General features: G+C 44.9%; 1 protein-coding gene across 1 annotated transcript; it reads right to left on the bottom strand.

Moving 5' to 3' along the window:
- Positions 1 to 69178: 69178 nt before the first annotated feature.
- LOC135902947 (cell adhesion molecule Dscam1-like) lies at positions 69179 to 227278 on the bottom strand. Its single transcript, XM_065433287.2, has 28 exons — positions 226862 to 227278; positions 156125 to 156451; positions 111026 to 111187; positions 108192 to 108344; positions 102251 to 102544; positions 100911 to 101177; positions 98216 to 98397; positions 97336 to 97561; positions 94534 to 94695; positions 93151 to 93350; positions 92532 to 92619; positions 91407 to 91526; positions 89958 to 90131; positions 88545 to 88692; positions 87029 to 87177; positions 86509 to 86640; positions 85860 to 86027; positions 84935 to 85005; positions 83793 to 84030; positions 82530 to 82628; positions 81203 to 81388; positions 78644 to 78940; positions 77599 to 77769; positions 74100 to 74350; positions 73462 to 73543; positions 72812 to 72902; positions 72273 to 72397; positions 69179 to 69564 (listed from the first exon to the last, which is right to left on the bottom strand). The coding sequence occupies exons 1-28, from the start codon at positions 226920 to 226922 to the stop codon at positions 69506 to 69508; spliced, it is 4683 nt and encodes a 1560-aa protein (XP_065289359.2). The 5' UTR covers positions 226923 to 227278; the 3' UTR covers positions 69179 to 69505.
- Positions 227279 to 288358: the final 61080 nt, after the last annotated feature.

Raw genomic sequence — 288358 nt, 5'->3', positions numbered from 1 at the left:
CTCTATAGTCGGGCGCACCGGCGCAGCCAACGTAACCGGCGGCTTCCGACACGCCCCGACGGGCCCGGCGCCGATATGGCTCTTGAGCCATTCGCGCGTCGGAGTCGGCGGAACTCTCGCACCACAATGCATTGCGCGCGAAGAAAAAGGCGCCAACACAACTCCGCAGACGGCTTTTGCGGACGGCGCGCGACTTGGCGAACGTTCTGCGCATGCTCTGGAGATAGCAGCCGACGGCGCGCGCGTTGAAGTATAGAGGGGATGGCATCTCGGCTGGCGCAGCGCAACCGACGTAGCGTGACTGACCGCGAACGACGCTCGCCCGCGCGCCGATAACGTCGGACTATAAACGAGCCTTCAGTCTTCTGTGTAGGTGTTGTGACGGGCTTCAGACTCTATCGCGCACTGAAGTGCTGTTCGGGCCCAGCAAATGCCGGCAGTTTTCGAAAAGCTTGGTAAGTCTGCAGCTAGCGACACCCCTCCGCCTCCTCTGGCTAACAAAGACACGTAGAAAACGGGACGGGAGAAGAGCGCGCACCAAGTCTTGGTGAGTGTACAGCACTTAAGGTGACTTTCACACCAACGTGTTGCAGAGATCGCGCGACAAAGGCGGTCGCAAAGCGACGGTCGCACATGGCCACGTTTGGTCGAAAGGTGGCTGTTTCGGGTCAGTCGCTGGCTGCGCATTCAACTCCATGTCTGAAAGCTTCTGAACCAATCAGCGGCACAGGAGCAGGACGTCGGTATACGGTGACACATATCTTACGTGGCGACAGCGATGCGAGCATACGTGAACGGCGCCAATCGCGATACATTTCGGTGTGGCGATGAGTGGGTCAAACATGCCGATGCGATCGGTCGCCGTCAGTCGCTCCTTGGCCGCCATACCAACCAGTCATGGTTGATCGCACGACTTTTGTCTGTCACCGGTGTGAATGCTGCTTAAATTAAACATTGTGTATACCTCACAAGATTTCTGTGTGGGATCCGGGGCGCGACTCACTGGGCGCCTGAGCGCATGATATGCACTACCACCGGCTGTTGCTGAATAGGGCACTTAGAAATGAACCACAACGAGTAGACGTAGCATAGACAATGACCAGCACTAACAACAGTCTAAAACACAGGCAAGTCACATGTAGAGATGCCAAGATGGATACCACCCATACTTTCTCATGTCTCGCTGAAGTATAGCGCGTCAAACTTTCATTCTTTTTCTTCGGCTTTTATTGTTGTTGTTGTTAAATATGAACGAAGAAAATTCAACAATATCTGCGTAGGCAGCTAGACTGCAAGATAAAAATATGTTCAAATATACACGCAAGGACAACAAAAAATGTTCCTCCCGTGTGGCAACAGCGCTGACACAGCGAAGGCGTGCCCCTAAGTGTCAAGAACAGAGCTGATTGCCAGACATCCCCACGCCTGTTGGCGTCGTTCAGCAAAGTTGCTCTCCTGTGTCACAGACATTCGCTTTTTTTTTTCGTGTGTGCTCACCGGCGCAAGAAAAGGGCGTGCACCAACCTCCTCGTAATCAGGTCAGCTGGATTAAGCTCTGAAAACTGTTGAAGTATTTCTTGTGTTTTGTTTTCTTTCGAATTTATACTGACTGCAGTCTATGCCATCTTGTGTAATTCGTGGTCGCCGATATAATTGTGCAAGCAGTGTGCAATGCCCGGCAAAAGGCCAGTCAATGCATAAAGAGAAAAACGCTTTGTTACGTTCTGTTACCATCCTTAAATGTTTGTGGCAGTGAAGTCTTAAAGTAAGTCTATTTCTGTGAGTATGGCACGTCCATGCCAGGGTAAGCATTTACATGTCAAGATAAACAAATAGGTGTCATCATTCAGGAGCCATTTATACCACGCGACTTGGTACGCAGACTAGGAATTAGGGCTAATTTTGGGACACCGACTGTTCCCCTAGTGACGCTACGCATCATGCGATCATTGTAGAATGACTATAATTCTATCATTTGAATTAAAGGAATGAATGCACCTTTAAGTCTCTTCGCCAAACATTATTGAGCAGAGCTATAGTTACTTGGTTACAGCCAGCGCATGCAAAGGGCATATTATCCTATCACAAACATTGTCTTCTCTATATATGTAGGAGGTAGCATTTTGTTTGCACACGATAAAAAGAAACACTACTGCACAATCTCCCTGAAAAACAAGCACTCCGACCCCGTGAACCGTTGCTGATCATTGTTAACTCTGAATAATATAAAAATCAATACATTCGAATAGCAATCATCGGCTGTTTTTGACTCAAGTTTGCGAGTGAATAGGTGCCGTTACTGTAGTTTCTTAAGTAGATGATTTGTGTTGACAAGGAGTGCAAATGTAAATACTCTGTTTATTGCATATAATAAAGCTATGAGCACCGCAGGTCTAATGACCGTGCCATAATCAAACGATATGGTCTGGTAACTCTACGTAATGTTTATTGTTGCATGTTATTCACGTCCTTTGTAAGGGAACACAAATGAAGCAGAAGGAACGACCACTTGCAGCCGGGTATGTTAGATCTCAAAAGTTGCACTACGAGCGCGCGGTCATCATCTCATTACGTAGATACGTTAGCGGCGGATGTGGTGAGCGTGACAAAATGTGGGCGCTTCAGGTTGGGCGACATCTACAAAACAATTGTTACAAAACTACTCGTGCCTCATGTTGGCCTCACTTGATTAAGGGGCATTGTTCAGAGCGCAAGCTCTGCAGAAAGGGTTTGTGATACATACTCAATATTCGTATATACTACTAAGGCTGTCAGGACTGCCACAACGGAGGTATTTGCTAGGCGATGACTGTGAATGTTGGTCTCTGCTACTGGGAAGGCAAGGTTAAACATAAATGTACAAAACAACAAGACGTCACTAATTTGTTAAGATATTATTCGCAATCTGTTAATCAGCCGTGCTAGGAGATAAAAAGGGAATTTTATACATGAATGAAATACTCGTTCGTGATATTCGGTGTTGCGTTGCACAGGATACTTTCCGCGTGTCTGTGTGCTGAAAGCCTGTGTTTTTGTTGCCTATCCCTCCAAGGCATGCCGTTTCTAAGACAGCCCACCGAAGGCGCTTTATTTCCTTGCTGCACACACGGGCTATATGTGTAGCAAATGTGCAGCTGCAAGTGAACATTATTTTTCGGCTCCTTTAGAAATACAATCAATACAATGAATAATGACGACAGACACACGCACACACACACGCACACACACGCGCACACACATGCGCACACACGCACACGCACAGCAGTTGCAGCTTTCGTCTTCGTCACGTGATTGGGTCGACGTCCCATGAGAGCGCATCCGCCTGCTTTGGTTTTTGTGTTTCGACCTGACTTATGAACGGTGTGTATCACATAAACAGGAATATTTCCTGGCATTGAAGTTCGAATTTGTGCGGAAACCTAGCCTCAAATTACACGTTGCATGTGAGATAACAATAAAGACTATGGTACGCATCACATTTAATTTCGTAGCATTTAACTAACCGTTAAACGAGAGCTTCGTCACATATATATTCCAACACCACGTGCATTGGATTTGCATAATTTTTTCACTCGCTGCGTGAGCGATTCGGCAAACAGTAGGAGGCAGGATCGGCAAAGTCCGTAGGGGTTTGCAAAAAAAAATAAAGTATCCGCTTTCAAAAGATCTCGGTAAGCTTTGCTTACCGGTGTGATACCTAAGTCGCGGTAATCTACAAAGGTGATTTACAGCGGCGAAGCGTCCAGCAAAGAGGCCGGACGCAGCTAAGCAGGAAAGCAATCGGCGAGTGAGAAAGACGGTTAACGCAGGACGGCACTCGAGTAGAAGGAATCTCGGTGCGATGAGCGGAGCGGTGCGCCGGCTGCGCATTATTGATTGGGTTTTTCTTAATCTCCACAGCCTCTCGTCCGGTTCGCGCACCGTTGCGTAACGAACGAGAAGCAAGTCGGCCACTTTGACCGTAATTAATTTTTGAGACCTTAATGCCTTCGTGATGAAGGCGAGCGATAAGTCGAGCTTAGGCCGCATGTGTGACCGCTCTCTCTGCCTCCGCTTCTCTGCTCGATAAATATCGAATTTCGATAACGAGAAGCGGAATACATACATAAACTGAAAGTGTGCACACATAAGCGAATATGTAAGCAACATAAGCGTGCATACATAAACTGAAATTTACAAGGCGCCAATGTTATCTACAGCTTCTATTCTCGGATGCATCTTCGACGCCACAGCCTCGAGCGAAAAGTATTTAATAACGAACTGCTATAGAAGTGTAAAGATCGGAAAAGTTTATTACGCCATTGATTCTTAAAAAGGGTTTGCGCGATGGCCGCATCGAAGAGACAATGCGGACGCTTCGCGGCTCTATCTCGTCACAGAACCTGATATATAAAAAAAAACTATGTGGAAAAATTATTGCATCTTTGTTAAAGATTTCTTCATCATCGGGTACGTGCATTAATGCCTTGAGGCTTTGTGCAATGGCGCTGATTTATGGCCGCCTTAAGTCGTGTGTGGCGGCTGTCTTACAGATAACACGAAGGTGAGCAATAATTACAGGCTGGCTCGAACTTCGTAAAATATTTGCGCTTAATATTTGTGTTTAATGTGTCTGCCTCCTGTGCCAAAGCTCCACAAAATGATTCTGACATACCTTTTACCTGCACTAGCCGAAGACATCTACCGTGTTTTGTTTTCCTACAGGGATGTTCTTGAAGCTGACAATGGCCCCTTAGGCCAGACGCTTGCTGTCAAGCATCGTATTAATACTGGCGATGCTGCTGCTACCCACCGCATACCATATTGGGTATCTCTATCGGAACTACAGGTAATACAAACTGAGGTTAACAAGATAACCTCGACAAAACCATAGCTGAGCCAACTTCGAGTCAGTGGGCGTCGCCGGTAGTGCTGGTTATGAAGAATGGCGGGACATGGCGCTTCTGTGTGGATTACCGCCATTTGAACAAAGTTACTTAGAAGGGCTTCTACCCAGCACCTCCACTAAAATGCTACGTATGGAAAGACACAGACAAAATGCATTATTCACACTGTATTTAGAAGAGCAGCGCAGATGATGATGATGACGATGAACCTTTGTCATGGCTCGCACCTACTAAGGGGGATAGACCGAGAATCGGGTGGCAGGAAGTAGCTAAAGGAAATTCTTACTTGAAAACTCCAGTGACCAAGATGGAAACCGGCTCGTGCCAAGCCCAGATACTCGTCGTGGTCTTCATTTGCGCCATCTCTGTAGAGCGTCTATTGTATCGAAACAATATTTACGAAATGAAAAGCAGGTTCAAGAAATAGAACAAAAAGTAATTATGCAGGTACAACGATTTTGGAACCCATGTGAAATGAAGCTTTTGTGAGGCCATCAGTGAAACAATATATTTGTCCATTTTGTTCCTGTGTGGTTGGCGCGAAGGAAACTGGAGCGCGCATCTACTCTCGTGGACGCGTGGTACTCAGTGTTGCAACTGTTATATTTGCTTGTATGTTTTCGTGTTTTTTTTCCTTATTTACTTTGAGTGCACCGCCGGCTTCTTGGCCAATCCCTTCTTGGCACGTACCCTTCTTGGTTAAGGGTATGTGCCGCAATGTGGAAATCACCATCATAGTTAACACGTGCCGGTCCTCTCAAAGAGATAGTTGGCTGCGGCGCAATAGAAGTGCAAGTGCGATTGTGGCCTAATGACGACCGTTGATCGAAGCTATGAACATGCTTTCCCTGATTAGCCAGTCTTTAAGAGGTAGTATTTCATCATGCCCTTTGTAGAAGAATGCTTTGAAGTGTGGAGAAATAGGCATTTTACATGCTCGTGCAAGCACGTCATGTCCAGGTAAGCCGACGTACATCGATCGGTATAAGGGAGGCTTAAAAAGCGTATCAATTAGATCTCTATGCAGATTTTTCCTTGGAATTGAGAATAGGTATTCACTGGAGAACCACACTGTTACAAAGTGAGCTGAGAGACGCACTTCATAAATGAATCACCGCGCATATGGACCTGAAGAAACATTTTGACGAAATTACTAAATTTGGTAGAAAGTCGCCGACATTAACCTGGCAGAACATTGGAAGTAATGGGTGAAAACAGTATCCAAAACAGAAGACACGAGACAATAACTATAACATAAAGGTGAACCGGGCCAAGTCTGTCTGCACTGACTGGTCTGAAAACATTGTCCCGCCTCATTGGCTCATAAGTCGATTAACAAATAAAGGTTGCAAAGATTCGGCGAAACCGCTGAATATACACCTTTGAGCAATGAATTATTTGCAACACATAGAAGAGTTTAGCTGCCAAAAATAAACTGCAGAATAGCTCTCCCATAGATTGAGAGATTATTCAGAATGAATGTTTGAACATAACGCCTTAGAGTTTGTACACGTTCTCACCAGTAATATGTACTCGAATTATTTGCATCCAAGGGGACGCTCAGATATTTTGGTGGCTCTCAAGACCATTCAATACCAGCAAGATGTGTCGGCTTAAGGGTCCGTGAGCGAAGCCACATCCCTAAACATTTAGCACAGTTGATTCGTGCGCCAGCTATGGTGCCAAATTACTCTATCTTGGACACCGTGGTTCTGATACTGGACTTGCCTGTACAAAAAAAAAAAGAAATTCAGCGAACGAGGTGGTCTGCATATGCTAGCACTTTTCTCTGTTCCATAAATGACCTATGGATATTGCGTCTCTGCAACGTACGGCAAACCACAGAACACTGCTTTACTAATTGCAAGGACGTTAACTTATTTTGACACGTTTCTTCCAAGGACCTTTAGAAAGAATCTAAATTTAAATCCTCATACGATAACATATTGACACGTGTACTTATCTTTATCGGGCAACCACGTTTCGCTGCCTAACAAATGTAATCGCACAGCGTGGGACGCGCCTGCATGTATCCGAAGTTTCTGGAAAGTTATCGATGCTTCTATCCGATGTCTGTTGTCGCCGAACCTTATGTTATCTGATTTCGTCACCTGACGCGAATGGCGTAGAACTTTGTGGAAGGCACGCAGGTGCGAACGATTAGTCTGGAACATTCGACAACTGCTCTATAAAAGCCGACGCGCTTGACCCGCTGATCAGATTTTCGACGATCGCCGAGCGTGTTCGCTGCTATCGTTGTGCTAGAAGTGTTGCCTGTTTTGTGGGCACAGGTTCGCCCAATAAAAGTTAGTTTTGTCGCTCACAGTATTGCTACTGTGTTCCTTGACGTCACGACCACGTGACAATATACTATGCCACCTGAATATGGAATTGTGCCTTTTGATACTGTTACTTACAGTGTTGCACCTTTTATAAAAAAATGGTACGTTATATAGTAATGCAAGAACTATTGTGTTCTCGCAGTTACGTTTCATTAAGATGATTTCACAAGTGAAAGACTGTTGTGATCAAAAAAGACTTCCAACCAGACTGGTATCCGTTGTTGATGCAACGTATTCTTTTGCCTCCCTATTAGGGAAGCGTTTACTCTAATAATTGTACAGTGAAGTGTTTGTTTTGTGCTTGTAGACGAGGATATGACTGTATCGGCAGCTATGTAAATACCTTACGCAAGTACGTACTATATTCGTGAAAAATAGCATCCATGAAAGAAAAAAGAAAGTGATTGTGGCCTAATGGTTAGAGCATCGGGTTGCTGTGCTGGGGCGCCGAGGTTCGATCTCATCACCAGGAACCTTATTGATCTTTTTTTAGTTCTGAGCAACGTATATACTCCTGTAATGGCCGCAGGTTTTTGTATGGAGAAAAATACGCATTTCTTTCTTCGTAAATATTTTCGGTGGTACTTGCCTTTATTGAGCTAGAGTATTCGTTTGTACTGGCTCTCGCTGTCCTTAGCTATTCCCATAGCTTGTCACCTGCCAGCTGGCATGAGGGGCGACTCCCCACTGATCAGGGATGGCAGCGTCTTCGAGGCAGACGCTAAATCTTGGAGGCTGTGTTTTTGCTACGTACTGGCGTCGACAACTCGACATGGCTGCCTTGTTTTGCCACAGATTTAAAAAAAAAAGCATTGAAATTGTCGTATAAGGCAACAGACAACACTGCCAACCTTCTAATAAAAATCAAGGTTACTGCTTATACACGGGTTATTTTTAAATATGTCTATTTGGGGTTCCTTTCTACAAATTTCTGGATGTGGCCATTTTAAAAATGGCGCCCATTACCTGAGTATATATGGTATTCGGGAAGACAACAGGAGCATTGAAGCGATTGTAGTGTGTTTCTACAGTGGTTTCAGTGTGTCAGTGTATCAATTCACTCGAGAAGATGCTTTACAGCAGCAGCAGCAGCAGCAGCAGCCACCCAGCCAGCATCTACAGTCGAGAAAATTCTGGAGGGCTCACAAAAAAAATATGTCACTGTAATACACTCAAGCATTCGCTGCAGCAAAATATAACAATGGCGGCCAGATTGGTCTAGCTCGTCCTGCCACCGCCATTTTGCCGTCGTTGTCATTCCGTCGTCATCGTACCATCATCACCATTGCGTTATACACACGGTCGTCGTCTATTCGTATCCATACTGTCGTCGTCATGCCGCCATGATTGTTTCATTGCAATGTTTAATTTGTACGGGCCAATTAGGGCTCTCGTAGTAAATTGCGCAATATCCGCAATGTGTCAGAGTATCCTGGGCGAACTCTATGCCTGAGATCGAGTTCACATTTAGGGAATATGGAGCCGTGTCTGCGTAACGTATAGAGAACCTTTAACGTTTCTGGGTTAAATATTAGAATGGCATTGTTACCAGTCACTGAATACTCCTTTCTTTTCTATTGTCATGATGCCCCGTTATACTTAGAGTGTTCGCGCATTCTCTCCCTTCACCTTCTCCCATCCCCCAGCGTAGGGTAGCCAACCAGACTATTGACTGGTTAACATCCCTGCCTTCCTGTAGTCCTCTCTCTCTCTCCTCGGAGAATCGTTAGTGGCACTGACTTCTGGAAAGCACATTATGTCTGAAGTCGAGCAAAATTTAGTGTCTGTGTGTGAGTTCCTTATGGCATCATACAAGCGTTACACACATTCCAAGCGTTTTACCGATGTTCTTGGAAAAAGAAGGGCGTCACCGAGTTTACATTTGTAGGAACAGGAGGTTAATGACACATGTGCGGGCAAGGTTTTAAAGTGTGTAGTTTATCTGTCGAGAAATAATGTTTTGCAACAGCTCGAAAGAAGTGGCGCGTGAAATTGGGCTTTGATTTTGAAACGTCGCACTTGTGCGTCCGCTGCGTTATTTTTTTTTTCTGTAACGCAGGCTACGCTTCTTCTGGGACAGACGCGCTAGCATACATAGCACCGCTGGCGTCATGTTAAGCCTCCAATTTTAATGGTTATGCCTACTTAACGCCAAGTTGACATATGGTTTGGATCTTACGGTATGGTCCGAGAGAATTATGAATGACATCTTCACACCATCTGTATTCTGAATGAAGCCCATCACTCGTCTATTCCGCCTTTAAGGAGTTACCCGTTCTCATCCAGCCAACTACTTCGTCGAAGACATGACTGCCCACATCTCCGGAGACCAAGTTTCGCTCTTGATGCTGCTACACATAGCAATGTAAAAAACATTTGTGCAATATTTTAAGGTAAAACACTAGGCGAAGGCGCTCCTGCGGTGTGAGGAACAACCCGCACACATTTTCCCACTATTTGTTCATGATCGGCTCGGGCACAACACCGACGGCCCGGATTGATCTGTATGATGTGGGCTCGTGAAAAATAAGCTCGCGCTTTGCTTTGCACTTGTGCTTTACGCTTGTTCGATATTCGCTGTCTGCGCTTTAGCGCCTTCCCGTTTTTTGAGAAACCAGACACGCGAACTTCGCGTGCCTCATGGCCAGCCCAAAAGAATCGGTGTGAACGCTCGCGCGTGGCAGACGCCCGTATTGATCGACGCTCCGTTGACCGACGGCGCGCGCTCACGGTGTAGACGTAGAACGCGTTCTATTGGCCACGGAAGGTAGGTGGGTTGGCTGGTGCCGAACAGGAACTATTTTCCGACATACCGGTGGAGGTGTTGATAGACGAGCAAGCCTGGACTTAGCGCTCGAACACGCGACAAAAAAAAAAAAAAAAGCTGTGAGCTGATGTGGATGAGCTTGGTGGCGCTTGTCTGTGCCGCTAGTCATCACTGAGAAAGACAGTCTATTTTTTTTTTCATTCTATACAGAATATTAGATATTGCCTGCGGCAGATGGCGCAATCCCAAACCTTGAACCGGATGTCTCGCAGAAGCGAACGTGAACGCTAAATCGCAATCCATGCTTGACTACTCAAAAAAGAAATTACTAGTTAGTGTATGAATAATTACCTTAGGACAGATATTGCAATTGCGAAATTGTGGCCGGTAAGCTTGGCAGGCTTCTCCACTTGGGAAATAGTTCTAAGGGCGCACCAGTTTCGAGATATATGCAGTCAAACTTGCGTTAAAAAGGCACTGTTGTTCCAACTACCTCTAAACAAGAAAGCGCCGTTTGGGCACTTAAGCAGAAAAGCACGTGACTGGTGTGACAATTCATTTCGTCGCAATGTTTGTGGATGGTTATTCTCAAACTTATGTTAGCCTGAAAATTCGTTCTATGTCTTCATAACTCACCAGCTTCGCTGCGTAAGTTTTAATGAATCATAAAGTAATTACTTAGAACATGATTACTGAAGCTTAATTACTGAATACTGAATATTACTGAAGCTCGTCTAAGTGATGTACGCCCCTACGAGAAATTGAGCTCCAGGACTACAGGGGATATTTAAATACCCTTTATTGTTTAAAAAAAGCATCCAGTATTCGAAAAGAAAACCTGCGGTCTTCATTAGTGAAGCGATGGGCAATATATGTTGTGCGTGTTACCAATCTCGGAGGATTTTGAAATTAGCATAAGCCATAGGAAAGCATTTATAATTTTTTGGACTGAGGCACTGCTTGGAGAAAAAAAAAAGTGGGCAATGAAAGAGTTGCTCTTTTCCTAAATACAAAAAGAAAGAGAGAATGGATGGTGCATTTAAGCAAGATCTTGTGGTAGTTAGGTGAAACTTTAATTGAGAAAACTTGGGAAAGTTAGAGCTAGTTAGATTCATGCGATTAAGCTGGGTCGTTAGGTTCATGCGATTAAGCTGGGTCGTATGCTTAGGGATTGAAACGCAAGGTACGTAAACTAATTAAAGCTGGATCTTCCTCGTCGCTATCTTAATAAACTTCAAATGGAATGTAGCATGAAGTCACGAGCGCTGACAAATCAAAAGGAAAGTGCTACTCCATGTGTTCGCGGGCTTCATTCTCGACCGTAACATGCGCATTTGGATGAGAGCGTAATGAAAAATAAGAGAGAGAGAGAGAGATGGAGAGAGACAGAGAGAGAGTATATCCTTAGAGCTGGGCGCTCGCTAAAGTGTTCCAGATAGTTAAAATCAATCCGGAGCACACCAGATCGGCGTTCATCATAGGCCCAGTGTTGCTTTGTGACGTGAAACTACATTAATTAATAGAAGGCTTAACCAAACAAAGTTTGTGCTCTATCAGGATGCAAGAATGTCACAGATTTTCTTAGGGCGCACCAGTCTCTTTACGACAACATGATGATGCCCGTCAGGGTTCTAACACTGGTAGCGATTGAGAGGGAAAGAAAGATAGCGAAGTAAAGTTTATGGACTTCGTGCGCTTTGCTTATATGTAACAGTCGGAGCTTATAGACTTTGTCGACTTTGCTGCCCTGCACGTGGGGAGGGTCAGGGAGGGGAAAGGAAAGAGAGAAGACAAATAAAATTATGCGTGTGCGCTGAACGTAGCCTATCGCTTATACGTAACATTCGGGTGCACTCAAGGTCTCAACACTGACACTTGAATACCGCGACCGAGGCGGCTTCAAATGGCTAGGAAATCCACATTCAGCATGGACCTGAACTGGGAACGGCAAGCGGGTTTGTTCTGCTACCGCGAAGTCTTGATGAGGAACAGTGGAGCCGTTTTCTTTGTTAGCGGAAACAGAGAGTAGAGAGGGAAGAAGCTTACTTTAACGTAAAGTTGGCTAACCCATGTCTTCCTTTCCTTTCTTTTCTTCTTTGCTTTTCTTTATCCTCTTTTCGTCTGTGCGTGAGTACGTGGGAGTGCTTTCTCTCTCTTACTATTGCTGACACAATCATAGCTCATCAACGGTTTCATCGAGTCGACGTGCAGGTCGGCTTCAATCAGCGTCTAATTCACCAAGCCGCTCTCGCTGAATGCTGCGGAGCGCACCGAAGTGCGCGAACAGTGGTTCGGGAATGCACCTGCGCCTTGCTCCGCAGTGCCAGCCTGCCTAGGCGAAGTGAGGTGGTGAATGACGCGGCTTTTGATTTTGCTTCTATGGAAGCCGCACAGATTTCCCTTGGGAGTATTCTGCTCTGCCGCGAAATAATCCCATTGGATTCGCACAGGTGGATGGCCTGGCTCGCATCTCCGCCGTATTCTTGCGTGTCTGCGCCATCGGCGCGTGTTTGTTAACTTGAGATTATTTAGCCTTTGTTCTTGTGAGACGATTAAACTAGCGAGTATAAAAGCTTTAGCCCGCACCACACAAATATGGCAGGCTGTTGGCAATAATAAATCAGATGAATTAAACAGACATAGCCAAAGGAGAATTTCGCGTAAAAAGAAATGTGACCATCCGCATCGGCGAAACCACCGCCAAGGAGCTTGCTTTGGCTGCGGGATTGAATGAAATTTAACTACAAATTGTTTTGTTTTTTGCTTCATCAACATTTATTTTGTTTGCACTTGATTTCTTCCACCCTGTTGCTTGTCTTCTCCTTTCTGCTCTTCTTATTTTTATGGTCCTGCTTATTGTGGTCGGGTGATGTATTATGGATACTCAATTGACGTTATCTCTTCTGTAGTAGAGATGAGGCGTGAACGAGAGCTATAATAAACTCGGTATTGTGTGCACATAGATTGTAGGGCTGCAACAAGTGACCACTTCTTTATTGGTATCTCATTGCACCAATAGAAGTAAAGTAACCAGGATTATTTTTCTTATATATCGAACGCAAAATCTTGGACATTTCTGCTCCTGTGTGCGTGACTATTATTTGCGACGCCATTTAATAAAACGTGAAGATGCCACCCCCTCTTTATAATTATGGCTCCGTTCTACTAACAAATACTATGAATGCTTCTTTCAAAGGTAGAGCCGTTATTTCATCCGGTTGTTGTGACCGAACCACTGAAGCTCGCAGTTGTCATTATCGCGTTATTTAGTCAGGGTATGAGATGAGCTCTACCAAGTACTTCCCCTGCCCAGCGAATGAGACTCTCGCTCCAATTTTCTGGAATACCCAGCCGACTACGCCGAAAGGAACGGTGCATAGCGTGTGCCATCCGGCTCATGAGGCTGTGGACAAGAAGCCTTGACATCACCCTGTTTCGGTCAGGCACAAGAGAACTGTGCTATAGAGAGCATAATGAGAGTTCCTATATTTTGCGGACGACACTGATATAATTGCTTCAGTGTTCTAATGCATTGCGACGAGAAAATAGGCGCCAGTTTCGCCTACTTGCCTGTCGCAATGCATTTGAACATTGAAACAGGGCGCAATGTTCCACTCGCGACTGCGCTCTCTGTACCCTTTATTGCGTCGTCAACCACGACCTATATATTTTCTCGATGTGACTCAATTCTACTGTGTCGCTTTTGGCTGGGTGTGGCCTTAAAAGCCTCCTTTTACAGTATTGGCGTGATTAACAGTGCCTCGTGCAACTTTTGTGGTTGCGACGAGATCAAAGAACATATCCTCATGCGCTGCCGTTCTTTTGATGATTAAAGAGAGACATTCCGTGCTGCCGTACGGCGAACGGGAGACAGGGCGTTTTTCGCAAGAAAGGATATTGGGGACTCGATTGTAATTCGCAGAGAACGCCACACAAGCGCTGCTTCACTTTTTTTATGGACGACTGGGCTCTGCAACCGCCTTTGATTGCGCGGTGAACGCTGTTGTGTGTGCGAGTACACCACTTGCTCTTCCTTTCTTTTTCTCTTTGCAATTTCCTCTTCTTCCTGCTTCCAACTCTCCCAGTGTAGGGTAGCAAACCAGGCGTAACCAGGTTTGACTCCTTGCCGTGTTTTTTTCCTTCTTTCTCTCCGATCTTGCCTCTCGAATCCAGGTCCATAACTGCATCCACACAAAAGTGCGTTGACGGACGAACGTACACTCCACACGACCGTGCCTTCGTCCACCGTATATTGCTGGCTACGCGCAAGACTCCACTCTTTGCTCTTATTTCTCGTCCTACTCTTCCTTCCTCCGTCAGTATCAACCTCCAGTATTGCAGCTGAGGTTTCAACCACGGTGTGAAGCCGTTAACGTTGTCTGGCCCTTCCAATGATCGCTTTCCGCCCGTGTGCATCTGTTGCGTCTCAGCCTTGTAACAACATTCCGACGATACACATCAGCAGTCATCATTCTGCTACCGGTAGACATTGATTCGGTCAAAAAACACTTGCGTCTCTACAGCATAACCCGGCCGTGACAGAACGGCGAAGAAAACGGAACAGATGCACGCGTTATAGTGAAGGAAATGGAGCGAAATGCGGCCACTTTAACGCCGCTGCCTTGTGCCGCCATGCGCAGAGAGATGAGACGGCGTTGATTCTGTGGGTGAGAGAATAAATCAATTACACCTGCGCGCCAGTGCGGAGCATATTATCGAGCGCTTCATGTGTATTCAGTGCCTCTCGTGCACGCCATTATACGAGTGCCATTAACAGAAGGTCGTCAGACAGTGGCTTTGCGAATGTAAATGAGCATTCAAATGAGGCCAAATATTGGCATGTGCGGCCAGCTATACTGGCTGGTTAGGGCCTAAAATCGAGCCAAGTGCTCACCGCTGCTCGCTGCTTGACTGGCGGTAGCAGTGATTGAAAAAAAAAAGAGCTCAGGGTGGTGCAACTTCCGACGGTGCTCTTGCAAAACGTTCTTATCCATGCTGCATACATTTTACGACAATAAACGTCAAGGTATACTTTGCGAAATGTGGGTGGTGTTCTACGTCGTAGTCACGATGTTTTATCTTAGTCATGTCTGTCTGAGTGCTTTGTTGGTCACGGCGTTCTATTGCTGACTACGACGTCATGGTTACTATTGCTTGTCATGGCTGCCCAATTCTGACGGGGGCGCAGGGTTAAAGAAGTACAGACTCCGCAGCCCTGAGTCAATGACTTCGCTCAGCAGATCCGATTGCAACGACCCATTAGCTTGAAATGTCATCCCCAGTGGCCGCAGCCTGCTCGTGAAGTTTATTCATAGCAGTGGAAGGTACTTCGACGTCGTTCTTGCTAAACACGCCCAACATATTGCACATATTGATGCACATGTTGCGACAGGCCCGAACACGATCACGTGTGGGCTGCTTTCTCCGGCAGCCGTCACTGTTGGGAGTCTGTCGCTTTCATAGACTCGAACACGGTTAAGCGCCGCTATTAGACACGAATCCACCTTCCCAGCCTGACTCAAGTGGTTCGACTGTCGAGGCTGTTCATGCGGGAACCTAAGATTTAGCTGAGGCATACATGCTATATGTGTTTACTATAAATGCATTTACTACGATAGATAAGAACCCTTGAGCGCAGCGTGCTAAATATCCGGTAGATAATAAATGACATCCTATATCGACTTTTGCTGAACGCAGTCGCAGGAGATTTCGTTACTGTAACAGTGGCTAAGGGTGGGATATAAATTTAGTGAATGAGGAAAGTTTTTAAATATGTGCCATTTTTGGGGGGCTATGGTTTACAAGCAATAACTTTTACCGTCTACGGCAAATGGCCAAGGCGAACCTTTGAATGCTTGCTTGAGTATTTGGAATGATCCATTTTGGTCACAGAATGAAGAATTTTGCGTCTTCAGATACAGCCTTTTATGCGACCCATTAAAGCAATTTTAGGAACTCCAAAAGCAAGCCTGTAACACAACTTTAACTCAGCTGCGAATGCATTACTTTGTTGTGTAGCGATAGAGCACCCGCATCAAAGGTGTGGGGTGTTTGGGTAGAACCAACGCAAGCACTCTGCCTTGTTATCTTACCTTGTTTTAGTTTCCGAGGCTTAGAGCATGATATAGCCATGATGTTCCAAGGATTACAGAGACACCCGGATGCCGAGTTCATAATTAATTAGCGCAGTGAACTGCTCGCATATCGTGAGTTCGGTGCACGTTAAGCAGCGAGAGGTAGTCAAAATTAATCTGCAACCCTCCACTACCGCATCTCTCATAACCCACTGCGCACTATTATGAAGAAAAAAATTGTCTCACATTCTTACTGATTTATAACAGGAAGACGTCTCCAAAAAGTCCGACTTGAATCAAAATTTGATGCCAGATCTACAATGCCGTGAGTTAAACGCAGATGTCAAGTCTTAGAGTAGTTAGTGGCGCATTCCCACTCTCGAGAATGTGCCAGGAATCGGGTAAGTTCAAAAAAAAAAAATTAGAGCAAATGTAAAACCACTGAAACAAAATTTGAGAATAGGTAGGTGATGAACAAAAGGGGCACATTTGCCATAAAGGTTATACGAAAAAAATGAAGAACATAAATGAAAACATAAAAATGAAACAAATTGAACTCAATTTAGGGGAACTATTGGAAATAATTTATATTATAAATCGCACTGAACTTTCAATAAAGTTCAGAATGGCAGCGTAAATTTTCCCGTCGCTGTGGCCAAACATCTAGGCACCCAGGAAAGTAAATTTGAAAGTTAAATCTAATCCAAGAAGACGGAGAAGTGTTCCTAAGGTTTTTTTTTCATGAGTTAGAATATTGTTAAGAAGCAATTAAAAAAATATTTATTGTCTCATCCTCCTCACAAAAAGGACAACACGGTGAAGGTGCAAGACCAGCTCACTATAAGTGAAAAAAAAAATGAACTTGTATTTGACATTGTAGTTAAGTGATCGCGCCCACAAGTACAGTAGTAGTAAACTTTATTTTGCCTGAGAGAGTGGGAGGGCCCGTCCTCTTGTTCCTCAGAAAGGCGGCCAGGCCTTGAGCTTTGACAGCGTCTTCGGTGCCAACTGGACGCGCCTACAAGTGTTCGTGCTTTAAAAGAAGTTGATGCTTCTAAGGATATGATAAAGTGCTGAAATTCTAAGGATTCTGTCAGAGGTGGGGCACGCAATTCACGCAGCATCGTTTGTCTCCAAAAACTAGAAGCTATGATGAAAGCTCATGAAATTAAAGTTTGCGTAATCGCATCAACCACATCTGCCTTCGCCAGTGCATGAGTCTGCCATCTCGTTCAAACATTATCCCATTTACCGAGGCCGGTGAACCAATTTAACGAACGTCTAATGAAGAGACTTTAAGAACCTGTCGTGATGTCGTCATCCCGCATGTCCTTCATCACGTCCCAGCCGTAGCTGTCGTCATGGCGTCATCACTGCTGCGTCATCATACTCGCCGTTTTATATTGACGCCAAGCCAGTTATCGCAGCTTAGGTGGTCACATTCGCACTAATTTGTAACAGGAATACATCTCTAGAAAGTCCGACTTGAACCAAAATTCGTACATGTCCTTAATATTTTTCTCTTAGTGGCTTTAGAAGACAATTCGTTGCTTTTAGTCCGAACAGAATAGCACGACACTAATATATACCCGCCGTGGTTGCTCAGTGGCTATGGTGTTGGGCTGCTGATCACGAGGTCGCGGGATCGAATCCCAGCCGCGGCGGCCACATTTCGATGAGGCTTAGGTGCACGTTAAAGAACCCCAGGTGGTCGAAATTTCCGGAGTCCTCCACTACGGCGGGCCTCATAATCAGAAAATGGTTTTGGCACGTAAAACCCCATAATTTAAAAAACAGTTCATATATAATTTAGCTTTTGTATTAAGCGCATGTGCAGTCGTACACGCGTTTATTAGAAGGGCCAGGACCATGTCTTGTATTAGAGAGAGTGGCAGGTGATTTATCTTGTCGGCGATCGTCAAGATACGGCAATGTGCTTCCGAACAGTAGACGAGCAGCCGGCACTACGTATACGGTACTGCGGCTATGGCGTCACACTGATCACGTGGCGTTCGTGCTATCTTCCTATCTCGAAGCAAGCGCGGCCGACGATACAAAATGAGATGATAGAAATCAGTGAGAGGGAGATTCTTGTGCATGGCGTAACGAGCGCGCGTGCTTGACGTATGGTCCCCGCAGGGAACAAGATCAGTCTATGGACAGTTGCCCGTTATCGCATACCGGCAAATATCGCGTCCGGGAACGCTGCTGCCTGGGGAAGGCACCTGGTGAACCGTTAATCTCCTTGTGGCTTTCCGTAAGTTGAACCGCCTGCGCTTCAACTTACGGAAACGCACAAAGATTGGCCTAGGCCAGCTTACCGTATCCGACATTTGCGCTCTGCGATATCGGGACGGGGAAGTAAAGAAACGATGGAGGTTGACGACGAAAGTGAAAAACCGCATGGGCACATCCCCCCACCCTCCTCCCCGTTGAGCTTAACTTTGGTTTGATTTAATAATTCATTCTCACAATATCGTTATCTGCAAGCTATCTCCTCTGATTAAAACCGCCTAGTCTAAAAGCTTCTTTGAGCTCTTTCACGTATCTTCTCAGTTTATGCTGAACTATCAGGCTCTTGTGACATACGCCAGAGTGAGTGCCACTGACTCCATCGTACTATACATATCTAAAGCCGCCTGTCCGGATCAGTGTCTCGTAAAAAGTGTAATGTTGCTATACTAAAGTCTCCACAGTTTACATGAGGCCGAGGTACCAGAAATGAAGTAAATTGCTAGTGGTTGGCTGACGAAGCGTGGAATCAAATATGCTAGTGTCTGGTGTTCTCGTCAATACGTTACTTGTATTAGTACAAGTATTTGAACCTTTCAAAGTTCTTCAGCTCGGTCCATGACAAAATAAGCTTCTTTCTCTACATTGTTTACTGCGAAGAGATATCACCCGAGACTTCTACGGCAGTTGCATACTTCTCTCTTTAAATATATTGAAAGGTGTATGTATAAAATACGTCCTTCTTGTATTCCGTTTAAAAAAAAAGTTTGAAAGAAAAAGGAAAATTTCTAAAAGGAAAGGTGAGTTTGCGAGCAGATCATGCTACTCAGAACATGACTTGGCTATGTAGTATAGTGGTAAAGTTGATGCTTGGATATGTTGCGTAGTACCGGGTGCCTTATCACATCTCTTCGGTTGTAAGTATCGTGTTTATCTTTATTTGAAGGAACTGTTTCAAACGCATCCCTGCGTTTGGCTCTTTAGTACTCCATGGAAGTAGCAATTATGAAAAGAGTAATAGTTACTGCTTTACCTGTGCAGCAAAGTTTTCCTGTATAATGGCGGGAAAAGCTATCAAAGGAAAAAGGCAAAAGCTCTAAGGAGGAGAACAAAACAGGAAGGGCGTGGTAATAATATTGCCATAATTTCTCTGCCTTTTTTCAAGATTTTTTTAATTGCGTTGGTTTGAACTTACTGCGTGTTACAAATAAATTCTGCCAAGTCATTAAAAACTTCGTACCCGCCGTGGTTGCTCAGTGGCTATGGTGTTAGGCTGCTGAGCACGAGGTCGCGGGATCGAATCCCCGCCACGGCGGCCGCATTTCGATGGGGGCGAAATGCGAAAACACCCATGTGCTTAGATTTAGGTGCCATTAAAGAGCCCCAGGTGGTCTAAATTTCCGGAGTCCTCCACTACGGCGTGCCTCATAATCAGAAAGTGGTTTTGGCAAGTAAAATCCCATAATTTACTTTTAAAAACTTGGTGTGGAATACGCGAGGGCATTGAACACACTATTTCTAATGGTTCTCTTGAGGAACACAAAGTATTATTTACTATGGGATCGTAATTATTAGCAATGAAATTACCATTGAATGAAATAAATATATGTATTGATTTAGACGCGAAATCTTCAATGCGGAAGTTGTAGACCGTATTGAGAGATATCAAATTGAATTTCGTTAACAAAAATAACCCTAGCTTTTTATTATTGTAATATTTCATATTTAATACTATTTGATATCGCGAAATATAAAAGAAGAAATATGCAAATCAAAGGCACATATTGGAATCTATGCCAAGGGTAGGTTTCATAAAGCGGTTAATTACGAGAAAGTTGGTCCTTAAATTCTTGCGCTTCCCACGCAAAAGAAACGGGGTTGCATGCATGTGTTCTCACGCACTGGTGGTACGCAATATGACAATTCTTTTACTGGCTTGTATTTCTGCATTTCACGCCATTTTATTTTATTTAAATGCACAGCCCGTTTCTTCGCTAATCCCGTGATGTGGGTTCGCGCCATAGTATAGAAATGATCATTATTATCAACACGCAACGGTTATCTCAAAAAGTGTGCTGGCCTTGGCGCGATACAAGTGCAAGTGCGATTGTAGCCTAATGACTCTTTTGGAACACATAATCTAACAAGTTGAGGTGTCTCTTCCACTTGCACGGTGACGCGGACGCACGCGCGAAGAACAGCAGAGTTCCTACATATCCTTGAAATTTAGTGCGCACGTCACGGTAAATCTTCACAAAGAACGCTAAAATCGTGAAAAGGATAAGGACCTTGCCACACCTTGCATTTGTGCCTGAAAAAGCTAACAGGAAAAAAGAATACATTGGAGTTAACGGTTAGAGCATTGGGCTGCTGTGCTAAGGGGCAGAGGTTCGGTCCCAACATCGGGCACGTTATTAGGTTTTACAGCGAAGCTGTTAGCCTCAAGTTAGAGTCAAGAGTGTTCATGTCGTGCTCACCCAAGACACGGCAGCTGGAAAGGGGCTTTTCTTTGAGTTTGCGCGAAGCAGCGTTGTTTTTTTTTTCTCTCGCATATTCAAATTACAGTGCGATGCTCTCATGTTTGAAAGTTGTGTGTAAGTCGTATTTTATGAATTTTCTAGCGCATTTTACTTTGTGAGATTCAATTACTTCAATAACACAGTTGCGCTAAGCGGAGGGCCTACAAGGATGAGGATGTATGCTATGCTAACGGTAGCGCCATCTAGCGGCTGCGGCCACTCAGACACACCTCTAAGCGCAGGTGGAAACTGGGTTTGTCTTTCAGTTTCCGCGCAACAAATTTATGTTCTCTCGTATATTTGAATAACAATCAGAGGCTACCATGCCTGCAGCTTGTGTGTACGTAGTACTTAACGAATTTTCTAAGCACTTTACTTTTAAACATTAATTTAGTTCAATGATGCACTTGGGCTTCGCGGACGGCCTAGACGAGTGAGGATGTATGTTGCCCGTCTGCAAGCGTGCGTGCGCGCGTGATGTGGGTTGCTTGTGTGAAGCCCGCAGCAGCTTTGCTGTGAACACTTCTTTCAAAACATGCCATGTATACAATGCCTCACACTTTGTAGATGCTATCGTCCTGGTGGAATTGTGCCGTGATTGCATAGAGAAAGGTGATTGTGACTCAGTGTTCGTATCGTGTCTTGTTCAAATACATTTTTTTCTAATCGCACCTGTTACACCGGGTCGAATGGAGGCTGATTTTATTTTCTTTGTGTGAGCTATTTGCCAAGACAGCAGCAGCACCAGTTCAGCCAGCAGCTGCGGGAATAAAAGCCTGGGAGAGTTTCGCATAGAAAGTTTTGCTTAACCTGTACCACGTTTAGTTGGCGCTTGCGCGCAGTGAGATCAGTGCTCTAAAATGTGCCTCGTACAAAGGATCAATGCTACACGCAGAAAGGAAGTATGAATAGGCCGTAAGGAAATGAGGTGGTTCAAATACAATCACCCCAGCCATTTTTGAAAAAAAGAAATATGTCTGCTCAAACAATGAGACGAATCGAGGAATAGCATATATCGATTATTAGCCCCCTTGATGATGCCATATCAGCTTGTTTGCTGTCTATATACTATGTGCGCGAGGATGTTACGGTGGCGATACGTCCGTGTCGACGATCGTTACCGTTGTCTCACAACTATAATTTTGGTTTGCGACCTATTCATTACCTTCGTCTGTCCACGCAGCATGGATCATTCGTTCGAAGCTTCATTTAGGGCACCGTTATCGCTGCGCGCAAGCGCCTAGTCACATGGTACATTTTCGATGTTCACGCAGTTTATTTCGAGCCCCGAAAAAATTGAAAACTACAAGCAGAGTCCTTCAAGGACGCTCCTAACCATTTATCTTCTCGGAAAGAGTTAAATTCGATATTCCTGAATATGTTCTATAACATTACGATGGATTATACTGCGTTTAGATAACACCTTGTAATGCGCGGTAGTTCTTTTTGTTTTATAATAACTTAACCTCACAGTAAAAAAAATATATTAACGGCAGAAGTCATCCCACGCAGACTGTCAATGGTAATGTGATTAGCGTTTGAGAAATGTAGCGACACACGGCATTTCTGAAGTCACGTTTATTTAACATCTGTAGTCGTCATGCTAAGACCCGTTGCTTCGGCTTATACGTATAAGGCCTACAGCAGTATCGTCCCGCTTTGCTATGGCACTCGCTTTACAAAGTCGCCCATGAGCATGGCGGCACGACGACGAGCGTATGACCCTCACGCAGGGACGACGATGGAATGGCACACGTGGTATGACGATAACGGCACGGCGACGATGAGATGACGATTGATGAATGATAAGGATGAAATAGCATCACCAGCGGGACGACGACGATATGAGGACCACAAGATGACAGCGGCATCATGAAGGCAAATGTGTTAGGACGACGGAGGTACGACTACCGGATGGGGAAGCTCGAGTGATGAAGATGGCATGAAGACGACGATGTGATAATGCATGCTTGATAGCGAATTTCTGATGAGGATGCGAAGACGACGATGACTTGGCAACGGAGGCATAGTCAGTATTGAAAGACGGCAGCATGACTGAAGTTTGAATGACGAAGAAGGAATGACGTCGATGGATCAACGAAGGTGTGTGACGACAACATTACGACGACAGAGGTAGGACCGCAACGTTGTGATGAAAATCAAGTCACGATGACGGCACGATTTGATTTGGATGTGGTCGTTAGAATGACGACGACGGAATGATAAGGAAAGCATGATGATCACTCTACATCAGCGATGGCACGATAATCGTATGACGACAACGAGATGACAACCAGTGTAAGATGACAGTGGCGAGACGCCGAATGTATCGGGAAGCCTGTATGATGAAGATGGGGTGACGAATGCGACGTGGCGAAAGTCAGGTGACAAAGCTGGAGGGAAGACGTTGGAACGCGCATGACCGCGTTGCATTGGCGGTGTGACTACGAATGCATGACTACTGTGTGGGAGCGATGGTGATACGACGAGAGCATGGCGAGATTCGGATGACAAAGCTGGAATGATGACGATGCAACGACCACGGCAGCATCCACGTCAACTAGCACATACGTCGCGACCGAAGCAATGAACTTGAACAACTGGGTCAGCGTAGAAGACGCAATGGCGACGTCCTGACGAGAGTCGTACCTCGGGGCGACACATCCATCCATCCATGTCGGATGGATGGAGAAATGGCGGAATGGACAAATGGACGGACGGACGGACGGAGGGACGGACGGACGGACGGACGGACGGATGGATGGACGGATGGAAGGATGGATGGTCGGGCGGATGGATGGTCGGGCGGATGGATAAACGGACGGACGGACGGACGGACGGACGGACGGACGGACGGACGGACGGATGGACGGATGGACGGACGGATGGATGGGTAGATGGATAGATGGTTGGACGGACTCCAAACGGCTGAATTAGGCAAATAATTCTAATCACATGGATACTTCGAGCTGCTCAACGCGACAGTCAACAAAGTTAGCTGGTTGCATTCCTGTAGTGCACACATAAGCAGTCGCGGCACATGTTAGCTGAAACACCCTTTGTAGGAGCAGCTTCAGCCTGGTGAAGAAAAGAGAACTGCAGGTTATTGTTTCAGAAAGTAGTGAAAAACAAAAACGCGGAACTATTGAATGTACGCGATAACTTGGATTGGCATGACCACAAGCTCGTTGAAGCCTCGAGATGAGACGAGCACGCCCACTTCGCTCTGAAACAAGGTTCTCGGAGGTGGGCGAGACCAGGAAAACACCATAAGAAATGTTGCGTGAGGAAACACAAGTACCGCAGTTCACCAGGCTACCGATGTCGCAAACCGCTTGCATCCCCGCGTGCCTTAGGGGATCTCTGGGCCACCGTTCTCCGTTGTTCTCTCTTCTTGGTAATGCGCCCGTGGTCTTTGTATTGAGGAAAACTTGGACTACTGGGGCAAGTGCCCGTCATTGGTGGGTAGCCCTGCTACAGGCCACTGCTACAGTACCGGACTCTCAGAAGGTCATCCTGGGGCCGTATTCTGAAACAATCCACTTCGGCGATACTATTGCCTCGGGAATATTTCCCCGTCAGGCGCGCGCTGATTTTGTGGTTGAACAAAATTGAAGAACGACGTTTGACTTCGGAGGCATGACGTGCGACGTGCTCGTTGGAAATTATGTTTTGAAGGTGAAGACAGGCAATAATACACGAAGAAGCGAAGTATGTCAAACTGCATTGGGATATGAGGTCACATAGTACCGTTCAGTGAGTAATGGGTGACGAGGAACTAAGTTGTGCTGTTTTGCCCTGGATGGACCTGTCAGTATTAACATACGTTCCGTGTAGCTGTTCTTGCCTTCGTAGGCACTAGCGTTAAGCAAATTATAATAAATCTAACAGAATGGTGTTTAGCGTATATGCAGAATAGTCTAATGTGATTCACCCATGTCGAGACACTTAGCAATATGATGTGTGCAGTTACTATCCAAGCGTACACGTGCAGAGTCGCGATCAGGTTGCGAATTCATAAAAAAAATAAGGTAATAATTTTGAAGAGCTCAGCATGGTTCTGAAGTTTCGAAACAAATAAATTGCTCCAATAATAAACGGTAACTGCTTCAGTTATCGCCTCGCGCAGTGGGGCCTATCAATGGCTTGCTTGCCTAATGGGTCTAGGAGACGGAAGCCTGCGCCATACTGAACGCGTTCCAAGCGGGTGCTTTGGCGGATGCTTACCGGGTAATTGACTTTAGTGCCGCTCGCACTTGGTGAGGCACGTGTTCGCTTACTTGCTTTGCTTTTTTTCCAACTAATTCGGAATATTAGTGGTAGCCTGTTCAGTGCGCAAAGAAAAATGATGTCATGTTACGACCCATTTGTTACACGGGAACGCAATGACCGAGCAATAAACAAAGGCAACTACGCAAAATTAACGAATAGCGTGCCGTAAAAACATGTCTCGATAGCGTGCCACGAAGCCTCAAAACATAAAAAGACCTGTTTTGACAATCTCATATACACCAGGTGTTCTTCAAGGCCGAAACATTAGCGAGGCACGAGTGATAACTCCCTTGGTAAGCCACCGCATAGATAGGCGTCGCAGAATGAATTATGCAGAATAAACGGTCGGATGGAGTTAATGCCACCGGGGTATGCGTGTTCAGCAAGCGACCCTTACATTGATCGTGACATATTGGTATATGTCTCGGCCAGCATACTTTTGGTTTTTACGTAAAGTATTTGCCGCTACTGCTCATCGATATAAACTCAAAGTGCACTTAATAATTTGCGAGGCCCCGTCGCAGCAGCGAGAAAATGATGCTGTCAGTGTTGATCGCTGATCGATGCTAACCTAGAAAGTGAGCAAGACAGAGAGAGAGTGAGAGAGAGGTCATAAGGGAAAAGCAGGGTGATTAAACACGCTGAGCCCGCTAGGATACCCTACACTGGGGAAGGGGACTGAAAGATAAGGAATAGAGAAGTGTACACACTGCATTGTACACACGCAGTTAAGGCCAGAATACATGGAGCGAACTTTCACGACGGAGTTCGGACGGCAGAAAATCTGCCGCTCCGCGACGCCGTATGTTCGTCGGGCTGCGCTACATGGAGCGAAGACACGGCGGCCGCCGCCGGTGAGTCGCTGCATTGTTATCGGTGTGGCTAGGCAGTTTGATTCGCGCTAAGCCACTACTTCAAATATAACGAGGCAACTGCGCTGTAGTGAAACCCATGACAGAAAAGAAAGAATTTTAACGACAACTATTATCGCTTTTGAATTGCGGAACACTATAAAAACGCGTAATTTTTTTAAATAAATGATTTCTAGTGTTTTTTATGTGTTTGAGAGATTCATGTGCCGATGTAGTTCAAAGAAAGCGACGATGCTATGCGTTGTGGCAACACTTGGCGGGTAAACAACTTTCGGCACCCCCAACTCCGCGGCTCTGTTCTGTGGCTCAACGCGCGCGCGGCCGAAGCAAGCAGACCCGAAAGTAGCGCACGTGAGCTTGTCTAACCATGGCTGTTATTAACTTATTAACCGCTTCAGATGCCATGAGTACGAAAAGCAGGAGACCGGCGTGAACGATAGAGCGGGATAGGGATACACGGACAAGCGGGGAAGCCTAGCCGGAAGTCGGGGCGGATAGTGAGACCTGATTGGCTCGCTTTGGGGCGCCGCTCGTTTGCCGCTTCCGGTATCGTCGCCGCCCGACGAACTTTTCTGTGCCAGCTGGATCGGCGGCGAACGACGTTTTCTCCGCCGCCGCGCGTCGCGCGTACGCCGCCGGGCGTTGAACGCCGACTATTCGTCGCATATTCGCTCCATGTATTCTGGCCTTTAGGCGTTCATCGTCAATCGCAAGCGGTCATAGAGGCCGTTATAGCAACCGTAGCTGCGCTTTCGGGGCTTTATAAGTCGGACACGCACGAGATCATGGTCCCAAGATCTTCTCTTATGTGAAAAGCCTGTCATATAAGTGCCCTAAAACTCTTCGAAGGACAATCCTCAAATCCTGATGGCCATTTCAATTAGGAATAAGTAGGCATTCGTAAAAGGAACTCCTAGACGTAGGCGGTACAATATTGTTTCTTCCCAGCAGGCAAAACCAGGTAAAGGTTGTAATTTCATATCGGCGCCGGTGCTTAAATTTCGCTGTATTGCATTTTCTTAGACTAATAATGTGGGCCAAACCACTGAGGTACCACGCTGAATCCGTACTCGACAATAGGATCGAGGCGCTCTTACATTATCCGCTTGCGTCACGGGCAGCTTTTTCTGCACTTTCCCTAGAAGTGACGTTGCAGTGCCCGGAGAGTGAGCGAATTGCCGTCTAGGCAAATTTAAACGCACGGCAACTAGGGACACAGGGGACAATGACTATTATTGCGTTAGCATTGTTACGGTACCTCATGGACTCTCTGTGTGCTAATAGCCTATTTATCTAACTGTGTATGCATGGATGTATCTAACCGTTTTTCGACAACGTGGGTCACTTTGTAGTTCATGGTCAAATGGTTAGAGCTACAGGCAGCTAGTGCTGAGAAAACAGGCCTCGCAACCCACCATCGGAACAACTTGGGTCTCTGAGTAGGTCACAACGTGTACAGATGTTCCGCTCTTCAACGCACATCTTTTGCGCCAACATGGCTCACTAGACTCGGCACTGAGCAGGTGCCGCGGTGCGATCGAACACTTTGACGCCTACTCGGTGTAATATCTATGCGCCAGTAGGCGCGTGCTGGTCTTCAATGAACGTCTGTGACGCCAACTTGGGTAACTCGGTGTGTGACAATGGGAATGCGCCGTTCTGCAATGACGCGAAAGACCACTTAAATTTCTTCCACGTTGAGCACAATTCAACCCACGTCAGAAGGGTTCCTCAAGGCTAGAAGCCCGACTCTTTAGCAGGCTGCGTCACAAATGCACCAGACATATGCCGCTTTTCAATGAACGTCTTTCGGGCCAACGCTTTGACGAGCTGCGCCACGAATGCGCTGTGTAAGTGCCACTCTTCAATTAACATTTCGCTAAGTGGGATGCCTGAGTGTGTGCAAATGGGTGTGCGGCAAGCGAGGCAACTATTCTCAGCATTCGCACGCATCGGTGCGCCACGCTTCTCGTGGCGTATGCCAAGCGCGGACTTCTCGGCAGCGCCAATAGATGGCGCATCATGTCTGTAAGTTAGCGCGAGGAAGTAGCCCAGCGAGAGACCCAGCCAGATAGGTGGACAGGTACTGCAAAGTAAGATAAGTATCCTAAGAATTCTAGTCGCATTGAAACTACATTTCTTACAGCTGTGTAAAAAGACCCTGATGCGCTGTAAGACACTGATACGCCAACTGTCAGGGTTGAGAAGTTGATGAAAGCGCACACCCCTGTTCTCAGAAGGCGCCGCTGGATTACGAAGCTGACTTAGCGTAACCACGCTTTTGGCGCATTTTTTGAGAGCGTCGTTTCCAAGCAGCGGTTGCTAGCCAAGAAATATTTCCTTTTCCCTTCTTTCGTCAGGTTTTTTCAAATTGGCGAAGCGTTCATCAGTAGACTTGATAAATCGGAAGACGAAGTTTATGAAGCTGCTTTGACTGTCGCGCATTTCACAGATTCAAAGAAACACATTTAAGTGAACGTCAGAGAGGGATACTAAAGCTGTTTGAATTGGTAAAATATCAGCTAAAACCATTCTTTTCATTCGTCTCCCTAGGATACAGTTATCATTACCGCATAAGATGAAGTTCAAACTTCCCTTTCTTGAATTTCGCACCGATATCTAAATGCCAGGACGAGGTTGTGATGACTTAAATTTCAAAGTAATTTCTTGTACTCACCCCCCACCACCACCCCATATTTTCGCAACAAAAGTTCGAAGTTCAACTTGCTAGGCTGAGTTCTTGGTTCTACTAGCATGCAGGGCAGGTATTTTTATGCGAAGCATATTACGAGAGCTCAACTCAGCTCCTCAGGCGCGGCGGTGTCGCCTTGAAACCACGTGACACCGTGACGTCACGACAGAGGAGAAGTGGCTTTGGCTCAACTCTTGCAAGACGGGCTGGGTGGGAATCGAACCAGGGTCTCCGGAGTGTGGGACGGAGACGCTACCACTGAGCCACGAGTACGATGCTTCAAAGCGGTACAAAAGCGCCTCTAGTGAATGCGGTGTTGCCTTAGAAACGAGCTGTTTCTAAGGCGTGCGTCTCTTGCTCAGGCGCACATTCCGTTGCCGCGCCGAACGCTGCTTTGCTCGACGCTCACCGCGTCCAATGCGGGGCGCGTATAGTCGCTGCCCTGTAGCCCATTGTCTTACACCCCTTGGCGGGTCGACGGGAACGCTGTCGCGTTCCACTCTTGAAGGCGAAGCAGTAATGCATGAGTTGTTTCTTCGTCTAGCCGAACCAAATATAGCCAAGCAACAGCAGTTCACCAGGCTAAACAGTGGTTCAACAACTAAAATAAAGGCTAGTATGCTTCGCATCCTGTGCTTAACCTTACCTAAGCCACAGCCATTTTTTTTACTGATAAATATATATTTATGGCAATCTCTGACTACATGGCGAGCTGATGCGATAACTTAATGGCAGTGTCGCCAAGAGTGACAGCCTAATTTAATTGTTCCTTTACGTTGTCACCATCGACTTATCTTAGTGAACAATTTCACTACCACTTGTGGGCACTGTTAGCTTCGCGAATTAGAGATGACCGCTTTCTGGGAAAGACAACATCTCCGGAAAAAGAAAAAAATGAAACGGAAGAATAAATATCCTCTAATAACTGAAACAACGCGCTCTCGCCATATTTGAAAGACAACGTTGCTCTTCCCGCTCTTGGCACTTTTTATTTTCTCTGTTATCATGTGACAACATTGCACTGCTTGGCCACATTATTGAAATAAACACTTAGCACCGCACTTGCGTGTAGGGTAGCCAACCGGGCTCAGTCCTGGTCAGCCTCCCATCTTTTCACTTATGCTTCTCTCTCTTACTGGCACCGCTCACTGTCAGGCTCCTAGGGACACTTACTTGCCGAGAAGCTACAAAATTATTGCAACTTCAGTGTCCCACATTTCAGAGGGCAAGGTTTAAAATACGTTGTCGATTTCAAAAATATTGTGTAAATAGACTAGGCGAGTAAAATACATGAACTCCGTTTATGCAGAATGCGGACTAGAAAAAAAAAGAGAAACGTTACATTTTGCTAAACTTGAGCCGGAAAAAAAAAACATTGCTATACGCAAAGACATATTTCGAATTTCCGAATAAAAAGCGCAGGTCACTGTACATTATGTCTAATATGAAAGAGCAGAAATCTAGGTTTTCTTTTTTCATTTTGTACGTAGCGGGGATACGTAGTGGTACGTAGCGCTGGTGCACATAGAACTCAAGTCAGCAACTTTCGCGTCCGCCGAAAAAGGCGTATATATTTCTCTACTTCTGAAAGGCGCTGTTAGTTCTAGACCTCTCGTGCGCATCAGCTCAAGGGAGGCAACGCGGACGACATCTGCACTCGAAACCGGATGCCGTGCTTGCTGTGCTCGCATTATGCGGAATCGTGGAGAAGAGGGTTGACAGGTGTCTCCGACATGTTCGCTGAGGGCGACGGCCCAACACTGAACCGCCTCACATCGTAAGAAAGATCACCGCGGTTATCTTGAATAAGTGCGCTGTCGCTTCTGCACATTTTAGTAGGCGCTTTTTTTTCTTCATCAGAGATAAGACGAAGTGGTCTCAACCGAAATTCTCCATTAAAGATAAAGTTGCGAATGACAGCGCTTCGCCTACAGGCTATTGGAATTTTTGCGGTTGACGACCGTATGGTTGCGGATTCTCTACGAGTTGTAGAGCGTTTTCACTCTGGCAGTTCTGCTTCTTTCGGAAAAGTTGTAAGCACGTCGTAGGTGTAGTTCGATCGTACATTTCTAACATCGAGTTACGCTAGTCTTGAATTTCATGGCGAGAATGGGCAGGCGAAACTCGCTCACCATTGCCTTCCGAGAGCGGTGAGAAGAATGCGGGAGGAAAAAATCCGTGTGTGTCACCGTGAAACCTTGCGAGGAAAATATGTGATAAATAATATTTGACAAATAAATGTAACTGCCCAACTATTCGCTCTTGCAACAAGAAAACGTTCTGTTTGTTATTGCGCCACGTGACTGCTTTTATTTAGGCAGCATATAAATTTTTGTTCGACATTCCGCACGCATATAACGTCGTCGAAACGCTCGCGTCCGATCTGGAAAAGAATATGTCGAACCTAAACGAATAAGTAAACGTACTTCAATTTATACTGGTCATTTGTCTCGGAGACACGCATGCTGTCTCGATGCAAAAGATGACTTTCAAGCCAAGAAAAGGGCCAATTGAAAAAGGTTTTACCAGTTAAAAAAAGAATACAGCCTTTCGCTCATATGCTCATATATATATACATACAATCGGTGCAACTCAGCACGTTGTAAAGTGGCTACGCAATTTACAACCAATATAGAAAGAGATACTACAATGAGACTAGTGAGACGGTTGAGTGATACCCTACGCAATTTTCTGGCATAGTTGGATTATCGTGCTCTTATTGCAATAGGTGCGGCATGAAAACTTTTATTCTTTCTATGCTGTCCAGCTGCTAAGCGTTGTTCTTGGCATCCACGCATTTTCATTTTTCATGCTCTTTTCTGCTGATTTTCATATTTTCAGGCCGAAAACAGTGATTTATCGTCCTCTTCGGCTATCGAGGATAACCATATTTTTCAAGTAGACATATGAGCCTTTGAAAAACACTAGCACATAAATGGTCTGCGCACGCAGCAATGTGAAAGTGACGGCAACAATACGTGACGCTTCAATAAATTTGCCTCTCAGGGCTACAGATTTGAGACCTATACAGTGGGAGCTCGTCCCAGGCATGAAGAAAATAAATGACCCATACAGGGAGCTGATACTGCTCGAGCCCTTGTATTTCTTCGACAGGTCATTCATAAAAGCGGAGCAAACGTAAATCTAAGGGAAACACAGCTGTGGTGTTTTAAAGAAGGAGTGCATTCTTTGGAGGCCGTTTTTTCGCTGGTGCATGTGTTTGTATTGTCCATGTGAGTTTAAGTCGTGGAAACATGTTTTGTTTTTCTAGATTTTATTTCCGCAACATTGCCTGCTCTTCATTACCTTATAAGACGATTGTAGGGAGTCAATATACGTATCCAGAACGATGAGCAACTTTGACGTGACAGAGAAATAAAGAAAAGGCGCTGGAGAACAACTCGTGAAAGAACGATTTGAACAATTTGATACTTTTGAGAGGACAACCAAGTAATGCACGAGTAGTACGTCATAAATCTAGCAAGAAATATGGGAGAGGCAAAAAACAAATACACATACCAGAGATAAATGTAGGTATAACGTTTGCAGGCAATGCTATTTTTTTCCGTATATGCTATATGTGCCGCAAAGTTAAGATGAATTGTAGAAGTTGTCCTGAAGAACTAAGACTTCACATTCATGCATCGATAAGAGACTTTCGAATATGTGAACGTCCTCTGTCTTGGTCTTATCTTTGCTGTTCATGGTCTGAAGAACTTCTTCATAAGCATAGAAGGTTTTGATACAAAAGAACACAAAAGAGTGTAAAGGTTCCGTCTGAGAAAAATATGAACTTTAGCAAAGCTGGATGCTGTAGAAAAAAATTACGTCAGAACCCATTTAACGATGATGGTCGACGCTAGTGTGTTAGTATTGAATGAATATAGCGGCACAACGTATTGCCACCATCGAAATGAATTATGTATAAGTCATGTACTGCAGCGGGAGACCTGTTTCGAGCTTCCCTAGGAACACCCGGCGCCTCCTGGCACCGCCACTACGAAGCATGTGCGCGGCCTCCGAGACGCATGGAGTGCCAGTGAATGCCAACGCTAAGAATCGCGTCATACGGTATCCGAGCTCCTCCCTCACTCTTCTTTCTGGACACGCTGCGCCATCTAGTACCACTGCCTAGAAGTCCGTGCGTGGCAGCGGAGACGAGAAGCGTGGTGCGCCGGCGGTTGCGAACGTTGGTAATACTCCCTTCGCTTACCGAAAATATAGTGGCGCATATTCAATGACCCAAGTAGGCTAGAGGTTCGTTAAAGAGAAACACAAACCCAGACCATTTATAGCATAGATCGCTAGCGCGTTGGCCTGAAAGGCATTAATTGAAAAGCGGCACCATTTCTATAGCAGCCCATCTCTGTCCCGGTACAGACGGCACCGGGAAAGCAAAGGGCAGAGAAAGAGGGTTATGAGGAGTGACGATGAGCACAGGGATGGAAGACATAGTCACGTGTATGTACGTTAACGCCTAAAATACATGCGCGAGTCTCGGCGTCAATACAGTTTTGCGGAGGAGGGAACGTTAGACGAAAACGTTCACGCACTGCCTCCATAACAAAGTGTGAAGTAGTATTACATCTAAATTCACAACGCACTCCAACTGCTTGTGTGAAATTTGTGGTACCAAACATTACAAAAACTTCGTGGTTTTCTTTGGCCTAGTAAGAACCTGCGATTATTGATCGCAAGGAAGCCGACGGATATTCGTTGTGATATTCACGCCTGTGGCAATGGTCTAGTCTATAGCAAGGCTATAGCAGATACTCAGTTTGATGAAGCGTGTGGAAAAAATCCCAGTGGAGCAGGCAAAATCACGAGCGAACTCACTAGCCCTGCTGCGATAGGTGTTGGTTTGCATTCCTAGAAGCGATGTTAGCACATGAAACCAGCTATGGGTCGCGGCCTACTTTGCCGTTTGCCTTTACACACAGAACGCCCAAAGCTTGCGAGACCTCCACAACTAAGATCGAAATAAATGTGATTGAATTTAGCCAGAGATTTAATCTTCCGTTAACTTGAGTAGAAGTATGAGAGAGAGGAAGAGAGATGTGTGAATTCGAGCTAACAGGGATAGCCGATGTTGTGATTGACATTAAGGTAAAGAAATGGAGCTGGGCAGGTCATGTAATGCGTAGGTTAGATAACCGATGGACCATTAGGGTTACAGAAGGCGTGCCAAGAGAAGGGAAGCGCAGTCAAGGACGGCAGAAGACTAGGTGGGGTGATAAAATTAAGAAATTCGCAGGCGCTAGTTGGAATCGGTTGGCACAGGACAGGGGTAATTGGAGAACGCAGGGAATGGCCTTCATCCTGCAATGAACATAAAACAGGCTGATGATGATGATGAGGGTGGTGGTGACGATGATGACGGAATGTGTAGAAAAAATGTTGCCCGGTTTGTTTAATCCCATCTGAAGCGCAACCCTACATTTTTAAAGTGCAATATTTCGCATGCATTCCGCAAATCCGTGGTGAGATACTGTTCTGGGTATGTGCTCTCTACAGCTGCGCATAACGCGGGGCTTCTGATCCTGTTACCTCGGAAATAATAATTAGACCCTGCTGGTCCCAATTTCGTGGGCCGTGCAGCTACCTCGGCAGCACTCCAGCCGAAACCGTAGCCGCGAGGAATGCTTTAATTTGTAAAGGGCGAGCACCGCGGCTAATTGAGGCTGATTTCATTATGGCTCGCCGAACCTATTCTGCCGACTAACTGAAATGGCAGAGCGTGGCGTCGAGTCTCTCGCTTCCTCTTCGTTGCAGTACTACCAGAGGTCACCGCTCGACACAAGCGCTTTAGTTTGCTGCGATGACGCCTAAGCTTTCACCCCGTAACATTGTACCGATGACGATGAGAACGACTATATTTCATGGCTATATTTAATCGCCAACACAAAAATGCTTTACTGCTGGTCTAAAGGTGCGTTGTTTTTCCCTTCACTTCAATTAGGTGTGAAGTTAGAGGGAGTGTCTGAAATGGTCGCCTCCATAAGCTCTGCCCTCCACTGAACATGCAAATGCCATCGCATTCTTCTGGCTATCATATAACTTTACTGGCTAGGAGTCAATTTTACGAAAACCTATACTCAGGGTTCATTGGAATGACATGCACATATGCGACTAGCGCAGCCGTGGAGCAGCCATCGGGGATGTGTGTATTTGTACTCGTTATCACATTGAGCTCGACCTTCTTCAGACGGTGCTAATACGGATGGAGTGCAAACTATTTTCATAGAAAAAAAGCTCATGCCCATCTCGTGCGTCGAACGCTCACAAAACTGCGGCTATTTTTGAAATTACCCAATTTAGACTGTGATGAACAGTGTCTGCCTTATTTCTTTTTTCACCTTTAACCTGCCCCCCTGAACAGGGTAGCAATGGGGACATGCATTTGGTTGACTTCCCGCCTTTGCTTATTTGACTCTCCTGTTCCTAGAAGCAGCGTTTATAGCGCCTCTTTTCATTAACGTGAGAGATAATTGCGATACGCTTGGCCACTGCTGCTTGTGTCCCATTAAAAAGGAAGAAGCAAATGGGCAACCAAGGGGTCATTGCACAGCGTTAATAGTATTATAAAGCTATGACACCTATATCACTCGATGAATTTCAAAACAGCATGAAAAAATCTTCGCAGGAAAGGGCAGGGTGTATTAAAACAGGGATAATGTCTGTGAGCACCCAGGCGTCATGCAATAGAATGAAAAGCTATGAATGTGCCATGCAGGTCAGTGTGAATTGGAAGAATTTAGCTTAAGAAGTAAACAATTCTTCAGTCTTGTGGTCAACATAAAAAAAATTTAATTTGACGTTTTCCAGGAAGTCCTAGATTTTTGCACCCTTACACTTTGCTGGCAGTGGTTTTACGTACTTTATAAATAAATGTCCCAAGAAGAGTGGTTATCCCGGAAGAGCTTTCTTTTTAACTATTAACTTTATTTCGGTGAGAGCCAGTTCGGTTGCTTCGCGATGCGTCCTTTCTAAAAAACTAGCAAAATATAAAGCATTCCGGGTATTGTACTTGAGACACACACTCGAAATTCATTGAAGCGCGCAAAGTTTCCTGGCACTGCTTTTGGAATCGCTTCAAATCGACACCTCCTTCGTTTGATTTACTGCCTTGGAAAACTGGCAGTCGGTGAGTGTGTGTCACGATCAATAGAGCCGAGGTACTTCAAGCTGAAGGACGGCAGCCTTTGATATATTGAGAACTTGACAGTGCGCGCGTCTTTCCTCTGGTGTTTCCGGGCGTTATTTCTGAATACCACGGTTGAGAAGTCTGTGAAAGATACAACATTGCCGGATCCCGAAAGAAGGAGTTTGCAGCAACGGAAAAAGTGCGAAGAAGAGTAATAAGCAAAGTGACGTAACTCAGAAAAACAAGAAACACCATCGATGGCTGTTGTGCGATTCCGCCCTGATATACGTATGAGCACAAATCTCGCCTCTTGACAGTGAGAAAGATGTTCGAACGGGAGACTATTAATCTTGGCACGGCTGCTCGCCATGGGTAGTTCCATCTTTTTTATTAGAACTTGTACTTTCGTAGCTTCTTCGAAGAAGTTCCGTTCTGCGGAGTGAGTTTCTTTTCGTTACAACTATATGAATTTAATTTGGACCACTGCATTGCTGCAGAGAAAGGAGAGCCGAATCTAGCTCGAAGTCACTTTACACTTTTTTGCTTGCCTTCCAAGAATATATCATGAAAGTGTAATGCAAAGGTTTAGAACGCCCTTGCAACCAGTTCTTTTCGTGTTCAGTACTCGTAACATTATTTATTTATTTATTTATTTATTTATTTATTTATTTATTTATTTATTTATTTATTTATTTATTTATTTATTTATTTATTTACCCGTAAAGGTTTGTTTACCATGATCTGCAACGCAGCGCCTGTGATCAAACGGATTCCAAGGCGACACCGACATACAACAAAGTGGGTTGATAGACTCCGGAATTGTGTAACAATGTTTAGTTGTCTACTTTTTTATATGTCGGCGCCCCGGTATAGTCTCGGAGCCCCTTCGACGACTACGGGTGCCATGTCGCAGCTGATATTTAACGCGATTTTAATGCTTCTCATGTTTAGGTCTGTCGGAGGAGAGCTCACGCACAATACAACTGAGTAATCTATGTTAATATATGAACAAAATAGCGCATGCATTGACGTGAGGTCTCAGGACAGAACTCTAACGAGTTGGAAGAAAATTTCCAGGATTCAGAATCATAGCCAGCATGCGCACCCTAAAAACTCAATTGAAGGAAGTGCCCGATTGTTTCCGCTTGCAGAGTTCCAGCGGTTTACTGTGCAAGGGAACTAATTGTACGCGTGTAGTAAGGAGTAAAAATAAGTTTGTCAGAACAATTTGTAAAAGGACGGTTTAGCGACAATGAAGTATGTCGTCTACGACAAAAGGCAAGATAAGTAAGCTACGCTGTGGAATTTGTTTTTTTTTTAGTAATACCATGTTTCGACTTAAGTGAGCTTAATTTTAATGAAGAGTATGAACATTATTGCTCGTTTGCCGTCCTCATACTGTGAATTTTCTTCCACTGCATTAAGAATTTTTTAGAAACAGCAATCCAAAGACAATGGTATTTATGGAACTTTCAAGAATTTGTCTCTGGGACAAACCCAGGCACTTCTAATAAATTATGGAATAAAATATGCACCATTTTCATTCTAATGGCTTTTATGCACCACAGTAAATGATCTTTTTTTTTCTTTTGAAACAATAAAGTTACAAATTTACTTTGTTTTGTGGGAACTTCTCAAATATGTGCTTGCTTCAACAATATTTCAGGGATGACCATAGAATATGCGTATGTGTGCATTATAGGCATGTGTACCTAGTGTCGTGGCTCAGTTATATTGACCAGCTCAATTATTGGGCTATGACAAAAATGTTCGCTTGGGAAACTGACGAAGACGGCTGCAAAGGCAGAATAAATGTATCTGCTTTCTTGCAGTACTGCGGATTCGGCAGTTCACAATCGACGAATTACCGCAATTGCATTAAGTGCATTTCTACTTTAGGTTCTCGTACATGTTACACAACACTCTGCCGCATCTGTTAAGAAGGCATGAAAATATTTCAAGTCGCTGTTTCGCGCACAGCACGATGATCGACGATAGATAAACTGAGATCCCTATCTTTTTCCCATCTCACAGCACGGACACACAGGCTTTTGCGGCTTACTTGGCTAGGACGGCGGAACATTAAAATGTCCTATGAAACTGCTTGAACAATCACGTCAACCGGGAGCAATGCCGGTGATTGGAAATGAAGTATCTTACTTCCTATATGGGGAAGGTGCGTGCGAGGTAAAAGACACAAACTCATTACAGTGTACGAGATGTGAGACGCGCGAACTGAAACTGTTCTGACTGTTTCGGTCTGATAGAAGTAGGCCCAGCAGCCTTCCCCCAATGTCCAACGGGAAAATCATGTCTTAGATTACATGGTAGCTAAATTGCTGTTTCCTACTTCATTTAGCTTTTTTGTTTGTTTGTTTGTTTGTTTGAGTTCATTTATTTTCACCTCATCAACAGGTGATTCGCGCTGAAGCATTTGTGGTGTCCTATGCATCATACAGCTAATATGTGCTTGTCATTACCTTATTGCCAACAATAACTTGGCACAAGCTAAATATGTTTTGGCAATCTTAGAGGGAAATGAGAGTGACGCTTTTGATTTTTTGGTTCCGAAAGTGAACCGTCGTACAATGTAATGTTTTGAAAAGTTTAGTTGTCAAACAAGCAAATATTTTGACATTACACGCTGCTCCACGTGGCGGCCCGACGAATCTGCGAGAATGTTGTCGGCAGGTTCATTGCCATTCAATCAGACACTTAATACTATTTTTTTGCCATCAGCTGGAAGGGATGTCACTGTCGCCTTACCGGGCATTCGGACGCCAACGTCAGACAAAAGAATCCACTCTCCACCTATAGCAACGCTCTGAGTGCCAGGACTTCAAAAAAAATTTCCGCGTGTACTATCGTTGCTTTCTTTAATTTTTCACTATAAACATGATATATTCTTCACCACACTTTTGCAGCCGAGCTGGCTGGCTGCTGTAAGCTGAGCTGACTGATGACTGATCACCAACCATTTAGCTTCAGCACCTCGCGCGGAGGAAATATCACTTTTCTGTTAATGCTTTCACTGGTCGACACTGGCCAAAGGGGTTGCCCTATCTTCATTTCTAATATATAACTCATCAATATATCATGCTCACATCCCTCGTTGTTGAAACGCCCACATGTTAAAATGGCCGGTATACAGCCAATCACCGTCGCACCAAGTAGGCCATTGGAGATAAGCCGACCATTATCCCTCACTTGCTGCCACTGACTCGAGTCCTCGTAAGATCGAACACTGCACGTGTCTGGTAACTGTGATTTTGCAGTGCGACCTAATGATTATAATTAACTGAACTTGATATTTGGCGCGTGAGAAGAGTTGACGTTCTGCCTCATTTGTCTTTTTGTTTGTTTTCATTTTATCAAACAATTTATATTTGTTGCTGCTACAGTCGGAGCCTTCTGCACGTTTAATTTGACGGTCTTGCAGTGCTAGCGACTATCGACGTCTTATGTGCATATAATTATAATTGTCCGTATTGTGTCCGTAATTAGTCGCTATCATACGCTCAGAAATTATGTTTGTCGTGGTTAAAAGACGTGCACTATACCGGCTAAACTGTGCTGGTTTTATTGAAGTGTACAAAGCAGATTGGTTGGTATGTTATGTTGGAACGGTTTTATTGGAATTTGTTGTGCGCGTCAGCACCAGTCTATCCGGTCCTTTCTTCTAAACCAATCGCCACCCGAGACTGCACGAGAATATGCTGTATATCTTAAGCCGGCCTGGACATGTGATTGCGCCAAAGTATTTTACTCGAAGGCAGTTAAATATCGTACCACTTTTCAGAGACTAGCTACTGCGCAGTTTCTTTCTTCGAGTAAATCCTGTCCGATGGGGATGCATTCCTTTTTGGAATTTTTTTCCTAACTATACTGTAAACTAAACAGAAATATGTTTTTTTCATTGCCTGCCAATTCACAATTTTATCACGGCCAGAGCTTTGCTGAGGCATGGTGCAAACAGTTCGAAATTTCATGCAGAATACCTTTACCGCGTGGCGCGAATTTCGGTACAAACACCTGGTCAAGTTTTAATAGCCTACACATACGGACATTGCAGCGTGACCTGGGCAAACGATGACATCAAATAATGGCACACAAAGTCACATATTTAGTAAATTTGCGCTGTCTACATGACCATATTACGTCTGAGAATTGTTATACTGTGAAAACATTGCATTGCTTATTGATTGATTGACTTGATGCTATCGGAAATATTGCGAACACTTTAGGTTTTCCAGAACTTTTAACTGTCAAATACACATATACGCACCAAGAATTATGCCTTAAGGGCAAGTCTTTATCGCAATGAAAAAAAAAATGCAAGACAGAGATTACATGAGTAAATGAACAAATAAATACACCCCCTTCCACAAATGTACACGTATAATGAAAGTACACTGCGCGGATGCGAGGGACGGCCAACATGACGTTATTCGCCTGGTTACAATGCAGCTGAAAACAAGACGCACACCATCAGCGGGCTTTGCAGGTTAGTGCTAAGATTGTGATCAGCATTCTGCCGTGTTAAAGGTTAGTTATAAAAAGGAAATAACAGGAAATAGAAGCTGACAAGTATTAGGAAGCGAGCATGTGTTGCGTTGTGAACACACGACAGTACCCAATGCGGAGACCTTAAGAGCAAGGACTGCGTTGATGTGGCGGAGCTCCTTCCAACTTAGCTGCTCTTTTGATGCATTCAAGCCTACCCAGCATGACGTTCTTTTGAATCAGACTTGGCTATCTCCCTGCAAAAAATGACAAGTGAATGAAACCGCATTGAGCAAGTGCAATTCTTAAAAGGAAGTTATAAAATATTATACTGCTTCACACATAGCCATGTAAGAAAGAGAGAGAGAGCTATAACGTGCTTCAGGTTCTTGGGCAAGCCGTAAAAGTCGCGACGTTGATGATAGCGACCGCCAAAACATAAGATGACCCTTTTAAAGCATGCCAGGCCATCAGGCTAATGATGCTCATGCGACAGATCTCCGGACAGCCGACACAGAGCAACATTCATCTATTCATATTCTTCGCTGAATTCGTTCTTTTCATGGTTCTTACATCTTCATTTTTTTCTATTTTATTTCGAGCCTCTTCTATGCGAACCGCCTGTGGAAACTTTCCGCTAAATTCCCTTTTCTTTTCTTTGCGGCCCGTTCCTCGCTTACGCCATGCCTTTTGTAATTTTTGCTACGAGCGTCAGAATATATATAAGACCTCCCTCTATCACTTTTAACGTTCCTAGCTGCAACAACATCACGCACTCTGTGAACGTGGAGTCCATTATCATCCCATATATGCTTTTTCTCGCCCTTCATCAGCAGACTTTTTTTTTCTTCTTTTTTCATCCCCTATGCACGTTAAGTATCTTCCGGACAGGAGCGAATGCTTCATCGCTTTGCTTCTTGATATCAGTTTCTCGTAAATTCGCTGTCTGAATAATTTATTACGACGCCCTCTTCGCCTTTTGCTTTTACCATGTTCTGTCTGCAAGAAGCTATCAACAGGCGTGCTTTCTTGCATGCGTATGCTATCTGAAAGGGATATCTTATACCAAGTGTTCTTTTTTGTTAGACTACACTTTCTTTTTAATGAAACGGCTACGAGTGCAGCGAACGTAGGTTTTTGCAGGGAGGTTGTAAGGCAAAGCTGAGATACTTTTCCGCTAGTAACGTCAAGTTCAGAAGACAAATTAAAAAATGCAAATAACATTTGTTACTGAGAACCTTGGCGACATTTGTTTATGGTGGAAAATGTGAATGTGGTTCCATTTTAATGCAATCCCGTCTTTATTTAATTGTTTTTTTTATTAGCCTAATTCGAGATATTGATCACGCCCTTTCAAGCTCAAACGGCGCATAGCGAAATCGAGCGTGCCGGGAGCGCTGAAAAGGCAACCCCGCTATTACTTCACATAGAAACGGCCCGTGGGGAAGCAAAGGGGGATGTTTGCATGATGGCATCCCAGAACAAATACTGACACGACACAAAACGGTTAGCTATAAAATTTTTCGGCAAATATTATTCCGAAACCTTTGTCTTTTGCGGCGAACTGTACCGGCCTCGTATTGCAACTACGCTTCATAAAACTTCACATTCACAGTGCTTTTAGCCGATTTATGAAACGAATCTGAATAATAAAAAACACCCCGTATTATTCTTCTGTGATGGCGCTATGTTTTAAATGTAGCAGATCACGCAACAAGTGACAGTCACATTTCAGCTGTGCGAAACACTTCCTAAAAAAAAGAATTCAACTATCACGGCAACATTTATATGTCTGTGAACCACTCACAGGTGATTGTGAAGCAGCCCGTGTAGTAAACGTACAAAATATATATCGAGAAAAACAAGCTTCTGGAGGTAAATGAAGTGATACGCACGCTATTTGAAGTACGTGCGAGTTGAATAAAGAGAAGAAAAACAGGGCTGAACATTTATGTCACGCTACGGTCCTGTGTTGTGCTGAATAAACTGTACAGGGGAACTCAGTGAATATATTTTCACCAATACTAGACAATAAATGCTAACTGAAGGAACTGAGGGCACAACGATAGCGAGAAGTTCAAATTTTTAGCTATCATTCACCCTGCTATAGAAAAACACTACCTACAGCATTGTCGAAAAAAACAACTTTCCATTGCACTTCTTTCCTTTCGTAGTCTAAGTAGTTTCTTTGTTTATGTACGTAATTTGGCAAATATACGTATACGTAATAGACTAATTTCGTCTTGCAGGTTTCTGTTCTTTCTTGTGTTAGTCTTGGACCATTTCGTTTTATCTCTCTTTCGTAAGAATGCTTCCACGAGTATGCCAGCCTATTAATCATGCTCAGCTCTCCGGAAAAGTGCCACGGATAATAACGTAGTAAATAAGCAGATTTCATTTACAGAAATTCAGCACTAAGTGCGTTCTCTCTTGGCACAGAACCTAGAAATGATAGCGAGCTAGTTATTAACAAAGAGCTGGCCATTAAAAGGCGCGAATATAACCACCACGAATAAAGCTTCGCGCAAGTGCCTATTCTAAATTTTTCCGCAAGTTTTTGCCACCGCAATTGTGTTAGAATATTTTAGGTTGCTGCGGATGCTCAGAACATTTAGTTGAATGACTCAAGAAGTGCATCTTTCTTATTTTGCAGGAAACTTGCGTTCTTGAATTTTCGACAGTGTTCTTGGGGACAATCCATGCTTTAGTTTAAATTTCTTAAGTGAATATCTGAACTTCACTCTGACTTATGTGGGGCATCGCATAACGCGAAATCATTTATTTCAGCTTAGAAAAATGAAACTCGTTTCACAAAAAAAAGGAAACAGAAGTTAGGCATAATTTTGCAACTATTAGAAATTAAAAATGACGCTGTCTTCTTGATACCGTAGTTAGAGTATTACCTATTAGCCTTGAAATGAATTGATTTGTAGTTAGTACCCTTTGTTCTTGCGCACCTATAGCTTAGTTATGGTGACCCCTCCACTAGTATGTAATTGTTAATAGAAGCAATCTAAGTTGCCCCATCAAAGATATGTGTCTAATGAAATTATTTCCCGTTTTTTTGTAAGAATATTTTGAAATATGAAGTGCAATACGGCAGGCCTTCTCGAAACACCTTAAACTTTCTCAATCTTCGTCCCCGCAGGGGCGTCTGCGTAAGCAGGCGTTTGGTGTGTTGCGACACCACGTACCCGAGCACACGAGGGTTGGACCCTCCCGCGTGTAGCCGTGCGCGGCTTAGCCGTGTCTGGGGAAAGGGGGATCCTGGGGGTTGAGCCGATGCTGGGTGCTTGGACCTTTAAGGCCCCCCGGCGGAGGCAACACACCCCTTTGGCCTCTGCTTCACATAGACGGCACCTCCAGACTGACCCACCTGGAGGACATCGGCAGTCGCCTTTTCCTGTCCTCCTCTCCAATCTTCGTCTTTCTCTCCCACTTTTGCATCTTTCCTGTCTTCTTTTCACTTCTTTTGCTTCCGTATTTCCTGGCGGCAAGGGTTAACCGTGTGTAATGTATCCAATCTCGGGTATATACATTAGGTTATAGTGGCTGTGTACTGCTGGCGCTGGCAGGCTGCATTTATACAGAATCTTGTCACGCCCCCGTGTTGGGCTCCATGGTGGGTGGCTGGCACAGCTGCCGAAATTTCAGAAATTTCTATGGCTTTTAGCTCATTCCCCAAGCTACCTGATCGACCTCTTTTGAAAAGAGGCCGCACCGATGAACCCTTTAACTTTTTCGCCAAGAGCAACGATATTTTCCCACATTTTCACGTGATCCATACTGAAACGAACCAAAGGACTGTAAGAACGCTTTCTCCATTTGTTGTTGCGAAGTGCCTCACTGACACACTGGGCCCTGGATACAAAATTACTAAAATGGCCAGTGGCGACCTTCTCCTTGAAGTTCGTGACAAAATACAACACGACAAATTGCCAAATCTTGTTTCATTTGGTGAAACCCCAATTTCAGTAACCCCTCACCATTCCCTCAACAGCACAAGAGGTGTAGTTTCAGAGCAGGACCTTCTAGAACTGACTGAGGCAGAGCTCCTAGAGGGCTGGAAGGAGCAGCATGTCACTAACGTGCAACGAATCAAGATCCGCCGAGATGACAAAGAAATACCCACAAAACACCTGATCCTTACCTTTTGTACCAGCACTCTTCCTGAAAGCATCGAAACAGGCTATATGAAAATTAATGTCAGACCGTACATACCGAATCCACGACGATGTTTCAAATGCCAAAGATTCGGCCACGGCTCTCAGAGCTGCCGAGGCCGTACCACCTGTGCAAAGTGCGCGTCCCATGACCACCCTGCGGACAACTGCAACGACCCACTTCACTGTGCAAACTGTGACGGCGAACACGCCGCCTATTCTCGCTCCTGTCCTTCATGGAAGAAGGAAAAAGAAATCATAACACTTAAAATAAAAGAAAATATCTCGTTCAAAGAAGCGCGCAAGCGTCTTTCTATTGCACAGGGACCTACATTTTCCGAAGTGGCACGGCTGGGGGCACGGCCACAACGGTATTCGGCGGCTGTTAGGACCACCCAGAGTGGACCGGCGGCATCGCCACTCGCCCCTACTGCGGGACCAGCTAGTGCTGGCCTGCTACCCAGCAAGATCCAGCAGCCCTCAGGGTCTGCTGTTTCTAGTTCTTTAAGGGCCTCTGCTCGCGTAGAGAAGCCCGAAACACCCGCGAGCGGACACCGCGAGCGGACATCCATCGCCTCCACAGAGGCGATGGATACATCACAAAGTGCGTCGGCGTCCCAGACGCCGAAGGCCCGGCGCAGTTCTCAGGAGCGCGCCAAAAAGACAAAACCCGCATCACGGGGCCTGGAAAGAGCCCTGTGGGCTAAAGTAGCTTCTCTCTCCTAAACACACAGCACATATCAATAACAACATGGATACACCAATATTACATTGGAACGTTAGAGGTCTCCTCCACAACCTCGACGACGTCAAAGAACTCATACATAAATATAATCCAAAGGTGCTGTGTGTACAAGAAACACATCTAAAACCAACACAGTCAGCCTTTATGACGCAATTCGCCATTTTTCGGAAGGACCGTGACGATGCCAACACCTCTTCCGGTGGTGTAGCAATAATAGCTGATAAGTCCGTTGCATGCCGTGCTCTGGAACTTCAAACACCTCTTGAGGCAGTTGCGGTTCGGGCCTTATTGTTGGGAAAACTAATTAGCATTTGTTCTATTTATATACCGCCTAACTTTCGGCTCCTTCGAGCAGAACTCGAGGGATTAATAGATGCCCTGCCAGAACCATATATACTGGTTGGGGATTTCAATGCACACAATACTCTTTGGGGGGATTCCCGATGCGATGCAAGAGGTCGAATAATTGAACAAATCCTGTTTTCTTCAGGCGCCTGCGTGCTAAATAAGAAACAACCAACATTTTACAGTCTTGCACACAACACATACAGTTACATAGACTTAAGCATAGTATCCCCGACCTTAGTACCCCGTTTAGATTGGAAAGTTATTCAAAACCCTTATGGCAGTGACCATTTTCCTGTGATCCTCCAATCTACAAAAGAACATGATCCTTTCCCACACGCCGCTCGATGGAAGATTGCATCTGCAGACTGGGAAAAATTTAGGACTCTGACGTATATGCCTCGAAACGCTCTTAACGATTTTAATATAAACGATGCTGTTGCTTATTTTACCGCTTTTATGATTGACGCCGCATTGGAGTGCATCCCACAAACAAACGGGACCCCGAAAAAAAGGCGAGTGCCCTGGTGGAACGAGGATTGCAGGAATGCACGGAAAAAACAGAATAAGGCCTGGGACATGCTGCGCCGCTCTCCAACAACTGAGAACCTTGTTAACTTCAAACACATAAAGTCCCAAGGAAGACGAACACGGCGCACGGCTAAAAGGGAAAGCTGGGAAAAATACATCTCCAGTATTAACTCCTATAAACAAGAAGGGAAAGTATGGAGTCGGCTGAAAAAATTAGTAGGCCACCAACCTTACCTCCTGCCTTTGGTCGATGTCCAAGGCAATAACCTTGAAGACCAGGCTAACGCCCTTGGACAGCATTTCGAACATGTGTCCAGTGCCGAACATTATTCGGAGCATTTCCACAAACTAAAAGAATCTGCAGAAAGCAAGCCGTTCAATAGAAAGTGTCGAGAAAACGAACCTTACAACAGTCCCTTCAGTGTTATGGAATTCAGAGCATCATTAAACACTTGTCAAAGCTCTGCTCCCGGAGCCGACCGTATTATGTATGAGATGATAAAGCATCTGGACTCTAGCGCTCAAATGGCTCTGCTGTCCCTCTTTAACACTATTTGGGCAACTGGGTTTCTTCCACTGGCGTGGAGAGAAGCCATCGTAGTACCCATTCTAAAACAAGGTAAAGATGCATCCTCAGTGGAAAGTTACCGTCCCATTGCTTTAACAAGTTGTCTTTGCAAATTTTATGAAAAAATGATAAACCGCAGGCTCTTTCATTTCCTTGAAGAAAACAAACTGCTCGATCCTTATCAGTGCGGCTTTAGAGAGGGCCGTTCTACAACAGACAACCTTGTTCGCATAGAAGCAAACATCCGCGAAGCTTTTATACACAAACAGTTTTTCCTGTCTGTCTTCCTCGACATGGAAAAAGCATATGATACAACGTGGCGGTTTGGAATATTACGAGATCTTTCAGAAATTGGTATCCGCGGAAATATGCTGAACATAATAGAAAGCTACTTAACAAATCGCACGTTCCGCGTTAGAGTTGGGAATGCTCTGTCCAGACCATATACACAGGAAACTGGGGTGCCGCAGGGAGGCGTGCTCAGCTGTACGCTCTTCATCATAAAAATGAACTCCTTACGTTCAGCAATCCCACCCGGCGTGTTCTACTCCTTATATGTAGATGATATACAGATCGGTTTCAAGTCTTGTAACCTCGCAATCTGTGAACGACACATCCAAATTGGACTGAACAAAGTGTCTAAATGGGCCAGAGAAAATGGCTTTAAAATCAATCCCAATAAAAGCTCATGTGTGTTATTCACACGAAAGAGAGGACTGACCGCAGATCCCAATATAGACTTAAATGGACAGCGCATACCTGTAAACACAGAACACAAATTTCTGGGCATTATTCTGGACAAAAAATTAACTTTCATTCCGCACCTAAGATATCTTAAGCAAAAATGCCTAACAACAATGAACATTCTAAAAATCCTATCGCATGCAACATGGGGCAGTGACAGGAAATGCCTCATGAATGTCTACAAAAGCCTTATACGTACACGCCTAGACTATGGGGCCGTGGTTTACCAGTCTGCCACCCCAAGCGCCTTAAAGATTCTTGACCCTATTCATCACTTAGGTATCCGCCTAGCTACCGGTGCCTTCAGGACGAGTCCTGTGGAGAGTCTCTACGTTGAAGCCAACGAGTGGTCGCTTCATCTTCAGAGGTCGTACTGCAGTTTCCTTTACTTTCTGAAAGTTAACGCGAACCGCGATCATCCGTGTTACGAAACCATAAACAACCTCGCATCTGCAACGCTGTTTGATAATCGACCTGCAGCTAGAGAACCATTTTCTCTGCGCGTTAGAAAACTTTTTGAGGAAATGGAAGTTCCGGCTCTTGAGCAAAACCTTATGGCCCCAGCAAAGCCACTGCCGCCGTGGCAGTGGCAGCACATAGAATGCGATACATCCTTCATAGAGGTTACAAAACACGCTCCAGAGGCACACATAAGAATGCATTTCTTAGAACTCCAGCACAAGTACCCGTACACAGAATTTTACACTGACGCTTCGAAGTCGCACGCTGGCGTTTCCTACGCAGCTGTCGGCCCATCGTTCTCCGAATCCAACGTTATGCACCCGGAAACAAGCATCTTCACCGCAGAGGCTTACGCAATACTGTCTGCTGTCCAACAAATCAAGAAAACAAAGCTACAGAAAGCCATTGTATTTACAGACTCCCTATCTGTCGTAAAATCTCTGATATCACTTAAGAACCTCAAGAATCCCATACTCATTAATCTATATTCACTCCTGTGCAAGTTATATTCGTGTAATAAACAGGTCATAGTATGTTGGGTGCCTGGGCACAGGGGCATCGAGGGCAACACGCTCGCTGATGAAATTGCCAAATCGATTACAAAAAAAAGCTGGCAACTCTTCCATAGGTATCGCACCTTCAGACCTAAAGCTATTTTTGCGCAAAAAACTTAGAAGGCATTGGCAACAAATGTGGGATACCGAAACTTCCAATAAACTCCATTTAATTAAGCCACACTTAGGAAATTACGAACCAATAACAAAAACAAGGCGAACTGAAGTCATTTTCTGCCGCCTTAGGATAGGCCATACCTATGGCACACACTCTTATCTATTGACCGGTAGCGAAGTTCCAACCTGTTGTAAATGTGGCGAAACACTGACCGTCCTCCATGTCCTGCTGGAGTGTCGGGAAGTGGAATCTCAAAGAAGAAAGCACTTCCCTCTAGCGTACCGACAGCAGATCCCTTTACACCCATGTATGTTCCTTGGTGCGGACCCGCTTTTTAACCCCAAAACAGTTTTTAACTATTTACAAGATGTTGACGCATTACAAATACTAGGCCCACAAGTTTCGTAGCACGGCCTCAAATCAGAGGCTCCTGCTGCGAAAGCAGCGCTTTGTATAGCACTTGCCTCCGGGCCCTTTGAGTTAAGGACCTTCTTGAGGCAGTAGTGCTACTGACATATATGCATTTTTTAGTACCTCACACCTTCATGGTATAACCTTTAGGTTAACAGCACACCTCACAAGCCATTGTCATTATGTTAACATGTTTATACCCTGCTTCTTGTCTTATGCCTCTATACAGCCACACTATCTCGTCATAGACAGCCACCATACCCTTTGTTGTTACTTTTCTCACCGAGTACATAACACCATTGTTTGGCGCTCTTTGGCCATGACTGGCCCTTGCGCCACAAAACCCTATACATCATCATCATCATCATCATCTCAATCTTCGTATGGCAATGTTATCAACTGTTACGGAAATATAAGTGATTTCAGTTTATAATTTTTTATGCGGCATCATTTCTGCATGATCAGGATAAATAAGATGAGACCGGATTTGAAAGCATAATTGGGGTGTTAGTTTATTTAATTCTCACGAATATCACAAATTAATTACAGGTTTATATGCCAAATAGGCAGGGGTTATTTCGTTTACCTACCAGCAACAGGATGTATCAAATCTACCGAATACTGTTAAACTGAGTGTTATAGTGACGACTAATCAAATAAAGTAAGATGTCTAGGTGTTTCGAATTTATTTTTGCTCCCTACACCAATTCTGCGCTGAGTACCAAGGGGCTACATTTCTCTGAACGGAGTACCATACTATCGGCTGCAAGGCTGCTAATGTACACAAGAAAAATTTACGGCAGAACGTATTATTCAGATGTTATTTGCAATATAGAAACCATTTGACTTTGGTGAACAGACACACAAGCTTTCGTCAGGTACCAATAAAGTTTAATGTCTTGATGAGAACCGAAAAACTAGTTTGCTGAAATGAGACGAAAATAGCTCCATTGAGGAAGAAGAATGAATCAGCTTTTACGAGAAGCAGAAGGACTCTTGAAATACACGAATTGAAAAATATACAACTGTATCTTGGACGTCGGAACAACGTCACTCATATACGGAATGTTCATTTGGAGAATTAACTTTTACCCTGGTTAGTACGATCATTCAAATTCGAGCGTGATATCGATTCATCAGAGGAAAAGGTCTAAAACAGTGGCACCTGTAGCATCTTAAGGGATCGGCTTCCCTCGCAGGGCAAATGGGTCAGAGCTTTACTACAGTATCACTGTACCTGGAAACGAGGTTTGTATGGAAATCGCCTACTCTACCCATAAATATGCAGATGATCCTGCTTGAACTGCGTTTCCGCATGATTAAGTAGCGTCTGTTTTAGTTGGCAGCTTGTTCACACATTTGCAAAATAATGACCGTACATATGCTTAGCATTTTCGACGTATTCCTTATGCACCAGAAGGGTACATGTTCATCATCTGCTTTCATGGTTTGAGTTTTCAATGTGTACCAGCAGAGATAGCGCACGTGGGATACCTTGGCCAAAATTGACGCTGCGAATGTCCCAAAGCTACTGTTACGGCAGGGAAAAGCAGTGCCTCTGCTGTTCTTTGTCTGAACACTAAATAGTGCAAGGGTTCGGTTATTGCGATATGAACAAACTTTTTACACAGCGGCTTCGCTACATGTGGTCAAGTAACAGACATTGTTTGAGGCAAGATAAATGACTGACCGTTGCCCCGACTAACTGAGCAGACTAACCGCGTATTTGTTTTCGGTTTTCATTATGCAGATAAGGCGTATATACTTGTTTCTGCCGAATCCATCGACTGCTTGGCTCTAGAACCAAACACAGACCTAACTATAAGCCTAATGTCTATGTAAATCACTAGGTAATCATCCTTAAAATACTAAGTTCATGATATTCTATTCACCCGTATAGGCGTCGGCCTAAACAGGCATTTTGTGTATTTCGATGCCACAGACCTGAGCACATGGGGGTTGGACCGTGCCGAATATAGCCGTGCATGGCTTAGCGGTGTACCGGGAAAAGGGAACATATGGATTTAGCTGACTCTAGGTGTTCGCACTTCTAAGGCCCCTCGGCTGAGGCAAAACACCCATTTGGCCTCGGCTTCATGTAGACGGCCCTCCTGGATTGACCCGCCCGGGGGAAATCGGCAGTCTTTTCTTATCGCCCTCCTCCTCCTTTAACCTTTGCTTGTCTTTATCATCTTTGCTGTATCCTTATTTCATCTCAGTTTCCTTAATTTGCGGAGGCAAGGGTTAACCTCGTATAATCTGTCAAGCCTTGGGTATCTTATATTGGGCTATGGCGATGACGTGAAGCTGGCGCATGCAAGTCTCTTCTTAGAGGCATTGTAGCGTCCCCTTGTCGTTGGGCTTCGTGGTATGTGGGGGCCATCGACTACTCCTCCCCCACCCCAAAAAAGACGCGAACCTTTATGGCTTCATCTTCTTTCACGACGCTACCTCATCGTTCTCTTTCAAAAAAGAGGACTCACCAATGATACGTTCGCTTTTCTCAGCCATGTAAAGTAAAACTTTCCGAGATTTTATGTGATCCACAGTGAGAAACCAAACAAGAGTGTAAGAGCCCTCCCGTTGTTTCGCGTGGCCAAATGTTTAACAGACACAACAGGACCAAGCTACAAGGTAACTATGATGGCAAAATGGCATGAGCAGAGGGTGCAATATTCGTCTCTCCTGGCTGGCACCAACACGACTTCGCCGCCATCTAGAACCCATGGCACCGCGCCATAGTGTTCCCTACGTCAAGGAGCGGATGTTAGGGCTAGCAAAGACGGTGACTCTATACGCAAGCAAGGAGCCGAAGATAATTACGAGCAAAGCGTCTAAAAAGGGATTAAGCACCTACTAGAATCACCGCACCTGGTTCTCTGCGGTCTTCAGACTCCGGCCGCTAAAAGCGCTGTGCTGGTCCTCGCCGTACTCGAGCCGCTTACCGCTCCTTTTTACATAAAGACCTTTCTTCGCACCTGTGCTGCTCACGCAGGAGAAGCCCACGCACAAGCTGCTTCTTCGCGCATTTTTCTGAATTTCCAATTGGATTGGGGATGCCATCCAAGCTCTGGAAGTAGCATGGCATTTCTTTGTCACCTATTTGGACTTTCTTGATAAGCATCAGATTCCTGAACTTGCCTTCATCCCTCTTCTATGCCATCGCTAGCCCTAATGCAGGCTTTACGCCCGCGTTCCCCTTCCCGCTGTGCAGATTAGCAGGCTGGAGTACGTCGTTCAGGCCGACCTTTCTGCCTTCCTTCAAATGAACTCTCTCTCTATATATGGACTTCTATCTTTTTTATTGAAATTAAACATATGAGAGAGACATGTAGTCACCCTATATGGGGATGGCTACTCCTTTTCGCATAGCAGCAAAAGAAACAACGACCTAGGGCCAAAAGTCCACAGCACGCAGTCCTATACAAACGTGGACATACTGATTAGGCGACGGCAAGTCACAATACACTGAGTTCGCACACAATGCGTATGCAGAGTCATAAACACATACACGAGGCCACAATGCAGTCTGCGATGAGCCTGGGGAACTGATAAACAGATGAGGAGTACACACTGGTGAAACAATGCACGCACAGAGACATGACTGTCAACAGTAAGCGGTCATATGGCGTGCTACCCATGAACACATTGGATAGCACTAAAAACATCGACACTTCATCGACACTTCATCTAAATACTATAACAACTCACAGGATGGTTACGTGTACATAATACCAGAGCAAACGATCAAGTACTCGCGCTACGAACTCGTAACCGTCCTGTGATTGTTTTTCGTTCGAGCAATGCTTAGGAAATGTTATAGCGGATGTTGTTTGGTTACGCAGGCATGTGAAATAACGCGGTAACAAGCGAAGATGTTTCAAGTGTGATCTCGAAGAGAGCGCAGTCTTCTGTTCCCATTGGTATATTTCGCTTGGTATATGACGCTGGGTGTGCCGTCATGCCACTGGGTATGGGCCATCAGCGTGACGTCGTCGAAATCTCGTTGTCATTGTTATGCCATCGTTGTCATTCCGTCATAGTCATATCGCCTTCGTCATTCTACCGACGTCATTGCTTCTTCGTAATCGCATCATAATCATGCTTGCGTCATTCACTAGTTATTATCACACCGTTATCATGCCAACGCCATTATGCAGTCGTCGCCATGTATTTCTTCTCATAGCGTCATACTGATATCCTCTTGGTCCTTCGATGCTCCGATATTTATAGGTTATTCACACCGGCGTCGAACATTAGAAGTGGCGGACAGCTCTTCTTACTACGAACAGTTTAGGTGTAAAGAGAGAGAGAGAGAAAGGCAAAGGAAGGGCAGGGAGGTTAACCCGAATTTATCTCCGGTTGGCTACCCTGTACTGGGGGAGGGGCAAGGGGATGCAATAGGTGAGAGAGAGCGAAGAATAAACAAAACAAAAGAAAAACCTAAACACGCACACGCACGTACACACGAACTGTTTCTGTGGGCACTGTCACGCAGCCAGCAAAGGCGTTCCTAGTCTTACGCAGTGTCACGCAGTGTCACGCAGTGTCACGCAGTGTTACGCAGTGTTACGCAGTGTCACGCAGTGTTACGCAGTGCAGTGTTTGGGTGTAAGAAGATGTTTTGTGGATACGGGACCAGTATCTCTTATTTAGTGCCCGATTAATACTTATAGATATTGAACAAACATATAACGAGATCATTTACCTATTCTATTAAGTACCGGGAAACATTTCAAAATAATGTGAACAACCTGGAGTGTATGCACAGTCCGGGATTGCCTTTTCTTTATTTAGTCTTTTTTGCAGGAAGAAATTGACCGCCTTGCTTTACAGAGGCTACGGCAATGCTACTTTCTCTGTCCGCTTAGTGTATTAGTTGTCATCAGCTTGTGACAGCAAGTGGTTGTGTTCATTGAAGCAACAGAAGTCATCTGGTACGTCAGGTTGAGTCACTGCCGGCATTGAATTAATTTCACGTAATATATAGGAAAGAAACGTAGTACACCTATTTCATAAGCCTTGGGTCAAGCTTTAATGGACCGTGGTAGAAAGAAAATAAATTTGTGATGTTTCCTGTGATGCTTGCGAACTTGGAGAGTTCGCACGCATCAAGAAAGAAATTTGTATGTGATGCCCTGCAACTAGTGCATGAGTCATACGTATTCTGCCTCGACAAAAAAAAATCGACAATGGTGTAAAGGATTACAACAAAATCAACAATGAAACGGCCGGCGATGACAAATAAAACGAAGGGAAAGCATTTCATGAGGGCATTCTTCATTAGCTTTGCTGCAGTGACGTAGGCTGTGCAAAATGTGCGAACGAGGTGTACAAACAGTTTCAGTGAAAGTTTCGACATTAGACTTCGAGTTAGCACGGTTACAAAAAAAGAAAGGTTACATCAAGCGTATCCAGAAAAAACACAGGCGGTGACACGAGATAATGCAGCTACCCTAGCGAAATGCCCAAGTGGATTACACGCACAAATAAATATATCTTGCGTACAGAACTCGGGGAAAGCAATAGAGCTTTACTTTACACCGCAGTGGGCTATGGTTCGTATACACATGTCATTGGCGTTTGGACATATTTTGCTTTTTTATTCTCTCCAGCAATGCTTTCCTGTCACAAAAATGAATCAGAAGTGCGTTTATTCTACATGGAAGCTGCTAAATCAATTACCTTTCAGCGCTCCCACTAAACGTTCCTCACTGAAATACAGGGTATTTTAATGCGCAAATATGGGTTTTATTAACCTATTTCCAGCTTGCTTGGACTGCATTAGGTATGCAAAAAACACGGACGAGTATTCACAAATGTTCTGTACCGCTAAGTGTCGTGCATGATTTGGCGTTGTGTTCTAGCTCAGTTCCTTAAAGTTACGATGAATACGATAACGGCGATGGCTCTCACGGTTCGTTCCGAACCTACTAAACTATTACAATGATTTTTCTTGACATAGCGTTTGGGAATAAGACGCTACACAGAACACAAAACCATAAACAAGCCATCGCATGGAAGAAATAAATATCTTAAGTCTTCAAAGGCGACATATAACCGCTCTAACTATATAAAAACGCGTCACTAAAATAAATAATAAGCGAATTTAGTTCTAATCGATTGTTTGAAGTTATATACAAACGATTTTCGCTTTTGAATATGGCTAAAACCTTAGTGTGTTTCATTTTATGCACTTCGGTATTTTTTTTTTCCGACAGCACATGTTCGCGAGTCTACCCTGTGAAGTTCGACTTTCCCACCAGGTACGAGAAACAGATTCATCAACTAGCTATCTGCGAGGGATGGGCTTTGCTTTCCATCAGTGCAAGATTCATAGCAATACGTACAGTTACAAGCAGTACACAGCACGTCCAAGTCGGTGGATATGTAGCAACAAAGCTTAACCAGTACATGTATAGATGCAAATAAGCTTGAATTGAATTGAACCAAGCAAGAACTGCAGCCTTCGTGCCGTGTTTACCTAAAACAGACAGCATGCGCGTTTTTGTTTTTTTCGCACTAACGAGGTGAAGAAAACTTCCGGCAGAGTACGGAAACACTTCCGTGGCTTCCAGCATCAAGCAGCCGGGGTCACCGGAAGACATGTCTTGGAAATCCGAGACCCGCTTAAAGCCTTTCTAGTACGTTGGGTTTCTTTGCATTTCTCTGAACCGAATGGGAGTCTGGCAATGGCCAGTCGTTTCCGGTGTGCGCTTGCAGTGCAACGGAAACAGCCCGGTACAGTGCTTTGCAGGACCCACGCATGCGCTACAGCGGCAAAACACTGGTGAGGAATTGCACACGTGAGCGAATTGCGTGCCCCCGACATCCAACACCTTTCGCATGCCAGCCGCAGCGCGTACAGCCCGGGTATATGCGAACCAATCACGTCTTAGGGTGGCAGAGTGGCAGCCGTTGCTGCTGGTTCCCTGCTAAGCCGATCGATGAACGTTTCCAATCAAGTGTGTCCAGAGAACTTAGCTGTCCAAGCTCGTCCCTCTTTCTCCTCAACTCTCCTCGAGTTCTCGCGCTGCGTTCCGAATTTCAACTATACGTTCACGCGTGGGCGACTTGCTGGGTCAGTTGGAGTACTTCGTTATATTTTTGGTTAGGCGGTAATCGGGGTTTAGGCTCTCGTCTGAGTGCACGGTCCATGGAATGAGTTCTTAACTACAACATATTTTTTTTTTTTTGGTGCAGCGCGCTTTAAGTGCTAGGTGAAGGATAACGCTGGCTCGTAGCGTTTCACAGGAGCTATGTTGGAACGCGCCGAAAGGAACACGCCTTTTGAGATCTGTGTGTGCGAGCAACACGGCAGGGGCTGAAAAACGCTGGCCTGACCAATACAAAACGAAGAGTTTGAACAGTACCTTAATGTGATAGGGATAAGTACGGAAATAAATCTATTAAACATTAAGATTTTACGGCATATTCAGAGTTCGAACCCCGAATAAATGTTGACCTACCCTGAAAAGGGAATGTGTACTTGTTATTGCCATATGTGCTTTTTTATTCTTTACTTCAATGTAGCTGATGTTAATTGGAAGGATATTCAACTTGGTTTCAGGGGGCTCAGTTATTCCATCGATACCTAAAAGGAAGAGTACGTTTGCAAAATGTGTCATAAGCGGCCCCACTGTCTATCAATATGCTATGTAGTGTTTCTTACTAGCCTAATTATTCTGGTTAAAAAAACATCTGAGAGTCGGCTAAATTACGGTGTATTTGTGCGTACCGTCCCCATGTTTGCCGGCGTCATGGTTTTAATCAATATAGAGCTTGGCGTTCTAGATTTAATATGGAAAACTCGAACGTTATTGACCCCCATGGTTCTCGAAACTGCTCTCGTTTATGCTGGGGTGTTATAGGTGCGTACAACTATAGTCAATATTAGAAAGCCAGTATTGCAGTGAAGATTTCTGCCTCACTGGACATAGGGCCGTTTTCACAAACGATCTCCTTCCTACGTGGTCCTTGTTATTCGTCAGTCGCCTTCGCTTATGATGTATCTAGCCTTATATAAAATTGGCTAAAATGTGCTCTTACGAAAGATACTTGCATAACAGTTTGTGTTAGTGCGGGTCATAACTATAATTTCATGTGATTGGAAGCAAGTCTTTGGGCAGCAGTACTACAAGCACGTTGTCTTCAGCAAACCTCTGTCCTGAACACTGCTTGCAAAAGAGAAAGATGCGCACCCCCGAGAGTACCGTATTAGCTTCTCTTTCATTTGCACACATATAGCAAGTCCCGCTTTTTATGAACTTTTAAAGGCAGCGGACGAAGCGGAAGCAATATATGCTCTGTTAGAGAACAGTCAAAAATGTTTAGCGTTGATTACGATGTGTTTTCACAACTCATTTTTATGAACGACTTTTGAAAGAAAAGGTGCTTCTGACCGGTTTTGGTAAAGATTTCGTTTTCATGGTTAAATTCTCTTCGGAAGCATCTCTCGGTGGAGCTTTCGGCAACAAAAAGCCCTTACATTTCCCCGGATGTGCCTTCACACGTGCCAAAAAGTGCTGTACCTACCGAACATGGTTTCTGCTTTCGCAAGTGCTGCTTCACAAGCTTCAAATCGACCATGAGCGTAAACTAGTTGAAAGCATAGAACATCGAAAAACAAACATATGGCAAGCATACAACTGCTGACGTCTACTTCATTTTCTGGTTTTATTGACGCTTTACTTCCAGCGTAGCTTCTCTTATGCGATTTTCTTGCGTATTGCACTCTGTTTGATCGAAAAAGTAATAATTTCAGACAACGCCATCTTTTCGCTCGCTTCGAAAAATGACCTACATGCGTCTACTGCCCTCAGTTTCATGTCCCGAGACTTCATCTTGCGCGGCCCTGAGTGCAATGGCGTTGAAGGGCAGTGCTCTCTTGGGGCTCTGACTGACAGAAAAGTTGGAAAAGAAACTATCGAACATGAGAGCCATTCGGAATGAAATGGAAGGTAACTAGTTTTAATGCATCTTGGGCCGGTATAGTGCGTGAATTACTAGCGCTGGATTCTGTGCCACTCCTATCGTTCATCGTTCCCGGCTGGTGATCCTGTTAATAAATCTGGCGGAGCAACACTGTGACCACTGACGAAGCGCAAGAAGGAATGGCCCATGGAATAATTTCGCTACATTATTCTGGCCCTAATATTCTACAATAATGACCCAATTCACTTATCATTCAGCTCGTGCCGTGTACATGACTATGAATTCATGATTGTGAACCAAGACGACAACGTTCCTCTTTTTTTCTTTCACTGACATGCGTAAAAGAAGCCTAAATCAGTGTTGATCACCGAACCCTATTTTTACCCTGGCAGCACGGCGAAACCTGTCACCCCTGTCAACATGCTCCGAAAGGAGCTCCATGGCAGGTGAACAAGAAAATGCCATGGTTAGGAATGTTTACTTGGGGTAACGAAAAAGAAAAGATAGTAAATAATAGTTTCCACATTAACAAATGATATCCGCACACTCTCATTCCTCTAACGTGCCTTATGTTGGACTCGGTACAAGCAGCAGCGGCTTCAAATGATGAAAAGTAGCACTTTTGTAAACAAAAAAATATGCTCGACACGCATGACAAGGCTGGTTGTTTCCCAGGTTTCTTGCAGGGTTACTTATGAACAGAAAGAAATCGAAGAGGGGAAAAGGAGGGAGGTCAACCAGACAAGCGTCCGGTTTGCTACCCAACACCGGATGTAAGGAAAACAAGGGGAACAGAAAGAGGAAAACACTGAGGGAGTGAGCACTACGGACACATAGTAAGACACAAGTCGGAGTACATTCGACTACTGAGGCCGGTGTATTTAGGAAAAAAAAACTGGAGTAATGCATGATTAGCTATGTGCGCAAGGGACGCATGTGGCCAAGGTTCAAGATTTAAGTTTTTTTGCAGAAAATGTTCTAAACTCCTGTTGACTTAGTTCGTTCTGCGAAGATACGCGCTGAACGTTGTATTGACGGCAAGGGCACAACATTCGATGGATACTTTCTTCAGAACCACAAGTGTCCGTCATTTGTATCGGCCATTTCAACAGGGTTACAAACAGGGTTACAAATAGGGTTTGTAAATAACGCGCCCAGCCAAAGGTGATAAAGTAACGTTGCATCATTGGGGGTGAGGCTAGTCGGCTTTTGCAGCCTTGACAAAGGGCCCAGGGTATATATGTAGGCGGCAAATGGAAACATTCGGAGAACTCCAGAAAGTTTGTGCCGTTGTGTGACCAAGCGAGCGAAGTTCTCTTGCAACTTCCGTCCTCGCCAGTCGTATTGAAATAGTCTGGAGGCCTTCGCGGGTAGACCAGTCAGCCTTTTCATCGAACTTGTTACCTACAGTGCCACACACAATAATCCGGAAGGCACTGAAAGATGATATTGTGTATATTTCAAGAGGATAGTCTTATTTCAGATATTATCTGCTCGTATGTACTGTGACGGAAAGTATATTTAACATTCTGAAGAGCCTCTTTTGAATCACAAAATACGACCCATTTCTTTGCTGTTTGATGACTAACGCAGTTCCCAGTCGTACGTAGGGCTGCAGTTTCTGTCGCCGTAAATGCCGTCATGTGTGAATGTCGTCATTGTCGTTCTGCATTATCCATCCTGTAACAGAAGCTGTTGAGCTGGTAGGCAAGGCTGAAGCATCAGTATAAGTATGCATGAGATCTACATGTGTCTTACTCAACCAAAATTTGGAAGCATTATGTATACGTGGGGGTCTAAAGAACCCCACATGACCCTATTCGCCCTTTGACTTGACCACACGTGCCAGTCCTTACGGGCCAAATTTACACCATGCGGTGCTTCTACATGTTTTAATATTGGACAATTAGGTTCGAAACCAAATTTGGAATAATTTCGCGCAAAACGATGAAAGACACTGTCAAAATAGCTTGGAAACAAACGATCAGCACATGCGTTTCTTTTAGTTCTATATCAACAATGAGATTGTAGTTTCTTTCTCAGCTCTTTCTAAGGCGACCAAAATATGATTTAAACACTTTTATCTATCTATTCAAAAACGAAATTTAGATATTGAGATTGCGAGAAAATATTTGTAAAATATGTCTTAAACGTAAAATTAAGTACAAAATTGGTTACGAATGCAAGATCTTATGTCCGCATTGGCATTGTGGCACTGAGCTGCACATTAAGGAGCCTTCTCTCACAAATATTTTTTGTAAATAAGTAGTGCTTATATTTGCGTTTAATGAATTTGATAAAAATTGTTCTCGGTGATTCCTGCGCATGCATACTGGCTTTCGTGTGCCTGGTTTGTCTACGTAGGTGCTTCAAGACGGTATAGGGCCGATGGTTTGTGTAAATGGTAGGATCAAAAGAAAAGTTCGGCGTTGAGGTGTGCTTTCAAGGAGATCAATAAAAATATGGCTGCAAGAAAGATACTATTGCAAGGTTAAACTAAAATATGGATGTTCAACAGAAAGGTAAATTCCACGGCCGACAAATCGACAAATCAAAGTTCTATTTCCTCATGTTAAAATAGGCTAGCGTATGCTTCAAGCAAAAAAAAAAGCGCGATGTGCTCAGTATGCTCAGTGCAATATTTCAAGGGTATATTATTAACACATGTATCTTCAGGAAAAGTGCCATAGTAAGAAATACGTTAAAGTTCCTGGAAGTTTACTCCTTTGTTGGCTTGTAGACTAAAAGAAATAGACGGCGCAGTTAGGATACAATCCGCCCCACTGCCCTCCCCCTCCCTCCCTTGCGGGGATGCCAAAACAATTTTCTATAGGTTTTTGTTTTTAAATTCGGAGACCACACGCTTTCGTAATGACTTTTGATATGCCGTCCACAATTGATTTCTCCAACAATTTTTTTTTATCAAGAAGACGGCCCGAATTACTTCCCGTTTCTAACGCCTGCTTACGAATGCACGAAGGTGCGCAATCAGCGATAAAGGGTATGCTAAACTGCAGGGCCCAGAAAGGAAGTAGTGAAAAGATGGCAGAAGAAAAAAAAAACAAGACGCATTATAGGGCGGAGTGGTGGAACATCACCGTGACCAATAATCCGTACACCGATGGCCTGCGTGCATGAATGACGTGCAGAGGGGCGTGAAAGTTGAAAATTTCATTCGTATCACACACGTGTTTCCAAGAAAAGGGCCGAGGGCGCCTCACTGAACGAGAGCTTTCCGGGTAATTTGCTTCAGCTGCAGCCACGCCTCTCTAAACAAGGACCTGCATGCTGCCTGTCTCACCGATGACGTGGTGGTTGCGTGATGCCGCAACAGCACGCTGAGGCGTCTTCGCGCTCCTTGCAAATAAGAAGGCCACCTTCGGATAGAAGGAGGCAGCTCTTAAGCACGCAAACAAAGAAACAAAAATTGTGCCAAGATGTCAGTGCATCATGGTCTTTCTCATAGATTCTTTCTTCTTTACAATAGTACTTTCTTTTACTCGCGTGTTAGAAGGTTGTGGGCCAAGCAATTCTTTTTTTTTTACCCCCTCTGTGTGTTCTTTTCCTTCATTCTACAGACAAGCCCATGAGACTAAAAGGGTATACGCAAAGCATGGTAATGAAAAAAAAGGAGGCGAAAAACGACGACTTAGCAACTATGTTGGCTTTAAGGATGCTGTTCGAATTGTATGCCGCAATGGAGGACACTCTTAAGTCCTTCAAGGTCATAACTGCCGTTTTCAGCCTTGCTTGTTTAAATGGCGGCGCATGTGTGCAACGAGTTCAAAAAAAGGCGCTTCAAAACTAGTGCATGCAATTTCAGCTCTTCGTTAACGGAAACGCTAATGAAGTTTTTACAGATGATGTAGGCTGCCAGAATCGCACACACACAGCTAGGCAAGAAGCAAGGATCGAGGCCCGTGTTCGCAAAACGCTCTCACGCTAAATATAGTCGAAAGTGCAAATTCCAGCCGATCCTGATATCGGACAAATGATTCGCAAAAGCAACTTGCCCGTGTCAGAAAGCACTTACGAACGCAAGACTTTGTGAATACTGACCCATTCTGGCTTTGTGTGGGGAGTGCGTTTGGCGGGTACGTAAATGCACCAAGCAGGAACGTTAGCATTACGGGCTACTGAGATTGATCACTTTAGAAAGATTGGTCAGATGCTTTGTTTCTTTTTTTTTGTGTGGTGAAAATGCAAAAGTGGTGGCGGCATGCGCTTTCTTTAATTTAGCGCTGAAAACGAGGAGCAGAGGCGGTCAGTGCGATGTCTGAGTTTATTATTTTCTATTTTATGTATAGAATGTGTCAAACTACTTGTACAAGCTGCGTCGTGACCGCTACTCTTTCACACGCACACACAAAAAAGAATATCTATGAGACCATGAGTTGTCGCTGCCGTATACTTGGACAAACAGAGCTTACAACATTAATCAGATAGGCAGTGATTTTTTTCTCTATGAAACAAAGTTACACTTTGAGGAGAATTGCATTATAATGCAGGAAAGTTGTGCCATCCACCACCAAACGCTCCATTGCCGGGTGTTCAACGGATGACAACCAAACGCTTTCGATTTCACCGCAGATCAAAAATACTGTTTCCTAACGCGCCGTGGTTGCTCAGTGGCTATGGTGTTGGGCTGCTGAGCACGAGGTCGCGGGATCGAATCCCGGCCACGGCGGCCGCATTTCGATGGAGGCGAAATGCGAAAATACCCGTTTACTTAGATATAGGTGCATGTTAGAGAACCCCAGGTGGTCGAAATCTCCGGAGTCCTCCACTGTGGCGTGCCTCATAATCAGAAAGTGGTTTTGGCATGTAAAACCCCAAAATTTCATTTTTAATTTTGCCGTTTTCTTTTATATTCGGCAAGCGTTCAACGTATAAAGAGGGCGTGTTCTTTCTTCATAAGCTGCGCATGTACCGCAGTAACCAATATTTTTTTTTTACTGTGGCACGGAAAGGAGCAGGAGAACGTTTACAGACATAAGTAGCGTAGTTATGGCTCCCAACATAATACAACCACAGATAAAGCAGCCGCACATCCTTGTCGTCATTTTGCACTAGCGAAGTTGCTTCATTGTAGAAAAGGCCTGACACTCACAAAACTGATGAAATGATTTTCAAAGCTTAATTTAAACATAGAGCATGGTGTGGCAGTTGTATATATGTGCTAAACTTTCAATAAGCTCGTATTCCGGCGCAAGCAAAAAAAAAACAGTCAATGAGAACAGAACAATTCTGGTAGACGTCTATTAAAATTCGCTAAAGTAGCTGCGGGCCAAACAAAGAGCTTAGTAGCTCTTGGCCGGTGCTATTCTTAAGGCTGTAAGAAAGAGTACACTTACCGAGAAATTCCTTGACGTAAGTGAAAGAGAAGCACACAGTGCGTTCACTGCTTTTTATTGTTAGCCTGTCCTTTCGGTTGACAGCGCCTCCGCGTATCTGTGACGCTTCACGGCTATTCTAAGCTCCTTATTCAGTTTCGTCATTGTTCGCTCTTCTCGGCAGGGAGCTATGAAAGGCGTATAGGGTGTCTCTTGGCCCGTGCCGAATGTGAACTTTTGTCCGGGCGTGCCAGGGGCATCGTTCCGCAACGGCGATCCAACCAACAAAAAACTTGTATGGCAGAGCAACCCCTTGACAAAAGCACAAAAGCGAAGACCCGGGGCTCCGCTGAAAGAGGTTTCATCGAGGCGTGCTCGTGTTACAATGGTATAGAAGCTGTGGGAGACTGTCTCCACAAAAAATTAGTGCATGCGAAACCTTAGTATTTCAATTTTGTCTATTCCAACCCAGTATGCAATTTGGCACGCCTACCCACTCTATCCAAGCAAACGTCGCGCTGCGTGTCAGACTTGTCCTTAAAGATGGAGCACGCGCTAATGCTTAGTTTCACGAGAAAATTTTTTTGAGAAATGGTTTCAAAAATTTCGTTCAACTAAGAACATAAATGCAACTAGAGAGCAGCGTCTGCACCGCGCTGGTGACGTGGGGTCGTCGCCATGTTCTCTCCTCTCACGCAACACCTGGCGCGCTAGCACAGCAGCAGGTGTTCCTGCTCTGATCTGTCGAAGTGAGATTGTGATTTGGCGTCGCAGCTAACGGGAATTAAGATGCCGTTTCACTGCTACGGACAACGCCGGCTTTTTCACTCAGTGGACCATTTGATGCTTTCGCATCGAAATAATGAATGATCTAGAGCCTGAGTTATTGCAAGAAGGAGGAACCTTTAGGAACCTTTAGCATAAGAGAACGTTTGCCGCGTTTGTATATACACAAAGTGAAAACAAAATACTTACAGCATATATGCAAATTACAGACAACGAAGTTGTGTAAGACTTCTCACACCCTTTTGAAGTCATAGAGGTCTGTTATGCCACTACCCAATATCTACGCACCACTTTGAAAACGCTTGACTTTGTAGCCACTCTCTATCGCTTCGCCTTGCCTTGCTGTGGGGGTCGTTGCCCCTTGTTCGGGAAATCCAGTTTACCTGGCGCTGCTTCGCCGTGGGGCTCATTACCCCCTGCTCTTGGAACTGAGGCGACTTCCCAACTGGGGCGCCAGCACAGACACTCGGAGAACCTGCTTTTACTTCTGAATAAAGTGAGTCGACTCTCCGTTCCCGAACTGTCAAAACGGTTATTCCTTGCCTCTGCAAAACCGTGCTCCGAACAACTTCTGTATTTAGTAATTCTTTCCTTGTACCTATACCATTTCAAATTCTTCACTATATTCGAGCTTAGTCCTTCTATAGCCTATGTTAGATCCGCTTGCTCGTGTAGTCAGCTCCGACTCTGTTTGAGTGCTTCAAATTCTCCATATCTTGCGCAATTTCATCGCTTTTTGTGCTGGTAGCTCAGAAAAACGGTGAGTCCGTTAAAGAAGCCAGAACGGCCACGAGGCCAGCATGCCTACAGATTGGAGGTTGGAATGCGCCACATTTTGATGAGACACACAGAAGAGACACACACCACAGAGCGCTACTTGCAACTATCGTTTTATTCTCTTGTCAGTGGAATAAATTTATTCCACTGACAAAGGAATAAAACGATAGTTGCAAGTAGCGCTCTGTGGTGTGTGTCTCTTCTGTGTGTCTCGTCAAAATGTTGCGCATTCCAACCTCCAATATGCTATACCAACACGCCCAGTCGTCAACCTTGGCAAGTTTCAATGCCTACAGAGAGAGCGAGGGAAATACAAGATAGGAAAGGTATGCAAGAAGAAAATTCTGATATTCTCATGCTGCTCATGCACGAGACACGGTGGTGTCCAAGCCAGTGATGCTGCGGGCTGACGCCGTAAGCGAGCAGGCCGTTACGTCTCTAAGTGTGACATGCGCATCAGGACTGGAATATTTCGCACACTGCAGAAGGATTTTGAAGCTGTTATGAGATGTTTTGTGTTTTCTCACCTGTCTGAATCTGCTATTTATTTGTGTGGTTTTGTACACAGCAGCAAACTTAGCCTAAGGTTATTCAATAGGCAAAATAGTCGAAGAAAAGTCGTGTCTATGAGGAAATTATAAGGTAAGTTTGAACTATCTTACCGGAAACCCGGCACTAAGGAATCTAACGATGGTTTGGTACGAAGCTGTGATCAAACCGCTATGGCACAGACTTGATTTGAAAAATAATATGCGCGTAGACGATGGCATTTTTACACCATAGGTCGCTTTGGAATCTCTTTTGCAGTATTTAATTCGATATCACACAAGTTTCAGTCAGTGTAAATTAGCGAAGTTCTTTGAGGTCCAGGAAGAAATAGTTTATTAGTTTTTGAAAAATATTTAAGCTCGCCGCCTGTGCAGCGTATTCCGGTTTTTATAGCATTTGTACGTCATACAATGCTTTAAGCCATTGTGAATTCCTTTTTGTTCAAAGAACACGCTAAGTCTTTGAATATGTGGGGAGGAAGAGATTGTGTGGTTTCTGAGCTGTAGTTTTGGATGAATAAACAACGTCAAGGCCTTTCGCAGTTACAGCTATATGGTTGGAGTGGAAAAGGATAATTTAGTGGGCGCATTTTTATTTCCACGTTTTGCTTTACCGACAGCATCATGCTTGGCTAAGTGCAATTAGCTTGTACTTAGCACCGAATTAACATAAACGCTTGAGTGCGGTGAGGTCGTGCGAGAGCCCGGGAGCATGCGGGCTCCAAACTCTTCAGTCATAATAATAAAGTTTTTATGGTGATATTTACAGGTTCCGTAAATCCAGTGTGTTCTTATTATTTGCCAATATAAAAAAAAACGATTTCAGATTTTTCCTACAAAAGGACCTATCCTGTCGTGTTCAGAGCAGTGCAGTTATTCACTAAGGTTTTTGTCATTCGGCTTCCAGAAGCCTGTGTCCGTCTATATGACTACATGTTCTGACAATAAATGAGTAAATTTAGAACGTCGATTTACAACGTGCGGGCTGGAATGACTGAAATATTAACTAAAGAAGAGCCATTACGTAAGAAATGTTCATAGTTAAGGATAACGGACAAAACCAGGTATAAGATGAATACAAAATTCCAAACTTGAAGTGCACAGATTTTGTATTGAATTTTTATTCCCCCAATTCAGGAAGTTTTGATTAACACGACATTTGTATTTACAGACAACGGGAAAATCGGGCGTTAGTGACATGTATTTTCCGTGAACAAAATATTTGTTTGACTTCAACACCTTGTTCTGCAATAAAAGGCGACATTTTGATCGCGCATGTCACGAAATTGTCCAGCAGAACAGTTTGCAACAGAACTCATGCAATACATGTACGGTGCAGAATGAAGACAAAAGGGGGTTTACACCGATATAACAGCTCCATAGATTCTATCTTAGATATGAAATGCTACCTGCTTTACTGAAACAGGCAGTGCTTGTCGGTATTTACACTTCACTACAAAAATATCACACCTGCTTTTGCAACGCACCTGAAACACAGTGTAAAGGGTCGTACCAGTTATAGATGCGCAACTGTTTGACACGTGTCTCCGGAAAAAAAAAATATCATACAAATAGTAGCAGTGAAAGTCAATTATGAATGGAAATACCAGGCAGCGAAGCATTGACCGTTTTCGGTAATTCATCATCATTTAGATGAACCCGAACCATTGTCCGTTTCTCTTGTAGACGTCATGCTGCGATCACAAATAAAATGTCGGACACGTGAGTCTGATGATTGTTGTCAGAGGAAAAACAAATAGGTGAAATGCCTAGCTCTCTTCTCATGACATGACGACACCCCATGATTTTGTATGCAACACTTGCGACAATGTTACATTAAATGATTGAATTCTTCGACAAGTTGTAGGCGACCATGATTGAGAGGGCGTTAGATAAGCACGACGAGCAACTGTAGACCCCTCCATTCTTCTTCGATGTGCTGTTTCAGTAGATATGGAGCTCAAACTCCGTTTTTAATGTGTGGCCTATTCAGTAGCAACCGTTACCTTCTTTTAAATAGCACAGAAAGAAAGTCACCTGAGTTTTGCCGTTTCCCAATTGCAGCCTTGTTTCTAATAATTCTTTGATACATTGTCAGTAATGGTCATGAACTAACCTATGAATTCGTGAAATAACTGGTTAAAGAATATATTTTGCACTGATCTGTTTTTGTGCAAATTCCCAAAATATTAGAAAACAGAGCCATTGCCCAACTCGAACAACGACTTTGCCTATGGTAGAACATGACGGCAGAGGCATTGAGCAAGACATTCAAATATAGGGACACTTAAAAAACTATCAATCGGAGTGTGTAAACACATTTGTAGTTTCTACCTTGAAGCACACAAGAGATACAGAGACAGTGTGACTATGGTGGACAAAGCCCAGTCTGGCACAGTCTCTCTCTCTTCTGGGCGCTAAAAGGTTAGAATGGAACAGACACATGTCAAAAATTACATTCCTTAATATTTTCTCAATTAGGGAGTGCTAATCTTTCAGTGAAATTTCAATAAAGCGTTCACATTCGAGAATGACGGTGTAACAACACACTTTGTGACCTAGCTTAGCATTCCGCAATTGAACGATGTACTACAAATGTACTATGAAAACCATATTGATAACTGACATGCGCTGCGAATACAAGCAAATTTCGATTCAGTACAACCTTCCTCTATCGACAAGCAGTTAATATCGGCACCGTTCTGGCAATGGCAGTATACAATGGACCTTATTTCACTATTAGATATCTTTCATCAATGGCAATTTCAAGCAACACTGCATAATAAATAAACTGCTTCAGATTGTCACGTGGAAAAATCAAACGATGTACATGAAGAAGGACCGCTGATATTCTGACAGAACATCTAAGCAGTGTATGAATGGGCACTTGCACGTGAAGCATCTGACCAAAACAAAGCCTTGTGTCTCGGCTATTCATCAATCAAAACTTTATCAATCAAATTTAACGTGTTGCTCCTTCCTGCTGAACAGAATACTCGTATATTTGGCTACTTCAAGTAAGATCAGTCCGCCTATTCCTTCTTTATAAGGTGGTTAGCTGCCAGGCCCCCCAGAGAATGACGATATTGGGAACGCCATTATGACCGTTTTGGAAGGCGGAATTCACTCTTTCCTGCTAAAAATAGGCTCATGCGACACCACCTTCACGCCACAAAGCAATGGTCGAACGTTTTTGAAAGTGATTTGCGGGTGGGTTATCGCAAGTTAAAGGGATAATTTGGTAACAGAAATTACGTAATTTGGTTTATAATCTACGAAACTTCATTCAACTGTATTTTTTTCATTTTATTTAAATATGTCTCTCAGATGACTAAGCGAATAACTGTGAATTACAAAATTCTTTCATGGGCAGAACTACGTCAGACACGTTGTTGAGACCGTTTTGTTCAATACGTTCAATAATTAGGTCTGCAGCGTTGGGCAGGCGACTCTAGGTGCTTCAAGGTGAGCGAAAGATATCCCAGTAATTAGAGATACTCACTTCGTTACCCTATTTTTGCCGTAACAATTTGATGCTATAAGCCTAAAGTTCTGCACGAATTAATTTCGGGTCTTCATGCTCTCTTTCACTATATCCTTCTTACCTTTCTACATACCCCTTTCCCATCCCCTCACTATAGGAAAGCAAACCGAATTTTTTTGTTTTAGTTAACCTCCCTGCCTTTCTCCTTTCTTTCGTCTCCCGATTGCCTAAAAGGTGTGGTGAAATCCATTTTTTCTGTTCGACTCATTTGAACATTTTATGTTTAACAGAATGCGTTACTTAAAACAGCGATTACAGCTTCTTGACTCTCACAGTAGAAATTTTCAAGGACACATCTGGCAGTATGAAAAGCTCTTGCGCGACACAAGCTCCCTTGCTTCTCAAATGCATCAATAGTCTTCGGAAAATCACAGTCACGTACAAAAAAGAAACATCACTCGACAGTCCATTTGAGGCACGTAATGCAGGCTTCCGACGCCCTTGAGGCTTCGACAAGACCGCTGGTATTCCTTACATGTTCACATCGTACACGGCACTTCGAGGAGGCACACTGATCAACGACGATGAATCATTGCGTTCCACTGTCTGGACAGTGTGTGCTTTCGGCGTCCGCAGAAGGTCCCAACGTCACACGCAAGTCTCTCTCACATCCGTTCGATGGTGCGAGTGCAGTAGACCTCAGGTTATGCTGTAGCCGGGACTAACGTGGATTCCTAGTGCTTCCAGGCGTTTTGCGGCTAGTTGAAAAGAGAGAGAAAGACAATGGACAAGATTTGTAGCAGAATAAAATCATCCTAGTGGATCGATTTTTCTCGTTTATTGTTTAGCGAGGGCCTCAAACTTGCAAGTCTTGGTGCCATAAGGTAGCATACGAGGCTTTATTGGTCAGTTGCCGAGGGTTTATTGGTCAAGTTCATGCACACGTGGCACCGGCGGTTCAAATGGTTTTCCACATCCACCATCTTGGCCGTGAGCGCCGCTAGACGACATTCGCAGAACTGATCTTATACACATACTGGAATAACTGGGAAAGGAAACGGGAGAACGGCAGCCATGGCAACATTCGTTGTAAAGCGCCGCAGGCACGTAATTTGGAAGAATATTGTTCGGCTGCTACGTGCGGCAAGTTATCTTTTCAACCAATTTCATTTACCTGCTCTTTTCTATATTTCAATTAAGCAACAATTATTATTGCTGCCTCTTTTTCCTTTTTGCTTCATTGTCACATCGCAAGACTAGCAGTTGTTCTAGTTCATAGGTTTTATTCCATATTTTGTTATACGGCCCTCAGACGGGCTAATACATATTGAATGTGATTGTTGTAGCGCATATAAGAGGGGACGAACCAGCACAGCAGCGCACACACCAGTCTATGTGTGTGTGTGTTTACAATATTATATTATTGTTAAACGCCAATTACATTTAATAATATGGTGCACCAACATGCCCAACGTGGAACATTAGTACTAATACAGCCAACATTTATTGATGCAAAAGCATTATATGTCCTGCGAGGCACAAAATCTGGCGTGATGAAGGGACGGTAGGAAAAACATGGCTGACAACGCTACGAGTAAAAACTCCTCAGAAAAATGCTCGCGTTGACGTCAAATTTTTCGTGGAGCTTCCTGTAAACAAATCAAATGAATGGCTTTGAAAAGAAGGCTTTGTGTCTGGCTGGGAATCGTACACCCGGGCCTCTGGGGTTCGAGGCGAGCACGGTTCCCCGACGCCATGGTGGTTCCACGGTCCCGGTAGACTAAAGGTGTTCGCAGTGCGTGAGTCATTGCACACGTCACGTGGCAGCCATCTGGCTGTGGTTTTAGGATGGAATAAGGTTGGCATAAATTAGAGCAAGGTGGTTTAAGGTGAAGTGGCTTAAAGGGCCCCTCACCAGGCCCGGCCATTTGGAGCTGACAAGCGCAGAGCATACAATGCGCACCAACGAACGTGTCAGCAAATTTACATCGCTACGCGCCGCGGAAAGGCCTGATATTTCAGTCCGAATGCCGTTTCCCTCTTTACTCGCGGCGAATCCGCCCGGAGAGGGACGGTGACGTAATGGAGCTCCTTCGCCTACGTAATCGTGTCCGCAGTGTGACGTCGCTCGTGGTGACACGTGACTTCGAGAATTATTCAAAACAACATGGGTTATCTGGGCGATCTGTGGCTTGAATTGACGAATTGAAGTTTAGATGAATAATACAACACACAAATGGAATGTCGGCGTATTTTTTGTTTTACTTCGCACCGAAGCAACAGAGATGTACTTCCGCTCAGTCTGCTTGTTCCCACGCTCATGTGGTCACGTGCGCAGGAAACGAAACTATGCCATTTTCTAGCGTGTTCCAGAGCGTGATCATGCTGTGCGATCCGCTTGTTCTGCGTCAATATTCGTGTAGCACTGAATTATACCGCTAGTCATGTTTTCTTGTGCACAGTGCGCAAAATGAGGCGCTGCGCGAACGAGAGAACAGCTCGCGCGCGACATGGTCAGCGGAAATGCATAGCGCAGGACAAAAGAAAAAAAAAGAAAAAGCAAGGAGAAAAAAAAATGAAGGCGGGGCCTGTGACCTATGCGTCCCACGATCTTCGAGGTCTAGTATGGGAGAACCCAGGGAAGGAATTTCGCTTGCGAAGGCTAGACGGGGGGACTGCAGAGAGCGTCTTGCTTGGCAGTGGAGCCGGCCTGCTGAAATCATGCGTTCGCGGATTGAAATATTTATATCTCGGCTATTAATGAGCTGATTTGAAAATTTTTGTGGCGGAATGCTTTCTAGAGGACACGTAACAACTTCCAAGGTATAATTAAAATTTGCTATGGGGCCTGGTTAGGGGCCCTTTAAGGCTGGTACAAATTAGAGCAAGGTGGTTTAAGCTGAATTACAGTGGCCTATCTTTGGTACAAATTAGAGAAAGGTGGATTAAGGTGAATACTAAGGTTGCTAGAAATTGGAGTAACGTGGATTAGGGTGGATTGAGATGGATTAAAATTGACTAAGGTGCATTAAGGTTGGTAAGAATTAGAGCAAGGTGGATTAAGGTGAATTAAAGTGGCTTAAGGATGGTACAAGTTATAGTATGGTGGATTAAGACTGGTAGAAATTAGAGTAACGTGGATTAGAGTGGATTAGGATGGATTAAAATGGACTAAGGTGGATTAAGGTTGCTACAAATTAGAGAAATGTGGATTAAGATAGAGTTGTGAAGGAGACGGGACAATGCATGACGTCACGTATCGTGGACGTAACCAATTAATTAGAGAAGTCATAATGATTTCGCAGTGAAAGCACGTAAGGATACGTAAGTAACTGTCAATTCCTTTGGTTCAGAGCTCTGCAAAGATGTTCCGCTATCTGCGGCGTAAATATATAGACCGATATTTAGGGCATCTGTATTAAAACCTCGATACAATTTTGTCACGCGCGGTTTTCACTGTGCTCACCTCGAGCGTGATGGTCTCGGTCACATTCCGCTTCCGACATCTCCTGATGGTCTCCGTAGCTGCCTGCCTTTGTTCGCTGAAAGGTGTAGGCCGTTCCTTCACTGTCGCTGTCATCAGCAGAATGTCTTTATACAGGAATGAAAAAGAAATCATACATAATACATACTGGAGATATAAGTGACACAACTGTCGAGAAAACAAGTTCGCTAAAACTAAGGCGCTATAAAAATGAAACAATGAAATATTGTTTTTAGGGAACTTCATTATGGATATGCATATGCATATGCACAGCAAGGTGTGCGTAAAATGAAATTATGTTTTCTTGTGAGTTTTATGAACCTTGCAAATGCATTAAAAGAAAGCTAATTGAAATGATACCATAGGAGAAAGTTACCATAGGAGAAAACTTATTCAAGATTTCAGGGACTTCTTCGAGCAGCCAGTGGGCAGCTATGCGTAATGTAGGCTATTTCAATTATTCTAACATTATCATCGTCGATAACGTCCAAAACCTCTGGTTTTCGAAGTATAGCTCTCACCCATCAGATGCCAGGCTCGATGACTTGAAAGCTGTTCTCTGGGTTCTTTCTCTTTCTCTGGTTATCCGTCTTCCGTCGATTGTCAGTTGCGCTGGAGACCCCGAATTTGTTATTCGAGTCATTGCGGTTATATTAAAGAAAAGAAATAGTTATACACTCTGCGGACTATGCTGAACACAAATAACATTTTTTGTTCTCTCTCTCAGCAGCTAGTTAGCGCAAGCGGTATGCACAATGCTGTATGCACAACGCTTTGTTTACCGTAGTGTGGTATTCACAACGCAAGCGGTGTGCACAGAAATAACGATTACAAGAAATGCTTTTACAACACCATTCTCTTGTCCCAGCTAAGTATGGGAGCTTAGCTAGAAACGTCCATCCTGAAGCTTTGTGACTCGCTGAAACAATAATTCCGCAAGTTTGAAGACTAACATCTGTACCACAGTTTATCAATGATGATCAACTCTTGCATTGAAGTTATTTTTCAAAGCCTCCGGTGTTATCACTGTGGCGAGCGATATTTCTCCCTGGAGAGGCTTGCCTTGTAAAAGCTTTTAAGAATAGTTACCTCTTATATTTTTTTTCTAAAAGCAACTATACACATTAAGGAAAGCGAAAACTGACCAGAAATCTAATTTTCGCTCACGTACCTGATTTTTTTGGAGTCTGGTAAATATTGGGTATGGGCTCAGTTGGACAATCTGCCACGTGCGGGTAGCTTTCCTCCTCAATCTGCGAACCAAGAGTTGGGCACTAAGGTATACAAATATGCGCTATATGAAGGCGCACGTTCCACGTCAACATAATGTTATAGCATGTTTTGAAATTGGTGATGCGCTGAAATATTCTACATGTTAAAGGAAGCACAGAATACGACAAAAGAATCCGAAACACTTTGTTAACAAACAGCGGCCGACTGTCATTGACAAAATCTGCGTAGACAGTACATACGCTGACAACCAGTTTGTTATTACATGGAGCGCATTCATATGCAAGCGCAGGTAACTGAAGCGTACAGTTAAGAAAGAGCAGTGAAGTTGATTAAGGAGCTAAGCTTTTTCGCTGGCCACCTTTGATTCACGGTAAAGGCCTACCTTTCACTTGTTTATATGAGTTGTCGTATCAGTATGTCTTGTTAGTATTTCTTATCAGTTTCAGCCTTTGCCAGGCTACCGCTAGGTGGCTAGAAGGCGCACGCGCCTATTTCTCGCATTCACTTCCATACGTAGGGCGATATGGCAGCAAGGGATGGCGCCACCATAGTGATTCAAGTAAAGTGAAAACGAACCCATCTTGGGTAGGGCACTTCGTAGATGTGCTCTCTTCTTGCTCTCTTGAGTGTCCGCACAGCTGCCGCAGCAGTCTCAGCATCTGAGGGACCAACACCCTGCTTACTCAATGTCTGAACACGGCCCATGGCGTAGTGAGATTGGCAGTAAAGCGGCTCCTTTCCGGGGCTCGCAGTTTCCATATGCTCCCCTGTCTGCTTCAGTGTGGAAAGGCTGAGGGCCTCCATACTCTTGTCATCGGGGCACGGGTCTGCACAGAAAAGCGAAGCATTTCTTGACTATGAAGCAGAAGCGATCATTATATCCTGATAGAAGTACATGAGTATCAGTATTCACATCGTCATAAATATTACTGCTTGGTGCAAATTGTCGACGGCAGGGAGCAGTTACAGATGTGGGTTTCAGTACGAGCGCTGAGATAAAACACAAAGCCCAGTTTCAGGAAACGTAATTGCTATTGTCACGCTTCACAAACGCGAAATGTTTTGCTTTATAGTGGCCATACTCACTAAATTTGCACTCCAAGTGAAGGACAGAGAGTTTACGCGCCGACAGCCCCGAAGTATGCAGGAGTAAAATACTGCCACAATCTCGAGCTTGGGAACTAATTCCGAAATGTAGTTTGTAGTTTAAAAGCAAAGGTACCGAATTGCTTTGAATAACACCATATTGAGCGATAAGATTACGTTGTTCATTTGACTCATTGCGCAAACTACGTAAGTTTGATCAGCACTTTTGTTTAAGTTGCGGCAGAGCTCGGTGTTTCAGGGTTCAGTAATACTGACCCATGATTAATTTTAGTTTCCTTCACGCTGGATACGTTCTTATACAGGATGAGAATGGCTGTGGCCTAAAGTGTGTGGAAATTGTGTCTATTTGTTTTAATTAAAAGTGTGAACAACGAAATCATAAAAAGCTGGCGATTGGCTAACTAAACGAAGAATAGGAGAGTGCATAGGTAAATAGGTTGGTATTGCTTATCAATAATAACTTAACGAATAAACGCTACTTCACATAGAGTTTCGTTACAAAAATTAGTGGAGGAGAGGAGCTGGAGTGTCTACGGGAGCACAAATTATGCGACCGTTCAGCCAGCATCCGAACGTTTGGGAGCTGGGGATCAACTTCTATTTCCCTATTGAAATAAATGTAAAACGCCGAAACTCTTCTATAAAAGACGTGATGGGCCATTTTAATGAAAACTGTGGCATTTAAGAGAGAAGGTAAAGTTATAGCTACACTGGGAAGTCGATCTTTTATTTAAGTTTGGCATGATTTGCAAAAATTCTCAATAGCTGGCAGGTGTAGAAAAAGTTGAAGCATGATGTTAACAAATCTCTAACTCTGTGCCAAATAGTGATATCTCAGTTCTAGAAAGTGCATATCGGCTAGAACATCAACAGTAGAAAAATTTGATGTATGAATTTAAAGCTTAAATAAATGTGTTAAATGTTTACGGAGGTATTGCAGAAGTCTTACTTAAATATTAGTGGTATATTTTAGAGCGGCGCAAGATACATAATTTTTTTCGGTTTAGTTGTATTATTTCGTGAAGTTTACAGAACTCTTATATCACTTTTCATTTTCTTGGAGTTGCATAGTTGTAAGCTTGACAGCTTGCTTTTTTTAAATTTTGCATTCCTAAGAACAGACGGCCTAAATTAACAAATCTGCTTTCTGTAGTCCCTAGGTGTTAACGTTTTCTTTGCAACAAACGTCATGAAGGTTTACGCAGGGGTTGAGAAATACAATTTCCCCGTTCGTGTGCAGTTAGATAGAAGATTCCACGATAAAGCTTCTTAACTCCGTCGGTTTGGCTTCAAACGGTTTTGTGACATTGCGAGTTGACTACTTTCAACAAAACAAGCAGCAATTCACAACGAATACTCATGAGTTTAAGTACTAATTGCCTTGTAGGTTTCGATTGCGATAGCAAATTATTAGACAGCTACACGAAGTATGCGTAGTAGTTTTTAACAGCCGTATTAACTCGTAAACATTCGCGTACTGACTAAATTAACAAGCATTGTGTCACGCGTGCACAGGCAAACATGAACGTATTTCATTTGTTGACCGCGGGCACACGCTGTCAAAACGCTGGCCTGAGGAATAGCGGCAGCAACAGCGAGCAAAGTGGCCATCGTGCTGCCTGTCGCTTCAACGCGAACTAAGCGGCCGAAACACAGCGCACACGAAGTCCTCAGTCCTCCGCACTTAGGGCACATCCACACCGGCGACTTGAGGAGGTCGCGCGACCATTTGCGACTCGCAATCAAAAAGCGACCCAAGGCGACTGATGTTCACACCGGCAAGCCCGGCTGAGCGCGACCCGCAAGTCGCAATCCCGGAGATTATCGTTCTCAGCGAGAACTCTCGGAATCTACGCGGAATTTGAATGCGACGCCGGAGGAGGCCGGTTGTAGACACACGAAAGATCACTTCCGGTGCGCCGCTGATTGGTTTATCAGTTTTGCGACCACGGTCGCGCGACTGAAAAATCGCGCAGAGAGCGACTCGCCCAAAATGGTCGCTTTTCGAGAAAGGCGACCGTTTGCGACCATTTGCGACTGGTCGCAAAGCGACCAACTTGGTCGCGCGACCTCCTCAAGTCGCCGGTGAGAATGTGCCCTTAGACTCTGTACCTATCGCAGATCGCTTTCAAGATAAGGCCAGCGCGGTGGCGCTCAGCCCCGCTATACACAGCTGCCGCCGGAGTAGAACGCCCCCTACTGCCTTGCGCGCGATGGAGGACGGCGCGCTTACTCCCCGCCTTCCTCCCTTGAGCGCGCGAGCTCGAGCCACCATCCTTCTCGGCTTACCCTCGCGCACGCTTTCCCTCGCACCCACAGGTTACGGCGTCCGGCCATGGTGTGGTCGCACTTGGACTTTATACGGAAGATCAGGGCAACGGCGGAAATTCGCCAGGAGTGTCCATATAATTGCTATCGCAATGAAACGCATCACATAATCTTTCAGCGAGCCAACAAATTGCAAGGCTATATACTACTGTCGCAAGTTCATAAATCACAGTGTCGATGCGCAAACAAACCAAAAATCAGCTGTTCAATTACGCACTCTAAGTGAAGCATTTTATAATAGTTTATTTGCATAGCTTAGTGGTCCTTAAAATGCAGAAATCAATTTATACTTCTACTATTACTTGTAATCTGTATTAAACTTGCTCATCTCTACAGAATATCCAAGTGTTTATTTCACGTGACTTAGATTTATTATTGTTCATGCCACTCATTCTCGTTTACTTATGCCAGAAAGCAAGGAATGGCCACCGTCTGAGGAAGGGGGGGATTGGGGTTTAGTCTCCCGACCCCCGCCACCCCTGAACCCCATCAAGGACATAACGAAGTTTTAGCTCTCTCTCTCTCTCTCTCGTTTACTTATACCCTTATTTTCGCACATGCCTCCACTAACAGTTTTTGCGGAATGTTAAGCGTTTACCGCGTCGAAAGCGCACACTAGACCATCAAAATTTTCTCTCACCTCTGTAGTGATGAGGCGTCGCCTGTCTTCGTCTCCGAGGTATAACGAAAGCAAGGACAGCCACAACGAGTACTATCATAGCCACGACGCATACAAGTGGCACCATGATACCAACGCTCTTGTAGAAAGCCGGGTTGCGGCTTTCAAGGCTGTTCAGCGGAGGAATGCTCGCTGCAAAACAGAACAAAATAACGAATAGCTACAGTGTTTGATGCCGCTTTTCCGCACATGGGAAACTGCTTTATAGTGTTCTGTAGCAAATCAAGTCAAACAAGTCAGACGTGCTTATTTGCAGGAAGAATACAACATTCCTGCTAAAGGCGAAACCCCTGAAGAGGTTATAATTCCCTGACGAAACGTACAGCCTGTAGCAGTGGAGAATATAGCGAGGAACATAAAAATGAAAACAGGAACTACTTATAAAAAATGTTTCACCTTTCAAACCTGAAACTTACAAAGGCATGATGATATTCGGAACAAACGCCGGATGCTGAATGTATCATTTATTTATTTATTTTTTTATTTATTTATTTTTTTATTTATTTATTTATTTATTTATTTATTTATTTATTTATTTATTTATTTATTTATTTATTTATTATCCCATGGCAAAAACAACAAACGGTGGCATTGAGAGAGAGGAGGGGAAAATAGAAGGAAAGTATTGCAAGTTCAGATAACCGAAAAAAAATGGCTTGAGGACAAGGGAAAGAAGTTTAAAAACAGTTCTGGTTACTATATTTAGACTGTCTAGAAAATTTAGCAGTGCCAGTTTTTTTTTTATGCGGTGCACTTCAAATATAAAAGAATAGGTTAGCGCAACGCAAACATTCCACATCCGTTGAATGTCGTAAGATATTCAGGAAAAAAGAAAACGTTTCCTGAGTTGAACGTGTACAAACCGGTACAATTGTGGCGATGGTGCTATCACTCTTTTGAGCCAGCTCAGGCGACAAATAGCTGAAAACACAATACTTGCACCTCGTCGAGTGAGGTTTCTGTAAACGTTGCCCTAGCATGCAAGAAATGAATCAGCGTAAAGTACCTCCTGCATTGGTGAGGGTGCTGAAGGTGTACTCCTGCTCTGAGGTGCCCGCCTCACTGTGGCCGGCTACCCTCAAAACGTACCACTTTCCGGCCGCCAGACCGGAAACCGTAAGCACCTTCTGCTCTACCGGGATAGCGTCAGACACGAGCAGCCAGTCGTAGCCTTCCTCCTGAACGCGATAGTGAACAGTGAACGACTGGATCGGGCATCCCGCTGTGCTCCAGCTGCTCAGGTGCACCGTCAGCGTCGTTCCGTTGACGCTTATCATGGCGTCGCGCTTGGGCGCCACCGGGGCTGAGGTCAAAGAGAGAGAGAGAGAGAGAGAGACGCAATGAATCACGAAATAAAAGAAACTTCGAAGCTGCGAAATTGTAAGACAAATTGCACATCTGTGCAAACGTTTTAGAACGAACTAATAAAATACGGCGTCAGCAGTTAATGTCCTCTTCCTTAACAATCACTGCTACATTATGTGTCTTGTTGCGTTGAATATACTCCGCGTATTAGGTAGTTATTGTGTATAAATATTCTGCTGTAGTTCTCCAGCTTTTAACATGTTGTTAAAAGCTGGAGTTCTAAATTAGTTCTCCAAATTAGTTCTCCAACAGTTCTCCAAATTAACATGTTGTTACTGATTCATCTGAATAAATAGTAAAAAAAATAAGGTGGAGTGAACCAGAAGCACATGGCAACGATGAAGCACTCCCTTATAACTGACAATTTAGACTCGTAGCCGCTCATTGTAGCCGACATACTGTGCATGGCACATGCCTGTCGCTAATACACACACAAAAAAAAAAACAAGTACAGGAAAAAATTAAGGTGAAAGCAATAATCTTTACCCTCACACATCTGTCACATGCAGTCTGAAAGCGAAATTTTGCTATCAATGATAATAACCCACGGCTCGCTCAGGCGTCCTACTTTAAAGATATGTGCTTCCTCAATTTTTTGTGCTGTTCCTAATGGCTTTTGCATTGCCCCGGCTACTCGCCGTGGTGCCGTAGGGGCTTTGGCGTTGCAACGCCAAGCCCGAGGGCACGCGATCGAATTCTGGTGGCGGTGGTCGCATTTCGATAGGGGCGAAACACAGAAACGCCCGGGTGCTTGCCACCCGGGCGCATTGGGTGCTTGTCAGGAATCTCCAGATGGTCACAGTTAATGCTGAGTATCTCACTACGATGTGCCTCGTAGTCATAGAGTGCTTCTGATGACGTCATACATCGCACTACTGTTTGGGCCACGCGCGTGATCCACTTTCTTAATCCGCTGGCGTCATTTATCACATCGCAGAGCTGTGCCATCGCCCGGACACTATATGCCATTGTACGCCGTTATATTCGTAACCGTTCATGCCATGTTTTCTTTCACGCCAATCATGCTTCAATGTTCATCTGCATGTGCTATTCCTACTCCCAGATAATTTCTGCTAACTGCGCAAGGGACTGTGCGTCAGACCACGCTGAGATTCACTGAATATCTACAAAATTTCATTATGACACCCTAATTGCTCTACCACTAGCAGTTGAAAAATTTTGACCAAGTTGCCGAGCTGAGGCGTACCAAAGAACTGACTAAAAAATCCAGTTCAATTCTGAGCTGACGCAGTGCAAGCGGAGGCACGTAAGGACAATTTATGCTGACTTGTTATATTATGCTTAAGGAAATAAGGTGCGTGTTTGTTCTGAAGCAACGATACTCGCATTAGCCAAACTATGCCTTTTATTAAATTTCCGTGGCTCACATTTATTTTTATTTTTTTATGTTCGTCTCGCTCGTCAATATCACCTCTTTCTTTGTTTTTATCGAGACCTATATGGAAAGGCAAAAGAAGGTGAAGCCGCGGAGAGGCTTCGTTGAGAGCTTTCATTGTCGCTTGGTTACGTGTATGGTTAAAATACTGATTAAAGAACTGGAATTACGTAGGCGCGAATTTTAGCATTGTCATTGTCATTGCTCTGGTAATTATTACATTGATACATGCATATTGCGTGTTTCTTGTGGCCGACACGCGCGGGCGCTCCGACGAAGACGGCGAACGCTCTCTGGCCCTCGAGCTGTCGGCTGAACTGGCCAGCGCTGCATTGGCCCTTTGTAAATGTACTTTGTAAATTGTCTCCAGTCTTAATCCTTTGTTCGCGTAACAATATCAATGCTGGCAAATTATTAAAACACGCCTATGTTTAATGTATTCACTATAATAATTGATCGCTGCAAAGAAGGGTTCTGCAGTGAAGCCACTGTTAAGGCTCAAGGTTAAAAGAAACGTACTTGTGCCGCTCTTTGTCCGAAGGTGAAAGAAAACTGCTAGTAAATGCCGTGTCACACAGCACATTAACTGTGGCAGTAGGCTATTGTTAACTTAATTGATTCTATGGAGATGTGGTCATAATCATTGCAGCAAGCAAGCATTCCTGTCTGTGACAATTTCAGTCTCAGGCTTTCCCGTCATACATACCTGTAAACTTTCCTTAAAGTTAAACACATTGCCCCGAAAAATGAAAGCACGGCATTGAGCTGCACATTGCAAGAGATTCAAATTCATGTCCAGCTTACGTGCTCCTTGAGTTTTTGCTGATATCACTTCGCTAGGATCACTTTTGCCCATCTTGTTGTACGAGGCAACGTAAAATTGATAATTTGTTCCACAAAGAAGGTCTTGAAAAGTGTGCGTTGTCTGATGAGCAGAAACCTGATGCTCCTCCCAGGTGCCTTGTTGACCTTTTACGTAGATGTAATAACCTGAAAACAACAAAACAGCTCTGGCAAAAACCATTACCATATGAGCAGAATAAGCACAATTTCTGCTATTTATATACACTTTATATATGGGGGAACACCAGCAACAACAGAACTAGGACACTGACATTGTTCGAAGCACAAAGCTAACAGAACTATCATTTTAACATGTGCCTTCTCAGTGCGAAAGATGCACAGTTGATAGAATGTTACCTGCTCTAACGAAGAGCACGTATCGAGTTAGTGCAGCGAATAATATATCTCACGCACTCGCTCAAGTATGCGAAACATTGTTTAGAATATTAAAGCATCTTGCTAGCCTAAACGAAACTCTACGCTTCTCCTCACCCTGCGGCTTGTATCGTAACTTCGTCTGCGTGGTCAGCTGAGTAAGAGCTGGGAAGCCAGCTGCGAAAGCGCTCTTTCATCGATTGCAAAACATTTCGTGGAAAAATATAGGCGTTTCGTGGAGCTGGCAATGACTAGCTAAACAGGAGGTACAGAGCTGACGGCAAAAGAACACTAGAGTGGCCAATAGCAAAATTAAATAAACAACAACGCCACCGTGTAACGTGACTCCTTCTGTACTTTCGCGTATGCTGCCAGGACATCGTTGACCATGTTCGACCGGTAAGTTCAGCATGTAACGTGCCCTTTGATATAAGGCTTTTTTCTTTGCCTTTGACAACGTTTTATTCACGTAGATATACCGAATGAAAGCATTTCCTTATTTATGGCACACACACGCACGCACGCACGCTCACACACACACACACACACACACACGCACACACGCACGCACGCACGCGCACGCACACACACACACGCACGCACACACGCACACGCACACACACACACGCACACACACATGCACGCACACACACACACGCACACACACACATGCACGCGCACACACAAACACACACACACACACGCACAACACACACACTCACACACACAAGTGCGCACACGCATAATACACACGCGCGCTGCAGACATTCACTAGAAGTTTGGTTCAGCATTGCTTCGTTTGTAGACACACATCTGGGGAATTCTAACTGTCAAAAGCGTGGTTTTCGACGAAATAAAAAAAATCAAAAGAAAAAGCTACCGCATAGCTTGTAGAACAGTTGCTGCAACGCACCTATTATAGATGCGTCATCACCCTCGTTTGAGTCCCATTGCAATTGAATGGACGTGGAACTCGTGCTGAAGACGCTTAACGTAGGTGGCGGTGGTGGATCTGCAAAACAGCACCGGTGCCGGCTGGTCATTATTCTTCTCGTGTCATAGAAATATTACAATGAACCAGTTCTAGCCAGCATGGTAATGCTGACAAGAAATACAGTCAGCACATGTACTAGACGCATTGCTATAGAGAAAAGCGGCGACGCTGGCACTTAACTGTAGAATGCTGCATCATTTATTGCTTCTTCTGTTTCGCAGAAGAATTTTCTAATGAATTAACCGAGGATGTTTTTGATTGGTTCACTTTACTGGTGGCTTTCCTTTGGCGGAGAGATGGTTCCCATGACCTTAAGGAAGTTACGGTGCCCGTGGTCACATACCTTTCTCTTCTAAAATTCAAATATTCTTTCTCTGATTTTGATATTGCTCGCACTTATAAGCAAACAAAAAATAAATATATAGGTGTTGCTTTGACGGATCACACAAAAAGTAATTGGTAAACAGAATTCTACAGAACGTATTTTTGAATACGTTGTGCAAATACTCAGATAATAAATGTGCTATGGTCTACTTGTGTCAGCAACTGAATTATTAAGGGCGATAACGTGACAATGCATTTTGTTCGGTCAAAACGATTCACCATTACAACGCGTATGCTTCTTCACAGTGCTCTCACTTGTGATTCCTCTCACGCGTTCTCCAAATGAACAAGTGCGTAAACAGTGCCGCGCAAATAATTATAAATAATACGTGCGTGTGTTTGTGCAGCGACAAAGAAGCTAAGCGAGTACAACTTATATGCTTTTCCTCGCAAGTTCTCTTGTTCATTGGTTCCACCACATACTGCAATTATTCTTTACGGTAGCTGTGTTCACGTCCGTTAGACGCTGAGTCGCTTCCTTGTAAATGGCATTTTGATGCCTCCAACGATGAGATTTTTTACGTGAAAGATTTAACGCAGCTCTCAAATCGGTACCTAATAAAGGATTTTATACTTACTTTTTGAAATACATCTTCAAAAGCACTACGCAGTCAGACACAAGTCACCCATTTTTTTTTTCTGTGCGTTTCTTTTGGGCTTCCTTACTCTATTTTTTTTTTTACAATGTCGATATACACGTGGCAGCGTGAATGAAGACACCAATATCGGATAGCACACTAAATGGCTGGCCAATTAAAATATGTATAATGTAGCACGAAGCGGAAGAAGCTTTCTTACCGTTCTCGAAGGTTTCAAGCTGTATATCCTCGCACGGTGGCCCTGTTCCTTTTTCGTTGAATGCTTGCACAAGCACAGCGTACTTTGTGGAACGATGAAGCGAAGTGAGCACAACCTCTTCTTTGATGCTGCCCGTTGTGTCTACTGTCTTGTAAGTGTATGTATCTGAAGTGCCGTGTTTCTTGTAACCAACATAGTACCCCTTCAGCAGGCCGTTCTGGTACTCCCGTTTCGGGGGCTGGAATACAAACGTTTTTCTGACGTTATGGTTGATGGATTAACTTCCACGTTAACTAGTACTATGAACAGGCAAGACACACCCGCCATGGTGACGTAGTGGCTTCGGTGCTGCGCTGCTAAGCCCGACGGCGCGGGATGGAATTCGGGCCGCAAGAACGCAAGAACGCCCGCGGACCGCGCATCGGGTGCACGGTAAAGAACCCCAGGTGGTCAAAAGTAATCCGATGACCCCCCCCCCCCCCTCCTACAGCATGCCTCATACTCACATCGTATGGTTTTGATATGTCAAATTCCGTAACCTACTTTAAGAGACAAGACAATTTCGATTCTTGTGACAGTTTACAAAGCGTCGTTTACACTTCTGTTCCTAGCAGGCGTAACACAGCAATTTCATTGTGACTCGTCTGCTTAATTTGGCGACAAGCTTGACATGCTACTCCAGGCATATTGTATCACTAGGAAGGATAAAGAGGAAGTGAAAGTGAAGAAAATCAAACGCACCCAAATATCCAACAACACGTGCGAAATGGGTTAATACGATACCACGAGTACGCTATGTAGGTCACAAAGTATTTGTCTTTTTCCTACCGAAATACTACAAGCACGTTGGCAGCGCGAAGTGCTGAGGCAGCACGCCCAAATAGTGCAAGGACGCACCGTGGCTAAACGCGCTTTTCGCGATATGTGTTGAATGTGCTGAGATTATTCTTGAGGTTGGAAAGAGTCTATACAAGTTCACATTGGATGGTCGAAATCTACACTGCATCCATGTATCCCGAGCGTATACACAGTTATAGTGTCGACGTTTCTTTTGTGAGACATTGCTCTTACGATACAAGCTTGCTCACGCATTTGGAAAAAAAAAACGTAATGTCAGAAGCAAATATGATGTTGCGGCTTACCTGCCAGGACACCTTCAGAGAAGTTGATGACACTGGAGAAGCTTGAACATTCAGTGGTGGGCCTTCAGGTGCTTTAACAATAAAGGAGCAGCATATATTTTGCTGACTCGCTCTGAATGCTTGGGCGCGGGCGCAGTGCGACAACTGCCGCAATACAAGCTTCATAACAACCTTACAAAAGAATTGCTTTCTGTTAATTTTATTGATAGCCTCCTCAACAAAGACGATAAATATTCTACATTTCGGGTGTAGTTTCTTTACAAGCTAAAGTTCTGCATAAATACAATACGCTTCACTGTTGAAATAGCTACTAGGAAACATATAAATGATGAAAAAAATACGAAAGTGTCGGTAGCACTTTGTTATAAAAAGACTGATGGTGCATCAATTCGATAAAACCCGGATATATAGGATAGTACAGCTCCTCAAGTTTTTGGTTAACTATTATGGTGCACTACTCCATAGGCCTGGGCAACTGTTCGACATTTCATCACTAAGTAATTCTCGTAACAAATATTTCGTAATATTATCAGCGTGGCATTTGCTTAATTTTATTAGATGTGCGTTAGGCCTCCATACTTGCCTCGGCACAATTTTTTCAGTTTAGCACTGTAATTAAAATTGCCGTTAGGTATTCTGCTAAGTTAATTAAGTGGCCATGGGACGTCTTCATGTTTAGTGGGTTCCTAAATAGACTGTTACTGGGAACAACATCGTATGTCGCAACGGCCGCATTGAGCGGTGGGCTACGAATTACATTCTAGTTTCATTCACCGATTTCAGCGTAAGCTGACTGGGGCAGTGCTGTAATGCCATAATCACGCAAAGCAGCACGATATCAAAGGAACTGCAAACGTTTCAAATTTAGAGGACCATGCAACGCTAACAATCATCTTCCGAAGTACTCTTTCTAAATTATGCTCACCTTCCTCATCGGTTGCGACCTGTATTTCTTGACTGTACTCCCCGACACCTAAGGCGTTCTCTGCTTGTATCCGTATGATGTATGCTGTGACAGGGCGCAGGTCTCTAAGAGTAAGTGTGGTGACTCTTCCTTGAAGTTTGTGTTCACTAATAGCACCACTCCACTTGGCTGAAAGCAAAATAAATTGATATGCTTTATTTGTCGTTTATAAATGACCACAAATTTTGCATTTCAAGTTTAAGACGACCTTCATTATGGCCATGAATGCATGTGGAAAAAAAAAACATGATGCACTTGTTTACGTACCACGTGTAACGGTTCTGCTTTGTCACTGACGATTAAACAGAACATTCTGTCTTTTGAAATCTATCTGATTGGAAAATTATTAGTCTAGAGTTCAGTTGAGTTCCCGCCTACATTCCAACAGGTATGACGCCTGCTGCGATTCATTGCAGCTGTTACTACGCGCGTATGAGTATGCTTGAAATTAGGGAGCTAGGAATGCTTCTTCGGGCAATTAGAGACGCGATACTGGTCTTACAGCAAAGAAAGGGCTTGGCGAACGTATGTCATTAAATCAGTAAGTATAAGTGCGTTGAAAGTACAAATAGTGCGTCTCAAAATCAAAGTTGGATAAAATGTGACGTACTCCCTGAAGGTTTACTCTGCACTCGATACGCAGAGATAGGGCTGTTCCCCGTGTAGGGCTGGTCCCAAGAAATCGTCATAGACCGGCTCGTCACGTCAGACGTTCGAAGATTGAACGGAGCTCCAGGGGTTTCTGTGAAATCAAGAGACGCCTGTTTGAACACCTTCGAGGTATTTTGAATGCCACTGTTTTAGTGCTCTTTGAATGAAGTGTCCTTATTGGTTTAGCGAAAGTGTAGTGATAATCAACAGACATGTTTGCCGTGTACCTTTTTATAAGATCACAAATATGAGTCAAGGAAGAGTGCACGCTCAAAAATGAACATTTCGGATGCCGCACTTGTGCATTGTTGTTGTCTTCTAGGTTAAGAATTGAGAAAGGTTATGGTTAGGTTATGCGTTAGCACATGTACCAGCGAACTGTGAACAAGCTTTAGGTTTTCCAATGGGCAAGCATTATTTCTTCAGCCGAAACTTTGGCACATTCGTCAGCAACATAAGTCGTCACTATTGGCGCTTACCTTGCACAATCAACTGTGTCCTAGTTTCATCTTTGCCATGCTTGTTGTTTCCAAGACACGCATAGAGCGCGGAATCTCTCCGGTCAACGGCGTGAATTTCCAGCTGAGATTCAACACTTTCTTCTGTCTCACTGGTTCTTATTTCGTACCTAAAGGTGCGAGCCAAGAAACGTCCTATTTTATTAGTTTAACAATAAAAAACACAAGTGTAACGTCTATTTTTGCTATTAACGCATTCTGCAATTAACAAGTGTTCAATTTAAGGATAATGTATATAGCGGCCCAACTTGCGCATAGAATAGTATTCAGCCATTTATAGGTGGTGTAAGTCGCGAATAACTATAATCCAAATATCGCTATAATTATAGCTGTACTTCGTGGCAGAAATACAGTAGATCCAACAAGTTTATACATATTGTATTGAAAGTATCCTCTAAAAGTGTTTTGGGGAAAATATTGACAATCTATAATGTTGTTGGAGATTCTTCTTTTGTGATCTTTTTGTCTGAGCCTCAATCTATGAGGAGACTCATGCGGAAAGTTATTGAACATCCACAGGGAATACGAGCGAATAAAGATCGAACTCTGCACTTCGTAAGGCTGCTAATAGGGAAGTGGGGATTCTGAAATTTCAGTTTCAGGAACGGTTCTCAATGTCTTGCCTTAAGCGGTGCGTAACGTTTTGTCGCCTTACACAAAAACAGCGTACTGACATTCGTAATATAATTCCTCCAGTGTGTCTGTGATGTCATATTGGACGTTTATGATGCTAGCTTTGGGATACCGTAAGCTACCAAAAGAGTGATGCTTGAACGTTTACGACTACTTACTGCTTAGTGTTTTTCGGGACGTGAAATATATTGCAATTGAGTAAAAAAAACAGAGCTGATAATAAATAAAAAAATTGGCAGCTGCATTTCTTTAGCATCATTGTGCATGAAGAGAACTTAAGGTTACCAACTAATAGCACTCGATTGTCGCGCGCACCCTAGGTATCATAACTAGTAACTTCGACAACATATCGAGAGCATCAGGCTCAAGCGGAAAAGCTTGTCGAGCCGGACCAAATAAAAAGATAGAGAGAAGGCAACAAGAGGAATTGCAGGAAAGTCAACCGTCCGTCCGGTTTGCTACCGTACACTCGGGGTAACGAAAAAGGAGAATAGAAAGATGAAGAGAGGAAGAGGTTGAGCGCTGTGTGTACTTAGGGGCGGATGCACAGGAGCACTACGTGGTCTTTCATACCGGCGTACTTCAAGAACCATCCAATATACTCGTACCGCGGCCACATCCGTCACTGGCACTAAAAGCGATTCGTGCTCTAGGGACCGTATAAGACATTCGCTAAATGTATGGATCTTCACTGCTGTGTGCACCTGTTGCTTGAATTTGTGACCGCGCAATGCATGCAGTAAAAGTCGGCATTTGGTGTGAACTAGCCCTCGATCGTTCTTTTTTCTTTTTGTAGCTCTTTTGTTTCAACTAGTAGATAGCACTTAATTGTGGTCAAACTCACCGTTGATCTTGTTTCGCAGATATTGGCTGACCGTTCTTGCTCCATGAAATAGTCAATGGCTTTTCACCAAAAACTTCGCACTTGATGCGTGCCGTGTTGCCCTTGCGAAGAGTTTTCGAGTTGAATGCGTTCCTAAAGTGGGCGGACACTGCCGGTGCAAAAATATAGGTGAACGCTTGCGACGTACCAGTGGTGCAGGTGTGTGCAGGAAATTTTCGTATCATGTCACGCAAGAGCCGCTACATATTATAAGTAAAGACAAAGGCGACTGCTGTACTGAACGTGAATTTCATCCTTTCTCTCAAAACCGCGCTATTGAACATAAACTTACGATATTGAGATGTAAAATAGCAAGAGGTAACTTCCCGCACATTCGCTGAATAGCCATCACTAGAATTACCTCAGCAGCAGTGCAACGAATGCTGCCAAAAGAAATTACGACGTGGACTTGCTTTAACCGTAGGTGTCCAAAAAATCTCACGCATTCATACATCTGTATTTTTTACAATACATTTCCTACAAAAAGGTAAAGATATTGATTATTTTTCTGCCGTTTCCTAAAAATATTTCTCGGAAAATATTGATTTTTATTTATTTATTTATTTGTGATGCCCTCAAGGTACATAATTGTGCATTGCAGAGGGGAGGGGCGAGGATACATTCCAAGAGCTAAAAATACAGGATTAGGTCAAGAAATTTCCAAGGAACAAAAGCAATATGAAAAAACTAGTAATGCATTCACAACAAATAAAACAGAGACTTACATGATATGAAAATACAGAAAAAGTACACTTTAGCAAGCAGACAATGTTCACGAATAAGTACATAATTATGCCATTTGCCACCATACATTATTTTATGTTGATTAGTGCATTCTTAAAAAGAGTGGGGTCACTGATGCTTACTAATGATGTAGGTAGATTATTCCAGTCGACTGAAGTCCTAAGAAGGAATGATTGTGAGCACGCGACGGTGTTATGACGGGGTACGTTAACTTTATGTAAGTGGTCACGACAAGCCGAATAATAAGGCGCAGGTTGGATCCAAAGAAGGCGAAGAGATGCGTTGTGGTAGTAGATTTTATGAAAAAGGGAAATGCGTGATTCTTTACTGCGAAGAGTTAATAATGGGATTTGAATGCTACTCTTCATTAATGTAACACTAGCAGTGCGATGATAGTTAGCTAAGATGAAACAATGGCAATGAATTAGGAACCTCTTGAGTAGAAACCACTAGACCAGTTTCTTTTTTTTTTTTGCAATTCATAGGTGCACTTGCCTGCACTGCGCGTTTGCCCCATTAGTGGTGGCACTGGTAATCGTTCAAATAAAGACAAAAGTCTACTTTGTCTTTGCTTCGCCCAGCGGTTATTTTAGTCCAATAAATTAGCGATTATCGGTGCGCATCACTTACCGTGCACTTTCAACTCGATCACCTTACTGATTCCAGATCCCACGCCGTTGCTGGCCTGGCAGAGGTAGAAGCCAGTGTCGTTGCGTTCGGCCTCGCGCACCATGAGCGAGCCGTTTTCGAGGGCGTGTATGTGTGAGTTGCTTATGATCACTTTGTACTGAGACGGTTTGGAGGCTGAAAGAAAGCGTCAACTTTGCGAAAGACGGCATTGCGCGGTCGACCAAGCCTGCGCACGATGTACAGTGCATTGCGCCGTTGCTTTTCTGCTTTTGAACACTGGAAATAACTCATGTTAACCTAGATAAATAACAAAAGTACATATATATAGCAGGCTCTTTGTAAACGAAACTATATATATGTATATATATATATATATATATATATATGCGGTTGTTAATAACGGTGCTGCCGGAAGAAGTTGCGTTTGCAAAGAGCCTGCTATTTCGAAATTACCAATAAAAACAACGGAAAAAAAGAAAAGTAAAATTATGTATGTAAGAATAAACTAAATAATTTAAATTTTCACTGTTTCTCACGGTAAAGGAACTAGCACTGCACTCTAAGCTATTTACTCGGAGTTGCAAACATAAAAGTATCACGCGTATTGCAGACTGAGCGCATGACCGCTGACAAGCAGAAGTAGTCGCTACTACTGCTGAAATAGTCAAGTTTGCAGCGAACCTAACAGAAGTGCACTAATGCGGTAAATTGACTAATGCGGAAAATTATGCAGGGTGTTTCAGCGAACATTTTCACAAATTTTTCATGGTTGCCTATGGCAGATAGCTCAATTCTAGTTCATCAGCCGGTCTACTTGAAGCGGCGGACACTATTCGCGCAAAAAATTGATATGCAAAATCGACTAATTATCAAGAATTCACTAATTAACTTTCTACCTAATTATCATATGACCCATATTGCAATTGATCAATTCTAGCAGTGGACTTCGCAAGGCGCATCAACTCGGAACGAATTCTCAGGACGACACCAGTTTCGAAATATAAATTCCCGGACTTCGCGGAGGAATACATTCGCGTTCCAGTTACTTGTGTGCTTCAGTGCATGAACCTACGTTTTGTTACCAAGTAACTGGAACGCCAATGCATTTCTCCGCAAAGTTCGGGAATTTATATCTCGAAACTGGTGTCAACTTGAAAATTCATTCCCAGTGGATCCGCCTTGCGAACTCCACGGCTATAGCTTGTAAATTGCAATATGGGCCATAATGTAATTACTTATAAACTTAATTAGTGAATTTATTATTAAGTAGTTGATTTTGCATCTAAATTTTTTGTGCAAATAATATCCGCCGCTTCGAGTAGACAAGCTCATGAACTAGAATTGTGATATCTGCCACAGGCAACCTTTAAAGATTTTTTAAGGTGTTCGCTGAAACACCCAATCAGGGCCGCTGTGCTAGCCTTTCATAGGTTACACGCGATGACCCACCTGATGATTTCTCCCACCAGATCCTCGGAGGAGGGAAACCTTCTGCTTGGCAGTCAATCACCACATTTTCTCCAACTACTGCTGCTTTTTCTCTTGGAGCCACTTTCCACCGTGGCGGCACTGAAAGGTTGAGGTCAGAAATATTACATTATGGCAGAATGTCATAGCAGAATGTCAGAATGTCAAATGTGAAGAATGTCACTGACGACACCGAGAAGAGAACAAATGCCTAATCCCAGTTTTTCTCTTATTCATTTTAAAAGTCAGCATTGTACTATTATGCTACGAATATTACACTTAGTAATTCTTTATAACTTCCAACAGCTTCCGACCATGTAATTAAGCATGAATCGATCGTTAAGCTATTGCAGACATCAAATAATTTCGGAGGTATGAAGCGAGGAAAGACCTGCATGTATTCCTAGTGTCATCGCCTATCAATATGCTCTAATAACAACGTGCGCCATATACTTACCTAACAGAAAGGAAAACTTCATCGTGTTATGTAACGGGCTAACAGAGCGCTATGTCATATCCTGTTGTTCGACGTCATATAAACAAAAAGAAGTGGTGGTTTTAAATTTGTAAAATAACTTATGCTTTCATACAGCTGAAACAGTAGACTTGAGCGAAAGGAATCTGTTAGGACTGGACATTAAATATTTCGCGAGAAAGAAATGTAATAAATATATTCTCTGAGTCATATATACCATATTAGAAAAAAAAAAACCAACAGAGGTGTATCAGCACCGACGACATCAGAATGTTTTATATTCGGCTTGCGTCCCGCATCTATGTTCACAGTTACCCTTTGTTAATGTCAGTACCCCCGCTTTGAAGGAAGTCTTTTTTCTATTAACTTTTTTAAAGGGGTTAGGTTTTTCGGTGCCTCATTAGCACAGCACCTGGGGCAGAATGCTACCAAAATGAGTTGCCAATAGCGACCATCACACACGCACACGTTCAACCACCATACATTATACTCTCATGTGCCTGAATGTTTACGTGCGTGTTTTTGTGTACGTGCTTTCATGTGTCTGAGGGAGGTTACTGTAGAACCAAACATGCAGCCGAGTGAACACGAAACGTTTTTTCGAAACAAAACTCATAAACCATGTCACTCACCGTTGACGACCATGTTCGAAGAATAGTTTGCAAACGCTGCCAAGTTTGATGCGACGCAGGTGTACTCGCCACGATGCCTATAGCCGACCTGGAGAGGACCGACACAAACACAGAAGGCTCTGGCGCTACGTATTTGCCGGTGAAAATTGGTTGATGCAACTGAACGACAAAATATAGACCAGTCCACCGTGACAAGCTCTCAAGCGAAAGTGCAGTAAATTCTAGCCCTCCACCCATCGCCACACTCCTAGAGTGCAAAAAAAGGAAGAAAAAAAACGGCATTCATTGGGAAATTATTGCTGGAATTATTTCTCATTCAACAGCACCTTCCTGATTTTATTTTAGCCGGTTATTCAACCCTATTCAATGCTATTCCCATAGATAATAGGAAATTTATGCTATAAATTATTTTGGAATAATCCATCCATTTCTTGGCCAATCCCCCATCGTGGGTAGGAGCCACACGTGCCACAGGCTACAACAACAACAACAACAAGCATGCGAACAACTAGAGGGACCTAATGGGCCAGAGTTTAATCAGTCATAATGGCGAAGTTGGGCAGTCGTGCTGCTCCTGCCCGACACGTGACAAAGAATTATTGACCGAGAGAGCTCTCACTTGCTTGATGAACAGCGTGGAGGAAAACTCGTTGCTCGACTCGACCTTGACGTTTCTGCCATCTGGCGCCACGGGCGCGCCATCCTTGAGCCACCGGATGCGCACGGGGCTGTCCCCTTCGAGCACGGAGCAGGTCACGATGGCCCGCATGCCTTCCTTCAGGTTCGCCGGGAATGAGAACGGACCCACCACAGGTGCCACTGCGCATGCAAGAAGGAGCCACTTTAAATAGTACAAATGCATCGGACTAGACGAAAATCTACCTGGACAAAGTCGGAAAGACAAACGACCGCTGTGTCTTCTTGACTTTCTCCCCATCAATTGTTTGTTTGTTTCTGTGCAACAAGGTTTCCGATATATTGCTTACCAACTAGACCAAAAGTACAACCTCTTAGACCGCTTTTATGTGCTCATATTCGAAAAAAATAAAAGCAGAGAATGATGCTTCGTGTTCCACTGTGATTGCATGCTCATCACGTATATCGCAACGCTCACTATATCAGTTGCCGGTCGTTGTTTCCGTTCTAGGTGCAAATACTCTTGTTACCTTTATGTCTTGCTAGTTATACAGGTCCCGCTTTCCGGCTTTTTATGACGCCATTGAAATCTGATACCTCATTTTACTACTTGCACACAATGTTGCACTCAAGCCAGTTAATCTCACTTATGAAAAAGCAACAGCAACAGTGCGACGGAGCATTTAACTCCACGTTGGATTACTTCTGCTTTTACTAGTAGGATCAATCCTCATTTTTAGACGATATAATCCCTAACATTTCTGCCCATTTCAAAATAAAATGACTAATTATTAGAACGCTCGAGCTTTCTCTAAGTGGTACATACCTGCTGCCCATATGAGAAAGAATCAGTTCATGTCTGTTTTGACCAGCTGAAGTCTATCCAAACATATGCTGGTGCAGATGTGCAGACAGCCGAGTGTTGTGCTATTAAGGGATTTCTTCCTAGTATTTAGATGTATCTTTAGATCCAGTGGCGTGGACGTGCAGGCTAGTTGGTATAGCATTAAGCAGAATAAAAGAGCACAATACACAAGTGAAAGAGAGAAACGAAATAACACGAGCGCTAAGTCATCTCGGTGCGAGAATTTACAGCACGTAATCACCATGCACCCTATACTGGTCTTCCCGGCAGTAATTCGCCGACGAATAGACTCTGAAAATATTTCGAGTGATTCTCTACTCACGCAAAGTGATCGTATATTTGTTTAAGGTTTGCTCAGAGAGGAATCCCACGAAAGCAAACACCTCGATGGTTCTCATATATAGCGTGCAAGTACAAAACGACTTCCTCGTACCTTTCCACCAACAAAACCAACGCCGCGCAGCAGCGAATAAGAACTCCCAGTTGACGGGCGGCACTCACCCATGACGCTAACGTAGAGTTCCCTGGAGGCGGACTTCCCGGAGGGACCTGTGGCCAAGCACCGGTAGATGCCTTCGTCGGCACTGCGCTCGACGCGATGCACGGTGAGCGTGCCATTTCGAAACACGCTCTGGCGCTTGCTCTGCGGTAGCCGGGCGTCCCCTGCCGGTAAAACCACATTGAGAAAACCTACACAGCTTGTTGTTAGTCTTACTATGCCCGTAAAGTACATCGGTTGAGCGACACTATCGCATGGGAAGCACTTCCAGCGTATGTTGTTGCATGCGCAGTCTCACTTGGTGTTGACAGATTCATTATACGCTACGTGATGTCCGGGCTACAGTACATCCGGAAATGTCTGTAAATGCGGCTATACATGAAAGCTTAACGTGTGACGCGCGTTTTCATTGCAACAGCGTGAATTGCACGCGTCGATCGTGCTCAATGTCACGTCGGAAATGCGCTGTAAATAAGCCATATACCTGACTACAGTTGTACTCGCTTGTAGAAAGCGAACGTTGTGAAAAATTCAATTAAAAGTAAAAGAAAATACAATTTTGTACCACCTTTCGTAGTTGGGGAGAACAAATGATTTATACTTCGCAAGAACACACTGATACCTCCAACGGCACTTGGTACTGAGAAAACGTTTACGGGTTTTGGCCTGACGTTAATGATTGCCGAGAGTGGCGTAGTTGCCTCGTGCACCAAAAAAAGAAAAATGATTACGTTAGAGAAAAGTATAGAGGTAAGACTGAAGCCAGATTGCTCCATTTTGGCACCATTGCGTAGGAGACGACGTTGCGAAAGTACACTAAAAAAGATGAGGCGCTGCAGTGGAATTGCTTAGCTGAAGTGCATGTCTGGTACCCAATGTAATATGATTCTTTTCCAGAGCATGGGAATATTTGAAACAGTTCTTTTTTGCCCATGGGCAGCACTACGTTTGCGAAAAATAATTCCAGGCTTCCGATTGAGCAAGGATTGTGATTTTCTATGTTGCGCATATATAGACGCAGGACAAGAACAACGTGAAACCCAACTCCAATGTGTACTTTGTGTACTTTAAATAATTATTTATTATCCGGATAACCATTCTTATACCTTATGTTGATGTTGTTAAGATTCTTCGTCATTTTTGTAGTGGTTGAACCGTGTTAAACTTGAAAGACAGCCAAGTGTACTCTTTCATAATCACAAGGTTGTCAATCTTTCACCGGCGCAGCGTCCGGAGTCAAGAAGTTACGGAGTGCATTAACACATGATGAGCCGCGCTTTCGCCTCCAACAAAACTATTCTCTAGCATGTAGCTCACTAAATATGCGTAGTGCAAAAACAAATATTAAGAATACTGTGATAAAACGGGAGATTTCCCAGCGGAAGCTGCTGGCTCCATAGCCTGGCCACGTCAATCAAGGCCTTGATTTGGGCCTGTTTGCCTGTCATACTGGAAAGCTAAATGGTGCTGTTCATGCCGCGTGCTGCCGTTTATATGTCTGTTGCTGTCCTTGGAGTGCTGTTGACGTAGTGTGACGGAATAAACTTGCACAAATTGCAAGGAGACGAAATCAGCGTACAAACATACGCGGAATAAGTATGTAGCCCCTGCGTATTAAGTGGCAGAAGAAGATAGCAATCAGGAATATTTAGTTGTCTGCGCTTGCTACAATTGAAGTCCCGCTCAATCAGAAATACGTAGGTCGTGGCGCATTTGCTCTAACTTCAATACTTCCAACACCGACGCAGGCGTCGTGCCTATGGAGCGCAATTATAGCTTGGAGTACGTAGCTATTTTTAAATACCTACGTCTACAATGAAAATACATTCACCTTTGCCTCGCCTGATATTAAAGTGTCTTACTCAGACTGGTTTCCTTGCTTCAGCTGATTATAGGCAATGTGTTTTGTTAACCAGTGTAATGCTTTAAAACTGCATGTTTATGTGAAAGACTGGGGCTTCCTACAACAATTACTGTAGTGAACTGTGGCCCTAACGTTAATGGGAGCTCAAAGCATGACGGATCAGCCAGCAAAAAAAAACGAATATTAGCGCATGAATTTGCCTAAATTTGGTCCTTGTGGTTTCAACCTGCTTTATGATTTCGATCACTAATTGATTACTTTTAACAACATAGCATATTGCAAATCCATCATTTCACTGTAATTGTTCACGTGTACCGAGTGCTATTATCTTCAGTCTTTAGATATATATGACAGCTTCGAAATTAAGGCCAACAAAAACAGGTAAAGTGCAATGAACAAAGCTAGAAGGACGTCTGAAGCCACAAGCCCCAACATGAGAAAAACCTTGTAATAATCAACATTTCCATGGTGGCTGAATGAACGATCGCAATGCCCGTGTTTTGCCTGGTAATTATAGTGGGAAACTGCTTGGTAATGTGCACTATGTGCAAGTGTGAAGAGACCATCAGTCATCTTCTGTGCCACTGTTCTCGCTTCGATAATCAACGTGAGGCTCTTCAGTGTGCCTTAAATAGACTGGATGACAGGCCATTTACGGAAGCGAAGATCTTGGGAGCCTGGCCCCACAGTTCATTGGCCCAGAAAGCAGTTCGAGCGCTTTTTCGCTACCTGAGGGCAACAGACTTGAGTGCCCGACTATAGACATCCTACACCTAAGTTCTCTCTCTCTCCCTCTTTCACTCCCCATTCCCCCCCCCCACGTGTAGGGTAGCAAACTGGACTCAGTCTGGTTAACCTCCCTGCCTTTCCGTCTTCCCTTCTCTCTCTCTCTGCTTGGTTTCCCGACGTTACCGCATTGTTACTGCTTTTTCGCACTCACCTTTGTGCCAGAATATCTGGGTGAGAGGGTATCCGGCAGCCGGGCAGTGAACCATCAGCGTGCGTCCTGCCAACACGGACACGTTGCGCATGACACGAATGAACGGGGGACCCCTCACATTCAGCCGCGCACCGTGAGACACAGTTTCGACATCATTGCTTGCGTGACACTGGTACCGGCCGCCGTCCTCCGTAGTCGCAGCCGTTACATTGACGAAGCTGTTCACCTGTAAGCGTTTCGAATGAGCCGCTAAGTTTATATAAATGCGAGAAATAAATTAGTGATGAAACCGCGCTTTCATCTCCAACAAAAGTATTCTCTAGCATGGTGCTCACTAAATATGCCTGGTGCAAAAAAAAGAAAAAAAACGTTAGGAATACAGTGATAAAAATGGAGACACTAACGAAAACTACTGGCTCCACAGCCTAACCACATCAAGTTACACGATTCAGGTATAAGGGTTTACAGATGCGATCGAGTCATGATGCGTAACACAAGCACTCTTATGTGGCGGTATATATAAACCAACAGAAGAGCAATGACTGTTTCCCCTAGCATTTTCGAACCGGCAGGTGTTTCAGTTCTTCCCTTTGGTAATCAGCCTGGTCAGCTATATAGATTTCCTAACTCAAGGGAAGCAATCTTTTGCCGAGACTACAATAACTGGTGGATTCCGCGACACTTCCCTATGGGCTGACCCTTGTTTTTCCCCTGATCCCTGAACCTTTGCACAATCGAGTTCTGTACGTTTGCAGCCCCTTAATGGAAGTTTCAAGCACACACCCTGCCTGCCAGAGAGAGGCATGCGAGCTTCGTCCACCTACCTTAAGTGCACCTTATACTTTTGCATAACCGCATAATGCATTGACGGCTAACGTACCTGACCGTCGTTGGTGACGAAGTCTCCAATGCGCACGCGCATGTTTTCCACAACAGGCTCGCCGTCGAGACTCCACGTGATTTGTGGCAAGGGCGCGCCCGTTGCTGCGCACTTGAGCGATACCGATGAGCCTGGATCCACTGTCAGCTCGGAAAACCGGTGCATGAGGACAGGAGGATCATCTGCATCACAATACATTTAAAGGGTTTAGGTTTAGGCGACTTGTTTATCTGTGCCGACAGACTGCGCAGGGCTAAGGACGCACAAAAAAGACAAAGACAAGCGCCCAACGTCACACAAAGTTGTATTTTAATAGGCGTACACGCTTATGTATGCAGAGCGCTGAAACTAGAGCACGGGCATTCACACGTTTCTGGTACATGTCATAAAGAAAAGAAAAGAGGAGGAGAAGGAGGAAAATGTTGACTTCAGAAGGATTTAAGAAAAAGGTCAGCGTTTGTCCTTGGCTTATCATTTCGAGTTGTCAGTAGTACACTACTTGCGAAGATTGTTATGTAACTTTCACAACGGTGCAAGGCGAATAATAATTCGTACTTTACAATCTATTTTTTTCGTCATACTTGGTTGCCGCTGTGAAGCCGATTGCGTAGAAAAAGAGGGTCTTAATTACGTGACGACCATAGTATACAAGGCGTAAAAACAAGATGCGGTATACTGAGCACTATTTGGCCCCAGAGGCTTCTCGTATTCGAAGACGAGCAACTAAAATGCATCATTGATGGCCTCAAGATGCAGGACGGTTTAGGGAACGCTGAATTCAGGACTAAAGATGCTTTTCATTCCCAGCAGCTACCAGTTATGGGCACTCACCTTCCCGCTCATGTTGTACTATTATTACCGGTGCATTGCTTGCTCCAGTGAATATTTCCTACCAAATGTTGGGTAAGTCAAGCTCTCGGTCCACAATAACCCCGATCTTTATGAATGCTTAATAATTACAAGTGCCTCGCGATCTTGAAACGCCACTGGGAAAAACGGCTAAAGAAACACGCTTCAACAATATATATATATATATATATATATATATATATATATATATATATATATATATATATATATATATATATATTAGCAAATTAAGGCTTCAGTGCTTGCAGATGGGCAGCAAATGTAGACAGCACCCAGAAAATTTATTGCAATCAGTTTCCGAGGCAATTTTGTGTCGTGAAACATGCACCACTCGACAAAAAGACATACTAAAAAACATCTCATTTTCCGTAACTTGAAATTTTGGGTCTATTCCGCCTGTTCAATGTTGGGTCTTGTCACTGCGTTGTGGAAAGCTCTGGAAATATGCGAGCACTTCGTGTATTGTTAGGCGCTCTGGCACTTTAAGAATGCCGGCTTTTCCGCATACTGAGTTCCCTGAAGGTACACCCGTCGTGGCAGAGAGCATAGCGGGACCACTTGCGTGCTCAGCGCTTGTATGCCAGTTAAACTGAGCCAGCACAGTTGTTGGAAACGACTTGCGCATTGGTGAGGTTATGGCAAGATGGCGAATTCATTCCTTGTGCCTGAAGTCACAACCATAACGGGATTCCGGATCAAATACTAATGGAAGCTGAAAGCATGTGTGTTGTCAATAGGCTATGACGACGCTCTTGCTGTTATCTTTTTTATTTGAGCAGAACATATTTTGACAGGGATACTAAAATGCTGGCGATGCGAAAGGAAACGGACGGGAAGTGCCTTGCTGCGAGGCTAAAGCTTGTGATAAATCAATAAATCAATGTGGTTAGCAATAGCAAAGGTAAATCTCGTCAAGCACGAGTGGAGCATGTACCGCCTCCATTAAGAAATTGCATGAAAAATGCAGTAATACTCTAGAAAGCACTTAAGCAGCTTTTTCTTTAAGAAAATCTTTCTAAAGGAGGTAGCTTCTGATCGAATTTTGTAAGATTCAGTGTTTGTTTGCCCAACCTGTGAGAAGCGAAATTGACAATTGCCGCCCTGAATCCTCCATACACAGCAAGGTGCAGAGAAACGGGACACAGTAAGTAAACTATTGATTGTTGAAATTGGTGCTGCTTTCCTTTACGAAAAGGAAACTCAAGCGGCGAAAACGTAACGATCCAGCCCAAACGAAGGGCCACGCTCTCTCTTGTTCGGTAAACATTGTCAGAGATTACCTATGGCTATGGCAACGTTCGTCGTCATTTTCATCGCAGGAGCACCAGGCGAACCGAGAGCACCGAGTGAGCATCGATCTGATGCGCCAGTTTTGACGCAATACTGAAACGAAAACTATCCTTCTACCGCCGCTTCGGCGTAGGAACGATTGAGCTAGACTAGACGTGTTCGTATTTCTCCACTGTTTCTATACTGTCGTTCTGTTGCGGTCCACCCACGGTTAGAAATTACACTGTATGCAAATGAGAACCAATAACAAAGCACACATTATTTGCGGAAAGTTTAGAAACCTGTTGTCGATTGATTAACTTATGGACTATGATAATATTAGGCTAGATAAACAAGTATTCCAAAGCTAAAACGACGTGGCTGTCTTGTTACCTGTTGGTAATCTTCAGAAGTGAACATGTTAGATGCGACAGACATCGCAATGAAGTTGGATAAATATATCGGAAACTTGAAGTGTGCGCTAGTTCAGCCGAGCAAAACTGAACAACAATTACTAAGTGCAAACGGAAGATCGCATCGTGGGTTTGCTGCTCACCACCCAGCGTAATCTCAGCCGTGCCTTGAGCCCAGTCGTAGTCGTTCAGCGCGAAGCACTGATACATCCCCTTGTCGTCCCGCAGCACGTTGGGTATGTGCAGTTTCTCCCGCGTCAGCATCTTGACGCGCGAGGATACGACGGGCTGTCCATTTTTGACCCACACCACGGATGACACAGGGTGACCAGTGGTGGTGCAGTTGAGTGTCGCCGGAGCACCCTCGGTGGCCACTATTCGCTTAGGACGAACCGTCGCTGTCAGTGGGGCTGCGAAAGCATTGAAATGCACAACTGAAGTAATGCGTGGGAAAAACACTCATATACCGCATATAATTATCATAAGTAGTGGGCGCCTCGCAAGCCTCCTGCAAATTCATATGCAAACGCAAGAGTGACGCAACAGGCAAGAGAAAGTGTATGATGATTGGGGATTGACAGAACACACGTTAAGAATATAATGTTTAACGTACGTTGCAAAAAAAAAAGACTATTTTGCACCACTTATTGTTTCTTCGCTTGATGACATACTGTTGAACGTCATTAATATTCCCGCGTTAAATCTCATCTGTTACATTGTCTGGGTCACGCTCAAGTTTCAGATGCACAGATGTTTATAAGGCGTGGATGGCGATTTGTTGACGGGACAGGTGGATGTCAAGGTACAGTGATTACTGCTGCCTTGTGTATAAAAGATTCGGCTACTCGAAAGTCTGCTGTTGGGAAATTATGCTAAAAATTAACAGCGTTCATGAAAGAAAGAAAGAAAGAAGGAAAGAAACTCAGAAGTACATAAAAACAACAGAAAATCCATTAAAAGTTAGCTAAGAAAAATAAAAACTGTGATTCCGAGCGGACGCCCCGAAGATAACTTAAAGATATTTATTTCATTCCCAAGTCGGCATTTAATTACTTGTTTGCGCCTCATACGGTCATCTTTGTAACGTGTTTTAAACTTTTTGTTCATTCAGGCACCAGAGCTTTCTGTTACGCGTTGTCGAAGGATAACATAACTCTGATGCCGGTCGAGGTTTGATGCATTGGAATTCTTTGCAGGAGTGTGGCATAGTTCACTAAATGCATGCCAACTACTAAAACCAAACAGAAAAGTAAGAAACAAAACGAAACACACACACACACACACACACACAGGAAAAAAAAAAGATTGCATGCTGCCGATCCAAGAACGTGCCTGCGTGGTGCATGTTCTCCCTGGATGAGTGGCTTGACTGGGTGCCTATATAACACTCCCATTCTCTCAACCGGCCACGCACGATTACGAATTGGAAACAAATGCACCCATTGACCTTGTTTTTCAGTACGGAAGCTCGTAGTGTACGTACCTGTGATAGTGAGTTGAGTCTCCATCCGGTCCTCGCCAATGGAATTGTTGACGACGCACACGTACTTGCCGCCGTCGCCGACTAAAGCGCGTCGGAAGAGCAGTGTGCCGTCTGCTTGAGACACTCGACCTGCCGAGTCCAGCGATACCTTCCAGCCGCCTTCGACGCGGTGCCAGGAGTACGTGGGAATCGGGTAACCCTGCGCTGCGCAGGGTATCTTCACGTTGTCGCCTTGGCGCGCCCGCACCACGGGCCTGCGGTCCGTCAGCCTTGGTGCCGTGTTCACGTGTGTGTCTATAAAAAAATATAAAAATTTCACCGACAATTACGATACTGGCTAATGCAAAATATGAGCGCAGCTGTAGGCCTGTCGACATTTCGTGATATACTGGCTGGCGCGGACAATCTGTCTCATGTGGCACGTTGCAAACGCAACGAGATGTGGCGGCAATGCTTCGCTAATCGGGAGATCGCGAGAAGTGGCGTGTGGGTGACGCGTGGGCGCGATACACGGCAGCCGCCACAGACATACCTCCGGTCATGTAGCGCTTTGTTTCCCTACAGGCGGCGCGCGCTACTATGGCGCCATCTCGTAGCCATTGTGGCCGCCGAGCCCGTCTTGCGCGCCACCACGTTTTTTTCTCACGCTTTCGCCATACCCTCGTCCTTCGCTTTCAGCCTCATGGTTCAGCTGCACACCTCTCCTCCGCTTTCCTCCTCACGCTCTCTCCGCTATGGCCATCTTTCATCACCTGCTGCGCTCCACGTTCGCTTTGATCCTTCGCTGTGTTCGTTCGCTCGATTACGAGGCACAACACTGATGCTCGCCGCAGGATAGGGCGCCTAAGAGCTACGCTCTAAAAAAAAATGTTCGCCGACTTGCCGACTGAAACATGTCAATGACATGCAAAGTGGAAGAGACACTTGTAAGGTGGAGACTTTTGCAGCAAGTGTTAAGAACAAAGTATATGCGTCCGCGTCAAGCGCACCAGCGTAAATTGTAGATGGGGTTTAACCCAACAAAGTACTAGGTATGTTTTTTGCTACAGTAAATTTAATTTCTGAAAATTCTAATTGAGCAGCGGTAAACCTAATGTCAAATTCATAGTAACCCGCGGCCATAGTAGCGTTTTGATACGCTGAACAAAATTTTGGGCTCTCTTTATGAAAAAAAATCAATTACAATTTAATTGAGTAGTATACTAAGTACTTTAACTATGGTATAACTTTGTAGTTTTTGCTAGAAGTGAACTCCTTACGGCCAGAAATAAATGTGAACAAGGTGTTCTGATTGTTTTTTATGTCGAATAGTGTTTGCGATTCCTGGGGTTAAGCGCGCGTCCTTTTAAAAGAAGAGAAGGCCTGCAAAACGTTGCATGGGGATGCGTGTTCGCGATAACCGTAGTAGATAGTGCCGTGGATGAGGTAATCTTAAAGAGATAAGTAGACTTGTACAGAAAACATTACAAAACGAAAGGTAGAAATGCCTGAGTACAGTGCCCTTCTTTTTTCGACAAGAAGCCTTTGCCAAGGTAATGAATTTTGCTCTCTTGTGTTCTCAAACGCACGTTGCATCACCCCCCGTCTTTGCGCTCATCACACAGTCTCCGTGTCGATGGGTTATAGTATGCGTAACTTAATCCTTTAAGGAACCATATCTTATGCTTGTCTACCCCCCCTTCTGTGGGGAAACTTTCTTTGTCTGGATAAGTCTATTTTCGTTCGATTTCATTCTATATATATACGCGGCGCCATGAATACGGCGTTGTGTAGCTGCACTGCACTGTGCTGTACCGGCGTAATATGGCGTTGTGCTGCGACCTTGTGCTTTTGCGCAAGGTCGTGGCTTTGATGTTTCGCTGTAGCGGCGGCATTTAGTTAAGGACAGATGCGCTCGTGTACCGTGCACTGTGTGCACATTAATGAGCCTCAGTCGGTCAAAATTATTCAGTAGTTCTCTACAAGGGCGCACCTCGCACCCCTGGTGCAATTTCGGGGTGTTATTGGGTGTTATTACGCCTCATGTATGGCGTATTTCAGTGGTGGCAGTACCGTGCGTCGCGACATTGGTTCCGTGCTTATAGCATTAGCGTCAGCATTCATCTTGAGATGAGCTCTGCCGTATTTTGTCTTCATCTTTATTTCAATAAAATGCTGTATTTTTATGACGTAGTAATTGTTGCAGAGACACAAATACTAGCAAAAAGATGAACAGAAAAACCGAGCACCTTCTTGAGTGACCCTATGCCCCGAAAGTAAGAACCAAAACTGAAGTGACTGCGATGTGGCAGCAAGGGCGCGGTGAGCTTATTTTATGCATGGATAATCGTATAGTGCGTAGCAGTAGAGAGCGCTTACATCTGTTCGTCAGTGCATTGTCAGATTCACGACGTGCGTGCAATTTCGTTAAGTTGTGCCCTTCTTAATATCGATGTGATGGCGACGTTGACAATTGTTCCAATGCAGCAAGCTTGAGTTGTACGATACCAGAAACATAACAACAGCGGCACTACAAAAATAAATAATAATAAAGAAACCAGTAACGTTTCGGTTAAAGCGATCACCAGCGAACAGCAAGATGGTCGCACGACTGTCAATCTATCCTTTAAGTAAATTTTCTTTTCTGACCAATAAAGCAATGAGTTTTAAGCTGCCAATATGAAGCATGTCTTCCTTATCAAAGTCTCATAATATGCATTGCTAATCGGCGCAGGGGTTAGTGTCACCACTCTCAAGTTATCCAAAAACAGAAGCCATACGCAAAACGTGCAACGAATCTCTCTCTCTCTCTCTCTCTCTCTCTCTCTTTGTACGTATGTTCATTTACTTTGCGTTTATTAAAGCCATGTCATCGGAATAAACCATGTAAACCCGTCCAAGGGCTGAGTGATAACTGACATACATACATTGAAGAAGCTGTCATACTACTGGTATATTCGCCGTGGGCTTTTCTTGCACAAGCTTAAACGTCACAGAAAGGCACCGGAGAACACCTTTCTATGTTTCAGACTTGTGTAGCGCTTCTAGTACAACACTCTTTTCTCGTTCAGTGTTGTAAAAGGTAATCCGTGGCAGTTTAAAATTGTAACTTATAGTTTTTACAAGTAAAGGTATTGACAGATAAGCGTCAGAAGCCGCAATAGTGAATAGCACTAGGAGCATCCTCGGGCACAGCTATAAACAAAAGACTCTGTAGTCTCACGAAATGAAAAACCTGGCGCTTAGGACATCGAAGCCGCGATTTTGAAACAGTCCAGCCAAGGTTAGGTACGAACTCGCGACCTTCAGATTAAAAGTCTAATGTTTTCGAACTTCAATGAATGCTACTGAAAAAAAAAAGTTATCACTGTGGTATCAAATATATTGATAAGTTTCAAAGTTTATTGCTTCAAAGTGCTTACATGTGCTGATAGATATGAAATACAAAAGGAAGTCAAAGACTGTATTGGGACCTCCGGCACCCAACATCAATTTGAAGCAAACAATCGATAGCAGAACTACTTGTAATTTATTTAGTGTTGAAAATCATAATGAGAACCACGCCTCAAAAGGCATCAAAAGAAAGTAGTGTATCATACAACGAACGCGTATTCGAAAATAATAGTCCCTGAAGAATGGAAATGCTTTCATAAAGCCCGAGCACAGAGATTATAAACTGTTCGAGGAAGCGCTAGGAGCTGAATTATTACTTCAATGATGGAAACAGCTGAAACACTATGATTTATGAACCAGCATTCCCAGATGGCCTGCACACCTTTTCTCCCTGCTATACTCTCCTTTGTTTTTATGACATGGGAATAATATTGCGTGGCCAACCAGGCGCATTTCTGGTTAACATCCCTGCCTACTCTCTCTATTTCCTCCACCTCCACCAAGCACACATCTCTTTTACAAGGAAACAAGGCGTAATGCTTTAAATACTTCAAGAAAGAAAACTGAAGGAATGCATAATCATATTTATGTTTGTGAAAAATGACCAAACATCGTGACACATTCCCAACAGCGTAATTGACGAGGTCGCCGTGAATAACCGGTTGCAGAAATGGGACATCCTGAAGCACGTTTACATATTCGTCGACCAGAGTGGATTCGCCAGCAGCATATATAGATTCCGTGGAAAAAGGCAAAAGGTGCGACCCAGACCAAGCAAACGAGCAAGAATGGTGTGGCCATTTGCATAGTTTCTGAAAATTTACATTCATCGAGCGAGCCATGTTGGCAGCGACGGACAGCGGCGGTCCCGGCAAAAAAAGTGAATCGGGTAAGAATTGGTGAAATTTCTATAGTAGGTCTTCCACTTTGACTGTCGCACATGTTATTTTCTATACAAATCTAGCTGACGATGGTAATTCTTTTTTTCACAGCACTAACGAACGTTTCTCCGTAAGTTTGCTTTTCGTATCTCCTACGTCTTATCCACGTCCACTTCGACAGAGAAGTAAAATAGCATTCCCGGTATGTATGCGCGCTCGTTCGAAGCTAAGCGGCCGAGTCCCATTGGACGAATTACTCAGCATGACCAAAAGTAGAAATAGAAAAGAAAAAAAAAACAGAACCCCTTACTGCGCTGTATTGTCGATTTCCACTGGGAAAACTGGCGGGCCCGTTAGAAATTTGCATGAATGCCACGCAGCGGGTCCCAAGCGTGTTATTTTTTGCGCGATGAGGCGCTCTGCGATCGATAATAGTTGAGATTAGCGCAAGCGATAATAAATGGCTCGCCACTCTATCGACATGTAAACAGCAGCGCCGCAACGTGCACCCGATGAAGCGGCGACGTACTAGCTTCGAGTACGACGTGACCGGCTGGAGCTCGTGTTCCGAGAGTGTATAGTTGACACGCAACGATCGATACAGGCTAGGTCGTGTCTCGCAAGCCGAGCTAAACTAGCGTGCCCGGGGCCGAACCATCCGTGAAGATTCATTTTAATTAGGCTACCACGTCAACGCGAAAGCGAAGCTGCAATTTCGCGTGTTTCTATGCTGCCAAGAGCACGCTCCACATATTATTGGATGCATTGGCCGTTGCCTAACGTTCAGTGAAAAAAAAAACGAAATTTATTACTTAATGTTTTTGCGTGAACAACCACGAAACAAATCGCGTTTTGAGCCTAGTTTCCTTGCGAAGTCTGCTCTTTCATGATGGCAGAATTGGCCTAATGACGTGTTTAAGATGGAACTGAGGCGGAGCGGGTTGTGTTCTTATTTGAACTTTTTTTTGCCTGTTCAGTATTCAAACACGATGCCTATAGGCAAAGTTATTGGTGCTGATTATGCCCTGAGTCTTTGAAGGAAAATCCAGTTGTCAGCCAAGCTGTGATAGTGTATTATTAGTTTTGTAGGGTGAAACTTATTTTTGTAGGATTGCAAAGCCTTGCTACTTAGTGCTTATCTTACAATAAAGCCAACAAAGGCAAAAAATAAGCCTACTGGCAAACTTTGGTGGCCGGAGACAGAACACATGACCATATTACTGTCTGTCCAGCACTCTATTGGTTACACGCTGTAAGTTCTCAGGAGCAGTGAAGAAGCAGCAACTGTTTTGGGTGTACGGAACAAGAACGACAGGACGGTGATGTCAGCTATGGTTCTTGCAACGAAGAAATAATGACGGAAAGAAAACGATGCGCTGCTAAATTCAGTTGGTTAGTTGCTGACGATGAGCTGAGCTGGTTTTTTTTTTCTGAATAAGTACAACTGAAATATGATTCCACCATGTTGAATATATATTCGTTGTAACTTTATATTTGCTACACATTGAGCTAAATCAATTCATTTTCCATCCTTTAAGCAGTGGCACATAGATAGCAGGGCTGCTCAAGAAAGCTGCCAATGTTTCTGCTAGGTTTCTTAATGTAACATTTCACGTACGCTACACAAAAGGGGGCTGACTCTAGTCGTTGATTTGCTCGAAAAGCGAAGAACACGGCCGTGTACACACCAATGATGATGAGCCTGGCAACTGTAGAGCTCCTAAAAACTTTTCCCGTGAGCCTATGCTTGGCCTGGCAGTAGTACTTGCGGTGGCTGTCGGTGCTTGGATCCACTTTGCGGACGTGCAGCTCGCCAGATGGGAACACGGTGTAGCGACCACCTGCATCAGAAGAGATTTGAGTCCCATAGTTAAACCATGGCGGAAAAATTCAAAGAAGCCTCTCAACCTGGCATGAAAGCTCCTCATCAGATTTGAGCAGCGAATGATTATTCGTAAATCCCTTTTAGATGAAAGGATATGTCTTAAGGAAAAAAAACACATTTAACATGAAAAAGCGCTTCTCATTAAAATTAATCACATTCGGGAGTTTGGCCACCTCATAATATGATTATGCGACACGCCGTAGTAAGGGACGCTGCGTAAATTTTTATCAACTCGGTTTCTTTAAGGAACACCCAATGCACGGTACACGGGCGTTCTTGCATTTCACCTGCGTCTAAATGTGGCCGCTTCTAAAGCTTGAGTTTACAATGAGTTGTTTTCGGTTTTAACATAAACTATAACCGTGTAGCGTGGAACTCAATGCTAGGGCAACGGTCTGCATGGTGCACACAAAGTAATAAAATATGTACGAAAATACACGTTTTTAAATATATTTTTAAAGCTTTTTTGGCGTATGCGTGAGGATGAGGTGAGGGCGATGGCGTAGTTTTTCATGCTAACATTTACGACGTCTATGATAGCAATTATATGGACACTCCATGCGAACATTCGCCGTCAGCGTCGCTGTGAGGTTCCTTAAGAAGTCGAAGTGCCATAACATCGCAAGCCCGTCCCCTGTGCTGTAGGCGCGAGGGGAAGTATACGAAGGTGAACCGAGGAGGATGGTGTCTTTTCACACGCAAAAGGGAGGTAGGTGTGGTGTCAAGGTGGGGGCGGTTGGGGTGGAGGGGGCCAAGTTAAGGTGCATCTCCTCTTCTGCTCCAGCTGCGGCGGCTGAACGCGGCCACATGCCTCCTATCTTGGAGGCAATCTGCGGTGGGTTCGAAGGCTAACCGATCGTGATAGGTGATGGCTTCGTGTGTGCTGTGTTCTTCTGTGACTAGATCGCGTTGAAGCGAGAAACAGCATGAAGGGGAATTCGCTCGCCGCTGCTGCCGCTCTTCGTCACGCCAGCGTTCTGACAGCAAGTGACCGGGCTCATCGAATGAGATGAGATGAGATGAGATGAGATGAGATGAGATGAGATGAGATGAGGTGAGGTGAGGTGAAGTGAGGTGAGGTGAGGTGAGATGATGAGATGAGATGAGATGAGATGAGATGAGATGAGGCGAGGTGAGGTGAGGTGAGGTGAATGAAAAAACTTTATTTCGGGTGAAGAGAAGACGCAGGTGAGACCCCACAGCACACGAGTAGTCCCACGTAGGGACCACTAAGCTGAGCATGACGGCCCGATCGTGTTCATGTTTGTCTGTGTGTTTTTTTAGTTAAGAAAGAATGTTCGCATTAGTTTACACATCTGATAAAACTGCTACTTTTAATTGGTAAGGCTGTCTATTGACTATCGCAATCAGTGCTTCGCCATTCGGGCTAAACCGCGACTTGTTATTTGAAAAGTTACAGTTAGTTGCGTGTTTTTCTTAATGCTGACAGCCAAAGGCCTATATGCACATTGTTCCCAAAATTGGTAGCATGTTACTGTCACCTCAATCTGCCCACTTACTTTCTGTTCACTGCTATAAACAGTGTATATGTCATGAAACCAATAAACAGATATCCTCTTTCAAAAATAAAGTATGAATCTTTTATAATTCTTAGGCTCCAACTAGCAATTTCTCCAGTACACCATGCGAAAAAAGATATTCAAATAAGTGCTAATACTATTCATTAAGTGGTATTTAGGCCGAGGATGTTCGTTTATTTGTTCTGATTTAAGGGCGTGGTTCAGATAAGGCACGACGCAAAGTTGAAGACCTATTCAAGGAGGGATACCTGGAATTGTTTCCGCTGTCATACGGTTTGAAGCCAATATGTCTAAGCGACACGCCATTACCGCGTTTTAAAAATGAAAAGATAGTCCGCGTAGCGTTGTGATTTAACATTACTCATCTAAGCATTCAGCAGAATTATCTAAAGGCTAAAGTGAACACGATTAAAAGCCTACATGAATTATACTTGCTAAAAAAAATGGAAGATCACGTATAGGATACAGCCAAGGATGGTACTGAAGGGTAGCTAAAAATTACGTCGGTATTTTAAGTTTGTGGGAAAATAATTAAATGCTTCTATTAAGATAGCCTGAAAAAGTCTTGGCTGTAATTTGGTGATTGAGAGTGTCCAGTGGTTCTTGAGGTGGCCCTAGAGACTTCTCAAAGTTTGTATGAGTACGGGGTAGTTCTGATCAAGATTACGCGGGAGTCCCTTACTCTACCTAGTAGCCAGGGGCTCATATCTGCTGCTTTCAGAAACTTAGAAACGAAAGTAGAGTCACTGGAGTCTGGGGCATCCTTTTATGGAACCATATTATAGTGAAGTGCATCTCGGCTAAGAGGCACATGTTGACATTTCTCAAAGGGCGACCGGTACTGCTCAACTGCGACATTTGATAAAAAAGCAACAGGATTCACCCTACAGCAAAAGCGGTCTACGAAAAACAGTAGATGCATAACCCTTAAGGGCAGTTCGTAAACTTTCCCAAGACGTACGTAACGTCAGTTAAGAACACATTAACTGCGACATGAATAGTGCTTGAAAAAACAACTTGGCTGAAGGGCTTCGTAAGCGAAACTTCTTAATAACTAGTTCTGATTGTGCAGTGCGAATGTTCAAGGCTCACTCACCTGAATCTGTGTCAGCATGTACGACGAGTCCATCATCCCGCACCCATGATGTCACCGTGACGTACTCCTTGACGAAGCTCGGTATCTGACAGCGCAGCACACCGGTGTTGCCTTTGATTACGAACTCGTCGTACACTTGCACGTCGAACTCCTGGTTGACGGCTGCATGCACAGAGAGAGACAAATGTAAGGTGTGGTTAGAATTTGGGTTGCATGTATTTGCAACTCGCAAGGCTGGCTGTGCAGGGATGACCCATCCATATGGCGAAGTCTCGAAATTATTTAGGTATTGATAACTGCAAGATACATGGTCAGCGGTCATTTAGGACAGAATGGCGATTTTTTTTCTTTAGAAACAATGATTCAAGTAAAGGAATTTACACAATTATTAGAGAGCTTGTGGTGTTAGGCATATCCCTAAATTTATTTTGATTTGAACGGAATGGAACGATGTTGCAAGAAAACGGTCGGCGTGAATAAGTATAGAGTGCTATGTTTATTATTATTTGGCTTCGCTGTCCTGATACCTCGGTACGTGAAGTTATGAGAGCTGAACACCCTGATAAGTGTGAAGTTTATGATAAGCATGAAGTTTATATTTCAATACAAATAGGTAGGTTTTTAGTTTCATTACTGCGGTGTTCCCAACATGGTGTTAGTGCTTGCGAGACTCTTGCTAAACCTAATCTATTTCCTGTTTTATTTGCTCTGAGAAAGGTTTCTCTCAGGCACGTTTGTACACGTCTCTACTTTGCGCATCGAAAGCAATATCATTTCTAAGGATATGGTTGCCTCCATACAAGAAAATATTGCGCTAGATTTTTAGGCGCTTTACCATATTCAATGTCGCGCTATTACCCTACATAACCATGTAATAGTGATTCACATTTCCAATAAAGGTTGCCGATTAAAATTGATTAAATAATACATCCCTACCACTACTATTGTTCCACTTCAGTCATTCAGAAAGAAAAGAGTAATTTTGAAGGAAAAAAAAATAAAAGCCATGCCTTAGGTGTGAAATTAGAATAAAAGTGACGACTTTCATCGGACTGCAACAAATAATAACGAAAAAAAGCTCGCCTTTTACAATCCGTGCTCATGGATTTGAGCTTAAGATACATGCTTCTTATGACGAAAAACAGCACGTACGCCTTGAACTGTACTAACTGGTCGAAAGCAAAACATTTGTTCCTCCGTACATTCCTTCTGCAGGCAAAAGCGAAGGAAATTAAAACAGTACGATGCAGCCTTGTTTTCTGGTATTGTATGCACGTAAAATGTTGTTAGCTTTAGTTTTATTTTTTAACGGGAAGGTGGGCCGACGTTCATTGCAGTTCCAGGTTAACAACAGTGACGGTGTTCCTGTATTTCAAGGGAACTATCATGAGAACAAAATGAAAGCGGCGAACTGCTCTTGTACCATGCCTCACGAATTCGTTTCCCTCCAGAAGCGGCAGCACAGCTCGAGTATCATCGGTAACTTTTTCTTTATTCTTTTTTTTGCGTTTCCCTCTCTGTCATCTTTCTAACCCCTATCCCTCATCCCCAGTGTAGGGTAGCAAACCGGAGACTCATATCTGGTTAACCTCCCTGCCTTTCCTCTTCATTCTCTCTCTCTTTCTTTATTCTTCAAGTTACACTATTCTGGCCTCATTAGAAGGACTTGCGGCAGTTGCTTTGCCCTAGCATATGGCAGCAAGCTCAAATGCGCGGTCGAGTGCGCGTCCTTGTGATATAAATAAAGAAGGAATGTCTAGAAAAAAACCAACAACGAGAAAACGTTCTTCCGAATAAGAGGACATAAACAGCTCGAGCAGAACAACGTTACACGGAGGATTGAGTGATATCTTATTTACTTTAGTACGGATGTCAAACTTCTTAAACCTTGTAATGCTAACACTACATGTCAAGGCGCTGGGTGGAACTGTACTTTAGGAGACGTTTTTTTTTTTTGCAGTAGGGAGCACATATACGGATATATGAACTGAATAAGTGAGGCCCCTTAGTTCTATGGTGATGGAACAGCCAGTAGCGACCGTGGGATGAAGAAAATCAGGATAGACATGGGCATAAATGCGTAGAGCATATTTTCTATAAGGAATAGTTTTCTGTGCTTTCTCTCGGCATGAAAAGCTGTAAGGAAACGTAAGAAAATCTCGATGTTAAATTAGTGCGAGTGTAAAAAGCAGGAGTGGCTAGGGAAAAAAAAAAGAACCTGGGCGAATACGTTACTGGCAGGTTTGAACAGAGCGGTTTCCTGTTATGGGGACCGTAAGCTTACGCAGGAACACACACAGAAAGAAATCTGGAAAGCAATTGATTTCGCGGAACCATGGGTCCCCTTCTCCCACTAAAAAAACGAAAAAAAAGAAAAAATACGAAAAGAAACGGCGTGGTTTCGCTTTGCCGCCTTTTCTTTTTTTGTGTTGCACCATACAACTCGACCAATGTAGCAGTCGCCGCAATACAATAATCACTTATTTTGCTGATGATAAATTACCGATGTCGTAAAATGACCTATAATAAAATTTAGATAGCGCCCTTGTCTCCGAACGACAGTGGCAATAATCTTATTGCATGTGTATAGTATCATGCTACAAGAACACTGATGACAAGAAGAAGAGAAAGAAAGGTTGGCATTGTTGTAGAATATGCCCTTTCTGTATTTTCATTCTGGAATAAATTTCATGATGAGTGCTACCTGGAGTATACAATTTATGAAGTTCACACACATGGAGATATGTTAACCTCCGTATGTGCATACAGTATGGCACCATGTGGAGGTTACCATCCTTTCCTGTTCGTCCATTTTGGTGCCGCTGCTTCTGTTGCGGGGAAGTATGACAAAACAAGTAGCTCAATATTTCAATTAGCATAAACGGTGCAAAATTTTCGTAGCAATCTTAGCCGCGCTTGCTAGGCTGAAAAATCAACGCAGAACTCAACACCGCTAGCCAAGTATGCGACAGCATATTGTCACGGGACAGTTATCCAAGCAGGCTCACCAGGACGCAGTGAAAGGAAGACGATGAAGGCACGCCTGAGCTCGTGCGTGTGTTTCACCATATCGCCTATGGTAGTACATCGGCTAGTGTAAATACATGTTTCTCCTGTCGCCTTCCTTGTTACATCACCCGCCGTGGTTGCTCAGTGGCTACGGTGTTGGGCTGCTGAGCACGAGGTCGCGGGATTGAATCCCGGCCACTGCGGCCGCATTTCGATGGGGACGAAATGCGAAAACACCCGTGTACTTAGATTTAGAGGCACGTTAAAGAACCCCAGGTGGTCGAAAATTCCGGAGTCCACTACGGCATGCCTCATAATGAGAAAGTGGTTTTGGCACGTAAAGCCCCATAATTAGTGGAGGTGGAGGTGCTGGGTGCTTAGTCGAGGTGCTGGGTGTCGATCCCAGTAACAATCAGAAAGACCGTTTATGACCGTCATATAGACCGTTTACAGCATCATACCCATAGGCGCCGCCATATTTGGTCACGTGACAGCGCCCGCCATTGAATGCCACCTGATCACCGTTTGCTCGATTTTTGACAGTGACGTCCGCGGCTGCATGCAAGATCCAGGCTTATTTATCGCTTTTGTCTGCGCTGCAATCTTAATAGTGCGCAAGCTGACCGGCTGATAAGGTGACGCAGCAGCCGGATGTTTGTTTTTATGCTTTACATTCTACTGTTTACAGTGGCATATTTGTAAGGCTGCTATGGTTGGGCGTCTGTTGTCGTCGCTAACATTATGTGAAGCAACTTCGTTCGGCCATAAGCATCTATGCGCGCGCAGAAAACGCCAGTTTGCAAACTTTACCCACCGCAGTGGTTGGTTCAGACCGCGTCAACCTTGTTGCCAAGGTTGGTCAGAGAACTTGGAAATGGTTTTCTTACAGCGCAGATTAAAATGTATTTGAGTATGCGAGCTCAAAAAAATGTTGCAAGTGTTTGAGCAATCACTCGTCTCCTGCTTTATTCCCGGCGCAGGGAAATAAAACTTGCGGTGCCCGCCTATTATTCTACGTTTGACTTCGCTGCTACGAAAACTGAAGTTGCTCCAATATGTCCGCCACGCTTGCGAGGGGTGGACGCCACTCTTATTTGCAAGATTATTGAAGTTCAACATTACGTGATATTTTCTGCGAGTGTTGGCGCTAACGCTGCAGTGTGTTGTCGCTGCAGGTGATGACAACCTGCCAGTCACTGTCGGCGTTAGGTTGCGGGTAGTTACCGGCAATCGGCTATCCAGCGCTGGCGGTTGAGCTTGTGCTAAATAGTGCTACAGAAATTCTGAATTATCTACTAATGTGTAAGCATTCTTTGGCTCGACTGCTACTTTGCTTTAGCTTGTTTATTTAGCTAGCATATGCCTATCCTGCTATCGCTACCGATCATTTACAATTACAATATTATAACAAGTCCATGTGTTAACGTGACCAGTTATGCATTTATTTTGCAAATATATTGTACAACTGAGCCGAAACTGCGTCACAACATGTCTTTATTTTGCCTCACCAAAGCTTTTTTTTTATTTTCCTTTCTTTATTTCCCCGTTTTTATTTTCCGCTTATGTTACGACCTTGACACGACGACGGCAACTTCGCCATTTTTTTTCTAACGCTGCCAATCGTCTACTATTACACTATGATAACGGTTACATGTTTTCACGTATTTATTTTCGTTTTTCCTTACGTCCGGGACACGAAAATGGCGACGTTATCATTCTTTTTTTGTGTGTGTGTTGCTCACACAGACATCTCTCGACCATGCTGCGGTCAATGGTTTAGATCCCGGTCAGGAGTATTTGTGTTTTTGTAACACTATCACTCATCTACTACCACGCTATTGTAGCGATTACATGAGGTAACATGACAAATTATGCATTTACATTGCAAATATGAGGTGTCATGGGACGGAGAGATTTTGATGAGACACTCGCAAGGGAATGATTACGGATTTTTATAAAACCCTGAGATTTGCGGGCCAATACCACAATATGATTATGAGACATGCCGTAGTTGGGGACTCTGAAATAATTTTGACCATGTAGGTTTTGGACCTAATCCACGGTACACGAGAGTCATTGCATTTCGCCCTCATCGAGATGCGGCCAGAATTTGATCCCACGCCCAAGCTTATCAGGGCAACTCAAAAGCCGCTACACCACCACGTCGAGTCGGATTGTTGTCTTTGTGAAAGGACTGCGCGCGGAATGGTCGTAAACACTGACGCTCTGCAGCTGAGGCGAAGGAAGCTTGCGCACATTTATAGCAGCTCTTGCACGTCAAAGCACTTCTCCTCTCTGCTAACTCACATATCAAATAAAGAATGCTAGGCGATCCCCGGCCTCTCAGCGGAAAGCTGCTGGATCGATTCAGAAGGTGCATATTGCGCCGATTGCTTTTGCGTCTCAGTATTTTTATGTCTCAAAAGCTGCGCACGCGTGTGTCATGGGGGATCTTGCACACTTTCGTTTACCAAAGTGACGTTTCCGTACCTCGTATGGCTTTTGGGATTTTGAACAAGCGCGTGGCCACAGAGTTGGCAGACGACAGAGACAATGCGTGCACTTTCACGTTTCCTAGGTGACACGGGCCTGGACTCACGCCTGTGATACCAGTTGTGTAATGTGTCATTCACCTCGTTCCTCCCATTATCATCCATCATTGTGACCCCTTTTCTTCCCCTCTTCCCCCTCCCTTACGTAGAGTAGCAGGCCAGATGCTCCATTATCCGGCCGACCTCTCTACATTTTCCAATCATTAAAATACTTCCCCCCCCCCCCCTGAACAAGCTTTGAAGCAATCGCGTATGCCCGACACACCTCGAGTTTTTTGTTGGATATGTCCATAGCGGCAATAACGTTTTACCATACCATACTTCCATAGTGGGTGAAGCCTGCCTATAATGCTATGAAGAAATCTATGACTGATAGTGGGATCGACGCTTTGACTCTATCACATCAGGCTCATGCTCTAACCATTGGGCCACAATTGCACGCATGCTTCTCTTATGACAAGGTCGCTTTATGAAACGTCTGGTACATGCGTCACGTGTCAGTTTCTCGCATTCTCCTTTCGTGGCAGTTAGAACTTAAAGAAACTCAGCACAGCCTTCGAGATCTGGCCCCCTTTTATAGACTGCATTCGCGACCAGGCCACACGTTTCGTCTAACGGATACTTACAAAGTTTGTGAGGTTCATCGATAATGCTGTCACATTAAAAATATTGTTCTCCCATACTAAATATGCTCTTCTTGTGGCTGGATTTCTATACCTACATTCCCTCTAGTAAAGGGGCACGGCGAGTAGCGCTTTTTCTTTAAGTTCGCCATGCATTGTGTTCATCTTCATTCTCACCATCATCGTTATTGTTATCATATTCTAAAACTGGGTACAGCGCAACACAGAAAGGAAGAAACAAGCCGAGCCGTCCACATAAAGGAACAAAGCGCTGGCTGGCTCGGCTTCTTTCTTCCTTTCTATGTTGCGCTGTACCGGTTTAAGATGCAATACGAACTCACCCAATCCTCAATCTTAATGTTATCATATTACTGTACGTACGCGCAGCTCCTGCTATGTGCGCGGTCGGAGCAGCGAGCATTTCTAAGCCGGCATCGGGTGAACAATCCGCTCACCCTCAGCGAGCTTCCTTGACGTCACCGACTGCATGCGAGCCGATCTCTAACGACCGGCAAACAAGTGACTGCAGACGATGAGCATCTATTCATCTGACACCCTGTCTCTTGTTCCCGCTAAAGATCACGCAAGATCGAAAGCATTTCTCTTGTCGAAGCTCTCGCCATGCATAACCATTTCACAACCCGCTGCCCATATATCAGCTGTCGTGTCGACACCATTGTCCGTTAAGCGGCTGAAGACAGAACATGATACCGCGTCGTTTCACGTCGAGGCCTCCGACGACGCTTTCAACATTCTCAATGATTCTTCTCGGTGGCCAATGTCTTGCTTGTTCAAGCCGTTTTGTGGTAGGCTTCATTACACGATGATATTACGCAAGGAGAAGCAACAAAAGGAGGCAGTGTAAGACGAGCGAAAAGGAGAGTGTCGGATCAATGATGCAGCAGATATATGCATGTTCTACGAAAATGTTTGAGGCCTACGCACCAGAGTGAATCAGATTTTTTTTTCATATGGTGCTTCTTCTGTTTATTCTATAATTCTTTTTAGTGAGACCTGGATTTTACCTGAAATAGCTTCTAATCTATATTCCTGCGTATCATAACGTTTTAGATCGACTTTATTTCTCCTGGAAGCAGTACGATCATGGCGCACTTATCGCTTTTGATAGCGCTATAGAACGTGTCCATGGATTGGATCTAGAGTCCGATCATGAGGATGTTTGAATAGACATGCGATGTTCAGGTGGTGAACAGCTGTTGCTTGGTACATGCTGTAAAGAATCGGATGTTACTCCTGCAGTATTTGGTTTTGTCCTGACATCAATTAAATTCGTTATAGTTTGACATAATACATGAACAGTGGTAATTATAGGACTCGTTATTGTATCCGAAATTCCATGAATGAATCATACTGTGTGCCACAATTCCTTATACATTTCTCAAAAGTACGATGCCTTGCTTGACTTTATTTCTTTTAGTTCAATGTAGTCGCTGAAGTTCACTGAGAATAGCTGTGGCAACGTTCTAGGTCTCTGCCTTACGAATCTTGACACTGTTTCCACCATGCATAGCAAGGTTAATCTAGTTGCGTCATATAAATTCCACTTCCTCTGAATATTTCTTTAACTATGGTAGCACAAAAATGCAGCATCCGTTCCAACCAGAACATGAAGCGCGGTTTCAACTTCTTCCACGGAGATTACGTTGGCTCGTATTACCTTGAACACGCTGTCTAATCATGTGTAGATGGGACAGCTGATAATAATGAACAGGTTAATTTGTTCCCGAAAGCAATTGAAGATGAGATGTGCATAATCATACCTAGAAAAGCGTTAAAACAGTCTAAGTTCCCTCAACGGTTTTCTAAAAAACTACAAACGGCAATAAAACTGAAAAACCGTGCACACAGAAATGCAGGGCAAATAGGTCTAGATAGGTAAAAATTTGTATTTAGGCGTGGTCGTTGTCTTTGCAAATTTTATTATTACAGTGATCACTACGACCACATTGAACGTGTTGAAGCCAACCTGACACGTAATTCAATGTATTTCTAGAGCTACGTACGCTCTCACTCTTCTAAAAAGAACGCCGAAAATGTGTCTCTTGTTCATGAAAATGGCGATGTTGTCTCGAACACTGCTTATGCGATTGCAGAATTTGTTCATTTGGTGTAAGAAATTCTCCTACATCAAGTAATCTTTCTTCTCATTATAGCACTGAGTACGCTATCAGTCAATGAAGAGCTTGTTTCCAAGTGTTTCAAGCCCCTCGAACTATCCCTTTCTTGTGGCACTTATGGTATCCCTCCCGCACTGCTTAAGGCGTGTGGAAACATACTCTTGGCTATTCTCACGATTACCTTCAACATGTAAAGCATTTGATGTAGTTGCCATGAGCTCCTTATTAAATGGACATACTTTCTTCCACCACTGCCCAGGTATCAAATTACCTAAGCAATCATGCTTAGGTAATTCATGCTTCATTCAGATCAGATCAGTTTAATTCAGATCATGCTTCGTTGGCATTTATGGACAGAGTTTTATCAACTGTGATGTCCCTAGCGGAGTTGAAGGATCTGTTCTTTGCCCTCTCATCTTATTGCTGTAATTACTTGATTTACTTAATTAACTTAATAATGACATTTCGCCAGCAAAGCAACACTTTTCATTCCTTATATATGCTAACTGCTTAAAGCAATTCTAAACTGCCAACAGTGTTCATGGCTGCGTTGACTTCCAAAGCGACATTTTTTGACTCTCGAACTGGTGCAGAGACAATAAGCTACTATTAAATGCTTTCAAAACTATTTTGTTAAGTTATACGGGAAGAATGTATCATGTGCAGTTTTCACACAATCTTCGGTATCGTCCTCCAGAGTTTTTATTTTATTTTATTTATTTATTTTGCTTCTACCATTTCCCTGCTGGCGCAATGTGCCACTTTCAGTAATGACCAACGAGACATTGCTGGTCTTGGCATTCACTCTTCGCCAATGTGTTTGTCATTCTGCAGTTGGTTGGAGTTAAAATTTCCGTAGAAGATGATTCCCCAAGCAAACTAAATGTTACGGTTCCCATGGGTGTGATATTATAGTGATGCCTTCCGCGCGAGTTTATGTCACTCTTATCATCCATCATTCAGGGCTGCCCCATCCCATTGATAACACTTACAAATCGTAGCACAGGCCGCTTGGGAAGCGCGAAAAATGGAAAAAAGAATGGCACCGGAAAACAGCACTACAAAATGCTGGCATAGATTTCTCGAACATTTCGTCATAGTCAAGACAACATGCATGGACAAGGTTGATTTGTTGCTGGAAAGCGAACGTGAAGGGATTGTTCTGCCACCGTGTGTGGCATTGAAAGGTGATCGAAACTGACATTTTCCATGGACTTCGCGACGACATATTCGTGATAACCTATTTATGCGGACAGTCTAATGGGGACAGGAAATGGTATACTGGTTATGTGCGGAGCAGTTTTCTGTAAAAGGAAACAAGTAATGATCTGCGCCGACAGCTCGTGTCGACGCGCATCTGAATCTCGACAACTAAAGTATTGGTAAAGATTACAAGCTGAAGAAATATCTCTTAATAGATGGTAGAAAACCGCCATTATGATGCAGAACCGTGTCGGATGGATGCGCAGAGTGCATAACGCAGTGAAGGTTGCAGAATTCGGGCCAGCGCAGAACGAATAACGCTACGCAAGGCGGAGTGTAAAATACGTGGTATCTAAAACCCAGAGCACCGAAACGGCAAGCAAATCGTCATGGTGAATACTCCTGCACCACTGTAGGTAGGGCGAATCAGACCAATTTCCGAGAGTGTCCGCCGCGCAGAGTGGCCAGCAGAGTCGGGCGGCGAATGCTTAATTCCTCTCAGAAACCGATTACGAGCACCATTACGTTGGCCCGCGTGACTGCCCTCTTTTTGGATGGAAATGAGAATTCAAATGAGGTGCGGCCTGAGGGATCGACGAGTGGCGCAGCGCGAGCCCTGAGCTTTCGCAGCGCTCTCGCACCGGGGTGACATACGCCGAGCAGTGTCGATCATACGGCAGTGGCTCGGTGTGCAGCGCCCTGTGGCATTATACGCCGGTGCGACGCCCTACGTAAGGCGCATAGTGTGCCTTTAGTGGTCAACGCGCACTGGCGTAAGACGAGTGGCAGTTGCGGGTGTCACTGTATATTTGCTTCTTTACTTATTCACTGACACGTGTGCGTCTCCTAGAATGTATAACTTGTATTTCCTCACTACTTCTCCGTTGATTGCGCAAGTGTCTCGGAACTCTCCTGCATGTTATATTATATCTTATTTGTTACCTTACGGCTTATTTCGATTGATTGTTTTCTTTGTCTGAATGCCTGTGTGCACAACAAGCCGAATGCCTTGTTAAGCCAACTACATTGCTCAGATATTCAGGGGTGCTGTATGCGTGTGCGTATGTTCTAATTTGCGCATTTCTTCATGTCATTTCTGAATGAACACTAGACAATAAACGTTAAGGAAAAGCCACAAACGATTCGAATATCATCAAACAACATAAATGAAACAGCGTCGTTGTACACCACAGCAGTCACGTCGCAGCACTGCTATTTGAGAGCCAGCTTCATATCATGACGTAACTGTGAAAACAGTCAGCAGATACGATTGAGCTGCACGAATCGCTGCAACCAATAAAATATTATTTTTGTTGTTGTTTCATGACTGACCATATTATCAACGTCGGACGACCGGCTAACTGAATATTTAAAAATAAGATTATTTCAGCGATTAAGCAATGTAGGAACTATTTAGGGTGACTGTGGCCAGTGAATTTCTCCTTCTCGTGCTGGGGAGTCAAGGGCACCTTCAAAGAAAAAGCTTGTAATTGCCTTTTTCTTGAGCAATTTCTATTTGATTCGAAAATTTCTATACGCAAAGGTACCACAGTGATGTTAACGAAAGCCTAGTTCTATATCAACCACTAATACAACAGAGCTCCGCAATCTAATCGCAACTGCGGGCCGCAAAATTACACGTGAGAGAAGGTTGACGCGTTCGCGCGCCTTGTTTGCTTACTGGCACGAACGTAAGGATTCCCCCAATAAGTATCACGATACGCCTCAATTGTTCTCAATCGATGAGTCGCCTTCGGGAGCAAGAACCCCGACCTCCGCTGTGCCATTGGCTTGGCGACCGCATCCCAGAGAGAGAACCAGCCAGAATATCCAGAAAAAAAATTCTTTCTTAGGTTTTCTTGTGACCAGACAGGTCTGCTTTGTTCACTCTCGTATGCTCACTGACCGGTTCTAGAGCTCAATGGAAACACACCTTTCTGCGTAAAACAGAAAAAGGTCTCGCTTGACACCAGTGGGAATCCAGGCGTATCGACCAGTGCAAGCTGCAAACACGTGCATGTTCACTTTCCGTCAGTTTCGAAAGTGATCGGTTTTCAGCGACGTGCACCCCAACTTATGCCACACGGACAAATCGCAGGAAGGAGTACCATGGTTGTATGTGAAGCCAGGAGATTATATTCAGAAAGCCAGAAAGAGTCAGCCATTGTTACGTATAGGAGCTGCTTTTATGTGGTGCTCTGAGTTTTCTGGTTTTTTGGATAGTTACGGTTACCTTTGACGACGATTGATTAACAAGACATCGGGTGAAGATTCGACGAGCCAGGCGCCTTACAGGTACGACATTTCTTTTTTGAAGACCTGTCTATTACCCGGCCGCTACGGTGGTCGGAAGCCGAGAACATCGTCACGAGCCTTATGCTCGTCCAAACGTAACAATCCATATGAATGACGCTACGGGCCGTAATGAAAAGCCTGGAGCCTTGCAAGCGTCCCAAAACTTCATAAAGCCGGCACGTTTGGTTCTCCCCAACTCAGAATCAACTTCAGCGAATTCAGGAAGGATGGCTGATGGTGAAGCCGAGACCAAGAAACCTCGCCTAGAAGACGGCAAGTACGATGATAGAACATCGACTTATGAGCTAAGTGATGAAGAAGATATGGGTGAAGATGCACCATTTACTGTGGTCACGTATAAGAAAAAGCGAGCCGAAGGCATTCCGGTTGTCTTTCGCCCAACAAATGAAGGTACTACTTTTTGGCAAGTAAATCCAAACCGAGTGTCTGCCGAAATAGTTTCTGCTGCCAAAGAGAAAGTACAGTCTTTCAGGACGACCAGAGATGGAAGTTTCAGTGTTAGCGTTGCTTCCTTAGCATCGGCGAAACGCCTTTTGATGCTCTCAAGTGTAGGTGGCCTGGAAGTCAAGCCATTCATCCCAGAGTCGTACACGCGAAACGTTGGGAAAATAAAACATGTGCCTCTGCAGTACACAGACGATCAACTCCTAGACTTCTTGAAAGACGCAGGAGTTATATCGGCACGCAGACAGATAAGGTATTCCCGCCAAGAAGATGGAGCAGTGAAGTCATATCCACTTCACACGGTAATCCTGACTTTCAGAGACGACCGGCCTCTTCCTGGAAGAATTTACTTGGGTTTCACCAGTCACCCTGTCGAGGAATACCTAGGACCCGCACTTCGCTGCTATAATTGCCAGAGATTCGGGCACATGGCGAAAACCTGCCGTAGCACACGTAGATGCAAAATCTGCTCAGAAGACCATGACCACAAGCAGTGCAAGTCACTTCTCCAACCTAAATGTGCGAACTGTGCGGGGAACCATGCCGCCTCCTTCTCAGGCTGCCCACAGAAAAAAGCAGCGGCGCAAATGCGTCGACATGAACTAATTCATGGAAGACAACCGCGACGCAATGAACCCGCGCCAAACCTCGAGATTGTTCATCCAGTGCCAGATCACCCACCTCAGCGGGCACCGGAACCACCACAGCCAAGAGCACCAGCAAGATATCCCTCCTCTAGAGAACAACCAACAGTGCAATCAAGAGACCAATCAAGAGGATCACAGTCAAGCGCCCAGTCCTATGCATCAGTACTACGGAAACCCAGAGGACAACAGGCAGAAAGTAATACACAAGAAAGCTCCTGTACTACCACACATTTCTCTCAGCGACCTCACGCATCTACTGCAGAAGTAACACCAGCTAATAGCGACCATACTACAGCATCGGTGACACAACTGATTTTGCCAATGCTTTTCGCAGCTCTTAAGGCAATCCTGTCTGCTTTGCCGGAAGCAAACAACCTACCAGAAGTAAAAGCCTTATTGCCTCTAGAAGCACTATTGTGTCAACAATCCGGGCCGAAACTGCGGCAGGCACTACATGAATAACCGCTACAAAAATGTCTCCATATTTCAGTGGAATGCCAACAGTCTTCGAAGAAAGTGCGCTGACTTTCGTAAACTGCTTGTGCAATACAACTTCCCAATACTTTGCATTCAAGAGGCGGGAATCACTGACGACTTTCGCCTCTCGAATTATGTGATATATAAGACTTCTCCTCAAGGTGCTGTTAGCAGAGTGCTCCTGTGCGTCAGAAAGGACCTACCATCTTATCAAATTCAGTCCAGTGATTCAGACTTCCCGGAATTCATCGCATGTAAAGTATCCTGTGGCAAGCTCTGTATAACAGTGATTAATCTATATCTACAACCTTCAAACCGGATTTCAGTAGAAGCGCTTGTGGATATATTCAAAATAGCTCATTCTAAAGTATTTATATGTGGCGACTTCAACGCACACAACATCATCTGGGGCAGTGATCACTGTGATGCACGGGGTAATGTTATTGAATGCGCCATAGATAAATGCAACTTGACTGTTTTAAACGATGGGTCGCCAACATTCCTTCGTGGATATAATTACTCAAGCTGCATAGATGTTACCCTGTGTTCACATGATCTAGTGAATGGTGTGGGATGGACAACAGATATGGAAACGCGCGGAAGTGATCATTTTCCCATTCTTGTTAACCACCCTAGCATGCACTATGATATCAGGCGTTACAGCAGACTAACCAACTGGCAAGTTTTTCGATACCGCCTAACGGATCAAATTAACCAACATGCAACAGTGGAAAAATTTACAGAATTTTTGCAGGATATTATGAACATATGCACAAAGAAGGTCCCAATACCAAAAGACTATGCTGCAGTTGACGGAGAATATGAACACCTAAGAGCCATCCGACGCCGATCCGAAAGAGCTTACCGACGGAGCGGAAGTTTAGAAGCATACAGAAACGCTCAGAAAATACACAATGTAATGCGCAGACGAATGGAAAGCTTAGGCAAACGGCGCTGGCGCGATTTCTGCGACACGCTGTCTCCTCACACGGCTGTCCCACGAATTTTTCTAGTAATTCGTTCTTTAAGCGGACCTGTAACACAAAGCTTCCCATTTCGTGCTCTCGCTGTAGCCCGGGACACGTGTGAAATAATAGTTGCAGATGAATTTTGTGAGCTAATTTCCAGATCTGCCTTTTCATCACAATGTGCAGAATTTGATATTTCAGTAGAGTTGGCTAAGCGAAAAATTACTGCTTGCTACTGGGCCCAACATCCTCAATTAGATCACACTTTCACATTAAACGAGCTCCAATGTGCAATTGCATCATGTCGCCAAAAGTCCGCTGCTGGGCCGGACGGCATTACGTACAATATGCTAAGAAACCTCGGACCGACAGGTACAAATGCGCTCTTAGACATCTATAATAACTTATGGATAGAGGAAACTGTACCTGACTCTTGGAAAGTCGCTCGAATCATACCAATTTTAAAACCTGGTAAGACGCCCTTGTGCCTTGAATCCTTCCGCGCCGTTAGTTTGACAAGTTGTTTATGCAAAGTAATGGAAAAAATGATTGACGCGCGACTTCAATGGTGGTGTAATGAAACGAAGGTGCTGTCCAACTACTCAGTAGGTTTTAGAAAACATAGATGCACATGTTTTATTTATATATTTATAAACATATTGCATCCATGTTTTAGAAACATGGATGCAATATTAGATATAGTAACCTGTGTGGAGCACGAGCGTGCACGTGGAAACATGACGATAGCAGTATTCCTAGACATCAAGAGGGCATTTGACACCGTTAGTCACGTTCATGTTCTGCTAAGCATGTTGGAACTTGGTCTGTCTGGCAGGTCCTTGCGATGGATTTCTGAATTTTTATCAGGTCGGAAAATATTTGTTCAGACGGGTGAAGGAAAGAGTGCTGAACATATTGTCAAACAGGGAGTACCACAGGGAAGCGTACTCAGCCCCTTCCTTTTTAACTGCGTCATGGCTGATTTAACGCGAAGACTGCCATCACAGTTAAAGTTTTCACTGTATGCAGATGATGTGTGTATTTGGACATCTGGGTCTAAAGCTCAACTACTCCAGATGGCACTGCAAGACGGCATAAATATCATCAAACAATTTTTGAGAGAAAGAGGAATGGTACTATCACATGCAAAGACTGCTGTATTGCCCTTCACTCGGAGGGTGTTAAAAAATTTCACTCTTAATCTGGAAGGACACCCTCTAATGATTGTCCCACAGCATCGATTTCTTGGCATAATACTTGATAGGCAGCTATCCTGGGCACCCCACTTAAAAAAACTAGAAAACGAGGTCAATGCCATAGTGACTGTACTTCGCAGACTTGCAGGCACATCATGGGGCGGATCAGTATCGTCCATGCTGACTGTTTACAATACATTAATACGACAAAAAATTGCATATTCCGCGCCCATCTTACACGGACTTTCCCACACGTCAGAAGAGAGACTTCAAAGACTTTTAGCTAGAGGACTACGCCTATGTCTAGGAGTTCCACGAGCGACTTCGAGTTCTCTTGTAATAGCTGAGGCTCGCCAATCACCATTTCCAGTTATGCGAACTACAGAAACATGCCGGCATTATTTCCGCCTTCAAACCCAGCATAAAAACCAGCCATTGGCTCTAGACATAATGAAACGAGATAGAAGTTATGTTCATATAGAAATTCAAAAAAATCTTCACATATTGCCAGAAAATGAATTTTGGAGCTCAGACATCGAATATCCTCCATGGCTGCTTACAGTTCCAAAAATTGAATTGTCAGTAGAAGGGATATTCAGCAAAAGAGACATGTTCATTCAAGCTACTCAACAACTAGCACTATACCAGATATATATGCGGTATTCAGGATACACACACGTCTATACAGACGGCTCCAGTACAGCAACCTCTTCAACTTCATCATTCATTATACCGCACCTCAACAAACAAGAATCATTTAGGTTATCTCGTGCGACTTCGTCCACAACGGCTGAACTGTTCGCAATCCTATGTGCGCTAAAATGTATATTGTCAGCAACAGAAGCGCAAAAATGGGTAATTTTCAGCGATTCACAGGCGGCTCTAACATCACTCTGCAGCACAAAGGGGAAAACATTCAGCGACAGTATAATATATGAAACACTTAAATACCTCACAAAGGCAAGCGAAGCAAAACATGCAATAGCATTCCAGTGGATACCAGGGCATTGCAACATTCCTGGCAACACAGCAGCCGATGAAGCAGCACGACAAGCGCACCTGAAAGATGATACGGCTCCACTCCCAATATCAAAGAATGAATTACGCTGCATTATAAGGACAACGTCTTTCAACATGTCTAGGAACACTTTGTTTGACCAGAATTCTAAGAGCTCTGACTTATATCATATTGATCCATTTATTGAATTCAAATTTTCATTGTCAATAGATAGAACTATGGAAACGCTTATTCATCGATTAAGGCTAGGCACTGCCTACACAAAGCATTTCTTACACAGAATTGGCCGAGCGGAAACCCCCGAATGTGATTGCGGATTTGTAGATGAAGATATATATCACCTCCTTCTAGATTGCCCACATCACGACACAGCAAGATGCCGACTTAAATCAGCGCTAAGTAAATTAGACCGCAGACCTTTCAGTTTAAGGAAACTTTTGGGCCCTTGGCCAACAACGGCCTTGCAGAAGAGCGCTTTAAAAGCACTAAAGACTTTCTTTGAAGACAGCGGCATCGCTGGACGCTATTAGTGCTTTCATTGTTCTGTTCATTTCAATGTGACTCTATATATCCATCTGTTTGGGAATTATGTTATGTTGACTGCTTTGTTGTGACTGTATGTGCTAATATATTTATTATTAGGCAAGTGTTATTAGGCAACAGTATCGTTTGTACTTTTGAGACTTTCGACTTTGTTGTGACTGTATGTGTTAACATATTTATTGTTAGGCAAGTGTTATTAGGCAACAGTATCGTTTGTACTTTTGAGACTTTCGACTACATAAGTGTGGAGACATTTGCCATGTATATTGTATGAACCCGCTGACCCGCTGACTAGAAAATGTGTTATTAGGCGACAGTATCGTTTCTACTTTTGAGACTTTCGACTACATAGGTGTGGAGACATTTGCCATAGTCTTTCTGTGGAAACGTTGCTTTATGAGTCCTGGTGCTTGTGCGAAATGATTATTTGATATGTAACCGTGAACCCTGAATGATGTATGACGGAACCACCCAAGAGATAAGGAGTAGCCGGCGCCTTAAATTGAGCGCCAACATCTCCTTATATCATATCAATAATAAAAAAAAACCTTCCAAAATAGAGTAATGGGGTGCCATGCACCCGTCATGTGCGCTGCTGGGCAGCGCTTGATGCGTAAATGAATTGGCAACACTTCGCTTTCAGACCCCCTTTACACTTACAGTATACCAGGAATATCGCATTACTAAGAAATGTTCCTGCTCAGGCGGCAATGAACAACGCTTGCAAAAACACTCAAAACGCACTAACCTTTTCACCCTTCCATATATAGGCACAGTCTGTCATGCCTATATGCGGAAACAGTGTAGTTCGTAATTGCGACGCCCATACAGAAAATCCAGAAAGGTCAGCCAGAGCTAATGCGCTCCCAACTGCTAGTATTGACCGCGAAAAAGCGAGCGATAATATGTTAAATTGTGAGGTAAGAGGAGAGAAGCGGATGCGCATTCACATGACACAGGCTTCCAAGAAATTTGAATTGAGAGCATAGCCGCTTTCCGCGACTCACACACCGTCCTCAGTCTCGTTAAGAGGTATAGCGTCCATGGTTTCCTCGTAATCAGTTATATCTGCTACTGCAATCCAAATTAGATCTCGCCAATCGATTTATTTTCATGCTGGATAAGGAGATCGTCTGTTCGCACCTCAAACAGAAGGACAGTATCGTTCCCTATCTCAAGATCCTAATGAACACGTGTTTTTCATGCGCAAGCATTTCTGCGAGAAGGGCGACGATGCTCCGCTAATCGGGCATGCCTTAAAAACCCCTCTGCGAGCTCATCCGGGCTCATCCGGGCTCACCCGGGCCGCACTATGAGCGTCCCCCGGCTGTGGAGGAGCCCCGTCGCGGTGGACAATGCTGGAGGGTGCTGTCGACGATGCTTTGCGAAGCACTGGTTCTCAATTTATTGCGGTGGTTCGAAGGTTGGGGCGACCACTTCTCCTCCTGTTAACAGGGTTCGCCTCCGTGTTGGACCTCCATCACCCTTTACATTATAGTGCTAGTGCCTGCCGACGCAGATGCTCGACAAAATGAAAGCACATACCGCAATGGCTCACCCAAAGAGTCTGAGAGACGCGGAGGTCGTCGTGCGACCGAAGCCGAACAACTACGGCGTATTTGGGCGCGATTCGCGAGTGTTTTGCGCTGCTGTAAAGTAAAGAAAAGAAAAATGTCCAATCATTGCATTCTACCCGGACTAACATGCGGGGCAGAAACTTGAAGGAAGTGAACTCGAATACGGCCGACAACGAAGTAGTGAGACGATTTGAGAAACTTGTAGGCATATGATGGGGTTCAGCTGGCGTGGTACAAGAGTAATTCGAAATCGCCGAGAGAGAGGGCTTCGTCCTGCACTGGACGAAGCCCTCTGGACGAAGGGTGATGATGGCGATGACGACGATGACCATAAAGTCCGATACAGAACGTCGCAATGGCCAAGCGGTACGAAGGCACCGCGCTGCCGCAACGGTGATTTCGTAACTGCCGAGTGTGGCGAAACAAAGGCACGTAAGGAACAAGATGGAGGAAGAGCGCGTGCCGCTTATTGCTGAGTGTAAAGCACAGTAAATGATACACGGCGCACACTTCACAACATGCCTCTTTGAGCATCGCGGCGCGATTCACGCGGAGTATACGCGGGTAGCAAGTTCTGTAATTTGTGGTCGTTCGGCATGGGCGCTTGCAGACGAGCCATAACAAGCAGACAAGCATAGACATCGACCCAGAACAAAACAAGGTGCAAGACAAACGTGCTACATATAGAGATACCAACAGTCTCCAATATCAACACCAATCTCGAAATTACCCTCATGACTGTCGGAACTTTGGATTTGCGTGTGGCATGGCTGATGCTTTAAGTGTAATCTACTACCTACATGCCTACCATAGAGCAAATTTATTTTCCTGTCTCTGTGCTCACACCAACCAATTTCACTCAGCTGGACAAAGAATCGACCAAACAGTACAGTGTCAAGCGTATTGTCACAACTTTGCTACCCCCATCACCTGTTTAATCACTAGGTTATAGTTTCCCGTAATGGCTCGCACTACAAAAGCAAAATTAGAATTAACTATATACTTTTCATATCGCAGGTGCCTGAAACTTAACTGAGTATTTTTGACTGTGCACATAAGGGTTTCATATGCTGTCCAGTTTCCAACTCTCAAGTGAACAGCAGCTAAAATCAATGCGTAACTCTATCATATAAATCGCTCCTAAACATTCCATATACTCATTATTACATAGCTCGTTTTTGATAATGACGGAAGTAGATTGAATTCTGCAACTTGCATTTGATAAAGTGGTCTGTAGATATAACTCTTGAGACAAAGACAGCACAAAAGACAGTTCAGCCGAACTGACACTAGAAGCAGGTATATTTATGATAATTGAAAACACTCAGGCCATGCCTCGACGTAGACCAGCAGAATAACAAGTGGTGCACTACAGTGACTAGTGTGGTCGATCTTTGAACTGTTGTCCTCTTAGAGTTCCACGGTTATGCGAAGGAAATTGAAGGGACCGAGCTTTCAGCAAGATGTTACTCACCTTTCCGTTTCCGTCAGAGTTATTCGGAGAGCGCCAACCACAGTCGAAAATCAGCTAAAGCGGCTAACTGTTCAAGAAATATGGCTGTGGCATGGTCAGAGCAGGCAGTAAAAAATATTGCGAATGTGGCCATGCGTCCAAGCTACAAAAGCCATTCTCACGTCGAGCTATAAAGTGCCAAAAGTCTAAGGCTTACTTACTTGCCTTCCGTTGCTCCCCTTTCGTAATGCTTCTGCAGTATTTGGTAAACCGGCCATGGCGTGAGAGCCCATACGTGACTAGAATGCCTCGTTAGTCCCTGCCTTTAATGGCCGTCTCTCCACGCGTTCGCGACAGCATAAATGACGTCGGTGAAAGCGTGTCACGCCCCTTAGTTTCCTCCGACCACTTCACGCTTCTCACATAGCGAGGAATGAGTTGCTTGTCTTTTTTTTTCCCAGCACTCACAATGCGCGTGCAATTGATACTCGTGCTGTTCAAAAATAAGGTGCCTACAGTAGCTACACTAGCGCGAAATCGTTGTTATACCTGTACGTTGTTTTTGCGTACTTATTAATGCGCCTAGCATTGTTTGCCTACTTCAAGTTTTTTTTCACAATGTGTCGGTTGCGTTCGTTGTCTCAGGACATACGGATGCACCTCCCACCTGGGTTACCACGACTTGAACAGACCATGCTGTACCATCTGTGGCTAGGCGTTGTCTTTACGAACTCATATTCTTTCCTCATTGGAAGGGCCAACAGCCCCTAGTGCGACACATGTAACATGGACGAGACGCTCGCACATATTATCTGTGTCTGCCCGCGATACAGTGCTCAGAGACAAGTGATGGGCAGAGGACTGGACAAGTTGGACAATCATCCACTTTTAGAACCAAAAGCTTTAGGCCAATGCTCCTAAAGAACATCCGCGTTGAAGGCCTTACTCGCGCTATTAAGGTTCTTGTGGTCTACGGGGCTTCACGACAGACTCTAAAGGCGCGCTCACACTAGCGGGAGACTTCCCGCAGCGGCACAGCGTAAACGACGCCGCTGCGTCGCAGCTGCTCGGAATGACGATCACACTGCGCGCGTTTTCTCGCTGCGGTTCTTGGAATGTTGAGAGAGGAGGCGTTGAGGGAGGACCCTAACGAGGCAGGAACACACAGGACAGCGCGCCGAGCAACAGCCGAGTGTCCCGCAGCACGCGCGCAGCCTCCTGCCTCCGCCGACGGGTTCACTGAACTGGGACCGACGTCACGGTTCACGGTCGGCCCCCATTGGCTGTTCTCGTCAGCGGCACGGGAAAAATAGGTACCCGACCCATCGCTCTGCGGGACGGCAGAGCAGCCTGTCTGCGGGAGAAAAAGCGGTTTGTGCGGGAAGCGGCGTGCGGGAAACGTTCTGCGTTGCGCGCTTTTCCGCTAGTGTGAGCGCGCCTTAAGAATGCCGCCCCTACCACTCTGCAGTGCACGCACTTTGTTCGTGCTTGTCTCCCTCTCTTTCTATCTACCCCTTCCACTCTGTTTCTCTTTTTATCCCCCTTAAGAGGAAGCTTTAGCTCGGGCCCAACTCCGACGCGGCCAATTCAAATACATGTAAAACGCAAAAACGTTTTTCTGAGATAACCCGTGGACCGATTTTAACGAAATTTGTTGCACTTGAGAGAGAAAGTTAAGTTCCAGTGATTGTTGGAAGCTGAATTTCAATTTATGGGCAGAATATTCTTACAATAAAGTTTTAAAAATTTGAAAGTTTGAAGAAATAGAAGCACGAAGTTTACAAATTCATATCTCTTCATCAAGAACAGACATAACGGTTCTAAAGGCATTCATTAAATCGTTAAAAGCGGACAAATTCGATAAGTCATTTTATTATCTTTAGTGAATTTGTTACGTTGTTCACAAGGGTTCTGCAAAACCCGTATTTCTATATTGCTAATTTTTTTTTAGATTCATGTGTAACATATTGATTTTGTCCGCATTAGATGTGCTATTAGATGCAATTCACAGAATTGTATCATCCTTTTTTGTTGTTGAGTTAGAGAGTTGCACACTTGATAGTTCCGTCTTCTGAAAAATTTCGATTTCTGCCTATTTTTTATAAACAATTGAGGATATAAATCGAAAATTCGAAACCAACAGTCACTAGATTTTAAGCTTTTCTTTAAAATGCAACAAACCTCATCAAATTTGGTGCAGTGGTTGCTGAGAAAAACGCATTCTCTTTTTACATGTATTTAGATAGGAGCACCCGAGCTAAAGCTTCCTCTTTACCCTTCCCCCTGCGCAGGGTAGCCAAACAAAACTACTTCTGCTTAACCTCCCTGCCTTTCTCTGCATTATTTTCTCTCTTTTCTTGAGCCCATCCATCCGTCCATCCGTCCGTCCGTCCGTCCGTCCGTCCGTCCGTCCGTCCGTCCGTCCGTCCGTCCGTCCGTCCGTCCGTCCGTCCGTCCGTCCGTCCATCCATCCATCCATCCATCCATCCATCCATCCATCCATCCATCCATCCATCCATCCATCCATCCATCCATCTATCTAATCACCATAGACGCTAAGTGACCACGGCGGATAAAGAAAGGAACAATGTGAGCATTAGCAATTATTGATTCCACAGCTTTCAATTGTTCATATAGCCACGCCACTTGAAATCCGAACTATCTTTTGTATTAATCTATTATATTAATCACCCGCTTCGGTGGCGCTACTAAGCACGAGGTAGTGAAATCATTCTGGCCGCGGAGGCCGCATTTCGATGGGGGCGAAATGCAAAAATGTCCGCGTCCCATGCATTGTTGGCATGGTAAAGATCCGCTGCTGGTTAAAATTAATCCGGAGTCCCCCACAAAGGCGTGCCTCATAATCAAATCGCGGTTTCGGCGCAGAAAACACCAGCATTCAATTCCTTATAGAGATCAATTTAGACAATCTACAGATCATCTACAAGCATTCACTATAATGCAGTGAGTGTTTGCACTATATTGTTGTGCCGGTAACACCTTTCTGAACGCAAGTACCGTTAAGTACGATGCTTCTTAATAGAAAACAGAAGTTCAATAATTCAATATTTAATGAAATGCCTTAAAGAAATACTCTACTCGAGAAGAATGTTTTCGCGTACATGAGCGCCTCTGTAACTTCACGCTTACATGCGAAACATCGCTTATATTGAATATATGTAATACATATCTTTGTGGTATTTCGTTGATTAATAACATGGTCATGCATATATTTTGCTTTCGCTGCTCTCCCCTTATGTAATGCCAAACCCAGGGCCTTTTGAGGGACACTAAACGATGATGATGATGATCGTAGGTCAGTTGCGTGCCCTAGAAATTCCACGTTTTGTCCTCGCCTTCAAGCATACTTGCGATACAAATTATCATTTTAGTTGAGTGAAAAAAACAGCATTTTACAGTAGGACTAGCGAAAAAAATTTTCTGAATCCGCAAAGATTACACATTTCTTTTAGAACAGCATTTCTTGATTTCCCTGACCATCATTTCTTGCGCGACCGAACCGCAGCACATCCTCACTGCAATGAACAAAGCGACCTGCTCAATAATGTCGCGGGACGTGCTTGGATGAACAAATTCCCTGCGTTCTAGTCGGTCGCCGCTCGCATTTAAAAGCTACCAATGCTTCGTGTGGCGTACTGCATGCGCTCTTGCTGCAATGTTATGGCGATAGTAACTCTGTGCTTACCTTATATATTTAGTCGATTATCTGTGACTGGGCTCTATCGTGCAAACTGCTTGCGAATACCTTCTACCGAACTGCATCTTCGATATGAATGCTTTATTTTTAAGTTGTATTGCTCAAGTTGTTGCAGTCTTCTCACTGGACACGCGAAAAGGTTACAATCCAATAAAAACAGCAATAACCTGAGAGGAAAATTGTTTGCAGTTAATTAGGATTTTCACTAATCGGCATTTGCAGTTAAGGGTGATTGCTGTGAGTCCTGAAACAGGACCACCCCGCTCTCATCCCCACCTCCTAAATAAAGAGAGAAAGGAAGAAATGAGACACTTTGCATTCGGCGGCGCCTTATTTCAAATAAAAGCAAAAGAATAGAAAAAATAAGAAACAGATGACCTTTTCACACATGGCCCTATCTGAAGCCTTTCTGCCGAATGGAAATTGTGCCCTCACATACATACTTGGGCTAGCAACGAAGTGTAAGCGGTAATTTTTGTCACAGGTACTCAGTGTATCGGATGATATTGCTACGGCTTGCGCTACACGTGCCGATAATTACAAGTGATCTTTGTGTTGCCCTGTCCCGATCCAGGCACGTATATAAAGCCTTGCGCAATAAACATTACGTCATTCTTCCCGTTACGCTCGGACTGTCAAGATGTCCCAACGGCGCCAAACGATACACTCAGGTCAAGCGATCATTTCAAAACCCCGTTCAGACCGGCAGTTCCTTGAAGTTGACACGTTATTTATCTAACTAAACATTTGAAGTATCAAACGACATATAACATAGCCACGCGTCTGACGTATTACAGAAGACTGCCGGAGCCGCTCATTTATTGCACAATCTTACAGCATGCAATGCAGTCAATATGTACTGCCGTTAAAGCCTTTATCCGTGTCCTTTTACCTTGCACCGAAGTATTTTTGTAAACCCAAGCCTAAATTAGATAGACAGGGCTGTGCACAGGGAAAGTGACAAGGAGTATATACACAATCTAAAGAAAAAGAGCAAACGGACTTTTAAGGCGGAGTACAGCAGAAACCACCAGAAGTACACCCCATAATCGAGTCTTGAGGATAAGGTATCGCACCATTGAGTACTTTAGAGGACGCTTAAGGTTCGCCTTTAAGATTGGAACGCGATAGTATTCCAAGGTCCCTGATTGCTTCTTACGCTTCCCGGCAACTGCAGCTTAGATTTACTGTAATGTTTACCGGAAAATGCTGGCGGCGAACGCTATGCACAAAGGCGAGCGGGCAAGCTTTCTCGTAGTAACGCAGCCTATTTTGTGGGCTGCGGATGCGCGGAGGCGGGCGCCATCTGGATGATGTTGTTGCAAGGAACCGAGCGCAGCGCGCCACTCTATGAATGGTAGAAACGCCGGAAATGGGGTTTACGTTTTAGTTACCACGTACCACAATTGTGTTTTCTGGTATATTCAAATTAGCAACCGACTCTATCGTGTCTGTAGATTGTGTTTAGGCTGTACTTTACGATCTTTCTGATGCGTCTTACTTTGAGGAATTCAATTAGTTCAGTAACACATCTGCGCCACGCGGAGGGCCTGCGTGGTTGTGGGATTTTTCTCTGAACGACGTCCGATGCAGGAAGCCGACACCGCATTTTATGCCACACGTTGCCCTTAACGCTCTCGCGTAAAATCATAGGCAATAATTGGCTATATATATATATATATATATATATATATATATATATATATATATATATATATATATATATTATTGTGACGAAGTAGTGACGGTAAAGAACACAGTAGGAATACTGTGAATGCCGACACTGACAATTATTGAGCGAACCTGTGCCCGCAAGACCAGGATACACTTAAAGCCCAACGATAGCGGTGAACGCAGTCAGCGATCGTCAAAATGTGTTCTGCCGGTCAAGCGCGTCAGCTTTTATACACGAGTCATTGAAGGTTCCAGAGTAATCGATGGTGTCCGCGTGTCTTCCAGAAAGTTCTACACAATTCGCGTCGGACAGGCTATCAGATTACACAAGCTTCGGTGACAACAGAACCATCGATAACGTTCGAGAAACTTCCGATACGTGTGGGTGCATCCCGCACTGACCCAAACAAGCACTCGGCGTAGGCAACAAAAAGAACAACAAAGTTCATGACGTTTCGAGACCCTTGCTAGTGGCTTGTTCACAGCCATGCGTTGTAAAATGCTACCAAAACTGATCTCTCTATTTATATATTGTTTACGGTGCACACGGACTTGAGAAAACAAGGGGTAGGCAAATAGTGAAAAAGCACTTGTAGCAGCACGATAACATGCTAAACTGACGCCAAAGAAGATCGCCGTGATTGCACGTCAAATAGATCGTGCTAGCAAATGCGTTATAAGCGGCCGCGTTCGCCTACCGCTCCTCGGGACAATTCTCATCATGTCAGGCCGGCTCCAATAAATCGTGGCAGCGGCGGTTTCCTCTTCGGCCTTCCTGTACTCGCTGTTCCAGAGCCCTCCTCTACTATCTGCATATGCCTTATATTTGCTTAAGTATGTGTGGGGTATGAACACCATAATAATAAACCGCTGCCAACTATCCCAAACGTTTCCACTGGACCACGTATGCTATTTAGTAGAGCAATAAACAGGACTGGTTGGGGATGCTCATAATTTTATTACGCCTAATGTTGCACTGACAGAAGAACTAATGGATGTAGCACGTATGATGCCTTCGCGTCATTGACGGCAATGTAGCGTGGATGCAGTGAACGCAAGTGAGAGAGCGGCTCTTTAATGAATCCAAGTGACTCACTCCATCACGCTCACTCAAGCTTATAAACGTGCTCCCGTAGAAGTTGTCACGATATCAACATCGCTTTCACTTTGTATTCCAACTGACCCACCAATACTAACACGTAAAATTTCTATAACTGCTATCCTTGATTTTAAGAGTATAAGGTCTGGTGCTTTGTTGCTAACGATTGTATAACTTTTTTTTCAATCGTTGTATTTGCTCTTATGCATACGCGACTTCCATGTATATTGTCCCACTCATGCAATTCTCCCATGTAAAGGAGCCTGTGAGTTATTAAATAAATAAAATAAAATAAATAAATAAATAAATAACTTGATGCCGCTGCTAGCACCCAACGCCTATACTGTACCTAAGTTCCCATGATTTATATTTGCATGAACCACAGTCGAGTTGGGGCTCAGTATTCTAGCCACGAGAGTTGGCCTAAAGAAAATAATGGCTGAGAAAAGAAAAAGAAAGAAAAAGAGCTTTGTAACCCCTCAGGCACGTTGTAGAAATTCTGTGCTATTGCTTTATTATAATTTTTTTCTGATAGATTTGCCATTCGTATTTGCACAGAATGCAGCACGTCGCTTATTCCTTATGCCCCGAAAGCTCTTTACAAACACACGCATGGCTTCGTAAGCACCTATTCACCTTCCTGGCTTATATCCCGGCTCTTGGTTTAACGGAAACACAATAACGGAAACACAAGCACGGCTAATTTAAAGATATCTATGGTGGGATCCCAGTAGCAGGCATCACAAGGTAAACGGAGTAGGTGCCTATCTCTGAGCGCGAATGGAGAACGAAGCGCGTATGTATTCCAGGCGATGAGTGCTCCAGCATTACGAAACGACTGTTTCCTTCTCTTATGTAGCCTCTGAACGCCACGTCGCCATGATGGCATGATATTTGCTTCGTTTTGTTGCGGCACGCTTCTACCGGGGTGTAAATGACGGCCATCTTCCTTGCTGATGGGCCCATTTGCCGTGCCTTGACGATGTCGGCTCGTGGATCCTGTGGCGAAGTTATTCATCTAATTGCCGTCATTCTCCTAACGAGGGCCCTTCACGCATACCAAACTGGCTGCACTGTTCTATATGCGCAAATAATATTTAGGTGGGTAACGTGGAAAGTCATGTTTTCTTTGATATAAGTGCGTGGCCTCAGGGTGATTTCTGTGACGCCTTCTGCTTTCGACTGTCTCTTTTTGTCGTTTCCACCAATCGGGTAAATACATTTGAAGCGCTGATCTGGAGCAATTTTCTCACAATATATACTCAAAGCAACAATGAAGATCTTATGAATCGTTCTATGAAGAACGAAACAATTTTAGTATAGGAATTAAAACAATCAACGGGCTATCAATTGCAACGTTGCGAAATTATTAGCCAAGCTCTTGCTAATGAAGGTATCTCATGACAAATCCAATTTAGGGAAACAGGACAACGACATTATTTCAGAGAGAAATTTCTAAATCTACAGTTTTGTTTTGGTTTTCTGTTTTCGACAAACGTTTATGTCGATATCATGGGAGGACCTGCAGTGGTTGCTTGATTGATATGCCGTTGCACTGCTAAGCACGAGGTCACGGGATCAAATACCGGCCGAGGCCGCATTTCGATGGGGGTGAAATGCAGGGGCCCCACTGGACCCAGATGTTCAAAAAATATTCTGCCATCCCTCACTACGGCGTGCCTCGTAATCAGATCATGATTGTGGCACGTGCAACTTTAGAATTGAATTTAATTTATCCCCATGATAGACTCAGTTTGTATGGCCGAGCCGGTCCAAAGTTCCCTGCATATTCTGCGATTATTCTCAGCTGTCAAAGTAATATCTCTACATTCTTTGACTTTGCGTTATTGTTCAACGTAAAACTACGAGTAAATTATTATTGTTATTTGATTTGAAAACACATATACACTTTACAGGAAAGGGAAAGCGAGGAGCAGGCTGGCCGCTGCCACCGAGAGGGGCACTACGCCTGCCTACTCTTCAGGAAGGAGGAGACAGAAACATAGAAACGGAAGGTAGGAGGAAAGGGAGGAAAGAGCAAAGAAAGAGCAAAGAAAGAGCAAAATATGTCTAAAAAAAATAAAGCAGAACACGCACAGTACAGGTCACGCACAATATTGGCCCGGTAACACCAGGTCACGCTACTAAAGAATGTTAAAATAGGAGAAAACGTGTCCGAGATCCTGCCGCTTGAAAAGAGATAAGCTACAAAAGTGAACCTAAGTTAGCTTCTAGAAAAGTAAGGAGAGCGCGGTGAGCCTGATCGCGTCGAGTCGCACTGCCACTGGGCTACAAACATTAGTCGAGTGTCGTACACCGCAGGCCAAGGACACGGCAGTCCCTCACTAGCGCCATGCGCTGCGCACTGAAAGCGAGACACTCGAATATCAGATGTTGAAGTGCCTTGCAGCAGCCACAAGACGTGCTCGCAGCAACCGCCAGACAAGAACAGGCCACACGTTCTGGTCGGTATAAACGTTCGCACACGTTCGCACACATTCGCACAGCCAACCTATAGATTGAGTAGTAGTGCTCCAGCACGACGAGGGAAGCCTCGACCATGAACAGGTAGCGGTAACATCCCTATTGCGACGCGCTGTTCTGGATGCTGCTTGAGTCAATGACGACGAATCAGCACACGAGCGTCATCAAGCTTGCACAGAATTTCAGTGGAGACGCACTCGTTATGAGCGCAAGTTGAAGCCAGCCGATCAGCCTCTTCATTTCCGGCATTCCGTATGTGTGAAGGAAGAAAGGAAGGAAAAAGTGGAGAAGGAAAGGCAGGGAGGTTAACAACTTTAGCTTAACCGGTTTGCTACCTTACACATGGGAGAGGGATGGGGGCGATGAAAGATGGAGAAATGAGAGAGAGAGAGCACATAGCACAGCACACACACATCGTCTCTTAGAGTCCATCAATCTGGCGTGGTATGCCATATCACTGTCACAGCCGCTGGTCCAATCCCGTCTCTTTCGAAAACCGAAGTAGTCCCTTCGTCGCCTTCACCTGCGACGTCTTCTGTCGGCGGCATGTGAAAATCGTGTCGAGTGAAGGTATCCACTGCGCAACTGATGGAGATTTGTAGCAGAGTCAGTAACGTTGCGCACAACTGGGCAATTAGTCTGACGCCGTTGTAATTTGCCAAGGGCAGTGCGGGAGGTCCTATAGATGTCAGTCTTCGATGTTAATAACTCCTCTTTCCCGCATTTCAGTACAACATTAATCGCTGCTTGCTCCGCAGCTACGCTATGAGGTCTTCCAGATAAGTGCCGCGTTTCACTTGCGCGAAATAAGTGCAATAGCAAGTGCAAAGAAGCCTCGACAAAGCAAACGATCTTCTACGCTACGGCTTCCTATCGGGGATAATGTTGTCTCTATAGGTTAGCTGTCGTTAAGATGTTCTTTCTTATCATCCTGAATTGAGCGTTAATTCCGCGCTTTCAGAAAAAAAACTCCAAGGGCAAAGTAAAAGTAAAAAAATAACTTACGAATGTCTGGAGGTGTAAATTTGGCACTGACGAATCAAGCGAATTCATGAAAATCTTTCGGGACCGAAATTCAAAGCAACGCCTTTCTCAAATTTCATTCGTTCCTTGCGCGGGAAGTTTCGCTGCGTTATTCTGCTGTCGTGTACTTACCGTTATACGATAAGTACACGGCATACGTCTTGGGACGTTGATAAGTCCACCACATATTCGCGAAGGTTAGATTAGATTATGTGGTTTTTAGGTGCCAAAGCCATGATCTGATTATGAGGCACGCTGTAGTGGAGGACTTCGGAAAATTTGACCTCCTGGGGTTCTTCACCGTGCACCTAAATCTAAGTACATAGGTGTTCTCACATTTCGTCCCCATCGAAATGTGGCCGCCGGGGCCGGGATTCAATCCCGCGCCCTAGTGCTAAGCTATTCGAGAAGGTTTACCCATTAAATCGACCATCAGAAATTTCTGACCCGCATTCACAAAAAGCTCTTAGACTAAAGCTGTTCGTAAAAAAATACAGCTACTCCTGACGCTGCCCATGTTAGCGCAAGCAGCTAACCATTGGTAAAAAAGCACTTGTCCGTGGAAAGCTTGCCCATGGAATTTACGTAACCAGCGACGCAGGCATCCGGTGGTAACCAGAAGCGTTTCTTGAAAGGCCCAATCAAACGTGCTTCTCGTATGTAGGATGTCACTTTCTTTTGCTTTCAAGGCAAATAGAATTGCCTATTTTAGCAGCTTTTCTTATCTAACTGGCTGCGAAGAGGCGAGGAGCACGCTCAAGCAGAGAGAGTTTCGTTGGGGCCGAGCCAGCACAGTGAAAGCAGACAACCGGATGAGGATGATGGTGCCGGCGTCTGCCTTTGTTCCGCTTTTCCTTACGTAACTTGCGATGGCTGGTCGAAAATCGCGGCGGTGTGCAACATAAGGTTAAAATGATGCTAAAATGGATCCTCAGCAAAAAAGAATTTGCAGAGTGCTGTCGTATTCTTGCCAAAAGGTCTCAAAAACGCTATACTGCCGCGCAATTTTTTTTTAAAATACCTAAATAAATTGATGCTCGCCGGCAGCTCTGAATAGCCAGTGTCACAGTGATCGGCGGGCTGCCATATTCTCTTCTCTTCGGAGTGGGGCAGTCTCCGGCTATTCAGAAAAAAAATCAGTTTTGTTCGGCATTCTAATTCGCCTTTAACGCGTACACGTCACTTTGACACAGTGAGCTTTCGTAGTTTTGTGACGTGGCGTCACAGACAGGCGAAGGGGGCGTAGCCCGAAAACGTTTGGCGAATAGCAATAGGCCAAATGACGCCTTTTTCTGTAATGACGAAAAAGACGTCGCATCAGAAAATATTAAATTTCTTTCGTTCGGTCTCATCATGCATAATCAGTGTTCACATATTATGTAACATGGGGATTTCTCACGGTTTTCGTGACGTCGCGTGACAGACAGGCGCAGAGGAAGTGGCTCGAAAATTCTTTTTGACCAATCGTGGAGCGCTGATTGCAGAATTGGAATAGAAAAGGTCGGAATAGCTTTACGTTATAGCGCCCATACACACGCTCATAACCCAACAAATAAATGCATTTCTAGTTGATGTAATGTCTAGATACCCTATAGCTCGAAATGTGGAGCGAAAGGCTAGCAATGAACGATCACTGTAGTAGCAGACAGGGCAACGGCTTGTGCTAGGTTATGGTGCAGTGGTGGTTAAACTGCACGAGCGATGGTGACCGCAGCTGCCCCTTAGGAGATTCAGTCCGCTGGCACAGTGTAGACGCAGCGACCGGGCAGCAGCATTGAGACTGCATAGTGGTGCTGGGCTCGTAACATGCCAAGCAGCAGGACTGCACACTTCGGCGCGTCTAAACTGCTTGCGTCCAGACCTGGCGCCATTCCACGTCCCGACCGGTTAAGCTTCGACGGTAGTTATCACCCCGCGTTGTCGGGGTGGTAACTGCCGTCGTATCTGCCGCTGCACCGTCATCGCGCACAACATTCGCTCACTTCACACCTAATCATCTTAACCCCTGGCGTCTCAGACAAAAAAAATTAAGAATAACTGCTGCATTTCGGGGGTGCGTAAATTTGACAGCAGTATAATAGGTTAGTATCAATAGAAAATTCATCCAGGCACTGCAACCCATATTTACATTTCACGTGATTTATTTAATATCAAGAGCTCCTTGAACCTCTACCCCCTCCCCTCCCTCGTTGTTTATATTACCGAAGCAAAATGAAAGAAAACAATTGAGGAAAAAAGAAGTTTGACCTCATTCAAAATGTTTACGTGGGGCGAGGATTGAACTGTATAAATGACAACCGTCATTTGACCGTCAAAGGCTACGGCCAAATAAATTGCTGCGAAATATAAATGCCAAGAGAAAGAGACAGAAAGGAAAGATGGGAAAGGCAACAAGGCCAGCTAGCTGAGTGTCTGGTTAGCAACCCCACGCTGCGTACTTTTCGAGTGCTCAGTAAAATTGGCAAAAATCAAATGTGGAGAACTGGTAAGCAAAACTTCGATTTATCTCAGCGCAGATTTTGAATTCCGTTTCTCGAAAGAGGTGACAAGCACAGGACTTCTATAATATGGATAGGCATCGCACACTGGCACATGACCGGTTTTACGATAAAAAGTGGTTAGTTAACATTAGTTCAACCACAAAGTGACTATCGCGCCGATCATGAAGTCCGCCGCAGCTGAGTAATGTCTTGGTCAAACTATTCTTCAAAAGAAGACGGTCAAAAGAAGACGCTGGACATAAATTATAGCATGGAAGAAAGCACAACCTACCCTCTACTCCCCACTTCCCTATACCTATGGCTGGATTCCCAAGTCTTCTTAATTAAAAAAAAGTAAGTCGTCGCCAGTGGCAGACCGCCTTCGCTAGCTTTATGTCCAGCAACCGGAATGGCTGGAGCTCGCTAATACGAACGCCTTTAGTGTATGAGCTTCTTTTGAATGCTGTAACTGGTATTTTAATAATAACGACATCGACGACGAATTGCTATAGCGAACTTAAAAGCGCGCACATTGCTCATTTTTTTGCAAAGGCATGTTAGAATAGGGTCGAAAATTGTGGTCCCGTCAGCCTGCCCCGCTTTAACCAAGCTAGAAACACATAAGTGAGGTCCGCGGCTTTGTCTTCAGCGTGTATAATTGGCACACATCGTGCGTCAGCTGATTGATGCCCGTTTCCTCGTTTCCTGTTCTGTCGCCCAAAATCGCTTGCTGTTAACTTCTGTTTTGTTGGCGTTTTAGGCCATTGTATTGGGCAAGAATGAATGAAGTGCGCTCTGCAGCAGCCTCATTTATTATTCAAAGTCAATGGGCATTGTTGAGTGGAAAGAACCACAATGAAGAAATAAAAGGCGCACTTGAGCTAATTTTGTGGGGAGAGACAACGACTAGAAGGAAATTACATGGGTAGAGGATTGCACATCGCGAGGACAATGGAACCGTACTGGTGTATCTTTTATGAGACTACAAGGCCATTCGTATAATTACTGCTTTAACAATTATGCAGGTCGTCGTTGCTCGTGCATTTGTACGAAACAGCAGACAGCGAGAAAAAAAAACATTTTTTTTTGCAAATTAAGGCGCGAAGTGTTTGTACAATTACCTACTCATAGCGATAGCAGTGGCAGAAAAGCCGCATTGTACTACACAGCGCATGTAAGATCGTGCAACCGCATTTGTAAAATCATTAAGATGTCTCTACTGAACATAGGTTGTTTGCAGTAATTCATTCAGTTTGCAGTAATTCAGTAATTCAGTTTTTGAATGAATTTGCCAACAGCATTAAAATGCGTGCGAAATGGAGTTTTATATTCCGCCTATCGCAGTACCGCCGTTATACATTCCGTATTTTAAGCACGACAGGAAGTAATGCGAGGATCTGCTTTGGCAATAATCATTCTTAATGGCAGAAAAAATACATGTAATATCCCCAACTACGATACTTCCAACTAACCCCAAAGGCGCAGGGTTCCTAACAGGGAATATCTCTGTCAGGACGATAAGGAATATTTGAAAGGAATTGTGAAGAAATCTTACGTCAAGATTCCTGATCACCACTGTCTTATCCACACATAATAAAGGGAAAAGTACCTGGTAACACGCATTAACTAATAAAAAGGTGTCTTAAGCAATACGAATAACCATAACTTTTTCCATAGAAGCCACCCTGCTCTTATGACACATGCACTAAAGATAAGTTTGGTCATGCAAATTTTGTTGCACTTATCTCTCAACATAGTCAAGTATCTAAGCATCTGTGCGCCTTTGAGCATTAAACTATGTAGTAAAAAAAAAAAAGTCATAAAGGCAGCTTTTTTTTTTTCGTGGAAGCAGTAACAATATCAATATGTCCCTTTACAAGACTGGCCAAAAACAAACCTAATATAGTTGATTAATTCTGTTAAGTCATTGGCACACAACTGAATGCTAGAACTCCTAGGCAGAACATGATAAATGAATGAAAAGTATAGAAAACCTCATAGTGGATTATAACAAAGAACCATCAAGCGTCAGTAACAACAACATCAAGAACAACAACAAAAAATAAATATCAGCAGCAATGACAATCACAGCATCTGGACGGGAAATGCGATGAGTGCGGCTGCATAAAACAAATGAGTCGCCGTTTTTTAACCATACCATGGGCGGCAATGCGCAAGTTTGCGATGCACTGCGGTTCCCTTCGTGTCTTTCAATACACAAATAGCAGCCCGTGGCTATGCTGGGCACTTCTGAAGGCCTTGAATTTGTTACCTATGCCCTCAGAATTTTCAGGGCAGTGATTGTTTCATTTATTTTCATCCGTAGATGACGAGCACACACAGCCAAGACTCTCTCGCAATTCTGAGATAACATGGTGTTACTAAGAGGTGGTTGTTGTGGGAGTATGTTGTCATTGCTACTTGATTGCAGCACTGTCACTCAGCTTCCGTTTCAATTCAATGTTGTTTTAGATATAGTGAATGCGTTAGAGATTACGAGGGTCCCAATATCAAAGACTGCTATGGTACCTATACGGTTGATAATACCCATGTAGTAACGTGTGAAAGATGAGCAAGCTAGGTGGATAAGCTAACGTTGTGCTTGCTGCCTTAAACCGAACACGATAGTATAATAAGGGCTAAAGCTATGTATGGCAAACTGCTGCCGCACCTAAAGTTACGATACTATGTGCAGCTGTTTCGAAAACAAAAGCATTACACCAAAACTTCGCAGGTCGCACTACGCCAACAAAGTCTCTCAAACGCATTTATGTCGGCAACGCTGAAAGGTGCTGGAAATTTTAAAAAATCCAATGGTAAAAAAAAACATTCAGAGATAGTTAAACCCTTTTCGAGCTCGAAACGAAACTAGCCATCTCTCATAATGTTCAATAATTATTACGTGCTTTGTGAAAGCCTGTCCTTAATGACATCAGGAACCTGCTTTCTTTCTTTCTTCATTCGCGGTTTAGACCCGCACGCGAGAATTGTATACGCCTTAAGCATACACTACCCAGTACGCTCCAAATTTATAATGAATCGGTGGTTTGGATTCTCAAAGGAAAAAACGCTGAGTAGAAAATTCAGGTAACAACTTCCTTGCAACAACATTCGCGGACGTTGCCTGTGTTGGCGGTATAGTAACTTCCGTGCCTTAGGGACCAAAGCGCTCACGGTCATAGCTACGTGCCTCTAATAAGGCAGTTCTTATCTTTGCTCTCGGAAGGCAACCCTTGCGCACGGAGCTCATTACGCTTATTGCCGGTAGTGCTGAACGCTTCCTAACATCGTTTGCCGAGGTTCTCAGCGAAAGCGCTTGTTTTTTTTTCTTTTTTCTTTAGGAAAGCCGCTTTTAATAAAGCGCGGCCCCCACGCGCCACTTTAAATTCAATTGCCTCGCGCTTGTGAAATGCCGGGGTTAACAGTTCACTTGAAAGCATAGCATGAATAAGGCCATGGAATGATATATTCAAACCTAATTACTATTGCGTGATGTCTCAGTTCTTGCCTAAGTCCTGGGAAATAAGTTATTCAGACATCCGTTGTAGTATGTTACATGTTTCCAAAGTTTAACAAAGGTAAAGAAGAAGCGAAAAAAGTGCTAGCCGAAGCTCGAACACGATCCAACCAATATTTACGGCTTTAGCACGTTTCTCGCGTATTGCGTATCTGAAAGAATTTAAGATAGCATCTTGCCTAGAAGTGTTTGCTTAGTGTTTCGCACGCGACATCAAATTCAGTCAACGCAACAAACTATCAGGAACTCTTACCAAACTTATCTGATAGTGCATTTCCAAATCTCTGTTTAGACTTGCGCAAGAAAGAAAGGTTGTGCAACAGCGGAGGCCAAAATGACTCAAAAACTAAACTACCATGTTAAGAACTCGCATCTAAGTTGTTTTGCTGCTTAGCAAACACGATGTCAGGAATCGCTCAGTGTTTTCTCATAACAATATCCCTTTTTGCAGGTAAAGCGTATATATACTGCGTAATTAGCGTTTGCATACATTGAATTGTGACATGTCATCTTTGTTTATGCAAAATTGCAGAAAAATGCAAATACTGCAAAAGAACTAATATGAATTGCCACCGTTATGATGGTGAGCGAATACGCAAAATGGGTACGGTAGCATAGAACAATTACACTGACCGAGATGGTGCCTAGAACCCACAATAAAAACCAGTCGCTGTAGGCACCTGCCTTTTAGTATTTGAATTGACAGCATGTTACAGGGTTCATGCATTCGGAGCAGTGTAGCTTCCTCAAAGCTTTCGCAGCTTGAGCGTATTGAAGCATACTCATTACGCCTTTCCCCTTTCCGAAACCCCCGGTGTAGGGTAGCCAACCGGACGTTATTCTGGTTAACCTCCCAGCCTTCTACTTCTCTCTTTCCTCCCTTCCTTCCATTACGCCTAAGAATAAGCAGAACTACTTTTCAGAAATTGTTTCTTTTTTCGCAGCGAAACCACTAATTATGCCAAGTATTCTTTTAAGGAATGCTTTCAGCACATAGTGGGCAATTCGTAAATTAAGGAAGGTTTTTGAAAGCCCGATCCCCCTAGAAATGTTGAGCGTACACATCTATGCGCGAATAAATATCCCTTTGTCAAGTGATAGAACGTCTTAACTTTCGCACACTTAAAGAAATGCAGTAAGAAAGAATTGGAGCAAATAGCAGAAAAACAACGGCACAGGCATTAGTGTTTGTACATTTCACCATTTCTCGGTCTTATTATCGCTCGGCCTGCAGCGTTAGCAAGAGCTTCGCTTGTAGTGTGCTCCATGCACAAAAAAAAAGTTGTTGCTGTACCACGACGAGAAGCAGAATAGCGACTGTTTCTTCGAGTGAAAGGAGAAACACTTTCATCAAACTGGTGCACCATCCAAAGTGCAGAGCCTTTCCTGCCAGATGCGCATGGAGGGCTATCTCTTTTCATATAAACTTGAGGGTGCTCTTCTCGTTTCTCGCGCTTTTTTCGTTTTTAATTACGCTAACGTGGAAGATATCATCGCGAACTGCCCGCGCTGTTTGACTTCCGGCTCAAGTCTACCTTACGCAGGGGTAGGGGACATGGCTCGCCAAACTGCTGGCGAGTGTTGTGACGGACTAGATCATCAGCCCAACTATGCGCACCCCCGCGGCTTGAACGCAAAAACTCGCGCCAGCCCAAGAGAGAGAGAGAGAGAGAGAGAGAGAGAGAGAGAGAAACGTCGAGCATGCGCACTACATTCTACTTCCGCACCAAGGAGCTGTCGTTGTGAAAGCGCACCTGCCACCACGTCAGCTTCAGCATTTGGCGACGTGGCTTTCAAAAAAAAAAAACAAACAAAGACAGCAAAGCCGACCCAGCGGCTAGAGGGGAAAGCGAAGACATTTTTCAGCACCAGGCTGCCGCGCCATCCCAGAACAACTTTACCCGTTATCTTCTCCCTATAACTTAGCTTGTCGCAAGCAGCGGCTCCATTCTACGTCTTCCCTACCCTCGCTTCGGTGTGGCATTTTCCCGACTCGCCCTGGTGCAAGCGCTTTGGAGCCCTTAGCGCCCAACGGCACTTGGCTCCGGCTAGCGGACTATAAATTTGAGCTCTCAAGTGTGAACAACTAATCGTGGCTGTTTCGTGCGCGGGCTTTCTTCTCGCTTAGCGCAAGGAAGCGGAGCGTGTTGTTTCGTGGTCTGGCGGCGCTGCATAATGCTGTTGCCGAGCGCTGGACCGGAAAAATGGTCAGAGCGCGAGTTCCTTTCACCGCGCAAGAAAGTTGCGCACATATTGTGAGAAGTGCAGTGGGTGCACTTGCCTCAGTTTCGTGTGTTTTCAAGCGTCCAGTCTAAACGCGCAATAGCAGTTCCGCAGTGAGGGAGTAAGGTCAGAAGCCTTGGATATTCGAATCAACCATGGATTTCAGTTGATAGGTTCTTTTTTGAACTTTCTGCGTTCGATGCGAACTTCGTGCAATTATATGAATTAAACGTAGGGAATTCGCAACGGTAAAAAAAGTATATCGTCAAATTTAATTAAGCAACCAGGGCTGGTGCGGAAGTTGTGAAAAATTAGCAATGGGCGACAATACGAAGGTACCGCACAGCTTTTTTGTAGACATGCCTTCGTAGTATCGTAACAGGTTAGTGCATGCAGGAGAAACAGTCGGACCTGCCGGTAGGTGTTGTCACAGGAGAGTTTTGTGGCTTCAGAAAGTTTAGAAGCCGTGGTGGAGTGCTCGGGTAGGACAGCTCTTTATCTCTCACGCCTCCCTCTCTCAGCCCCTTTGGCCGCTCCTGTAGAGTGCTCCGGCACCGCTACAGATGTACTGGTTAACGGCTCTGTGCCATGCGGAAGTACGCAATGGAACAACAAATGCATTCTAAATGTCCGAATTTCTTCTGCATGCGCTTCGCTCTGTTCTCTCGTCTGTCATTATTGTGTTCTCGGTCCATGTTCTTTGGTATAGGGGGTTTATTACCATTGTTTCCTTCATCTCTTTCGGTATGTCCACTTTGACACCGTGCTGTGTGTGGTAACCTATGTCTAGTCTCTCTAGGATGCGTCTGCCTGATCTAGTATTAGAGAGGCGTTCATATTGTGCCATACATTGCGCTTCAATGAACTCGTCTATCGTGTTGTGGAGGTCTAATTGTAGCAACTTGTCCGTGCTGGTACTGACCGGTAGCCCTATGGCTAGCTTGTATATTTTCCGAATGAGGCGTTCTGGTTTGATCTTTTCCGCGACCTGCCATTTCAAGTACGGCGCTACGTATACTATTCTACTGATTACGAAGGCCTGTATTAAACTGATCGTGTTTTTCTCTCTCATACCGCTATGTTTGTTTGCTATCCTTCTGATTAGCTTCATGATTTGCACTACAGTTCCCTCCAGTCTTCTGAGCGTTTCTCAGTTGTTGCCCTTGGCTTCGATGAGGAGCCCCAATACCCTGATCCCGTCGACCTTGGGTATGAATTTCCCATCGGCCGTCTTGAACTGTATCTCGTCTATATGAGTGAGATCTTCTCTGTAGTTGCCTGGTTTGCGACCTCTGCGAGTGGGTCTGTACAGTAACAGCTCCGATTTCTCTGCCGAGCAGGTTAGCCCTGTCCCCTCTAGATATCGTTAGATTGTTCCGACCGCTGCTTGAAGCGTTAGTTCTATTTGCCTGTCACTTCCGTTTCTCATCCATAGGGTGATATCGTCAGCGTATAAGGTATGATTGAGTCCCTCGATTTCTTGTAGCTTGGCTGGCAGCCCGATTAGCGCCAGATTGAATAGCATCGGTGATAAGACCGAGCCCTGTGGCGTACTTGCGCTGCGTATCTCGATCTCCTCCAAAACTAGGTCCGCTATCGTTATCTTTGCCTTTCTGCGCGTTAGGAAATTGCGTACATAATCGTGCATCCGTTTTCCCAGTCCTAGTTCTTCTACTCTATCTAGTATCGTTGCATGTGTTACGTCAGCGAAGGCCTTTTTTAGGTCCAATCTGAGAATTGCCTTTGTCAATCTTCCCGAATCTTCTGTGATCTTATATTTTAGTTGCAACAGAGCGTCCTGTGCTGAGAGATTTCTCCTGAATCCTATCATCGTGGGTGGAAGCGCGTCCCAGTCCTCGAGATAGATGGTTATTCTCGCTAGGACCACGTGCTCCATGAGTTTCCCCACGCAAGAAGTGCGAGATATGGGTCTCAAGTTCTCAATCTGCAGTCGCTTGCCCGGTTTAGGTATTAACACGATTTGTGCCGTCTTCCATTGGTGCGGAATCTGCCCTGCCTCCCAGCATTGGTTAATATATTCTGTTGACTTAGTTATAGACTCATCGTCCAGGTTCCTTAGCATTTATTCGTTACCCCGTCTAGTCCGGGTGCCGACTTGGTATTGAGTTTCTATAAGGCTGCCCTGACCTCTGACTCGCCGATTTGGCTGTCTAATTCGTCATTTACCTGCCCTGTGCAGTGAGGGTGTATGACGGGCATCGCTTGCGAGATGTATTTTTTCTCGATTTTTCTTGAGGAAGTGCTGCTCTGCCCCTGGGTACGCTTGTATTAGCCGATTTATATTTTGCCTATGTGCCGACTTCATCCCGTCCGGGTCTAACAAATATCGAAGGATATTCCACATTTTTGCCATTCCTGTCTTACTGTCCATGTCGTTGCATTTTTCTTCCCACTGTTGTCTCTATGGCTGCTGGGCGTACTCTTCTATGTCCCTGTTCAATTCGGCTATCTTTCTACGAAGCGTCCGGTTGTGTTTTAGAGCGCAGCTCTTTGGCGTCCGTTCCTGGGTTTCGCGTCGGCGTTGTCGTCGGCCTCGTAACCAGCTCCGCCCCCCTTTCATCCCCCCAGCGCTAGCAGCGACCGACTGATACCGCTGGATGCCGCTGACGCCGCTAGAGATTCAAGATAACGTGACTGCATAGAACACCGTCGCCGCCATGCAGAAAGAGGACGAAAGGGTCCCCCCCCCCCCTGTTCTTGTGTGGCGGATAGGGGTTGAGTCACTATCGGCGTCAGCGGCATCAGTCAGTCGCTGCTATCTCTTCCCTCCTCCCTTTATCGTGTTGTCCGCTTGCTGCGCGCGCTTCTGCCCCCATCGTTTGCCGCTGGGTGTACACGCCGCCCCCCTCCCCCCTCTTCCTGCGAGTCTCGGGTTGTGGGAGAATGCGGGAGAACATCCCGTTCCTCTCGCTCGTAACGCGTCCCACGGCTGTGACAACCTCGCGAGGCACTTGTATAGATCTCGTCTTTGAGAATCAAGCATTGGTGTACCAAGTCGAACATATATCAGCCTATTTCTCCGACCACAAAGCTTCCTTCATGACTGTCAAGAACTGTTAGTGGAGTCTTTGTTAAAGGAATACGTGTGAAAAATAAAAAAAAAATTCTGTGATAGCGCATACATGTGTTGCTCGATTTCTTTGCCTCAATCTATCGAAAAGGTAAAACAGCTTATTTGCTGCGCTCAAATTTCGCATTAGGAAGTAACGTAATCGTCGGTAATTTTTTGTTTTTTCCATCTCCGCTGCAACCCTGCCTTAGTTTCCCACATCTGTAGAAGCTTATTGTCAACTTTATCTAAAGGCGCCTCCACCGGAACCGTTTTCGTAGCTGCCGCCACATCTCGCTTTAGGTTTTCGGTCCATTCAGTACCTTGTGTCGTGTTGTCGGCCTCCTCCCTTATTTTCCTGAATTTGTCCTAGTCGAGAATCCGAAGTTGTCTACCATTTTTCTTGTGCGGTCCTGCCCTTACTATTATTTCAAGTATATTGTGATCGTTCCCAAAGTCGTGTTGCGTATTTGCCCACTGCGTGTCCCATATGTTCATGGTGAACGTTAAATCTGGCGTAGTATCTGCGCAAACGCTGATACTTAATCTCGTTGGAACCGATGGGTCGGTCCCGAGGGTCAAGCCTTCCTGTTGCGTGTCTAGTCAGAGGTTCCTGCCTTTTTGAGTTTCGATTTTTATCCCCATGCCGCGTGTTGGGCGTTAAAATCGCCACCGATCACTACCGCTCGGTTGTCCGCTATGGCTAGGGTTGTTTTTTTTAAAGAGTGTTCGAAATTTGTGATGTCTGCATTTCGGACAAAAAAAAAAAAATCGAGATTCACAGATGAGCGCCGGCGCAGCTAGAACCATTTCAACTCACCTTCTGGCAAAATTAAAAGTAAAGGTAAGTTTTCTCTTGATTTTTGTCAACCAATTTGCGCTTCAAGGGTAGGTGGCAACAGCCCAGTTTGTTGTCGAGTAACGATCGGCAACTGCGGAAGCACCAGCGTCAGTTGCTGTCCTAACTGCCCGGCGGAGCACAGCGCCCGGTAGTTTGAAAAATAGCCTTGCCTTCGCGTTGGAAATAGAAACACCGGGCAATAATTTATCCGGAAAGGAGCGGAGAGGGCGTGCGAAGCACAGCGCACGTTCGCTCGTTTCACGCTGCTACGCAGTGTAGTAGGAACATAATTTATGCTCCCGTGCTGAGGGTTGGGTGCGAACAGATTAAGCAGTGTAGAAAAAGGAAATGCACAAGAAAATAAATTATAGAATGTTTCTTCAGAAGGCTTATCGGGCATAAACATTAAAATATCCATTTGAATTTCTCTACTTTGGAAGTTTATCTTTAAATTGTTTTGTTATCTTTAAATTGTTTTATCTTTAAATTGGCAAGCGTTACAGCATTAAAGGATTAAATAACTCTTCTGCACCGCGCTTTCGCGCTGTTTAGAAGAGTTATTCAAACTGTTAGAAGCTGTGTTTTCTTCCTGAAGCGGTCAATGTTCCCGGTTTTAATTATCTAGCCAAAGAAACTAGATGCATTTCGATGCTTGTACATTGGACTATGGCGGTCGAAAGTTTCTTTTTCCTTTAAAACTAACCATGCGTATGACGTACAGAACATTAACGTTTTCTACGTATGTTTGGCCTTAGAAAATTGGCGCTAAATATTGACATCTGTGTTTTAAAGAGATTTGCAGCTTGTACCAAAATAGTTAGCCTCAATTTTAATTGTAAAGTGTTAATACAGAGAACATATCTTGCATTAACGCCGTAATACTAATGCAATTTTTTTTTGTTATGTGAAATTCGCGCATTCTACAAATCATCTAAAGGTACCGGGTAATATGTACCGGATAATTTGCGGTTTTTCAGGTCTGAAAAGTGCCCGTGCGCATTATGCTTGAAGACGTCTGTCATTACGCACAACTATACTGCATGCTCAGTGTGTGACGTATACAGAAACACATATGAAGTTTCTGATAAGATTTATCGACTGATTTGTTCGCTGAGTACTGCGTGCTTGGATGGCGCTTTCGCGCAGGCAAAGACATCTTATTTTTATATTTCCTGCAGTACATTTTATCCAGTTTCCATGAATCACAGCTTAATTTGATTTAATTTACAATATAGGAATAATATTGTTACTTCAAATGCGGTAACACAGAAATCGGTGTATTTAAATTTGCAGCCAGCATTCACCTGCAGTGCTTGAATAAGATGATTTATAGTAAAAGTGTAGTGCGACTACATAAAAAAAGCATCCTAGCGCTGTGAGCCGCGATAATTGCAAGCAATTTGAATGCACGAGGTTTCACAGCAGTCCACACTAACGTTGGAGCAGAATATCCGGTTTAATTTTTGCCGGACGAATCATCTGGGCGCGAGCTAGTGAGCGCTCAAGCAAGCGTAATGTTATATGCCCGTGGGTCCCCCGGCACATGTGGGTCTTCAATGCAGACAATAGCGTCGGTGCATGTTCAGAGCTAGGGAGCTCCAAACCGTTTTCGTGAAGTGGAAGCGGGATTGTGTTTCGGAAAACGGAGCATGCTGATACTGCTGGCCAGGCTTTTAAGTGCATAACGAGCCAGATACGTTCGTATGCAGTGCCTGCCTTTGAGTGCGAGCAGGAGACACCGGAACGAGACGTAGAGATTCACTTTAAATAATGAAAGCCGAGGAGGTAATCCTTATATTAGAGTGCCGCTTTAGACACGAATCGAAGGGCGAGGACAAACCGTAATGGTGTAAATTTTCATGTACCTTCAAACGTGAAATAGCCAGAAATGACTAGAAGGCATTGTCGTGTTTAGAGAAGCGCCTGCATTAGTATCAGCGGCCTTATTAAGCGTCTAAAAGGCACAGTGTGGACTACGCCAGATTTATAAACCAGCTACAGAGCTGTTGCAAGTCTTACTTTCACGAAATTACTCGTAACAAATGTTCGAACATGTTGCGTGTTTTTGTTGTTGTTTTCGTTTCAAGATACGTTGATGGTACTTTAAGTATAAGCTACCACGGAATTTAAAGACAAGTTCTCGTTGTGTACAGTCATAATATTTCACATAATTCAAACAATCATTTAATGTCATGATGCGGGCGATGGAACTCAATTTAATACGCATTGCAACACTTCAGTTCTTGTTTCTTTAGGGAAAAAAAATTTGTGCCAGTTGGTCAGAGCCACGGAAGTGCCAGGACAGTAACGATACGGAGAAGTACGTGCTAAGCTCATTCGCACTTGCATGTGAAAGTTTACGTGGCTGCCTCTACTGCTGGATTTTCCTCAATAGAGGCCGTACACAATGCTGTATCCGTAAAACACAGCTGAACGCAGACATAAACATGCTGCTAATGCGAGCCGACATGTTCGCAGCTCGAAACAGGTGGAATCAGGTGACACCGCTGATGGCATTACAGAGAGTACGCCTTCTGGATTGCAGCACAAATGGTTTCATGTCAATAAAAATCGATAAATAAGTATTTGTGAACCAACAGTATCGTTTGTCACAATATCAGCCTTCATCTTATCGCGTGCTAACTGCCTGTTCGCACGCTGCGCAGGTCACAACCGCCAAGCACTTCAGCTGTTCAACGGATGCGCATATATCCATGGCGTGTTGCCCGTTGCTCACCTAGTGCACACATGTCTTGACTGGCTTCGTTATTGAGCACAGTCCTTCTAGCATGGAAGATGCACTCACCAGCCCTAACGTGGACGTCGCCGCTGACGACGGAGCCGACGGAGTTGCGTGCACCACAGCGGTAGACCGCGGCGTGGATATCCTGCCGGAAATCCTCGGCCCGGAAAGGCGAGAACACGAGCGCTCCGTCGTGCGCTCGCACGTGACGCAGGCCGGGGATGTCTGGTGCGGGACCCTCGGAGCCGACGCGCCACCACCAGACCTCGGGATGAGGCACGCCCTGGGCCTCGCACGGCACCACTGCTTGGGACGAGTTGAGGAACTCCACCCGCTCCGGCGGCGCACGAGTGAAGACGGGACCACGTCGCTCCTCTCGGGCCGCCCTCACTGCGCGCAAGGGGTCAGGGAACGAGGAGATGAACGAGGTAAGTTTATGCTATCAGTATATTTTCTTCATTTGTACGCATGTTTATGTTGCACCGCATTGCGACTCCATGTACGCGTTCGCAATTCAGTACGCGTTATATAAGTCGGAACTTTATTACAGCGTTTACTATCGTGCACGAAGATTTAAAACTATGCAGGTGCTACGCAGCTGGACAGAACCGAGGTAATGTTGTTTGCCGTTGCTTGGAGACGCTCGGAGTATGTTTCCAATCCGCCTAATTACATAATTAGCATTAATTAATTATTCAACTCCCTAAATATTTTAATTAGATAAGAATGTCAATGAGAAAATGGTCGATCAACATGTGAAACTCCCCATACAGATTTCTGTTGCTGAATACGTGCGACATAAGAGTGTTTTTACGAGCGTGAAGGTGGCCCGCAAATGCACGCAAAGGTCCTCGAGCGGCCAGTCACGCGTCAATAATGTGTGGTGAAACTTGCCCTCGCCCTTTCTTCATGTATCTTCCAGTGTGCCTAGGACTATATGTGGACCTCGTTCGCTCCGTTATCTAAGTCCTTTCTAGATTTTTCATTGCTGTCACGGCTCTTACAATATTAAAGTGGCGCTCTCTTTGCTTACCTTCCCGGGTTTCACGGGGTTGCTGCCGCTCACTGCAGTTTACTGCTCGGTCGGCCAGTATCATGATTAATATATTTAGGGATATATCTAGAAAGGCTATATGTAACCGAGTGAGAGTACCACCAAATGGGCTTATATAAATTCTACATGCTCACCGATAAGGTAATGCCAGCAAGCGCGTTTCTGTTCTGGCGTAATAAAAAGATATGTTGCTGGCTGAAGCCTGAAGACTCAATGTCGGCTCATGTAAGCATTTTTATTCTTATTGGAGGAGTGCATTTTAGCGCGACAGCGTTAAAGGTCCCGTGTCCCAGAAAATCCAGCGCTAGCGTCCCGCGTCGATCATCGTTCCGGCAAATATCTTGCTGAACCACGCATACCCTTACCCCGCAGGCACTCCATGTAGCGCAAAGATGTTACTGAATTAATCAAATTTCTCAACTTAAAATACATCAAGAAAATCTTAAAGTACGACTTGCACACAACCTACAGACATGATAGCGTCGGATTGTAATTTCAATTTACGAGAAAAGGTAATTCTGCTACGCGGAAACTTAAACACAAACCCATCTTCCAGCGTTCCTAAAGTTCATATAGCAACCATGGCCAAGATTTGCACGTGCCGGCGCGTGTAAATTTTAAATGTCATAAAGAGGCGCACCCGGTTCCTTCCAACACCTTTAGATGGCGCACGCCTCCGCCGCATCGCAGCCCACGCAAGAGGCCGCGTTTCTACCCGAAACTCGCCTTGGTGCACAGCGTTCGCCGCCTGCGTTTCCCGGTAAATATTACGGTTACATAAGCTGCAGTTGCAGTTGAGAAGCAGTCTGGGATTTTCGAATGCTATAGTGTTCCACTCATAAAGGCGAAGCTTAAGCGTCCTCCCAATTTTAACTCAATGAATTCTCTTATTTCTTTTCTTTTCCTTGATTCAGCCATTCGTTACGTGCCGCTGTGTGTGTCGGAATTCTTGTCCAGTCCTTCAGAATGGACATGTGTCACTGTGACACAAGAGGTGAAGTCTGTATATATATATTCTCATGTCGGCCCTCTGGCTCTTTCACTGCCCCACCCTACTCCCAACCTGTAAGGTAGCAAACTGGAAAAATCTAGTTAACTTCCCTGTCTTTCTATTCTTCTCTCTCTCTAAAATGAAGCCAGATGTAGGCCGTACTTCTCTGTGTATATACCTGTCATTGCCATTCTTCCCTCAACAACAAAGAGAGCAGAGAGAGTGAGAAAACAAAGAGAGAAAAGGCAGGGAGATCAACAGACAAGCGTCCGATTTGCTACCATGCACTGAGAATAAGGAAAAGGCCAACAGAAAGATCAAAAGAAGGAGAAAGTTAAAGATGTTACTGCACGTTCAATCTTCCTATAAAAACATCGATAGGCTCTAGGTACCCTTATGCATTCCAGCTGTAGGCCTACACCAAGTCCTGCAGCACTGAAAATGCAGAAACTTGATTAGCCCTTGCGTTCAGGGATAGCTGGGGGAAAGTAAACATGTCCACAATAGAGATTAGTCGAAGGTGATTGGAGATTTTAGGGCAGCGAAATAGGGAGCCTACATACAATGGATGCGTACGAAAACGAAGGTCCCAACAAAGGTTCAGAATGTTTTATGCTGGGAATTCTCGGTGGTTAAGACATAAGGCAAAATAACAAAAAAACTTGGTGGCGCAACCCACCGCCTCGTTTCAAAGCGGGTGCGCATAAAATCCATCCATCCTTGATGACCTTGTGCGGAAACACATTGCTATATGTTGACGGGATATGCTTTGAAATGAGCGAGAGTGCTTGGACGGGTCGATATATCTTACTATTCGTTGCAGTATTCGATCATTCAGGCAAGGTGACGTATAACCAGATAGGACGATTTCATTGGACATATTTTCACATATTCATTGAAACGAACACGATGGTCAAAGAAGTCATTTGAGACATCGCAAATGTTGTGTTCTATTCCTTAGATTGCTATGCCTTCACTAAATACGTTTTTCAACGCATCTGAGTATTTTCATCGCGTGCAACTAGGCCAGCATTGATCGTTTTTTTTCATTGTTAAACTCCACACAACCGTTTGTCAACAAACAATGAACAATTCTGAAATAGCGAATGATAATTATTCACTTTTCGAGAGCCGCCTTCAGAAAAACAAAGTAGGAGCTGTTGTTTTTTTTTAACTAACAAGAAACCTGTTCTTCGTTGAGATGACACACCGGAAGTTTTCGTTAACACCTGTAAATTTGACTGTCTAAGACGTCCCAGTATTGATTCACAATTCATTAAAAATTTTCCTGTATCAAACATAGCATAGTGCGAGCAAACATTACATATGCCATGTCTGTGGCTAATGCATAGAGTACTTAAGTGTGTCCTCGTCTTAACTATAAACATAGAAACTAGGTATGGGAAAGCTTATATAGTTACAAGCAATTTCTGAGTTTGTACGCATGATTGTATACTCCTCACTTTATAACTACGGCGATGTCGGTGCTTTCTTTTTTTACCTAATTACTTACGCGAACCGCTGAAACGAGCCTGTACTGGCGCCTTGTGCACCCGCCGTTTAGCAGGCTATCTTTATTTGAATGTACCGTTATTGTTACCGTGATTACACCACGTGCTGATTGCTCCGTCGCAACGTTAAATAATGAATGAGAAGCACCGCACGCCGCAGTAGAGCTACGAACCGGAGCTCGTAATTCGACACGCTTCGTCGGTCGTACAACTGCGAAGCGACCGTGCCCACAAGCGCGCACACTGAGAACTTTGCTCACGGTCCGGTGCACTCTATACAGGCTCTAATATTCATTGCTGTAGGCCTCGGTACGTCACCGCTCGCGGAGATAGAGATATAGGCGGGAAACAAGCGCTAGGCCAAGCAGCTTGTATATGAGCGTGCCGCCATGCATTACGTAGTAACGTCATGGATGGATGCGTCGAAAGAAAACAAACGGATCTCCTCGATAACAAGAAGTAAGCTCGAACGAATGTTGGCTCTGTTCGGGATAGAACACTGGCGTTTTTTGACGTGTAATGTACCTTTCTAGACGTGGCGCAAATTACGCTAATTTGTAAGAGGGTAAACAAACAAATCAACAAGAAAACACGTTTCAGTTGGCTAACAAATATCGCTGCTGAAAGGGCCGTAAGTGCAGGAAAAAAAAACGTATTGCTAAGACTCGTGATTAGAAATGTTAAAAGGGCCTTAGAGAGGGATCTTAAAAGCTTCCAAGAGAGACGGGACCAGTATGCCCTGTCACATTCTGGCTAATCATTGGCAAATCGTTGAATTGATTATGCTTTCAAATTCGTAAAGCGCTACTCGCGTCAATCCATTGATCATCTCCAAGTTGAAATAATGGCTTTCATTATTCTTCCTATATACGAGTCGTTGGAAATCCGTGCTTTTTTTTACAAATTGCCCAAATTGCCAGTCCACAAATTACGTAGTGAAAGTAAGGCTCCTTAATAACCTGACCTTTCCAGGCAGATCTCTATCCGTGCCTGGTCGCTGCTTTCACTAGAATGCGACGTGTGAAGCAGCCGCTTTAAATAAGTCTTTATGCATTCCAGTACCACGTCTCTTTTAATCAGTAATAGCTAAATTATATGGTCGTATAACAATGCCGTGCTTTAGTCGGCTCGTAACAAAGGACCCGGCAGGAGAACTTAATTATTAGCATTTGCACAGAAAAGAGAGAGAGAGAGACAAAGAGGAGGAAAGACAGGGATTGAACCGACGCCTTCACTTTATCCGTCGAGCAACCAACACAAATTCCAAGTGGTTTCTTTTGGTAATCTTACACAGAAAGGAGATTACCAAAAGAAACCACTTGGAATTTGTGTTGGTTGCTCGACGAATAAAGTGAAGGCATCGGTCCAATTTCGTATAGAGAACAGTGCAAAACAAAAAATGAAAAGAAAAAAAAAGGCGGAAAGGGATGTCGCTGCTGTCACCGGTGATTCTTACTTCTTAATGACAACGAGCTGCGACAGAGTTGGAGACCAGTAAGATGCGATCGAAACGCGAAAACCTTTAGAACGGTAAGATCAATAAGGGCGGACACATTAAAAAGGACCGGAAAGCCTCCTTCAATATTTCGGCGGAATCTTTGCGACGTCGCCGCCATTCTGAAGAGTCTCATTGCAGCTCTTTGGTTCATGAGTTTCCGAATTACTAATGAAAGCCTGATTCAGAATGCACTTCTTCTTGCAGCTGATGTGCAAAAAAAGATCTTATAACAGCCCAACACAAAGGGGAACTGAATACGAAATCGGAGCACGCGCGCTTCCCGGTGTTTTCGTGGCACGTGGATGCTCCTGTGCTGGAAGGCAAACGAGGATTTCTCTCCAAGGAGTTATCTGAAGGAACTCGAGAAGATGCATTCCTGCCGCACTGTGATCACCCGTACAGGTTCAAATTCCGATGCTGGGCCAGCCATGTAATAAATGCCGCCGGTAAAGCCGGCACCAGTGCATAATGCAGGCGGATCGTAATACATGTTGCTGTAGGTGTATTGCGCTTAGCGACGTGCCCGCAGTGTTGGCTCAGTGGATACGACAGCCTGCTGCTGATAAAGAGGTCGGGGGTTCGATTTTGGGACATGGTGACCGCGTTCCGGTATGAGCCAAAAGAAAAAAAAGACCACTTGTTTACCTAGATTTGTGTGCATGTTAACAAAGCGGCTTGTGCGGATTAGTGCGGAATAATTTAGACCTGGTGGTGAAATTAGAAAGCTTTAAAAAGGGACCCCAAACGTTTGGGGCCCTAAAGCAATAGCGTCGAAGCCACTGCGCATGCGCAAGACGCAAAGTGCGTTTGGGTTTTGCGTCGGGCACCCTATTTCACTGATTTAGCGAGGGGCCCTTAATGTGCCCCAAAAGATTTGCGTAAGCAAACATGGCGGCACTCATCGAAGCGACAACTGTAACCTAGCACCAAATTGGGCTTGATTCGTGGTTGCGCGTGAAGTTCGCAAGCTAGGGGAAGTGACTGCGGTTATCGCTTTCTCTAAAAAAGCGTGTGTAAGGAAGATTGATTTATTATACGCCACTGATTCCGAATTCGATTGTGGATTTCATGGCTGGTAGGCCTGACACGGCTTAGCTTGGTTGTTGAAGGCACGTAAAGTTGGTTACTCAAAACTAAGCGCAAATAATTCTTTGCCGCTAATAGAATAACCTCAACTGTAAGTAAACGATAAAACGAGAAAGTCAAAAGACTATTTGTATAATAAAATTGCATATTTTATTTAATTATATTTAATAGCTTTTTTTTAACGCCGTAGTGGCACTGTCAGCGCAAGACGCTATCCGCAATCGCAAAGCCCTATTCTAAAACTTTTCACTCCTGCGTGCTCCAACGCTAACACCCGCAAAGTTCTTTGGGACCCCAAAGTATTTGGGCTCCTATTCTAAAACTCTCTATTAAGCTGGAGCCCACCATCACGGCGTCCGCCAGGAGTCATATAACCTACTTTTACGTTTCCGGGTGTGAAACTACACTACTGAGTTTTATTTAGCCGCTTTGCTGTACTTTGCGTAAGTTGTCTTGGTAACTAATTTATTAGCTTTACGCCGAACGAAGCCTGGGATATAACAGCTTTGTTCAAGTGAAAATTTGCGCGGACATCTGCAAATGCGTTCGGAAACGTTAGTTTCGGTTAGGTAGATAAGACGTGTTAATACATGTACGTGACAAGACGTGTTAACATGTGTTTGAACAAATAAAGTTATGAATTTCGCGTTAACTGGATCGATAGGAAGGGTAATAACTGGACAAATAAACCTACATCCGGGTTCACTTTAGCAACAAAAGTGGTTATAGCTTTGTAACCAGTAAATATAGTGGCGTTATGGCGAGTATGTTATAAAATGTGACGCAGGCAACGTATCTTGAGCTTTGGTTCATATACTGTAGAAGTATAGTCATATGTTCAACATCGTAGATATAGAACACATGATAAACTAGTTAACACACTTCATTCTGACGCAAGACAACACAAATTGATGCGTAGGTGTCAGAAATGGGTATTATTTATTAACTGTAATATAGCAATGTAATTGCGCAGCGACAGACTTCACATCTGACTCTAGCTAACCTTATAGAGAATATCCGTGAGGATTTATCAGCCGTTAAATGTACTTATATAACCCGACGTTACTCTTTCTTCCATCGTTCTTTGGCACCCGAGAAAACCCTTCGGTCTTGTCGTGAAAACGTGAGATTGCCAGGAAGGCCAGCTTTTCCGTTTACTTCGCGGCCATCTCAGCTAGCGCTGTTACTCCACGTCTCGTCCTTAGCACGCCCCCAGTGTGAGGGCGCTCTCCTGTGCCGACGAGAGGCAATAATCTTGCGGGCCGCAGCCCACTTTGACCCCGTCTTTGTGGCTGCTGGGCATCGTTACTTCTCGTACACTCTCGACGTGCGTGCCCCGAACGCGAATGCCTTTCACTGCGACAGGTCGCACTCCATCCTCATCGGCGGCTTCTTTGTTTCTATATGGTTTAGAACATGCCGCTTCGTTTGCCGTTACCTTATTTACGTGTGTGCCTTTCCCGTCAGGACGCGGATGAGAGGGACTGAAGCACCGACCAATCGAAGTCCTTTCGGCAAACACATAACTTTATGTTCGTTTCCCTGCCGTTTTTATGGATCTTTATAGACCTGTGATCTCTTGGGATATACTACCACTATGTACAGAGAGCCTAAAAATTTGTTGCGGTCCCTCAACGCATTGTTTTACCGTAATAAGTGTAGCAACTAAAATGTTAGGGTGTTTGCAAGCGCCTAGAGCACGCTGTTCTCTCTGCCTAGGATTATTTCTTCTTTGTTTTGAGCCCCTTTATGCGCGTACAACCCGTCTACTATGCGTTGTAAGGTTCCAATCGTACTTGTTTACGCACGGTGTAGTTGGCGTCCTCCCTGTCTCGGCGAGCGGCCATTGTTCGTGTACAATAAAATTGACTCCACGAAAGAAGATTTCGTGACCAATCGGGCACTAAATAAGTGTAATTTCACCACAAGATTATTTGCAAATATCATTTTTATGTATTTACGTCTCTTGCACTTACTTGCAGCATTTCTTTAATTTAACGTGTCCCCACATATCAAACCACGTGCATCCACGTAACTCGAGCGAAACTGTCTGAGTTAGACCGAGCCTCTCTTTGTGACATATTCTGCGCTTTCCTTTTCCGGGAGCCTTTCTCATTGAAAACCTGGCGAACGCGCACAGCTTGGTAACGATTTCGCTAACGAGTTGATGAAACCTGCGCTCGCTGTCTGCAATTCACTAGAACGCTGCGGCAACAGACAAAAAAGAAAATTAATGTGCTTCAAGTATGGCCATAGAACTGAGAACAGCTGATTGAAACGTAAACTATAATAAAAGGTTTCTGAAGTGAAAACGAGTGGAACTACACCAATGTAATGAAGGTACATATACGGCTGCGTAATTGCTCTGTCTTTGTAAGGAAACATAATGAATGCGAAGCATTCTTTGCCTTATACCAAGCACGTTGCGGTAGATAGGTTGATGTCTGCCCTTGGTTTAGACCTCTTCAATAAATGTAAGCAAATGCGTGGCCGACGATGATATCGGACCTTGGAATTCGCGTACAGCCACCCCGTGCTCTATCCATTAGGCCACAGCGTCAAAATCAACTATCTGAGTCGTTTCGCGCGTGCATGAAGTGCCAGTTTCTCGCACCGTGAGCGGCACTGGCTAACACTCCCAGGCCTAATCTTGTGCGCTAACACTCATGAAAGTGGCCAGAGAGATGGTGCCGAGGTAGCCTGATGGTTAGAGCACCGCAAGAGTAATGCGGAGAATGCTACTTCGGTCCCCACCTGTGGCAACGCATCTTCTAGCCCGCTTTCGCCTGATTATTTTGACGTTTGTCTTCCCCTACGACTTGCATAGATTAATTTCTGTCATTTTGCACGATTGTGACTAAAATAACGCGACTTGTCCGTATCGGTTTGCAATCAGCTTTAGTCGAACAAGGCAAATCCCGTGTCGAAACGTTCGCACCATTGAAGTGCCTTGTACGACCCCTCTTTGTCACTTCATGCCTCCATCTTAACGTGGAGCCCTGTTTTTTTTGCACTATCGGTCCATGTTTTATTGCCAAAGAGTTCAGACAGTTGGAACACTTAACAAGTTGAGAGAGAAGTGGATCGCTCACGTAAAGTCGATAAGTGAGAGTGAAAGAGATGCGCAAAGAAGGAAAGGCAACGAGGTTAACTAGACTTTGTACAGTATGCTACCCTACACATAGGGAGAGGGATGGAGAATGAAAGAAGGCATGCACTGAAGCAAGCGAATACCGACCGGTTACGTTCGCTAGAATGATGTTGGTGGCATAGCGAGCTGACAAACAGACGTCATTATTCGTTATAGATTCTTGCGTTAAAGAGGAATGCAGTAGTGCGCCACATTGGTCTAGTTGGTGTTGTGTGGCTTCCGAACGGCGAGACAGGCAAGCAAGGTGATGACAGATAAGAAGAGAACAACACGAGCGTTTGTGTTGTCTTCTTCCTATATATATGTATAATCGCCTCCCGGGGCTATCTCGCCCTTAAAGAAACATCTTGAATAAAAATTAAAGGTCATTTTAATCGCATGGCGGAAAGCGTTGCGACGACGGCAAAATAGTTTCTGGCACCTACGAGTCTTTAGCACTCGTGCGTTCGCAAATAACTTATACGTTGACTCTATATTGCACGCCACTGCCGGCATGTATACGCGTTGACAATCCTTCTAAGAAACATAATAGAGGTAGAAAGAATACTAAAAAGAAATGCTAAAAGTGGAAAACGTGTAAGGAACTCAAAGCCGAGAATGAAGTTATCGTGGAAGAAAGCCAATTTGTACACGAAATGGACCAACCAAGCTGATGCATTCACTCGCGAGAGAAATAGCTTAATTTCTGTCGAACACAAGAACAGAGATTTTAACTTGACACTGTGTGCGCAGCACGTTACCCGTGCAAGGTAAACCTAAAGCGTCAACAGACAAACGCGGATAATCTCTAACATGTTATACAATATAAACAGAGCTAAACAAACACATAAAAGATCACTAGATGAGTGGAAAGCCATCATGTCAGGCGTAATAGGGCAGTATGTACGGCGCAACAGTAAAACGACGCAAAATCATAAAAGGAAACAAAGAATTTTTCACACCTTCAAGTCATTTTTTTTAATGGACAACATCGATCAATGCAAGCGTTCTTCTACGCAACGAATGTCAATTTCATTCAATTTCCGTTTCCTTTTTTAAAGGTGTCTCCGCCCTCAGGTTTTTGTTTGTTTTCACTATCACCCTTTTTCCTGTCCATTTTCCTATTTTTTATTCAATATTGTTTGTACACCTAGCCGCGCATGTGGAAATTCTAACAGGCTGTAGAATTTCATGTGTGCTCGTGCACCACAGAATGCAAAAAATAAAAATGCAGATCCAGCGCACATGTTGGAATCTATGGAAAGTGGGTAATGAAATGCTGCAAATTAGCCAATTTCATTCCTGCGTCTTTGTCGTGATCCTCATCACCATCGTCGTCAGTATGTGGACACGCTTCTTGGCCAATGCCCTGTTCTGGGTATGTGTCACGTATTGATATCATAATCGTCTTCGTCACTTGGTGATCATCTGAAAGCTCGTATAGGATTGCGTTTTTTTTCGTTTATTCTTATTGATTCTAAACGTATCGGCCACTTCTTGGGCAGACCCCTGTTGTGGGCATGTGCAATCGTGCCTCGTGTTTATTGGCGTATGTGCCCTTGTGTTAAAATTATCATCATCATAATCAATATGCGGACACACTTGTTGACCAGTCCCCCATTGTGGGTATTTGCTATATAGCATGCCAATAATAATCATCAACATGGGGCGATCATCCCAAAGAGCTACCTGGAATTCTCACGCGAGAAGTGTACGTGTGGTTGTGGCCTATGTGACTGGTGGGTCACAGGAATATTTAAGAGGTAGGAAATGAGTTGTGCATGGTCTGATATCTAAATCAGTTTTAAAGTAGGCTTTAAAGAATGTTCCAGAAGAACACTGTATCCGTAAAGTCTACAAAACAGTGATCGCTCGTTTCAGCATGTGGACACAACCGGCCTTTTGTCGACCACGGCACGAAACAACCCCTTTTCTCCTGCCAGGTTTTGACAGGAAGGAATGCCGAACGTATATGAAAGAAAAAAAAACTGTGATCTCTAGAGGAATGATCATCCAGTTGTATCCAGGTAATAACATTGGAAATAAAGCGAACCGTAAGGGGAACAAGAAGTAATGTGTCAATGATATGGCATGTTAATGTTACATGGCCTACATAGCCTTTGGCGCAGCAGAATGTGTGACAGGCATGCTGAACGACCGTGAAGTACTCGATCGTTTTTTTCCGAAATCTGTTGCTTGCATTCGTAGTGTGTACATCGCTCAAGAAACACCGCCGCACTGGATGTATTTTTCATGCGATTGTACGTGCTTGCCTCACTTTTGAATGTTCTTTTTCAGTCACCTTAAATTTCCGTATTGCTTTGCTTTTCTGAAAATGCTGTTCCCATGTAATGAAGAGAGAAAAGGTGGTTGCGGCCTAATGGGTACAGCATCGGGCTTCTGCGCTGTAGGGCCGTGGTTCAAATCCCGCTTTTGGGGGCGCCTAATTTTTTCTGTATTGAATGCGAATATGCCTGACAAGAATCCTTCTAGCGACTGACCAAACCATGTGAAAACATGTGATGGCAGGCAAAGAAAGATTTGTTTTAAATGAAAATTGCAACAGCGCCACCAATGGGCCACTCGTCTCGCTGTAGCAACAACGGACATGATTTGCCACGATCCGTTAACATTACCCAGCATCTTGCCTCCAATGCCCGGCCCTTCAATACAGTGGTGGGGTTTGGATTTATTGCTCAAATACCTGTCAGAAATTCGTCTAATAGGAAGGCTTTAAGTATTGAACATTTCATATACAAAAGCCTAAATTTACTCGCCATGTAACCTGTAAATACTGGTATCAGCCACACTTGCACACTTGCACATTTCATATTTAATTTAATTTTATTTTCTTCCCACTCTCCTCTGGAATTATTTATTCCATTTTCCATCCCAATACAGAGTACCATGCCAGCGCTTGTATACGCTTTGGAAAAAAATCTGTTTTTCTAACAAAGAGTCTCTCTCTCTCCCTCTGTAGCCACAAAGCCATTGCTCAAATTCCGAAGCCTCTTCTACGCCTGCAACTTGAAACGGTTACATGATCTTGAAATATAAAGAATCAGCGTGTTTGTAAATAGCGAGCAGTTTATATGGGTAAGCAGATAATTAAAGGGGAAATGATTGTAAACTGGAAGGGTGTCGATGAAAAAGATAAACTGTAACGTGAACAAGCGCTCTTGCTTCCAGACTGCTTTAATAATAAACCTATTCAATCGCTATATTTCTTTCTCACGCGGTGCTCTGACAACGTAACTCATGGCGCCAGCGGAAGGCCAGAATCCATTCATTTGATTAATAGCCTTAAGCGAACAGATTAATAGCCTTAACAGAACGTCCCAAGGGTGTTGCATGTCACCCGATAACATCGTTGTCATCAGCGTGGCATACCGAGATCACAACATGATAAAAAAGCACTATATTTCGCACTTAACCGTCACACGATTCCGTTAATTTCATCAATACCGATACCAATACCGTTAATCTCATCGCTTCACTTCGTCCTTCTTGTCTTCCTCTTTTGCCTAATGTGTGAAAATCATTGTTCTAAGCTGCTGTAACTCAGCAGCGTAGCTTTTTGGGCGTAGTGGTGTATAACAATATGTAATATTATTGCCTGCGATTATCATTCGACTTAGCAGGAAAAAAAGTGTTTGGGCAAGCCCATCCCCCCAAACAAGTGATTGCCTTTATTCTTTTATTGATATGCAAGTGTCTCAAGGCTCAATAAGTTCCAATTTGTGTATTATAACTTCGTGTATTGAATAGATTACAAAGCTTGCACTTAGAAGCATTGCAAGTGGATCAGTAGATATTGTACTAGGGCATCAATGGTCTCAGCTGATGCCCCAGTTTTGTGAGGCTAGATTGCTTGGAGAAGACGTTACTTTGTTTTCATTGACTTCTCCCTCCAACTTATAGTAATAAAGAAGTCAGCAAGGCGCTTTTTCCTTATGCAGAAAATAAAATAATCTCTAGAAAAGCAAATGTCTTACTCGTATAAAATCATTGACCCATAATCCACATATCTATGTCTTAGTACTATCCGACATATTCTATAATCGAGACCCGATTGACAACTGAGTGGGATGGAAAATATCCAGGCTGTTCTTCAGCCACTTGTTAGCTTTTCTGGGTTGTCGCGGTTGGATGCCTTCTCAAGCCACCAAAACCGCCACCAGAACCGCCACCAAGTAATGTTCCGATTGCGCCAGCCTTCTGTAAACACATTGCAACCGAACTGCTTGTTGGCCTAGTTGGTGCTTGCTAAAATACATGTTTTTTTTTTTCCGCAAGTTAAAACACAGACAAAAGGAAGACACATAAGCATGTTGACGTGTTGTCTTTACGGGTCTTCCTCTTGCGTGTTTTAACTTGCGGCAAAAAACATCTCTTCTGTAAACACAGCCGCGCTCAGTAAAAAAAAAAAAAAGAAAGAAAAGGAAAAAAAATAAAATAAGACAAACCGACAGTAATGTACCGTTAATAAAGAAGTCCGTGCTACTCATTTCCAAAGAAGTTTACAGTTTAAAGGCATCGTAGCAACGACATTTAAATGCGTTATAATTATTACACAGGAAGTTAAATTTACCCGTTCGTCCGGCATTATGGATTAAGACTCCGTAAAAAGATGTGCTTCATAATGCGCTGTTTTAAGAAAGTTCGCGGAAGCGGGTGCAATATTTCGAATATCGAATCGTAGAATCCGCACACTGTCGTGGTTGGTGCGGTGATTCGTACGAAATTAAATTATGGGGTTTTACGTGCCAAAACCACTTTCTGATTACGAGGCACGCCGTAGTGGAGGACTCCGGAAATTTCGACCACCTGGGGTTGTTTAACGTGCACCTAAATCTAAGTATATGTGAAAGCACCCATGTACTTAGATTGAGGTGCACGTTAAAGAACCCCAGGTGGTCGAAATTTCCGGAGTCCTCCACTACGGCGTGCCTCGTAATCAGAAAGTGGTTTTGGCACGCAAAACCCCGTAATTTAATTTAGTACGATTCGCCTAAGATCAAACACCGGGTTGAGCTTGCTATGCCAGTCAGTATAGTACAGCAACAGAACAGAAGTTTTGGTCAAATAGCAATGGGCCAAGATTATGATCAGGCGACCACTTGTCGCGGCAGTTTCTACCAATCATGATTTTTTTGCAAACGTTATTGGATGCAACTTTAGTGTTGCGATTGTGCGACCACGGGAAAGATCGGTAATTCGTGAATTTGCCTAACCATCATGCTTTTGGTTTCATACCTTCTTGTGGACGTCATTTATTATGATGTATGTTTAATTTTCGCGCAATAGTATTTTTTTTAAACACAGTCGCAGAATAAGCGTCTGCACACATGCGTAAACGTTGCAAGATATTACATTGATACCGCAATATTTTCTTGAAAGTGGGCAATTCGCAAAAGCACAAAGCCATTTGAAGGTGAAAAAGACGAAGTTTAGGCAAATCCACGCATTACCCATAATCCCCCAGCTGGCTGAACCTCCGTGCTTGTTGCTCGTGTAGAGACTAGCACCAGAGTTGTCCCTAGTAATTTTTGCGGGAAGCGCTGTGTTAGCAGGGGGCATTCGCAGATGACTTATACATCTCACGAGGTCAACGACCACCAGTAACAACGACCTAGGAAAGAAAATGAACAGAATAAATGTCAAGGATGAAGGCAGTGAGGAATGAGACAGGGCTAAAGGACACGGTGCATTCATCATTCAGCGTCCAATATCAACTAAATGCTCCAGTGTAACGCGAAGGACAGAAAGCGAGGGGGAGGAAGTCCTTGCCGAAACCGGTGGTCTGTTACTTATTCATGCAACCGGCGTAGACGCCTGCTATGCAGTCCATTATGCGATCACACAACCACGCTCCGGTTTGCGCCTCTACCCGTGCCCTTTCTTTACGTACGGATGTCACGACATCGTGCGCAATCGAAGTGCATTTGACGGCGTGATGTCGGTTTGTACGAGCTTATGAGATGTCATTTGTGTGTCACAGTTCCGTCACACGACTTCTGTAAACGTCATTCACATCTGGTCAGTGGGTTCTGCGCAAGAATGAAAAGGTTTGTATAGCTTAAGCTGTAACCTGATCGCATGTCCCCAGATAAATTTAGCCAAATTTGAAAAATATGCCGAATCCTTCCAGACGAGCGTCACCCAATGCATGTTGTTAAACAATGCCTGCAGCAAGTCACATATCTGTTTCTTTTTTTGTTGTTGTTGTAAAATAGAGTAAGAGTTCATGGCACAGGACATAAGGAGGAGATGGACGAAGCGCTTCTTATGTCCTGTGGCTTGCGCTGTTGCTCGCTTTTTCATGCAACGTGTACCAACCAGCCAAAGTTAGGTGTTTATTTTGTACTCTGCTCAATTGCCTAAATAGATGAAAATAAATATAGAACTAAGCAGGTGCACGCTTTAGGAACCACAGGAAAAAATCACGCCTCTGCTTTTTTCAGGAGATTTACTATCAGAACTCAGCGCTTCGGTCGGCATGGATTAATCCGGCACCATTCGTTCACTCATGTAGATATTATATATACAAGGTACATGTGCCTCGCTCTACCACACTGACACACTCGCGATGATTTTTACGAAAAGCATGCAACGAATATGGAACAATCAGCAAGCATCTGCAGTTCGTCCACATAATCGTGTTCAATTTAAAGCTGTTTTAACTAAATGTATTTAAAACATAATGTGACTTTTTCATTGTATGAGCGCAATGTTTGCAACTTAAATATGTGTCTATTGATCTGTCATTCCTGACTCGTGCATTGAAAAATGTATCATGAGATTTCTATGGTGAGCTACCACTGTTATTTTTTGTGCTTATTATGATGTGTAATTAGTGAGCTGGCATAAATTTCATTGTTCTTTATAATGTGCCTTTTCTGTATAATCCTACATTTAACCTATTTTATGTGGCGTTTTCCCTCTATAATGTATAGTTACTCCGAGGGTACTGTAAATAATTAAGTGAATAAAGCAAACATTTCAATGATAAAGTTGTAGAGCGTTCTAGGAAACATCTCATTCCGAATTGGCACATGTCGCGCAATCATATTTTTCTCCGTCCTACAGAAAGCCCGCGAAATAGGAAAATAAAAACGCCAGTGTCATGCTCGCTTGCGGGCCGAGATCGCAGGGCTCTCAAATGCGCCCCGTATACATGAACGAAGAGCGCATGCTGCCGCTTAAGAAGTGACAAGGCAGTGGCACAGGTGTTGACTGCGTGCCATTTACGCCACTGATATGCTTGTTCCGTTGTAGCTCACGATAGCTATGAACAGATTAGGCAGCACACTGCTCTAAATGCTCTATTTGTTCATACGCAAGACGTTGGAGCGGGCTGCAGTGGCTGCGCGCGAGCGGCCGCGTCACATGCCCTTAATGAGAGCAGCATTCCGGGCAAGTTGGTAATCCATTGCTTAAAAGATATTGCGCGACATAAAAAACGACACGGACGTGAAAGAAGACGACACACCAAGCGCAAACTTTCAACTAAGTTTATTGTGCCACTGCGTCATTTTATACATGACGTTTTTCATGCCCGTTTTTCATGACACGTGACAAGTAAGAAGTTCGAAGCCACGAAATTATATGTTCCTTAGAACGCTCTACAGCTTTCTCGTTCGAAGTTTTGCCCTAAACATAATCCTTGTGAACATCTGCCCGACGTGCCCAGGCTGGCTCACCGACACTCCTTATACCTTTATCCAGAGTCGACGCTGCAAGAGAGCTTCGCAGTCTCGCTCGTACAATCACGTTAGGTTGCTGGCATACACCACAGAACTCTAAGTGTCGTTTACACAGCCTCGACCCATCATTGTAACTTACATTACCAGCGAACCTTCCACGACGTGACGCAACACTGCTGTGTCGGCTGTGGGTAGGAGTAGCATTCACCAACTCCTACAGCTATCGTATTGGAATGGCGGATTCACCAATGTGCGCTCAGTGCAAGTGTGAAGAGACCATCAGTCACCTTCTGTGCCACTGTTCTTGCTTCGATAATCAACGTGAGACTCTCCAGTGTGCCTTAAATAGACTGGATGACAGGACAGGCCATTTACGGAAGCGAAGATCTTGGGAGCCTGGCCTCACAGTTCATTGGCCCAGAAAGCAGTTCGAGCGCTTTTTCGCTACCTCAGGGCAACAGACTTGAGTGCCCGACTATAGACATCCTACACCTAAGTTCTCTCTCTCCCTCTTTCACTCCCCATTCCCCTCCCCACGTGTAGGGTAGCAAACTGGACTCAGTCTGGTTAACCTCCCTGCTTTTCCGTCTTCCCTTCTCTCCCTCTCTCTTTCTCTTGATTCTTGAACCTTGACACGGGAACACGGAAACGCGTTTTCGCGCGGAGCGCATTCTCTAGCGGCGGCGACGCAGGCGAAGTAGCGCATGCGTTGTGGGGCCTTAGCCCACGTCAGCGCTTTCTTTCCATATTTGGTGTCGGTGGCCGTGCCCGTCGCATGCCTGGTCGCCGCCGTGGCGCACGTCTCGTGCGACACTTCTCTTTCCCCCTCACCCTTTCACCGTACTCTCCTCCTCCGCTTTCCTCTTCGCGCTCCCTTCGCTCTCGCCATCTTTCACCCAACGCTACGCTCTGCGTTCGCTCTTTCAGCCTTCACTGTCATTGTTCGCTAGGCTACTCGGTGCCTCAGAGCTGCACCCTAAAGTGTTGAGACAATTAGCTGTAAGAACACTACAGAACATTATTGGATATATTATGTTCGCAAATACTAGCGCCTACATTATATTTATGCGCATAAAAAATACTGAGCATGAAATTTAGGTATACACAGCGAACATTCAGGGGAAAACAAGAATTTTTTTTCTAGATCTGTTTTGTCAGGCCAAATTTATGCAGTATTGTCGATATGGTAGAAATTTGTCGTTGTTGGTACATCATCTTTGTGTCGAGTAACACAGGGCTAGCACAAACACAAGGACATACGACAAGACAAGGAGCTGCTGCCGATATGCCATTTCTCACATGAATAGTTTATGAACTTGGAAGTGCAGTATCTATGGGCATTGCGCTGTAGTGCGTGTGCGCTACTTCAGTGTAATAGAATGAACGTGAGTACATCTCCGTCAATAATCGTTCGTCAAAGTTTGTAGCAGAGCTATTGCGTGGAGTTTAGCGTTATTCACTGTGTGTTTCGGCAAGTCATTACTGTGTCAGACTAACAGAAGAAGGCAACAAGTTCTTAATGCGTCCTTAACATCCACGTATCAATCCCAGCCGACAAGGTAATCCGGAGGGCTTAGAAGGGGTGCAAGTTCTGACGCAATCACACAACAATTGACTATCTCGCAAGTGCAACCTCGAAAGAAGGAACTGCAGATACGCCTGCAGTGGACATGAAGAAATAGGCCCCATGACAGCAGCAGCTGTCGCACCCTAAATCTCCAAGCGGCGGGTAAAGAATTGCCTTCCGAGAAAATATTACGTAATATCCAAGCCCTCTGGGGCGACTCTCCAAGACCAATATTTCAAACACAAAAATCCCAAGTAGGTCCATACCACGCTAACGGTGGCTTTGTTTACTGGAATGGCAAATGGGCACCGATGTCGTAAGTGTTTTTGCGCTGATTACCAGCGATCACAAGTGGGCAGCTGGCCCTCTACTGCACGCCACTTTACCGGCTCCGCGCCTGTGCATCGACGATGATCCGTGCCGAATAAAACTGAAGGTAAATCCTTTCTTCCTTTGCCATGTCTTTAATATATATATATATATATATATATATACTATTGACTATCGTTATAAAGTCTTTGTTTCTCGTTGTCACGCTTACCAATAATTTCATTGTTTCATTCCTCAAACTTGTAATGACTGAAACCACTTGCCCATCTCCAATGTATCTATTACCAACCCCAGTTACGTTAAATATGCGCTTGAATATTTACCTAATATTGGCTTTGTGTTTTTTATGCGAAGCATATTACGAGAGCTCAACCCAGCTCCTCAGGCGCGGCGGTGTCGCCGTCAATACCACTTGAGACTGTGACGTCACGACAGAGCAGAAACGGGGCTCCAACTCGCGCCGTCGCTCGCGGCGTCGCTCAACTCTCGCAAGATGGGCTGGGTGGGAATCGAACCAGGGTCTCCGGAGTGTGAGACGGAGACACTACGACTGAGCCACGAGTACGATGCTTCAAAGCGGTACAAAAGCGCCTCTAGTGAATGCGGTGTTGCCTTAGAAACGAGCTGTTTCTAAGGCTCAGGTATGCGTCGCTTGCTCAGGCGCACATTTCGTTGCCGCGCCGAACGCTGCGTTGCTCGACGCTCACCGCGTCCAACGCGGGCGCCTAGTCGCTGGCGGGTTGACGGGAACGCTGTCGCGTTCCACTCTTGAAGGCGAAGCAGAGTAACGCATGAGTTGCTTCTTCGTCTAGCCGAACCAAATATAGCCAAGCAACAGCAGTTCACCAGGCTAAACAGTGGTTCAACAACTAAAATAAAGGCTAGTATGCTTCGCATCCTGGGCTTAACCTTAGCTAAGCGACAGCCATTTTTTCTCTATTTATTGTTACCACTCCCTTCTGTAACTATGGACCATGAAGGTATTTAAATGAATGAACGAGCGAATGAATGGAATGAATGAATGAATGAATGAATGAATGAATGAATGAATGAATGAATGAATGAATGAATGAATGAATGAATGAATGAATGTTTACTGTGATTGAAGCGCATCGCCGACTGGACATCCTGAAGAAACGCATCTAGTACCTATGAATATTTTCATGCAGCGGTCATTTGATTCATCGAAAGGCAAAAAATTTAAACTATAATAACAACAAGAAAAGCCGCAGTGTACACAGTTCAAACACGGAACAAAAAAGAGAGATCGTGAAATTTTGTGCAAATTATAGTTTGCATTCAAACGATCATGCACTATGCTGGATAGAGTTGGAGAATAAGAATGCACATATTGTTGCACATATTTTATTCATTTCGCAAATGAAGCGATGAATACCCTAAATGATAGATACTTATTTCCAAGGCACACTTGTGAAGTTACTCAGTAATCAGTGAGCTATGGAGTGCCTGTGCACTCAGTCAAATATATACCTACGTATAGGACTATCAGCCAGTCGCGCAGTAGTCTCCGGTACATGCACCTTTATTTGCCCGCTGTAACTTTGTACTAGGGCGTAAACACATGAATGCCGCGAGATGGCCGTAGCGATTCTATAAATGCTCTGTCTGTTGGAATGATTGCACGGAAGTTATAAAAATTAGTAAGTAATCACTGGTTGCAAGCAATGCTCACCTCTCTTCGTTTCTCTTCGAGCAGAATTTGGCAAACCAGATGCTGATGTTACGCGGCCTGAAACAACCGCTGAGTGAAAACAATTATTGCAGGCTTACTTGTTTCACCCATTTCAGAAACACATCTCTTGAAGAATGGAGCACACAGCTCGGCTTGCTTAAAACGCACGAGATATAGAAAGAAGCAACAGGCAAATTATTCGTTCATTTTCGTAACGCAAACCACCTACAACACCATCAGCTCGTCAGCGATTTTACTTTCACAGTTATCTTTCTTCTCAGCGTGCTCACACGGGTGGACCCATTCTTCGGGGTGGCTTACATGCGCTGATGTAAATGGTTGTCAGAAGGTCATTTGTAATCACGTACTTATTGTCCGTTTTGTTTGTTGCGTTCTTCTTTCTTGAAAAACAATTGAACTTCATCTGAAACACTGAATATTCAAAATAACCTTAACCCTTTGTTCGTGTGTAGTTCCATCTTTGGCCAGCACTGCGTCTATTCCCGTTGAAAGCAAGGTCCCCTATAGCACTGACTGCTTTTCGTGTGCTTAGAGCGCTTAGACGCTGCTTGCGTCCAGTCTTCTATGTTTATCAGTATCGCGTCGCTTAGATCAAGTAACCAATCAGAACCGCATTTCCTTCAGCCAATTCTCGGCTCTCTGACGATGCATCGACCGGACAAAGTCAGCAATCTTCCCGAGCGGCACAACTAAGTCCACCCGTCTAGTGCCATTTCGCACGTCACAGCGTCTAACGTGAAGAGGAAGCGTGCTCTGTAAACCTCCTCGGCAAATAACTCCTCCCCGCGTCCACGGGGGAACAAACCATCGCCCCAGCGGCAAAGACAAAAGAGCCCGGAGGGACGACGCTATAAAAGAAAAGACGACGAGAAAACACCGCTGGTACCCTCTTGTTGTTGAGGCAGTAATTGGCCAGCTAGCGCCAATTGGGGATTACGAGCGCTTCCTTCTTTCGCTACGAACGTCGCGGTGGCAAAGCGCCTCGAACTTGTCCTTCGGCGGGCAACAACCAAAGTCGGGAACGTCCGTCGGCTCAGGCTTCCTTCTCTCCGTTATGCCCTCTCTCACTCGTGCCTACCAAGGCCTCTTTCCACTCTCGGCAAACCTCACCACCGTGCTTTCGGGCGCTGATCCCTTCGCAAACAACTCAATGAAGCTCCCCTCGCTCGGTTGAGGACGACCGACGTCGTGTTCGGCTGGAACGAGAGGCCAGAGACCCAAAGGGGCTCACGGCGCTCGTATGTTCAGCCACGCGTGGCCAGAGTTGTCCACTTTGCTATTGCCATCTTTCTTTTTGTATTTGCTACACTGATTATCATTTATATAGCTTGTCCTACAAGCGCGATTTTTCTTTCTTTTTTTTTCTCTCGTCATCTCTCCCCAGTATAAGCGTGGTCTCTTTTTTATTTCATTGTTACATGTGACCCGTAGCAGGTGATGAGGCACAGCTAGGAAAGATATTATGGATTTTCTAAGAAGCACCGCCACTATCAAAAGAAACGAGGATTGCCGGGTCTTATAAGCACTGTAAGCCTTATAACACCGCTGGTCATCTTCGGGTATCGGGAAAAACAGTCATCACTTGTGCAGTTGATCAACCGGATATCGTCTTCGTAGCTGCAACGTTCAGGTCTCCGGCCCGAGACCTATCCGAACCGCGCAATATTAGATATAACTTGCATTAAGCTATAACGGCGTAGAAAGTGAGCTTGGCTGCCTTTCGACGTGGCATACCAACTCTAGCTTTAATCATACCATTACAACAGTGGCGTAACCAGAAATTTCGTTCGTGGGGGGCTCACTTTGCAGCTCGGCCTCCTCCTAATAGAACTAGTCTAGGGAACAATATATATATATATATATATTTGCCATTCAACAGCCATGTTTACATTTTCGTACATACGCAACGACCAGGGGACAATCTAAATGACGCTTTCCTTTGTTAGATTGTATTGCGCAGGAGCACCTGTCACCGGTTGTGTATTGCGAGTAATTGCTCCGAAATTATAGCCGCAACAGAGAGCACATATAAAAAACAGGAGTTCTGCAAAATATACGAGGGCGAGTCAAATGAAAGTGAGCGAATGCGAATATGTGACAAACGGGGTACTTTATTTAAAAGTAGTCACCATGAGTATTTACACACTTGTCCTACTAACGAGTCGCGTAATTCCCGTCTCATAAGACTCCTTGGGTTGCTGCCTCAAAAATCTGCAAATGACTACACGTCATCTTCCGGCACGAATCTGGTTCCCTTGAGCAGTTTTTTCAAATTTTACCAAATGTGGAAGACGCAAGGCAACAGGTCTGGGCTGCATGAGGGATGTTGCAGCATTTCCCACTTTAACTTTGCCAGTTTTGTATTAACCACATCAGCGACGTGGGAACGGGCAACGTCGTGAAGGAAGATGTTCGCAATGCTCAATTTTCCACGTCGTTTGTTCTTGATTGCGACACGCAGCCGATCCGACCTTTCACAATATCTGAAACGATTTAGAGTCTCTCCAGGTTTAGCAAATTCGATTAATAATGGCCCCTAACGATCTAAAAAGAAGTCAACACTTTTCCGGCAGAAATGACGCCCTTTGTTTTCCTTGGGAGTGGTGAATTCAAATGTTTCCACTCTAAGCTTTGCCGTAGTGTTTCAGGCTAGTAGTAGCGGCACCATGAGTCATTCCAGGTCACAATTGCAGACAAAAAGTCGTCACCCTCATCTGGGGTTCTTTGACGTGCACTTAAATCTAAGTACACGGGTGTTTTCGCCTCCATCAAAATGCAGCCGCTGTGAGCGGGATTCGATCCCGCGACCCCGTGCTCAGCAGCCCAACACCATAACCACTGAGCCACCACGGCCTTTTCAATTGTGTTGAGGGTGATTGCACGGTGGCTTTGTCCCGGGCATGGATCGTCTTTGTGACTTTCATGTCCTTCTTTGAACAGTTTGCTACAACGCTTCACTGTGGCCAATGAAACGCAATCTTCCACGCATACGGCAGCCATACGGCGAATAATTTCTTTTTGGGAAACATCTTCATTTGTAAAAACCTCACAACACAGAGCTGCTCAACTTTTGGAGGGTCAATTTTGTCACGCAGTCATGTTCAACCCAGTGTATGAGAGCATTAAAGAACATTTAACCTCACCTCTGCATGTCACTTGTAAATGAGATGCGTATGTGCTACGCGCATGCCTCGAAAATAATGAACCGAACCATTATTGTGCGGCGCGGGTTGTCTCACTTTCGTTTGACTCGCCTTCGTACATTAGAAATGTGAAGATACAATGGAATATACAAATGTGAAGATACAGCTTTATACAGGGCAAAAAATTGTCACTGGAAACAAAGTTCACTGCGCATATACACAAAACCTCGCAACAAGATGTTTAAACATACGTATAAGTTTCCAATAAATCTACGTACCTAAGAAAAAGCCACTATATATAATGCATCAAACAAGGCAAATAAACAGGTTGCGCGACCACAGGTACACAGATCACAGCACTCCCCCCTCCCTCCACTCCCAAAATGTATCGCGTGCGACGGAAGGCGGCGCGCTTCCTCCCCGCTTTTCTCCCTTGCGCACACAAGACTGAGCCACCATCGTCGGCTCAACCCCTCCCCCTCCCCCCCCCCCACGCTTTCACTCGCACAAAGAGCATGCGGTCACGATGTTATCGCTATTAGCCTTTATTTATACGGAACATGAGGGCAATGGCAGGAATGCGCCTGGAGTCTTCATATAGCTGCTATCGCAATAATATAATAGTATCCGGCAACTGAAGCGTCCCGTGGCCCATTACTTTCCGCAAAAGAAGTAACAGAATCGAACTTTCACCATGCGAAAATTCGCTGGGCCACAACAATGTCTTCTTTTTTTGTGTGTGTGTGGGGTGGGAGACGGTGAAATAGAATAACGCAAAGGAAAGCATGTTGGCTACAATCGAATGCCTACTTTGGGCACATAGTGTGGCTACCGAAGGAATATCGAAGAAAACGTGTGACGCTTAGTCCACAGAAAACCATACGCATACTGCTCGGCATCCTACACCGGCGAGACAAAATTTTCCGGAGAGGTTGCGCTCAAGCGAATGCGTTGCAATCCGTCGAGTCCCCGCAGTGCTGGCGGCGAGCAACTATGCATTGTTTCTGTTGCTCGTCTGCTAGCCAGAAAGCGTCCAAAACTCTGCCACGTGAAAATGCAGTCGGCCAGAGAAAAACGAACGCGCATCCAAGTGCGCCGCGCGGTTGTCGATGCAGCACGAGAAAAACGCATGTGCTCTGGTTGGATCGGCAGCCCATGGGCTGCGAGAACAAAAAAAAAGATAAAGAGGCTCAATGCATGCTCGCGAATAAAAGTCTAGGTAGAAAATAAATAAGAAATTAGTTAAAATGATGGCTTTAGTGTCTGGACATGGATTTAGTGTCTGGACAGGTGAAAAAAAAATGTTCATATTCTTTTCTGTGACCTGATGGCACAAATGAATTGCCACAACGCTTTGTCTCGTCGGGCCTCGCTGCGTGCTTTGTCAACCTGTCTGATAGTATGTTGATTTGGCTTGTCTCGTTGTATGGCCCGATGTACGACTTTGGAAAAGTCGGTGCACCTTTGGCGTCAAATGTTTGCAACAGCATTAAACCCACAAAGTTCCGGAATTGAAGATCTAAAGCACGACTTTGGAAATGTCAATGCACCTTTCGCATCAAAATGTTATGAGAACTTTATACCCACAAAGTTTCAGAATTGAAATCCAAGCGCTCCGTAGATACTGCGGCCTCCGCGAGATGCCGAGACGAGCCCGCTCGCCATCATAACGCCCTTGAAATTTTGTGCTCGGTGGGGCTCCTTGCGTTACGATATGCGAGTCCTGATGCATGGGCATTTCCGCGAAATCTAGCCCGATTTCTCAATGTTTGCGCTAAAATGTCTTTTCGAGCGTGAATTAAGGACATTCTAGACAAAATCGAGCATGGTTTCCGGCGCCCGGAGGTGTTTTCGTCGGCGGCGCATGAGAGCACGAAAAAATTTCGGGGGCGGCTGAAGCCCCATAAGCCCCCCCCCCCCCCCCCCTGGCTACGCCCCTGCATTACAACTCTTTTGCAAGGCTTCTTACCTCCCTTGTTACTGAAAACGAGGGTCGGGTGCAAAAATAAAAGCCTTTTGTCCATAAAAAGCCGTTCCTCATTAGCCGTGCACCTCCGCTGACTACATGTCCATTATGATGGCAGCTGGCTGGCCCATGTTATTACGAATGGTTCTGTCTTAAAAAGTAATTTTTTGTCTGCTGGCAACTGTTTCGCTAACATCAATAAGTTTAGATTTGAAAAAAAAACTTGAAAAAAACTTTTCGAAAGGAGAAACATTTTTTATACCAGGCAAAATTATGGACCAATACACAGTGCTCAATGCAATGCGCGCTAAGGGAATGAAAAAAGAAATGAAAAACTGGGGCCGAATTTACAACACTCTTTGTTCGTTAGTGTCCTTTGTTAAATAAGCCGGCCACCTTTGCTAATAATATGCGTAGCATCAGGATTGGCTGCAATTCGCTCTGGCAAGCAATTCTATTGCAAGAAGTTTTGTAATATTGGCGCTAATCCAAATGACGATATGTGTAAGCAACAAAGACCATTTTTTAATCGGCGCTTGCTGTTCTCTGGTAATTAAATATGTAAAAATATATTTTAAGGGGTTGTGAGACACGACACATTTCTATCAATTGCCTGCTTTATTTCGGCGAACGATATGAATTCCCACTTAAAGAAAGAACGTAATAATTACTTTTTACCAAGCTCCCTCTCGCGAAGCTATTGTTTTGCAATGCGTGGTTGTCAATTAGGCAGGTAAACCACATCCTTTCTACAGCTAACACACACACACACTGGACGAGACATTTGAAGCCCACTGTTAATGAAGCAGTCGGCGTATTGTTAGAGTTAACTATATTTTGACAGAGCACGCACCTAGCTTTGCAGCCGTTCCAGGATTCTGAAGTAAACACTGCGTCCAATTCAAAAACTGTGTCTTAAGTACTGCAACAAGTTGGTAGTATAAATGTCCAGTTCCAGACTTTACTGGGCTTAGTATGACCTTTCTGGGGAAGAAAATCGAAAAATTAAAGAAAACAAAGATAACATAAAACTAAAGAACCTACAAACAAGCACAGAAAGGGCAAAACGGACTATCTCATTGTGTTTATCAGTGCCAAAAGGCACAAGCCGAATACCCCTTTCAGGGCCATTGTTAGGAAACGTGGCACTTGGCAACAGGAGGTTAGCAGATTTTTTGTTGAAGTTTCTTAGGCAACTAAAAGTCAATGATTCTTTTCTAGTTGCAAAATATGACGGAATCTCCAGTTTTTTTGTTTCGTCAGAACTGTAAAATTGGCTATGGCTTTTCAGTGGATGTATAAGAACTATTTTACTTTATTCCCCATCGCAAATTGTTTGTTGCTATGAAAGCAGGCATTGATGCCCGGTGAGAATCTGAATTTGAGAATACAATCGGGCTTATATTCTGATAGTTTTCTGGTGTTATTGGAAGCTCATTTCAAAAGTACATTTATTCTCTTTGAGAACCAACTATAGTTACAAAAAAGGGCATCTGTATTGGTTCGTGGTTGGCACCTTTTATATGTGACCTATTTCTTTCTGAAATGAATTTCACCGTTGACAACTGCTCTAAGGAGAAGCATATGTACGAAAAGTATTTTGATTTATGGTCGATTTTTTAATCCTTTTGGATGACCAGCGTTCTTCAACTGACAATGATAAAATCTGCATGGTATTATACTTTCTTAAGCTTTATGGCAATGGGCTTTCTTTTACCCATGAGATTCCGGTTGACAACATGCGGCAGTTTTGAGATTTAAACGTGACGTTTTTCTACGAACATATCCACCTGTTGGCGCTCTTCACCGTGCTAAGAAGGAGCTGTTACCACACGATTCCGTCTACTCGAAAATGATTGAACGAGGGATTACAAACACCTGCCTGCGGTCTTCGCTTAGAAAATCGTGCGTTCACAAGATTAAGACAAGTTTCGACAATCAGATTGAGCGGCTTTTAAAAGCCGGCTACCCTCGCTCGGTGTTGACGTCAGTGGGGGAAACCTTGCTCCAGAACCTGAAAGGCAACAACGACAACAACAACAATGACGACGACAACGATGACGACCACAACAACGACGACAACAACGACGATGATGACGACGATGACGACGACGATGACAACAACGACGACAACAACTACGACAACGACGACGACGACGACAACAACAACAACAACAACAACAAAACGTATGGGGGAGGGGGCACGCTGAAGTCAAGCGTAACGCTCGGAACGCTCAAGTATGACTGTACCTTCTCAGAGTTAGTTACTGCCAACAGGTAAATTGTGCGTGTGGTTTTCAACGTTCTCAACGGCAAACTTATCGAAGATAATGAACCGAGATTGCAGCAACGATTTTTTACTATGTTAATATTTCCTACCAGTTGGGGCATGCAGCACAATCTAGTCAACGAATTTGATCATCCGGTATACGACGAGCGCAATCCCCAAGCAAAATCGTACGGAAAAAGCTTGCGAGCTCTGTGCCTTTTGGTGTGCTTTGCATGGGAAAAGTTGTAGAGTACAGTTAGCAACTGTTTTTGTGATATCGCATAGCGCGCTTGTACTAGCGAAAGTAAATTATTTCAATACACAAAGAGAGGCACTTTTAATGGGAGAAAGCTCGAGGTGTCGGCCTGAGGGAAGTGGCCCTAGCGTGCTACCAATTCACGCTGGGATGACGGGTTTTGGGGGAGTGACACTAAGAGGGTATGGGAATTATACAATAGTAATCGCGAAGATCATGATGATAGCTGCTGCACACACTACAATTTTAGTGCAACCTACACGAGCATGCTTCGTTGCATATCCACCTGGGTTGAGAGGCATAGAGGCTATACTGGGGCATAGCCGGGAGACTATGAATAGCACGCATGATTTACACAGCCCTCCTCGCAATTAACAGGCATATTTGAGCGAGACAGGTGATGCCTCAGGGCGTCAGCATTCTTATGACACTCTATAGGCATTTTCACGTCGTTACCACGTCTTGAAAGATGCCGAGCAACATGGCTTAAAATCTGTCTTAATAATTTATACAAGCCAGGGTTTGCAGAAATAACTATAGACAACAGTAGCCTTGAAATAACGTTCTCACTCTTTCCTATGATAAAACATGTTATAAAAAAGGTAAACGCATCTTAACCATGTCATATACAGAGCCAAAACACACTTGACTAAAACTGACGCTGGCTCTTGCGAATATCCAGTGAGAGAATCACTATGACCCGATCTTCTCAACGTCCATATTTCTACTCAGCTTTCCATCCACGCCCTCAAGCCATCGCGATTCGCAAAGCTAGTCCACATGTCCTCGCCGCAGACTTCAGCAGTGTTGCACGTCCGAAGCAAGCCGTACTGCGTCGGTAAAAACGGCCATTTAAACGAGCAGTCGATCGCAGCGAGACCATTTACTCAGCTTCGAAATGATAGGACGGCGGATACGGTCGCTTGCGCCTATGGCTCTAAGACAGAACAGTACAATTAAAAGTTAGTAGTGCATTCGTGCTAAGCCAACGAATGGCTTGGATCTATGGGGATCGTTGGGTATCGCACAACGATAAAATAACTCGGCTACACCTACCGAACCTCGTTCTTCTTTTTTTTTCTTTTTGCAGAAGAGTTAGAATTGCAGAGAATAATGGTACGCCGCCCTTTTCTTGCCAAAGAAACAAAGGAAGAAAGAAAGAAAGGAAGAAAATAGAGAAAAACGATAATGTATCGCAAATTTAGCCTTCGGCCTTTTTGTCTGGCACCGGAATATTAAAAAGGTTCTCTTCCGATTTGCTTTCTGTTGGGTATTTATTAGCCTGCGCAATGATGCGCATACGTTATCACTTGAATCAGCCGGTTAGCAACGTCGATATACAGAGCGGAATAGAATTCCGCGAAAGGAATCAATGCAACATACGAAATCAATGCTCCGTCATTGGGCCGTGATGCTGCCATTGTTTCTTTTTTTTTGCGGTCTACATTAAAGAAAATAATATCGCACATTTTATTTCGCAAGAACCATTCGTATAGACGTAAGTATAAGGCAATATCTGCGTGGACAAAACTGTGCATGCCCCTCGTGTGAAGATTCCTTCAGAAATGTGCAAATTTACAGATTCTACCTAATAAAAAAAGCGCATTTTGCTATAAAATACACAATCACTGATGGGTCAGAAAAAGAAATCGCGGATCCTAATGAGAACGTGCAAAGACCAAATTCTGTCCCGGTGTGTTTACGTCAACCTTCGCGCACGCTCCTTAGAAATGGGCAAATATAATTTTATTAGGTGCGATAGAACCAGCCGTTAAACCAACATAGCGCGTTCATCCTAAGGCGTCTGAGGAACAGGTATGAAATTCACAATTTTTTTTGTGTGTTCTCTTTATTATTGGCTGGCAGCCCTCACTAATGATATGTCCCCCATCAGGATTGGCTGTAGTTTGCTCTCACGAGAAATTCTAACGTCGTATATTTCATTCAATACGGGTCCTTGTTCTATTGATGTCGACGAGCCAACTGGTACGGCGCTTGATCGAATCGTTTCTGTCCACGGGGTGTTCTACGAACATGATGCTATCACTGACGCTTTATTTCACACCACTGGTGTTGTCGATTTGCCTTGACTTTCATCCCAGATGCAAGATTAAGATATACGTGGGCTCACGTTCACAAAAAAACTCTTACACTAGAATTCTCAGTAAGAGAAAAATTTCAACCAGCGCTGAGGCTGGACATATTAGTGGCCAAGGCAGCCACCCAATGGCAAAGAGCACTACGAACGAAAAGCATTGTGAATACAGACTCTGAAGAAGATGTGCCTTATTTGATATAAGAAACGAGAAGAAGGGGGTTAATCGATGGGCCCGATTTTTATTAATCAAATCGTGAAAAGCCAACAGACAAAGACACCAAGGACACCAAGTCTCCGGGGGGCGCACATAGACCAGGAGTAAACAGGTGAAGTTGAACAGAATTGAATATATCTTTATTTCCAACAGATTGGGAAGACAGGAAAGGAAAGCTGCAAGTGCAGCTTAAAAAAAACACTATTGTCATACCTTCCCTTGAAGTGCAAAAATGCTATTCACTTGATGCGGTTCAGAGGCGCCCACACGGTTATTACTTCTGCTATTCATTTCGCACAGAAACCGGGCTGCTGTATTTCAATGTCTATGATTTTGATGTTCAAATCAAAACCCAAGGACGTTGCACGCCGTTGTAACGTAACGGTGACAACGGCTTCTACCGCAATTTTGCTGACTACAGCGTGGCATCCTGTCGTGAGCACTCTTTTCAAAACATATCGAACACCGGCACCTCTCTACTCGTACTACCGCGCGGATAGCTTTACTTTTCTGTCTGCCGCTGCCTGTGGTATTCTCACCAAACAGTCGGCCATTTCATTTTACCGTGGATCAATTTCCCTCTCAGGTAACAGTAAAAATGCTCGCACGCCCACTGACAGCAAATCGATTCGTTTCTTTTCGAAACAGGAAAGCATGGACCATGAATTATTCTAGCGACGAAACAAGATGCGGATGGTGGGATGTCGTGCGTACATTTTCCACCGTTCGAGCCTGGGTATACATGGGTGTTTCCGGCTAACCTAGTTCTAGGTTCGCTGGTCATCAAGACTGCAGACGCAAATATATTTGACGTTTTGTGATAGTGTGCCCACGTTGCACTTCTCGGTGGTTTGGACACGCTAGAGAATGTGTCTGGTTTCCTTTTCCCAACACGGTGGAGATAGTTTTGTTTTTCTTTCCACAGGAATGATGGCGAGAAGGAACTAGCAGTAGAAGGGGAAAAGTAAACCAAGACTTAACGAACGTGGTTATAGAAGAGGATGATCCTGCTCACCAGTAACTAACATTCCCTGGTACTTTTTTTGAGACCTCTGCGTTCGTCCGCCATCCTTTCTAGTTTTGTATGAGAATAATTTATTAGTTATATCAGCTATATACAGGTTATATACAGGTGTAAATTCCAGCTACTATTACACTTACATAATTAAATATAAACTACTGAAAGTACGACCACGCGTGTGGTTCTTGTTACTCTTGTTAGCGAGCATCTTTTATTCTTCATGCTTAACTATTTATCGCTGATGCTTCATTTGCTAAACTAACAATGCGTACAAATGGCTAAAGATGTATGACCTAGTTACTGTGGGCCCGAGTGAAAGCTAATCAAATTTATACTCCTGTCATGGCGTCCATCTTCGCTCCTAAACGTAGAGGATGGTTTAAGATAAGCACATCGACAACGAACAAGGCAACAAGAAGAAGTTTAGTAATTAAGCACAAGGTGCACGGCTGACATTCTCATTGCTGTCGTTGCATCTTTATACTGACGCGTGTACTTCTTTATCGGTTTCCAGGGACCGCTTTTCGTCGCTTATCAAATGTTATCGTCTGCGCAAGTTGCGCCTGCATTTATCGGAAGTTTCCCAAACGTTATCGATGGTTCTATCCGCTCTCTGTTGTCACTGAACTTTGTGTTATCTGATTTATTGTATGCGTGACGCGAATGATGTAGAACTTTCCGGAGGACACGCGGACACTAGCGATTACTCTGGAACTTTCGATGACTGATGTATAAAAGCCGACGCGTTTGACTTGCTCAGATTTTCGACGATCGCCGACTGTGCTCACCGCTATCGTGCTTTGAGGGTAGCCTGTTTTTGAGGGCACAGGCACGCCCGAAAAAACACTAGTTTTGCTATTCACAGTTTCGCCGCTATTGTCACGACCATGTGATAATACTCATCATTTGAGATTTCTCGCTCGTAACAAGGTAACGCCGGTTAACCCGTTTCTTTTTTTTTTTTTGTGGGGTTTCCTTTTTTTGAGTTGCGTCCTCATATAGCATCGATAGAGTGACTGATGTCAATTATTCACGCATTTTGCTTGTTCTAACTCAGTCCGTGCATTAAGAGATTAGCAGGTAATTATTGACTCGTTGGTGAGCCGTGATATCAAAGCAGCGCACTTACAGCTGACACGTTCACGCAACCAAAAAGTATATACACGGGCGCTGAACTGCAACTACTGCTTTATTACTCAAAGACGCGCCTTTTGTAGTGTCTCTTGCGAAGCGTACATGCTCTAACGCAGTGAGGCGTGAAGACCCAGAGTAAAAAATATATTAGGATAAATTTTTTGGGATTTCCACCCTATGAATAATCAAAGACCAAGATAGCGACGCGCTTTGACAGAGAATGATACCGAAGAGCAACATATGCAGCTGTCTTCCCATTTGTCAATTTCTATTGCTTCAAGAATTTCACCTGTTTGCTTTTTGTGTTCTCTGCACACAACTTCCGTTTCTTTCAGACCGTTGGCGCAAAAAAAAAAGTTAGTTTTGGACTTATTCTTCGTTGCGAAAACGCATAAACCTCACTTCCCGCTGCGGGTAATTATCTCGGAGACAGCAATGTGCCAGAAATGTCTCGCCGACTTATACAACGACGCTGTATATCTGAATATGGCTAGCCGATTCGCCCATCTGTCCACCTGAGAATAAGTCTAGTCGGCGTAAAGTTTCCTGCAGAGAGAGGCGTTGTACATCGTAGCGGGTGCAGGTACACAATAGGTACTCGATGGTCTCCTCGCACCCACAGGAATCGCACATCGGGCTCTCGGCCATTATAAACTGGACCCCACGCTACGGCTACAAGTGCCATCTAGCCTTTCCCGCGGTGAAGCAACCTTGCTGTACCGCTTGTGGCTGGGAGTAGCATTCACAAACTCATATTCCACCTGAGAAGACGGCGTATATATACATAATACTGGCATTTGCATTGGCTCCTGCATTACCTGGGTGAGGCCCGCCACCCCTGCCGACCACTAAACCAGGAGGGGGGGAGGGGGTTCCTCAGGACTCAATAAAGTTATTTCCTCCTCCTGCGCCTGTGATGTGCGACATTTGACTGCGCTTGACAGGAAAAAAACACCTTTGAAGGTCACCTAGTCACTACAGTTTTCAGATACGTCGGCGACCTTTTAGTGGTTCTAGATTGAGAGAAGTTTTTGATTCTGATGTGTCCAATGTTATGGCGGAATCTTCTGAATGCCTAGCGCCATGGTTACTAACACATGAGCTACCTATCAGCGGTTTTATTAGCTATTTAGACCTGGGTGTATGTGTATCCTCTGATCATATATGTTAGTCTTATGAACGAAGGAGCAACAAACCTGTCCTTCCAGACCAATCAGCACATTCAAAGATTGTAAAGAGGGAGATTGTCCTCTCTTGCTTCCTTAACGCACTGCTAAAATCATGTCGTCACAAATGTGAAACCAGCTTCACAAACCAGGTAAGCCGCCTCAGGAGCTGCGGGTGCCCCTCGAAGCTTTTGATATCAGTTGGAGAATGCTTACTAAAGAAGAAAAAAAAAGGCAAGTCTACCCGCGCGGAATCACAAGAACTGTCAAGACAAGGTAATCACACCTTACGCGCACGCAATTTCCCCAAATCTGCGAAAGATAGACCAAAAGGCCGGCGTTAATGTAGTGTTTACGGCACCCGTGCGATTATCGGGCTTGTGCAAAAAGGTTAATGGCGTAAAAAGGGGAACTAGTACATGCGCAGTCAACAACCGAACGCCCTACGTCCCTTGTACGCAGAGAGTAGTTCATAAGATATCTCTGTCCTGTAACAAGGTATACGTTGGGTAGATGGGCAGGTGCTTGAATACAAGGCTACCTGAACACAGTAATCATTGCATGGCTAAGGATTTAGGTCATTTAGCTTTAGCTTTTCATTGCAGGGATTTTGGCTGCAAACCCGTCCTGGAAGAAACGGAAGTTGAGCGCAGGGAACGCAAACAAACAAAGGGAATTCTTGAAGCAATAGAAATTGAATTGAATTCAAATAGAAATCATTCTCTGACAAAGCGCGTCGCTATCTTTGACTAATTATTTCTATAGCGGGAATCCAAAAATGCCATCTTTTGTTTTTCCTTTTTTTTTTACTGTGGGTCTTGTTCAGGGCTCACTGTCATCAGAGCATGTGCCTCTCAAGGGACACTACGAAAGGCGGGTCTTTGAGCAATAAAGCAGTAGTTGCAGTCGAGGGTCTGTGCATGTCCTTTTTATGTATGCGTGATCGTGTCAGATGCAAGCGCACCGCTTCAATATCGTTAAAAAATATTAATCTAATATACGAGTCCAATGGCTGTCCTGCACAACGTATCCACGTCACAACTTCATAGAATCTACGTCCTAGTCACATGACTACACGGAAACTGCACAATCATGCCAAAATGTTTACTACCCTGGCTATTTTGCCTCTGGCTGGCCTCTTTCGTTAACAGTATGTCCATAATCAAGAATGGCAGGAATTTTCTCTCGCCAACGCTCCCAGCAGGCTGATGGCATACTGCCTTAATCTCTGTCATTTTCCTTTTTATCACCAGCACATTGCTTCTAAACTAAAAGAATGGCGCTCACAAATGGCCACACATAAACAGCATACTTACCGCGTTTTAATGTTACGGGTGCGAAGGGGCCGCATTCAGAAAGGTTCTCGTGTGTGAGGGCTCCTTGCCAGTAGTCAACCTCCTTCGCTAATTATGTGCCCAATGTCACAACTAGCTAGAATTTGCTCTTACGAGCAGTTCTAGCCTACGAGCTTTTTGTGAGTACTGGTCGAGACTTCCTTTCCGCTTTTGACGTAACCTGCCCAATTCGTGGCTCATACAGCCTTGGTATCTGTTGTGATCAGTAGTGGGGCCCGTATTCGAGCTCCCTACAACTTTAGTGACATGCTCGCGTTTGTTTAGAGCGGTTCAGAGCATAATAAAAAGCTTGTCGCTCCAGTTGATGCTCTTTGCATAATTTTTACCAAGGTACGCACACTGTCAGCTCGAAGCGCCTTATGAGCACTAAATGCCTTGGATGCAGTGCTTACATCAGCATCCGGGCTCACCCGTCGTAATAATTTCAGATAGAAATCAGAAGTTTATCGATGTGCAAGTGGAATTCTAGATGCATGATGCCTGATAGTTCATCCTTAACTCACCACGTTTTCACAAATTGGTTTCCAGCCTAGAATATCAAGTTTTATTACACTGTCTGGCTACGAATTCGTCCACTCTTCAACATCCGGTGAACACAGAAATGATAGTTCATACCTCCACAGACTAGTCATATATTACATCAACTCTACAATGTGTGGCGACCTCAGCAAAGTGTTCATTCACATCTGCACGGACTTTATCTTGAATGCTTGGCGACACATAAAGAGCATAGTTACCGCTCTTTATGTGAGGTCCGCGCAATATATTTGCGCGGACCTCACATATTTTCCCCATTCCCAAAACCAATACCTCAAGCCCGTGAGCCGACCTCTACAGACTTCCGTTATCAACTGTGGTGTCGGTGTGTACCTCAGAATGAAGCGAAAGCCTCAGTGTCCTCTATAATTTTTCTCCCTCTTTACCCCAAACCCGCTTCCCCTTGTGTAAGGTAGCAAACTGGAGGTTCGTTTGATTGACCTCCTTGCCTTTCTGCCTCTTTTCACTCTCTATTTCTCTCACCGCTCCTCATACCTTTTACTACATCCCTGGTACCGTGTTGTAATTCTTTTTCAAAGTTCGTTGTGAGCTCTCACGCTATACACTGAAGCCCGATTTCAATGAGAGCGACAGAGAGAAAAAGGTAAAACATTTAATAAAATACAAGAAAATCGCAGGGTCCTTCGACGGGCCCTGGGCATAGGTGGAGTCCTAAGTCTAAGACCTCATGAGCCGCGGCCGCGCGGCATGGTCACAAGACCAGATCGAGGTGCTCCAGGGAGTAGACGCAAGACAACGAGGCGTCGTACTGTTGTGTGGTGTGGTGTGGTATGTAGGGTTGATCGTCATGAGTTGGCACCCCCAGCAGCGTAGTAGAGCGTAGTCGGAGCATTGCAATCTGAGCATTGTTGCGCATGTTGTGCGAGGTACAAGATGTCATAGAGTATGCGGTGCGGAAAGATGCGTATCTGTAGCTGCCGCCTTAGGAGAAATTCTACCAGCAGCGTAGTTAGGACATGCTTCGTGGGAGTCCATGATTATCGTGATCTGTTTTCTTTATGGGTTCATGGCCAAGGCTATGGCTGCCTCTTCAGTTTCTGTGTTGCCTGTACATGATCTCTATCGTTGCAGCGGCGTTCTCACGGAGGGCGTAGTCAACGACACTAACGGTGTGGGCATCTCCTTCCTGTCGTGACAGTTGGCGTACCTCTTTTTGTAATGCTTCCTCGAGAGCGCGTCGGCGGCCTCTGTAGTGTTCGGGGTGCATTGTCCTGGGTGTGGGCGCTACGTAGAGACGCTCACGAATGGTAACTGGTATACGTACCTTCGACGTCCTATCGTTGAGTGCTACGGGGTGACCTAAATATCGTAGGACAGCTTTTCCCGACTCCGTGAGCGCTAACCGTTCCATCTGGCTCACCTGGTTCCCCTCTATCAGTCAGCTTATTGTGTTGCGCATATGTATGGAGGTCTTAAACATCTGTGTGAATGCCGAGCTCTTCCAGACGTTCGGTGGAGGTCTCTGGCGGGAGCCCTAACGCCTTGCCTTATGCCCAACTTTCACGCGTCCCTGCTTGCGAGAGTAAGGTAAGGGGTGCTGAACTCGGGTCTACTGGGGATCTATGATCACGAGTAGACTATGATCTATGATCTTGATTCTATGATTCTACGTCTATGATCTTGACTCCGTTGGCTTCATTTAGACCACGTTTGTTTGAGATACGATTGATGAGGTTGTGGGCTTTTCTAGATGTTGCAAGGCTGCCGCGCTTCCCCTGTCGCCTTGCAGTTGGAGGCTCAATATGCGGCGGATTTGTTTCTCGTGCGATAGGGGTTTTCCCTGAAGCAGTATTTCCTCGTCCTTTGGGGGTTGTTGTTTGTTTCGTCTTCAATTTCCGTCGAAGAGTGATCACCGCCGATTTATCAGGAGGCGCATTGGAGCCCACACTCTTCAATGTAGTAGCTGCTATGTCTGTGTTTCTTCTATTCTTGTGTAAAGGCTTCGAATGCCTTACCTCGTTTTAGTTGCCTTTGTATATGGTGTGCTTTAGCAATGCAGTTCTCCATATTTTTATCATGCGTGCGCCGTTAACACGTGTAAAAGCATATTCTAAGAGGAAATCCTTTCACGTTTATTGGACGTCTCTTCATCTACGTATATATGTGCTTGAAGCGGTCCATGTTACTTCTACTGTTAAGTTCTGCAAGTGAGAAAATCGCACGAAAAAGAGAAAGTGCCAAACTGCATTGCTAAAGCTCATGTTATACAAAGGCAATGAAAACAAGACAGCGTGAAACAAGACAACAAACAAACAAGCGAGAGTAGCGTTTCTTCGAGACATGTTTCAACAGCGTTCTAGATGAAGTTGTAGACTTCGCCGAAGGTAACGGCAGCATGGCCGCTTTGTGCCAGTTTGGCATTGCTGAAAAAAAAGAAAGCGCGCGATGTTGATGGGGAGAAAAATTAAGACTACTATCGGGCAACCCACGTAAAACGTCATTTCGTCGGCGTCGTGCAGCGCATCCACAGCTTAAGGACGCACGTACGTGCGGGAGCTTCGTACCCGCTCGCTACTGGCGACAGTGTAGTAAATCCGCTGCAAAAGTACGGCGCCGTTGTGAAAATAAACGTGCTTGGGCGATTTCCTTGTTGCTTCCTCCTTTTTTTTTCTCGCTTTTTTCTTTACTTCAAAGTAAGGGTTAACCTACATTCCAACTCGACCTATATTTCTTTTATACGGTAGTTTTAACTTGATCATCGTATTATGGTAGCATCGTAAAGTTTTCAGCGGTCGCAGTGTGCTGGACAATGAATGTTTTGTTACCGCCCTTAACCCTCACGCGCCCTTAGAGTGAGCGTATACGCACTTCCAGCCCGTAGAAAAGCAAGTACACCCTAAGGTTTAATATTAAAGTCGTACTAACATGATTATTCCGGCTCTTTATTTTCTGTCTTATATTAAGGTCAGTGACCCCTAAAAACTTGAAAAAGATATTCGCAAACCTCAGGGCCCGCAAAACGGCTTAATAACAACTTTTATATAGCCAGTTTCTGGTTCGCTTCTACTGTGCCCTCAATTCATTACGCAGACGGTGGTCAATTGGGATCGGGACATTTCCATGTCTTGACACTGAGCCCGGCTTACTCGGCTGTCTGCTACGCTGCTGCACCGTTCCTCATAACGAGTAGCATCAGGAAGTCACGACACAGTAACCTCGTGGCCAACGAATACAAAACCGGCTCTGGAAAAGCTATTTTAATAAAAATTTTAGGGCACTCTCAGGCTTACCAATATTTTGGGGGGTGGGCACCAAAAGGTAAAGGGCATTTACTCAATGCGGTAAAAAAAAATGAGGAGTCGGAAATGTCACGTCAGTACTCCTTTAGGTAACAGAGTGCAACCATCGACGCGCACTAGCATGAAAGATGCAGTAGGTCCATCATTCTATCGCTGTCTCTTGTTTGCCCCGGGTAGTTTAGGCCTGACACAATGACGTCGTACGTGTCGTCGCTTCACCGTCACGGCCCTGGAGCCCATCGCGAGAGAGCGCTTCCTCGCCGGTTCCTCTTCAAAAGTGGGTCGCCAGCTATGCTGACCGATACTGCTGGTGGCGCCAGCCGTCAGCAGTAGCAGTATTGTGTAAATACCAGCGAGAAAACGGTTGTTCTGTGTGGATGCCGGTGCGGTTAAGATGACGGTGGCGTTACGGGACCGATTACGGCAAGTGTGAATCAGGCCTATAGGATGCAGCTGCACCAACGTGCGCAAATGAGAGGTCTTGTAAACTTTCGAAGGCAACACTACGACAGCAGCTGCACAGAAAATCGTAAGCATGTATGCCCTGGGAAAGCTTACGACAAATACGAAGCATCGTCAAAAATTCTGCGCTAAAACAAATACGGCTGTCTGTGTAGCAGACGAAGCACTATTGTAATGAGTGGGTTCGTTCAAGAAGTTTTAAGAGGGAGGCAGTCAGGCAAAAGTTTGTGGAGCGTGCGGCGCGACGCTAGTCCTCCAAGAACGGTGTATGCGTGAAATTGATTGCGCTCTCTTTATCCCTCCAGCCCCAAAGCCGGCTCGGCGGCGGCGTAATTAAAGGCAAACAAGCCGGTCGGCATGGCGTAATTAATTTACAAGAGCCCGATCCTCGGGAGATTAGGCGTGGCAGCGATTCAAGCTTAGATCGACTCCGCTTTCGGTTCCGCTTCGCCCATAGAGCCTCGTCGCTCAGGCTTTCGTGTAAAGTTTGACTCAGTTTCAGAAACCAAGTCAAAACGCTGCACCTAAATTATACAAACAGATAAGACACTCTGCTGAGCAAAGTTTCTCCTTTTGTTGACTGCCAATCCGTCGGGCTCGTACGTGTTATCGCAGCTTTCAGAAATTAACCAGGACAAGCGTACAGGCCACATAAGCGGCTCTGGATGAGGATATTGATTTGCAAACGTGGCCACTTCGAATGATACAACACTGTGCAGTGCTCTACTTAGTGTTCATTTGTTGGCTGACTGATAAAGGCGTTCGTATATGCAAAGCAATCCACCTACATGATGTACTTCGCTCATATTATTGTTGCCTCACTCTATGTCCTAGCGATGACCATGGAGCGACTTGATTGCTGAAAATGTTATTGTAACTAATTCTCGTAGTCTTTTTTTCAATATTCAAAAATAACGTTATTGTCGGATGTGTCATACCATTCACTGTTAAAGAGAGCATTCTCTTTCCAAAAAAATTATGGAAAATATTCTGAGTAAGTACAGACATGTGTTACCGCTGTTCTTTTAAGGACTCGAAAACATAATTTTGAAAACATAAATCGCAGTATGATTTTATAGATTGGGCTTTTCGACTGAGAGGGCTCTACTTTTTCAAGGAGAATCGATTCTGAATATAGAAGCACTGAACTAATAAAACTTGTACCTGGAGTATTTTTAAATACCTCCAAGGCCTTTGACAAAAATTTCATGAAACAATATGGGAGAAGCTCCAGTGTTGCGGAATTCGTGGCGTTACTCTTGTTATAATTCAAAGCTGCTTAACAAATTGACACGAGCACACAACTGTAAACAGAACTTTGTCTTCCATGCAAGCAGTTAAATGTGGAGTACTTCATGGTAGCATGTTGGAACCACTGCGCTTTAACATATTTATTTATGATATCGTAATGGTTGATCATTTAGTTGAACGCATTATCTATGCTGATGACACATGTTTACATTTTTCCGGTACAAATCCACATAATCTCCTGAAACTAGCTAACACGGTATTTGAAACGATTTAATACATTCATGGACCCTTAGAAAATTCTCTAGAATTATACTGTTTCGAGACAAAAGCGCTTTTTTTTCACCCTAAATATTGGTTCTGCGAACTCACTCATTCTCACGCTCTAACTTTAAAGAACAATATTTATTTTTCACCCACCGTAAACCTTACGTGTTATTTTTCACGAATAGATTAAATGGGACCACAATATGCTATTCTTTTTCGCCAATGAACTTTATAAAGTTCTGTGAGTATTGAGAAGATGTTATTAAAAATATGCACTTTCTCGTAGATCCTTGCCCTATTGTCACTTAATTTGCGGTCACGCAACCAAACAGTACATAAATATTGTGCTCCTTTTACAACAACAACAAGAAAGAAATCTCTGCGTTATGTTGCAGACTTGCCATGTAATTTACGCACTTTACATCTGTCCACCAGGTTTAATGTAATCAAGTTAAACCTGCTATATGTGTACCAAGTAATTATCCTTGAGACCTGAAATTGTGATAAATGGTGGTAATATGCGCAGTGCTAATTTGGAAAACAATATTTCTTCGTGCCTAAACCAACACTCAACATACTTGCATGTTCCATGGCCCCGCACGAACTATGGTTTTCCAACACGAAGTTATGGCTTGCATAGTTCTCTAAACAAACTCAATATCACTATTGAAAGTCAACCAACATCGACCATGTTGTGTTGAGTATGTAGTCTTTTAGTCTGGTTTCTGAAAGAGTTTTCATGCATAGAACAAGCATGCAGGAGTGACTGACGGGCTAGTTGGTTCATTATCTCAGAAAGAACAGCGCTTGAAGACAGTACGCAAAGGAGGAATCGCATACACACTGAGCTGAGTGTGTGTGGTTTCTCCTTTGTGTCCCGTCTTGAAGCGCTGTTCTTTCTGTAATAATGCATGATGGGTCATTCCATACAAGTAAAATTTCCTATTGCTGTCATGCTCTCATCGGGGACTTGGGATGTGGGGTTTGTCAAGCTACCTTGAAGCAGCTCCCTTTCCCGAACACTTATGTACAGGTGTACGTATGTAGTGAATAAACTCAACTAAACAACAAACTGTCATTTTGGGACTGATCACAACTCAGTTTTGGACCGAAGTCCCCAGCAATAATATTTGGTATTAGAGGTCCGCCTAACGCGTGGCATCAGGCAACTTTTTACCGTGCCCACCACAGCTTCGGTCAGTATCTAGGTGGATACTATTGTGAATATAATATAGAAGCATTCTCTGCCCGCCGCATGCAAGCTTCAGCAAACCGGACTACATTAGCACTGAACGTTGACCATGTAGTGCGCATTTAAAGATTAAATTATCAATAAGTCAAGTACATATAATGTTTGATCACGTAGGCATCTCTAAGCAACAAATACCTGCTAACAGAATGATGCATGATACCCATCATGCAACAACTTCGTCCTCGTGACATACCTGCGTCGACGCGTAACAGTGCTAATCACCATAATCGGTGTTTGCATTGTGGCATAGCTTGTGAACGCTGTAGTGCAAGAAGATAAACTTCGTACGGCAATAAAGCTGCGACCTCTGCAGTGCCTAAATATAAACATTGCATGAGATTACGCGATGCACATCTGTGCGCATCGCTTGTAGTTGTATGTTGTTTAAGTATTCTCTTCAACAAAGATTCGCTGTATGTGCGTTGGATCCGCATTTTTTTCTGTAATGGCACTGATACGGTCAAGTTAGGTGGTCTAATTTGGAGGCAACCAAATTAGAACCGTAAAGCTACTCTGAAAAAGTGGATATTTTTTATAACATTTCCTCAATACGCCTAGCATGCTACAAAGTTTGTTTGTGAAAAGTCCTCTTCGAGGGCTCCACTCCAGGCTTAAAGACCTCTTGCGTTAGTCCACTTTGGTTTAGCTGCTACAAAATGACCCACATTTAGTTTTACGGTAAGCGACGACCCCGTGGTGACGTCGTCGCACTTTTGCGCTTTGAAAGCTCTCTCTCCCTCTCGATCTCGCCCTCTCTCGCTCTCTAACGGCTTCACGGAAATAAATAACCTCAGTGGTGCTTGCGACATTCGCGAAGCTGGCGCTCTTCAGAAGCTCATTTGTAAAGCTGAGGTGGTGCTAGTTCGCTGAGTACGGAGCAGCAGCGAGGACGTTGCGCTGATGCGAAGGTTCTCCAAATGAAGACATATTTACGTTGCAGCTTACGGCTTCCGAGCGCAGAGAGCGCCAGTGTGGCTTCAAGGAAGGTCGATAACGGGTTCGCGAGAGACGTGTGACGAATCCAGCTGCCTCAAGCATATATAAAAATACGTGTATCTAGAGCAGGGCATGTAATAGCTAAAAGTACATTAAGCTAATGACAAGTTTCAAAGGTGAAAGTTGCGTCACTTGTATACATCAAGTAGGAAATTGGCAAATTTATACTATGCGTATGTGGTTCGATATGTTAGAATGTGAATGGAAAACATTAGCCTAATGCAAGCTCCCGGAAAAGTCGGTTTTCTAAAACGAAGTATATTCTGGTGATGAATCTGGGTCCGTATTCAAAAAACGCTCTTACGCTGGACTTGTTCGTAAGAGATACTCTCAGTCAATTATAATGCTAGGAAGGAAGGAAGGAAAGAAAAAGTGGAGAAGGAAAGGTAGGGAGGTTAACTAGTTTAGTATAACCGGTTTGCTACCCTACACATGGGAGAGGGATGGAGGAGATTAAAGATGGGGAAGGGTGGAGAGGGAGAGAGAGCACATAGCACAGCACACATCGTCCGTTGGAGTTCATCAATCTGGCATGGTACGCGACATCACTCTCACAGCCGCTTGTCCGATCCCGTCTCTTTCAAAAACCGAAGTAGTCCCTTTGTCGCCTTCACCTGCGATGTCTTCTGTCGGCGGCATGTGAAAATCGTGTCGAGGGACAATGGTCTACTGTCAAGGCGCGCTAGAACAGATGCCAGGGACTGTCGCTGAACATTATATTCAGGACAGTCGCACAGAACATGTTCCAGCGTCTCCTCGCAAAGACAGGCATTACAGAGAGCGTTGTCGGCCATTCCAATGCGGAAGGAGTAAGACTTAGTGAAAGCCACCCCTAGCCATAAGCGATAAAGCAGAGTCGCCTCTCTTCGACGGAGTCCAGTTGGCATATAGAGATGCATCAAAGAGCGCAGGTGGTATTGATGGTTGCTCTGGGTGGTCTGGCTGTTTGGTGTGCACCATAGAGATAGCGTGATCTCCTGTGCAAGCACTCGAAGTCTGCTAGCTGCGTCGGATCGTGAAAGCGGTACGGCCTCTTCTTGTGCGTCTTCAAGAGCTGCCCGAGCGGCATTATCGGCGTCTTCATTTCCACTGACGCCGCAGTGACTAGGCAGCCACTGAAACCTCACGTGGTGTCCTTTCTCCTGTGATGTATGGAGTAGGCATCTAATATCGAATACGAGCTGTTCGAATGGCCCGCGACGCAGAGCTGATAGTACAGATTGTAGGGCTGCCTTTGAATTGCTGAAGATTGACCATTGTCGAGGTGGCTCCCGATTGACGACACGAAGTGCAGCGCGAAGAGCTAATAATGCTAGACGTATCATTACGGAAGGCGGCTGGCAAATGACAAACACCGTTTACGAACGAGAAGCTGAATTCGGCCCCAGTACATTTTCATAGCTTGTGTTGTTTCATTTTCTTTTGTGCGCGAATGTTTCCGTTATATACATTCTTTCATGTCCGCCATCATCTCCACTCGTCTATTCATCTCTGTCAATGTTCGTCCATGTCTACATTGGTTGAGTGGCGAAACTTCATGGTCGCTACCATGTGGAGGTGTCGACAGCCTTTCTAACGAGCGTGAAAAGATCTTTTTGAAATAATTGTTGGGCGTGTCATTGAGTCTTCGACATCTTACCTGCGCTCAGGACAACAAGTACATATGCGTAATACACGACTTCCTGCCGCGGAATGTGATACCACGATCACGCTACATTTCCTTCTCGAAGATTCAATTGCGTGTGCACACAGGAAGATGTAGTGACTTACGGAAGTCTATTTCACGCAGAACCATGGTAATGGGACCTCGATTTTATCACCACTTCTTCTTAGATTAAAAAAAAGGAAAATTGGCTGTAGGACGTTGCCCATATTTTCTTATTTCGATCGTTTCGCAATGTTGTTAGTATATCGTTATAAGAAAATAGGGGTCAAAGGAGTAGCCAAAAGATGCAAGCGCCAAGAACTGCTTGACGCAGTAGAAGGCCTCGCAAACGTATAAAAGAAGTAATCCTACGATGCTCTGAATGTCCCGAATGTCGTTGCCCCCTCTTCTCACCCCCCTCCCCCCTAACCCCTTCCCGATTATCGGCTGTTCACCGCTCTTCCAACGAGCGGGGTGCAAATAGGCCCCCAGCAGCGGGCATCGAAGGAAGAATGCACTGTGCCGGGTCGTGTGGTGGGCTGAAGCAACAAAGCAGCAGATAGTGTAGACGAAAGCGAGTCTGGTATACCCGCTTGGGGCAGGAAGCGGGGAGACTGGCTGGAAATGGGACCGAGACTGAGGACGCGCGAGAGAGCAAGTTGTCGTGGCCAGACGCTAAGTGAAATTCGATCAAGGACCCCCGACTGTCTGCTCTTTCTGGCTGAGCCAGCATTTTGCTTTCCTCGGCCCTTCCATTTCGCCGAGCTAGGTCCGTTCGGCGATCGTTCTTACGGAGCTTTCCAGGAACAGATTTTCCCCTCGTGCCGGTGCTCATGGACTCGAGAGTAACTGCTCGGCCAACGTGAAGTTGGATGAGTTTGTATCCTTAAGTGACGTGCTCCTGCTCCTCTGCTCTCTCGCTTCCGGTATTCTATTAGTCCCGTTCTTCGTTTTTCATTTTCGGCCTCACTGTTCTATATTTTGACGCTCACACGAATCCCAAGAGAGCAATCCAAAACAGCACGGCAAGTGGCTGTCTACGTAAGTCGAATTTAATGCACCCTTTGCTCGATTGCGGTTTTTCTTCAAAGATGTTTTCAATGGCGCATACTATAGAGAAAATATATTCTGAAAACCTGGAAAATTGGTCAGTACCGGAAAAGCTCTAGAATTGAAAAAACTTGAGACAGTATATGGTTACATAGAAAATGAAGAAAGAAAGCAGCAGTGCCAACGCAACTCGGGAATCTAAATGAAGCGAAGCTTTTGTTTTATTGATATGGAATTGACGGAGAGGTTGGCGCCTGTGAAGACAGCGGCTACACTTTTTCGCTGGACAAGCAAAATAGGAGCAGACAAAAGACTGAGAAGCAGTGGATACAGTCAAATATGACGAGCAAGTGCATTGTTCCGCGCACGGGAAAAGGAAGCCAGACAGCAGAATAAAATGGCACTAAGAGACACGCACATAGTGCGGTAAACAAGTGAAAGTGCACAAAAGAGTCTGAAAACACGCGCATAAGTTGGGAGTTTTGCCGACGAGACGGCTGACGTATCCACTCATACCTAGATAACGGAGTACATAACAAACAACAAATCAAACGTGAACTACATAGCCGGCGCTTCTTCTTTTACAGATTTTTTTATTCGTCTGTGGCGGATAGCATAATCTAGTCATTGAGCTGGATTGCTCAAAGAAGTGGGCATTACTTACACGAAAAATCGAAATTCTTAATCTACTAATTAACAGAAGCTCACTATAAGTAACATTCTATGTATCTATTTTGCTGCAAATATCGCAATGTGGAAATTTCAACCGGTGGGTTCGCAAGGTGCATACACTTACAAACTTTCAGGATAGCACCGAATTAGCACATCGTTAACACCATAGATCATGTTTACGGTCAGAGTACAAATTCGTGGATCGACATTTCCGGCCAGCTGCCTTACACTCTGCGATTGTTATCGGGACCTCATCTTTGGCGTTGACTTTCTGCTAGAGTATAGAGCCATAACAGAACTCCGGGAGCGCGCATTCACATTTTTGACAGAAAGAGCAGTGAACAGCCCCGATATTTCCTGTCGTAACCTGCTTCTGGGGCGCTATAACGTAAAACTATTCCAAACTTTTCTATTCCAATTTTGCAATCAGCCCACCGCGATTGGTCAAGAACTTTTCTGGGCCACCCCCACTTCGCCTGTCTGTCACGCGACGTCACGAAAAACGTGATAGCTCCCCAAATAATATGACGTGCACACACTGATCATGCAAAATTTGACCGAACAAAACAAAAATAGTTATTTCTTATTCGACGCCTTTTCACCATTAGCCCTCAGCTATTGGTCAAAAGGTTTCGGGCTGCACCCATTTCACCTGCCTGTCACGCGACGTCACAAAACCGCAAAAACTCACCGCGTCAAAATGACGTGTACGTGTTAAAGATGCATTAATATGCCAAACAAAACTGAATTTTCTTCTGAATAGCCTCAGGCTGCACCGTTTCGAAAGGAATAAAAGATGGCTGCCACCGATCGCTCAGGCAATGGCTACTCGCACCTGCATGGGTCTATTTGCGTGTAATAAGACTTCTTGCTTGGCGGTGTAACATTTTCGAGCACTTTCGGCACGTTTACGACCTCGTTCTGCCAACTCTTCTTTGCTGAGGATCCGTTTTAGCGTCATTCGTCAGCTTCCGTTGCATGCCGCCGCGTTTGTCGACGAGCCACCGTAAGCTAAGTAAGGAAAGGCGGACCAATCACAGACGCTGGCACCACCCTCTTCATCCGGTTATCAATTTTCTGTGCAATGGCTCTCCCTCTCCACTTGAGCGCGCTCCTCGCCTCTTGTCAGCCAATTAGATAAGACAAGCCGCTCAATCTAGGCAATATTATTCGTTTTTCATGCAAACAAAAGTGACCTCCTATGAACGAGAAGAGCGTTTGATTGGTCTGTTATTCAGACAAACCTGCGGGTGACCGCCCGATGCTTGCGTCCGCGGTTATGCAAATTTGACATCAGGAAATTGGAATAAAAACATATTGGAATAGTTTTACGTCATAGGGCCCAAGGTTTCCTTGAAAAGGAAGTGGAACCATAGTGCACTTTCGCCACATGATTTACGGCGTATACATTTCGAAACCTTTACGATCCTGAAAAGTCGTTTCAAGTGTATGTACCTTACAATTTCAACGGCTACAATTTGTAAATCACAATATGTGCCGAAAAGTAATTAAATTAAAATTAGATTAAGGAAGTTCTAATGAATGAATTATGCATTTCGATTTCTCGTGTGAGTAATGCCCACCGCTTCGAGTAACCCAGCTTAATGACTACAATTATGCAAAGGCGATATTAAACTACTTATGTGGTTAAAAAAGCAGGCACGCCCAATATACAATCGGTGGAATATAAAAATCATCTCAGAACTTTGCGACAGACCATGGAGATTGGGCGCCGATTAAGCTATTTCTTGCTTTATCAGTGCAATGTGAACTTGCCGTATTGACGCGACTGATCTTCCCCATGTTCAGGCTGGTCGATGAAGCACGTTAAACAGATATCTATACTTTTATTTCTTTAGCCTAGTTATGAGGCTGCGTTGTTGTTTAAATGAAAGCGCGGAATCATTCCTCGTGCAGAAATTGACTTGTTTTATTGCAATAGCAATTACATGGACACTTCAGGCACATTTCTGCCGTCGCCGTGATGATCTTCCGTCGCCGTTAATGTGCAAGGGCGAAAACACCGTCGCCGCAGGTCGTATGCTATATGTGCGAATGAAAGCACGCGAGGGAAGCCGATGATCGCGACTCAAAATGGCGCGCGCGAAGAAGGAAAGCGGAGAGCAAGTGCGCTGTCTTCCATCGCACGAAAGACATTGGGGGGATGGGAGGGACATTGGGAGGTGGCGTTGTGCTCCGACAGCAAATGCGTATTTCGCGTTCGGGCGTATGGGGAACAGACGATCGTGGTACAATCCCACGCGCCATGTATGGAGGAAAGCGGGGAGGCATAGCGGGAGGGAAGAGGGGCGGCTTCGATTCTGCCTAGCAAGTGCGTACTTTTCAACGTCGCGCGTGGTCGCGCACGCCGTATCTTGAAAGGGATCTGCATACGGCTCATACCTTTCTGCGCGCTGTATTCTCATCTATCTTGCGTTGTAGCCGATAGACAGGATGAAGGTCACTTCGCTCGCTGCAGCTGCCGCGCTTGCTCACACCAACGCTTAGACAGTGAGTGTTCACGCTTATAGAGTGTGATGTGTTCATGTTTGGTTGTGTGCGCTGAGACCATGGTTGTTAATTTAATTAGTAAGCGAATGTTTGAAAGTTTATACAGCTGAGAAGACTACTATCCTTACTTCGTATTGCTGCCTACTAATTTGCTATCGTAACCAATGATTTGTCTTTCCCGCGAAGCGTCGATGCTGTTACTCAAACCCCACGAAGATTGTCCGTCAAGAATAACCACAAGAAACTTGTGGTGCTTCGCACTCATCAAAGTTTGTTTGAGTTAACCTATAGTGGGGCAGTAGGCGATTGCGCGAGCGCATTCTTGTCGCCTGTAGCTTTTAGTCGTCCGTGTCAGGAGGACGAAAGTGATTATGAGGCTTGTCGAAGGAATAATGCTGATGAGATGTGTGCACAGAGATGTACGACACATAGGCTGTCTTTTGATTCTGGCCAGCATCGCAGACTGTCTACATCTGGATGCAGTGGAAAAGGGCCTCTTCTACGTTACGCCACATCGTGGTCACAAGAAAAATTTCAGAAAAGCACACATTAGTTCTTTTATCTGAATTATTGCACGTGCGAAACTATGAAAAACACAACGCCAGTTGCATACAGCGCACAAGAAAGCATGGCTACGTTTTCTTCTGCGTAGATGACCTTCCCGTCCAGTGTTCAAGCTTCCTGCTCAGCCACCATCTTGTTTATGCAGCAACGTAGTCTGCATCGTTTTTGAGTTCGATTATGTTTTCGCGAAGTCGTCTGCTTTGTCGTCTTCATCAGAATTCGAAAAAGACTTAAGACGACCGCTGTCCGTTTAGCTTTGTACTGCGCGAGTATTATACCACAGTCATATATAAACACATTTAAGCTTTACATGGCCCTCGTGTCACATGGGAGCCTAGCGATTCTGGTAGCTTGGCCAAGAATGCGCGCCTACCCAGTTGCACATGCCTAGTGGCATGTGTAATGGCATGTGCAATTAGAGGGTAGTAAATGGGATATAATAGGGCTCAGTGAGGTTAGGAGGACAAAAAAAGCATATACAGTGCTAAAAAACGGGCCCGCACTGTGCTGCCGGGGCTTAGCTGAGAGACGAGAACTAGGGGTCGGATTCTTGATTAATAAGGAAATAGCTGGTAACATACAGTAATTCTATAGCATTAATGAGAGGGTGGCAGGTCTTGTTGTGAAACTTAATAAGAGGTACAAATTGAAGGTGGTACAAGTCTATGCCCCTACATGCAGTCATGATGACCAGGAAGTCGAAAGCTGTTATGAAGACGTGGAATTGGCGATGGGTAAAGTGAAAACAAAATACACTATACTGATGGGCGACTTCAATACCAGGGTAGGCAAGAAGCAGGCTGGAGACAAGTCAGTGGGGGAATATGGCATAGGCTCTAGGAATAGCAAAGGAGAGTTATTAGTAGAGTTTGCAGAACAGAATAATATGCGGATAATGAATACCTTTTTCCGCAAGCGGGTTAGTCGAAAGTGGACGTGGAGGAGCCCGAATGGTGAGACTAGAAATGAAATCGACTTCATACTCTCCGCGAACCCTGGCATCATACAAGATGTAGACGTGCTCGGCAAGGTACGCTGCAGTGATCATAGGATGGTAAGAACTCGAATTAGCCTAGACTTGAGGAGGCAACGGAAGAATCTGGTGCACAAGAAGCTAATCAATGAGTTAGCGGTAAGAGGAAAACTAGAGGAATTCCGCATCAAGCTACAGAACAGGTATTCGGCTTTAACTCAGGAAGAGGACCTTAGTGTTGAAGCAATGAACGACAATCTCATGGGCATCATTAAGGAGTGCGCAATAGAAGTCGGTGGTAACGCCGTTAGACAGGAAACCAGTAAGCTATCGCAGGAGACAAAAGATCTGATCAAAAAACGCCAATGTATGAAAGCCTCTAACCCTACAGCTAGAATAGAACTGGCAGAACTTTCTAAGGTAATCAACAAGCGTAAGACAGCGGACATCAGGAACTATAATATGGATAGAATTGAACAGGCTCTCAGGAACGGAGGAAGCCTAAAAACAGTGAAGAAGAAACTAGGAATAGGCAAGAATCAGATGTGTGCGTTGAGAGACAAAGCCGGCAATATCGTTACTAATATGGATGAGATAGTTCAAGTGGCTGAGGAGTTCTACAGAGATTTATATAGTACCAGTGGCACCCACGACGATCGTGGAAGCGAAAATAGCCTAGAGGAATTCGAAATCCCGCAGGTAACGCCAGAAGAAGTAAAGAAAGCCTTAGGAGCTATGCAAAGGGGGAAGGCAGCTGGGGAGGATCAGGTAACAGCAGATTTGTTGAAGGATGGTGGTCAGATTGTTCTAGAGAAACTGGCCACCCTGTATACGCAATGCCTCATAACCTCGAGCGTACCGGAATCTTGGAAGAACGCTAACATAATCTTAATCCATAAGAAAGTGGACGCCAAAGACTTGAAAAATTATAAACCGATCAGCTTACTGTCCGTCGCCTACAAAGTATTTACTAAGGTAATCGCAAATAGAATCAGCAACACCTTAGACTTCTGTCAACCAAAGGACCAGGCAGGATTCCGTAAAGGCTACTCAACAATAGACCATATTCACACTATCAATCAGGTGATAGAAAAATGTGCAGAATATAACCAACCCTTATATATAGCTTTCATTGATTACGAGAAAGCGTTTGATTCAGTCGAAACCTCAGCAGTCATGGAGGCATTACGGAATCAGGGTGTAGATGAGCCATATGTAAAAATAGTGGAAGATATCTATAGCGGCTCGACAGCCACCGTAGTCCCCCACAAAGAAAGCAACAAAATCCCAATAAAGAAAGGCGTCCGACAGGGAGATACGATCTCTCCAATGCTATTCACCGCATGTTTACAGGAGGTATTCAGAGACCTGGAGTGGTAAGAATGGGGGATGAAAGTTGATGGAGAATACCTTCGCAACTTGCGATTCGCTGATGATATTGCCTTGCTTAGTAACTCAGGAGACGAATCGCAATGCATGCTCACTGACCTGGAGAGGCAAAGCAGAAGGGTGGGTCTGAAAATTAATCTGCAGAAAACTAAAGTAATGTTTAACAGTCTCGGAAGAGAACAGCAGTTTACGATAGGTAGCCAGGCACTGGAAGTGGTAAGGGAATACATCTACTTAGGGCAGGTAGTGACCACGGATCCGGATCATGAGACTGAAATAACCAGAAGAATAAGAATGGGCTGGGGTGCGTTTGGCAGGCATTCTCAAATCATGAACAGCAGGTTGCCACTATCCCTCAAAAGGAAAGTGTATAACAGCTGTGTGTTACCAGTACTCACATATGGGGCAGAAACCTGGAGGCTTACGAAAAGGGTTCTGCTGAAATTGAGGACGAGGCAACGAGCTATGGAAAGAAGAATGATCGGTGTAACGTTAAGGGATAAGAAAAGAGCAGATTGGGTGAGGCAACAAACGCGGGTAAATGACATCTTAGTTGAAATAAAGAAGAAGAAATGGACATGGGCCGGACATGTAATGAGGAGGGGAGATAACCGATGGTCATTAAGGGTTACGGACTGGATTCCAAGGGACGGGAAGCGTAGCAGGGGGCGGCAGAAAGTTAGGTGGGCGGATAACATTAAGACGTTTGCAGGGACAACATGGCCACAATTAGTACATGACCGGGGTAGTTGGAGAAGTATGGGAGAGGCCTTTGCCCTGCAGTGGGCGTAACTAGGCTGATGATGATGATGATGAATGGCCGGATTTGTCTATTCACGCACCTACCCGGTGTCACGTGACCAATGCTCCACATTGTATAACAGGCAGCGCATCAACAGCCACAACCACAAACTGGGCGGAGAAGGGAAACAAAGCTTCGTTCAAAAACAAATCACGTTCTAGGACTTTTCTCTCTTGAAAGTAAGATGGTAAGGCATATCTCACAGGTTAATTTTGCCCCACATGGTCAACATGTCACGTAAGACCACGTGCAGCTCCCAGGAAACGCCAGGAAGCGCGCAGAACATACGAAGGGGTGAAGGCGCATAAATTATGTTGAGTACTGATGCGCCTACACGATCCACGCGAAGCTCATGGCTTTGACATCCAATATTAATTAGCCTGCGCCGTTTTCTCTTTGCACGTACTATTTCGGTGGTTCACTTAGCAGCCACGATAGTCGCGTTTAAGTGTGCGTGTACGTTTCACTCAGCTTTGAGACCTCAGTAAAGTAACTTATAAAGTAAAAGTTAAACTGTACGCTTTCAAACTGATAATGTGTCATTTTCCATGAGTTTGAGAGGAATTCGGTATCAATAACGGTAATTAAGCGATGTTTTGTTTTCTGTGCAGTTCTACTGCTGACTGCATTTTTATAGGAGGCGTTAAAAGTTTATTTTAAGGTTTTATTAGATCTTTTCAAAGTTATTTTCTTATTTTTCATGCCTGATCGACTGCCCTACAAGTTAACTGAAAAAGCGAATGTTCCGGCATTTGATTTCGCGATGCATTAGCCTAATTTTGAGGGTTATTTAAGAGCCCACGTGCATCGTTGGTTCTTTTTATAAATGCAAATTTAAGTTTCTACTGGCAGATGCGCTTATGAGGACTCGTAAAAAGGCTAGCTTAAAAGCTGCATTTAAATCTTTTCTTGTGATTTAGGAGAATTCAAGAACCACCGTGGTTAATCAGTGGCTATGGGGTTGGGCTGCTGAGCACGAGGTCGCGGTATCGAATCCCGGCCACGGCGGCAGCATTTCGATGAGGGAGAAATGCGAAAACACCGCTGTACCTATATTTAAGTGCACGTTAAAGAACCCCAGATGGGCAAAATTTCCGGAGCCCTCCTCTATGGCGTGCCTCACAATCAGAAAGTGACTTCGGCACTTTAAATCCTATAAGTTTTCTTCTCGCAATTTTCGTTGCAATAGAAGATAGCAATTTAAATACGCAAGCAATCTGTAATTTTCTAGAAAGCTGTTCACAAAGCCTCCGTAATGTTCCGAATATACTAAAAAGGTTGTAGCCTAATTTGTAAGCTGCTGATTGGCAGCACTATATTAAGTCTATCGGAGTAGGTAAAACGTTAACGGCTATGCAGGGTCCGAATTCGCAAACCTTCTCGTGCTTGAGTACCATTGCCTGGCCGCCTTCGCTAATATGTCCGACGTTGCTATCGACTCGTAACTGTTCGCAGAGACATTTTTTTCATCGGAACCTCTTTGTTTATTTGGTTTTAGTAGAACACTCTTTATTATACAGAAAGGTAAGTTCCGAGAACATCACTGAAATCACAGTCAAATCACACACACAAAAAATGTTCTTACGCTCACCTCGCCAGCAGCAAATGTCGGACATATCATTAATGACGGTGACCGGCAGATGGCAAACAGCCCTTATGAACGAAAAGCTTTGTGGATATGGCAACTCATTTCTGCCACGTGCAACGGTGACATCTGAAAACTTCCTTGTAGTTCATGATATTCAGAACAGCTGATATTGTACAAGCGCGCAAAGTAACGTACAGATTCTTCCCTAAGCCTATTGAAGGTGGTGTTCTGGGGTGCGATCGCGCAAACAGCTCGCTTTTCCGTTCGTTCGGTCTGGCTGCTACGTCACAAAGTGGGCCGTCCGCAAGATTTGTGAGAACGGGAGGGAGAGCACAGCCAATAAACGAGCGAGCCCAGCCCCGGAAGTTTGCGTCACCAGTTTGGGCTTCGATCGGGGACAATATATTACGTGCAGAATGTTTGTTATGCTTTAATAATTAAACACGTAATATAAGAAAAAAACACTTTCTGTTGCAACATATAATCTGCGTCGGAAATGTGATGCGAGAGAAGAAAACTAACTTAAGCGGCATATATTTTGGTTTAGTCCGCTAGGTGGTATCGCACACGCCAAAACAAATTGGCAGGAGCGCGCAGTTCAATTGGCGATCATTGTTCATCGACTGCGAATCGTTATGTCGTCGCACAAAAATCTAAGACTTGACCCGCACGTGTCGCCGCACCAACGCGAACTGTTGGTCGCGTTCATAGAGGGCCATCCGTACCTTGTGCGGACATCGCGCGCGCTGACCCAAGAGCGTCCCGTCGATACAGGGCCGGTATTTTGTAGCGATGCCTTTTCCGATTCTATGTTTTTTCAGGCTTTTTGCGCTAAGCCAGTGGTCAGAGCGACGGTCTGCCCCCACTATCAACGGGATCAGGCCGCCGTGTGTGGTGGATGATAAGAATAGCATAGAATAAGGCATAAGGCATCGCTACAAAGTAGCGGCCCAGGCCACTACACCGGGAATGCGGCCGCGATCCGTAAAGGCCGCCTTTGCACTAGCCTTGCCGGCCGTTGTCAACGAGAAACTCACCCAACCGTGTTGCCGGCCCACCCCGGTTATTGTTTCCGCAACTGCGTGAATGGTCTCGCTCACGGAAGCCTGCCCTATGGATACGAATTCTTCGCTGCCGATGGATCTTTGGAAGCTCCCCGTCGCGAAGAAACGGAGAGCACAAAGCACCTTGTTTTGCATCGTGATGCCACCGGTTCGAAGGCCACCGATGACGTCTTCCAATTGCTCGCAGAGCCACCGCACAGTGCTCTTCGAGAGCCTGAATTGCTCGCGGAACTCTTCCTCGGTAAGCTCGTCAAATGCGTCCCGAGAGATGCGTCGCCGAGGCTGCCCGAGAGACTACAAAAGCGCGATATTAGGAGCTGTCATCGTGACTCGTGAGCGTCAAACCGCCGAACAATGAACGCGATTCTCTGAGCACAACGTGAAACGGCGAGCATTCTCGACAAATGAGGTCAGATCAAACAACATTAAAAAGAAGAACACTAGTTATATTTATCACAGCGCAGGCACAACATTTAATTTCACTGTGATCACAGTTGTTTTCAATAATTACCATCGCTAACGTTCTGCAGTGGCGGATCGCGCTTTAATCTAAAAAAACTGGACCCCCGGCAGGGCCAACCAAGCTCGGCGAGCGACGACATTACGAGCAGACGACAGGCGCATCGTCTGCTACTAGCGCTGCTATGGCAACGGCCATTAATTCTTCGAAACGAATGCCCTTGTCGACCGTTCCACGATAGCGGCCGATTTCACTCGGTTTTGGAATGACTGACAGGAGTGTGACGTAAGCGCATTTTGTGGTCCCGCCCCGGCGCAATGACGGCCGTGACGAAACGCGCGGGCGCCAACGAATCACGAGAGGGCAAGCGAGAGAACGGAAAAGCGAGCTGTTTGCGCGATCGCACCCCTGGCGTCAACGCGTTCGCTCGTACTGGAACATCTTGAAATTGAATATGCACGTCATCTTCAAATATTTACTGATGGCTCTGTGTACAAGGTCAGAGGATCTGGTGCAGCTGCTTTTCGGATTCCCTCTTTGAAGTATGATTGGTCCGTTCGCTTCACTGCAGTCGTGTCCTCCACAACGGCCGAAAGCATTGCCATTGAGGCAGCTGTCAAAAAGCTACGGTTTTGTACGCCTTAACCTGTTGCCATTCTTACAGATTCGAAATCCGCCCTTCAAAGATTAGAGTACGGGTTCCCTACTGATGCCTTATCTCTAAGCTTCCTACGTTCGGTGCAAAATCTCCGTGTCAAAGGCTTCTCCATACGATTCCAATTGGTGCCATCCCACATAGGTATCATAGGCAACGAGATGGCGGACAGCCTCGCCCATAGAGCGCTGTCTGGGAATCCTATGAGAAAAGTGCCTCAAGAAGACAAGAGACTCTTCAGAGAAGCGGTGTCGGGTCACTTCAGTTCTTTGTGGAGCTCACCTCACAAACCATGTGTGATCAAGGGTCTAAAAAAAAACCAAGCCACCTTACTGCTCCGCATTCGCACGGGCTCTGCTCGTACCCCTGCGTGGATGTATAAGACTGGCCTGGCGTTATCACCATTATGTTCAATGTGTGGTGCGTGCGGTGACATAGAACATTACCTAATGTGCTGTACTGTGTATAACGTGGAAATGAGGGTGTTATTCGGGTCCCTCAAGAACACAGGACTTCCTCACAGTTCTCTTCAAGACATTGTTTTCCCGCGCGGGAACCAGTTGTGTAGGAAGGAGGTCTCTCGCCTTCTGTTAAATTACCTATAGGACACAGATTTGGCTTCCACATGGTGAACTGAGGAGTGACCATTTGTAATTGAGAGGTCTGTGTCTGATTATGTGATTTATTTATTTTAAGTGTCGCTACGGTGGAGAAATTGCCGGCAGCAACTGCAAGGCTAATCCCACCAGTAGCCTACAACAACTCAACTCAACTCTTCCCTCCCCCCCCCCTTTCTTTTCATCGAATCAAACATACGTTTCAGTTTTTCCGAGTAAGTCCTTTTATACTAAGTGCACTAACTGAATCGTAAAATATAAAGACAGAAAAAAAAACGCCGAAAGCTGCCTTTGGGTTGCCACGCGCCGGCCAGTTACTACGGAAAACGTTGATATCAATATTTCAAATAGGAGGAAGCTAAGCTCCAAAGGATTTGTGCCCAAAAGAAGAAATCGAGTTCTACCTGCTCTTTTCGTAATCCCAAACCCAAGGGCTCAAATCCCACCCAATCTTGGCGTTGGCAGATCCCGTGATCCCTTCTCTGCTCTACACTTTGCTCATGGGGCAGCGCACGCTTTTTCTTTCTTTTTTTTGTATGCTTCGACATTTCCGGTACTGCATATCGCTTTGCCCATAGCCAATTTCATGGAGCCGCGCCTTTGAGCAGGTGTGCCAAGGGAAGAGAGCAGGGACTGCACTTCAATACGGAACAGGAGGCACACATGATTGCCGCACACGAAATGAAATTCAGTTTTCTTTCAACGTGCGCAAATAAAACGCGGCGAAGAAGCGCTAGTGTCTTATATGAAGATGGAGCAAGACGCCAGTAAGTTCTTTAGGAAATAAAGAGAGAGAGAGAGAGAAAAAAGGGGGACCTGGAACTTCTAAGAAACAAATGAATTAAGGGTTGGGGGATATGAAGGCCGTCCAAAGACTTAAGGCGTGCCGAAAGGAAAGAGAGTTACAGTGAATAGCGCCAACTCCCGCAACAGAACTTTAAAATTACTCGAGCTTCCTGAATGGTTCCAGTCACTTTCGGGAGAAATAAAAAACAATCTCACGTTTCCTCTGCTTTGAAGGACTGCTTCTGTATTTCTTCAACCAGAACTCTGCGGAAAGGATTGAGTTGCTGGGCAACCTCATTCGTCCGCCAGCGATTTGTTACTACATTTAGATGTCTTTCTGTGTAATGAACCTCCCCGTCATTAAGCGGAAGGGAAAAATAACAATGTATATATTCTTAGTCCAAAGCCTGAAATATTTTCCGGCAAATATATGCATTCTTGGTCGCGTGTGATGGAGTGTGCGTGTAAGCTATAGAATTAACCCCCAAGCGCCTTTGTGAGCTCCAGTGTACCATTAAATTAGGTCTCGTTAGTTTTTACCGATATTCCTTGTTTTGAAGGAGAAAACAAACTTGAAGCGTACGAAACTTTAACTTTACCAGAATCTACTCCAGGAAGTGATTAAATAAGGCAGGCTTCCTTTTAAGCGGGAAGAGGGGCGAAAAATCAATGAGATGTGGCACTTGTTCGCGATTACAGAGTCATGCGCAGGAAACCAAAAATAGAAATAGACTTGAAATATAGATAGCCAGAAACCCAGGTCACGAAAGAGGCCTATTAAATAATAATAATAATAATAATAATAATAATAATAATAATAATAATAATAATAATAATAATAATAATAATAATAATAATAATAATAATAATAATAATAATAATAATAATAATAATAATAATAATAATAATAATAATAATCACAAAGTCACTAAGCGTACTCTCTGATGATTCGGGAGCACGTAAACGAATAGGGTGCTTGACACGGAGCGATAGCTTACGATGTTGCGACCTCCTTTGAAAGTTGTAGCGTGTTGCATAGCGCTATTTTGTGCACTATTTTGTGCACTTTTTTCTCTCTTTATCTTTTATTCCGTCTATCACCTTTTTTTTCCTTTTACTTCTTTCACCAGCCCAGGGTAGGCAGCCGGTACTTACATAGGCTATCCTCCCTGCCTTTCCCTTTCTTTTTTCTCCTCTTCCTTACATTTGAGCGCATCTTGGCTTTGTCAGTGCTTAAGAATCACTGTGCACATGCGTTGAAGATGTAGGGCTGAATTCTCAAAACTTTTTGTTCGTGAGTACGATTGACCGGCCGCGTTGGCTGATACGTCCTGCATTAGGATTGACTGAAATTATCTTTCATGAAGAAAACAAGCGTTAGAAGTTTTTGTGAATACGGCCCCTGGGACCTAATTAACAATTTTTTCGCTTGTAAGTGCTCTTTGCCATTTGCCGTCCGCCTTCGCTAACGATAGTTACTACGTAACAATTGAACGGCATCTCTTACGAAAAGTTTCAGCGTGAGAGTCTCCCTCTAAATACAGGGCCAAGGTGTATTCACCAAAGGGTGTACGCGTAGCATGCAGTCCAACGTGCTGGAAGGAAGTGCTTCTTTTCGGTAATGGTGCGTAAGGACGGCTCAATATAGATTACTCACCAGCAACGGTGCTTCTCCAGCTGGCACTGTTTGTATTCGACGTCGTAACGCCACAATTCAACGTGTTCCTCCTCCACGCCGTTTGAGGGACAACCCTCGAAGGCCGTGATACGAGACCTCGCCAACGCTGACGCCTCCAATAACGCGAGCATGGACGCCGACCAAGACGAATTGCGCTAGCGGGCGTAAACACGCTCTATGAAACCTTGAGGTGCTTTCTAGAAAGCACAACTCGAACTGGGACCTGAGCCCGATGGATAGTACGACGAGCTATTAATCGAATCTAAACGGTACGTAACGTTCAACGCACTGGTTTACATCCCGTGATCAGCGGTCTGTGTAGGAGCACTGGTCGCGTTGATGGCATCTTCTCGAGGTCTTCTTTCATTCGTTAACCCTATTCGCCACGTTGTGCATGCCAGACGTGCGCCTGACGAAGAGTCAATAGTTTGTGAGCTGTCTTTCGAATATTTTCTCGGCTCTCGTTGCCGTTGCCTCTTTCCGGGATCGCGGGCCTAAGTAAGACCAATGGGCATCCCTTCCATTTGCCTGGCGTCGTCCGCAGCGCGCGAATGACTCTTTACCCTTCCCCGACCACAGGGAGCCACGCTCGCCCCCACTTTCGTGCTATAGGGAGCGGCGTCCCCTACGTACAGCTTTTCTCGGTGCTATGAGGCGCTGGCGTCGAGGCAAACGAGTGCGTGCCTTTTGGTCTTTCCGCGCTGAGCATTCCTCGCAGCCACATACTGCGTGGCTGCGTGCTTCGGCGCTGTTCCCCGGGCACGCGCGAGGCGCCCGTCAGCCGGCAGGCCTAATAGGGAAATATTGGCGCGCTAGCTCACACCGAGATCTCCAACGACAGCGCCTGCAGTGGTCGCCAGGGCTCATCTCGCGCGCGGCGTGTGCCTGCAGTTTGTTGCGATCCTCCCGCGTTTGTTTATAAAGCTCGGCGACATCCCTTTGTCTCCGCAGCTTCGTGTCCTGCAGCTGCTCGCTGTTCTTTCCGTGTGACGCAGTGCTGAAAGCAGTGGTGCTTGCTCCCCTTTTTTTCCACTGTTGAATACCTTCCTTTTTTTGTTTACTTTATGTTTCCAGAGTGCGCTCATGCCTTTTGTCTCTGCCTAATATTAAAATTTTTCCACATGGATCAGCTATATGCAGGAGCAGCACTGTAGTATTTTTTTTTTCTATAGCACGTGCCAGTAATACAGTATTGCTCAAGAAAGAGACGAAGAAAGGGAGGTAGGGAGGTTAACCCAAGCCGTGCCCAGTCGGGCTACCCAACAGTTGGGAAAAGAGGAGAAGGACGTCTTCGCCATTGAAGGCCTTGTTATAATTTTTGTTGATGCTTAGTTAAAATGAATGGATGGTACATTGCGAAAAAGCTCACTATAAGGAATAATATCTCCTTTCTCATCAGGTCCGTAATAATACAGAAATGAAGTGTTCAAGTTACATGCATGCAGACTGTAATGGGTAAGTTGCTATTTCAGCAGTCAGTACTAATTCCATGAAAATAATTAGGTCTAAACGAATTGACCACGGTTCCTGCAAGTCAGGTGGGCTGCACAAGTTGCTTCAAGTGAATGCTGGAAAAACTGAGGATGAAATTCTTTAGTCCGATTTAATTAAGCACCTCTTGCTATACATGCAGTGGCGTGCCATGCTGCTGTCGGGGCCACAATTTGCTAGCGTATAAGTAGGTATAATTAGCGTATAAGCGTATAAGCACTACAAATACTTGTTGTGCACTAATGAGACTTTCAGTCACCCATATCCCGCTAACTGGCGCTCGAGACGTGAGTTAAATTTAAGAAGCCTAAAGATGTAAAAGAGACGAAAAGACTTGCTTCGGGCTTAAAGCGCCGACAGAAGTGGCATTGCTGTACAAAAAACTATTTTAACGAGCCACCTTTTTCTCTTACTGGCTATACCTCTGCTATATAGCGATTTAAAAAAATTTTTTTTACCAATGTGATTTGCACGTCTTGACAGCACGAACATTCTCACTGCGAAATTGCCAATGTAGACATTATGACACCATAAATTATTCGCCAGCCTCAATGCACATGCTTTATCTTCCTAGCTTGTGTTTTCGTTCGTTTCAATGCACTGCTTGAACACAAGAAATTTCAACTATCATTATTGAACTTCAAAAATTATTATTGGAAAGGTTAAGCAATGAGCTCTGTTTAATATTCAGGTTTCTGGAGAGTACACATGGAGTGCCATAACATAAAGCTATTTCGATGTGCTTCGATTTCGTTACTGCCACTAGCCACTATATATATATACATATATATATATATATATATATATATATATATATATATATATATATATATATATATATATATATATATATATATATATATATATATTTACAGTTCTACGCCTTTTTCATCATTACCCCTCCGCTGTAGGTCAAATTTTCTTGGGCTGCGCCGACATCGCCAGTTCGTCACGCGAAATCGCAACACCACGAGCACTTACCACGATAAAATGACGCGTACGTACTAAAAATGCATTATTATGCCGAACAAAACTGAATTTTTTTTTGCGGGATAAATAGACACTGCACCTTTCCAAACGGAAAAATATATGTCTGCCGCCAATTTCTGTGACACTGGCTGCTCGAAGCTGCCGGCGAGAATAAACCTCTGTGCGTAAAGTAAAGATTTCGGCGTAGTTGTGCAACGTTTTTGGGCCTTTTCAGTGCGTATGCAACATCGCTCTGCCGACTGTTATTCACTGAGTATCCGTTTTAGCTGCATTTTTAACCTTCCGCTCAACGCCGCCGCAATTTTCGACCAGCAACCGGAAGCTAAGGAAGGGGAAACTGACCAATCGCAGATGCCTGCACCATTCTCATCATCCAACTATCTACTTTCGCTGTGCTAGCTCGGCCTCATCGAAACCCTCTCCACTTTTGCGTGCTCCTCGTTTCTGGTGAGGAAATTCTATTTGCGTTCGAAGCAAACAAAAGTGACCCCCTATAAACGAAGAGTGATTTTGATTGGGCTTTTGGAACAACGCTTCTGCTCACTTCCCGATGCCTGCGTCGGCCTTTACGTAAATTTGACGTCAGTAGATTGGGATAAAACCGGAATGAATAAGTTTGACTTTATAGGGCTCATGGTCGTCGCTATTCTAAGAATATGTCTCATTCGGAATTCTATTTGATATGCACGTCTGCGATGCGTGCATATATTGTTCTCGCTTTCAAATCTACATGCATGCGTGACTGACGTGCCTTTTTATTTATTTTTTTTTTCACGTCTAAGCTGCGCACAAAACTTTCTTTACACTGTGATATGATGCGCGCGACGTCAGACTTGTGTTGAGACGTTGTGTCGACGACTGCAACACAATCCGTGGGAGAAACATGCAACATTCGGGAAATAGAGAACAGTAAAAGGGTACAGGAAAGCCGAAGAGGGCGAAGGAAGAAAAAAAAAGAACGAGGCACGAGGGGGGAGAGCGTGCGCTGGCGGGGGCTTGGAAGACTGGAGACAAGGAGGCGGTGCCTGTTCGTGGAACGGAAAAGAAGAAAAGCGTGACTGGCTGGAGCCAAGAGAGAGCCCTGCTATCCCAAGGGACCGGACTGTTTCGGGGATGTCCACGGACGGCGGTCCAAGGTCGAGCTGAGCCTGGTGGATGGAGCCACCTCACCGGTCATGCGAGAGGACCCGGGCCTGCAGCACAACTGACCAGCGACCGCTGCTCAGCGCTGCTCCTGCGCGCCGGCCTGACCGACGCTTCCCGCAGAGCGCGGCTATGACCCGCACGCCAACCATTCCTAAGTGCTGATTCAAAACCTAGCCTTACTGACGCCTCCCGGAGAACGCAGCTGGGACCCGTTCGTCGACCTTGCTGGTCGCGACTACCAAGCGTCGTGTTGAGGCCAGAGTCGACAAGGGACCTTGCTGTTCATCCACGGTCGCTGCCTCGGCAACGACCTCGACATCTGGGCCGACGTAATTTTTCTCGGTGAACCCGTGTTTATACGATGATTGTGACTGACTTATAGCGTCGTTAATGGGCGAAGTAGGGAAACGTGCAGAGCAACTCTATAGCTGTGATCGCGCCCTGCTTGCTGATTATCGCCAGCTATAACGACGTTTTAGTCTGAGTGTTCCTGCATGTGCCGTAAATATAGCTTATACAATTTGATGAGAGTGTAGTGAGCAAAGATCGCATTTCGTCTGCAAACGTCTTCGTGTAATATTCATACCAAGGTTGCCCTTGCGTGCACGATATTCTCTCAACAACCTGACATTACATACACAAAGAGCGCCTGAAGAACTCGCGGACGGATTCATCCACGCCCATCATTTGAACCGAAGCTGGTTGTTCTCCGCATAAATGAGGAACGGCTGGCAATCCCTGGCATGCCAAATGTGGCGCGAGGTGAAGTTGTCAAATTATAACGTGACCATTGTTAAGTTATCGATTCTCGATCTGGCCACTGCAGGAACGAACTAGGTATGAAGCGCTCTGGATTACCGCGCGCCTGAATATCGTTACACTTCTTCCACTTACAAAAGGCCACAAAAGTGCTGCTGCGATATTTGAAAGCAACTGGATTGAGTCAGCGTCTGTGACCCGGACTGAGTGAGCGAACGATATCCCCAGTAGACTTTGTCTTCTTCTTTTAATCTTTCCTTCCCCTTTTCCCTTTCCCCACTGTAGGTTAGCCAACCGGGCTTAGTCCTGGTTAACCTCCCTACCTTTCCTTTATCATTTGCTCTCTCTCTCTCTCTTGCACCTCCGTGTGTAGCTATGGATGTGTTCATATTTTATTGGGGTATTCCTTTTTTTATTTTTACCAACAGAAATAGTGCAGGCCACATTGCCCAAGCAGGAGGGGCAGTATACAAAGCAGAATACGACAATCGACAACAATATTGAGTATAGTCATGACAATTGAAGACAAAAGGACTAATATGGACACAGAGTAAAACGGGTGGCTTACATGCTGGCCGTTTCAGCCGAGTACTTGTTGAATAACGCCGGCATTACGAAAACACTTCGAAGCAGACGTAGTCGCGCTTGACGAGTTGGTTGCGTGATGACGAAAACAATCGAATATATTAAAGCCGAGTTTACCTGCAGTCCCGGACTTGGCGAGGCTGCCACCGGGTTGGTCGGTATGTCGGCGAATAAATTTGTAAATATGCAGACGGTTAGCCAACCGTCTACACTGTACACCGTCTACACTATGTACACTGAAGGGCTTATATAACCGCTCTACTCACTGACCGACAAAGTACAATGACAGTAAGCGCGCCTCCTATTAAGCGCAATAAGCAAAATAAATTCCTACAAAGAACGTGAGCGTACAACGTCGGCTTGTCGGTATCTCTAGAGCAAACTGATGTCGTAATTAAAAATGCGCATTATATTCAACGAAGCCTATGATTTACGAAGCCTATGATTTACTTCCTTATATGTGGATAGAACTTGTACGTTCATACGCCTGTCATCGCCAGTTTGCCATTGACGAGCATCGCACGAACATTGCTTTCGACCCCGGGACATAGTTGCGTAAACGTCTCACATCGCGCAATCGCCGGCAATTTTGTTTATGTTTATGCACCACACTGCTAACAAGCTATGCCAAAACGCAAACATTTCTTTTTTAAGTTTCAGTTTATTATTCTTCAAATACAGGGAATTGGTTATAGACAATATACAGACGAGTATCCCAAAGTTAAAAACTGCAATGGCTTCCATTGCACAATATTTAGGTCGTGATCTTTCTGATTGAGAAACACAAAGATTTTGCGTGATAACGTGTTGCGTAGTGCGAAAGTAAGCACAATAGTAGGCGTCTTCGTTAGCTGTACGTCCCTTAATTAGGCGCGTCACTACAGCTTTACTTCGCGTATATCCAAACAAGTGCGTTGAATCCGCATGAGTCTTTATTACTGCAAAACGTGTAAAGGCTGAATGTTAAAACGTGTGACAGCGTCCTTTGAGATTGTTCTTTAGCGCCACGAAATGCTGTTGCACCGGAACGAATATGGGAGGGTGAGTAGAGAACCGAAAATCACTTGTACGCGCAGAGAGCTGAGGAAACAGAAGAATGTAGGCACTGCCAACAACTAGGTTTACTTACAAAGATCTTGATTTGATCAGGCCCTTTATCGATCGCCGGAATTTCTCGAGAAATACAAGGTAGTGACTAACTCACTTCTTACGAAGTGCTTCGCATGGGCCGTCCGTAAGGCCTCTTGCATTTCTTGCTAAAATTTCGGCGAAAACAAAAAAGAAACGTTCGGGTTCACAAAATTGCCTTTCCATGCACGGCCACTGGGCACGCATAATAGAAAATGACGTAACAAACGAAAAAAAATGCGAGCACGGGAGTAAAGGTATTTCTGGTGCCGGGATTACATGTGCGCACTTTTCTGAAATTGCTCCGTTCTCATAAGCGCCCGACGAAGCTAGACGACGCGATGAAAGCGCTCGCCGAGCGCCGAACATCAAGGTGATATTACGAAGAAGATGAAATAAAATAATAGCGTAGAAATGACAGAAAAAAAAAGGAAAGAAACTAACATTTTCTCTACAGCGCATATTTGCGAACACGATGCAATGTACGGGAATTGCTTGGGATGCGCTGTTAACAGAAAGGGTGGGGAAAACGGAAAGAAAAACAACAATCAGGAACTCAGAAAATAGGGGCGCTCAAACTCAGGCCTATAGCACGAAGCACACCGTTGCGAAATGCGCGAGAGCTTTGATGTACGCGTAATGACGGAACCTGAAAGAGAACGTTGAAAGGCTTGGGAAGTTCTCTGTCTGTGTATGTGTTTGGGGGTCCTGCAAGCGACTCAACTTGCTTTTGTGCATAGTTACATTTTATGCTCCTTCCGTGCCGTCGGTGTGTGGTCCTTTCGCCAAGAAAATCACGGCCCAAATTTTGAAGTTCAGTCGCGGCCAGAACGAAATAATAATAATAACCAGAAGGCACGAAGAAGCTCAAGCTACAGGGAAGATTGAAGGTGAATGACTCGAAACCGACACGAAGTAAAGAATTTCCGCAACACATAACGGGAAAGCGGAGCATTGGGGAAAGAAAAATAAGAACGCGCCCGCGTGCCGCACGTTATTTTTTCCGCTTTTGAGAGTCGAGGGAGATTACACCATCTAAGCTATGTTTTAACTACGGGGTCATTAGGCTACACGCGTATGACATTTAGCTTGCTTGGTTCTTTCTTTCTTCCTTTCTTTCTTTCTTTCTTTCTTTCTTTCTTTCTTTCTTTCTTTCTTTCTTTCTTTCTTTCTTTCTTTCTTTCTTTCTTTCTTTCTTTCTTTCTTTCTTTCTTCCTTTCTTTCTTTCTTTCTTTCTTTCTTTCTTTCTTTCTTTAATTATATCTTTAATTTTTTATTTGTTTTCTTTTTCTGTTTTTCTTTCTGTTACCACAACGTAGTTATGCGACTTGCGCGAGCGCACAAAAATGCCTATTCTATTGCATTGCATGGCTTTTTATTTGCTTTTGTTTTCGTACGTGGGAACTCTTTCTTAGTAAAGCAAAAAATTTACTTTTTATCAACTTAAACCGGCGTTGTTCAAGCCTCTTGTATAATCGAAAAGGAACCAATGTCGCTCGTGAATGCTTCGTGTTTCGGGAGGATGGATTTTCTAATTTCTTCATACCTACGCATTCATGCCGCTTCGGCTTTGTCGCGTCCACGCCATTTCCGCCTGCGAGCCCGGAATGCAGGCTCTGTCTTTGATCACTCTGTACGATGTGACTTCTCGCGCATGGGCGTGCTCTGAGATGACGCATTCGAACCACGAAAAACGATAAAAAGGGCAAACAAAGCTGTCGCATTATGTTCACCCGAGTTCGACTGACGTGACGCAGGCACTCGAAAAGCCTTCTTCCTCTCAGAAATCAAGACAAACAAGGTAAGATTACATTTAGGAATTATGTGTGTGCCAGAAGCATGTTGCGAATATGAGGCAGGCCGCATTGGAGGACTATGAGTTAAGTTTGACCTCCTGGTGTTCCTTAACGTGCTCCTGTAAGTACAATAGCTTTTCTTTTTTAGTTTTTTAGTTTCATATTTTGCATATCGCATCCATCGGAAAGCAACCACCGCGGTCGGGACCGACGTGAAAACGTCGAGAAAACTAGGACACGCAGTGTGTTTTTGTCCGAGGGCACGTCACTGTGGGCTGTTACTAATTCAAGGGAAACTATGCGGAATAGTTTTTCTGCACCGCCGATGGAATAAATTGCGGTAATGAGAAATTCATTCGGGGTATGAAATAAATACACTATATAGTTATGGTAAACGGATGTTATGTTCCCGCTTATCTAAAAGTAATAAAAATAAAGGAAAGACCACAGGATATATAAAAACTCAAACGTGAATTTCACTTCAGTTTAGTTTTGACGGCTATTCTTCAGAATCTACCACGTCAGCTATGCCCGTAGCAGGAAAGGCGGGAGGAACTGTAAGTTGCGACTTTGGTAAACATTAAATATTGAGCTTGGATGCTGTGGACGAGATTGGTGAAACCAATGATGTTCGAGCACGCTACCAGCCAGCTACTCGGAAATGTCTTTTGTTTTTCCCTTACTTTCTATGCTATGCAGAATAGCGCTTTTTTTACAAACTGTAATAGTCAGTCTAGACACGCAAACTATGCAGCAAATATTTTGACACCTAATGAGCGTCAGCAATCAGATCAAACAGTATGTACAAATTTATCTAGACGCAAGTATTTTCTGAACAGTATTAATGTATGAGTGGCATAATTATAAAGCTATTACTATAACGTTTACCTTATACTATTATCTTTTCTTTTTATTTTACCGGCTGTAACAATTTGCAATCTAAAAGAAGGCTGCACTCACAGAAGCGTAGTTAAAATTGCAAAATATACGCATACTGCTTTGGAAAATGACCTTGCAAGCGGTGCAAGTATTTTCTGAACAGTTCTAATGTATGAGTGGCACAATTATAAAGCTCTTACTATAACGTTTATCTTATACTATTATCTTTTCTTTTTATTTTACTGACTGTAACAGTTTGTAATCTAAAAGAAAGCTGCACTCACAGAAGCGTAGTTGAAATTACAAAATATACGCATACTGCTGTGCAAAATGACCTTGCAAGCGCGTAATAATTGGCACATACAAGTTTTGAAACTGAAAAAAAAAAACAAATCACGAATGATGGTGAAAACGTAGAGTATATGCACGAACTTCTTTCTGTTTTCCTTAATGAAAGAGGGCCTATCTAAACACTCATTAACAGGCAGGCACCATATTTGAACTCTCCTGCAGCAGTAAAACATAAAAATAGGCGATGTTTATTCATTCCTATCTTCATGCATTAAACATCAAATTCAACCAGCCTTGCAAACTATGAAAGTTGTAGGCAGTGAGCGCCGAATGTAATAGAAGTTCATATCGAAGGTCTGTGAGTACTTCATAGCTAGAGCGTGTCATATAAGAAAAAGCGCCAACATATGGTCATATTATTGGGCAACTCCGTTTCCACGAAGACGATGTTGCGGCTTCGAAGCAAGTAAGCGGTGTGCAATTGCGTTTGGGCTTGGTGCGCAGCGTCCGGCTAGCGTTTATCTCTACGTCGACATTACTTTTACTGTCAGCGCTGCATTCTCATTTGCCTTGGCTAGCGTGTAGACGAGCAGAATCTGGGTAAACACTGTGCATCCAGTTTTAGACTGTTCTGGCAGGCCTCGAAGTTCGTATAGAAAAAAAAGAGCACAGCACAAAAAATAAATAAGGCATTGCCTAATTGGTAGGTTAATTATCGCTGTTAGGACACGTCTACCGATAGATTTCGTTTTTGATACCTTATCGTGGGAATAGTAGCCGAAGAAATGTGATATCCGATGACATCAGAGTGTTATAGAAAATTAAATTAAGAAATACGCTCGAAACAGATCAAATCGAGCGGCAAAAAAAAAATGAAGCGTTTGTGAACCAGTGAATGTGCGCTCAAAGCATTTTGTATAGTTGAGTGGTTTGTGAGGACAAGTGCTGACGAGTCGTGACAGTGCACAAAAATTAGCAAAGCGGGCCACCCGTGAACCATCAGTTATGCGAACCAACTGTCTTTCAAGTTTGCTCCAGGACTGGTGTTTGCAAAAGCTTTCGTTCATAGTAACCATTTTGTTATCGGTCAACCACATGTGGTAATAACATTTCCGGTGTAATTTATTCGGAGGCGGTTGTCTTTGCATGAATTCTTCTGGCATATGAAACTATTTATAAACGTGAGTACGGAACCAGTTTTCAAAACAAAGTTTGCGAACTAAGGCAGTGCGGCCGCTTAGACATGATGGTGAACGTAGTATCGAATGCGCCGGGCCATTCAGGAAGAACTTGTAAGAATTAACGGCACTCGCTCCGACCCTTATTACTCCCAGGTTTTACTCTAGTGAAAACTTATCTCGCGCTTATGGATGATCCTTAAATACGAGTGGCGGCTGAGACAAATACAGACGGTCGTAACAGTACAGTCTGCGACAAACAGCTAAATATTCGCATACACGCAAGGCTTCTTCTATGTTATTCCGAGTTCTTGTGCAACCGTCTTTTGAAGCATACTATTTAGATTGATGAACACACACACACGCAAAAAAAAAAACGAATCGTAAAACTGCAAACAGATAGCTATACTCTTAATCAAAAACGCTTTGTTATTCAAGCTATTCGTCTTGGCACATGTTTATATGTGCTCAAACTTGATTCACACAGTGTGCATGCTGCACCTTCCCGTGGAGCAGCGCACTGACACACCATGTTCGAGAATATAATCAACAGCAAATAAACGAAATATTGCGCATGGCTTTTAAAGAAAATGTTAGTATCCGCAAGTTTCGTTTAGTTAATTAACGAAGGCTTTGCCTCAACCAGTCTTAAGAAATAAAAAAAAAACTGAGCGCAATATAAGCATCACAGCTGCTTTGTGAATCAAAGTGCTCCAAGAACGTTATTTCTTTCCTCATATGAATGATACAGCAAATATATAAGCCAAACAAGTGCTTAATCTACGAAAAGCTCCTGAAAAATACAGGATACAGAATACAGATCATGAAGTCGATGCCGGACTTAACAGCTAGGCCAAGAGTTTAAAACTCACCATTCGTAAGGAAACCGAGAACCACGTGAAGCAGGAAAGTGAGCATTCCTCCAGGCGCCATTAGTCACGACGGTGCGTCGCTGGCGGACGTCAACGCCACAGTAATCCGCAAAAAGATCCTCGCTCCAAACGCGCGATGAAAAGAAATGTGGTCACAAGTTTATGCCGAGACACGATCTCGTTGCTGCGACGTCAGGCTGACCCCTCACGAGGAGCACTTCCTCCGTTTGCATTGAGGCGACGTCGATAACCCATTCAAATGGCAGCGCGGCGGCGTGAGATCCACACGGTCGGCAAAGTGGTCAACGCAAGCGGGCACGGGTTTCTGCACACTATTTCAGAGCACACTGTAGTCCACACAAAAACAGTGAATCAAACGTACCACTCGTTCCACGCAAGCACACACGCGCGCGAGTGCTGTCGAAGTCGTACAACTTGGTTTTATATGAACGGATGGAAAACTTTTGGTTACAAAAACAGAAGCTCCGAAGATCACGCCAGTGAGCCGTTGGTAACGCACCGTTAGTTTGTTCGCGAAAGCGGCAACGCTATCGAATAGCGCTAGCCACCACGTAACGGGCGTCTGGCATCGCTGGTTTTCAATGATCTTCCGTCGTCGACACGCCGATGCAAAAAACGTCGTTGAAGCCAAGCTTAGCGTCTCCGGAGCCACGTAGAATGAAAGCGAACAAAATAAATAACCATACCAGCTGGGTCTCGACGGGAAAACAACGCCACACTCGCGGCACACAAGGGGGGAGCTACGCTTCGCACGTGATGCCTCCGCCAAACGCCGCCGCCGGCGACAACATCTCGGAGCTCGCACGTGAACCGCCGCTCGGGTCGAGTCAGGGCTCCCGCCGCAGCAGCAAGCCCCTTGTGCTTCGGTGCCCGGAGCGCGTGTGAGCAGCCGCGGCCCGAGGCCTCCTCTCCTCTCTCCCTGCACACCAGAGCAGCTCTAGGCTGGCGGCGGCGCGCGCGCGCGCTCCGCAGATTGGGCGCCATCATCTCCCCCCCCCCCCCTACACCCCACCCCGGATTCCGTGCCCGCATCGACTCGACCCAGGAAGCGATCGCAGCGACTCGCTGTCGGTTCTTTCGGTCGGCTCGTGCTCTGGTGATGGGCTGGAATTCAAATCACCGTGGGGTTTTGCGGAAACCGAAATGCGGCCACAGGCATCTGTGTCGCCCGGCTAATTATTCTGGCGTGGCTGCGGCGTTTCTCTGTAATGTGCACTCGAGCGAAAACGACGTCAGCCACATTATAAGAATCTGGAAGGCGATTACGATACTCATTTGCAGGCAGAAAGCGTTGAAACGAGGCTACAGTGGCTGCTTCTTTGTGCAGCCATTGCGAGTTGGTAGGTGTTCCTTTCTACAAAAATAGTGAGAACGCCATGCGACTTCAGATAAACTTGGATTTTCGTAATCGACGAAGATCGGCTGAAGAGTTCGCGATGATTACGATGTTGAATGAAAAGTTTACCGTTAATATGTACGTACGATTCCGCATTGATGTACTCTATATGCTGGCGAACATGGAAGACAATAAGTTGGCGTAGATATTTACGCTGAATACCTGCCGCATTCCTTTGGATTCCGTCACTTTAGCGCCGGTAGTTAGTGTGTTTTAAAGAATAGCCTTGGCCTTATGATATTAGGTAACGTCGTCGTATTTCCCGTGAGGCGTAATTCAGCACGTGTTTGTGGACTAAGTGTGATGCAGCAGTTAAGTGTATACGCGGTATGCCCATGTATTTGCTTTGTATTGAGCACACGTACGCTGCGCGCACTCTGTATCGTTGCAGTAATCGTAACACCTTACATATGAGGTACAGTGACTGCAGTTGGATTTATTTCCTTTTTCCAATTTGTCGAGCAAGCACGCAAGATTTGCTGCAGCAGCCGCTTTCGAGATGTACCAATAGCATATTCACCATTACCGAGGCAGCTTTTAAATGTTTCTTTCAATATTAGTTCCTGTAGTATAACTTAATTTACAGAATAAAGATACTCAAATGACGTAGCGCAGCGATCTTCCCAGGTCAGCAAGAAATTGCTTTAACATCCGAGCTTGGCGGCTTCACTAATGCGTTAGTAATACTGAATGAACGTGGTGGATGAAATACGGGTTCCCTTCTGAAAGCCGGTGTATTAACCATGAATAGTAAGATCCTGCCATTATTTTTCAGTTTGCTAACGCGAGAACTGGCTTTCGCGGTAAAGTCGTAGTGATTACCGCTTGGTGAATAATTTACTGAGTGCGCGAGACCTTTTCATCTTTAGAATTCAACAGTGTGTACAAAGATGGAGGGCAGGAAAGTGTAATAAGAACCAAATTTATATCGTCGAAATCAAAATTATGTTTCTAAAATACAAAAAGCACCTGGCGAAGTTTCAAATCGCAAAATGTATGCTCTTGGAAGTTTTCCAACACCCCATAGAACGCATAGAAAAAAAATTATCCACGCCGCACGCCACGTCTTCGCGGCGCCACACGCCGCGAAGACGTCACGGCCGCGTCACGGTAACGCCTCCCTAACAGGGGCAGGCTAACCGTTCTGCAGGCGTTCAGAACAAAGTTTCGTCACTCATCCACGTTCGAGCGCGGACAGAAATTTGGTATAATAAAGGTAACCATTTCCAAGAAAAAATTTCATATTTAAGTGGATATCTAGCTGTATCAATTTATTTCGCGTGTTTATAGTGTATCCCACGCCAGCGCTGCTTCCACGTTTTTTTCACCGTTGCTGTTATAGTGTAAGTGGTGAATACAACAACCTCCGCAACTTTATCCGCACCCATCACAAGTCCTAGTAGTGTCATCACAGAACGAAGCCGGCTGTATCAGCTGTATTACTACCTTTGAAATTGATAGACACTGAAGTACCAAATATATTCACGACGTTCTCCGTAGATATGTGCAAAACAGGTACCTCAATTTCCAATCCCTATACTTCGGCTGGAGCCAGCCAATTTGCGGAAAAAACTCGAATTCCCAAGAAAGGTCTACGCTTCGACCGCGTCGTATGGTTGAATAAAGCAGACGCCGTAAAATCTGTTGTCACTACAAAAGGAAACTTTACTACTGCGCGTTGTGATGTCCAACCCACTGCAGGCGCATCGGCTAAAGTGGGTGGGTGAGTCAGAGCGTCACTATGGCAACGCATCTCCGGCCACTGAATATTGAAAAGGAATGCAGCGAGATTGGGGAAGCGAGCAGGCAAAGGCGGCCGCTCTAAGAAGTCTAGGCCTTCGCTATCGCTTGTAGACTTCTTGGCGGCGCGCCTTCCACCGCGGTGTGCGATCCCGTGGTTGTGTTTGTCATCCATTTCGTTATATATCAGCAGCAGTAACGATGCGATAGTTTTGCAGCTGTTTGATTGAAAGCGTAGAAGGTTTGGCATAATAATCGATGCTGTGTTCGGCGTGTTGACACAAGGTGTATTTGGGACAACACTACAATAAAGCATGACTATGCTTTTAATATGGGAAGGGAAAATATTGTACTTTAGAGGCTATTTCACAACAGTAAAAAGAAACTCGTATAAGAACATGCAGATTATTTTATTGGGGAACTTTGCTATCAGCGTCTTCACCGGTTAGGACCTCTCAGTAGTTTAGCGCGGAAATTATATGGAAGTTTGTGCGCATTCATATCGACCTCGCGCACAAATATACACAGGTTCCTACCGAGTTCCCGTCCACACGGCCTGTCTCCGACCCAACGTCCTATCTGTACCGGTTACCGCTCACAATGCTCACAATGCTCACCTTACGCCCTTCCCAAACATTCCACCATGACATGCATCAATGCTGCAAACGTCAGCGACACAAAAATTGTGTGAGGCTAGATCCCTTCCTTACCTGCTCCACGATAAGGTTTCATGTGCAATTCATCGGTTAGAGTCACTTGGTCTCTTATCGCCGGTGCAACCTGCAGACTGGGCTACGTCCATCGTCGTTTTCAAAAAAGATGGTACCTAAGGACATGCGGACATTTTAAGGTTATGCTGAACCGTACATGTGTTATATAAAACATTATCCACTTCCGGTCGTCGAGGACATGTTTGCTAGTCTACATGAGGATGGACGCTCCAGCACGTTGAAGTTTAAAGACAAGTACCACCTAGTACCACTCGACGAGGCGTCACACAAGCTCTGTGTTATTAGCACTCACCCTGGACTGTTTTACTATAACAGACATTCGTTTGATATAGCATCTGCTCCGTGTTGGGACCCAGGACAGCGTATCCCACCGCTGTCCTGGGTCCCAAGGACAAGTTGTTGTGACTCTATGTCCAAGTGGACATTACGGTTCCGTGGCTGAGGAAGTGCCGTGTGCCGGGTGATCGAGAGGTCAGGGGAACGTCCAAGAGATGAGAAAAAACTTCATTTACAAATTTGCATGATGACTGCTTACATCTGCGAGCACGAGTACGAGCACCATTATTAGCATGAGCAGGAGTACGAGTAGGAGCACCCGTACGACCAGGAACACTAGTACGAGTCGGAACATGCCTTTACAACACTCAAGATCCAGTTATTAAGCACTTATTTTTCTCTTGTTCTATCGTCGGGGAAATTCACTGTTCTTCTCGGCCAACCACAATCATTGAACTATTCGCAAAATCCCGCCCATGATATCGCATCGTTCAGCCGAACTCTGCCGCCAATGTTGCACGAACGCCCCCCCATACGAGACAACAACGCTGCAAACTGGGAACATGATGTCGAAGTCGTTCGCACGGAGGTCCTGGACTTTGGCCCCCTTTATGAATTAGTGGTCCATTCCTGATGGTCCCTTTGTGAGCGTCAGGTTCCGGTAGAGTGGTCTTCGTGAGAGTGATTGCTTCCATGAAGAGCGGCGGCCGTTGTCACTTTGACGTGAGTTCCGTTGTTTGCGTGTCACACTCTATGTCGAGTCCAGTTTTGCCCAGGTGGGCGCTCGTCTCGCCCGTCAGCTTTGGTGATGCTGATTAATTGCCAGCTCCCTGGTGCTGAGAAAACGGTGAAGCAGTGTGAAAGGCCTTTCATAGGTGCACGCTCACCCGTGAAGCATTATTTGTCGGGAAGTGATGTCGGGTACAACAGGGCTAAACGCCAATCGTAACAACCGGCAATTTTTCAAAAAAAAAGAAGATGGACACAATACTCGGTGGGCTACCAGGCGGCCAAGCCTAGGTAGACGACGTGCTAGCGGTAGAACATAGCAGTAACGGCGGAGAGCGGCTCAATGAAGTAGTGCAATGGTTCAGAGACGATGGCGTTAAACCTAGGGATGGCAAGTGTAACTCTCGACAACCTCCAGTCACGTACTTCGAGCATCGCATACATCCAGAAGACCTACGCCCCATTGAAAAAACGTCGGGGCCATCATGCAAGTCACGTGGCCACAAAATGTCGGCGAGCTGCATTCGTTCTTAGGCATGCTCGCTCGCTCGCTCGCTCACTCACTCACTCGCTCGCTCGCTCGCTCACTCACTCACTCACTCACTCACTCACTCACTCACTCACTCACTCACTCACTCACTCACTCACTCACTCACTCACTCACTCACTCACTCACTCACTCACTCACTCACTCACTCACTCACTCACTCACTCACTCACTCACTCACTCACTCACTCACTCACTCACTCACTCACTCACTCACTCACTCACTCACTCACTCACTCACTCACTCACTCACTCACTCACTCACTCACTCACTCACTCACTCACTCACTCACTCACTCACTCACTCACTCACTCACTCACTCACTCACTCACTCACTCACTCACTCACTCACTCACTCACTCACTCACTCACTCACTCACTCACTCACTCACTCACTCACTCACTCACTCACTCACTCACTCACTCACTCACTCACTCACTCACTCACTCACTCACTCACTCACTCACTCACTCACTCACTCACTCACTCACTCACTCACTCACTCACTCACTCACTCACTCACTCACTCACTCACTCACTCACTCACTCACTCACTCACTCACTCACTCACTCACTCACTCACTCACTCACTCACTCACTCACTCACTCACTCACTCACTCACTCACTCACTCACTCACTCACTCACTCACTCACTCACTCACTCACTCACTCACTCACTCACTCACTCACTCACTCACTCACTCACTCACTCACTCACTCACTCACTCACTCACTCACTCACTCACTCACTCACTCACTCACTCACTCACTCACTCACTCACTCACTCACTCACTCACTCACTCACTCACTCACTCACTCACTCACTCACTCACTCACTCACTCACTCACTCACTCACTCACTCACTCACTCACTCACTCACTCACTCACTCACTCACTCACTCACTCACTCACTCACTCACTCACTCACTCACTCACTCACTCACTCACTCACTCACTCACTCACTCACTCACTCACTCACTCACTCACTCACTCACTCACTCACTCACTCACTCACTCACTCACTCGTTTAACCGACCGACAAGTGGTGGGGACGTGTGCTTAACGGTGCAGCCTTTCCCAGAATGAGTGGAGGCAGCCTGTGCCAACTTCCTATCAATCTCACGGCAAATTTTGATCATCTGGTTGTTAAGCACACATACCCGCCTGTACACTGTAGAATGGGGGTTATTTACGAGCTTCCATTTTCCTGTGGCCACGTCTATATCGGCCAAACAGGTCGATGCTTGTTGTCACAGCATAGGCGCTCGCTAACGGGTAAGGCGCACTCACGTGTCGCGCGGCATTGCTCTGAGCATGGGTGTACACCAATCTATGAAGACACCACAATATTTTCAGTGCATAGCAATCAGACTACGAGAGATATAATTGAGGCCTACTATATCAGGAAAAAAGGATCGCGTTCTGTAAGCATGCTTTCATTAAATTTGTATGACAGTGAATTTGAATTTTCATACCGCCTAATAGTGTAGCATTAGATTACAGGGAGAAGGAAAAGGGAGGGAGGAGAGGTAGGGAGGTAAACCAGACGCACGTCCGGTTTGCTACCCTACAAAGGGAAAGCGGTTTAAGGGAAGAAAAGAAAGGAGAGAGAGGCAACAAGACACTATCGGTGTGAATACGTGCTGATGTCCATAACATCACGCCGCTGAGGCCTGTCACTTTCATGAAACGTAGCACTGCCCACGTCGCTTTGTAAGCCCGCGACGCGTGGGGCCATGATCATTAGATTGCAGGGCTTCGCATTTTGTCTGTCCACTGATAATGACGCCATCGATGGGAGAGCACGTGGGTATAGGTTGTAGTATTTTTAAGTTTGTGTGTGCCTTCTAATAAAGTTATTTGTGAGTTCCGCGCTGTTCTATGTTTCCTGCCTCTTGTCTTTGTCGTCTTCCGCTGCCCCTTCTAGATGTTCAGCCAGTACCAACTCGCCGAAATGCCGATTCCTCTACACCCACAGGGGCTCACACATGCCATAAAGCTGTTGAGGTGGCCTCGCTAAGGCATATACAAGGCTAAGGCACAGACTAAAGAAAAACCAGTAACGCATTTTGACTGCACAATGACCAAGTATAGTGTATCTGTACTGAACGAGAATGTACCGTTGCTGTATACTCGCGTAACGCTTCGACTGTAGGGCGGCCGTCGAAGATGGTCCCTCTGGCATGTAGCGCAGCAACCATACAGAATATTATGTGAGTCCTCAGGAACATTTGACACGGAGACACATTAACGAATCAGTCTTGTACTTCGAGTAGTTCGTGCTCATTGGCCACTTAGCAAATTATGCCGCGAAGTCATGCTTTTTCTTCCTCCTAGAGTCCTCGCGACATCTCAAGGTCAGAAGACGGATTGTTCTTTTATGGCGTCTTCTGTACTGAAAGTCTGCGACACCAAGTTAGTTGTATATGTAGGTCCCTGTGATCTACTGGCGCGTACCCACGCTGGGGGATAAGCCAAGAATCGGGTAGGGTGAAGTGTAGCGTAAAATAAGTCAAAATTTTATCATAGGTAAGCTATAATCGAAAGACAGATTGTAGAGCCTGCACGATTCTATCAAACTGAAGATTCTACCATGACCATAAAGTAAAAACAGTTCAAGTGAAATTTTGGTGAAAGAAAAGGAGGCTAAAATATATTTTGTATTCAGAGTTTAGATCTCATTGATCTTAAAAGAAAATTGTGGGTGGCAGCGCTAACCTTCCTGTCGCTATGCCCAAGTGTAGAGGCACCGAAAGAAAGCACATTCTTAACAGTTAAATCTAATCCAAGAAGGCGGAGTGGTGTTTCTAGGGTTCGTTTTCATATGCTAATAGTCGACAAGAAATTTTAAAAAATAAGGTTTTATGGTTTAATCTTCCCTACACACATGACTAATTGGGCGAGAGTGCCAGATCAGACCAGCATAAATAAAATTTTAAGGAAGTTATGCGAGAGCTAAGCCTACTAATACGTGATTCAATTTTTCTAGGTTGGCAAAAAGTGCATTTCCAGGGGTACAATGAGGGCTTAAAATCCGAGGAATTTGTTACAGATGGCAGAGAATTCTCGCATCATCATTTGCCTCCAAAATCTTGCAGCTATGAGCAAGGCTGATGTAGGAAGAATTTGAATTGCTGGCCAGCTAGTGATGCTTTGGTCAATGATACAGCCGTTTCATTTAGAAATAGGCCTATATGCCGAGGTATCCAGACTAAAGGAATATTAGTTATGTGTTGAGGTACTAAGGAATTAAACACTCAAAGAACCCGAGATTCATTAGGTGTTATGAGTGATGTACACAAGGACAAAGAATAAGTAACAATGAATGAATGAATGAATGAATGAATCAATGAATCAATGAATCAATCAATCAATCAATCAATCAATCAATCAATCAATCAATCAATCAATCAATCAATCAATCAATCTTTATTTAACCACAAAATCTGGATGGTCTTCAGGGCTAAGAGCCGCTCTAGGCAGCTTGACTTGGTCCCTGAAGACCGTTACATTGGCAGTATGTGACGTCCCTTCTACAGTTATACAAACGCGGAAAATGAAGCAAACATGTCGCAATTACAATGGATGTTGGTACTTATCAAGATAACAGATTTACAATGGGAAGCGCACTAAATGTTAACATACTATGAATAAATTGATCAATTTAATATACGTATGGTAAATGCACAAGAAGTATTTGTAGTTAAAAATAAGCAGGTAAAATTAACTACGAAGAATACAAGCATAGAAATTCAAGAGACATCGCGAAATTGTTGATATAGAGAGACTAATACCTGCTACAGCAAACATGATAAGAGCAGTATATAAAATAAGGTGTAAGTGTGTCATTCCAATAATCACAACGTGAAAGCTATTGTTCACAACATGGATATAAAGTGTCGGCACAGTTATCGATGTGTAGCAGTCGTTGTTTCTGGATATTCATTCAATATGGATGGTAGGTTGAAATTAAGAGTTTGTGAATTGTATTTAGTTCGCAAACGAGGTAGGAACCACGAGGTGGTTTGCCGCGTTGCGTATTAGTGTTATTATCTTTTAGGCATGCTATTATCCCCAGGAATTCTTTATAAGTGTCTGAAAAGCTAAAAATATTGTAAAATCTGAAATTTGTGCAGGTGCTGAATTGGTATGATATTGGGATCTTGAAAGGCCGTTTTAATTGAAGACAGGTAAGGAATGTTTGCTACTTGTCGAAGAATCTCCTTTTGCAAAAGCAACATTTTATTTAGGTTCTGTCTAGTTGTAGTAGTCCATAATACCAAGCTGCAGTAGTTAAGGTGCGACGCAAAGAGCGCGTAATACACCTGGATTTTTACCTTTGAGGGGAGTAAGTGTTGACATCATGATAACGCTCCAGTATTGGATGAAAGTCCTTTGCACAGCTGTTCTACATGTGAATTTCAACTTAAGTGAGCGGAAAATGTAACACCGAGTACCTTGTGGTCGCTTGCTATAGTAATGTTCTGACCTTCATAAAAAAATAGGGTTTAGCACTGCGGGTGCTTTGTTTCTTGCACGGAATATGATTATTTTTATTTTTAGAGGATTAATACTCATTCTGTTGAAGCTGCACCAAGTGGACAGCTTTGAAAGGGCGTTATTACACTTAAATGCCAAATAATTCACGTCAGGGCCAGAAGATAGTGCGGTGTTGCAGTCGGCATATATAGTAAACTTTGCTGTTTTATCAATATTTACGAGATCATTTATGTATACATAAAATAGAAGGGCACCCAGAATTCTCTCTCGGGGTATACGTCTTAGAGCAGGAAGAATTGCCGATTGCGTATCTTGAAAACGTATTTACTGCTGGTGGTTGTGTAACTAAGATTTCAACAAGTCCAAAGAATTCCTACGAACACCGCACATGAACAATTTGTCTGCAAGAATGTCATGACCGAGGGAGTCGAACGCCTTTGAGAATTTAATTAACAGACCTAACGTGTAAAATTTGTTATATTATATATTATGTAGTGTGTTTCCTTTCCAACTTAGCAAGGCTGTTTCTGTCGATCTTCTCTTTCGAAAGCCGAATCGCGCATTTGATAAGATATGTTTGCTAAAAAAGAACTTGTTATACGAGTGGAAATTATTTTTTCTAAGCCTTTCAGAAACCGGTAGAACAGGTATAGGTCAAGATTTTTTTATGATCTGCTTGTAACTCCCTTTATTTATTACGGAAATCTTTGTTTTCTCCATTTCCTCAGGAAAAGTGGCAGTTTCTAGCGCGAGTATGAATATATGAGCGCAGAAATTCGAGATATAGTAACGTATTTCGCAGGTTTTATTTGCATATTGTTTATATCTAAATCCTTGCTATTGTTGAGGTTCATGAAGGTTCTGAAGATTTCGGCTTCATCTGTTGGTGTGAAAAACAAGCTGTCACTAATGCTATGTTGCAAGAATTGCGTATGTGATTTGTTATAAAGCTTTTTGTTAGAATCAGGTACGGCAGTATTCACGAAGTATGCATTGAAATGTTCAGCCAGATCTGTGCCAGTAACACGGTGACCGTTTACTTTAATATTTTCTGGAGTAAAGAGAGAGAAAATAATCCAGAGAAAGGCAGGGAGGTTAACCAGAGGTAGTAAAATGCTTTTTGTCGCGACCCAGAACGGTGTTAAGCACTTTACACGCAGCATATGAGCGTTTCTTATTATTATCTGAGAAAAATGAATTATAACAGACAATTTTCGCCCGCCTTAACTCACTGTTCAGTTTGTTTCCCAGTGCCTTAAATTCTTTCAGTAGCGACGAGCAACGTGTGCGCAGAAAATGATGGTGCATCTTATTTTTCGCTTTTATCATTTGTAGGTTGAAGACCAATGATTACATAATCATTTGTTGGGCTTAATTTACGAAGGGCCAGTACTACTGCTAAAATTCCACAAGAAATATTAGTACAGTCTGGAAGCCGCAGGGAATACTACCAATCGAGAATAGGGCTCAATATACGAATACCAGATTTTTCTTGGTTCGGCGTGGCATCAGTCGCTATGATTGTTTGTGATTTCATTATATTAGCTGGTAAAATAGCACTTAACATTCCGTCAGTTAAGTGTTTGCGTTGTTTGAAAAAATAACGTCAAATTGCATGTTATATTAACTTTCCTCGTCACAAATGGGTTTTACCTCTTTGATTGAACGAATCGAGAAGAGTTTGTACAAAATTAACTTGAGGAGTGTGGAATTGAGACCAATGTGCATCGAAAGACATACTAGGCTGGGAAATGAACACTGTTTGGCAACGTAGTATTGGTGATTCGTCGTCCTTAAGGATGTTTGTACTGCGAGCACAAGAAACGGAGTTACAAGAGAAGGAAGTCTTGCTTCTAGATGCAATTTAGTATTTTCTACAAATTTAGGCAGCCCTAAACATAACCTTACTGCCTGCTTTTGTAGAAGAACAAGGGCGCGAAACTTACATGCAGGCACCCGAGAGTACAGTACACCGCGGAATTTCAGGGCAGGGCGTATATACATACGGTAGATTAATTACAAGGTGGCTCTGCGAGTCCATCACCAACTGTTGTGCAGCCTACGTAACAAACACACCGCTCGAATGGCCTTAGCTGCAATAAAATCTATGTGCGCACGCCATGAAAGAGAGCTGTCGTATATAACACCAAGATACTTCACAGCATCTACTTGTGGAATGAAATCAAGCTTGTGCCACAGAGATACAACTACTGGGTTCTTCAGAGGAAATACGAGCAAGAGCACTTGTTCACGCTTAGACCCAGACGAATGGAATTTAGCCAAGCTTCTAGAACAGATAAATACGGCTGCAGGTTATTGTAAAGTGTTTGAATATACTTGACCTATGAGAAGAACGTAATGTCATTCGCATACACGTAAGTGTACACGTCCTCTTCGAAAGCAATGGAGCTCAGTAATATATTGAATAAAACCGGAGGCCACACTGAGCCCTGTAGAACTACTTTTGCCTGTCTATATGTATTCTATGCAGAGCCGTTCTGGAAGCAATAACTTTTCTGCCGCTTAAGAATCACGTAGTCCATGCTTGTAAATATTTGAGGAATTTAAGTTCAAACCAAGTTACTGTGAATATTACAGTCACCATACTTTTTCTTCTTTCTTTTAGTAATCAGCGCCGGCAAAACTTGCTATGAATCGTGTATTTCTGCTTTTGCATATTTTTTTTTATTCTTGACAGCTAAAATCATGGATTCATTCAAAATTGATGCTAACTTATTTTATAATTTGCTTCACCCTTATACATCTGTAATTATTGCAGGCTTTCTTTTCAGTTATTTTTCTTAATTTCACCGAAAAGACAATTCACTGTGACAAGAGAGAGAAAAAAATTAAATTATGGGGTTTTACGTGCCAAAACACTTTCTGATTATGAGGCACGCCGTAGTGGAGGACTTCGGAAATTTCGACCACCTGGGGTTCTTTAAAGTGCACCTAAATCTAAGTACACAGGTGTTTTCGCATTTCGCCCCCATCGAAATGCGGCCGCCATGGCCGGGATTCGATCCCGCGACCTCGTGCTCAGCAGTCCAACACCATAGCCACTGAGCAACCACGGCGGGTAAGAGAGAGAACTGAAGCATAGAAACGCAAGGAGTTTAACCAGAGACAGTTATGGTTGGGCACCGTACACGTACGGAAGGGGATAAAAGCAAAAGAAGGAACGAGCGCGTAAGGGAAAGGAACGAGAGAGGAGCACAGACGAAGTAAACCGCATGCACTATACAATGGTCGCAGGCGCTGCCCCTTTTGTTTATCGTGTAAGTCCGCATAGGCCTCAGAAGCTTGAGTAGGCAAATATTGCCCATTGCGCAAAGTTCCTTTGGGGCCGCTTGCCTAGGCCTATCTGCTCAAATGGCGGACAATTGTCCAGTCTATCTACCACCGAGTACATCATTTGCCTCCCAGTGCTACAGCGAGAACAGGCCCAGACAAGTTGTGTGAGTGTCTCATCACAAATGCATGCGTCCCATGGAGAAGCTGTTGGCCATTGTAACGAGGAAGGCATGGGAGTCGGTAAATGCGATGCCGAGCCACCATTGACACGGTATGTCGGCGTCGCGGCAACCTATGCGGTAGACGTAGCTGTAGATCCGTGGACCGCGAACGTAAAGGACAGATGGTTGTCATATTCACTGGAATGGTCTGCGCTGGTATACACATCAAACGTAAGCCGTCATGAGCAGTCATGTTATGTATGTTGCTAATCATGCAGCACGGCTCATCTGAACTAAGTGTCCGCATATAGAACCTTACCGGCATGTCCACTTCCCGTGCGCACATTTGCAGGCAATGCAGCCAGTTTCGGCCAAGTTTCTCCTGCATCAGTCTCTGCGGCTCGAAGCACGCCCTGCAGGTCAGGCGATAACCAGGGGCCGTTCAAGTGCTCACCTCCTCTCTCCCTCCTTCCACTGGTATCTGCAAACATGCAGGAGCGTTTGCTCCGTCCATTCGATCGCGCGTAGCAATGTATCTGCGAGCAGCGCGACACTGGCTTGGGTCCTGACGCTAGAAAAATGACCGCCCACGCCGCAACCTGCAAGGTGGCTGCCGATAGGGCTTAAACGATGCCCGGGTTGCGACCATTGGGCGACCGATCGCTTCTAGCTCAAATTGTCGTCGTTGCGATTCTCGTTAACGGAATATTGTCTTCATTGCTCGAGGCCCTTTTTAGCACGAGTTGCGTTATTGTACAGAGCTATATGTGTAGTTAGCCGAATGACTACCGCGTGGCGCTGGTCAGCTCAAGGTCGCGGGCTCGATTCCAGCCGTAGCGGCCGCATTTCACAAAGGACGGAGTGAAAAAAAATACACTACCGTACTTAGATTTACGCGCGAGTTTTTAATTGGCCTAAAACATACATGTTATATTGGCAGGTCAGTCAATATCAAAAGCAGACTTGTCAGGCCGTACCCAGTAGGAAATGGCAAAGCACAGGTACATTTTCAAAAATAAATAAATAAATAAATAAATAAATAAATAAATAAATAAATAAATAAATAAATAAATAAATAAATAAATAAACAAACAAACAAACAAATAAATAAATAAAATAATAACTAACTAAATACCTAAATAAATAAATGAATAAGTAAATAAATAAATAAATAAATAAATAAATAAATAAATAAATATGCCCGCTGCGGTTGCTCAGTTGCTATGGTGTTATGCTGCTGAGCACGAGGCCGCGGGATCGTATCCCGGCCACGGCGGCCGCATTTCGATGGGGGCGAAATGCGAAAACACTCGTGTACTTAGATTTAGGTGCACGTTAAGGAACCCTAGGTGGTCGAAATTTCCGGAGTCCTCTACTACGGCGTGCCTCATAATCGGAAAGTGGTTTTGGCACGTAAAACCCCATGATTTAAATAAATAGATAAATAAATTAATTAAATAAACAGGGAAGGAAAACAGGACAGAACAAAAGCATGAAAGGTTCATGCAGGTAATAGTTCTATTTATAACGATTTGCGTGAAACTGTCATTTCTTTCTGTTCTTTTCTTTTTTTCGATAGTGCATTGGGTCCTTTGATACAACCTGTGAAGTCTCCTTTTGACTTGGGCTGACCCAGCAAAGTGATATGTATGTTAGCAGAATTAGTTACATTTTCGTATTATTATTTATTATTATGATATATTTACTTATTACTCATTAGTGGTAGTTCCTCACACGTGGCTAATAAACAGATTGTGGTTCTGATACCAAAAACTCCGGAATGTTGATGACTGTAACGGTTACCATATTTTCTTAAGACAAGGAGTCACCGGGCCGTACTTCTTGGCCAACTCCTCCATTTTGCTTATCGAAGAAAACAGGAAGGATAAGGAAAAGTTACCGCGAACGTTACTGCTGCCTTACAGGGAGGCGATCTTTACAATAAATGTGCCACGTGAGCACACTCTCAGTTTTCTTCGCCCAGCCATGAACGTCCACTTAAGTATTTTCTCTAAATGGATATTTCACAATAAACCGAATTCGCAGTAACAACTTGTCACTATTCATTGGTTTGCGGGCATTCACCTAACCTCCCCTCCTCATCTTTCCACGCTGCTTGCCCTGTCTCTCCGCTCCCTTTGGGACGATCCCTGCGTGTCAGGCATGAGGTGAAGCATAGGAAAAAAGAACATGTGCTACAGAAGTCAAAGGGAAAAAAAATTTATATTTCTTTACAGCAGAGGCGCGTCTCTCTCCGTAGGCGACACCAGGATGGACGGAGCACACGATGAGCGGGCCCTGCAAAATAATTTTCCGGCTTGGCATGAGTTTCTCAACGAGGTACATTGTCTCTCTATGACACGGAACCTATCGAAAAGTGCTGCGTTCGTATTGCTCACTTGACACCCATGGTGCAGCCTTTTCTTTTTTTTTTCCTTTTATGTTAGTACCAATCACTTGTGCGTGGCACAAATACAACTACTCTGGTATAATACGTATATCGCACTCTTCTACAGAAAAATATACCTGAAATCAGTTTGACCACGTGACAGCGGACCCGAATAACTATGACTGCACAATTTTTGGTTATTTCTTACGAAAGTTAAAACAATGGTCGGGATGTGACTTTATCCTCATAAATGCGTAGCATTATAGGCCCTCAAAATGATAAATGCTCCTTTAACACATATGTCACGACATTATTGTTCTCATCTAATGTAAAAGAAAGGGTGATAAAGAATACCGTGAGTATCGTCACGCTGATGTGCAGAAAACATTGCAAGCCGATAGCCTCGAAAAGCACCTCGATACATCGAATAATCGACTTTCCCAGCGTGACTGGACATGTTCGTCCAGATTCCTAACCCACCTAAGATAACGCTATTTCGTAACACAGTGCTGGCAGTGCATTTTTGCCACGAATGATCCACGCTGGACACTAAGAGCCGTGCTTTCACTCCAATATGTGCGTCAAGGTGCAACGCTAAGTACAGTCGCGGACAGAATATTATGGACCATGAAATCTAAGAAAAAGCTGAATATCTCCGCAACCTCACAACGCAATCTGGTATTTGCATTTTGGACCTCGACTAGAATATGCTAACAACGTTGTCGTGGGCAGTTTTACTGGTTACTGCAACAGGCTGCTCGTAGCGAATCACAGCTTTTGTTAGAGAAAAAGTCACGTAAACAGTACATCGAAGTGGCGCCCCCTTTTCTGGAACTACCGTACTTTTCATGCGACGAAAGAACAGGCTGATTCACAAAGAGCGGCAGAGAGGGAGGTCGCGTGACGACTACGTCAACTCGTCCTTCTTGGTGCCGGCGATCAAAATTGAAGAGCAGCAGCGGAACCTTTGGTGGCAATTTTCTACGCAACAAAGCCATACATTGGCACACAGCGAACGCTGGATGGACTTCCATACGAATAATCTCTCGATCTAACTCTGGTTAGTAATCGTTTATAGTATCCCTTTAAGAAATACGGCACTGCTCTGGTGGCTCTGTGTGCGACTGAGGGTTGATCCATGGTGTTGACTTTTCGATAAATACGTTTAGCAAGTAAAGAATCGCTGTATAAATATCCCGTCCGATTTAACTGCTATCTAGTTCAGGCTTCACCTGCAGATATACATGGCACTGCGCGGTGCATTTTTTGGCTAAGTGTGTTTCTACACAATTTGTACTAACTTTGGAGAAAATAAAGTTGAAACTTGAAATGCAGTACGTTAATAGCGTATGGCCACACAAATAGCCTGTTTAGGACAGAATACAGTTTCCTGTTGCTTGCAGCACAATGAGAGAAGCCCACAGGATTGTCGCATCCTAACAACTGATAATTGTTTCTTTGTTTTACTAAGAAAGCAAAAACATTGGCCATCACTTTAGCATACGTCAAAGAGGGCAAAGGCGAATACCTGCGCGCTCAATGGACATTCATTAAATTACCTGATATTCTAATTCGAACGCGTTGTTACTTCTTATTAATTGTCTTATCCCACCAATGGTCATGGCTTCGAGCGACTAAGTGACGCTACCTTAATTAACTGTGCCGTAATTAACTTCTCATTAATTAACACTAAAGGTTGTTGGTTCGACTCCCGCCAAAGGTTGTGGGTCGAGTGCCTGAAATACCTCAATCTTAATTAACTTGACTTTTCTTTTTTTTTTGAAATGATGAGCGGCGTCGGAGCCAGCTGTGGAACAAGACGACGATGAACGTGGTGACCAGTTGCACGAGCGCGTGTCTGCGTGAGGCGAACTCACGTGACTCTCTGTAGCGCACGCCTCCTTTTCAAGGCCACCGTCCGATGAGGCATTTAAAGCTTTCGCCTTAAGAATACAAGTGAGAACTCAAACGGTGCACGCATACAACCAAACCAAAAAACATTTTGAACAAAACCATTTTCGCGAATATAGGCGACTGACACGCACAATATTATAGCTCTTTATGGATAGGCAACGGCTACGGAATATCATTAGTTTTTTTGGGGCTCATCATTAAATATATGCGTTCAAAAAAAAAAGAAATATTTGCCACCTCATCACTTTCAGTCGAAAGTCATGTATGGGCAAAGCATACCTTTATGATCAGTGCTTTGTAATCGAAGCCTTTGCCCCCCAAAGAAAAGTATGACAAACGTTCCTCGGGTGCAATATTCGCAAGCGGTGTGTTTATTTGCATGGTAGTATGATTATTTCGTGCTACCATGCCTAAAAGCAGTGAAGCATAAAAGCAGTGAAGCCTAAAAGCTGTGAAGCCTAAAAGCTGTGAAGCTTAAAAGCTGGAGGAAGCCTAAAAGCAGTGAAGAAGAAACTAATGTAACTAAATGTAATGAGGAGGGAAGATAACCGATGGTCCTTAATGGTTACAGAATGGATTCCAAGGGGAGGGAAGCGTAGCAGGGGGCGGCAGAAAGTTAGGAGGATGGATGAGATTAAGAAGGTTGCAGGGAAGACATGGCCACAATTAGTACATGACCGGGTAGTTGGAGAAGTATGAGAGAGGCCTTCGCCCTGCAGTGGGCTTAACCAGGCTGATGATGATGGTAATATTGATTATTTCAAGTGGTAGTTATCATCATCACGGGCCTTAATTACTCTAAATTGGTTAACAAGTTCCACATGCCAAAGTAATGCGCGACGTTTTCTTTTATCTTGATAAAACCATTCATTTAGTTATTTAGAAAATTCCTATTAAGCTCCTTACATTAGGGCATAAATAGATGAAAATGTATTTGGTTATAAAGGTGTGGCAATATTTACCAAATTTAAGGATATTAGCGTAAGGAATAAAGGACGGCTAGTTAAGGTCTATTTTTGATTTGGTGACCTTAACAAGTCGGCACATATTGTCTATACATCGCTTTCGGGAGAAAAGATCCTTGGACCATGGCCTATGTATTCTTGCATGCAAAAGGCCACAAAAGCCTTTCTGCACTTAGTGAAGGATACTAGATTGTATGAACGCTTGTGACATCGGAGATTCCTTTGCGACTGACCCTTTATTATTTTAATTCCCTCTCCTCATCTGTTCTTCTCCCCCCCCTCCCAAAGTGTGGGGTACAGCCAATTGGGTACGTCCTTGGTTAACCTCCTTAACTCCTTTCCCTCTCCGTTTCTCTCGTTCTCTATCTTGGTTAGTAGGGCAACGGCAAATTTGTTGCGTCGTAGAAATGTTTGCGCGCTCAGTCAAAACGTCTTGTTAATATGCCTGCGATGTTGTGTAGTTGTCTATTACATTTATTGACATGGTGCTCATACCTAGCACATTCGTGTTCACATCCAACACATGCATGTAACTTACGAGTTTGATCCCGTTCTAACAAAACGCAACCACAGCTAAGTATCTCATCCTTTGATGTCGTCTCCTTTGGAGGTTTCTTTAATACGAAAACAGTGGCAGTTGTGCTTAAAGTGTAAAAAAAAAGAAAACGAAAGGACACAGGAAGCAGACTTCAACTATTCCTTCTGCTCTCAACTCATTTGCCGTGACAGCAGCATTCTGCCACAACGAATACCACCGTCTTATTTTGGATTTGATTGGATTTCTTCATCTTACTTTCACTTGCCTGCTTCCTCCTTAAATACCACTACGGGGAAATTCAGAAAACAAGGGTGCGGTCGTTGTGGAAGATTGAGGTATGATTGCTCGCACTCTCCGAACCGGGGGGGATGGGGTGACAACAAACACACCCTGGGTGCATTTATGGGTGGTTCGACTGCTGACCGGCGATAAGGTCCATGCCGGATCGACTGGGGACCAAAGGCATGGGACGGGAGGTGACGTAAGCACACAAGCTCAATTTAATAAAATAGTGTCACGCCAGGGGCATGATGAAAAAAAGAATAAGCAAACTGCAAGCAGACGGTGCAAAGCTTCGCAGAAGTCGTTCGGGTCACACACGACGCACTCTGACTCGACGCGCGACACAAAGCCCACCACGTGAAAATTTACAATTCGCGACATAATAAAAAATAGCCCACGGAAATGAAAAATACACCCGACAATAAACGCGGTAACCACTACACTAACAGGATATACAAAAATGAACTGAAAATGAAAAATGAAAGATGAAATGCGATTAGAAGAAAGGGAGGGGGGGGGGGGATCCGGCGGAAAGTTTTGAGAGCAGGTTGGAACACGAGGCTTATCTGTGGCGTGCTCGCCGAGATACCGATCTAAAGAAGCGCCGGGCTGCTGGCACCTCGCTGCCGAATATTTTGATGGACTTGCACCGTCTGTTGATCTACCGGTGAATACTTCATCAGCCTGGGGATTTCAGCGTGCTGACCACATCTTCAGCTGTGTCTCGTGCATGACCACGCTGCTCCGTCTTCCAAACTACTCTCCCCGCGCTCGCCGAGGCCACTTCGTCCCTCGCCACGCTCTGGCTACCCACGTGACCAACCGGTCCGGCGAGCTCAGGAGCAATAGGGAGCTTGCCTCCCTACCAACGTGCAAGCGGCGAGCATGAGAAAGAATAACTGCACGCAAACACACGACCATCTTTTCAAGAACAATTTTTATGCGATGAACACAACGTAATCCTCGTCCGCTACAGTATAGCTCGTACTGACCTCCGAAAAAAAAGAAAACACATGCAGAGCTGCCACTGCTCTCAGAGTCTGTGTAGAGCACGGAAGCTTGCACTATTTGCCCAACACTGTAGTTGCGCGATATACCTCAGTGGCTAGCGCGCTCGGCTCCCAAATGCCCATTGCTTCACTGGCATCGGGCCAAATCCCAGTAGAGGCGGTCGTGGAGAAGTGTTTTTCTTCACGGCGTGGCAGTGGCCAAGGTGGGGATGGCGAGATGATCCGACGACGTAAAAAAAGAAAGATAATTTTGCCTCGTTTGTGCCAGCGGTCCTCGTCAGCATAACAAAATGGACGGACGGACGGACGGACGGACAAGGCGAACCCGGTTTCTAGCACTTGATTTCTGTCGTAGCGTCTGTGAGAGCATAGTCTACCACGTAACTAAACCGCACTTTAGCTCTAGCGCTAGCTTTAACGTTACAATGTCAGGCTCAACGGACGCCTGATGCGCACTTCGTCCACTTCTACTCTACCGGCCGACGGTGCAGCCACGCATCGCATTGCCTCGCCATGCCCAGATTACGGCCTCAAGCTTTCGCATCCAGCCCTCACAGCGCATATAAAAACTGGTCCAGCAGTGCGTAAAGCAACAAAAAAAAACAAAACAGAAGATTGTGAAAATGGAACGCAGGAAGAATGCAGAAACATGGGAGCGTAAATTCACTATAGTGGGCTAAAGTTCACTTTAAATATAACGGACGCTGCAAGTAATACGGTCTGAAAGAAAGGGTTTGCGCGTTCCCCCCCCCGCTCCATGTTTGTGTTGTCTCTTCTTTCCAAGGAGTTAATGTTTGCCTAAATGTTGCGGCACGTCTGAACAAAATACCTTCGGAAGCGGAAATTGAGTTTTTTCAGTAGCGTCATTTCTTCCGGCTTGCGCGGAAGCGCGTCCGGTGAGGTACCAGGGCTTCCGGTTCCAGAAAGCTTGATGAAAAGAGGCAGCCACGGCCGCTATCGCGTTCCCGTGCCGAGAAAGCGGCTTTGGTCGTTCTCCGTCCACGTTTAAAGGCGTAAGTGCCATGTTTTGTTGCATAAAGTTTTTTTTTTCTGCAGAAATATACGTTAACTTTACTGTATACGTGTTGCGCGTGAGTCCAAGCGAAACTAAATGAGAAGCAGCAAAAGCATCCTTTAGAACTTGGTGGCAAAGCAGTTCTGACAGCGCACGCTTTTACGTCCGCCAAGCCTTTTCAGCTCTCCGCGCTTGTCACACGAAGCGTTTTCATGCTTTCGACAAGCGCCCGACTGCCAAACGTGATAACCACTAGATTTGCATAGCACACTAACGTGCATCTTTCGCTATCTTTATATAAGACGACTTCAGAGGAGACTCATGTTGATTGTTTCCTTTTTAAGCATCACTTGAAAGTTTACTTGCAGAGATTGCGCAGCCTCCAGAAGCATCTTCAAGACAGCTGTCAGAAGTGCCAGGGTGGGCCAACAGTGTAGTAAGGTGGAGATTGGACACCATGTTTTGATGGCTTTTAAATAGTGATTTGAAGATACCAGAGACGACAAGGGGGGGAGGGGCAGGTAGTCACCTTTACTGCGCACGGTGGTGCCATTCATTCATTCAATCAATCAATCAATCAATCAACCAATCAATCAATCAATCAATCAATAAATAAATAAATAAATAAATAAATAAATAAATAAATCTTTTGTTTAAGTGCTCATGTGCAGTCATGAAGCCTTTGTACATATCAGAAAAAGGCATTACATAAATAACGCTTGAAATAGAGAAAAAAACACAAAGGAACAATAAAGACATACTCACGAGATTAGATACGTCATAATTAAGTGTAGTTTCAGGTGCAACCCAAAAACTTCTCAAGTGGTTATAATACAAAAGGGCTCAGTAACAGTGATGCAGGCCCGCCATGGGGTTGTAGCGGCTTGAACGTTACTCTGCTAAGCCCGAGGGCGTGGTGCCTAATACCGGGTGCGACAGCTGCATTTCGATGAGTAAGCAACGTAAAAACGCCCGTGTAACATGCATTGGGTGCACTTAGAGAACTCTAGGAGGCCAAATTATAATCCGGAGTGCCTCTTACTATCACGGTTTTGGCGGGTAAAACACCAGGATATAATGTTTTATTTATTGGTGAAGCGACATAGATTAGGTAAAACTGAACCTTCAAATATGCCAGCAAGTCAGAAAGGCGGTTTTGCATTGTTAGGAGGCGGACCAAGGCACAGTTGTTTGTTATTACTGGATGGGTAAACATAACAGGCAGCATGACGCATCCACGTGGCGTTCTACTATGCTAGGCCGCGGCGTATGGCACGGCCACGTGGGCCCTATGGTGAAAACGATCTGCGATGGCGACAGAGTGCGCCGAGTGCTGATAGGTTCGTGTGCGCTTTGTTTTCGCCTCTTAGTTCGCGTGAAAACGAGAGGCAGTACGAAGGTTAATTCGCTCGCTGCTGCTGCCGCACTTCCTCACTCCAGCGTTTTGAGAGTAAGTGTGCGCGGTCATGAAGGTAGATGTGTTCATGTTGTGGTGAAGAGGAAGACGAAGAAGGCGCTCTTGTGTCGGCTGTGTGCGTGGTCAGCGTCCATCTACTGCCAGTGCTACTAGACTGTGCCTAGTGCCCCGTAATAAATCATCTTATTACATTTGGTGGAGGTGCTGCACTCCCCGACCTCACCCTGGAACTTCGCAGCCGCACTTTAACATCTGCTCCAGCCGCTACTATGAACGACGCTCCCAACAATCCGCTTGGCGCATCTGCCACTCCTGTCATGTGCGGCGCCGTGCAACGGCAGCGGGACCCTCCTGTTTTTAGCAGATCAGGTGAGACTGACGTAGAGGATTGGCTCTCTACCTACGAGCGCGTCAGTGAACACAACAAGTGGGATGACCCGACGAAGCTCCGTAGCGTCATCTTCTATCTTGCTGACGTTGCGAACCTCTGGTTCCACAATCACGAACGGGAACTGCAAACCTGGTCCGCTTTCAAGACTGCATTCGCGGAAGTCTTCGGTCGACCAGCCTTGCGAAAACTCCGTGCTGAACAACGCCTCCGCCAGCGCGCTCGACAGCCCGGCGAGACTTATACTAGTTACATAGAGGATGTCGTTGATATTTGCGCCCGCGTCGACTTCACCATGACTGAAGAAGACAAGGTGAAGCACATCCTCAAGGGTATCGAGGACGACGCATTTCAAATGCGCCTGGCGCGGAACCCTACTTCTGTCGCAGCTGTCGTCACTCTTTGCCAGAGCTTCGATGAGCTGCGTCGACAAAGGGTCCTTGCGCGCAGCGCTCTCGCACCTGGCGACTCTCTCTCGGGCCTCACGCTTCGCTCAAACACCACGCCAGCAGCATCGCTCTCTGTTGAGGTTAAGGATTTCATTCGTGAGGAGGTGGCGCGCCAATTGACTATGCTGCCTCTCCACGATGGACCTCCCCAGCCTGACACATCTCTGGCTACTCCCATTAGGCGGGCGGGCCATTCGCGAGGAACTTGCTGGGTCTTTACCTTTCGTCTTCCTCTTCACCACAATGTATGCATGTGTGCCGGGCTTGTTAACTTAGTAAGTGGATGCTTACAAGTTTATATGGTCAATAAAGCTACTATCCTTAATATATGGTCAATTTCCTACTATCCTTACTCTGTATAGCTGTGTACTAGCTTGCTATCGCAATCGATGCTTTTCATTAATTTTAGATTCTGTGGTTTTACGTGCCAAAAGCACGATATGATTATGAGGCACGCCGTAGTGGGGGACTCCGGGTTAATTTTGCCCACCTGGGGTTCTTTAACGTGCACCCAACGCACTGCACATGGGTGTTTTCGCGTTTCGCGCCCATGGTCGGGATTCGATCCTGCTACCTCGAGCTAAGCAGCACAACACCCAAGCTACTACGCCACCACGGCGGTTTTCGCAATCGATGTTGCGCCTTTTGGTCCAAACTGCGACTTTTTAGTATGACCAGGGAAATTCAACCTGAACGCACGAGAAGGAAGGAAGCAAACGTCGCGTTCATTGATTACTAGCTCAGCTGACATGGCTCAAGGAGTCTGCATTTGATCGATGCCGTCGATGTGTTTCTTTCCAGTAACATGACTGAAATTACTGTCGAAAGCATGGGCATTTTCAGGGATAACACGGCCATCCTCATCCTAAATAAACATATCTTCCTTTACTTTTTGTCCTTATCGAGAACACGCATAACTACAGAAGCTATTGTTGTTGCGGGTAGTGTTTTCTTCAATCACTGAAATATAGCTAAAGTGGTTGCGCTCATAAATCTTCTTGTAGGGAGACCTGTAGGGCTTGAACTGATTACTATAAGTCTCCAAACCTGCTTTGCGTATGCTCCTGTAGGTATGCGCCTTTAAAATCTAAACGAAGTTCGCCAGAGAACCAAGACGGATAGTTGCGTTTCTTAGGGAGTTTAACAAAGGCACCAAGGAAAACATTGGAGGAATTACTTGTACTTACTAATTGAACTAAAGAAATGATAGAGTAGTGGCAATGAAAGTCGATGAAAAAAACAACTTCCCGAAGGTGGGGAATGATCCCACGTCTTCGCATTGCGCGTGCGTTGCTTGATGCCTTTAGGTAGCATGTGGGGGTTTATTGACCAGTTGCCTCCACCCAGAAAGACCCCGTACTCGTGACGCCTGCGGCAGAAAGACTGTTTCACGTCCGCCACCAAGGTTTGTGAGTTGTGGTGCTGGCTAATACTCCCAAGGTTAGTTATAGTAGTAACACATAACTACCAAAGAAAGTGGATGGGGAAACGGCGACGCGGTAGCTCAATTGGTTAGTGCATCGCACGCGTAATGCGAAGACGTGGATCGTTCCCCACATGCGGCAAGTTGATTTTTCATCCACTTTCATTGCCACTACTCTATCATTTCTTTATTTCAATTAGTAAGTACAAGTAAGTTGCCCTACGTTTTCTTTGGTGCCTTTGTTGGCTTCTCATGATACGATTAAAAAAAATCGGGCCCCTAGGTTAAACCCCTTTTTTCTCGTCCTTAATGAGTTTAACGGGGATACACTTGTGTATTCCTTTTTGTATGGTCTCTGAGTCTACTTGATGATCAACATTGGCAAGTCTGTAAGTGCAATCCAGTCAGTGTCAATTAGATATTGATATAACCGGATGTAGTCACGCGATTCAGAGTTGCACACAGAGCTAGAATAACAGTTCAATTGGTTATTCTGGTGCAAATAACAGAGATATTTGAAGGAGAGGGTGATACTTGTCAATATCTGACAGGGATACAGTTAAGGAACAAATGTTTGAAAAAGAGAGATGCAATGTTGCCAGAGTTGTCCTTGTGCTCACATCATGCTGTGGTAAATCAATAAAAGAAATGAGGTGTAAAAGACAGGCTCCTTTTAACGTTGAGGAATGATTGTAGTGGGAAATGTTGTTGCATTTTTAAAGTACAACATGGTCATTGAGAGCGCCCGTAATTAGAAATTTATAATGTTGAAAGGAATTTACTATGTTCGTTATGGAGGATATGCAACGCTGAAAATTTAGGACAGGTGAGTTTGGACGTATGCAAGAGGCAGATAATATAATCATTTGGCTTCCGCTGCAGTAAACTCCAATGCAAATTGTTTCAGGCTTTCTTTCGAGGCTTTAATGGCCTTAACATTTACTCGAATTACTTCCCAGCTGCAATTCTGAAATTCTATTTCTGTGCCTTGGTAGGTTGGGACAGAACGTGACAATCTATTACCGACCCAACTGTACGCATCCAGAGTAAACTTTTTTATCTCTTTTCAAACAGCGTTGTATATACTTTTTGATGTACCTCAACTCTCAGTTCTAAAGTCAGCACTTGCTAAAAAAGACACCTTTTCTTGCTTTCTGAAGTTTTTCATGGCACTATACATTGCACAAATGTGCTTCGTTATGTACACTCTCGTCCATTGTGAAAGGGAACACTTCATCTGTGTTCGAGCCACGATGATTCTAAACGAGCAAGTAAGAAGCTCACTCACTGTCATTTGTTATGTTGTTGTTGTTCTCTTGAAGGATCCTGCTCATGGAACTTTTTCACAGTACAAGTACACGCACACTCAAAAAGTTAACGAGCTTTCAACATAAATCCGGCGTTTCCTTTCAAATTGCCTGAGGATGTACAAACTTACGTACAGCGAGAATATATGAGGTAGCATTGCTCTTTTTCTACGCAGCCTTGTTGCGTAATCGCTGTCCTATGACAGCTCTACTTTAAAAAAAAGTAATAAATATTCGGTCTGTATTGACATATTCCAGAGTTCATTCCTTGTGTTCTGTATATACAAGCGCACATAATCGTTTTATATGAATAACTCACTTTTAGGTCCACCTACTCATTTTCTTTTTCTCTGTTTGTTTCTCTACCTCGCATTATTTTGTCTAGCAGGCATACTTTTCTTTACACATTGTGTCTTGTCGATTACTCTGTAAGTGTGCCAGTACAAAGGCTTCTTAGCTGTTCCTGGACGCTGAAATAAACAACTGATTTATTATTGTTGAAATTGTTAACAGCATACTACGCTTCTCGAGACAGTTCCTCATGGCTGTTGTCACTGAATACCGGGTGTAGTTCAACACTAGCACAGCCAGTTCTGACAAACACAGGGGACGTGATTTGACAAATGCTTCTGACACAGCGGCGCCTCTAGTCACAAGGAAATTCTCCAGCGCACAATTGATAAAACACCACGCAGACTTCTGGCAACTACGGACAATGGGCCAAATCCTGAGCTTAGTGAACAGCAGCACGTCTCAAAGATTGGCTTTAAACTGCGCAAATGATAATATGGGACAGGGACGAGCCAGGCCACCGTCTCTATGAAGAAAGAGTGATAAAATAGACGTCGCTTAGTCACGTTTTCTTATCTTTTCTTTTCCTTGCCTAGGCTTGTCACGCGGCACAACGTGGGAATGAAATTATATATAAACATGGAGACCAGCTTAACGCAGACTACTGCCACAACGCCTTATGAAACGACCCATGGTTCACAGTCGTCACGTTGGTTAGCCCTTAAATGGACACTAAACGCAAATATGTCGAGCTAAAGTGATAAGTTAGTGTTCGAGAATCTCTAAGGCGTCAGTATTATCGCGAACAGAGCCGTAGCAATCAAGAAATTGAAGTAACTGCAGAACATGGATAGAGACTCCCCCAGGACATTCAAGCACTTGCCCGATGATGAAAGCACTTCTCAGTTAAGTTCTGTCACTAGTACTCAACCCTTGGTTGCAAAAAACATCCATGTATTGTATTATAAGACGAAATAAAACGATACTTGTCCAGCTCTATATCAATTTTTAGAAAAATAACTCATTGAAATTACCCTTGGCAACGACTCGGGCAGTCGAAAGGTTTAATTTTCGCTCGACTACGCGCCTCCCACGCTTTTGCGTTTCACTAGTTCCGTTTTCGCGTAATGCTGCGCTGGTTTTGTTGGCTCGAGAAACTCGCACGAACTGCAAGCAGCAAAGAATTCAACTTCCCTGTGGCGTCGCGGGATGCCCAAACTATAGTGAACTAGAATACACGAACGACCTGTGCCACTTGAGCAAAAAGCAGCTGCAGCGGCGAATCCACCACTTTGTCTTCCCTCTGTAACACCGTATGTCGGGCGGGGTGTTACTCACCGACCACCGGAAAGGGTGTTGATGGCGTATGCAACGTCACCACTCCCCTCGGTTTGGTGGCTGGAGATTTGAATTTCTAAGAAGGCATTCGAACCCTTCAGATCCAATTTTCTCGTAAACTAAGTCTTTTTCTTTTTGCGCGAAACAAGTGTTGCGAGGTTTCTGGAATGGTATTTAAACAGTCCACGTCAACTTAGTATTTGCCTTTAGTGTTCCTTTAACTCCTACCCGCCGTGGTTGCTCAGTGGCTATGTTGTTGGGCTGCTGAGCACGAGGTCGCGGGATCGAATCCCGGCCACGGCGGCCGCATTTCGATGGGGGCGAAATGCGAAAACACCCGTGTGCCTAGATTTAGGTGCACGTTAAAGAACCCCAGGTGGTCAAAATTTCCGGAGTCCTCCACTATGGCGTGCCTCATAATCAGAAAGTGGTTTTGGCCCGTAAAACCCCAATTATTATTATTATTATTATTCTTTTAACTTCTCACTCCCGACGTTCACGCAAACATGTTAGAGTGCCCAGTCCTTTGATGTAATTACGTCTGCGAGTGAATACGTTTCGAGAAAAAATGAGTTCCGCAGTGCTGAAAGTAATACTACTCTCAACAATCATTAGGTTTCTTTCCCGTGCGAGTGCGAATTGGCACCCGTTCTAGGTACAAAAAGCAAAACAAACAATCGAACGAATGAACGCAAAATGCGTTCAAACCGGACCCTACTCGGGCGTTCGGACCAACCCAGAATATACGAAAGTCAGTCGACAAACGCGAAACATCCTCTCGTATACTCGCACGTATACTATAGCGGACAACTTTTTGTGGCAACGAAGGGAAAGCTACGGAGGCAAACTGCGCATAACTGAGGGCGCTTCTGAAAAGAGTCCCGCGTTTTAATTCCCGTTCGTTTAGGCTGGGGAAGACAAAGCATAAACACCTGACTAGCAACCGTTAAATAAGACCGAACTCATCACTAAGTGTAAAAGTTTACTTATTTTTCGGTTTTTTCCCTTCCGCGTCTGGGGAAACGCGAAACCGTCGCACGTGGAAGCTGCGTCGATTCAGCGTCTGTTCATAGCAACCAAAAGCGCTGTCAAACGCCGCCGGACTACTTGGCGCGGTAACACATGTGCAGCGGCCACGCGCCCGTAGCTTTCCCTTCGTAGCCACCGAAAGTTGCCAGCGAGTATAGTTGGAATTCGGCAACGCCGCGTGACCGAACGCGCGCGAGCGTACCGCACGCGTCTCCCTTGCCACCGTAGGAGCGCACGCTGAGGCACGAAGGTAAAGGGGGTCAGCGCGGCGCAAACTTCTCTGGACACGCCAGATTGGAAATGCCCATCGATCGGCTTAGGAGCGGGTCGGCGGCAGCGACTGCTGCTGCGTTGCCAATGGATGACGAGATTGGTTCGCCTATAGGCAAGCACGCGTTGGCAGCTGGCTCGAGAGAGTTGAGGGAGAAGGAGGGGGAGGAGGTGGTGGCTGGAAGTCGCTTCGCGAATGCAGTGCGTTCAGTTTCTTTACCGTGGACGAGGCAGGCGGCGTGAGTGGCCAGAAAAGCTACGGTGTGCGGTGGCGCGCGAGGGAGCGTTTCCTTTCAACGGCTAGAGCCGCACGGAAACGGCCGGCCATTTCGCCGTTCTTCCGAGGAGAAACAATAGAACGCGCCAGGCGAAACGTTCCAGACGGGTCCTGGGTTCCAAAACATGTCTTCCGTTGACCCCGGCTGCCAAAGGCAGCCAGCCATCCAAGTGCTGGCGTTGTTAGCCGAGCATTTGCTTCGCCCGCTGTTTTCATTGGCCATGCTTTGAGCAGTCTCTATAAACCGCTGTGAACGAAAATTCCGAGAGCGGAAATTCTAAAAATAGTCGTAGAATTGCTTTCCACGTTTTCTTGCGATCTTCAAACACTTTTGTTGACTACAGTCCTTATAACGTATGAAATAAAGCGCTCAGGTATGCACGTTTATATTCGCTTTTAAATGTTATGAGAGGGTCCCTGAACTTGAAAATTCGGAGATTTATTTGCTGTGGACAAGACAAAGTATGCTCAGCCACACTCTTTGGTTGTCGCTATGTTCTTGCATATGCCTCTGTCTTTACGATGACGGTGGTGGGTGATGGTGGTAGCGGTCGTGCATCAAGTGGGGTTAGCTTTGCACTCTTGGCCGGCATGTGTGCTTCTTTCCTGTATATGCCTGTCGTTCATAGCACATATTCGACACCTGCGCTGCCTGGAAAGGTCTGGCCGCTATACTTCATTACACTGATCGTTGAAATTTTACAGTTATCAGACATTTACCAAACTCTGGTGGATATTGCGAGAAATGTTTACGCAGTCTCTGCAATCAAAATATAAACTCTGGCGGCAACCAAACAGATGCGGCCGATAGCATTCAGCGTTATGTTGCTCTAGAACTGCGGCGAACTAGGTGCGCTGGCGGTGAATGGCGCGTATGTCCTGGGAAGTAGGGAAGTTGAAAAGTCACTGAGAAAAGCACCGTGATAACGCGTGCATTCAGTCGTATAAATTCACTGATTACTTTGAGGGAGTTCTGTGAGGAGTAATAATAGTTAAAGCAGCTCTTCGAATGACAGCAAGATGCACTTTCAAATGCGGCATCTCTTCAAAATGGCGCCTTAACAGAAAAGATACATCGTCGGCGACGTCGACCTCGCTATCGAAATCCTGAACTCTGGTCGTATTAACGACTAGACCAAAGAAAGTGAAAAACAACATATGAGGCAGGTAATACGAAAGTTATAGTCGGTCGCCAAAAAAGACAGAAGAATAATAACAAGATTTGGCAGGGCGTCTGATCCCCGGCTTTGAGACGCCGGCATTCCAGACACGTACTAATGGGCGCCTCTTCGCATTCCGTAGGGAGGCGTCCAGCCGAAATGGCTGCAACAACGGATCCTGTTTGTTCTCGGTAGCGGTGCTGGCTTTCTCGGCCCGCGTCATGGAATCATCATCGTGACGTTCTTCTTCTTTTTTTTTGCAAGAGAAAGAAAATAATGCCCGAGTAGTCGTAAGTATATCAAAGGTGCATGCCTCAACACAAGAGCAAAAATAGCAAGAGACAAGAGGAATGGCAAATTAAAAAGAAGTGATGGTCTGAGAGCGGAAGCCTTGTTTACGTGAGGGAAAAAAATCGTTTGCGCAAGAAAAGTGACCGTGTCGTTGCAACGACAGTTTGGCAACAAGATATATACAACAACAAGAGATCGGGGTTCAGTTCATTCGCGCTTACGATTTGGCAATGCTCGCCAGCTCTTCCTGTTTTCGCCCACCCTTTCATTTTTGTCCCGCTGAAGATAGGCAGAGAGGTTGCGGCTGCAAGCGACAGGCGGTCGATCGGGAAAGAATCGAGTTGCTGTTGGAGCACGCGCGGGCTTTCTACGGCACATCGAAATGCGAGGAATCCGCGAGTTTGAGCGCATAACAGCTGAGCTTGGGACGTGAAATGAGAAGGGATTGACCTAAAAGCGGGGGATGTGCCCGGAAAGTGCGGGAAGGTGTTTGCTTTTCGGCTTGTCGAGATGTGCGCGGTTGTAAACGCGGAAATAGAAGACCGGAGATCGTGGCGTTCGGCGCTTGCTTGGGGCCTTCGTGAGGTTTGCGGCGAAGCGAATTAGTTATTTCAGCAAGCGCGACGCTGGATGTTTCGCTAAGAAACACAAACAAGGGAATCTAATGGGGAATGTGATTGCTTGCTCAGGGGAGAGCGCGGCCAAACAAACACAGGCTACGTGACAACGAAGTGCACTTGGTTAAAAGTGAGCGTCCTTCCGAGATAACGAAGCGCGATATCGTAAAGTATGGACTCTTGAAAGCTAAAGAAAGAATCAAGGCTTAGATTCAAGTTATACCCAGCTTTTGCTTTATGTTCGATATCGGCCATATACGCCCTCATGCATCTCTGATTATTGTGCGTTTTGCACCTAATGGCACCGTCATGATCAACCGACGCCATCGGCGACACTCAAGGCATTCAATTCTCACGTGTTTATTTCCTCGACTTCTGTGGGTGCTTCTCGCACCTTTGCACATTATACAAACACGATGAAGAAAAAATTTGATAGGGATCATTTTAATAAAGCACTTCGTATCCGTATAATGTCAGGGAACAAAACACTTTCCGGCTAAGTTCTAGCGAGATTCCTCAGGATAAAGAAAGTTGGTTGCGGCTGCGCAAGATTTTATGCGTGAGAAAACTCCAAAACAAGACGTTGCAGTGGCAGGTTGTGCTATAGGTTTGAACGCAACTTATAGGTGGCGTGGCGTGACGTGACACGCCTTACTTGGCACCTGAGAGCCCGAGAGACATCCAGGTAGTGGACCTTTGCGTCGAAAATTCTGTAGTAGGAAGAATATGCACGCAACCTCTGCCTGTTTCATCGGGGTTCAGGAAGGTGGCACTGGAGGCACTAATCGTCGTGAAGCGACCAGTCGTGACATCGTCGTACCGCCCTTAAAAAACGATATTTTTGTATGAGTTTCGTATACAAAAGCGGGCACTGTATCTTAGTGGCTCTGTTCAGTGGCTGACTGAGTGTGTGATAGCATGCATAAGAGTCGCAATGTGCAGGCACTGCGAATACGGAAACACTTGGTAGTTGCGCACTTCTGAATCTTGCCGATCGCAGAGGAATGTTATAGGCTACTAATTGTAGCCAAGATAATCCGCGCTACCAAGAGGAATGCAGAAAACTATTTTGTTGTACATACGCTACCCGATCCACTTGAGTGACTGCCATATTGTAATCGACTGGCACTGACACGACATAATGCGAGGACTTCCAACATGATGTTCGTAGGATGCCCTGCAAAAGCATGTAGAACTCAATGGTTTCCAAAACAAGCACGTAAGGCCTTTTACCTTTGCAGGTGCGTACTTGTACTTCTAGCAGATGGAACTGTAAGGTGAGCATTTACTTCGCACGAAGCACGTGAAAAGAAGAAAAAAAACTAACTTTCAAAGGAGTTCGCGCTGATGAAAGCTCTTGTACGTTTTCTCGTATATATAGCTTTCAAGCACGCGGTATGGCTGCACAATCCAAGGCACAAAACAGGGCCCCTATTAACAGAAAAACCTCTTATGCAAGAATTCGCAGTAAGAGTTTAAGATGTCCAATGTTGATGCCAAACATATTTTCAGCAAACGCTGTCGGCCAATGTTACAAAGCACATCAGAATGAAATGCTTTATAAATTGCGCCCATGATGGGAATAACCTAAGTCACGTGCGAGTACTCTTTCAAGTACCTTAAGTACCCCTGCCGTGTATGGTAGGAATTATGCACACTATTTGTCAATACTTTGAAAGCCACCGCAGACGTGAGTAGATGAGGCGTCAGGGGACGTGCCGGCACTGCCGAATAAGTTTACGTCTCTTTTCAAAAGACCCCCACGCCAAGGCAAATCGCAAATGAAGTTTCTTAATTTTATGGCTACAGACGTAAAATAGAACTACGCATGGCGGACTGTCTAGTTACTGCAGGAGTCTATCTGAAGCTATCGGCAAAGTCTGTACGTACTAATCGTTATAATGTTGTTCGTATATAGAAACTAATTCAGTCACTATTTTAACATTCAATATTTTATGCGCGCCGTATTGAACTATGCACTGGGTCTTTAATAAAACAAGTCAGTATGGCGTATCTGCAAGAGGAGCGAAAAACTTTACAGAGTACGAATTGCGACATGCAACAGAGGCAGGGCAACAAAGAGAGCACAAATAACTCGACACCAGCGCAATCAATAGAACAATCCCGAAGCACACTCATACTTTGGTTTTACATCTACCGAAAGTTTCGCAAAGATTCAGCCTTTCATTGTAGAACTGCTCTTTTCAATACACATAATCCCGAACCCATTATTGCATACGTTGCAGTCCTACAAAGACGTCAGTTTTCGTCGTACACGTAATAAATTTTATGGAAATAAAGTTTTTTCTTGTAGATACGCAGAAAAGGACTTTGTATAGCAGGTGTTACGTGATTTAAGCGCATTGTACAGAAAGGAAATTCAAACGTTTTTCATGTCTTTGTAAAGCTTCTTGCGACACCCCAACCTCGTCCACAATAGTTTGCATCATTGTGAACTTCACCGACAACTTAGCTTCGTCCCTCACGACGCTGCCAAGAGGACCCTAATCACTCATCCTATTCAACAACGCTATTTTCTTTTTTTTTAGGTTAACGTTTTTTCATTCGGTGGTGACTTTTATGCGAATTTCATGCAAATTGAAGACGGACTAGTAAACAAGTTTGTCTCGCAGCAATCTTCCACTGCTCCCACCGAATCAAATGTTTATGAAGGTGGTGTGCGCTCATTCGAAACATTCGAATAACAAATTAAATATTGCCTTATTTGACTCGCTCTTCGTACCATATGTATTTACTATTCGAATACTTTTGAAATAGTTCTCGAATATTTGAAATCGCCAACCGTGCTCGACACAACATAAAATTGGAGCAGCAGTGCAATAAATTTCATCTCAATGGCCATGGTGGACATTAAACGAGAGAAGTTGCGTACTGTGCAATGGCTGGTCATGACTTCCGTTACGCATGAGATTGTTCCAGCAGCTCCAACTACCTCATTTACCACAGAGTCAGTGGTGCGTCTCGCACACCTTATACCTTGCCACTTTGCCGTTGCCAACGATCTTGGGACGCGCGGGAATGATTTCTGCTGCCAGGGATAGTGCTTTATGCGATGGCCTTTCAATAGATGAGCATGGTCTTTCTACAAAGAAGACCTAAAACGAAGACTACTGACCACCTAGCTCGAGCTACCATCCACTTTGGTTGGGGCTGCTATTGTTTTTTAAGTATATTCTGTAAGTTGTCTTCAATACAATTACTGCTTCATTCGTGTAACAATATTATTCGCTTTTCTTGAAACTTCTTTGGTAATAATACTGAACAGTAGCCTCAAAGCTGCAAGAGTCGTGAACTGTTTTCACCCTGCCTAAATGAAGATTTTCATGCAACGAATAAGTATATGCAGAATCTAGTGAGCTACACAAACCGAAAAGCGCTCGAAGACGCAACAGTAAATGCAGTAGCACACTACATCGGATCTGTGAGCAGGGCTATCTGCATATCTGTCCACGAACCGCAAATTTGCATACAAACTTCATTCAGGTCTCCTTTATCATACAAATCTATGGACCCCAATGCTTATGTTAACTTTGTTCAGTTCGCAGCACTGGCGTCCATAGCGACGCCTGCCATCTACGTGTGCAGTCACATGTATCTGTGTCTCCTTCGGTGAATGTTGCTGGGTAAACCCCTATATTTAATTAGCATGGGCCACGTTGACTGCAGCGTGAAATCGGATTTGTGGAAACTCGCGCGAGTGTGATAGATACCCGCACTGCAGCTCTGGCAGGTAGGTGTTCTCTTAAAAGCTCTCGTGCTTCTTCATTCTAGTCTCCTTCAGCAGCTCAGGTGTACGCCTCGAAAATGCAGTTGATATCCCTCTATCTAATATTACGAACTTGCATATCGCGTAAGATACGTTATAGTCTTCCTCTCTGTTCGCCTTTCTTATTTACCTTCCTTGAGTGTTTTCTAATTGAGATGCATGCTATTTATTTTCTGTGTATTCTTCAACAATCTTCCCCCTTGCGAAGAATAGCCCAGCTCACATGTCTTTGGTTCTCCTCCCCGCATTACCCTTTCTCTTAAACGCGCCCCGAACCAACTCTCGGGCTTGCTGACATAACATAGTCCACGGATAGCATACGCTGCTGTGAACCAGGGTGTCTACCTACCGGGAAAACCGGGAAAGCAGGGAAAACTCAGGGATTTCGCATAGTCTGAAGATACTCAGGGAAAACTCGGGGAATTTGTGCTTCCATCAGGGAAAATTAGCTGTTATTATTGAAAGAGAATGAAAGTCGCGGTAACGCTGGCTCGAGCAACAGAGAGAGATCGTAACCAATCGTCTTTCACGCCGTGTCGTCGGCTGTAGGCATTACCATTGTACGATAAGCGACTGACTTTCTGGAAGTCCGATAATTCGGATGGCTTCGAGGCATCACCACGTACCCCATAAAGTCATGTATAAAAACGTCTGAAGTTTCAAACGCAGGCACCTTTCACCGTCCGATTTTCCGGACTTTTTGCTCTCCGCAGCTCTGAAATGGCATTAATCAATGCTATCACCGCCGCTTTTTAATAACATCGCCGCCTCGAACCGGTGCTCTCGCGCACAGATCTGCTGGCAGTCGTAGCCGCCACCGTGGTAAACGCTATACCTTGTTGCTTCGGCGTTCGCTATTAAGCTTCTTGCCGTTCGGCGCCGTGTTTTTCATTGAAAGAATTCGCCGCTGTCAACAACGGCACGGGCTCCGACTTTGTGGTCCCCGCGATTGGCTTCAAAGCTCGGAAAGCACGACGCGTTGCATAATGCCGGTTTTCAAAAGTAAGCTTTGCCTTAGTACAACAATGTTATACGGCGAAGCGTACTTACAAGTCTTGCGGCGAAGCATAACAAGTGTTGGAAGGGGCAATTGTCATACCTGTATTGAAGTAGCTTGAAATTGCTTATTGAATAGCTCCTATCCCCTTCAGTCACATCATCCGCATTTGTGGACGCAACCTATTTTTGCCATTTCTGTGCAGTGGTGGCAAGGAATAGAGCACAGACATTAGGCTTAGGTTAAGTTGAGCATTATGGTAACCTAAATTACTTCCATCTTACTTCTGAGTGGCATGTATATTACAGAGTACTGCTCTGGTGAAGGCACAACTGTGCTTTACGTGACGTTTGACACAGGGCATGTCGGAAGCGACCCCGAAGCATACTGTTTCCTTCCTTGAATTTGAGCAGGAGATATAATCCTTCTTACAAAGAAATGTAGCATGACTGACTCTACGCTATTCAAATATTCAATTACTCTGCAAATCTGATGACTCATCATAAAATGCTCAAAGAGTTATTGCCAACTTGATTCGCTTTCAGTGAAGTTTCAAGCCCCATTTAGGCTTCACATATGTATCGACAGTCGCTCATAATTCGTGACTGAATGGGACATTCGAAAATATTTGTTTCCGTGTGCATCTCATTTTTTTCTTATTTGAAAATGTTCGACTCGATTTGCAGTAAGCTTTACGTTTTTTTTTTCAAATATATTTTATATGCTGTGCGTTTTACTAACCCCTCCCTTGTGATCTCCTTTTAAATAAAATAAACGCTGCTCCTTACTACTGAAAATGAATTGTCATTTTTTTTATTCTTTAGCATGCTTACTTGAGAGTGACAGCATCGGGCGACATAGTGTCAGCCCGCCCTGACGTAAAACGAAGCTCGGTGTCACTCTGCGAGTTTTGCAAAGGCGCCCAGGTAAAACCTGGAGTACTCGGGGAATTTGGAATTGACAACTTGCTACACATCTTGTGAACATCTCCGCCAAGCTTTGCTGTCGTTCATGGTGCGCGGAGCTCGCAAGCAGAGCACGAAGTCACCTTTCTATCGAACGCCCTCTTTTCAACAGGAGCCTGCTCCTAATTCTCTTCTGGACGCTTTCTTTTGTAATAGAGCGGATTCCCATACGCGGCTGCTATTGGTAGCTGTAGTCTGCTTCGTAGCATCGATGCCGTGGCCTCAGCGGAAAGCCACGGCGAGTCCACTGGCTAAGCGCACTGCGGCTCGCTGAGGACAACCGCATTGGGCTTACGTTTAGCGCGTCGTAGGCACCAATAACGGAAGCAGTAGCATATACGTTAACATCCAAACTGAAATTTCAACTGTGCGCCACAGCGACATTTCGCCCCACAGCACGCCCCTTTCCGCCGTAGCCTTCGCAGTGCAAGGCATTGAAGAAGGAGCGGGGGCACCGCGAAGGCCGTGTTTGATTGTCCGCTTCAGTTGAACGCATTGAAGTACTTTTTGCGGCAAAGTATTTCTGAAATAGCCTATTTTAATTTCAAATGCATTTTAATTAGCGAATTACCTCTCTTTGGCTCCTTCGCTCATTTTCTGGATCAATGGTTGGTCGTCGGACATCCGCCGCAGATACAAAGGCGCCTCGCATATGGCATGGTCGTTGCCGAACGCTGTTGCAACTCTTTGAGACACACCCGCCGTGGTTGCTCAGTGGCTATGGTATTGGGCTGCTGAGCAATCCCGGCCACGGCGGTCACATTTCGATGGGGGCGAAATGCGAAAACAGCCGTGTACTTAGATGTAGGTGCACGTTAAAGAATCCCAGGTGGTTGAAATTACCGGAGTCCTCCACAATGACGTGCCTCATAATCAGAAAGTGGTTTTGGCACGTAAAATTTTATGTTTTAAAAAAAAGACTCAGACGCGCATGCTGTCCACCAGTACTGCCACTAGACGTGTGCTGGTTTACGGCTGTGTTCTCTACGGAATTACGCAATAAAGGAATAAAACTATACAGGTATCACCACTGCCGTCAAGTGCACCATTCATTTACTCATTCAAACAGCTTTCTTGAAGGACTCGAGCATTATTAAATTTTTTGCACAGCATCGTCAGCTCTTTGATAAGACTTTCAAAAAAAACAGCGATATTAACCTTGCGTGACGGTCATCGAAGCTTATGTAGACGAAACCAAATGAGACTTGGTTTGATTAATGCTAATTATTTATCAGCTATTAGGGCAAAAGAAAAACGTCATAATAGAAAAAGAAGAGAAGTTGAGGCGCAGCAATTGCGTCTTTATTGAACCTCATCAATCAAAGGCAGTCAAACTTGTTTTACTTAAGGGGCGATTTTGGCGCACAGTTATATGCTTACCGAATATCCTCCTGTTTTAGTTTGTTCACCAACCTTCATCTGTGTCCTTTTCACCTTTATGCGTGGAGAGGTTCAACGAGAATGAAATTTCATATAAGATGTTACTGGTGATGCAGCTCTCTCCGGTTATTCGTAAAGCTGAATGACGCGCATATCCTATAGCGAGAAGTAAGGTCTGGACTTATACGCCTAAAAGCAGTTGTTACGCTAGAACTATTACTATGAACGCTTGCCAGGCGACTGTGATGGCGCACGTGGTTTTATTGAAGGGGACCAGCTTGTGAAAACTGTATATTACGAACGGAGTGTTCGGCGAATTCGCCACCTTATCTTTTAACCTGTCAGCCAAAGCCTTCTACTTGGTGGGAACGGCTACAAACCGCCAGCACAGATTTCGCGGGTCAGCCGTTGATAAATGGCTTCCGCAGTGAACACAGCTGCCTCACGTGAGCCGGAAAGGCGTGTGCTCGAACAGAGTGCGCTGAACGACACTCACAGTGGGAAATGGCTCGCGGGGGCGTACGTATATATCTGAAAACGCGAGGACAAGTGGAATGGTAATGCGAACGCAGGCAAATGTCCCTACAACCGAAGTATGTCCTGATTAATCGTCGCAGCAGCGGAGATTGTCTAGTCTCGTCCGCCTGCACGACACGCACACACCACGCTTCGATCACACTCCAAATTGCCTTCTAGCGCAATTCGTAGCTGTCTTATCCCCGGAGCATGTTCGTAATCTATAATTCATTGTGCAATTCATTTGTGCAAGCCGGTGTACTTTGGCGAGTCCGAATGAGGTTACACGTGAGTTATTTGCTAGCAGCAGGTATCGATGTAGCGCTGGGGTCGTGGTGTTCGCCGTGTTTGCTACGCTGATGGGAAGACAGCTAAGGGCTACTGCGGGGAAACACAGGCCACAGAATGCCAAGCTGAGTCTAAAATGTGTGTTTCAGAGAGAGAGAGAGAGAGAGAGAGAGAGGCAAGAAAGGTAATAATCAAGACATGCAAAATATATGCAAAACACACACACACACGCACGCACACACACGCACACACACGCACACACACGCGCGCACACGCACACGCACACACTCTCTCTCTCTCTCTTTGAAGTGTGTGTTTTTGCGCGTGTGTGTGGATGAATTCGATATGGCGCCTGGGCAACGCAATCAAGAAACTTCCATGCTTCTGAGCTTTGAGCAAGCCAACATTCTCCATTTGACTTCTTAGTTGCCGAATTTCGTTTTTGCATATCTAGGCCGAAGTCCGCCCATTTTTCGAAGCGCATCGTTTACAGCAGGAATGACAACAGGCTGCAGATATTTCAGATTGCATTAGCTTGCTGAATAGTTATTTTCGAGCGCTGAACGACTGTTTTGTACATTAGCACACGCCATGGTCCTAACACTCTTGCGTATTTTTGCCTTCGGAAGTAAAAATGCAACAAATTGCACGCCCATCTTAAGAAAATAAACTTAGGTAGACTGCTTGAAAAATAACAAACTGCACTGTTGCTGGCCATGCCTTCAACAAAAAGCGTGAATATAAATCATTTGGTTCACAGCATTTGTGGAAAAAGACCAGAAAATACGGTGACGGAATTAATGTGACTGTAAGTGAATGGTGGCAAAATGAAAGCGACAGTAAGAATAAAAAAATGAAGACCACTGAACATATGCTTCTGTGCATTATGCAAATTGGATGAAAGGAAAGAAAAATGTATGCAATACAAGGAGCGAAGCGTCCCCATGTCCCGAAGAAAAGTTGAAAACGAATTCGCCGCCGCGTCTTTTACCAGAACCTAAAAAAAGTGCAAGTGTTCTTTTTATTTTTTATCAAGCAACAAAGCTGGAAGGAAAGGCATGTCTATATAAAGGAGAGCGAAATTCTCAGAAGAGAGGTTGTCGTCTTCTACTCTACGTCGGCTGTGCACGGACGACCGCGTTCGCGTCATTACACTGATGGCCTTCACGTGATATCTAATGGCGCGTCTTGTGTTTCTACGCTCGTTGTCGTCAAAAGCGCGGGTCTTGCGACTTCGCTGCAGGAATTTCGCTGACGCTTATTTCTCGTTTTACTTCATGAGAAGTCCTTATCTTTTATTTTTTTGTCCTCAGATTCCCTTACAAGTGTCCCTTGTCCGGTGCAATTTGTAGCCGCCCTTGGTCACTTTAATGGAGCAAGAAGCCAAGTTTGAGCTGGAAGGTTGGCACGCGAAGTTCTCCTGAGGAAAGTGAAAAGGCAAGCGCGTGTAGAAAGAAGTTTTGGTTAGACTGAAAGCGGTCGCTATGGGCGCGTCGTCAGCAACATTGGTTAGGAATGTCCGCTTCACTTACGCAGTACGCTGCGCTTTCTCATTTCTAATATCTTTCCTCTGGTTTACCAGCATCTCATCGTAATCGAGTGTTTTCCTTGATTTACAAGAGAGAAAGAGTGTGTGTGAAGAAAGGATAAATAAAAAGATAGAGAGGTCAACGAGGAGTGTGGTTGGTTATTTAAGTCATGTGGTTAGGTGGTGATCTCATGGAGTTCTTTCAGGAACGAACAAATCTAAGCACACGAGCGTTTTTCCATTCCACGGACCACCATCGCCATGCGGCCGCCGTGGCCGGGGTCCTACTGCGGCATTCCAGCGCAACGTATTAGCCACCGGGCTACCGCAGCGGGGTGAGCTTGGTTGGTTACCCTGAATTGGGAAAATGAAAAAAGGAATAACATATTTACGCAAGTAGAGCTAGAAGAGCTCGTGTGCATCAAATACCAGACTGCGTTGCAGCAGCAGCTTGTTTTCGTGTCCACTGCAGGACGAAGGCTTCTCCCGGTGATATCCAATTAAACCTGTCTTACGCTAGCTGGTCCCAACCTGCGCTTGAACGTTTCTTGATTTCGACATCCCACCTAGTTGCCTATGGTCCTGGACTGCACTTCCGTTCACTTGGTACCAATTCAGCAACCCTAGCGCTTCGCCGCTTATCTATCCTGCGCATTACCTGATCTTTCCGGTTCCATTTCTTTCTCTTAATGCCAACTAGAACATCGGCTACTTCTGTCTGCTCTCTTATCCATACCGCTCTCTTCTGGTCTCTTAAAGTTACATCTAACATTCTTTTTTGTTCCATCGCTCGTGGGACGGTTCCCAAATTGCTCTCAAGCTTCTTTGTTAGCCTGCATGGTTCTACCCCACATTTGTTACTACCGGTAGAATGCAATGATTCAACAGTATGAGTTGCCATGTACGAATGCTTCATTTTTATTCACACAGAGCTGTTTGGCTCTTTCATCTGAATTTTATTATTGCAGTGATTATGACATCATGGGACATATCTGCAGAAAGTTGTAGGTTTTAACAGAAACGTCTTCATGCAGGGTCCCTTCGCCAGCTTGGGCTTTACGTTTGCCGTGCTACTCTGCTTAGGGGCACCGTACAAACGTTTTTGCAGCAGGAACCTATGGCATGCCCTCTTTATTTTTGAAGTGATACAAAATGACTGCCATGCTGATTTCCCTTTAAATGTCTTGCACCATAAATCACTAACGGCAATAATATCGCCTCTTCTTTACTATACTTCTTAAAATTTATAACAAAGTTTGAATATTAAGCTCCTTGATTATGATTACTCAATAATGTGCTGTACATATTCCCGTAATATTTTGGATGTTTCACCGCTATTATGTAATTGTTTGATATCATGCGGTGTTATATTAACATGGCTGGGTCATTGGGACGATGTATTATGCAGATATCATTTATGTAGTGATTTCTTGCTTCATTATTCTGAACAGACGTGCGCACACAGGAACCACTCTGCGGGTCAAATAACGTTGATATTGACACGTGTACTTATCTTTATCGGGCGACCACGTTTCGCCGCTTGACAACTGTAATCGCACAGCGAGGGACGCGCCTGAATGTATCCGATGTTTCTGGAAAGTTATCGACGCTTCTACCCGGCTGTCTGTTGTCGCCGAACCTTGTGTTATCTGATTTCATCGCGTAACGCGAATGGTGTAGAACTTTGTGGAAGGCACACGGGTCCGAACGATTAATCTGGAACATTCGACGACTGCTCTATAAAAGCCGACGCGCTTGAACCGCTGATCAGATTTTCGACGATCGCCGACTGTGTTCGCCGCTATCGTTGTGCTTTAAGTGTAGCCTGTTTTGTGGGCACAGGTTCGCCCAACAAAAGCTAGTTTTGCCTTTCACAGTACTGCTACTGTGTTCCCTCTTCACCGTCACTACCACGTGACATCTGGTGGAGGTGCTAGTGCGTTCATGTACCGAACGCCCCCGCAAAGCCGCGATCCAAGCCCGAAGCCCGAGGACCAAACAGCCCGAGGACCAAAAGCAGCAACCGATGGAGGTGCGGTTGCTGTTCGTCGAACTGACGAAGATCCTCCGCCGCCGACGAAGACGACGACGAAACGATCTCGACGACACAACGACGACACGCCGCCGTCCCGACGAAGTCAGGAAGGCAAGACTACACCGACGAACGACGACTCGACGACGCGACGTTCCAACTTCAGTTCAACACGACGCAGCCGTGATCCGACGCCACGACCTAACTGCAACGCCAGACAAAGAACCACCGACCTCGACGTGCTTCTCGACGGCCACGCAGTCACTGCCTTAGTCGACACAGGGGCTGATTACTCCGTCATGAGTGGACACATCGCCGCCCAGTTGAAGAAAGTTAAGACTACGTGGGAAGGCCCTCAAATTCGAACCGCTGGAGGACACCTCATCACGCCATCTGGAGTCTGCACGGCAAGAATTACCATTCATGACCGGACTTACCCTGCCACCTTCGTTATCCTCCAACAGTGTTCTCGAGACGTCATTCTCGGTATGGACTTCCTGAACCAACACGGCGCAGTCATCGACCTGAAGTCGAAGTCAATAACGCTGTCGGAAGATAAAGCGATACCGCCAGAGAGCCCTCGTAGTCACCACGCCTTGAGTGTGCTCGAAGACCAAGTGAGCATCCCGCCCCGCTCCAGCATTGTTATTTCGGTCGGCACCGAAATACCCGCTGACGTAGAAGGTGTCATCGAAGGCGACCAACGTCTCCTGCTAGACCGTGAAATTTGCATCGCAAGAGGGATCGCTCGACTGCATGGAGGGAAAACTGATGTGTTGCTGACAAACTTCAGCCCGGAGTTCAAGCACATCAACAAGGGCACGACGATCGCGTACATCGAGGAAATTCTTGAAACCGGTAATGCGTTTGTCCTCTCGGATTCCGCCGCATCTACCCCGACGACCATGGTTCCCGAACCAGACTACGACATTAATCCAAGTCTCCCAGTAATTAAGCAACAGCAGCTCAGAAGTCTGCTTCGACGATACAAAGACTGCTTTTCGACGTCATCGAGGATTCGACAAACCCCAGTCGCAAAGCATCGCATAATAACCGAAGAGTGCGCTCGACCACTCCGCCAGAGCCCTTACCGAGTTTCGACGCGAGAACGCGAAGCTATAAGATACCAAGTCGACGAAATGCTGCGCGACGACATCATCCAGCCGTCGAAAAGCCCGTGGGCGTCTCCAGTTGTTTTAGTGAAGAAAAAGGACGGAACCCTACGTTTCTGCGTCGATTATCGTCGATTGAACAAAATCACGAAGAAAGACGTATACCCCCTCCCACGGATAGACGACGCATTGGATCGGCTCTGCAATGCTAAATACTTCTCATCGATGGACCTCAAGTCTGGCTACTGGCAAATAGAAGTCGACGAAAGGGATCGCGAAAAGACCGCCTTCATCACGCCAGACGGCCTCTACGAGTTCAAGGTTATGCCATTCGGGCTGTGTTCGGCGCCTGCAACGTTCCAGCGCGTCATGGACACAGTATTAGCAGGATTGAAGTGGCAGACCTGTCTCGTTTACTTGGATGACGTCGTCGTCTTCGCCGGAAATTTCGACGATCACCTTAGGCGGCTTGCCACAGTACTAGAGGCCATCGAGTCATCAGGGCTCACTCTGAAGCCAGAAAAATGCCGCTTCGCTTACGACGAGCTTCTGTTCCTAGGCCACGTCATCAGTAAATCCGGAGTACGCCCCGACCCGCAGAAAACAGCTGCCATCGCAAAGTTCCCGCAGCCCACCGACAAGAAGGCAGTGCGTAGATTCCTTGGCATGTGTGCCTACTACAGGCGCTTTGTCAAGGACTTTTCACGCATCGCCGAGCCGTTGACACGTCTAACTAAATGTGATGTTGAGTTCAAGTGGGAAACGCCGCAGGCCGACGCATTTGAAGAACTCAAACGACGCATGCAGTCGCCGCCGGTACTTGCGCACTTCGACGAGTACGCCGATACAGAAATCCATACTGACGCCAGTAGCCTAGGCCTCGGTGCCGTTCTAGTCCAGAGGAAAAACGGAGTCGAACAGGTGATATCTTACGCTAGCCGGTCGCTGTCAAAAGCGGAAGGCAACTATTCTACGACCGAAAAGGAATGCCTCGCCATCGTTTGGGCTACAGCTAAATTTCGCCCTTATCTTTATGGCAGGCCATTCAAAGTCGTCAGTGACCATCACGCTTTGTGTTGGCTAGCGAGTATAAAGGATCCTTCAGGACGACTGGCGCGGTGGAGCCTCAGACTACAAGAATACGATATCACTGTAACCTACAAGTCCGGACGAAAACACTCCGATGCCGATTGCCTGTCGCGCGCCCCCATTGACCCGCCGCCGCAAGATGACGAAGATGACGATGCCTTCCTTGGCATGATAAGCGCGGAAGACTTCGCTGAACAGCAACGGGCAGACCCGGAGCTAAAAGGCCTGGTGGAATATTTGGAAGGGCACACCGACGTTGTCCCCAGGGCATTTAAGCGCGGACTATCTTCCTTCACGCTTCAAAACAGTCTCCTCGTGAAGAAGAACTTTTCACCAGTCCGCGCCAACTACCTTCTTGTTGTCCCGTCAGGACTTCGTCCAGAAGTATTGCACGCCCTACATGACGATCCGACCGCTGGACACCTCGGTTTTTCCCGCACACTCTCGAGGATACAACAAAAGTATTATTGGCCGCGCCTGACCGCCGACGTCGCCCATTATGTCAGAACATGCCGAGACTGTCAGCGTCGTAAGACACCGCCGACAAGGCCAGCCGGATTACTACAGCCAATCGAGCCTCCTTGCCGACCATTCCAGCAGATCGGGATGGACTTGCTGGGACCCTTTCCGACGTCAACAACCGGAAATAAGTGGATCGTCGTGGCTACAGACTACCTCACCCGCTTCGCTGAAACTAAAGCACTGCCGAAAGGTAGCGCAGCCGAAGTGGCGAAATTTTTTGTCGAAAACATCCTGCTTCGACATGGCGCCCCAGAAGTCCTCATCACCGACAGAGGAACGGCCTTTACAGCGGAGCTCACCCAAGCCATTCTGAAATACAGTCAGACAAGGCACAGGAGGACCACGGCCTACCACCCGCAGACGAATGGTCTTACGGAGCGGCTGAATAAGACCCTCGCCGACATGCTAGCGATGTACGTCGACGTCGAACACAAGACCTGGGATGCCGTCCTGCCGTACGTGACATTTGCTTACAACACGGCGGTGCAAGAAACAACACAGATCACGCCGTTTAAGCTGGTTTACGGCAGGAACGCGACGACGACGCTCGACGCCATGCTGCCCCACGTCACTGACGAAGAGAATGTTGACGTCGCTAGCTACCTGCAGCGCGCCGAAGAAGCCCGACAGCTCGCCCGCCTACGGATCAAGAACCAACAGAGGACCGACAGCCGACACTACAACCTTCGACGACGGTTTTTTGAGTACCAGCCCGGCGACCGTGTTTGGGTTTGGACACCGATACGCCGACGAGGACTCAGTGAGAAACTACTCCGACGCTATTTCGGACCCTACAAGGTCATCCGACGTATTGGCGCTCTGGACTATGAGGTCGTGCCAGACGGCATTTCGCATTCACAGCGGCGCCGCGCACGATCTGAAGTGGTCCACGTGGTGCGCCTTAAACCCTTTTACGGACGCTGACGAAATTCTTTATTTTTTGTTGTTGTTTTCTTTGCTACGGGTGTTTTTATTTCGCTTGTATGTAGCATCGGGTCGATGCTTTTTAAGAGGGGGGTATTGACACGTGTACTTATCTTTATCGGGCGACCACGTTTCGCCGCTTGACAACTGTAATCGCACAGCGAGGGACGCGCCTGAATGTATCCGATGTTTCTGGAAAGTTATCGACGCTTCTACCCGGCTGTCTGTTGTCGCCGAACCTTGTGTTATCTGATTTCATCGCGTAGCGCGAATGGTGTAGAACTTTGTGGAAGGCACACGGGTCCGAACGATTAATCTGGAACATTCGACGACTGCTCTATAAAAGCCGACGCGCTTGAACCGCTGATCAGATTTTCGACGATCGCCGACTGTGTTCGCCGCTATCGTTGTGCTTTAAGTGTAGCCTGTTTTGTGGGCACAGGTTCGCCCAATAAAAGCTAGTTTTGCCTTTCACAGTACTGCTACTGTGTTCCCTCTTCACCGTCACTACCACGTGACAATATAAACTGGTTTGCAGAATCTTGCGTTGTCTGGAGAGGAAGCAATGTGTTGGCGGGGGTGGACATAGCTTTGGTTTTTATTTTATCTATGACAATGGAGAAGCTGCGGATGGAAAGGCGGCCTGACGACGACACAATAACGCTGATGACAACGACGATTGTCGTCAGCGTAACGGGATGTACAGGCAAACGATGCAATGAGTACAATTTCGAGCACTTAAGTGCCTGCGCAGTAAAAGAGAGATATTGATACGCAATAAACTTTGGTCACGCGCAATAACTTTAGCAAACAGTTTTATAAGTAAATGGTCATATTCCAGTTCTTGTTGCAGAAATAGCACGGCATGTACATTTACGAAACTCGTCGATAAGTTCAACAGTTCATTGTTTATGCTCTGTTTTTCGTCACCACCGAGGAGCTCTATGTTATTTAAGCTACGTTTCTTCCCCTAATAGACCTGCGCAGTTTTCGTACCAAATTGGAATGACAGATAGGGGCAATTGCGGCACATGTGGTGTCGAAGAAACGCGACCGAACATCTCCTGTGTGACTGTCCCACATACGAAGATGGGAGGAGTGCCCTTCGGACAGCTTTGGGACGCCTAGACGACAGGTCTTGCATGGAGGAGTTCCTTGGCCCATGGCCTTGTGCGTCCGCTATGTGGAAGGTAACAAATGCGCTGATGCGTTTCTTGAAATCCAGCAACTTGTATGACCACCTGTGACTGACTCAGCGATTAACACTTGTGTGTGTAACAGGTCAAAGCGTGAAATTATCTCTTCCTTCTCTTCTTTCAATCCCTTTCCCCATTCCCCTGTGCAGGGTAGCCTAGCGGGCTCAGCCTGCTTAACCTCATTCCCTTTCCTTTATGTCTCTCTCTCTCTCTCTCTCTCTCTCCATCGTACCATATGTGACACCTGTAGGCATAGCTGAAATTTGAGGCATCGACCACCACGCGCTCACAGTCAGCGAACCTTTAAAAATTTTTTTAACCACATTTCTCAGCTTCATGTACGTTCATTGTAAAGAAATGAACCATGTCTGTAAACTTCAAAGGAACCACTGTGGTTGCTCAGTGGCTATGGTGTTGGGCAGCTGAGCTCGAGGGCGCGGGATCGAATCCCGGCCATGGCGGCCGCATTTAGATGGGGGCAAAATGCGAAAACAGCCATGGTACTTAGATTTAGGTGCACGTTAAAGAACCCCAGGTGGTCGAAATTTCCGTAGTCCTCCACTACGGCCTGCCTCATAATCATAAAGTGGTTTTGGCACGTAAAACCCCATAATTTAATTTTAATTAAACTTCAAAGGGATGTAACTAACCCAAAGTACGTCTTAAGATATTCTTAATTGCGAAATAAAGGCCTGTAAATGTTGACAATACTTTCAGAAGCAGATGAAGACTCTCACCAATTCATCAGCAATCGTTAACAAAAAATCAGCCACCGCGTAGCGTCAATTATATAATGAACTCTACATGTCCCTGGCCCCAAGCACTTTAACAGGTTAATATCATCAGTGTAAAAAAAGAAAAAAGAAACAGCATATGAACCGACAGCAAGGATAGCTGAAAGTGTTCGTGTCGGAAGAAAAATTATGGATGCTGCCACAAGGCAGTGAGTCAAGGATGTTCTAAAAGAGACAGAGAAAAAAAAACATTGCCATGATTTATTTTCCTCTGTTTAGATACTTATTTTCTTTCTTCTTTCCAAAGAGATGCCGCACCGAACAGCAACAAGAAAACTAACCTTTCAGCAGAGGAAACTCCACTGCTTGTAAGCAGGGCACAATCCTTAAAGAAACAGAAACAAGAAGAATAACCGAAATTATTGTTGAGAGGACCCCTGTTCGTAGATTAATAGCCCGTCTTGCGAACTTATTTCTCGCTGTCGGGACATGAGAAGGATAAAATATTTAAGAATAGCACCAAGTGCCGGCTCAAATCCATCAAAACAACAGCGCACAACATAGCTATGCTTCTAACTTTACGATTTCTTGTAGCCGCGCAGCACAGTGTAGCTGTTCTTTTCCATGGCGCTAGCTCGCTCCAGGAACAATATTCTTTCGACAGCTAGCCATGTTGTAGGGCGTCGAGTTTTCTGAGCCGCGATATCCAGCAATAACTCTGGGAAGTCACAAAAGCTGGATAAAGGGAACGGTCCGCAGACTTTTCGATACATATTGCAATGCCTCCATTCAGCGTGAAGTTCCCTTGTGCTTCACTGATCCTCGCAACGCACAGAGGCTTGGCAGTCGCTGTTCGCCAAGGCAGTAAATCAAACAGGCGGAGTCTCAATTGAAGGAGATTGGAAATGGGCCATGGGACTCATCGTGAGCCAACGCACTCGCAGATGTGCAAGATATATTAATAACGTAGCTTTTTTTTTCTTGCGTCTCCGAAGTACAGGCAAAAGAATATGATATCGTACAGTCGCTGCAGGTTTTGTGAATATATCCGCAAGAACAAAGAAAGACAAGGCGTTTAGGTTTATAAGCACTTTGAACGAAATAGCTCGCCCCTCTGCGTTGCGAGCTAAATGACAATATTTTACAACGAAGCTGTTTGCCTCTAGTTGGTCGGCATGTTTCATGCCGATGTCAGTGAGCAAAAATGCGGGCCGATCCCAGCGGTAGTGCAATGCGGGGACCGACCCATAGCGGAGTTGAAGCGGGCTTTAAGCACTCAGCAAAGTGAAGCGAAAAGTGCATACACTCTTTGGAATAGCTCATACAACATACAGAACAGCATTCGTTTCAATAAAGAACAAACAGAAAACAAGCATCCGAACCACATTATTGATGATAAGGCGCCCCTGATAACAATACAAAGCACGTAGCACTCCCCGCATACGTTTCCCCGTAAAGATTACTGTTGCGCAAGCTGCGGGGGGGAGGTGACGCCACTAGCCTTTCGTATCTAACAGAACCAGCCTAGCAACAGATCTCATTGATGCTGCAACTCCATTATGGGTAGGCAACGCATAGTTAGGACTCCCGAGCAGCAGCATGAATACGAGGAGCCAAAAAGGGAAAAAAATCATGCAGAAACTCCTCTGGTAGTTGGTTAAGTATGCGCAAGCATTGTATCACTTGCTCGTCTTCACGCAGCCCGATGTCATTATCAATATTACGGAACTTGATCCGACCAGTATAAACCCTTATCAACCTTTATCGGTCGTTATCAACCTAATCGAACATTCGCTTATCATGTTCAATGGCGAACATGATAAGGCAGGTCTAAATAAAATTGAGTTCATTGCAGCACTGTAACCCACAACCATTGGTGGTAATTAAGATGCAGTTAATTAGCCACAGGTAATTAAGGTGGATTTCATTAAGGCACTCGAACCCGCGACCTTTGGTGGGAGTCGTATCCACGACCGCTGGCGTCAATTAAGGGGAATTAAGGTTAATTAAGCGAAGATGTTGCAAAACCACCACTACATTTGCTTAAGGGGATATGCGCAGTGCGTTATTGATGATGCGGATGCTTGTTTTGAGCTTGTTCTTAATTGAAACGAATACTGTTCTCTGTTGTGTGGGTGATTTTAATGAATGTATGCACTGTCCGCTTCACTTTGCTGAGCGCTTGTAGCCTCCGCCTTACGTGGACATGAGCCATTGTATATTTTTGCTTGCTTATGGGCTATGAGCTACTGCTTACGGGGGCATGCGCCATTCATTGTCTTACGTGACGGACAAATTTCTCATTGCGTAGGCTTACACACTTAAAAGAAATGGCAATACGAACAACGGTGGCGTGCTGTCGAAATTACCATTACTCCCATTACTACGATTACTATAAATTGCCATTATTGCCATTACTGCCATCACTCTAAAGCAATAAAACATTGCGTGCCTCCCTCAGCAGTTCTAGTGGTTTTCAACAGCTTCGCTGGAGATCCACTTTCGCATGGCAGGGCTGGCGAATCAATTTTTTTTTCAATCCATCTGTCAGCCACAACGTAATGTCGTCGGCCTACAACCACAGCCTGTACGCCGACGGCATAACGTTGTGGGTGACAGGCTGCAGCAAGGGCCAAATCGAGGAACGCCTCCAGCAGGCCACGGAAGTCGTCGAAAGCTACGCGGCAGTGAGTATCTCAGTATCTCTTCGCAAAGTCCGAACTCCTGCTGGTGTACCCTACCACCGGGAAACAATACGGAGGAACACCAAACCTTAATATCAAGGCAAACGGGGGCCCGATACCTATCGTAGACCAGATCAAAGATTTAGGGCTCCGGTTGCATGCGGAAGGCAGAAACTTCTATACGATCAATGCGCTAGAGAACAGCGCATACAAGACAACAAGACTAATGAAACGGATTGAAAATAGACACTACGGCATGAGGGAGGTCGGCCTAATTAGTTCAGTGCAGGCCTTCGTCATCAACCGCGTCATCTATGTGAAACCGTACCTAACATTTGGGGGGCAGAAAAAAAGAAGAGGAAATGCATCATCATACGAACGTTCAAACAGGCAACAGCCGTCGCAGTCACAACAACCAGCGACAAACTCTTAGAGTTTTCTTTTTTCATTTGTTTACCCTAAAGGCCAAACTTGGGCATATCATAGGGGGAGGAGAATAACAATTGATATAGAATGTTATAAGGCAACGTGCATGTCAGTCGAATATCCTTGTATGAAGTCGTACATGCTATGCAATCTTTACATCACTTCTCATTCGACAACATCATACGCCAACAATTCTTACATCATACAAACAATAGGCTTACATCCTCTGACAACTAAAGCAATGCAGGAATAAATGTTAATGTTTCTAATTTCCGAATGTTTCATTACGTGCTTGTTTGAATATAATATGGCCAGTTATAAGTGCTTGTTTGAATATAATATGGCCAGTTATTTCGGCTATATTACTTGGGAGATGATACCATTCCTAAATGGATAAGTGCAGACTTGAAAACTGCTATAGGCTAGTACGTGCAAATGGTTGTTCGACTTTAAATTCGTGATAAATTCGTAGGAATTTCCTTTTGGCTGGTCAGATGTGTGCCTGAGAGAGGATATTTGGCTCATGAAAAAGCTGATGGAAGAAAGTTAACCGAGATATCTTTCTTCTAGTCTGTAATGGGATGAGTCCTAGGCCATGTTTTATTTTTGTGATGCTTGAATGTTGTGAATAGTTACCTGTAAGAAATCGCGTTGCCTTGTTCTGAAAAGGTTCTAATTTGGTAATAAGATGCGTTTGGTGCGGGTTCCATATAGTTGCGGCTACACGACAGTTCCATACAGTTGCGGCTACACAACACGCTTGACCATTTAATCGAGGCGTACATCACCGCCCAGTATGAAGGGCCCACACAGAGCCCCACAGGGAGGCACATTCTACGGAATCTAAGCATTCACTACGATGCGCAAGACCGCACGAAACTCAGCATACCACTCATACAAACTCAGGCGCCAGCTCATCGCAGCTCATCCCAAGCTAACCAAGAAACAGCCGGCAGCCTGCGCCTCCTGCAAACAAATGTGCATCCTAACCCGGTGACTGGCAGCAGATTCTGTCCAGGGCAATACAATGAGCAATGTAAATTACGTAAAGTTAGGACTGATCTGCCCCAAATTCTACGGACATGCTCGAAGGCGTCTCCTTTCGAGGGCCGCACAACTTAAAACTTAAGCGGGAGATTCTCCTACTGAGCTTAGACCAGCGATACTAGGTCTGGGCAGTCCAACTAGCCGAGGCAGCCGCTCAGGCCTAGGGGATCTCGGCCGTATGCTAGGCGGAGGTAGACTCTCTCTCTCTCTCTCTCTCTCTGTCAATGAAGTTGTAGTATTTATTGCAGCTACGATTGTAATTCTGTCGGTCACATTACAATACTTGGAAAATAAACAAGTGATTGTAATGCTGTTATTCCGAGTAACGTGAAGAACAAATGAAATAAACAGTTCGTTTTTTGTTATAAAACTTATTCTCTTTATCCCATCTTTAGGAACCTATGACACAAATCTTTCGTCAAGCCATCCAAAATTCATGGACAACGAAGGCTTAGTTTAGGGCACAACTTAGTACAAAGCCTACTGAGCCTCGCACTTCCGTTCACCTGCCTATTCATTTCTATCGAGTAGAATACGCTAGAACAAGAAAAAGAACGCTACGCAAAGGAACATCGAAAGCTCATGCAAGAATATGAGGGTTGACTGGACATTGCGCTATTTTCCTGCGCAAAGACAATACAACCGAATATAGAGCGCTCAGTCTTGTTTGGTCTGTGCTTTTATCCTGTCCTTACGCTGGCAAATATGGGAGCCGTACGTTTGAAGTAATTAAATGATTAGGCGTTTAGGGAAATATCTAGCTTATTAACTACGGTGTGGCCGACAGAAGTGGCGATGATCAGTCAATGACCCTTTTTCACACTGTTAAAGGGGCTCTAAACTGAAAATTATGCTAAGCCTGTATTCGTAAATTATTCTTGGCTGATAGCCCCACCCTCCTAAGAAAGAAGGACAGGGAAACAAAACGCTCTTACCTTGATAGGAGACCTGACGAGCCAGAAAAAAAAATGGAAGACATAGCGACGGGCGGCCACAGTTGTCGCACCATCTCGCCGTGACATCATTGATTTGACGGCGTCTGCTGAATGTTCGTTAATTTGACTGTTGTAATTATGTGTGTGTGTGTGGGGGGGGGGGGGTGCAGACATGTCATACAAAGGAGCCATAGGCTGTACATATCTTTTAGAACATTCAGTGCAACGTTGGTCTCAGTAAGGGAAAATACTTCGAAATTCGTGACGTCGCATTGACTCACCGGGGCAGAAATTTAGGCGCAAATTTCAAAAACTTCAAGTTTGTCTTTCATTTTATCTTCTAGTAATCAACCTCTTATCGTAAAACTTACAAAAATTTGGCTTGAACACGGTATTCCACCAGACTCAACGTATTCAGTTTTCAATTTGGTGTCGCTTTATTATTGCGCCTCAGATTGTAAACACAAATATATATATATCCGGAAATAAGCACAGGAGTCGGAACATATCGGACTCGGCAAGGTGTAGTAATTAAGCGCAGTCCATGCCATCACCGGCCAAGCTCAGTCATGTTTAAAAGCGTGGGTGCTTTGACATTCAAAATATACGCGTACGTATATACGTAAAAGTGCTTACAGTTCGAGAATCGATTGTTAGAATATAGGCGGCAATCACAGTTAAAGATCGTTGTCTAAGGATTACGCGATTGCCGTTCTGTGTTCAGCAGTCAATATATGAAGCCATAATAGTGTTTTGAGGCAACGAATTTTACTACGCGATTGACTTAAGCACCTCTCATAGTTCCCTTAATCACTGTTCTGATCCTGCGAATTTTAATGCCAGGTTTCGGCTAAGTACTTCTGCTTCGGGTAACTGATAGCACTGGCAGATTATTTAGGATAATTGCATCCTTTAGGCTGCATCTAGCTCGATTTCCACTTGCACACGCCACACATTTCAATTAGGTATGAATTTCAGTACCTTTTTCTTTTTTCATGGCGGATGGTTGCATGTCCTTAACGATTTACTTTAGGAGCTCGAACGAAAAGGTCAAATATGTTGGCGTTTTACCTTTCAAAACCGCGATATGACTGTCAGGCGCGCTGTAGCGAGTGAACTTCAGATTAATTTTGACCGTCCCGGATTCCTTAACGTGTGATCTACATCTAAGCACACGAGTGATCTTGCATTTCGCCCGTTCGAAGTGCAGCCACCGCGGCCGGAATCGAACCCGGGACCTCGAGCTCAGCAGAGCCATGCCACAGCCACTGGGCGAACGGGACGGTTGTAACGAAAAGGTATGAAGGGAGCGAAGAAGGCACGATGATCAAATGTCATGGTCAACAGAGCACAGCGTTGCTCGTTGCGGTGGCGATGCCGCTAGCCATGCGAGCAAATGCGTTCCGCTCGCTAGTTCCTGCCTATGAGTACTTTCCTGCCGCGGGTGTCGTTTCCAGGCAGCGAAAATATCCACGCGATGCACGCGCGCCACTCGGTCAAAATCATTAATCATGGCTTATCGGAAATTGTAGCCGATAGCGCGCGAGGAGTAATGGATTGGTAGGCCGCACAGGTCAGGTCTCTGCCCTCTGCACGTTGGCTGCAGGAAGTGAGTAACACGGATTTCAAAAAAATTGGCACGTTTATGGGAGAGAGATCGATTACTGGCAGATCCTTATCGCTGCTGTGCCAACAAAACGTGGGACCAGTTTCAGGTATATGTGAAAGCAAAGGCTGAGCGGTGGTAAATGCATGCAATATTGCGCACAGAAAGTAAAGCGGGCACAGAAATAAAGGTGCCTCCATTTTCTTTTCTGAAATTATTTCAATGCAAGACACCTTGTCTGCCAAGATAGTAGTTAGTGTTGAGATAAATTAACCATGTAAATGTCAGTGCCGACGCTGCATGTACAGATGCGCACTCAAAGGGTCAACTTTCTATGTAGCTCTTGTTTAGAAGGTGCAGATGTAGATGCTAGTTGCTTAATTTTAGTGAATGATCAATATACTCTGACAGTGTATCTCATTTGATTTTTATAATACGATGCCCCCTGTGAGGTGTACTTTGCATAACATATGGTGCACGTAAAATGTTCAACGTAAATCTTCTCCCGCCCCCCCCTCCACATGTACTGTAATAAACCTACTGCCAAACTTATTGTAATATGATTGGGTGAGACACATATAACAATAAAAAATTATTCAGATCCCACACACTGTGGGAATCGATGTAAGCGAAGCTTTCTGTGCTGCTTGCTTTGATTGACGATAATCAGCGGTGAAGTTGACGGCGCAAGCTCAATTTCTTCAATGTTTAAGCTAACACGAGAGTGGTCAGTAGATGTGAAACGCTACATTGCGTGCACCACTGCTGTTTGTCTGCGTAGTGCAGGGAACACACAAGGAGAGATGGTTGCTTAAGGCGCTCTGTGGGCCATATTTCATATCCTCTGAGAGGATTGAGCATTGCCATTGCCTCACATATCACATCGCATCGTGGCAGCAGCATTAAACTTGAATTGGATTGGCTGTACGCGCAAAAACCGCAATCGGGCTATGAGGCAGGCTCTAGTGGCGAACTCTGGATTAATTTTGACACCATGATGCTCTTTAACGTATTCCAAAATCTGAGTGCACGTACGTTTTCTATTTCGCCCCTGCCTAAATGCTGCTGCCGCGGTCGGGATCAAATCCTCAACCTCTAGCAATGCCATAGCCGCAACGTTACCGCGGTGGGCACGGAAGTGTTGATTTAACGGTCAACCGCTTCCGTAGTGTCGCCTGGACCCTGCGGTGTGCTTTAATAATGCGGCTGTGCTTCTGCACGTCCTGCGTAATTTGCCCGCTTGACATATTTGCATTGCGCTTATCTTTCAGAAATAGAAGGAACGTACTGGACCATGCCTTGAACTTCAGCTGAGCTAGTTTTCCCTAGTAGTAGGGTTTCCTTACCTTCTGAAGTCACCTTGTATGCGAACTGACTCTTCTCCTTCCTCTCTACAGTTCTATCTACGTCCCCTCTGGACGAGCACGTTAGTGGAAAAGGAAGCGCAGGAGTTTCTGCAATGCCTTTGAGGGCGATCACGGAATAGATACAACTGTCACGCGGCTACAGTGGCGGCAACCAGGGAGATCCAGAAGGCATTGTGCACATTCGACGCGGTGGCGTTAAATCGAGTTTCTCGCGTCGCTTCTATGACTCACCCCTGTCAAGTATATTCTCGCTCTGAGCTACCCCCCGAGACCGCCGTGTGCCAGACAGCAGCAGCCACATCAGCAACGGGAAGGTCAAAGGAAGGGGCAAAGGACGCTTCGCTATAAAAAAGATCACCGCGCAAGCACTCTGTACAGATGGTTAACCAGCAAAGCTGCACCGTGTGACGCCGGTGTTTTTTACGGGTTAATCCCGACGGTTCATTAAACGACGGCTTGGTAGGCTGCCGGATCCTCGTTTGGCAGTTGTTGCTTGCACTCAGCTGCACGAGCCTGTTCTTGTGCCCAGGCTGCGGCATTGGCACAGCGTACACGAGCTCGTTCCCGGTTCTCGTCATGGCGTTGCTGATCGAAAGCTGCCTGCTCCTCAGGAGTACGTATGACATGTGGCCTACCCATTTCGGAGCCGGAGATAAACTGTTGCACGCGTGCTCAGCTGCGATGGAGAGCAGCGACGTCAGTACTGGCGCAGCCAATCGCGCCTCTCTTATTTTTCCTGCATGCGCATGGGGGTGCACCGGAGGATTTTTCGACGTACTGGCAACAGATGGACGGACGGACGCAGCAGCAAGCCATATACAGCATCGCTGTAAAAATTGAAGGGGCACTTAGTTGTTCTAACGTGGATGAATGCGAAAGCATTGCGAACACCACGCGATGACAATGCTTTTTGAGTCGTCTTCGCTTAACACCTAAGGCCGTAGGCGACTACCAAAAAAGGAGGAGGGCTCCGCTGCCAAGAAACGCTGTGGGTCCGAGTGCGTAAATAACTTGATCCTAATTCGCTCAGAAGGTCGTGGATTCGTGTGCCTTAATTATCTATAACCTAATTAACCATGCATTAAATTATTTCGCCTTAATTAACACCGTAGGTCGTGTGTGCTGCTTCCATCAAACTTCGGGGGATCGAATTCCACGAAAGGTCTAAGGTTCACAACATTTTTTGGACCATTGTGTGGTCATGCCAACGCCGGCTTCTCCGCCTCATGAGCCATAAATGCTTATGCAGTAATAAACAAATGAAAATGTGCACTAGGCCATTTGTAGCCCATGGATTAGTGCACCTGTAGCAAAAAAAAAGAAAATGAAAAAAGTGCTTGGTAACGCATGTGTGTACAACACTGCAAGCATGCATGTAGTGTTAGTACCGTTAATTGAGCACAGTCATCGGAATCTGCGCTCTATCATTTTACCGATTTATGCGCCGCATCTTTGTAAGAACAAATTATTTTAATTTGCATCGCGCAACGAAGACTATGCTGCGATAACATCCGACAACTGTTGCTCCTGTCAGAAATCCACTCAAGCCCGAAACGAGCCTCATCACGTAATCACATAAAAGACATTTCTAGCTTTAGTTCTAGCTTTAGGTCTCTCAACCGGACTGAGTCAGGATAGCAGGTAACTATACCGAAACACTGCCTTTCGTAATATGCAGCCGTATTTGCATGAACCCCTACTAGAGTGCTGAGGTGGGGGGGGGGGGGTATTTTTGAACAAGAGCAGAGGAGGTGTTTCACAGTTTACTTCTGGTGAAAATTTAAGCAGGTTCACATATTTCGTCATTGCAGCTTGTATCCAAACGCTGGTTCTTACGGTTCCTATAGAGACGCAATTTCTAGGAGATGCATTGCAAATAATGTACGAAGAAATTATACCGCACTTTTTGTCTGCATTCTCAAAACTTCAGCATAAGGTTCGGTAATCATGGAGGCTGCGATTCCCGTGCGATGACGCTTTGTTGCAAAACTGCAGCAAAGGCCTAACTGCCGGAAGCATTAACTGCTCAGCGGTTGAGACAAGAAGCAGAAGCTTAGAGTATTGGTGGTGAAAATGCACGGAGGAGATGGATGGTGCGGGGTCGTTGCAGGCATAGGTTAGGGTACTATAGGTACCGAGGTTAGGGTCACTGCAACAATGTGTGAGTCAGCGAGCAAAATACCTGGGAACCGTTCGGGCCAATGGGAGGAGCCGAAGAAAAACTATCGTTTTCTTCTTCTTCTTCTAACCTCGCAGCTCGCAGTACGATACACGAGACACACGCACCAGAGCGCGCCATATATAGAAGGCGGCCGAGGTGGATGACCATGGCTGCTACAGGTCTTCCCCCCTCCTCCGTTTTAGGAGAACAGCAGCAGTACGGTGGTGCCCAAGAAAGAGTCTTTGAAGCCGGGCGATTGTGCAGATCCGCCCGTTTCAGCGATTGTAAAATTGTTGAAAGCGGATAATGATGGATAGGTCGCTAGGTAGGCTGGTTTTACCATGTCTATCGCCACAACTTCTTCATGTCTATTGAGTTTGATGGTGGCAGTTTTTCTGTATGTTTGAATACGTTGAAAGGGCCGTCATAGGGAGGCCTAAAGGATAGTCGAATGCCTTCACTCCGGACGAAAACGTGGCTCGCTGTAGACACGTCCTTGCGAAAAAGAACATCGTGATGCAACCCTATTAGGGCAAGGATGCAAGCGTGCAAATAGGAAGCGGAGCTCCTGAGCATAGATGTCTGGGTCGAGCGGGGCAGCAGTAGCTGGTGCGAAAAATTTACCGAACAACCGCAATGCTGTGCTATAGACCAGCTTCGCAGCTGTGCAGTCGAGGCCTTCCTTGAAAGAGGAGCGCATACCTCGCAGGACGAGAGGATGGTTTTCAGCTCATGAAGAGCGAACCTGGCACACCATCAAGGCGGCTTTAAATTGGCAGTGAAGGCGTTGAACCATTCCATTTGCCGATGGGTGATGCGCCGTAGTATGGATTTAGCGGACACCAAGCAGGCACGTGAGTTCGCGGAAGATATCACAGCAGTGTTTTGTTATTTTGTTTCAGTGTTTATTTGGAAAATTGAATATCTCTGCCTGTGTACTGTACTGCCAAGTTGATAAAGGGGGCAGGACCTCTGTCAAGCTGACGAGCTTTTAGTCCTGTCTCCTTCTCTGTCCAAGAGAAAAATAAAGACTGAATTGAATTGAATTGAATTGAACTCTGGCGCATCCGAAGCGCGAGCTCCAGCCACTGACAAACGCGGAAGCCGCTGTAAGTACCATTATGTCAGTCAGAGCAAAGGCTTCAGGCAAGTCGGTATAGCAATCTACACAAGTGAGTATGTGGCGAGTACCTCGGGCTGGTGGCAGCAGGCCAATGATGACGATGTGAATGTGATGGAACCGGGTGCCAGGTGTAGGAAAGGAGTGAATTGGCGACTTCATGTGTCATGTCGGCTTGCAGCGTTGAGAGCGACGGCATTAGTGAGCCCAGTGGCGTACGTCAGAGTTCACACTCGGTCGTACAAAGTGGGAAGTAGTTAGACGCTTGGTGGCGTGAACTGCGGGATGACATGCGCCATGTAGCTTGTGAAATACTTGATGGCGGAGTCGGGATGAAGCGAATGGGCTTGTGTTCGACCCTTTGACACGATGCAAGTGATAGCGCCTGAAGAAAATTCAAGACGCATGTCCGACAGCGCTAATGACGCAGGAGATCACTGGTGGTCCCAAAGTTCGGCATCTCGACACAAAAGACACTCTGTGGGGTTGGCAAGAAGGCCGTATTCCTTGAGCCGAGAAAATAGCCGAGAATTCCTTGAGCAGGCGTAAATAGTTGCTATGCTGCTCGGGGGAAATACTAGACACCAGGAAGCCATCGAGGTATGCAAAGGCGAAGGGGAGTTCCCGGGTGACCTCGTTAATAAACCTCTAGAATGTCTGAGCACCGTTTCTTAGTTCAAACGGCATGCGGACTTACTCGAAAAGCCCGAATGGTGTTGAAATTGCAATCTTCAATTGCATCAATGGTGATTTGATGGTAGGCTGTCAGTAAATCTATCTTGCTGAATATTACCGTTCCAGCTAGGTTGCCTTTGAAGTAATGAATATGAGGGAGCGAATAGCGATCAGGGACGGTGCGCGCGTTGACTGCGCACCGGGTCACACTTTGGTACCATGTGCAGAACTAAAGACCAGCTGCTTGAAGAAGGACGGGTTATACCCAGTAGCAGCACGTGGTCTAATTTCCTCCTTGCGATGGAAAGGCGGATACCAGCGAGGCGTCTGGACCAGCAGAACAGTGGGGGTTCTGCGGTGACAACATGATAGGTGACGTTGTGACGTGGTGGCAGCTCAAGATTGGAAGGTTTCACGATGGCTGGGAAGTCTAACAGAATTGAAGTGAACGTGGATGATAGTATCTGGGGTACCGTTCTAGTAGTTGATGCGATAGGCGCGAAGATGTCTTGCATATAGGCATCCTAGTCGTCTTGTCCATGAGGTGGCGAGTACGGAGGTCAACACTAAGGGCGTAGTAGGTCAAAAATCCGCACACAATATGGCCATGTGTACGTCTGCAACAATGAACATTC

The sequence above is a fragment of the Dermacentor albipictus genome, chromosome 3, assembly GCF_038994185.2.
Source record: "Dermacentor albipictus isolate Rhodes 1998 colony chromosome 3, USDA_Dalb.pri_finalv2, whole genome shotgun sequence".
Taxonomy (NCBI): domain Eukaryota; kingdom Metazoa; phylum Arthropoda; class Arachnida; order Ixodida; family Ixodidae; genus Dermacentor; species Dermacentor albipictus.
This window is presented reverse-complemented; position numbering and strand designations above follow the sequence as displayed.

Coding starts and splice junctions, on each gene's coding strand:
- LOC135902947 (XM_065433287.2), bottom strand. CDS start 226,922: ATGGCGCCTGGAGGAATGCTCACTTTCCTGCTTCACGTGGTTCTCGGT. Junction 102,545..108,191: donor TGCCAGGCTCATCATCATTG/GTGTGTACACGG, acceptor ATTTTTTTATAG/ACACACACGTGAACACGGCA. Junction 69,565..72,272: donor CCGAGACCATCACGCTCGAG/GTGAGCACAGTG, acceptor CTTTTCAACTAG/CCGCAAAACGCCTGGAAGCA.